This window comes from Rhineura floridana, chromosome 4, assembly GCF_030035675.1.
Source record: "Rhineura floridana isolate rRhiFlo1 chromosome 4, rRhiFlo1.hap2, whole genome shotgun sequence".
NCBI lineage: Eukaryota > Metazoa > Chordata > Lepidosauria > Squamata > Rhineuridae > Rhineura > Rhineura floridana.
The window spans coordinates 92,554,019-92,842,376 of NC_084483.1; the positions used below are offsets into that span (position 1 = coordinate 92,554,019).

The window sequence follows — 288,358 nt, forward strand, 5'->3', positions numbered from 1 at the left end:
ATAAAATTTTCCTAATTTTATATCTTTGTTGAGTTCGTTAAAACTTGGCACCATATTTTGATTTCAGAGTTCCATTCTTCTCCTGAGCTAGTAAGGTAATAAATAGTCCAATTAAAGTTTTGGATTTCAATTAGGAGAGCTTTTTAAAATATTACACCTTATCTTTTGAGCAAACACACTAAATTTTGCTACTATGGTGGTTATTTTCAAGGATGTATCTCCTAACAGACGTTCTAGCCAAAAATGTTCTGATTCGTACGGAAAAGGAGTCAAAAGAGGAATGATTAGCTGTTGCCTTGGTGTCTTATAAAATGGGCAGCAAAATAATACATGAGCATTGGTCTTGACTTCTTCTTCACCACAAATACATATGCGATCTTTATAAGGTGTTTTAGTTAGTCTGCCATCCATAACGGCCGAGGGTAGAACGTTCAATCTGATCTGTGAAAAGGCTTTGCGATATTTAGGCATTCCTAGATTTGATAAATATGTCATTGGTATAAAAAATTTAGGGTTGTGTCTTTGATTTTTCGTTTCCGAAACTTGATTGATTGAACTAAGTCTAGTGCCACCTAGAGACTAAATTATATAATGACACCATCTACACACATAGATATAGTGAATATGTAAGCAAGCTGAATTTGATAACAATATCCACAAGGACAGATCAGGTTCATGGCTCTTTTACCTTCACAGTATTGCAATGCTTTTCATAAGAGCCAAGCAGATCTTATTCTGTGGTTTCCCACACAACATGCTGAATACCTCCACTTGGAGCGACTGCTGTCAATATGCTAAACATGAATAGCATCTCTTTCTCAAAGGAAAGAATTAATTAAACCATGACTGTCAAGATCTAGCTACTAATAAAGCTCCCTCTGACATAACACCCCTTTACCTTGGCTTTGAATCACTCCACAGTCTGCTGAAAATGCTTTTGAAAAAAACAGCATTATGTTGTTGTACAAGAGAAAAGATCCCCAACATCATAACAACCTGAAAGTTCCAGTAAAGCGAATTTACAAATTTATTTGCCTTTTGTCTATTTTGTTATTTTCAAATTTGATTTGAATTGCTGCTTCTTGTTGTTTAAAAAAAATACAGTAATGACAGTATCCACCAGTGCTTCACTTGTGGATTTATTGTGGTCATTCTGGTGGTATGGAGTGGAGAAAAGAACAGATTGAAATACAAGGCTTATGAATGATCTAGAGGTGTTCTTGCACACTAGTGCTCTTCACACTTGCTTCTATTCTCTTTGAGGGAAGGAAGAAACCATGTATCCTAGATTCATTTATTCAGACAGATCGGCAGCACTGTCAGAGCCAGGAGTATTGATCATCTGGGCAGCAGTGTGCACAACTATCGAAGTTGAGTACAGAGACTGGTACAGGGTTTGCACAGTCTCTCCTGACTCAGATGTTACAGAGAAATAAAGCTTAGTATCATCAGCATACTGATGACACCTCACCCCACATCTCCTAAATAATACTTTCAATGGCTTCATGTAGATGCAAAATTGCATTCAGGACAGGAGAAGGATACTGTGTGGCACCCCCACAGCACAACTGCCAGGGGACCGAGAGCTAGGCCACATTCACACCCTACATTTATTCCACTATTATTCCACTTTAAACAGTCACGGCTTCCCAAAAAAGTCCTGGGAAATGTAGTTTGTGAAGGTTGCTGAGAGTTGTTAGGACACCCCTATTCCTTCCACAGAACTACAACTCCCAGTGTTCTCTGGGAAGCAGGATTGACTGTTAAACCACTCTGGCAACTGTAACTCTGTGAGAATAGGTATCTCCTAATAACAGCTCTCAGCACACTTCACAAACTACACTACCCAGCATTCTTTGGGGGAAGCAATGAGTGATTAAAGTGGAATAATAGTGGAATAAATTTATGATGTGAATGTGGCCCTAGTCACCCAATGCTGTTCTCTGAAACGAATCCTGGAGATAAGGCCAGAACCACTGAAAACAAAACCCCAAAAAACAAAAACCCCAAAAAACCCATCCCACAGAGCCAGTTCAGGAGGATACCATCATCAACAGTATCAACAGTATCAACAGTATCAAAAGCCACTGAGTGATGAAATAAGAACAACAGGGCCGCATTTCCTCATCCTTCTTCCATTAAAGGTCATCCATCAGGCAACCAAGGTTAGACAGTGTTGCATTAAAGCAAGTGTTATCCCACACTTTCCAATGCATTTTCTTGTCACTTTCCTTATCACAAAAAGTCCAGTTTTGAGGGAAGCAGGTTTGTTGCACAAGCACTCCCAATCAACTATAATTGTGCAACTTGAATTTGCTGGTATGTGATTGTAAATAGCAACAGTCTGGAACTGCCCTAGATCTGCTCAGCTGCTCGTTCACAGCAGCATGGTACATTATCCAATGCACCGCTTAATAATTGTCACGTCAGCACAAGGATTCCCACTTGTGCAATAGGACTTCCCCCATATCTCCTCCCCCTAAATATGTTCTGAGATTTTCCTCAACTCTCCAGAGCAGATCTGATGGAGAGAGAGGAGTGTCCACAGGGGAGAGGATAGAGGGGTAAGTCCCATTGCACAAGTAGGAATCCTTGTGCTGATGAGACGCTTGCTTAACACTGCATTGGATATGAGCCACTATCAATATCTATATCCCCCCACTCCCAATGGCCCCCATCCACAGTTTCCTTCTACAGGCATCTTCCTTCCAGACATGGAAAGAAAAACGATTATATATTTCAACTTTATTGCAGAAGTAACTCAGTATTTGGGTACAATTACAGGTCATAGGGAGAAGTCTGTAATTGCACCCATAGGTAAAGATTGTCACATGATAAATGGGAAGCTGAGGATGGAAGAATAATGAAAATCCACAAAAAGAGTTTCTATTTATTTACAATGACATTTTAAGTTCAAGGCAACTTTAGTTTAAAAAGAGAAGTTGCACACTTTGAAAGATCTAAGGCATCTATTGAAAGCATGTCTACCATATGCGGCTGCAAAACAACCTCTTAGAAACAGCAGTATTTCTACTAATGGAAGCATTGTTCAGAGTAAAATCAGTATACATAGTACTTGTTGGTCTTTCTCCAAAGCCAGCATTTAACCAAAGGGAAGAGACATTGACCTCTTGCTTGAAGCAGGCAAATGTTCTATTATAACTTAGCAAGCCACGGTGATTTCATTCCTCTGTTTTCTTTACTGTTTTGATGAAGGCTGGCAAACATTGTTTACAGTGCCTTTTATTTTTAAAGTACAGTCTCTTTAGAAAATGCTTGCAGGGTTCCATGAATTACCTATGTTGTGCAATAGTCGCTTGTAGCTTAATTTACTCATAATTTTCTGTTAGGAAGCTGGGTTAGTATGGCTTGTAGAACCCATGGTAATTTACTTCTAGCAAAATGAATTGATAGTCAGTTTCTTTCAGTAGATTTATATCTCAATAATCCTTGATAGAGTTAAAAGCAGTTGCTGTAACTATCTGCTGTACTCATTCTGTCAATGCAACCAACAGTTAGGTCTTCAAATAAAGTAACTTTTTTAAAAAAGCAATACAAAACAAAATCTCTAGTCCACTAGAATAACATCAGGCTCACTGAATTCTAAATCCTAACTCCAAATGCAGAACAACCCAACTCTCCTTTCTCACAAGAAACCCTTTATAATGGGGAAGTGGTTAATTTGAAACTCATTCATTGCTAAAATATTAATCAGTTCAAGACAACTGCAGTGTGACTAGCACATCTTTGTCACACATTGAAGAGGCATTTTGTTAGAATCCACTGCAAATTCCATTACTGTGCTGTGAAATTCTTTACTCTTAGCTGATGTGTGTTTAACTCACTTTTTTCTTCAAGATGCATATATTAAGGAAGGATGATGCAGTGTTATTGTTACAAGAAGGAAAATAAATTTTAATTACACTTTTAGTCTCAATAGTTAATAGCTAATGTGGTGCAATCCTTTGTATCTTAACTCAGTCAGAAGTAAGACCCACTGAGTTCAATGGGACTTACTCCCAAGTCAGTGAGTATAGGTCTGCTGCAGATCTCTAAACCAGAAAGTCTCTGGTTGAAATCTTGCCTCTGATGCGGACTTAAGCTACATGGCAACGCCTGTCTCTCAGCCTGAACCCACCTACCATCCTCCCATGTACAATGCACTAACACTAACACTGACTGAAGTGTCTCTGTTGTTTTTATGATGTTTTTAATGGTATTTTTTATGCCTTTTTTTTTACTGTAAACCATGCAGCTAATTGTAGCATGGAAGCCCAATTAAAAAGTTACAAGCCTGTTGTAAGGGTACCAAGATGATGTATATGGAGCACTTTCACGAGATTATACACACATGCGGCTGTGCCCCTGCTCACTCCACTTGCCAACCGCCTCACTACTACCATCATAGCCTCCTAGAGCTTCCCCTACTATTAAGCTCTTTTCACCTTCCCAACCCCATTTCTTAAGCCATTTCTGTCTTCTGTTCTGCAGCCCCACTTTGCACCCATTTTCACCTTTACCCCCATGTCCATCCCTCCTCCCTCCTTTTCTGCAACCCCCCTGCACATAGACCGCCCACATGGTAACCATCTGCATCTTCCTCCTCTCACACATTGTACCCTTTTTGCCTTCTCCCCAATTACGATACTACCATTATTCTTCAGCCCATTCTGTATCCTTTTTCATCTACCCCCATTCCCAGGCCTCCTACTCTCTCCTTTTTGCACCCCTAGCCCCTTTATCAACTTCATCCCTGTTTCTTTCCTCCCCTCCCTCCTACAGTCATGGGTTCCTCTAGAATATCAGAAACAACCTCAGCCACCTCAGTCAGGAAGGCCATTGCAGCAGGGCTGGTAGTAAAGGAACAGCATCCCCAGCCTCTCTCCATGGCATTGACCCCACATGTAGGCCCTCCAGACCAGCTTCTAAGTAGAGAGATAGAATGAGCTTCTGTGAACTGTGCCTCCCTGCATCTAATCTTCCAGTCTGGATTGGTGTTGCACCAAGTACCCAGGTGGGAAAAGCTGTATCAGGTTAAGTCCACCCAGCTCCCTGACCCAGGTCTTGGTTATGTATGCCAGAGCAATCTGTTCATCCATGATAAGATTGTGGATCAACACAACCTTATTATGAACAGACCAGGCATTCAGTAACACCAGCATATTAGGCACAGTGAGAGAACCTCTACTAATATCAGGGATGCAAGGGGGCAGAGCGGGGAACAGGATGCAAACATCTATAAACCCTTCTATGACCTCCAGCCATGTCTCCCCTTTCGCCCCCCCAATCACTGGGATTGTTGATATCTGTGGAACCTCCTCATCTATCACAATAGTTACAATACAGGCAATAAGAATAGGACGAACACTACTTATTATATCAGTTTGTTCAAGCAACCACCCAGTTCTCACCTGGGAAACAACCAACACCCCCCCCGCATCTCTCACTTAGGGATACCAAGCCCCTGGGACTCAGCCAGTCTCATACCCTGGCAAGTCTTGTGACCCCTAACATAAAGTATAAGCTAAGAACAACACATACAATCACAGCTTAACACTCATTTTCCCAGAAATAAAAAACACCAAGCAAGGCAGTGCTCTAGTTCTTGCCCCAACAGCAAAGTATCAGTACCCTTTGGGGTCAACAGACAAGGATCAACTTGCTGCCACAGCTGTTCTTATAAAGGACTCGCCTGACCCTCCCACACAGCTGTTGGAGCTGCCTCCTCAAGCTACAGGTGTAAAGAGACAATGACTTAGCAGCAAGGAGCAAAACACAACTGCCCAGTTATCCTGGCAGCAGCTGCAGCTCCAAGTGCAACTGGTAAGGACTCATAGAGCCAGAGGGGCAGAAGTCATAATACATGTGAAATGTTCCATAGGAATGATATTGTACATATTTTTCTAAAAACCCCACATTAACAAGATCAGATTCAATAAATGTCTGCAGAAATTCTTTCCATATCCCATCTCCATCCTCCATACTGGATGTGTGTATGCACCCACTCAAGCAACAAGAATATATGCACTGAACTTTACATAAGAAGAGCTCTGCTGGGTCAAACAAAAGGTCCATCTAGACCAGCATCCAGTTCTCACAGTGGCCAACCAGATGCTTATAGGAAGTCTGCAAGCAAGAACTGAGCACAACAGTGCTCTTCCCACTTGTGATTCCCAACAAGTGGTAATCAGAAGCATGCTACCTCTGACAGTTAATGTAGTACATAGCCATCATGGATAGTAGCCACTGAAAGCCTCATCATCCATGAATTTGTCTAATCCTCTTTTAAAGCCTTCCAAGTTGGTGCCCATCACTGCATCTTGTGGAAGTGCCAGGTAAAGAATACTTTCTTTTGTCTGTTCTGAATCTTCAGACATTCAGTGTCATTGAATGGCCCTGAGGTCTAATATTATGAGGGAGGGAAAAACAATATTATTTATCTACTTTCTCCACACTATGCATAATTTTATACACTTCTAAATGTATTCCCTATCTGCATACACTGAATGAATCTGCATCAGCTGGGTTGCTCTGAAAGAATTATGGACATTCTCAAATTCTGCCATTTTCATACTTGTGGTACCTCAGACAGACCTACTGATAGATATGGAGTGCTATCATTTACTTTGCTGCTTTTTCCCATAACAGAGGCCTCCATGTTTCTCTCAGGAACGAACTACATCTGACATGAAATGAGTCTTTGCCTTTAATGTACAGGCTTTTAAAAAATGTGAATAGCATGAGTAGCTAAGGGAGTGATAATTATTGAGATTGCAGCAGACATGGACAGGAAATTATCACTCCCCCCCTCCCCCAAAAAAAGTCCTGAAGAAAATTCTTCCTCTGAAGCTGGTGTTGGCATTGAGAAGAAATCCCCTGTTGGAACCAATGGGGATTTTCTCCCCGTGCAATGTAGTTTGGCCCTCCGTGGAACACACATATTCTCCAGTGTTTCATGAAGACTCTGGGGGCAGGGGGGAGTTTTTATAATGGCAAATTTCTCTCATGCAAACAAGATTATGTGGCTGTCAGCACTGCATACCTTTGCCTTTTCTCTGTCCCTGTAAGGGTCACCTCCCATTTGACAGAAGCCCAGCTGCTATTCAAGTGGTGAGAGATCGAGAGGCCTAAAGAAGTATGAGTCGGCAGGCTATACAGGAAGAAGAACAATAGTAAAAATGAAACCATGTCCCTCAAAATAAGGAGAAATGGGGATGTTTGCTGATTTGATGCATGGCTAATTTGTCTTCAGTGGAAGCAGTCATATAGATGCTTTTCGAATGACAGGATCTAGAAATAAATACCTCATTTATTATTATTATTATTATTATTATTTCCATTTATAGACCGCTTACTATCTAAAATATCTCAAAGCAGTTTACAACAGAATACACAAGGTACAATAAAAACATATCAAATTAATTTACAAAGCAAAATACACATACAATATCCATATACATAAACATATACATAAACACAGTATGAAAGTCAGAAATCACCAAGGGAAGCCCGTAAGCCACCCTCTCCGCTCTATAAAAGTGTCAGAAAGCTAAAATTATGTTGATCATGGAGGAGGGTGACAAGCAGGTAAAAGGTTATCGCTCTCCTGACCCAGCTCTATTTATTTATATTTACTTCAAACCAGATAATATTCTTACGTGCTCACATTTTATATATGTTACTGCCCCTGTCAAATGAGTAATTAATTTCCATGAAGAAGTGTAACGTCTCAGGCTGTGGATAGTATTGGGGTGGTATGCTTTACTTAGGCCTTCAGCAAAGTGTCCTCCTACAGTAGTGAGCCTCCTCTGCTGGTGAGCCACTAGTTTATCAGTGGCACCATCAACCAGCCACTTAACTTCCTACAGAGCCCCCCCAACGGTGTGACAGCGAGGCATCATGGAAAATTAAAATGACCATTCATTGCCAGAAGCAGAGGCAAGGACAGGCAGTACCACAGACCTGGCTTCCTGGCAGCAACATTGCTATCAAGTGCTGAGATGGTGTGGGAACAGGGCAGGGTGGTAACGAGATCAAGACTGTGCAAGCACACCATCAGGAGCAAAGTATTGGCTCAACTAGTGTGCCTGCACTGCCCCAACACTGCTACCAACCTGCCCACCCCTGCACTGGTGCATGGCAGCAGGTCCATGGTGCTGCCCCTCTCCACCAATGCAGCTGCCACCAAATAAGAGTGTGGCCAGAGGCCCGGGCCAGGCATCTATGCTTAATGGGCCTCCTGAAGTGCTGGGGGCCTGGCAGATGCCTGGAATTGCCTAGACCTTGGTGGAGAAGACAAAGGGAGAACATTGCTGACTTATAACTTATTGTGGTATGTGATGTACCTGATCTGGTCAGCAAAAAGTAAGCTGTTCATTTCTAATCTTCATTCAACTGATGATGAGAATTTCATCACACGTCTGCACCTGATAAGCAATTTATGAGTTGTAGCATACCATGATGGGCATACAATGAGAGGAGCCAGATTTTTTGTGCTGAAATCTTGTTAATAAAGTAGCCCCTTAAATCAAAATACATTGTGCCACAACACCACAGTATAAGAGGGTCCATAGTGGCACATATTGGAGACACTCATAAGCACAGAATGTATTTGGTAAAACAAATCCAGTAGGTTCAAATGAATGAGATGTGCAATATTCCAGGGTGGAAGGTATCTGTTCCTAGGACTGTTTCACGTAATACTCAGAAATAAACCAAGATTTGAAAATGCACCCAGTCCTGGGATCTAATTGTCAGGACCGAGTGTACTTGAATAAGTGTGTTTTCAAACATTTGCTTGTGACAATCACACTTCACATTTATTTTTATTTTTAAATGAAATATTGTAGCTAGAACTCTCGTGACTTCTATTATATATGTTGCACACATTGTGAGTGTGAATTGTTGAAAATATTTAATTTCATTTAATTTAAATCAATATTGTTAATCAGAAGCTTAATAACAAAACCACACTTTATTTTTAAAATGTTTGACTAGCCCCCATCTGCTAACCAAATTAACATAGTAAATTCCTTCACAATCGCAAATATTAGTATGCTACGATGGAGAAAGGAGATGTCTTCCCACATTTACTTGCATTTAGTCACACGGGGAGAGAGAATGTAATTGAAGGAGGGAATGACTCAGATTCTGGACCAGGTGAAGCAGTAAGCATGAGTGAATCCCTGTGCATTAAAAGACTGTTTTCTCTCTAAGTGAGATTGTTGATGGAACTAACGTTTTTTGTTTTAGCCTCTTTGTTCTTTTTTCTATCTACCTCTTTTAGTGAAGGATTACAGGGAGTTAACCCTAAAGGAGCAAAATAACATGAAAGGCCTTAGTCCCCCAGGTGTTAATTGCTCTTCATCAGAATACAACCATAGCCATACGTGTACCGAAGAATTTGAAGCATATTTTGGAGACAAGGCATACTTAATTCTGGCCCTACAAAGAGAATGATGCTTCCTGAATACCTCTCCTGTCGTTTTCTTTACAAATTAACAGCAAAGCAATAACTATCACAGCGTTTTTCACTTCTAAAAAAGTAGTCTAAGAAAAGAAGCCAAGGATTTAATTTTTTTTAATTTCTGATGGTGTCTCTTAATGATGATCCCATCAAAGGTTTTTAAAAAGTAATGAGGTCCACATTCAGCCATAGTTTCTGAGCTGTGCATTTTTGTGTGTGCATGTGTGAATTTATGAAAATATTTAATTTAAATCAAAATTGTTGATCACATGATCTAATTTTATTTCTTTAGTATGAAAAAGTGAAAAAGCTCTTGGCCACGCCTTCAACACACACACACACAAACACAGAGAGAGAGAGAGAGAGAGAGAGAGAGAGAGTATTTCATGTGTGAGTCTTCCCTTCTAGAAGCATTGATCTAAGGTAATAGTGGGAGGAACAAGTAAGAAAATATTACTAGGGATCCTATTAAACTCTGACCCCACTGACACATGGATAATGACAGATGAGCACACAGTTTTTGCACATATAAACCTGATAGTAAAATGTTACTTATCATTGGCAAAATGATAAAGGCTAGGCAGGGCCAGAACCAGACCGCAGCTGGCCCATGCCCCCCCCATGCATGCACGCTTCAATACAGATGGTTGTGCCACTTCTTGTGTCTCTGTGTCAGCATGCATACCTGCCATCACCCAAGATGCACAGCGAGCTGATGCGGTGACACAAGGGATGGCGTAACTGGGGTTATTTAAACATACACCACTGTGTACATGTGCAAGGGTGGTGTTGCTTAGAAGAGTGGTCCACGATCCATGCCATAGTCATGATTTGCAATCACATCCCACAATCCAATGCTGGCAGGGATCAAAGAGCAGGAGCTCCACCCTCCCACCCCCAGCCACAGGGGCCCTCGGCCAGCTTCAAGGGCCCTAAGCCAATGCTTGATCTGGCCACCTGCTGGCACTGGACCTGAGGCAAGGGATGGGAAAGCTGTGGCCTTCCAGATGTTGGACTCCAACTCCATTCAGCCCCATTCAGCATGGCCAATAGTCAGGGATGAAGGGAGGTAGAGTCTAACAACATCTAGAGGGCCAGTTGCTTACTTCCAATACAAGCAATTAAGCTATGCTGGAGTGAGAGTCCACATACCAGGAAAGTTTTGTTAACTGTAGGAATCTATGTAGTTCTGGCTGGGGCAGAACTGGTTCTAGGACCCATGACTTTCCAGGATAAGGCAGTAGGTTCACAGGTCAAGTTAAACTTAAGAAAAAATGTACTGTGGTACTATGAAAAATGCTTCCAGGTTCAGCCCTACCAGGAGACAAAAGGAGGCAGTTGCCCCAGGCAGCAGATATTGAGGGGCAGTGAGTGGTTAGAGTTGTGAGTGTATGTCATGCAGCCTGTTCTGCACCTCCCCTTCCCTCTACGCCAGTCTCCAGTCATCAAGTGCAGAGCAGGATGATGAAGTAAATGTGCTTCCAGATGACTTGTTTATTGAGCCTTCATCCTGATTTGTCTGAGGGAGATTAGATAATACTTCATTCTGATTTGCTTGTGAAGAGGTCATCAGTGTTATCCTACATTGTCCAGTGCATTTTCCCATCACTTTCCGTATCACAAAAAGTCCCATCTTTGTTGCACAAAACCTGCCAGTCAATTATTACCTGAATTTACCAGTATGTTACAGAATCCCTACCCAAATATAGTGACATCTGGAAGCGTCCTAAGATTCAATTGCCAGTCTGATCATCTTTTGTACATGGAACTGGGGGGTGGGGAGGGACTTGTCCTTTGCCTCAGGCAGCAAAATTATTTGGGCCAGCCCTGAATGCTTTACATATACCATAATAATGGGCTGTTATTAGTGAAAAGCTATTGTTTCCCTTTAAGATTCATGATGAAATTCTCTGTAGGGGCAGGGAGCCAGTTCATTTTTTTATAATCGCCATAATCCACCATAAACAATGTATAATTCCAAGTAACTGCACGGCTGTCTCACAGATGGATGTGGGTAATGCATCTCCGTTCCCCTCACCACTTTTTTCTTCCATTCTTTGGCAGTTCCTGTAATTGTCACTTTGTAATGTATATTCCAGCACATTGGCATACAAGGCTAATGCTGCATGCCTGTTTTGCACTATAAATGATGTGTACTGCCTTGTGTCACAAACAGGCAACCCTTTATACCAAAAGTCTGCTCATTTTCACACCACTCACTTATTCAGTAACAGTTGTCCATTTAAAAAAAATATAAAGTAAAATAACCAGTCCCTTATGCTAATCCAGCAACTGCTGGCCTTAGACAGGTGCAGGGATCAAACAGGCTCAGTAAACTAAAACATCTGGCTTGGAAATGATAATAGATCCATTTACTCTCCAACTCTGAAAAGGAATGTGAAATTTCCAAATGTTAAATCATGCAGTTAAGACTCATAATAGTCTCTCTCTTTTATAAAAAAACCTTGCATTAGAACTGTTGAATTATATTGTTTCATATCTTTATATTTTCCAGCCGTGTATCATTTCTTACAGATTTTTATTGCAGGGGTTTAACAAGGAACTAATTTGGTGGAAGGTGAAAGAAAAGAAAAGAGGCAGAATACAAGAAAGATGTATATGAAGAAACATGGTGCCTGCAGACATTATTGTTCTTCATCCAATGTCTTTTCCTTCTGCCTTTCCAGTGCAAGTGTTTCTGGTTGTCCTTATGGAGATGACAGAGAGCCAGACAGCCAGTGGGGATGCTTCCCGGCCTTCCCATGTGACTGGCTACAATAATGTGTGGGGCCAGCAGCAGGCTCATGACCTAGCCAGGATCCTGTGGGGGTACTAATTGCACACATCACTGCCTTCATATGGGGGTAAGCTTACAGCTGCAGTTATCGTGGTAGCTCAGGAAGGGCCACTGCAATCCTGAAAACTGTGGAAGCTGTACGTCCATCCCCCACAAAGAGGAGCCAATTTATACAATAATATATTGACTTTTATTGCAGCGAATGTAGTTGCTAAAAACTGAAATTGGGTGTCACACCTCCAACTGTAACAGAACTGATATTACTGCAAATGAATCAGAACTCTGTTTGTTTGTCAAAGCTCTAGAGGCAGGCTTAGCTTGGCGGTGAAGAAGTTGGGCACATAAAGGCTATATCAAGGTGTGGCCCTTCAGATGTTGTTGGACTCCAGATTCAGCCCCAGCTAGCATGGCCAATGATCAGGGACAATGGGAGGTAGTCCAACAATACCTGGAGGGCCACAGGTTCCCCATCCCAATATATAAAATCCCTGCTTTTAATACTTGAAAAATCATGACTGCATGACAAAGTCTCCCAGGGAGCTATCTATCTAAAGACACTTAGGGACTGCTTCAGATATTACCAAATTTAAATTCATATAGGAATTTGCAAGAAACCCAGGTATAAAAATGGCTCTAGTCTAGTGGCCTTTTCTTTCTGCCTGCCTTCCCTCTAGAAGCAAACCACTGGTTCCAGCAAGCCCTGCACAGCCATGGTTCTCTGGTAGAAAGAATAGCATGGCAATCCTAGGGGGTACAGATGGCTGTGTTCAGATGCTTCCCGTACAGAACCTTCTTCCAGTTCTTCAAGCTCTCCCAAATTCACAATGGTTTCAGCATTCAGCCCAAGAGTAGTTTGAAGATAAAACTGGAGTGAGGCACTATACTGTGTGTGTACGAGTAATGGTTTCCCTTAAAACGGTAGTTGCAGCAAAAAAGATTCCCAAGGAGATCCTGGTCCTACTATTTAATGTACGTGTATGTATTATGGATTACAGACAATCCGCTCAACAGAAGTAGCTCTGTGATTGCCAAGCAGTTGGGTAAGACTGCATGGTCACACATTCTGCCATTAAAATGCAACGTAGCACCACCTGGCTGTGTGTTTTGACTGTTAATTGTTGCCTTCACAGTTTCATGGCAGGGGAAGTCTAACAGGTGTGGCTTCTCCCCTCACTGCACTGCTGTGGTCACATCCACCAAACCTCTCCCAACCTTCTGTTATTAAAGATGTAGGGCTTCTTCCTGAACCACAGTAAGTTGTCAGCTGTGGAATAGTGCCTGTTTGCCATCTTTTTCAAAACAGGTTATGTGGAAACTATGGAAATTCCCCATTCCTGTAGCTCTATTCCCCAGATGCCCCTTCTTATGCCCCCAGTTCACCCACTCCCCTCCATGCCATTTTGTAATCCTTTAGGTTGCAGATTTGCCAGATAAATCTACAGGCCCTGTCCCTCTTCCTCTCTAAATATATGCAGTTCTACAGGCAGCCCTTGAGCATAATGATGTCTGGTTAGAGCTGCATTATGAAGCCCAGTACAGTAGATCTTCACACTCATTGCTGTTACACACAGATATTTCCCAAGGGAGAAGAAAGCAAATCTAAAACAGATGATGGGCTTAGGAGGTATGGTTTGCCAAGGTCAGTGTGTAGCTACAGGTTTAGTTTTCCATTCAGTGACATGTCCAGCTGTGGCTTGACTAAACACTTGTTTGCTGTTAGGAGCCTGAAGTCACTCTCTTGGCTGGTCTGGAGCTCTTGCCCTCACAATATGATCCCATTTACAAGACTTCCTCAGAATGCAGAAGGTGATTAGTGTAGCAAGGCCCCAACCAGCTTCTGAAGCTCCTTTAATCCTTGACTGAATCCAGTATTTAAATAGAGGAAATACACCATAATCAACATTTCCTGCCTGATCAGAGCTAGATATTTTAGCTGCAGCTACAAAATACCAGCCCAAAAGTATTTGGCCTTGAATCTCTTATCTGCAGCAGAGGAAATGAGGGATATGAATGCACACCTAATGTGAGAAGAGAAACAGGCCTTCCCAGTTTTTTGTATGTCATCCAGATGCTTATCACTCACACACACACTGCACGACTCAATGCCAAATCCCATATTTACTAAATGAAATCAATGGAACTGAAATCATGACTGTTAAAGTTGCTGATTATGATGTGTTTTGTACTAAGATATGGCTCCAGCTGCCAAGTTGCAACTTGGAGAATTCTTACACTGGTATTAAACTGGTGTGTCTGTAATGTGGATTGGCCTTGAGAGTTATGAAATATAGTGCCCTGTGGCAATTATTTCAACTAATGCCTTTAACACTAGGGTCGTTTTCATGATATGATATAGTCATGATATCTTCAATACAAATCATAGGTTGTGTTCAATAATGGCTTTGTGTTAGGGCAGGGGACACACACACCCCTTCCCTCTCCCTGTCTTCCATCCAGGGACACAACAGACATTCTCACAGTACAAAGGCATGTTCCTGTTAAGCAAAAGCATTCAAGGAGGCTGTGGAGTAGGGCTGGTGAGGTGTCAGCCTAGGGAGAGTCCCAAGAGCTGACAGAGAAGCCTGAAGAGCTGCCTTCAGTCCCTGGGCCTGAGGTTCCTCATCCCTGTGCTTGGGAAAAGCAATTCCACTCCTGCAAGATGGGACACAGAATTTTCATTGATCCCCTACCCAGCCCCTTTGCCCCCTAAAAAGATGGTTCTGGGGTTTGTGAGACCCTCTTGAACAGTATAAGATGTGGTCCATAGGGGTGCAGTGAATAGGAGGGGATCAGCAAAAATTGGGTGTCCCATCTTATGCAAGCTGAAGTGCTTTCCATTAGCATAAAGCCACTATTAGAAAAAATCCATAAAGCCATCATTGGGTACAATACTTCTATTATTATATCATCTGTTCTTTCCTTGTAACCAACCAACAAGGCAATGGAGTAACTGATGCCACCTCTGAAATACCTCTGCTTGTGTTGCTAGTTTGTAGAAATAGTATTTCTATGGAATAAAGATGTCCACCTGTTCTTCGTTCCTAGAGCCAATGTGGCTCCCAGGGCATTATCTGATGGCATATGTAGCATAGTGGTTAGAATGTTCGACTAGGACCTGGGCAGAGCTTGGAAAAGTTACTTTTTAAAACTACAGCTCCCATCAGCCCCAGCCAGCATGGCCACTGGATTGGGCTGATGGGAGTTGTAGTTCAAAAAAGTAACTTTTCCAAGCTCTGGACCTGGGAGACCAGAGTGCAAATCTCTCCTCAGCTGTGAAGCTCACTGGGTGGCCATGGGCCAATCACTATCTCTCAGCCTAACCTACCTCACAAGGTTGTTGTGAGAATAAAATCGAGACAGGGAGAATTATGTATGCTACCTTGAGCTCCTTGGAGAAAAGCTAGGATATAAATGTCATTTATTGTTGTTGTTAGTAGTAGTAGTATTTTGCTGAAAATAAGCAGATCTGGTCAGTTACTATGTGGGAGGCTGCCTAAGAACCCTATAGACACTGCCTTGAACTCCATGGAAGAAAGGAGGGGCATAAATTAAATAAATAAGCAAAAAATGTCATCTGAAAGAAAATAAATATGAAACAGGTCATTCAGATCTAAGGATAGTTGTTCCCTTTTTAGTTCAACCTCATAGGAATAATCAACCAATTGCTCTGCATGCCTTGCTTGACATATACAAATAATTAGTGGGGAGGGGGAAGTTTAAAGCATGAAGAGAAAACCTGGAAGGGTAGAATTCCTCACTCCAGATGCATAGCTGAAAAATTCACTTCACCTGTGTGCATCTTTCTCACAATCACGTGACTCAATCTAGTGGGAAAAACTGCTGAGTTCCAGCACCCTGCTCATTAATTTGCTATTTTAAGATCATCAGAGGGCAATTCTTGAAGATATGGGAAGGTTTATCACAATACTTCTTAAGTCATTGACTCATATTTGGTTTAAAACCTCTCTCACTGAGCAGTTGTGCCCACATATATCTGAAATTAACATTCTCGCTCAAATTTGATAGTCCCCTTTACATGGAATTTTCATTTATATTCACAGAAATACTTAAATAAGTGCTCGCACTGGCCACTCTATATCCTGGTAACTGGCAGCATTCATGGTCAGTTGATCGTAGAAAACAATGTCTTGCTTCCACCGCCTTTTATCTTGCTTCTGCCTGGCCTTCCATTGAAGTTGCTTGGATACTGCCTAGAGCACCATCGACTAGGTCTCGTGATTGATATTTTGCTTTTGTGTCTTCTTTGCCATGCTTTCTTTTATTTTATTCCATTGCAGAAGCTTTTTAAATGGAAAGAAGACGAAAAGCAGCCTCGCAACTATGGCCCAACAGTTGTTCTGTGTTAAAAAGAATGACAAAAACCAGCTTTTGCCCATCGCCACATTTCATGGAAATATAAAAGAAGCAAAAGAGATTCTCCTAATGAAGGACTAAGGAGATTTTTGGAACTTTTTTTTTTTCATTAAATGGATCCCAGATTCTCCTTTCTGCCCCAGGTAATGTAATGCTGGGTGATACAGATAATGCATTTTCATTTTGATCTGCTGATACTACTGTGTAAGCAGCAGGCAGCTATAGGCGGTTTTGGGTCACCTACAGCCAGGGCCAGCTCCAGGCATGCCGGGGCCCTTGGGCATCAGCTTGCCCTGGACCCTGGCGTGTGCGCGTGCGCAAACATGGGTGGCACATGTGCAGCCCCCCATGTCCCCCATCTACCTGTCTCCTGTCTTTTACCATTGCCCTTGATGAATCTGGTGGCCGCGGTTTCCCTAAGAGAATGAAGCCTCCGCTGCCATGTTTGTTGATGGCACGCATGCATGCTATGCGCATGCATCTCTGCCATCAACTAAGATGGCGGCAGCAGCTTCAGTACCTTAGGGAAGCTGCGGCCGCCATCTTCATTAAGGGCAATGCCAAAAGGCAGGAGACAGGTAGGTGGGGCAAGGGAATGGCGGGCAGGCGGATGGTGCCGTGGATTGTGGAAGGGGAGTGGAGGGCCCCGAAGGGGCTCCTGTAGCTCCGGGGCCCTCAGGCCAGTGCCCCACCTGGCCACCCTTTAGAACCGGCCCTGCCTACAGCAGGAGTGGGGATCGTCAAGCCCAGAGGCTGAATGCAGCTCTTTGTCTGCCCCTCAGGACTTTTATTAAGCTGCACCCTCTCCCCAGGCCACTCCCCTCACCAGCCCTGCTCTGCACCCTCAAGAGCTTGTGTTTGGCAGGAATGTGCCCTTGAATTGTGACAATGCCTCTTGCTTCACTGAATGTAAGATGGAGATACGCTGGTGGGTGTCACAGTTAGGGATAGAAAGATCTGTCAATTTCGCTTCTCTCTGTTTTTCATTTTTCTAATCTTAATCTAATGCAAACTGCATTGAATTCCTCCCCCATCCCTAGTCACAACCTCTGATTCTTGCATGGCTAGAATAAGAGTCACATTGGGAATGTAGACCTCAGGCTGAAAAGATTCCCCAACCCTGACCTAGAGGTTTATATATTAAGGGTTATGTTCAATTAATTCCTACTCAGAGCAGACCCATGGAAATTAATGAACCCAAGTTAATTGTCTATTAACTTCAGTAGGTATACTCTGAGAAGGACTAGCATTGACTACCACCCTTAATTTATATAGCTGTCCACCAATAAATCATTTTATTTTACTTCAAATTGTTTCTAAGGCGCTCATCATTAGTGGTGAACAATGTTTTTTATTGCTACATTTTATTTTGGTTATTTTGTAGGATGCCTACAGAATTTATTTTATGAGGTATCCCCTAAATATAATAAATAGTTCACTGCAAGGTTTGAAGGCCCACTCCTGGCTATATCCAATTAAACTGCAGCAAGCAAGCAAAAGCAAAACAATACCTTGTATTTTAAGAGCAATTCTTTACTTAGTGACTTTTTAATATCAATGTTATCAACATAGATGAAATAGTCACCCTTTGTTTCTAAGCCAAGAGATCAGTGTCTTTGGCATGTGTACCTCATAATACATAGGCCTAGAAGTGGCTCACTGACAGACCCACAACACTAGTTTCCCAATAGCAGGGTAGCTGCCACTTACCAATAATAATAATAATAATAATAAATTTTATTTTTGAGTCGCCTATCTGTCCGGGTTAACGGACACTCTAGGCGACATACAACAATATAAAACATAATATACATAATATACATATCAAAACAACAATCATAATCAATTTAAAACCAGCCTTCAGTTAAAACATTATAAAACTAATCCACCCCAATCTTGTAGGCCCGCCTGAATAGCCAGGTCTTTAAGGCTTGGCGAAAACTTATCAGGGAGGGAGCATGTCGGAGATCAAGAGGAAGGGAATTCCAGAGGGTGGGGGCCACGATCGAGAATGCTCTCTCTCTGGTCTGCACCAGCCTGGCTGTTTTAACCGGTGGGACCGAGAGAAGGTCTTGTGAGGCTGATCTTGTCAGGTGGCATAATTGGTGATTCTGGAGGCGCTCCTTCAGATAAACTGGGCCGAAACCGTATAGGGTTTTAAAGGTCAGCATCAACACCTTGAATTGGGCCCGGTAGGCAACTGGTAACCAGTGAAGGTCTATTAACACTGGAGTGATATGATCACAGCGACGGCTGTGCTTGATCAAGCGTGCCGCCGCATTCTGTACCAGCTGTAACTTCTGGATCGTTTTCAAGGGTAACCCCATGTAGAGCGCATTACAGTAGTCTAAGCGGGAGGAGACCAGGGCATGTATCACTCGTGGGAGTAGATGAACAGGAAGGTAGGGTCGCAGTCTCTGTATCAGGTGTAATTGATACCAAGCTGCCCGGCTCACTGCTAAAGCCTGAGCCTCCATGGACAGCTGGGAGTCAAGAATGACTCCGAGGCTGTGGACTTGGTCCTTCAGGGGTAAACTAACCCCATTAAGCACCAGGTCTGTAATTCCCAACCTTCTTTTGTCTCCCACGAGCAACACCTCAGTCTTGTCAGGGTTTAGTTTCAGCCTATTCTCTCCCATCCATCCACTTACGGATTCCAGGCATTTGGACATGGTATCCACAGCCAACCAGGAGGGAGAAGGGGAGGGCAAGGCAGCAGGAAGATCAGGTTGATGTGGGCACCACATTGGTAGAAACATCAGATTGGCTCCACCGATGCAGCCATATCTCACCAAGCTTCCTGCCACCCCACCCCTCCTCTTCTCTCTTCCAGTAAGTGGCAATGACCTAGGGTTGCCATATTGCCCGGTTAGCCAGGTTTTACCCGGATTCTTTGCATGCCACCTGGTGCCCGTTTAGCCCCTTAGGTGGCCCGGATTCTCAGCTTTAATTAAAAAACAAAATAAAGTTTCTAGGTGGTCCGGTTCTCGAGATATACATAAAAACGTCAGCCGCCCGCGACTGTTAAATCTTTTTTTAAACTACTGTATAGCACTTCGTAGCTTTAACCCCACCCGTTCAGGATTGCAGCCAATCAGTGAAGTGTTTGGTTGACCTGTGGCAGTGTCTAGAAAACCTCATTGCAATGCCAGAAAATGGTAGTTCCCCCCCCCCGTTTATCTGAAAATCTCATAAATTGGGTAAGTATATACATTTCAGTTTTTCCCCCTCTTGTGTGCAGGAGTCAGATCCTGGGCCGTGTTTTGAAAACCTTCCCAATACTTGCTTTTGTGGGGGTAAAAGTATTGCTAATCCCATATGTCCAGAGTAAATCCCATTGAATTCAATAGGACTTACTTTTGAGTAGACATGGTTATGAATGTGCTGAAAATCAATGGGACTTTGGAGTGAATGTAAAAAAGAATTATGTTTGTGTTTTCTTTCTGTCTCCCCCTCCAGCCTTATTTTAAAGCAAGTAGGCAGGGCTAACTTAGGTATTACAGTTTTTATTCTGTAGGAAACTAATAGTGATTTTTAAAAAACTAATACTGATTTTTCTGCAATGACCAACTGGTTTGACAATAAACTATTGTATGGGCTGTATGTATACAGTGTGTGTGTGTGTGTGTGTGTGTGTGTAGTCTTTCCAACAACCCTGTGAGGTAGGGTTGGAAACCAAGGCAGCTCACAACAAGAAATAAAGCCATTTAAAATCCAATAACCATAAAAACAAGTATAAACAGTTGCAAAACAGCGTAAAGTGGCATGATTCGGAATTTTGGGTTGTGTGAATGAAGTTGTTTATCACTTGAGGTTGCAGTTCTGTCCCTGTTTGAGTAAGCCCCACTGAATGCACTGGGACTTGCTTCTGAATAAATAAACCTAGAATTGCACTATAAATATCTTTACAGTTTGTGTAAATAATAAATATATTTGATAGTCATGCTTATATAAATATTTCTTCATTTATCATATTTTTGGTTTTTGGTTAGGAATCCTGACGTGAGATGCTTAGTTTTCTGCCTTACTCATAGGAATCTTGTTGTGGTTGGTATGGTATTGCATTTAAGAAATCATGGTACAAAATGGCCTGAATCAGTATAAGGCAGATTCCTTGGTTCCTAAAAGTGGGAAGAGACTCAAGGGCCACAGTAACTCCAACATTTATTTATGTATTTTTATTTACAACATTTATATACCGCTTTATTGTAAAAAATCTCAAAGCGGTTTACAGAAAGAATTAAAACAATAAAATTATTGGCAAAAGCGTTAAGGACAGATACTTAAAAACATTCAAAATAATAAAACCAACAATGACTTAAAAACAGATTTAAAAGCACAATAGCTCATATATGCCTGGAGAAGCTTGCCTCAAGAAAATTGATTTTAGCAGGTGCTGAAAAGAGGCATCTGCCTAATGTCAATAGGCAAGGAGTTCCAAAGCGTAGGTGCTGCCACTTTACAGGACTGATTTCTTACAAGAGCAGAACAAGTACTATGGCACCCATAACATGGAAAGCACAGCTTGAACTTGGCCTGGTAACAAATCAGCAACCAATGCAGTTTTCAGACCAGAGGTATTATATGCTGATAGGATCTCACTCATGTCAGCAATTGTGCTGCAGCATTCTGCATTAACTGCAGTCCCCAGGTCAGGTTGTGCTGCATGGGGATTTCTGTGACCTTGGCTGACTGGCTGCTAGGATTTTTTTAGTTTGGGTTTTTGGTTATGAATCCTGACTGGTTGTGGGATACTGAGTTTTCTGCCTTACTCATAGGAATCTTGTGGTTGGTATGGTATTACATTTAGGAAAGTGTTACTGTCTTTTGTGTTTTTTTTCCTGTTTGCATTTCACTTATCTTTAACCTCACTCCGTTACAGCCATAGAAGCAACAGCAGCATATGCAAGATAATTAACTCCCATTAGTGATAAGAGCAAGAACTTATAATTATTATTTTAATTAAAACAAGAGGCTTATCAGTACTTTGAAGAGGACCAGATATTTATTTTCCTTCTGAGCCCAGGACTGGGTCTTTCATGAAGTCCAGGGGGGGGACAGGAGAGTAGTCGATAAGACAGACATCCTGGCATTGGTAATCTAATTAGCAAGGTATGTTTGCGGTTGTCGCACACTTCCAGGCCCAGTTTCATTTTGAGTAGGGAGGCGGAACCTGTGTAGATGTGGTTGATCAAAGGGAAAAGAAATTTTGAGTTAATCCAAGCTCTGCTTTTATAAAACCTAAGAAACATACAGATACTTTGAATGTCTGAGTGCCTGCACCAGTGGAATACTGGAGGAATTTGTAAAACTTGCTGCAGCAGTATTTACAACTGAGCATGTGCTGTGAAAGACTCCTTTTCCTAACATTTTGGCTTCTTGTTTTTCTCCACCCACCACATCTCTGAAATATATTGTATATGTAATGGTTAACCGTACTGCTGCCCTGACTTACTCTATGTTTGTTGCTATTTTGTGTTTTTATTATGTTTTTATATTGATTGTGTATTTTTATTGTTTTTATTATATTTGTAAGCTGTGCTGAGCTCTGTTTTTAATAGCAGAAGGGCAGGATATAAATCCTCTTAATCAATCAATCAATATTCCATAGTGTAGGAAACTAGAGTCTAGGCATTTAAGGCTGAAAATGTTGTTTTTTTTAAAAAAAAGATTTCTAACATGGTTCCCCAGTTTTTGGTGGTAATTCCTAGGCACAAAAACAAAACAACTGGACAATCCAAATATTAATATGCAAATATTTGCATAATATGTAAATATATGCAAATAATTTGCATAATATGCAAATTAGCCTGCCTGGATTTGTGGAACTGGAATATGGCAACCCTACAATGACCCCACTGCTGGAAAGCTACCATTGTGTCTCTGCCTTGCCAGGTGAGCCACTTCTGCATAGGCTGCTTAAATTGTCCATATCAATAGATGCTCAGTGTGTAAATGTAAAGCCAGTGAATTTGGCAGAAAACTGCTCCCGAAGAATAAGCCAATGTAACCTGGAAAATGGGAGAAGTCTCCCTCTGCCCCTGAAAATGTGCCCAATGTATTTAGGATGGATGTAAATGTGAAACAGAACCAGTGGGACTCAGACTATGATTAACTCAAGAAAAAACACAAGAGAAACCTACAGTGCCATCTAGCATGCTCTCCAAGTTGGGTGTTGGAGACACTGCTTGGCAGTGTTTCTGCTTCTCCTTTGGGGCCCGATTCCATAAAGTGGGCAAAGGTATTACTGCTTGACCTCTTGTTAGTTGTGCTTTGGGGTCCCACAGGGACCTATTAATTCCCCTGTGCTGTTTAACATCTACATGAACTATTGTGAGATGTCATCTGGAGACTGGGACATCCGTATTCAGATGACACCCAGCTCTATCCCTCTTTTCTATCAGATGCAGGTGAGGCTGTGGCTATCCTGAATTAGGGCTTGTACTAAAAGGCTTCAATGTTTCATGACAGAAGCTGGAGAGTTCTTTTCCAAAGGCTTATCTTTGTCTTTTATACTTGCAACATTTATTTATTTATATATTATTATATATCCCGCCCTTACTTCCAGCAGAAGCCTGTGCACGTTTCACCAGTCTTAAGGCAGCTTCTCAAATTATGCTACATAGGAATCACTTCCTTGTGAGCAAACATCCTATATGACTCAGTAATTGATGTTTTAAAGTGTTTTTAGCGCTTTGTTTGCCGCCCTGGGCTCCTGCTGGGAGGAAGGGCGGGTTACAAATGAAATAATAAATAAATAAATAAATAATATAGATCTAAGAACCCATTGATCACAATATTTCACACACTCTGGGTTTTTTTTAAGTGTGTGGATGGATCCTAATCTCCAATAAGTCATTAAACTTTCAATGGGCTACCTAAGTTCTGTTGCGCAAATATTTCGCTGACTGTCCTTTGGGACCTCTGCCTAGGTCACATGCACTTGCAGCACCTCTAAGGAACACAATTTTATATAGTACAGATCATAGTGGGATTTTTTTTTCCACTTATGCTACATTCACAAGACCAATATTGGCCATGGAATAAACCTAATATAAATGTTTCAGGTTGATCATGAAAGTTTAATTGCATGATTCTATCAAGGTTCAACCCTGCCCAGATGTCAAACCTGAGATGTGTCAGAGGAGGAGCAGGGTGAGCAGGCTCCACAGTATAGCATTACTCTGCCGGCGGCATGAAGAGCTGTTGTGTCCAGACATCCCCGCCCCAGGACTAGAAGTCCCCACAGCAGCTGCCTGGGTTCCTGGCCAGCTCTCAGACCTTCCCTCGTCTCTCCCAGGGCCACAGAATCAGAGGAGATGGCAAGGCAAGCAGGAGCTTCAGGGCTCAACCAAGTGCCCAGCTAACTACATGAAGCTTCTTGGAAGGAGATGGGAGCACATGGAAGGACATGCCTCCCTGAGAGCCAGAAAGGAGTGGAGCCTCCAGCTCCTGTACAAGCTCCCAGTCTGGGATGCTTCATTGCTGATGCTCCAAGCTCCAGACGCCCTGACCTGGGAAAATTATCCTAAACTGTATTCCAAAGACTCCTTGGGTTTCTGGCACTCCTACCAATCCAGAGTTCCTGTCCAACTTAAGCTCCTAAATCCCTTTATTCCCATTCCCTAGATGCTTCCACCACACTTCCCCTCCTCCCCTTCAAATAGGCTTTTAAATCACTTTAATATTCCTTTTCTGGCTCAACTTGGGCTCTCCTAAGCTGATTCTTGGATACACTGTGTTGTTTAACTCAACTTTGGGGAAGGTCTTGTGTTGATACACTTCTTATTTCATCAACTATATGCCACAAAAGCTAAGCAAGGCCCAGCCACCAGTGGCACTCATTGGCAAAGGTACCTTTTAGAAGCTTTTATCATTTGAAAAATAAACCTTGAAGGGCAATGTTTAAAGTCAGTCTGTGCATTCATAGATAATTGCCACTGACATCATCTCTGCACCTGCGAGTATTGTCAAGATCATTTCCAGGTCAGATGCAGCTTCATTGTTTTCTGAGGCAAATGGAGGTTGAATATCTGAACAGCCCGTGCATCTTCCATGCTCTTTTATTCGCCTGCATGATGCCCTTTGAATTCCAAATTTATGTATCCCTTCTAATTAATGGTTATTTCAAACTATTTTCAAAAGCCACTGGATTTTGATTAACTAGCAAATAAAGATGGACTCGTTTTCCTGCTCTGGGCACATAGTTTTCAGTCTCCTTAGCAGTTAATTGAATGGGTAAATAATAGCATGCACACACTAACAGGCAACTCAGAAAGAAGATGTTTGACTGGCCACAGAGAGAATCTCACCAACAACCTTAAATGTGCAAATGTGATCCAGAAAGGACTAAAACTACATCACTGTTCTCTGCCTCACCCAGAGCTGCCATTTCCTGTGCAGCTGCTACTGCAAAAGCAACATATGCCACTGCTTTCTTTGTTGAGGCCTACTTCACCTTGCTCTTCCCCACACGCTTTCTTGATTAAGGAGGTACAATAGGGAACAGAGAGGGTAGCTCATTGTTTCAGCCTAAGAACAAGTAGACCCCCCCTTTTTTTTTTGGTTGCTCAAAACAATGCTGTCTTGAAGCCAGTGGAACAGCATAAATATAATGAAAGGCAGAGATGAGCAAAAGTATAGATCAGCAATGCATTTATATTAACAGATGAACACTTTCATTCCTTTTTTAAGATGTACTACCATTTGTAATTTAAAGCACACATAAGAGTCCAAAGACATGAAGTGAGTCCACTGATGCAACAACATTATATGCATCATAAACAGTCTAATTCATTCTAGCATAGTCATATTGGTGGAGTGAACATGTAATGGCCATAATGTATACTTTGGCCCTATGGCAATATATACCTTTTAAAAAATCATATTTTATATGATTATAAAGCCTATATAATCTAAGACAAAACAAAATGAGTTAGATTCATTCTTCCCCTTCTGCAAACAGAAGAGCTCCTGTAGTTTGTGGAGAGAATCAGGATCCAACAGAGGCTCTTCATTAGAGGAAGGGGCCAGCAATTTCCACCAGCTCCCTCTTTCCCCTGCAACCACCAGTGCCTCCTCTCATGGTGTTGCAAAGGGCCCCCCCAACCCTGTGGAGTATCTTTTCACAGGAGACCGCAGGAGGAACTGGGATTGAGTGGAAGTCCGCTGAGCATAAGTCTGGATCCAACCCATTGTGTTGTGCAAACTGAAAAATAAATCATCCTACCATGTATATTTGGACATCATTTACTCAACAGTAAAATTTGTGTCTCCTGAATTCTGATTGCAAAATTTGGAATGACAAGCAGAATTTGGAGTTAAGAGCAATCACACATATCCTTCAGTCTCTCAAAAATGCATTAACGTTGAGAGTTTGATGATATGCAAAGAACATCTGTTTATTATTCCCTAGCTGGTCAAGAATTAAATGTTATCTAAAAGATTTATTGAGTAATTCAGAGAAACAACCATATCACCCCAAGGTAAGCATTCATAATAACAAACATGGTAATTAGCAGCAGAAACAATGCTTTGATTTTAAAACATGTGAAACTGACCCAGTAATGCATAGGGAAACAGTTTCATGGAATAGCTTCATTCCCAAGTTTGTTTCTTCACATTATTTCACTGATTCTTCAGCATGTTTACTTAGCTCATTCTGGCTGACTTCTGATTAGATACGCATAGGACTGCATTGATAAATCTCTGATTTGCCTCTTCCCCCTCCCCCCCCCAAAACACACAACCAATGGCATAGGATGCCTTTCATTTTTTTTAATACAGTAAATCATTTTTCTTTTCTGCAATATATTCTTATTTGTAAAATTCAAATGTAAAATATTTTTTTCCTGGTAGTTCAAGCTAAAAACAGGGTTACATGAAACATCATACTGTGACTTCATATTTTCAACCAGTCTGTTTAAGTTGCTACCTTTTCTTTGGAGGGTTTATTTAGCACTGCACCTTTCAAATAAAATGAGCTGCTGGAGGAATGATCTGTTCACTCTCTAAAAGTGTATGTTTCTCTTTAGATATTCAACTGCTGTCCACAGTAATGACAATCCCCAGTAAGCAGCAAAGGAGGCAGCCATTTGAATTTCCCAAAATTCAAAAAGCACCTGCGAACAGTGCTTTCGGGGGGGGGGGGGTTGGCAGCCACTCCGATTCTCCTCCCCCCCCCAAGAAAAAGAATTTCACCTCACCCTGGAAATATGGCTGAAACAAAACTGCTGATTTGGAAGTGGGTGAAATGGCTAAGAAATGGTTCCTGTCAGTTCAGTCCATCCCTAACAACAACAACGAGTGCCTCTCAGTGCACACATGGAGTTCTTATGTACATAGATTCCCCCATTTTCTCTAATGGAGGACACTGATTCAGGCATATGAAAGAATGTGTACGTAAAAGTGCACCCTTAATTAAAGAGTGAGTGAGGGACGTTATAGTTTACCTCCATCATCACCATAATGAATCACTGAACCTGATTGATTCAGTTGTGAGATTAGCAATAGAAAGCAATAAATATATCAAGCTACTATCACCAGTGTCTAATACCCTGTCTGTACTATATGCACATGTCTGCAAACTCTGCCACTGTCCTGTAAAGTTATAGAAATGGAAAGAAGCAGAGACTGAGATCAGTAAATCTGATTAATTGGTTCAGATCCAAGAGAGAAACAATTCACATCTTCTGTTTCATAGAGGACAGCTTATTAGGAATGCAATACATTTAGCAAACATATATTTATTGCTCTATATGAGACAGTGGGTGTTGGGTGCTATAATATTTAATTTGTAGATTAATCAACAAAAACTGTAGTTGACTAACTGATGTTGGACAGTTTTAACCAGATTGGCACATTTGAATTGAAGGGACTGAAAATTAAGAACATATGTGTGTGTGGGAGGGGTGATATTTGGTTATGATTTACTACTTTAATGAAAGCTAAACACACACACACATTAAAGATGGCCTTTCCTACTAATAATGAATGGCATTGTTTACATTGCATTAAAAGTTATCACATGCTTCCTTCAATGTGCCCAAAGTGCACTAATAGCTAAGGTTTATTTATTTTTATTTCAATGCAATCAATCAATTGGTAAAATGTCAAAAGACTAAACAGCTAAAATCAATAACCCTAGAACTGAGTTGAGAAGTGGAAGAGGAATGCCTTTTACCTTCATAAGGAATTGGGTCTTTAGAGGTCACCTCTGTGTTTCGTTTAGCAAGTAAAAGGTTAGAAGAAACAATGTACTAGGAAGTATAAGATAACAGCATTAGCTATACATTGTACGTCTATATACTGTGAATTGAACATCTCTTGGGTTTGGAATGTGCTAGGTCAGTATAAACAAGCCTTTCTGCAGAATTGACTGAGAATAGCCAAAATGACTTCAAAAGACATGGAGTTTGTGCTCACCTTGCTTAAAGCAACTCAAGAAACCTTGAAAGGCTTAAAAATGTCTTTATGTCAACACTAGCTCCAGGCAAAGTGTTGACACGAAACCTGTTGAATATGGTGGCTTAACTACTTTTAGAAAGCTAGCATGCAGGATTTGCAGTCATTCAATTGGTTAAAAAATAGAATCCTTTCATTCTCTGAGAAATATTTATCCATTTGTTGATTTGGGATAATGTTCCTAAACATAATCTAGGCACATCTGGACTTCACAAAAGGTAAATGACATGGACCCTTTTCACAGCTTAGATGGATAGAGTTGTGTTCTTTTCGTTATCATCAGCTAGATGCATTCAGACAACCAATCCATATACTGTACAGTACACTGTACACTTTTTTGCAGACATTAAAGAGCAAACCCTCAAGTTGCTGAGTCACTCAAGATGTAAAAAGAATAAAAGGTTGAATACAGATGGCTCTTCATCAAGAGGCAATTCACCATAGAGTATATTTAACCATTTGGTATGCTGATTATCTTCATCACTTTGCCAAGTGGTAAGGAGACCCCGGTCAGAATTTTGATGGATGTGAATTGGAAGAGTGGAACATTCCCTTAACCCCTTGGAAAGATGATCCATTATCAAAAGCTTGCAAATATATGCAGTATGTTACCACTTAGTGAATGTCCATCTGTATTCATCCACAGTAGACGTACGAACAAGATTTATATCTAAATCTTCTAATTAAATGTGGAGTACCTGGGTTTTAGGGCAAAAGATGATGCAAAATTCTTGAAAGAACTTTGATTTGGGTTTTAGCTCCCATAAATCAGTAGTAGCTCTTTGAGGATAGGGAATGTCCTCATATCCTGCTTGTGGGCTTCCCAGAGGCATCTGGTTGTCCCCTGTGGGAAACAGGATGCTAGACTGGATAGGTCTTTGATCTGAATGCATGGCTCTTCTTAAGTTAAGGGATTTTCTACAACCTTCTAGTTTTCTTCTGGATCATCAGGTTGTTGGGTAGAGAGCCATTTCCTTTGTATGGAGGCTCAGTATGGAGGGAGGTTCAGTTCATATGCACAGTGATATATTCCATATTTGGAATTGGAAGGCTAGAATGGCTGTTGATAAGCTTGAGTAGTTTCCCCCTTGCCTTTGGTGTGGGTGCTCCATGAGCATTACTGATGCCCACTTGTAGACACATTGTAAACTGGCTTCTGTTTGAGTGGGTAGAGGTAGGTTGTCTGATGTGTAAGAGATGCATCTTTGTAGCACAAGATAAATCTTGACTCTCAATAAACTGCTGGACTTCTCCAGCCATGCACTTTGTTTATTTTTCATGAATGATTGCATGTTTTACCATTTATCTTCCACTTTGCCATAGTCAGTGGACCCAGTATTCCCTAGTCTGAAACTTGGAGAGAAAGGATAAAACTTGGGCTATCTTCATCAACATTTCTACAGAGGGCAGGATTCCAACATAAGTTGGAAGTATCTACAAAGGTGTGTAAAAAACCAAGAACTATGAATATCTTCCCAAATCAGACAAGGAGAGTTTTCCAGCAATGTGCATACATCCTGTTGGAAGTGCCGGGGAAATTTTGCATCCACTACAACAATTTTGAATTTTAAATCATGGACAAGAAGCCTATAGTTCAGAGGGAGCCAACATAGCACAGCTGAACTATAATCCCCATCATCTCTACCCATTGCCCATATTGATGGGAGTTGTAGGGGGGCACCATGTTAGCTACTCATGCAGTAGTCAATATGCTAAAGCTGAAATTAATGTTTGAAATTGCAAAACATGGCAGAATGCTTGAATTTTGCCATTAAATATGAAATTGAAATTTGAAATCTCATACATTGTTAGCTGTGTTTGACACAAACAGTAATGCATGCTTACGCAGAATTCAGTCCCATTGTGTTCAGTGGCGTTTTCTCCTGGTCAATATGCATTTGATTTCAGCCTTCATAGCATTACATGTCCACTATTAAACCCTGAAGCTTAATCAGTTGAAACCTCATTGGATGACCAATGCTGATAAGTATTATTTACATCTACAGACAATAAACAAGAGAATTTTGGGAATCAAGCTCCTTTCAGTTCTGTGTACATATTTTTACCTCATCCGCCCCGCACACACTATAATATAACAAGTCAGCACCTACACAAGAAACGTGCAAGAAATTTCTTGCCTTTATCAAATGCATCATCCCCATGAAAAGAGTTGTACAAAGCAGACCAGATAATTCAAAATATTTGCAAAAATAAACCATTTAGAAATAAAGTGTTTATTCTTTTCTGAAGGAAGACCAATTTGGTTAAGCCTCTAATGCAAGGCTAGGGGCTGAACTCTTTAGTCCCAATATCAAGCATACTGCAAACAGGAAAGTAAATGTAACTAATGGCATGTTTTAGTGTTTACAGTTATAAGCAAAGTTGTTGGAAATCATTGGGGAGTCCTTCACTGAGCCCTTAGATCAGGGATAAGGAACTTGTGGCCCTCCAAATGTTGTACTACAAAGGACATCATCCTTGGCCAATGGCCGTGCCCATTGGGGCTGGTGGGAGATGAAGAGGACAGGGCTATCAATGGCTACTAGCCATGATGGCTGTGCTCTGCCACCCTAGTCAGAGGCAGCATGCTTCTGAAAACCAGTTGCCGGAAGCCTCAGGAGGGGAGAGTGTTCTTGCACTCGGGTCCTGCTTGCGGGCTTCCCCCAGGCACCTGGTTGGCCACTGTGAGAACAGGATGCTGGACTAGATGGGCCACTGGCCTGATCCAGCAGGCTCTTCTTATGTTCTTATGTTCTTAAGATGTCCAGCGACATTTGGAAGGTCACAGGTACCCCAGCCCTGCCGTAGATTAAAAAAAAGCCTGACTATGAACATCTGTATTTTAGAGATCAAAATATTCTATACAGCACAAAATCATAAAATACAAAAGGAAAATGACATATTGAGCCTTATTATAACTTTTTTTGTTAAACATGCATTGTTTTCAATACTCTGTAGAGCATTTGATCTCTTTATAGAGACTTGGAATTCCTTCTCATGCCTGCAAACCTTGTTTTATGGACATGTTTTTCTATCAATGCGATCCTTTTATTTCTTCTTTATACTGAATAAGGAAGCTGTGGAGGCCATTAGCAGGGTGTGAAAGATAACGCCTCATTTTCCCTGAGGCAATGTCAGCTTGACCTTTAAATGAAGAGTACATCACTTTAGTCTACTCAAGGCCAGCACTAATCCTTGTTTAACTGGTGTCATGTTGGGAAGCCATCGCTTGGACCAGACCTTGTGTTTTGGGAGTTCCCTTTCCTCATGGATTGTAAACAAAAGCTACAAACAGTACTTACCCAACTGAGAGTTAGTCAGCAGCAGATTATTTTCCTTAAGCCTTTCCTTTAACCATTTGATCATAGCTGCAGTGTTACAGAGGTCTTAAGGGAATTCTTTTTAAAGAAGAAAAGGTGCAAACTTTTTTTAGTATATAGACAAAAAGGAAATTGTTTTGCTTAGTCTTTTGTGTTTTGTAATTACTCTTAAGAATACAGAATGTTACAGTTCTTTAGATAATTGCTGCCATTTTTACTGTTAGTTGCTGGTCCACTAGCTTTTGTTTGTTTGATTTCATTTGAAACATTTTACAGCACCCTTCAATTAAAAATGTCCAGGGTGATTTACAAAAGGTCATAAAATACTAAAGCAAATATAATAAAAAGTTGACTACAGTAAAGAGCAGCATTAAAGCAATCACAGCTGAAATAAAAGAGATTAAATGGCAAGTCTAACCATCCTGGGCAATTATCCCTTGATCTTAGGTGCTGGAGGGGATGCAGTTCATGTCCTCATCCATTGGTCCGCTAGCCTCTGCTGGTGGGAGGGAGCTCTGCCATTGCAGAGGCCAAACTGCTAGAGCTGCTGTTTGCTAGTCGGGCGGGATATAAGCTGAATAAAATAAATAAATAAATAATAGCCTGTCCATTCCCCTGGCAGAAGCCTAAAGCTTCCAGATTTTCAAGAACAGACCCATGTAAAGGTCAGGAGCACCACGTTACTGTATAGTGTGTTGCACCAAGAAAGTCTTCATCAGATACAGGTTGGACCACAATAGTGCCTCCATTGTATAATAAGAAGCTGAATTAGACAGAAAGTTGGATTTTGCTTAAAAACTGATGAGTGGACCGCATCTTCAACAGCACCTGAGGCCAGTAGACTTGCTTAGGGGGTGCAGTGCAGGTCATGTGGCACACACAGCTCTGTCTTCTGCACTTAGATCCTTCTGTGGGCTTCCCATGGGCAGCTGATTGGCCACTGTGAGAACAGGATGCTGGATTAGATGGGCCATTGGTCTGATCCAGAAGGCTCTTCTTATGTCCTCCAGAACCCCATTTCACGCCTGTTTGTTGTCCATTCAAAAAATGCTGTAAGGCAACAGCAGCATTCTGCATCATGTGAAAAGAGCAAGGCATGCCTCACACAATGTCTGTCGGAGTTCATGGCTTGGGCTAGCTGTCTCTCTGCCTGCTTGCTCAGACATTGTCTGTGATTCATTGGGAGGTAGCAAGTTGAGAAAGCAAGGCAGCCCTGGCCAATAAGCAAGCAAACTTTGCTGAAGAATAGGACAGGAATGGCTAATGGGGCTACTGGCTGACAGAGCCATCCCCTACCCTCCAGCATCCATCACCTGAGGCAGCCACCTGACTCTGCCAAATGGTCAGACCAGCTACAAAGGCATGAATAATAGTCACATTCACTTGCTACGCTGGAGAGACCATGGCAAATATGTTTTTTCCTGTGGGACATTCAGTGAAGAAAAATGGCATCAGAAAGGCCTCCATCTCAGAAAAGTATCAAATCTTTGGCATTATGTGTGGTTGCAATGCTACCACCCTAAGTGAGCCATATGAAAACACCCACAAATGCATTCCTTCAAAAACAACTTGTTAAAAGGAAGCTCCTTTATCAGGAAACTTTTATTATTAATCTTCAAGCTCTCCAATACATTTAATATAATAATAGCAAAGACTTGTGAGATGGCAACTGGATTTGAATTGCTAATGTTTATTGTTGGTTGTGTTGCATGTGGTACACAGTCCAGTGAATTATACTTGGAAAGGTGGCATGCTGAAAAAGATGACAATCTTCAGTTTTGAACAGAAATGTTTTCAGATGGTGGCGGCGGTGTGGGCGTGGGGGGGGCTTGCATCATTGTTACAACAACAAAAAAACACCAACCCAGAAAAAGTGATGGTGCACATGGAAGATTGCTCTGCCAAACAGCTGACACACTCCCTTTGCCTGCCTAGACTCTTCTTCCTTCCATTTTCCTCTTGCATAGCTTAGTAGTTATTCAAAGCATGCATTGTCTCCATAAAATGCCACTCCAGTTGTTTTCCTCTGGAAGGAATGGAGTCCTTGGAGGTTAGAGGAAAGAAAGAGTTCCTCCACTCTGCCTTCTTCTGCCTTCCATTCCTAAAGCAGGCTAAGGAAAGCTGTCAATATTCATTTTGTGATCTACAGATTTAGGGTGCTCCATGCATGTGTGCATTCAATTTACCATCCACTCACAGGAGATTATAACCCTGCAGACATGCCCATGACTCTCAGTGCCAGTGCAAGCCGCAAATGTTCAGCACTGTTTATAGGTTGAACAGAGGCTGCTTTAGCATCTTCACTCTTACTTTAAATACCTCCTATTACTGTTATATCTACTTGCTTCCATTCTCTCCCATCTGTGCATGTAGCATTGTTGAAGTGTATGCATCACTCATGTAGACTTCCTTCGATGCAATGGAGTGAATAAAGGTACAATCTCAGTGACATAAGTGCCAAAAACAGCTACTGAATACAGTCTATATGATAATTATATATTATGTCATGTGTGTACGTGGTTATTTTGCTTTTGCCTGACTATTAATAAGCCTAGTGAATAATCACAGTGTATATTATCTTAACAATCTTTCCAGGCAGGCTTGCTTCATTCTATACTACCAGTAGTGTTGCAAACAAAATAGATATATTTATAAAGTGATTAAAATATCATCAAAATGCTACATTCACCAAATTATTCATACCCCCATGACTTTTGGGAGGACATTTTTGCTGCATGTTATTTAAACCTTAGTAACGTAGGACTTCTTTGTGTACATATCAAGATACAGCATTTTCACAGACAATGCTAAGACTATCATTTAGTGTGGAACACATCACTTGTAAAGTTTGGTAGTACAACATAATGATAACAGAGACTTCCTAAAAAGTTGAATGTAAATTCTAATGCAGGCATGGAGAGAGCCATTTTTGCAAAGTACTGATGTTTGTGTGAGAAAAGGCTCGTTGCCTATGGGGTAAGCACTCTTGCCACTAACATCTCTTGCAACAGAAGCTGTGCAGCATTTTATAGTGTCTTGAGAAATCTGTAAGTCAGCACAAAATAATGTGTGCATACACCAAGGGCCACAGTGCTTCTACTATACTACTTTCAACTCCTTAAAAACTGTCTCCAACTTAGATTTTACATGCAAATGATACATGTGGGAAATGCATCTTGTGCAAATGGCCATAGCCTTACAGAATGACCTAGTGCTTTATTTTTAAAGTCCGCTTATGTCAATGCTTTCTGTCCTGTGACCATGTTAGCCACCATTATTCCAGGGTGAGGTCAGTCTTTTTCTTTGCTCAGGCTGCCTGCCAGTTTCTTAACACCTGCCTTGAAAGTGACAGCTCTATGGGTGTCCTCATAAATTATAAATCATGTGCCCCTGTCCTGATGCCTTGGGACAGGCACAAAGTTAGAAACTGTCCTGTAACTTTAGAACTGTGGCTTCTGGATGGGACAGCTGAGAAGAAAACAGAGAGACAAATCAGCAGGGGGCCAGCTATATATCCCCCAGGCTGCCAGCTTGGGATGAACGGACAGTTGGTAACACAAGTTGGGAACTAAGTGTGTTATGTATGTATATATAGACTGTTATTATGTTGTAAAACATTATGGAAAAATGGCCTTCTCCACAATTCACTTTGGAGCTACAGGAAGGCAGCCACAGGATTCTGAGATAGGAAGGACAGAAAGAATTTGAGCTTGGAGGCCAGACTGCCCTAATTTTGGTGTTGGGAGCACTGCTGCTTCTAATCCTTGGAGTCTAGGCATGCAGGATAATTCATCCCATGCTGCTCTGCATACCTGATATAAACCAGTGCATGAGCCTGAGAGGTAAGAATGAGAGAGTTCAGTGAAAGTAGTCTCCAGCCCTTTTCAGATAGCGACCTGCCTTTAATCTCAGCTTGCAACATGGGACCCCAATCATTTTTAAGCCATCTTTTTCCTTCACAGGACCAGGTCAAATTCGCACCTAGACATGTGATTATCTTCCTATGCTTCTGACATGGTATATCCCCCTCTACTATGGACATTGTACAATGTGCGGACATTTGATTGATTGATTGATTGATTAGTTAGATAGTTAGTTAATGTGTATCCTGCCATTCCTCCCAAATTGGACCTTGGCTGTCTGACCTACAGAGAGCCATCTGGTGGGGCTGCAGAGGAAGGCCTTCACTCTAGTGGCACCTACCATGTGAAATGCTCTCTCCATTGAGATCAAGTGAGCACCAATTATGGGGTGCTTTTACCACCAATTGAAGATATACCTGTTCAACCCAACATCCTACTCTTTAACATTATTACTAATAAAGGTCATTGTGATGGTGTTGTTGGTTATTGTTATTGGATTTGTTATATTTCATTATTGTGTCAACTGCTTTGGTATTTCTTTTTGTAAATGAAAATCTGGGCCTCTGCATGGTGTGCCAGGATTTACACATTGTATTATGTATATTGTAAGAGTATCTGGTCCTTCATATGCAAAAAGAACTGGCTGGGTGGGTAAGCATGTGGACTTAACCCATATCTGGTGGGGGTGGTAGTGGTGGGGGTTATTTTGGCTTTGCTCCATTTCTCACCTGTCTCTTTCTTCTGTTGTCCTCTCTCCACCGTCCTGACTCCCATTCTTTCCCCTTTCTTTAAAACACTTTGTCACTTGTCATCAGGAAAGCGGCACTTCAAAACTTCCCATGCCCATTATGGTCCGTTCATAAAGTACTCACTCAATCACATGATGCTGCTTAAGGAAAGTATTTATTTGTCTTTCCATTTACTTCACTTGATCACAGAGGTAGGATAATCCTGGTTTCTTGTTATTTTAAGGCACGGATGCTACAGTTGTGCCACAGGAGGTGGCTTCCCGATCACCCCAGGATCAGCTTATGGGATGCAGCATTTCCCGAGAATGTGGAGAGCTGGGCTTGATGTCAGACTTAGCCTGTCTGTGGTTAGGCTTCCCTCTTCCACATGGGCTTCCCTATAGCTTTGCCCACTGTCTGATTACTCCCAAGGGATACTGGGTGGGATGCTGCTCCTGCAAGAGTGAGTTGTGGCAAACATCTACTGAAACCTTTCTGTCCCTCTTCCCTTGCTCTCTTGTCCTGCCACTCACATGGGCTACAGGTCTTTACCTCCGTCTCCCCAGATGGTCCTAAGTTTATCTCTTCCTTTTTTACTGCCCTTCCTTCTCCTGTGTTGTTTTTTCCAATCTTTTCCTGTTCCCCTATTTCCCCTCTAACTTCTCTGCTTTCCTCTTCATACCCTTTCACAATCCCACTCATCTTCAAGCTGCCACCCCCTGCCTCAGCAATGGCTGCAGTTTAAATGCAGCTGCATTATTTAGATGTTCTGCCCCTGGTCAACAGTTCTAACACATCCTGGCTATATATTTTTCTGCGAATAATGGCACTGACTTCTGCAGAATAGTCTCCAGTGGACCTCAAGAGTGTCTCAATTTGCACAGGATAAAACAGTGGGAGATGAAATATATTCTAGCAAATTTCTAGGTGTCCTCTATGTTTTTAATTGACCGTGCCCACCTTGCCTTAAATAAAGTGGTTTAAACATAGCAGGCTGAAAACATGCATCCTCTTTTTTCTAGCAGCTAGAGTCATTGCTGAAGTAGCAACATATTGTAATCAGTCTGATTTTACATTAAACTGCAGTTTCAGATTCAGCTGTTAATGTACCCAAAATAGAAATAGAACATAACCTCCAATTTGAAACACAAAAGACTGTCTTCACCACCATATGACATTGACAAATAAAAAGGCTTTGAAATTAATAAAAATAAATTTGACACAGATTTCTAGGATGAATAATGAGGGAAATAAAATTTTCTACTTTAGATTCTCTGTAGAAACATTAGTAACACAGGAAAGAAGCAAAAGTAAGAAGAACACCAACAAACATACAAAAATATAATTCTCCATCTTTGGAGATGGCAGGTGTTGCCACCACTCACCATATGCTCAGAGGCACATGTTACTGAATTCTTCCAAGCTACACAGCAAGTGGATTGGACTGTGAAAGACCAACCCACATTGTGTTTGCATTTTGACAACTTTGTAGGGCAGTACAATATCTCAGAGAGGAGTTCAGGTCTCCTGCTCCCCTGGTGCATTCACTATAGCTGCACAATTTCTCTGCTTTTTAAAGTTTGGTAGAAATATCTATGGGCTATAGGTACGTTCTTAAACCGCAAGGTTTTTTGCCTATTAGTGATATTATACAGCCACAAGAGTGGCTGTATACTATAGCCAGCATGGATTTTTCACATTCTGCAATGTTAAATGGAAAATATCCCCCATGCCATTCTGAGGCTTCCCATAAGCTCATTTCAAAACAAAACCTTACAAAACTTATAGTTCTGAACTCAGAAACGCTTGCTTAAGAACCCTGTCAATTTTCATGGCGATACACAGAACAGTCAGAGAGAATCGATTGTTCAAAGTCTAAAAAGAGAGAAAAACCTCAGAGCCCTTTTGGACTTTTTTCTGCCAGAGTTCTCATAATCTGTTGAAATTCATTAAATATCAGCCCTGTTCACAGAGTACCTGTAATCCTAATACTGACCTTGCCCCATACTCTGACCTTCATCTACTGCAGTTTAAAAGTTAAAAAAAATGCCTGGTTGATTTTTACTTAATTTAAGAAATTTTGGCTGGAAGCCTATTATAAAGCAGGGCATGCTCAGTAAGGACCAACTGTCAGTGTTCTAAAAGCCTCACAGCTGCTGGGCTTGGCTAATAAGAGGGCCACACCCACACCAGACTTGATTTCACTTGAGACAGTCATGGCTTCCCTCAAAGAATCCTGGGAAGTGTAGTTTGTGAAGGGTGCTGAGAGGAGACTCCTATTCCCCTGGGAGAATGGTTTAACAGTCAGCCACTCTGATTGAAGGTCTGTGAGAGGAATAGGGCATCTCCTAGCAACTCTCAGCACCCTTCACTAACTACACTTCCCAGGATTCTTTGAGAGAAGCCATGATTGGCTTTGAGCCATGGCTTTGAGAGAAGCCATGATAAATTCCTTTAAATTGTTTTTAAAAGATGTGTTTTTAAATTTGTATATTTGTTTTTAATGTTTTTTAGCTATTGTAAACCACCCAGAGAGCTTTGGCTATGGGGCGGTATATAAATACACTAAATAAATAGATAAATAAATAATGATTGTCCAAAGTGTAATAGAGGCCTGGTGTGGATGTGGCCAGGGACAGCTTTGTTTTAAATTTGGGTGGGAGGTAGGGTTGCCAGGTTCAGGGCCTGAGACTGATCCTGTATCTTTAGGAGAAGAGAAAGTCAGCCAAGTGCAGGTGTTCTTGCAACAATGTAATGGGAAAAATCATGAGGTACAATTCTCCCTTCCCCCTGCCCAACTTTGAAAGATACAGAAGACGTCTTGGTTGGCAGGCCCAGCCTGGTCAGTTTTACCTATCCTAATCATGATTGCATAGGAGTATATCCGATTCAACTCAATAATCATACAAATGATCAGACCTACCTTTTCCCTCCTTCCCCTTTCCTCTCCCTTTCTCCTCCCCTGTCCTCTTCCTTCTTCCGCCTCCCCTGCCCACTCCATCCCCCCCCGGTCAGTTTTACCTATCCTAAGCATGATTGCATGGGAGTAAATCCCACTGAACTCAATAAACATGCAAATGACCACATCTGTCCTTCTTCTCCCCTCTCCCTCCTGCCTGTTCCCATCCCAGTCCTCCCCTCTGCCTTTCCACCCCTCCCTCCTCCCCTGTGGTCAGTTTCATCTATCCTAAGCATGATTGCCACGTTCGTGCGTGCGTGGATTAAAAAGCAAGGAAATTCACTAATACGCAAAAAAAAAACCTTGCGGTTTAAGAATGTACCTATAGCCCACAGATATTTCTACCAAACTTTAAAAAGCAGGGAAATTGGGCAGCTATAGTGAATGCACCAGGGGAGCAGGAGACCTGAACTGCTCTCTGAGATATTGTACTGCCCTACAAAGTTGTCAAAATGCAAACACAATTTGGGTTGGTCTTTCACAGTCCAATCCACTTGCTGTGTAGCTTGGAAGAATTTGGTAACATGTGCCTCTGAGCATATGGTGAGTGGTGGCAACACCTGTAATCAGCCCAAATAATAGAAAGAAGATATGTCCTGTGCTGATCATGTTTTAGCCGGGAGGAAGCAACATTATTAAGACAATTGATATAGTTCAGATGGCCACTTTATATATGTCTGATTTATATTGCAATTTTAGTGAAGTTTCATATAGGAAATCATTTTCTTTTGCTTTTGTTTCTATGAATATGTGAAGTACAGCAACACTTTGCAAAATTTATACTAAAAAAACTCCAAACATAATTGTGGAATAATGGCACTGACTTCTGCAAAATAGTCTCCAGTGGACCTCAGAAGTATCTCAACTTGCACAAGATAGACAGTGGAAGGTGAAATATATTCTAGCAAAATTCTAGATGTGCTCCATGTTTTTAATTGATCATGAACACCTTGCCTTAAATAAAGTGGTTTAAACATAGCAGGCTGAAAAATGCATCCTTTTTTTTCCAACAGCTAGAGTCATTGCTGAAGTAGCAACATATTGTGATCAGTCTGATTTTACATTAAACTGCAGTTTCAGATTCAACTGTTAATGCACCCAAAATAGAAATAGAACATAACCTCCAATATAAAACACAAAAGGCTGTCTTCACCATCACATGACAATGACTAATAAGAAGGCTTTGAAATTAATAAAAATACATTTGACACAGATTTCTAGGATGAATAAGGAGGGGGAAAATTTTCTGGTTTAGATTCTCTGTAGAAACATTAGTAACACAGGAAAGAAGCAAAGTAAAAAGAACACCAACAAACATACAAAAATATAATTCTCCATCTTTGGAAATGGCAGGTGTTGCCACCACTCACCATATGCTCAGAGGCACATGTTACCAAATTCTTCCAAGCTACACAGCAAGTGGATTGGACTGTGAAAGACCAACCCAAATTGTGTTTGCATTTTAACAACTTTGTAGGGCAGTACAATATCTCAGAGAGCAGTTCAGGTCTCCTGCTCCCCTGGTGCATTCACTATAGCTGCACAATTTCCCTGCTTTTTAAAGTTTGGTAGAAATATCTGTGGGCTATAGGTACATTCTTAAACCACAAGGTTTTTTGCGTATTAGTGAATATATATTAAAGGTTTGACAGTTAGATAGGGATTGAAGTTGGAGAAGGTTTGTCATTTTGAGGGAGAGAGCTGGAGGGTGTGTGTGGGTGTGAGTGGGTGTGAGGTGGTTGTAGAGGGTTATATAGGACTGTTGATATTAATTAGACTGTTGGAACTGTATAAGCATTAGCAAAGAACATATTTAGAAACCACATGTTTGAGGACTTGAAATGCAATTTTGCTTAAGAAGCATCTGGTAAACAAATAAACTTATTTGTTCTTTTTAAACATGCCTGATTCGTGGCCAGCTACTACAAGTATACAAAGGTGAAAAAACATAAGCAAAAAGGGAAATAAAGTATCAGTAATGGCAGTGAAGTACCTAAGAAAGTAACTGTAGCAGAGGACCAGCCCAGAGTTGGTATCTTTGAGAGTCATAAAAATACACAGGGGTTTGAGACTTGACTGGAAACCTGGATGTTTATTATAAGGGCTGGGGGAAATAGGCAGAGTCCCTAACAGCAGCTCTGTTATAAAGAGTGGTATCCTGCCTGAACTCAAGGAACTCAGACATGGCTGTAGTTTTTTCTTTTATTGAAGTAAGAGAAAGTTTCGGTTCAAAGCACTTCATGAATCTACCTACAGCTTACTTAGAACCCAGCATCCCTCTCTAACTAAGCACAGCTTGGTGGCACAAAGATGTTGACTCAGCAACTAGCCCTCCCCCTTCACCCAGCTTAAGTAGGGCTGGGCAACACACACCTCCGCTTCCATGTACCCCGAGTCACGGTTGGAGGTGGGCTCGTAATCACGAACTCCTCCTGAGCTGGGTTTGAATTTTCCGCCACCTCCATCTCCAGGATCTGGGCAAAGGTGGGGTCTCAGCACCAGTCCTGGCCTCTCCCTCTATGGAGGGAGAGCTGTCTGGTGGAGGAGGAGGAGTAAGGGGCCAGGCATCCCTCTTGGGGGGGGGGATGGCTGGAGATGGCCTGTCAAAGCCCAGAGCAGGGGCTGTTTCAACATCCCGCTCCTCGCTGGGTCCTTCGCCGGCCAGGATGTCCCAGTCTAAGTCTTCCTGCTCCTCCTGTGCATCAGTCCACCCCAGCTAGCATGGTTCACAAGAGGTGGTAGAAGAAAAGGGAAATCACATCTCCCTCTGCTAAAGGTGGAGTGTTGACAGGGTGATGACATGACACTTTATCTTATGGAGAACATCCAGTCTACTGCTAGCTCATGTTTGGTAGTTGTGGTGAGCCACTATATATGATACAGCTATTATGTTAAGTAACCGCAACTCAGAGGACATTTCAAGGAGATTACATGTGGCAGGCACACTATGTAGACTTGCCTATCATTGCCAGAAGCTGCTGGAGTTAGAACCAGATGTGTTCAGTTGTGTATGTGACTTCCCCAGGTGCTAAGTTATCAGAACAATTGCTTGGAACATCTTGGCAGTGAAGACCTCTCAAACTCAAGATTGGTCCCACTGAACCAGGCTGGCCATTAGGTCCTCATGGACAGGAAAGACTATTAAAAGGCTTCAGGTTAGGGTTACCCCTTTGAGCTACATGGTCTTTCTCACTTCAGTGTGTTCCCGGTCCTTCAGATCCAAGCCCAGCTCATCTCTGAAAACCCAACCCTGAAAATAGTTAATGACATTCTAGATCTGAGTGAAAAATATGTTCTCATTGCCACAGTCTCATCTACAGGCTGCAAAAGCGGGAATGCATTTGTTATTAACAGTCAAGAAGGGAGATACTAGTTACTGACAGCTGAGGCTTGCCAATAAAAGTGGAATCAGCAGCATCTGTTTACACTGGGGGGTTTTAAACTTCTTAGTCACTTCATAGTTAACAATGTTCTTATAAAGACCAGCTGGAACTTAAATGGTTCAAGGAGAGGAGGAGCCAAACCCTGTTGATCAAACGGAATGGCTCCTGTTAGGTGACAGTTGCTGGAAGGAGGAGCCTGATGGAGTTAGCTGCTTAGCAAAGGTGCTGATGCTTTCCTTCTCTTCTCTCCCTCTGTACAGCTTTAAAATCATTATCATGATTTCATTATGGTTCCCACTAAAGCAGCTATTTCCTCACATGTTCTCTATCCTTCAAGTTTAGCACCAGCTGTTTTTGCTTTATATTTCAAATATGTCAATGCCATTCCCCCCTGAAAAAAATTCTGTTGAAAAATATATATTTCAAGCAACTACACTCATAGCTCTTCTCCCCCTCTCTCAGCTGGTGCTTGCATCAGTGTCTCTAAATCCACCATCTGTCAAAGTTCATGAAAACATCAGATACCGTTACAACATAAATTTGTTGATAGCTAGTTCTTAGAGGAAAATCTTGCCTTTCCTGATAGCCATTTCATTAGACAAGAGAATGACAAGACAAGAACATGTAGGACAGCTGTGAGTAATTTGCACCATTTCATGCCTAGAGTAATATTGTCATTGTGAAGGACGAGCCAATTAAGCCTGGGAAAAATCCACAGCAAACTTGTTCTGTAAGTACAAATGTCCTATTAATGTGGCCATTCACCCTGTTAACTGCAATACACTTCAGTACATCTCATGTTTCATAAATACTAACATGGCTTGTCCTAATGAATGACTTGTGTCCAATTTCCTCTGGCAAAGATGGAATGGACACATTGATTTTTTGGAGTTTTTGGAGCAGTCCAGAACACTACAGTAATGGAAATCCTTATTATAGGGAATGATATCCAGAGTCTTTGGTGTGAACCTCCATTGGAGGACAAAGTAGTGTCAGGTAATTTGGCTGCCCACCATGTTAATCTGCCAAGTGTCATGCTTGGCATTGACTTGATACTAGACATGGAGTCCTCAGAGGATGATCAAGACACCCCACAGGTTGAGGAGCAAGGAGGGTTTCCTGGAACCAGTGCTGAAGATCCCATGGGTGTGGGGAAACCTGCTGAAGGACTCTTGGAGCTGTCAGAGGAGGAGGAAGAGAAAGAGAAGGAGCCACCTCCCAATCCATGAGAATGCCAGTGTCAAAAGAGTGTTGACATAGCATGTATCTAGGACCCAGAGTCATTGTATGGCTAGCAAGTAGGGATGGAAAGATCTGTAAGTTTCAGTTCTCTGCACTTCTCATTTTTACAGTTCTTAAATTCAGTTCTGCAGCAATTTGTAGTTTTTTTAAAAAAAAAATCCTCATGAAAATTTTCCAGTATTTTTTTGTGATTTTCTTCTAACAAACACATTCTTGTAGGCACTTTTGACTAATGGGCACATTTCCATTATGTATCATGTCATGTATTTTCACTCATATATCCATTTTTATGTACACTTTCCCCTAATATATACATTTTTAACAACATTGTTTGGTTGGCGAACTGCATTGCAAAATTTGGATAAGTGTGAATTTTGAAGGACGGCTATGCTACAGTTCTCATATTGTTTCAGAAAGTGCAAATTTGATAGATTCAGTTTGAAATGCAAACTGAATTGAATTTATCACCCATTCCTACTTGTGAGTGAAGAGTCTCCTTATGAGTAATCCGTGAAACGTCTTCACCACCAGCAGCTGTAGTTAGAGCATGGTCTAGGTCAGTAAATATAAGATCTCTCTCTCTCTAGCTTTCTAGTGGCTAGAAACAATGTAGCTCCCTGGTTTATTGGTCCTCCTCTTTGCTGAGATACACCTTACCTGAATTCCCTTTGCCACCCTAAATTCCTTTGGAGAAAGTTGGGGGATATAAGTGTAATAATTGATAATAATATTGATTTTGGACTGTTGCCTGACCTTGCCTCTGGATCCTGTTCTGCACCTGAACTGATTCCCTATGCTTGACCCTGGCTTGCTCGTACTGCACTACATTTTCAATGGCTCTTCTTGGTCAGTGGTCAGTAAGATGCTTATACCTCTGCAAATTGAGACCAGCCTCTGCAGGCACCCACCTAAGTGTGATGCCAAGAGGTGCAGAAGAATCAGAGTTTAGGGAGGTCAGAGTTGATCCATTCTTTTTTGTTTCACACAACTGGGTTGTCGTGGAAGGGAGAAAAGATTTTCCTCCCCTTTCCCCGTCTTCTTGCCTGGGAAGGATAGTGGTACCAAAGGCTCTTAGGTAAGCTGCCACTACACTCTCTTAAATACCCTCTGTGCCTCATACAGAAGTGATTACTGTAATGGTGATCCAAGGCAATTACTTCTGAGGGGATTACTTTGGCTCTCCCTGGAGAGCTTGCTTTTTGCTCTCACACCCCACAGTGTGAAGTGAAATAGTCTGGGTGCATGAAGGGTCAAAATAACCCTTTGAATCTGGCACCAATGCACCCAAGCCCCATCCCAAGTTTATTAAGAATTTTAAAAGGTAGTTAAGAGAACAATCAATCAATCATTTATTGCTGTCAAAGACCAGCACTATAAAATATTTAAAAACTATAAAAACATATCCACATTATACAGAGGAAGAAGCAAACAGCTGTAACATAAGATAATGACTCTAAATACCCCAGTGGGCAAGAAGCCCCTGAAAGGTTAGCTATTATTATTATTGTTATTCCGTCATCACTCTCTGAAAGTTACAGCTGATGCATAAAATCTTGCCACACTGTATGTGACCTATGAGTTCCAATCTAAGAGTAAAAATTCTAAATAAAATGCATCAGACTTCCCTGGGATTTTTTGAAGAATTGGGGTGATCAGATCAAGTCAGGAGTCCCGATAAAAAGGACAATACAGCAGCACATGAGCAACAGTTTCCACATCTCCCTTGTCACATGGGCATAAGAGCTCTTGAACTGGAACCTTGTTAAACCTGCCTTCTAAAAGTGCAGAAGGTAAAACATTGAGCCTAGCAAGCATGAAATCTTTTCCGTACTTGGGGATTGACAAATTTGTCATATAATTTGTTGTTGTAAACACTCTCACATAATCTCCTTAGAGTGAAGTGCTACCAAACTCAAATGATTTTGTAGGTTAATGTTGATGATTCGCTGGGAGACAGCAATTTTAGCTTTAGTATAGCCTAATGCCATAATAGTGGCAGTAGAAAATACCAAATTCAGCAATTTTGCAGACAATGTCCTTTTCCATCTAGACTGAAAAGCATCAGTCAGTGTCAAAGGAACTAATCCCACTGGAAAAAACATCAGCTTTAACCAGACATTATATATATATATCCTGTCACAGTGCACATGCCGTTAAGAAGACAAATGGAAGAGGTAGAATGTTGTTGGAAGAAAGTAATACAGAGAACCTTTTCGTGCAGATCTGTCTCTCCTACAGCAGCTGTTTACAAACAGGCTTCTAGTCTCCTTAGTGCAGGAGTATAGATGGTCAAGTTGAGGGATGGGGGACTGATTGGCAACAGTCCTCTTTTAAAGAGTTCTGGATCCAGGTGAGTCTTGATGACAAATAGCTCTCTCTCTCTAGTCAATCACATGTCATTCATGTCTGTCAGGGAAATGGCTTGACACCTTTTGGAATTTAGGAAATTTCGGATGTCATGGTGTGAACCGCCACCAGATTTTTCCATCTTCCTACCAGATTGGATCATTCCCTGCTTTGTGTATTGAAGGACACATGGCTTCTCCACTAAGCCAGAATGGCCAGTCTTAAAGCGACATGAGGCCAGAGGGGCAGACCTGTATGTGACTAATTATTACTCTGGAATAAGTAGTGATAATGAGTCCCTAGTAAGAATACAGCTTTCTCCAACCTGCTATCCTCCAGATGGTTTTGAATTGCAGCTCTCGTCATCCTTGCCCATTGGCCATGCTGGCTGGGGCTCATGGGAGTTGGGAGTCCAATGATATCTGGAGGAAACCAGCTTGGGAAGGCTGTAATGATGAGTGTGGTTTTGAGTGACCACAAAAATGACTCAATATAAATTTACTGTTTGCATTTTAATCTTGAATACTACCAAAATGGGTCTTTGAATCTTGATGTAAATTTGGTCTCACCCATTAACCCACCCACTGAAACCCAAATTTGCAAAACTGCCACATTGGTATTGTATGGATAAGATTAAAATGCCATGTGAAGGTAAGGAAAGTAATAGGATGGCACATTCATGAATACATTGCAATCCCAAATACTGAAGGCAACCACAGTATTATTTCGAGTTGAAAATTTTAATTGTGCACTTTTTATCATCCCTTTTTAAGTAACCTTACCTTTCTATTCTAAAATAGTGGGCATGTGGGGGTGGGATTAAAGATTTCTAATAAGACAAAATATCATTGTGGCATTGCTACCCTGCCCTTTTTCTTTCCCTCATTCCTGGAAACGTTTTGTGTTGCAATCTTTGCACAATCGTGGCACAATAGTATTGCAATACACAATAAGCAGAAGGGGGCTTGGCAGGGTGATGCTGAGGTGGCTGTTGAAAACATTTATTCTGGCATGCATTCGCAGTGCAAGATCCATCTTCCTGTTTCTATTCTTATGGATTAGTTTTAACAGGTCACTTAATATAACTGTTGATTATATTTTTAAAAGGCATAATATGATTCAATCAACTTTTTATAAACCATAAAGCTTCATAAACTTCAAGTGGGATATGATTAGTAGGAATGGGAGTAAAACAGCTCTGATTCACAGTTCCGAAGAAGAATCCTGTTTTAGTACCACAAACCTCACTACAGAGACATTCTCTCCACAGTAAAGTGAAGCATTTTATTTATTATTTCATTTACATCCCATCTTTTCTCCAAGGAGCTTGAAGTGGTGTACATGGTTCTCCCTTTCATTTAATCCCCACAACAACCCTGTGAGGTAGGTTAAGCTGAGAGGCAGTGACTGGCCCAAGGTCACCCAGTGAGTTTCATGACTGAGTAGGGATTCGAACCCCTGGCATCCCAGGACCTAGTCCAACACTCTAATGATTACACCATACTGGCTCTTTTGACTGGAAACGGTTAAGCAGACATCTTTATTTTTTATTTATTTATTAATTACATTTCTAAACCGCCCTATAGCAACAGCTCTCAGGGCGGTGTACAACAAGATAAAACCACATATTTAAAATACGAGCAGGTGTGGATTGTGCCATACAATAAAAAACATATTTAAAACAAACTAAAATAAAAATGAAATAAAAATTACAAATTACAATTAAATTTAAATTAAAATTAAAATAGCTTAAAATGCCTGGGCAAAGAGGTGGGTTTTTACCTGGCGCCGAAAAGATGACAAAGAAGGCGCCAGGTGTATCTCATCTGGGAGGGCATTCCATAGTTCGGGGGCCACCACTGAAAAGGCCCTAGATCTAATTACTGTTCTCCGGGCCTCCCTATGAGTTGGGACCCGGAGAAGGGCCCTAGACGTTGAGCACAGTGAACGGGTAGGTACATAGCGAGAGAGGCGTTCCAGCAGATATTGCGGTCCAATGCCGTTAAGGGCTTTATAGGTAAGAACCAACACTTTGAATCTGGCCCGGAAACATATTGGAAGCCAGTGCAGTTGGGCCAGAATAGGTGTTATGTGGTCAAATTTCTTCGTCCCAGTAAGAACTCTGGCCGCAGCATTCTGCACTAGCTGAAGTTTCAGAATCGTCTTCAAAGGTAACCCTACGTAGAGAGCATTACAGTAGTCCAATCTAGAGGTTACCAGAGCATGAATAACTGAGGCGAGGTTCTCCCTGTCCAGATAGGGTCGTAGTTGGGCTACCAGCCGAAGCTGGTAGAACGCATTCCGTGCCACCGAGGCTACCTGGGCCTCAAGTGACAGGAGTGGATCTAATAAGACCCCCAAACTACGGACCTGCTCCTTTAGGGGGAGTGTAACCCCATCTAGGGCAGGTTTGACATCAACCATCTGGGCAGAGGGCCCCTCTACCAACAGCATCTCAGTCTTGTCAGGATTGAGTTTCAGTTTGTTAGCTCTCATCCAGTTTGTTAGCTCTCATCCAGTTTGTTAGCTCTCATCCAGTCCATTATCGCGGCCAGGCAGCGGTTTAGTACATTAACAGCCTCATCTTTATCCTTACTAAATAGGTTATTTTGTTATACCCATGTAAAGCCACAATCCTGTATATGCTGACCTGGGACTGGGAGTAGTTCCATTGAACTCAGTGGACCTTGCTTTTGAGTAAACAAGTTTGATTCTACTGCAAGTCCAAAAAGGTAGAGAAATTATGTATTTTGCACACTTTTCTTTGGGGAAACTATTTCCAGTTACTGGACCAGCTCCTTTTCGCCCATCTGGGTGGCCAAGAAAACAATAAATTTGATCCATGAAGAGTGGCAGCTTTGGAATCTCATTACTGGGAGTAAAACACAGAATCAAATTGACTAAATCCTTCAGGAATTCCACAAGGCAGCAGTTTTATTTAATCGCTGCTCCGAAACATTTTCAGTCTTTTGTTGTTACATTAATGTACAATACACATCCACCTCCAATTCTTTTTGTATGGCTTCACATGGACATAGAATGCATTTCCCCTTCAGTGCTGAATGAAATTTCTTCTGGTAGAAAGAAAATATGAAGAATATGTATTTTAACTATGTTAAAACATAATTCAGCAGGAATTTTAATATGCCTCCCCGCAGGCTGACTCAACAGGAAAATGCAAAGAAACCTGACTTAGAGAAATAAATTAACATCAGTCTTGTTCAATCCCACTTGGGTTTAACAATCTGGAAATATCAATATTACAGAATAATAAAGTCGCACAGAAACTAGAATGGTTTACAATTTAAAAAGTCTCCTGCACTCAGCATTGACAGTCTTCAATAGGATATAATGGGGCTTGGTTTCCTGTTAAAACTGTGGGTTAATGCTGGATTTGGGCATAAAACTGAACTCTCTTCACTGTAAAACTTGGTTGTATCTTGAAACCCACATGAAGGGTCCAAAGTTCAAGCTAGAGATCAAATTTTATGGCATTTTTTGAACTTCACTATATGCATCACCTATGATTTGCTTTTATGTGCTTTTTGCATATTTGTATTTAGATTTTGAAAGTCATTCTGGTTATTACATTAATGTCAGTTTGAATAAGTGACTCATAACTGGTTACTTCTATAGGCCAGCCTAGCATGGTCAAGGTATATCCATTTAATTGTAAATAGGAAAAATTAAAATAGACCATTTCAGTACTGGATGATATATACAGAACATTTCCCTTTGCTTAATTGTACATAAGAACATAAGAACATAAGAAGAGCCTGCTGGATCAGGCCAGTGGCCCATCTAGTCCAGCATCCTGTTCTCACAGTGGCCAACCAGGTGCCTGGGGGAAGCCCGCAAGCAGGACCCGAGTGCAAGAACACTCTCCCCTCCTGAGGCTTCCGGCAACTGGTTTTCAGAAGCATGCTGCCTCTGACTAGGGTGGCACAGCACAGCCATCATGGCTAGTAGCCATTGATAGCCCTGTCCTCCATGAATTTGTCTAATCTTCTTTTAAAGCCATCCAAGCTGGTGGCCATTACTGCATCTTGTGGGAGCAAATGCCATAGTTTAACTATGCGCTGAGTAAAGAAGTACTTCCTTTTGTCTGTCCTGAATCTTCCAACATTCAGCTTCTTTGAATGTCCACGAGTTCTAGTATTATGAGAGAGGGAGAAGAACTTTTCTCTATCCACTTTCTCAATGCCATGCATAATTTTATACACTTCTATCATGTCTCCTCTGACCCGCCTTTTCTCTAAACTAAAAAGCCCCAAATGCTGCAACCTTTCCTCGTAAGGGAGTCGCTCCATCCCCTTGATCATTCTGGTTGCCCTCTTCTGAACCTTTTCCAACTCTATAATATCCTTTTTGAGATGAGGCGACCAGAACTGTACACAGTATTCCAAATGCGGCCGCACCATAGATTTATACAACGGCATTATGATATTGGCTGTTTTATTTTCAATACCTTTCCTAATTATTGCTAACATGGAATTTGCCTTTTTCACAGCTGCCGCACACTGGGTCGACATTTTCATCGTGCTGTCCACTACAACCCGAGGTCTCTCTCCTGGTCGGTCACCGCCAGTTCAGACCCCATGAGCGTATATGTGAAATTCAGATTTTTTGCTCCAATATGCATAATTTTACACTTGTTTATATTGAATTGCATTTGCCATTTTTCCGCCCATTCACTCAGTTTGGAGAGGTCTTTTTGGAGCTCTTCGCAATCCCTTTTTGTTTTAACAACCCTGAACAATTTAGTGTCATCAGCAAACTTGGCCACTTCACTGCTCACTCCTAATTCTAGGTCATTAATGAACAGGTTGAAAAGTACAGGTCCCAATACCGATCCTTGAGGAACTCCACTTTCTACAGCCCTCCATTGGGAGAACTGTACATGGTTGCCTCTTCGGACATGACTGGTAAATATAAAGGATGAATGAGAGATGACTCATGCTTTGGTAACTACCAGATTGGATTATTGTGATGTACTCTACATGAGGCTGCCCTTGAAGAGAACTTGGAAACTTCAATAGGTCCAAAATGCAGCAGCCAGATTGCTGGCTGGGGTTCTATTTAGAACTTGTGTAACCTCCATTTTAAAATAGCTGCATTGGTTGCCAGTTCATTTCCGGACCCAATTCAAAATGTTCACGTTAGTGTTTAAAGCGTTAAATAACGTAGGCCCCAAATATCTGAAAGCCCGCCTCCTTCCTTACAGACCCTCTTAGGTGTTAAGATCAGCCAAGGAGGCACTCTTGGTAGTTCCACCACCCTTGGAAGTTCAGGGTGTATGTTACAAAGGAGAGCATTCTCTGTGGCAGCCCCTAAGTTGTGGAACTCCCTCCCCAGAGAGGGGCATCTGGCACCTTCATTATACAGTTTCTGTTGTATACTGAAGATACAGCGGTAGCTATTCTGAGATAAGAAAAGGAGCTACAAGTACACAGAGTGAGAGATCTGCAATTTAATATTGAATATGAATTGAGTAGGCCTTTTGACCTTTCTGGGTACTGCAGGCTGCTCTCATCTAAGCTCTGAGTTAAAACAAAGTAGAAAAGAGGGCAGTCATGTACTGAGGGTGGGGAGAGACAGAGAACATCCATTTTTTTTTACAAAAAAAGCACTGGATATGTTATAGGCAGAATCATCGTGAACATAAGAGAAGCCTTTCTGGATCAGACCAAAGGCCATCAAGACTAGTAACCAACGATAGCTTATTCTCCATGAATTTGTCTGATTTCCTTTTAAAGCTGTCCAGTTGATGATAGGGATGGGGCTCACTGCATGGTGGCGATCTGCATGCATTTCAATAGTCCGTAGTTTCTTTACCGGTCCATCCTTTTTTTGTTTCCTCTTTCTCTGCCTCGTGCCGATTCAATCTGCTGTGTGCGTTTTGGGGTGATTCGATCCACAGGTGTTTTTTTCAGGTTGCAAAAATTACATAATTGTTTTTGTAGATACTTACGTAAATGACAGCATTCCACGTAGTTTTTTGGCAGCGGAGAAAAACATTGCATAATTTTTAGGTCACTTACGTGAATGATCACAGTGTTCCAAGCGTTTTTTGGCGGAGAGGGAAAACATTGCGAAAAATCATTATGAAAATTTATGTAAAATAGGGGGAGGATTTGGGGGGAGAAATCTTGCCAATTGCAGTCGTGGCCACAAAATCCATGCCGATTACAGCCGCCAGCCGCCCCAAGAAATCGGTGCCACTCCAAATGGATGGCGAACTAGCGAATTCAGTCGGGATCAAGTACCAGGTTCGATTTTGTCTGATATTCTCCCCCATCCCTAGTTCATAACCGTAATGACATCTTGGGGTAGCAAATTCCTCAGTTTAAGTACTTCCTTTTGTCTGTCCTGAATCTTCCAACATTCAGTTTAATTGGATGATCCCTGGTTCTGGTATTATGAGAGAGGGAGGAAAATATTTCTCTATCCACTTTCCTCGCATTTTAGTCACTTTATCAGATCCTTCTCCCCCTTCCCAGTGCTGCTGCTGTTACCTTTTTTCTAAGCTAAAATTTCTAAATGTTACAGTATCGCCACAATAAATGGCTATAGCTCTTTGAACCCTTTTCTGCACCTTTTCCAGCTCTATAATACCCTTGCTGAGGTGCAGTGACCAGAGCTGTACATAGTATGCTGAGTACCATCGCACCATAGATTTGTAGAATGGCATGATGACTTAGGCAGTTTTGTTGTCATTCCCTTTCCTCATGATCCCTAACATGGAACTTGCCTTCTTCACAACTGCTGCACACTGGGTTGACATTTTCCTCAAGCTATTCACCACAACCTCAGATTTCTTTCCTGGTCAGTCACCACCACTTAGCATATATGTGAAGTTTGGATATTTTGTCTAAATGTGCATCACTTTACACATGCTTACACTGAACCACATTTGCCATTTTACTGTCCATTCATGCAGACCAGTAGTAGCAATGTGACTGTGACTGTAAACCAATTCATATGGCTCTTTCGACTTCAGTGCACAAACCTCCATATGTTTGCACTTAATCAACTTATTAGAGTCAGTATAATATGAAGCCATGTTGATCAGACTGGCTTTCTTTAACTTTCAATTGAGATTTCTGGAAAGTAGCTTAAGAGAACTGAGTAGAACTAATACCCCTCTGTTGAGACCTTTGCAAGGTCATATTTTAGATCCCTGTCTGCCCTCATTAGTTCCAGTTCCTAGAATTACACCGGGCCTTCTCCCCACTTTCCAGATGCATAAGTTCCATCTGTATGCAGCAGCCCTGTTCACATTTGAAGGTGGAACTTGATGATCTACATGAATGCCAGTTTGATCCAAGGAAAATCCTATATACTAACAGTGAACTTTTCTCAGGATGTGGATCATTATGCAACCAAAACAGCACTATCTGCGCACAAGAGGAAACTATTAGTAGGCTTGGGAAAAACCCAGTCTGCAGAAGTATGAAAAATCTTTAGGGGGGAAAAACCTCTTTAAAAAAGGGAGGGAGGGAGGGAACCCAAAATAGCCCAGTGAGGACTGAGCCTACTCAGTGGGCATGGAATGATGATCTAATTCAAGTGGGGGCAGGAGGAAGGCCAAACTAAGGTGGAAGGGAAGGGAATGAAAAGGGCATGGCTTGCTGGAACTCCAAACAGGAGCATTCCACACAGATCCCATTTGTATTTTCTAATTCTGAAGATTCTGATTATGGTTTCAAGTGGCTGGACAAAATTTATGATGTAAAAAAAAAGCACAGAAATCAAACTGGTTTCCAAAATTTGCCCATCAATTCCCAGGGTAAATGTGATCTGACAGATTCGCTAGGTGTTTTTTTTAAAAGGAAGTTATCTTCCAGTGGTTATAGCATCCAATTATCAAAATCTAGTACTCTGCTGCTTTTGAACAATAGAATAGAATTTAATGTTCTTCAGTTTCCTCTCTTCTCATTGACATCTAATAATAATCGACGATATAGGATGAAATAGAATTGTAATAATGTAAACATCTCTTTGATTCACATTTTAATAAAACCACTTGGCTGAGAGTCCTTTTGCTGTACTTCAGCAGAAGTCCTAACAGTCTAGTAGCAGTTAGCTAATAAATTTAGCTAATTTAGCTAATAAAAAAGTTATGTGAAGCTGTGAGTGCGGCAGTGAAGTTTATAACGTTTGACAGAGAACAAGCTGCTCATGGGATTGGTACTTGGATATGAAACAATTTGCTGATAAGTCACTGGCTGAAATGAATCCCAGTCAGTAGTTTTCAAAAGTTGCTGCGCTTGAAGGCTGTTCTCTACTTGAGATTAATTAGCTTGGTGGTCTTGACTCAGGTGTAGGTATAAGCAGAAGGTGCCATCATGTAATGACATTTGTAACAGCTATTCCAAAATATAGGTAGGCATGAAACGTCCACGTCCTGGTCATGCAGGTAGCCACATGTAGGGATGGGGGAGAAATGCAAATCAGTTTGCTTTATAGGCTAAATTATTTTATTCCCATTTTCCAAAGCCAACACACAGCCATCCTTCAAAATTAACACTTATCTGAATTTTGCAGCACAGTTCTCCACTCAAGTAACGTACACAAAAATGCATCTACTAGGCTAAAGTGTGCATAACAATGCATAGATTAGTGAAAACAGCATTAAAATGCATTATATAAGGGGAAATTGCCTTGTAAAAATGTATGCATTAGGCAAAATTGCATACAAAGATGTGTATATTAGGAAAACAGCATTAAAATGCTGTTTTGTAAGGACTTGTTTTCTTTAAAAAAATCACAAACAGATGTGGAGATGTGGAGAAAATTAGAAACAGAGAGGAACTGAAACAGTTTTGCCTCTCTCTACTCATATGTAGGGCGCTCATGTCTAGCAGCAGGAAAAAGACACTGGTTCTAGCCCAGCTCTTGACATGTTGCATCCCTGTCACCATTGCATCTCCAACCTTCCCTTGCTGAGTGCAGAGATCTAAAAAGAGAAGCCTTTGTGCAAACAGCTGCTTGCATATGGGGTAGGGATGGGGAACCTTAGGCCTCCCAAGTCACATCTCTCTCTTCTTAGGCCATGCTCCTCCCTCATTGCCACCACTTCACACTCTCCCTGAGTGCTTTTCCCTGACTGGAATGTGTCATTGAACTCTGATCATGCCTTTTGTGTGCCTGGAGGGAGAGAGTGTGTAGAAACTAGCCTACTGTACAAAGGTCACTTTTTCATTCATTGCTCCGCCCACTTTTGTATATGGCCCTGCCCACCACTGGCACGTGCTCATGCACACACATAGGTTACCCAGAAGGGAATGTGGCCCTTGGTCTGAAAAAGCATTCCCCACCTCTGAAATAGGGGCTCCACACGAGTAGGACCCCAGATTGGGCAGGTATCCCACTTGCATGGAGCTCCTATGCACAAGCAGCTGCTCACAAGAGGGGCTCCCTTTGCTTCCCTGCTCAAAAGGACAATGCCAGAGACAGGGCTAGGAGCACAGTCCCACTTCTGCTGCTGCACAGGAGTGCCCTACACGTGAGCAAAATGCATGACGAGGGTGCTGTGGTCTAATGTGTCATGGGTTCTCAAATCTTCCCTGCCACTCAATCCCCACTATAGTTACAATTTTTCAAAAAAAATCAGTACAGCCTGTGTGCCTTTTGCAGTAGCACAGCAAGCATATATCTGTTGTGTATGTGACAACAGGGGCAGCATGCACCAGATGTCTTACAAAAACTCAACTATTTATTATTGGAATTCCCTGGGAAAGCCCAGCACAGAAAACTTGGGTTGTAAGGGGTGGGGGACAAGGAAAAGTATCTGAAAATTCTCTCTGGTTACTGGCCCACATAGTCTAGTGATGGGGAACCTGTGGCTTTGCAGATGTTTTTCTAGACTACACCTCCCATCAACCCTGACCTTTAGTAATGCTGGCCGAGGCTGATGGGAATCGGAGTCCAACAGCATTTGGAGGGCCACAGGATCCCCATGCCTTACATGGACCCAGGATTTTTCCAGCTCCAGAGAAGACTATGCAGGCTCAACCAATCATATAGTTTCCTGCTACAAAAGTGAAACTGTTCTTCCCGTTCATTCTCACATGGCTAGTTTAATATGAGGCCTCCTGGGTGCTTCTTCAAGGGGCAGTACATAACCAATAAAAATCAGCCTGCTTTTCCTCAGCAAGGATGGAGAAAGCTTCACCTGCTCATTTATTTCTGTTATGCAGTCGTTAAAGGCACAGAACTTCATTTCATATAGCAATCTGGTAACACTAGTTTCAGTTCTGTCCAGTAACATTTTTTTTAAAATGCCACCAGTTGGGACCATATAACACAGAACAATGGGGAAAGGAGTAAGTTACTGATTGGAAAATTAAGATTTTAACCTTGCCTAGTTGGGAGAGCTTAAGGCTAAGTGAAGTGTGGTCTGCTTCTGTATCCTTTTGATGCCTGTCTCCTGTTTTGGGAACAATGTGGTTTATCCAAAGTAACATCAGCAGAGTTCCGCTGCAGCAGCAGTACTTCCATTTTCTCTCCTCCCCCATGCTCCCCCAAAATCTTTTCTAGGGGGTTCTTCAGCCCCCCCCCCAGCTGATTTAGATGTAAAGTAGTGAGCTGCAGGGCAAAGAAGAGGAGAGGAAATTTCTGTTCCACTAGTGCCCATCTCTTGCACTAGCTGAATGGGAGCATTGGATACCACCCCATGGGTCTTTGTGTAGCATAGCGCCTAAGAGTAAGCTGCAAATCAAGAAGTCCAAGTCTGGATCTCACCTCTGCCATGATCTCTCTAGGGGGCCTGAAGTAAGCCACTCTATCTCAGCCCCTTCCCATCTGCACTGTTGGCATAAAAATATTCACATACCTTACAATGTTGTTGTAAGCATTGCAAATAGATAATAACACAGGTGAAGCACTTTGAAGACTTTAAAGCACTATACAAATGTATTATTATTATTTATTTATTTATGAGATTTGTTAGACTCCCATCTGGCAGAAATTAATCTGCCACTCTGGGCGACTTACAACCAAACACAAGTACATTTCATATAATAATAATTCCTTTAGCCTAAGCCCACTCTCCATATGGTACTTAGAACAAGGAGAAGCAAGAGTGATGCATGCGTTTGGTGCATACATGACAACTCTTCCCCTTGTAGCCTGCGAGATCACATAACTCCAGTGCTAAAAGAGTTGCACTGGTTACCAGTTGCTTGCCGGGCCCAATTCAAGGTGTTGGTTTTGACCTTTAAATCCCTATATGGTCTCGGCCCAGTCTATCTGAAGGAGCGCCTCCAGCATCATCAGTTATGCCACCCAACAAGATCAGCCTCAAAAGACCTCTCTACCCCATCAGTCAAAACAGCCAGACTGGTGAGGACTAGAGAGAGGGCTTTTTCAATTGTGGCCCCCACCCTGTGGAATTCCCTCCTAAATGAACTCCGACATGCCCCCTCTATAATGAGTTTCCGCCGGGCCGTGAAGACCTGGCTCTTCAGGCAGGCTTTTGGGGTGGGCTAGATTTTATCGTCATTGTTTTCAGATTTTTAATGCCTATTATATTTGTATGCCTATTTTGTTCGTTGCCCAGAGTGGCTGGATAGCCAGCCAGATGGGAGACTAAGAAATTCAGTAAATAAGAAATTCAATAAATAAATAATAAATCTTGGTACAGACCCTGATTCTGTGCATCTACAATGCAGATAGATGTAGGGTCAATACACTGGTGCACAAGTTAAGGTGACAAGATCACACCCAAAGGCTCCATGTTACATACAAACTGCTTGAGGTAGTGTCATTAGATGAGGCAATGCCCAGGCTGTTTTCAATTCAAGTAAAGAGAGACTTAGGGTGCCTGTCATTTTTATTTTTATATGATCTGCTGCTGATAATCAGGTGAGGAGGAAAGGCAGCTTATTTGATCCGTTCCTTTGGGTCTTCATGTTCACTTTTGTACATCATTAAAGAGAGAGGGAAATATTCCCAAGGTTGGTCTGAACAGACTGAGTCAGACCACTGGTCCATCTAGCTCAGGATTGTCTACACTGACTGGAAATGGCTCTCCAGGGTTTCAGCCAGGATTTTTTCTCAGCCATACCTGGAGATGCCTGGGGCTGAACCTGAGACCTGCATGCAAAGCAGATGTTCTATGAGCTACAGCCCTTCCTTGCATAGACACCTTGATAATTTCTTCTGCTACTTTTTTATTTTGAAGGTAAACTCAGCTACTTCCTGATCCCAGAACAGATGACTTCATAGTTCTGATGACACATTGGCATATCTTTCCTCCATTTCCATATCCTGGTACACTGTCATATTTACTGTTATGCATGGCATACATACCTGCAAAATTGTTCAAATCCAGTATTATTTTAGAGGGGAAGAGGGGCTGAGTCCACAATTCCAAAGGCGGGAGTGCGCGTGCACGTATGGTAGATGTGAAGAGATTCATATCAGGACAACAAGGGACAAAAGTGCCATAAAATGAAACTCTGGTCAGCATGTTGTTGTATCCACAAAAGAGAATCAACTTAATCTGACAATCAAACTAAAGGATAAAAGGAGAATGCACTTTCCTCCCAAAAGGCAAAAAAATGAGGATGGGATGGGGGTAGGGGAGTTTGAGACTGATTCAATGGAAATTTTTGAAGTGTGAAAAACAGCATCCATCGAGGAATAGCTCACTGCCTGCTTTAAATCTGTTAAAACTCGTGTTGCCAAATCATCTTGTACAAATTTAAAGCCACCAGTAATTGGTTACATGCAAGCCCTCTGCTTTTCCTTAAAAATCACAGATGTTAGTATTAGAAGAAATAATTAATCCTACCCTCCTCACGCCCTCACCCTAGGCCTCCAACTGGCCAGTTTTGCTGTTGTAGGCTTAAAGGCATGGTGAGCTACATTCCCAAGATGCCCCACAACATAACAGTAATGCTTTAGAGAGTTTCTGCAGCTTGTTATAAGGCATGCCATGCATGATTACTGGAGGGTATATTTTCATTTGGTCTGGTGGTTTGGCACACTTGGTTAATAAACGGAAGCCTAGGTACAAAAGAGTGGAATTTTTTTTGCTCGTGCTCAAAATGGTGAAAACAATGGATCAGTTAATATCACTGATGCCCACCATCTTGTTAAAAAATAAGATCCCAAGAAGTAATGCTAAACTCTGGCCCATTCCACTCTGAGCACTTGGAAATGTTTGCTGATGAAACACGACAAGTATGCAAATCATGAAGGTTGCCTTTTATGTTTACATTTGTGCATTTTTCCCTCCCCCCTCTGGCTATTTCTGATGAGAGGCAGATTAGTGGAGCTGTCTATAATTTGATCTCATTGACAGAAGTACTTTTCAGCCTTAGTCCCAGGATGCAATCAACACAGCAGACCCTGCAGTGTCTACCTATATGGTATTTTAAGTGCTGGTAAATATTTTCAAGAGGAAAATTGCTGCTAAAAATAAGCATGAGAGCATTACAGTGATCACAGTAATAATGCCCAAATGAAAGGGTTAGCTTATGACATGTGACATGTTCAATTAGTTATTTGGATCCCTTAAGCAGTTCAGTTAGGCTATTCTACACTGCTACTGATTCCATTACATAATTTTAAAACAATGTCCTTCCCTTTGTGTACGTCTTGATTGGGCCCAAGTTTTCTGACTCTTCTCAGAAAGAGAAGGAACTGTGTTTAGCAATCTCTTGTTTTTTTTAAACCTTTTATTTTTTCCTTTATAGTGGTTTATAATATGATTTTTTATCCATGTGAGCAAATCCTTCTATCTGTGTGAAGCTGATCGTTCAAGACACAGGATCAACACTTAAAATTGTCTTGCTGAATTGCAAGAGGCCCAGTGCTTAAGAAGACCCTACTTAGCTCTCTGTGGTCTATAATGTGCTAGGCAAAAAATTTGGAGGGGGGGTTAGAACTGCATTATTCTAAGAATGCAAGATGGAACTCCTATGAAGAAATCTCAGTGGAATCCTTCTCTTGAAAAGTACATGAAATATTAAACCTGCATTCATCAACTGTCAGAAAGAATCAGGCTTTCACATGAAATACTTAAATGCCATTTGCCACACCTTGGTCTTCATGATGATGGCACCCAGATATACACTATATAATGCATGTTCATATGTTAATGTTTACATGCTTTTGGTAATGCCACCTTATTCCTTTGGGGGAAATGGCTATAGAAGAGGCCACACCTAAAATCTTGAGTGAGAGAGTCTAGATCTATGCCTCTCCTCTCTATAGCTGAAAATAAAAGAAAAGGGGGATTACTGGTTGACAATGGTGTCCGCATTACCATGTGCACGCTCTAAAACAAGGAAATATATGCCCACAAGATAATTCTAATAAAATAGATATGCCTATGAAAAGCATGCCCAGAAAAAGTGTATAGGAGATCGTCATAGATGAAGATTGTAAATTAGCCATTTCATAACATTGTAAGAAGAGCCCAGGTGGATCAGACTAAAAGTCCTTCTAGTCTGGAAGGCAACATTCAGAAAAAGGAACCATATAAAATCCCTGTGCAGAAAGGGATTTCCATACTAGTTAGATGCAATAGTATAGTGGAAAATTCAGAAGTGCATGATAGCTACAGCCACGCCCCTTTTCTATTTTCCCTCATCTCCCTTGCTCTCCATGTCATCTCCAAGTCCACACTCTACTAAAACAGACTTCCCCAAGAGCCAATCTGCATGAAAGGAGAGGTTGTATGTTAGCTACTGAGTCTTCTCAGTGGCTGACTCAAGTCGCTTCACTCTGACTGGTTCCAATAAGCACAAAGCGACAAGGATTCTTCTCCGTGGCTAACATGCTCCCCTTTCATGATGATTGGTTGGTTCATAGCAGAGCTTGGAAAAGTTACTTTTTTGAACTACAACTCCCATCAGCCCCAGCCAGCATGGCCACTGGATTGGGCTGATGGGAATTGTAGTTCAAAAAAGTAACTTTTCCAAGCTCTGGTTCATAGTGACCTGGCTTGGACCCTGCTCCAAAAAAGGAAGGGGTCTACAATTCCCCTCAACCCTGGACACCTACACTCCTGGTTAGGTGGAGCTGGGTATTGCCACTGACTGTTGTGCTAGATCAGGGATGGGGAACCTGTGGCCTTCAGCCTAATTTCATATGAGTGGCAAGGAGGGAAAAGATGGTGGAAAAGGGGTGGCAGAGAGAGAGAGAAGGGAGTGCCCTAGCCACCTTTGGCTCTGGCCTGCCTGCTTTTGGCTTGGGCCTTGATCACCACTGGCTCCAGCCCAGCCCACAGCCAGCTTCTGGCACTCAACAGATTACCCCTGCAGTAATGTGGTTCCCTACTCCTGTACTGGATTCTTTTTCCAGGCTCCATTTGGTACTGCTCCCTATGGACCCGTTCCCTGGAACATTAAAATAGAGTAGAATCATATCTCCTGGATGTGATCCTACTAAAGTTCCCTCCCAGCCGACCCTGCTCCAGTATAGGGATTGAGGGGTAAATATGGTTAGGTTCAATCACATTAAAATTTGGTTAGGTTCACTTTCAAAAATAATACATGAGCTGAAATACAGCCACCCGCCAAAATCCACACGTCTTTGCAATGCAGTTCTCTACCAAATAATGTGTACAGAAAATGCATGTCCTGGGGTAAAGTGTGCATAGAAATGCATAGGTTAGTGAAAATAACATTAAAATGCATTACACTGGGGGGAATTGCTTTGCAAAAATGTGTATATTAGGAGGAATGCACATTGAAATGCTGGTGAATTTTCATCTTAAAAATATTCACAAACTGATGCAGAAACATGCCAAATTGAACACAAGATTGTAAAAACGAGAAAAAGAAATTGACCATTTGTCCATCCCTAGCTCTAGGCAAGGTTCCTTACACTCTGGCCATTTCAATATTATCACCTATTCTGTAGCACCTGACAGAGCTTGGAAAAGTTACTTTTTAAAACTACAACTCCCATCAGCCCCAGCCAGCCTGGCCACTAGATTGGGCTGATGGGAGTTGTAGTTCAAAAAAGTAACTTTTCCAAGCTCTGCTCTTGGTACAGAACTAATGAATAATAGCCCTAGTTTTACCCACTAACAATTGCACACTTTAGGTGTGAGATATTTTTAAATGTTCTAACAATTACAAGATCATAGAGCTTTACCCTGTGAAGGTATTTAAAATCCAGATGTATAGCTTTGAAATTTGGTTGCATATTATCTCGGTGAATAGCATACTAGATGCACAATGAAAAACCTTCTACAGCACACAACAACTGAACATTTGAAGAGGGTGAGATGAAAGCAGCACAAGGTTAGAGTTCTTTGAGAATATCAACAAGCATATAGATAGAGGTGATCCAGTTGAGATGGTGTACTCGGACTTTCAAAAAGCTTTCAACAAGGTACCTCACTCCTAACTAAGCTTAGCAGTCATGGAACAAGAGGAGAGATCCTCTTGTGGATCAGGAACTGGTTAAGCACCAGGAAGCAGAGACTAAGAATAAATGGACAGCTCTCCTAATGATGTAGAAAATGGAGCGGTATTGGGACCTGTGCTTTTTAACTTATTCATAAATAAATGATCTAGAGTTGGGGTGAGCAGTGAGGCCAAGTCTGATGATGATACTAAAGCCTTCAGAGACATTAAAACAAAAAGGGATTGTGAAGAGCTCCCAAAAGATATCTCCAATGTAAGCAAATGGACAGTAAAATGGCAAATGCAGTTCAACGTAAACAAGTGTAAAGTGATACGTGTCGAGGCAAAAGAATCTTAATTTCACATATATGCTCATGGGATCTGAGCTGGCAGTGGCTGATCAGGAATGAGACCTTGGGGTCACATTGGATAGCTCAATGGAGATGTCAACTCAGTGTATGGCAGCTGTGAAAAAGGCAAATTCCATGCTAGGGACCGTTAGAAAAGGAACTGACATTAAAACTGCCGATAGCATAATGCTGTTATAAAAATCTATGGTGTGACCACATTTGGAATACTGTGTACAATTCTGGTTGCCTCATTGCAAAAAGGATATCATACGAGTTGGAAAAGGGCAACCAGAGTGGTCAAGGGGATGGAGTGACTCCCCTATGAGGAAAGGTTGCAGCATTTGGGGCTTTTTAGTTTAGAGAAAAGGCGAGTCAGAGGCGACATGATGGAAGTGTATTAAATTATGCATGACATGAAGAAAGTGGATAGAGAAAAGTTTTCTCCCTCTCTCAGAACACTAGAACTCGTGGACATCCAATGAAACTCAATGTTGGAAGATTCAGGACAGACAAAAGAAAGCACTACTTCATGCAGTGCATAATTAAACCACACATTTTGCTCCCACAAGAGTCACTGATGGCCACCAACTTGGATAGCTTTAAAGAGGATTAGACAAATTCATGGAGGATAAGGCCATGAATGGCTGCTAGCTATGATGGTTATGCTCTGCCTCCATGATTTTTTGAGGCAATATGCTTCCAAATACCGGTGGCTGGCTCTTGTGCTTAGGTTCTGTTTGCAGGCTTCCCATAGGCATCTGGTTGGCCACTGTGAGGACAGGATACTGCACTTGATGCGCCACAGTCCTGATCCAGCAGGCTCTTCTTATGATCTTAAGGTTTCATTTATATATTTATTCATTATGTAATATTATGTTTATACCCCACCTTTCCTCGAAGGAGCTCAAATTGGAGTACAAGGTTCTCCCTCTCCTCATTTTGTCCTTACAACAACCCTGTGAGATGGGTTAGGTTGCGGGATGATGACCAGCCCAAGGTCACCTAGTGAGCTTCACAGCTGAGTGGAGATTTGAACCCTGGTCTCCCAGGTGTCCTAGTCTGACACTCTAATCGCTCTCCAGTGTCACACATTAATGTCTACAGCATCTAATAAAACAATTCTTTAAAGAAAAACTAGCAGGCCAGTGCCAAGTTGTGGTACTCAAATGTAAATGTTTAATCCCATTAACAGCTAAGAGATTACACTGGCTAGTATCCAAATTCTTCAGCATAACTGATTGGGTGAGTGTAAGAAATTACATCCATGCTGGTTCAGTGAGTCCTATGCACTGAGTCATAGGAAAGGCACACTCATGTTTAGAAGTCCCTAGATTTTTGCAAAACCTTTGGCACTTCTCTGGTATTGGTGTCATGTCATGGAAAGCTGTGCTTTAGTTCTTCAGTAATCATTTTGCTATTGAGAAGCGGTCACGGGAGAGTCAAGAATGGGAGAAAATGTAACAGTACTACATAAGTGTGGCAAGAGAATGTAGAGAGTGGAGGAACTAAGGCAGCCTTTGCCAACCTGGTGCCCTCTAGATGAATTCACACTTGGAGATTCATCACCTGATAATGGGCTCCCATGTGTAATCCAGGCATCACAGATGAAATGCCATATGAAAGAGAGGTAATATCACTTGATATTGCCCAACATTTTCAAAAGAGGGATTTCACACGGTCAGTTGTGAGTCATTGAATGTTGAAGAATGAAATCATGTCAATCAAGACTGATCCACCTGTTAGAGTCACTGTATGAAAACCACATGGCAGCTGTTATTTTGTGGCACGCCGTTTGTGTAAAGGTAGCTTGCCAAATAGATTGGATATTTGTATCCATAACTCTATAAACCTTTATTTTGGGATGTTTGGAAGGGCAGGGTGGAAAACACCTAAGCCAGGTAGTGAACTGATTTATACAAATGGCTTGCTGTATAATATCTATAGTACCAAATTTGTATCCTACTGTTCATTGAGTTCCTGGAGTGTATATGAACCCAATGCAATGGCCCTCATGCGAAGCTTGCACACCAGGCCTGTGGGGTGTGTATGCCACTCACTCATAGTCCAAATTGCGTGATATTATAAATCTACCTAAGGAAGTGTCCAATAAAGCTGGATGAAGATCTGTTTTCAATTACAGTAGGTGGATAGTAAGGGAGCTAACAAAACTGACTTGAGCAAAGGTCGCTAGGCTAAGGTGTGTCTGTTTGGAAGACATCCTTCAATGGTCTGATCTTCAGTGTAACATTTGTTAATACAACCCGATGCAACGTAGCATCAGAACTGATGAAAAAAAATATTTTATTTCTAGCAGCAATGCTTTATTAGCCTAAGCAATAGCTCATGTATTGAACTGTGATCCTGATTCTCTGGTCTGAATTGAACGTGACTAGCATGTCATATGTCTGTAAGGCAGGCAGCTATGGAATGCTTTCAAGCTGCTGCCAACTACCGTAATCACTAGCATGTAATGCACTTTTATTACTTCAATGATAAGTTGCAGAATATATCCACACACAAACAAAACTATCTGGAGGAGCCTTTAGTGCTGATATAAGAGATAGGCAAGTGTTTATAGCATCTCTATGTATTTATACGGACATTTTGCAAGTATGTGCAAGTACACATGTAGTTTTAATATGCTTTGTAGAATATATGTATTCTGTTGCATACTCACTGCCATAAAGTTATAGGCTTTCTCGACAAAGGCAGTCCACCTCTCCTCCTTTTACATCAGCAGCTGCTCCAGAGGTATTGCACAGTTTGCAGCCTGCAGCTTGCATGCAAACAGTATTCCTCAAAGTGCATGCCAAAATACGAAGGAATCCTTAATGCTGGAATCAGTGCTTGGGGGGGTCCTGCTGTCAACTCCTTCTTGCCCTAATTATTCACTTGGAGCTAGTTTCACTATCTTTCTTCCTCCAAAAGACTTCAAGGCCTACAGATTAATCTTGTTTGCCTCCCTGTCATACACCTTGTTTCCAAGTATGGTCACTATGAGGGAGCTGTCACTTGGAGACTTTGTAGGAAATTGATGGCAGACAGGGAAGGGCAAAAAGACAGGACAGATGGCTCTGTCACCACCACCAACTCGACGCTATGAAAGAAGCCCTGTGTCTCCGCAAATGCCACTCTGTTCCATATACTCACTCTCTCCTTCGTCTGATTGCCTCACCGACAGCTGTCTATTTTTTTTAAAGGCTCCTTTTATTTTATTTTTTTAAAAGCAAAGTTAAGAGATCACTTTTTAAGCTGGCAATTAATCCCTTCACTAGACCCAGGCCATACAAGTAGGGCCTTAACAGGCCAAGGCTAAAGAAAGCAATTCCCTAGACACCAAAGGCTCTATCCTTGACCTCCCTAAACACCCGTCTCAGATCTTTGAAACACATTTCTCCCAGCTGAACTGCAGCTCAACATCCCTTCCCTACAAGCTGATCTACAAGGTGTTTAAAAGTCTGAAGGAGCCTCCTTTTCCCCAGTTACACCAGGAATTCAGGCCCACAAGTAAGTTGAGTTCTTGCCAGGTACAAAATCTGGTATTCTGAAATTATTTTTAATTGGTGGGACTCTGAAATATGCCAGGGCATAACGAAGATGGCTACATGCTTTAGTCAATTAATTGTTTAGATCAATCAATTAAAAACAGCTACAAATGTGTCCCCAGTTAATCAAGCAGTAGATCTGAATCATCTTTAGATATATTTTGAACTAGGTTTATTTATGTATTTATTTTCTAACATTTATATCTTATGTGTTTCTCATGGAACCCAAGGTGGTATTCATATAGTTCCCATGCAGGCACTGGCTAGACCCAGGTTTACTTAGCACCAGCAAAGTGATGGCCTCACATACCATACCGTTAGACTACACTTTTCCAGTGGGGAATGGTGTGGATTCTGAGCTATCTTTGACATCTGTTATCATCTGAGAATTAGCATATTTTAGGAGGTGTATGGTATAGCACAGTGGGGAGGAGAGCCTGGCTGGCAGTCGAGAGTCTGTGAGTTCAAATCCCCACTCATGTCTCCTGGGTGTCAAGGGCCAGCTAAAGTTCACCCCCACAGTGAGTGGCTCAGGGGTTATGTGCCCTGCCACCTGTGCAGCCGTGGGCAAAGTGCATAGTCCCAAGGAGCCCAGTTGCCCCCCAGCTGACAGTTGCGGACAAGGAAGGGGCTGGCTTGTGCAGCTGTGGCAAGCTGAGCAGGCCCTAGACAGCTGGGGAGGACTAGCCTCAGAGGGAGGCATGGTAAACCCCATCTGAATACTGTTTACCATGAAATCCCTATTCATAGGGTCGCCATAAGTCAGGATTGACTTGAAGGCAGTCCATTTCCATTTTTTCATGGAAAACACCACTAACAGTGGGATTTCACTATAATTCTTCCATGATTTGCATTCTTATCTACGCTATCCCCATGCAGTCTAATGTAGATAGAACCATGAGGAAAATACAGCTATTGAAAACAATTTCCTGTGCTTATCAGTGATGCATATTTACTCAGAAGTAAGCCCCACTAAGTTCAATGGGAGTTACTCTTTGGCAAGTGTTTATAAGAGTGCAGCCTGAATTCCCCCCCCCCCGCACTTAATTTTCAATAGCATTATAATTCTACTAGAGCAAAGCCATGCTGAATTAAGATCCTCTGTTCCTTGATTATTTTTTGGTCACCATCCAGACCAAAACAGCTGAAGTCTAAAGAGGAACCAGTAGCAGCACTTCACGGAGACAAATGGTACAGTGACAGCATCTCCCTTGATTCTTTTCGTAGGGTTACATCTGCTTTCACTTTCCCAGTGAAAAGCCAAGCGCTAAGTACTGGCTGTAAAGCAGAGGCGATTTAGTTTATCACTTGAATTAAGCTGTGTGAAATTACACGTGTTCAGTTTATGCTCAAAAAGCAGGTGGAAAGAGGCCGTTAAAGGGCTACAATTTGCCTTTATGACAAGATGACACCTAAAGTGGCTAACAAATCATGTTGAGACATAGGTGATACAATCGGGACAGTTAAAAGTTAGTTTGCATGGTTGCCACCCACCCATGGCTTTATTTTAGTTGATTATGTGGCCTGGATTGAACAATGCCAATTTTATAGAGATACCTGATATAGAGACACCATCATAAGCACATAATGGCAGTCCAGCAGGCCCTGCAGACCTTTTTAAAATGAGCGCTGCACTGACATGTTCAACTAAAATGTGTGCTTCAGACAACCGCATGGATAGCCAGGTGAGTCTGTGCCAGCAAGGACAACTCCAAGAGTCAGGGACTAAACCCTTGTTCCCCTCACTGAGCTACAATTCCTAGAGGGGTTTAACAATCAATTCCTCTTCCCAGGGGACTCTGGAATTGTAGCTCTGTGAGGGGAATAGGGATCTCCTAACAACTCTCAGCACCCCTAACAAATTACGGTTCTTCTGAGGATTCTCTGGAGGAGGCCATGACTGTTTAAAGCAGTATTACACCACTTTAAACATATATAATGCAGATGGGGCCTCAACTGCTGTTCTTAATGGTAGAGAAATATACTTATTGCCCTCTATTATTGATGATATTGTGATATTTCTACAAATTTTCTGCTGTGTATTATTATATCAAAGTGTTACATCCAATAGGTTTGATGCAGCTACTTTTGGAGGGCAGCTATTTGATGTTTAATAGGTAGCACATCTTTTAGATGGTGATGTTTATATGAGACAGACAGAAAGAGTAAGGCAAATGTCTTTATGGCAACAAGAGTAAAAACTGAAGCATACTTTCCGAAAAATACTTTAAAAGGCTGGGGAAAGTGAAACATATTTGATTGACAGGAGAAAATGTAGACAGAATCCAAACTCATTTCAAAATGTTTCCTTTCTTTCTCTTTTGTGTCTTCAGGTCTTACGATTAACAGGCTGAAAGAAGATAGATGTGGTCATTGTTTGCATTACAGTTTTGAGCTTTGCTGTGAAATGTATATGAAGAGAAGTATACATTTGATACCAGACAGACAGATATGGTAGATCATAGGGCTATCTATCATGGCTCCCCAAATCAAACTTCCCCTGTTTTCTTTCCTATTCTGATTCTGTCCCATCATATACACATTTTCTCCCTTATTCTCTACAGGGGTAGTTTCCACACAGGAAGAATGCACATGTCAGGAAGAAAGATCAGCTAGAACCATGTCCTCAACATGCTAGTTGTCAGCTAAATTCAATATGATGTAGAAACCTGTCTAACTCTCTCCCAAGTCTCAACTAATGAAAAGTAGATGCTTGAGACTACAGCCATGAGAAGAGGAATGGTGGGTGGGGAGAGGATGTTTAATCCATTCCCCTTGTGCCCAGGGCTGGCCTTAGGGGTGGACGAGCTGGGCAGTCTCCCGGCACACCAAGCTGAGCTCAGCGGCTGTGTTTTTGAATGTACCGTCTGCAGTGAGCTGGAGTGGCAAAAAGTAAGTGTCTGTCACCTTTTGTTCAAGGTTCTGCAGGTTGTAACTTCAAAAATGATCTTCCTTCAGTTAGCTTTAAAGTACGTTTATTGTGTACAATTTTTATTATGTACATGTTTATTTTATTGTAAGCCACCCTGAGTGCCCTATTATAGGGTAAAAGGGCAGGATACAAATATTTAGAAGAAGAAGAAGAAGAAGAAGAAGAAGAAGAAGAAGAAGAAGAAGAAGAAGAAGAAGAAGAAGAAGAAGAAGAAGAAGGACTTTTTTCAGTTTCCACTTGATGTCATTTGTGCTACGTAAAAATCAGTGGAACACAGCTTTACTCTGAGGCAATGATACTGAGCAAATAATAATAAAATAAAGCCATATGCTGTAAGAGGTCAGCTGAATACCTTTTTATTTATGTATAACTTACTATTATTATTATTTAAAAATAAAAATAACCGATATTCTAAAATAAAGAATGCTTATCAAAAGATAGGAACTGTTACAAAACAAAAAATATTAAAAGTAAAAGCTGTGACACTGAGCCCTACAAAGAAGAAAGAAGCTCTGCCAAAAGGGGTTTGGCGTTTGGAGCAGGAGAAGCACAACCGAATCCCTATTCCCATCTCCCCAAGTAGGAAAAAATGAAGCTCGTCTATTTTTCTGCTTGATGCCAGGGTAAGGAGGAGCTGATATGTACAGTGTGTACATGCAATAGGGATGGAAAGATCTGTCTGTTTTGATTCTCTCAGTTTCTCATTTTTGCAATGTTAAATTCAGTTCTCTGCATTTCTGCAGCAATCTGTGATTTTTTAAAAAAATCCTCATGAAAATTCTCCACCATTTTAATGCAAATTTCTCCAAATAAAATCATTTTTGTAGGCAGTTTTGAGAAAAGTACACATTTTTGCCAGCCATTTCTCATAATTTCATGCCTTTTTGTATTTTATTTTCACTCATTTATTCATTTTTATGCACACTTTCATTATATATGCATTTTTGCAAATGTTGTTTAGTATCCCAAAATTCTAATGAATGCAAATTTCAAAGGATGACTGTATTTTGGTTCTCATACTTTTTTGGAAATTGCGGATTTGATAAATTCTGCTTGAAATGTGAACTGAATCAAAATTCTCACCCATCTCACCCATCACCCATCCCTAGCATGCAATAATTTTCACATGTGGCCCCCAAGTTTGTATACACATGCCTGCGTCCATATAGGGGGCAGCAGCAGAGGCCCCAACATCACACCTGCATCAGGCCCCACAGACCCTCTGGGTGACCCTGCAAAGGTAACCATGGGGGGTGCACTGAAGACACTCCTCGCATAGGCACTATTTATCCTAAGGCTGGCCCTACTTATGCAATGACTCCTCACAAAATCACCTTCCCCAAGCTGCTTTCTTGCACACGGGAAAAGATAACAGGTATCTTTTGAAAGCAGTTAAAGGAGTTATTTAAAAGGACAAACATCCATCACGGAAAGGATTCTGTTGTCTTATATGCCACGGAATGCTGTAGTTCAATAGTAGTGCTTTTTGGACCTTTTCAGTTCCTTTAGTTTGCACAATGCAGTGGTTCATAGGTGAAGTTCAGTCCAGACATGTTATGTAGCAATATAGGACAGATGTGTTTCAAAGACCTGCTTGACCCTTGCCTGTTTTTCTGCTACCCCAATGCATCCTCATTTGACTCAACTCTTACAATCCTGATTACAGTCTTCTACAGCTATGTTTTATTGGACAAAAAGGCGGGACGGGGGATAGTGACGCAGAACTCTGGGTCATGTAGTTTGACCCTGTTCAGCAGGATGGAGAACATGTGGTCCTCCAAAATTTGCTGGACTCCAACTCCTATCATCCCTGACCACTGGCCACGCTGACTAGGGCCACAGGTTCCTCCATCCCTGCTGCATGGGAAGTTGTTGTTGTTTTTTAATGGGGGAGCCATCTGAAGTCTGAAATGGTACCATTTAGGCATGTGGTCTGCTTTTGTGTACATATGGCCTTAGACATTTTCACCTGAATCAAAAAGTCAGAATGACTTCTCATGCTCTAGAATAGAGGTCACTTTTTTAAAAATGATAACACTGGGAGGAAGTTTGGAAATAGAAGAGTGGTGCTTCATCTGCAACCTGCCCTACAAAACAACTGCCTCCTGTTATTTTATAGTAAGGCCGCATGTGATTCTCCTGCCATTACACCAGAACAGGAAGCTGAGTGACCATTTCCTCATTACTAGCCAACCATAGAGCATACTTGCTAACCACTATGGAAATTTCATGCAATTATTTGTTAGATAGCTGAACTTGTATCTCATATTTCCACCAAATGGTGCTCAAGGCAGCCAACACAGCTGTTTTAGGGGGTGGGGGGACTGGCAAATATGATTAAAGAAAGTAATTCTGAAATGCCCTGTACATTTTCACCCCTGTGCTTTCCATGCAACTAACATCTGCATCTTCTGGGCCCACTCCTTGTGTACCCCAAACGTCTATGTAACCTACTGAGTATCACATTGGTAGGATTGTCAGATAGTGAGGACTTCCGGGAAGGGTGATTCGCCTGTGCTGCCTCTGAGACAAGCTCTTGTCTTAGATGAAGTTTTTTCAGCTTTAATCAGTCAGAATGTTTGTTTTTTTTTGACTGGTTAAGATTTTCTCCTGGTCAGGGAGAAACGTGAGATTAACCACAAAGCCTGTTTTTGTTGGGAGGACTGGATTTCATTAATTTATGAGAGAAAGTTCAGCCAGCGAATGCCGGACGAACTTCCATCAAAGCTCTTGCTGATTAAGCGACACGTTTATCTTTTCTTCAAAGAAAAACGAACTAACAGGCAAGCATCCTTCTTTCCATTTTTTTTTACTTGGTTTAAATTGTTGCACCAAAAAGAGATTTGTCAATGAATCAGCTATAAGGAACTGGGTGAGTTAAAAAATTTCTCTTTCACTCACGAAACTAAGGAGGAAAGAAATCGAAAAAAGCTTATCTTTGTTTTTATTGCAAAAAGCGGGCCTGGAAGTGCATTCTAAAGATATTAACGGAAGAGGGATTTTTATTTCGAGGAGGGAAAAAAATAAACAAATTTGATTTATGAACTTTGGAGTATCATGTCTGGAACTATTTTTTTTTTTTTTGGTCTATTTCATTTTGACGAATCTGCTTACTCACGACGCCACTAACTGCTTGCAGCTGGGAACTAAACTTGTTTTGTTTTCCTGAATATATAAGAGATAAGACAGGCTGTATTGATGTCTGCAAGCCTGAAACATTAACCCAATTGTGGCTGAAATAATTTTTTGTTTTTGTGGTTTTAAGAATGACAACCAGGAAAGTGACTGAGACCATGGAAGAAATTATGTTTCAGAAAATAATGAGTGAGATTGAGATAATGAAACAAACCCTGAGACAGAGCAGAAAGGAGATGAAAATTGAACTTAGCAAAATGATGCAGTAGTTTAAAAAAATAGGGGATTCTGTGAAAGAGGATTTTGATGGGATTAGAGATGAGAAAAGAAAAATTAAAGGGAAGATACAAGCCATGGAGACTGGAACAAATGAGGAATTGGAAAAAGATCTGGAGTTTACGGATGTTAGAAATAAAGTTTACTGTTTGGAATTCAACGTTGTCTCTGAAGAAACTAATGAAGATATTAGTGATAAAGTTATCAACGTCTTGGATAATTTTCTTGACTGGAATGATGTGATGGAGCTTGACATAGAAAAAATCTATGGAATTAATTACAAATATGTGACAATGGAAAAACTCTTAAGAGATGAGCCAGTGCATTTTGTAAAAAAGAAGAGCAGAGAAGTGATTTTACAACAATATTTCAGCAACATATTTAGAATTGATGGCAAGGACATATTTGTGAAGGGGGAAATTCCCATCAGACTCTTGTTATATGACTATGGCTATGACAGCAAGATCATCATGAGATACTGATAATGGATGAGTGGATACTGAAACCACTGGATTTAACAGGACTATTGAAGATGGAAGATGGAATTAATATTGATAATGGAAGAATGGTTATGGAAATTATTGGACCTAATAGATTCGACGAGATGGATTAATCGATATGTTTATTTGGATTATGGCTATGACAACAAGATTATTATGGGATACTGATAATGGAAGAATGGCTACTGAAATTACTGGATTTAACAGGATTATTGAAGATGGAAGATGGAATTAATATAGATAATGGAGGAATGGCTATTGAAATTACTGGACCTAATAGATTTGAATCAAGATGGATTAAGCGACATGTTTATTTGGAGAAAAATTGAAAGATATATCTCTCAAGGAATTGAAATCTCTTTTGGACTTTTTGTGGAAAGAATAAAGTAATGTTTATGAGATTTGATGATTAATTAAGATAACTACTGGAGGAAAGTGATTTTGTAATATAATTTTAGAGATAGGATTGTTATATATTGTAGACCTATGGTTGATCTGCGACAAATCGGAAGTCAACATTTTATTTTTTTTGTATAATTGTTTTTGTTTTGTGTTGTTTTTTTGTTTTTGAAAATTTGAATAAAAATTAATTAAAAAAAAGGATTGTCAGATAGAGTTGTCCTCACTACATCTATGCGTCATCCATTTTCAAGACAAGGGCCAGTCATTTTGCTGCCAGAGGCAAAGGGCAGGAAAGCCCCTATTTTATGTGCAGAAGCCAACCAGACTAAGAGCTAAATCTTGCTTCAACACTGGTGATTGGACACAGTGCGCCAGAGAGCAGTAGGCTAGCTGAGGGGCACAGGCTGTATGCCGCACACAGCTCTGTTCTCCCAGGGCTTCGCCACTGCTTTCTTCCCATGGCCCCACTCTTATCTAATTAAATAAAAATAGTTTATAGGAAGGATGGAGAGCCAAGCTTGCTGAGTGTACTCATAGTATTTCTTAAAATAATATTTCTTAAAATGATTTATATCCCGTTTCTCCACAAACATGCTCAAAGTGACGTATACATTAAGTTTTGATAAAAGCAGAAATGTTATAAACACAAAAAACTGTAAGAACAGGCAAGTGGGAAAAATAGGACTATGTAGGGAACATCGGCAGTGGCTTGTGCAGTGGGGTGGTGGTGGAGTGGTGCTGTCTCAGCAGCATTGCTGCATTCTCCTGAATGAAGATGGGGTGGGGAGAGGCAACAGCGAGGTCAGGGGAGTTCCAGGATGGCAGCAGTGGCATGCCACAGGTTTGCATGCACCTGCAGGGCCGCTTCCACCAAGCTGGAGCTCCCCAACCTCACCGCTCTTTTTATCCCACCTCACCACATCCTGGAGAATGTAATGCCATCCTTTTACCTCCCATTCACTTGCAACATTATCAGCATGATCTGTTTGTAGAAATAATAAATACCCTTATACATCCCATTTTTAAGGATGGTACTATTGCATCTTTTGCATTTCCTCTGTGTGTAGTTTCTCATAATAATAATAATAATCTCATAATAATAATACTTGGTATTTGTATAGGGTTCCTATATAGTGCTTCACTTGCATTATCCTGGTATAATCCATACAAACACCTCATTAAAAAAGCTAGGTAAAATTGCTATCCCCATTATATTAGGCTAAAAGTGGCAAAGGGAGATTCAGGATGGGGGAGAAATTAGATTCAGTCCGTATTTAAAGTCAAATCAATCAAATTCACACTTTCCAAAACAATATGAGAACCGAAACACAGCCATCCTTTGAAATTCACACTTATCTGAATTTTGCGATGTAGTTTTCCAACCAAGCAATGTTTACAAAAATGCATTTATTTTCTTCTGATAGCAGCATGGTCAGGTACATTGACTTCAAAGGTATTCAAAGGTATGCTCTCTTCTTGCCCGTCCTGCAGGCCTTTACACCACTGCAGATTTCCTTAATAAACACAACTGTTGTCTTTCCTTCTGTGTATTTTGTGGCTTATTTGGGTGCTAAATAAGATATGCAGCAGAATCTGATCCTCTGTTACAGAATTTAAATTTATCTTATGCACCTTTTGAATAGAATAATGAAACACGCTAGAAAGCGTGGCAGAAAAAGGAAATTGGGGATCATTTAGTAGTACTGAATGTGCTCTATTGCACTTGAACATGCTAAGTAGCATTTGTTAAAGAAATCTGATTGGGTAAGGGGAAATGATGCCACACATGGCCCTGCCAGGACTACTGGTTGCCATGCCTGCTCTCTGTTACTGCCACTTGGATTTATTTAGGGGTGTACATCGGCACTCTGTGTTCCCTGAATTACAAGGCAAATCAGGGTGTTTCAAGGATGATGCTCACATTTCTGAGTCAGAGCGCACCATTAACAAGGCATCTTGAGGTGAATCAGGGACTCCCTAAGCTTCTGCTCTCCTAAAATCACATGGCTATTTGTTTGTTTTTTTCCTGGGAAATGAAACCAAGCTGACTGGGAAAATGCCCAGAACTAGAGAGAGGAGGAGGTGGAGATGCACCTATCTATCCATTTTTGTTCTGATGGATAGATATAGCTCCTAATTACAGTGAATTATTTTTCCAGGGCACTCCAATCACAGCGATTTAGGGGGAGGGATTAAAATGTGGTGTTTTTTTCATGGATCTATGCCTTTCCCTATGTTAATGGAGAGAGATCGCTCTCTCCCAGGAGAACAGGCAAAAACCCTTGGAGTAGAAAAGTCATTCCTGGGGGGATGACATTTTCTCACCCCAGTCTTTCCTGGGGATCTGTGTTCTTTTTTTCTACCACTACCCCTTATGATTCCTATTTTACCTACCCTAAAATGATTGTCTGCCCTTGCAGGTAAACCAGTACAGCTATCATTCTAAAATTTGTTAGGTTTCATCCCCTCAGAAAGAGCGACCATGCATGCAAATTGCATCCGATTGTGGCAAAAATCAAAGTTATGGTGAGTTTACCACTCTGGAGGGGCTCTTGTTCTTGTAAATTTCATTCACTTTGTCCAAAGGGGGGGGATTACAGCCATTTTTATTCCCCATTATAGTGAATGCAGAACGCAGCACTTCAGCTTTGTACAAAGTAAAATGATTGATACCCTGAGCACAGACTTCATGTACAGATCAAAGCAAAGAGAGCACAGAGCAATTCAGAAACAGACTGGAATTTTTTAAAATTGCACAGATACAGATTCAAGGAGAATCTTGGGGGCCATACACATCCCAAAATTTATTTGCCCATTTCATTGCCCTTCTTTTTTTCTTACTATCAACAGAACTTCAATTCTCCTTCACCTGCTCTTCCAGAGCAATGGAAGTACATTGGAAAGGGAAATGTCTCTTTGATCTGTTGCTGCAGCAAAAGTTCTGTACTCTACAAAGCCTGGCTACAATCCTCGTGATTTGTTTTCAGAGCCATGGCAGTAGCTATTAGCCAACACCCAGAATCAGTAATAAGAAACATCAATAATGTCAGCCAAAATAGATACATGAGTAGCTGCTGTATATAGATGACATTTGGCTCTAGCATACAGTCAAAGATGCACAGTCGTGTCAAACTCGATGAGGTCATTTGATTCTGACAAGGATTCTACGTAGGAAAGATTACTGTGATAATGGGGGGAAAGTCATTAAAATGTATTAATTGGTACACAGATTTCCGCAATGGTTTAATTCCACAAGGGAAATTATCAAAGTTGTAAAGAGATACACCAACATGTATCTGAAGTGCAATTGTTCATAGATCTTTGCAAGTTCAGGTACAGTCTATATGGACTTGAATGAATGGAACCATAACTTCCATCATCAATATTTCCTCATTTCACCCTTAAACTTCCCTGAGTTGATGGGAGAGTGGATAGCAGACTGTATGAAATATGCATCCACATTTTGGTATTTGGATTAAAATTCAGCCAATCAGTCCAATGAAGAATCTCACAGAAAAAGGAATTCCGGCAAGTATTATGTGAACACTCACTCTGTTGAGTGCAGGTGCCAAAGTCCTGAAGCAGAAAATCTGCAGGTTAGGCAGATTAATGCCTAATGCCCTTCTGACTATGCAGTCACCAGGGCTGCTGGTGGCCTGTTGTTCCAACTGCTCCAGGTACTTGCTGCTTCTTCAGCATGTGAGTGTCTTTCATGCAGTGGTGCAAGATACATCCAAAACACTCTTTCATTCAGACACTTATGTCCAAAAGCTTGCACAGGGAAACTGCTGACATGGGATGATAGGAGTAGAGAATCTAAGGCCCTCCATATGTCACTGGCCTCAACTCCCCATCAGCCCCAGCCAGCATGGCCAATGGTCAAGGATTATGTAAGTTGTTGTCCAACATCACCTCGAGAGCCACAGTTTCCCCACCCCTGCTTTATGTTATTTCATGTCATGTCATGTCATGTCATAAAGCACTGTTCTTCAACATTGGGTCTCTAGATGTTATCAGACTACAACTCCCATCAACCCCAACCACCTTAGCCAATGGCCAAAGATGGTGGGAGTCGTAGTCCAACATCCGGGGAGCCAAAGTTGAAGAGCAGTGTAATAAAGGGTGAACATCTCTATAAAAGGCCATTTCCAATATGCTGTTCCAATGGTCCAACGTGCTGTCAAACTCTATCATGACAAAGAGAGAGAACCCAAGGTAGCCATGTATAGGCAGCTGGATCCTCAAACGTTTGGGTCATCACAAGAAGGAGACAAGCTTTGTTCACAATCAAATAGTTTCTTCAGTGGCCCTCCTTTAATTTTTCCCATGCAGGTTCATGATTGCCACTCTCTTCTTTGGGGAAGAAGTAATCTTTACCTGTAAAGAATGGCACCTAGGACACTGGTGTGGTAAGGGTAAGACATGCCCAGTTCTAGCCCTGAAACCAGTTGTTCTCACTGTATAGATGGGTGGAATCTGTCTATTTCAAATCTTCAGTTCACCACATTTCCATTTCAGTTTGTGGTTGTTTTTTTAAAAAAGTCCTCATTTTTGTTGTTTTTTAAAAAGTCCTCACGAATGCAGTCAGCGTATTAGTGAGCATTTATCCTAATATACACATTTTTGTTTGTAATGTTGCCTAATATCTACATTTTTGCAATCAATGTCCCCTACTATGATCCATCTTGTATGTTATTTTTTTTACTTCTATATGAATCTTTATGCACAATTTCTGCAATACAAGCATTTTTGTACACATTGTTGGTTAGAAAACTGCATCGCAAAATTCAGAGAAGTGCAGATTTCAAAGGATAGCTGCATTTTGGTTCACATGCTGTTTTGGGAAGTGTGAATTAGGTAAGTTCTCATTAAAATGGAAGCTGAACCAAATTTCTCTCCCATTCCTCCCTCACTGCCTTCACTGAGAGGGAGCCATGGGCAATGCACCCACAAGATGTCCTTGTGAATAAAGCCCTCCTGGCTATTCAACACAGGTATCATAATGATGTTCATTTTACTAGTAGTGAGTTATCAGGAGACTCATGCTTTTCTTTTCCATTGATAGTTAAAGCATTCATATTCTAAATAACCATCACATGGAGAGTCGCATTAATGTTTCAAATGATGACATGATCATTAGGATTAAACATGGCCATGTTTTAGTGACTCAGCCATCAAATCAAGCATGAATGCCAGCGAAGATAAGGGAGCAATCCTTCCCCTAGCTATATTCTTTGTCCTTTCTTTCCAAGTTGTCTGATAGACCTGTCAGCTGCTGAACAGACCAGCCTTTCCCAGCCTGGACTCTAAGGTTTTTCAGACTCCAACTCCCATCAGCCCCAGCCAACAGGTCCAATGGTCAGGGATGATGGGAGCTATAGTCCAAAAGATCTGGAGGGCACAAGGCTGGGGGAAGGCAGACAATACGGATCAAAACAGACTGGCTGAATGATTCAGTGTACGGCAGCTTCCTCTGTTCCTGCCATCACCCCTGAAAGTTAGTCAGCACTAAAACGAGATGTCGAAGCAAAAGGCAGCCCAGGTATCCCACTGAATCATAGGAGTGAATAGAGAAACTGCACACAGGGCTGACATTCAATCTTAATGCCCATTCTTTCCTATTTTTTTCCAAATTGGCCTTCCCTTTGTTGGAGAGAAGTGTGTGGTGTCATAGCTTTGATTGCCTAATTTTAACCTCTACCATGGCTCGCTAAACCATCAAGATCTAGATCCAGACCAGAAATAGGAGGCAAAGCAATGGTCATGTGCTTGACAAGGAGCTGGGCTGCATGCCAAAACACATTTGAGATGGATGGAATTTCTTGCCCCTGTGAAAATGCAGCGCTAAATCTTCCTCCGTCTCTCCTCCTCTTTATACACAAGTGGATCTCTCTAGTACACTGAACTGTCATCCGAAACTAACAAGGAGGATGTGCTTACCAGCAATCTGAGCTTCGGTCGAAAGTTCATGACTTATTCAGCCCTGTGACAATTTGGACCAAAATTTCTGGAATGGTTAGAAAAATATTTCCATGTAATTCACCTTGCTGTGCTATTTCGCTAATAACGTCTAAAAATGCAAGGAATGCATCCTTAACATTCCTTTACATCCTCAATGTATGAAGATGATACTTGTTCACAGTATGGATAGTCTGTTAGGCCTGATGCTTCACTTTTTTTTTAAGTGTGCCCCCATTTTTATCAATTACTAACTCTTATTTGTCCATTTCTTCATGAAACTCTAACCTTACTCTTTCTCATAAGGACTTCCTTGTAGATTTTTGCAAGAGTAAGCTACGTCTAGACCGAAACCAGAAGTAAAGCTTTTCACATTCTGATTTCTATTTTATGCTGTCATTGGTTCATTTTCTTCAGTGGGGAAAGCTTTAAATGCACCGAACCAGAAAGCCCATAAGAGTAAATAGATACGCTGCTGCTGAGCTCCACGTGCACATTGGAGCTCCTGGTACATGCAGCAAACCACTGTATCAGGACGCAGGTGCTGCTGCTGCTGCTGCTATATTGCTGTTGCTAATAACAAGCACTTCACCCATGTTAGGCAAAGCTATACTTTCAACTTAAACAGCGACTTTTGTAAGATTCTGTGGCACCCCTGACCCTCATAGCTCACCAGCCTCCTCATTAAATAGTGCCCAGGAATTTTGCTGAGGTGAGTCCATTTTTCAGTTTGCAAGTTACCAGTTACTCTTGTTCGATGCCCATTTCTCCTGAGGTCTCCACTCATACCAATATTTGCTCTGAAGCATGTGGGAATGTAATTCTAAGCCCACTTACATAGGGTCACTATTATTTATTACTTACTCTTATTTATTAAATTTATATTCTGCCCTTCATCCCATGGCAGTCACTGAGCACAATCCAGCCAAAGTCCAACACTGGTTTGGGGGGGGGAGGAGCTGCTCATCAAGTCCTTAAGTTTGACTGCATCCCAGCCACTCTGACAGGTGCACAGAGTGAAGACAGCGCCCAGTCAACCTACACTGTAAATGGAGCACAGCCTTTTCTGCGTTTGTTTATTCCTATGAATGTCAGACACAAACAAAAGTAGCACCAAGAATCAGCTGGACAAAAAGAATCCCTTTAGCATGGGATTTACAATATGCTGTTGTATGTTATCCCCAGCAATATTGGACCACCTTTATACATGCTTACAGGGCATGTCCTTCTCCTCTATACCAAGAGAAAGAAAGGGGACATGAGTTTCAGCAGCAACTTCAGACTTGCTTCCTGTGACATAATCTATGCTTCTTGTTGAAAGAAACGCGAAAGCTTGCTACTGCACGGCAGGAATGTGTGGACCGTGTGGTGTCTGCATGGAGCGGAAAGGCGAGAGGCTGAAGTATGGCTTGGCAAGAACATCCTGGAAAGACTGGGGAAATATTGAAAGACATGCATGTGTCTTTGTGTATGCAGGAGCCAGAGATTAACAAAGAGCACTGGGAAAAGGAAAGAACATTTCAAAAGGCTTCTACCACTGGTCTCTCTCCCTCTCTCAAACAGGCTGCACAACTTGAAAGTAACACATCTATTGTAGTCTGTCTAATGTTGTTATCAACAGCAACAACAGTAGTGTTTGTTTGTTTTCCATGTTTCTTCTTTCATACCAGAGCAGCTTACAACAATGGCATAAAACATCATAAAATATACTACAAATGATCAAATAACCAAAAGCAGTGATATAAAACAGCAGCTACATTAACATTTAAAGGAGGGAGCAACTTAAAATGTCCACATTTTTAAAAACCCACTGCAATCTTTAATTTCTGGTAAAAGACAATCTTGTGTTTTGAAAAGTCCCAAGCAAGCTGCAAACCTGAAACTAAAATTATTGAGCCCATAAAAAATTGCCATACACGACTAGTGGGTGATATTCAGCCTTCAGTTAGTTAGTTAGCTAATAACTACATTGGTATCCCATTCTTCACCCTAACACAGGCATGGGAAACCTCCAGCCCATGGGCCAAATGGGGCAGGGGTTCTCATTTGGCCCACGAGGCTGTTTTCCCCAAAGCAGGTCCACTAGCCTCATACCTAGCATCATATGGGACAGGTGTGGGGCAGGTAAAGATCAGAGCTTGGAAGTAACTAGTTACAAGTAACGAATTACTTGTAATTTATTACTTCTTTGAGTAACGAGTGGGTAACTTCATTACATTTTGCTGGTAATAGTACCAGTAGTCACTTCATTACTTTTGAGGAGTAATTGTAATGTTTCCAGCATTACTTTTGCGCATTACTTGGGGGGGGGAAGCAGGGGAAGTCTTCTGCTCCTCTGATTTGTGAGTAAAAACCATGTGCTTCAAATTGGGCTTCTGCGCAGCGTTGTTCTTCCTTCATGATCTATGGGTGCTTAGGAGGCAACAAGGGAGGAGGTGGAGAGTGAGATGGGGTGAAGAAAACAATTGTTTAAAAATTGACAGGAGTGGAAGGAGAAAAGAGCTGGAGGCAATATATATATACAAAAAATATGTGTGTTGGGGTATCATCATTGCTGGGGGTGGGGTGAGGGGATGTGAGATTCTGTTATGCCATTCTGTTAATCTTATGGATAAAAAAAAATTCTACTACCCTCTGTGTGTGTGTGCTTATTTTTAATGTTGTTTTAGGCTACTTAGACGTGCAGCAGCCAAGGCCAGCACCTTGTAGACAATTTTTTTAAAGTAACTAAAATGTAATTGTAGCAATTACTTTTGAGTAAAAGTAAAGTAATCAGTTACTTTCAGAGCAATTGTAATTATAACTGTAATTACTACTTTTAGGGGGCCATGTAACTGTGACTGTAATTTATTACTTTTTAAAAGTAATCTTCCAAGCTCTGGTAAAGACACAGCTGCAAAAGAACAATTAAAGTGAGCTGCTGATGGTTCCTTTGCAAGTGAGGCTCACTGACAGCACCAGTCATCTGACTAATCCTGACAATGAGGGACTAGAGACTTCCCCATCAGTAATGCTCTAGTGTAGCTAAGGGGGCTCACCACCAGCACCTTTGGTGCCGACAAAGCACTTTCAAAGGGGCTTGCTATGAGCCCCACTTTGTCCATTTGCAGGCATGGCTTGGATTCTAACTGCCCTGCGTATAGACATTTTTCCTCTGCAGATATCAGGTGACTGACAGGCAGATGGCCCCAGCCACCTGTCAAAATGACCCACAGGACATATGGGAGATTGGGATCTAGCCCGCCAGCCAGAAAAGGTTCCCCAGCCCTGGCCTAACAATTCCCAGGGCAATATACAAAGTAAGAATAATATCAATATAAAATCTCCCAACAAAAAATGAAAAAGGCCCAGCATTTGAAAACAGCAGATCTCTGATACAATCCAATACTTGAAAACCTGGGAGAATAAAAAGACCTTTCCCAAGCACTGAAAACATTTATTTATTTAGCCAATTTATAAAGCACTTACTATCCACACATTTTGAAGCAGTTTACAAGCAGAAAAAAACCAAATACATAATAAAAGAAACCATAGATATGCAATCAGCACAATTTCAGATTATTTACATTTTTAAAATCCAAATACATAAATACACAATATCCATAATAGCAACATTTATCTAACTTAGATTGGAGAAAATTACTAGGCACCATAATACAAACTCCCATCCGCACAATCTCTCACACAATATCACCCTTACCATCCATTCACTCAACCACTACAACCATTCACCACCCCATACAATATCTCTACCAACCAATCACTCATACCACTCATACTCAATAATACTACAGCTCACATACACTCACATGCTACACACTCACTAACACTGAGAACAAATATATATTAACATTTTCAAGCATGAGATATTAAAAAGGAATGAAATCATATCAAGATACACCTATGCATTTCAATTCAAGCTCTTTATGAAAGAAATAGTTTTTTCATAATAAGCTAACAAATAATATTTTATTTTCTGTGAAATCTTCCCCTTTTAAGTATAGCCTCATGCTGATAATGTTGTTCTGAAACTGGCATGTTTGGTTTGTTATCCACTCCATACATGGGTAGGGAACCTTAGACCCAGGGGCCGAGTGTGGCCCTCCAACTCTCTCTATCTGGCCCTCAAGATTCTCCCCAGGCTACACCGTTCATTGCCCATTCCTTAAGTGCCTGGCAGGAAAATATCTGTGACCTCTTGCTTGCTTAGGGATGGAAAGTTCTGTCAATTTTGGTTCTCCCAGTTTCTCACTTTTTCAATCTTATATTCAATTCTCCACATTTCTGCAGCATTCTGCGGTTGTTGTTTTGAAAAAATCCTCATAAAATTCTCCAGCATTTTAGTGTGAATTTCTCCTAATAAACACATTTTTGTATGCAGTTTTGACTAATGTACACATTTTAGCAAGCAATTTCTTGTCATATAATGCATTTTCTATGTTATTTTCCCTCATATTTTTATGCACACTTTCCTCTAACGTATGCATTTTTAAATGTTGTTTGGTTGATGAACTGCATTGCAAAATTTGAACAAGTGCAAATTTTGAAGGATGGCTGTGTTTCAGTCCTAGTGTTGTTTCAAAAACTACAAATTTGATAGATTGAAATGCTTGAAATGCAAACTGAATAGAATTTCTTGCTCATCTCTAGCCTTGCTGGAATGGAGGGTAGATCAATGAGGGTATAAACCTCTGGTTTTCTGGGGTTGGAGTGCAGCCTACTGTACAAAGGTAAGAGTCACATCTGGCCCAAGAAGGTCTGCTGGTGAGGCCCTTCTTGTTCCATTCCCGAGCAAAGCCCAAAGTGCTTTGACCCAGGATATAGCTTTCTCGGTAGCAGCACCCCATCGTTGGAATACTCTTCATGCTTAGATATGGCAGGAGCCAACATTGTTCTGGTTTACTTTCTGGTTTAATTTGTTCTAACACCCAATTATTTGTCTTTTTCTCAGTCCATGGTATCCGCAAAGCTCTCCTCCAACACCACATTTCAAATGAGTTGATTTTTCTCTTATCCGCTTTATTAAATTAATTAAATTACACCAGAACTATCACTAGGAGCTAAAATGATGAAACTGAGGTTATCATACTTTGGACACATCATGAGAAGACATGATTCATTAGAAAAGATAATAATGCTGGGAAAAACAGAAGGGTGTAGAAAAACAGGAGATGGATTGATTCCATAAAGGAAGCCACGGACCTGAACTTACAAGATCTGAACAGGGTGGTTCACAACAGATGCTCTTGGAGGTCACTGATTCATAGGGTTGCCATAAGTCAAAATTGACTTGAAGGCACATAACAACAATGGGTTTAATGAGTTTTAAATGTTTTACTTAATAATGTTATTGTGTGTATTTCTTTGACTGCGACCTGCCCTGAGATCATTCATGATGAAAGGTGGGATATAAATTGTATGTATGTATTTATGTATGTATAAATAAAGTGTTGTTCCATGTACTTTTGCCTCTGTCCCCACCACCACCACTGACATGCCACCCCCTCCAAAATATTCTCTGTGAGAGAATATGGCCCGTGGGCTACAAAAGTTTCCCCATCCTTGACTTGCTTATCATGATTATGGAATCCGTACCATTCAAATTTCTCTCTGCCCTTGCTTATGAAGCACACAACAGATTACAGAGATCCTTTTCTTACTAATAAACTTAGAGAGTGTGCACAACATCTCTGCAGATGCTGTTTCACTGACATTAAGGATACAGCTAAAGTGTATGGGAGTGTGGCATAGTATATTGGGTGGAGAGAAAGAAAAACATGCTAAAAACAGACTGTACAGTAAGTTTATCACACTTTTAATATATATTTCCTAATGATAGTCCTCATTTTCTCTTCCAAGACCACCTAATTTGCTGCAATCAATAGAAAAGGGACCAATAATCCTTACATCCCTCTTATAGAGAGCACTCATCTCGCGACTGGGTGAGAACAGTGATTGACATGGAGCAGATGCCATATTTCTGTCTCTTAGCTGAAACACACCCATAGATAAGAACTGCAGCAGACTTTCAAGCAGTTTGATATTGAAGTGCAGAACAGATGTATTGTCATGTATGTGCATACAATAAATATGATCTGTGTGCATTAATATGAATTAGTTAACTGTTGAGTGCATTGTTCCTATTCAAAGAACATAAGCACTTGGTGCAAACAGCAGTTTTAATTTTGCACTTTTTTGCTGAAGAAGAGAAACAAACACCATAAATTATCTAGAATGGTGCAGGGACATGAAAGCCCTCAGCATTCTCCTTATGCCACCATGAAGACATAGACAATTTCAGTCCATGTAATGGTCTCTGTTAATAACAGGGAATATAACCACTCAGCCTTGTCTTTGGGGTGGATTGAGGATTCATCCATTTTTCTTTGGAGCAGTTCAAGTAATGTAGTATGTGAGGGCTTCACTTTTACACCCGATAACCTGCTCAACAATTTCATTTTCTCATTTTAGAGAAGGAATCATGAGTCAGGGTGTCAGTAATGCATCACGTTTTCATGTCACATACTGAAGTACATGGTGGGAGGCCAGGTGACCGTATCTCCATCATTGGAAGGGAGTCAGCATTATTTGTTTATTTGATTGTTAGTAGTAATAGTAGACCACCTCATGTCAAACCGCTACACCACGCCCCTTTTGAGTTTGATGGGTGATGTCAGTGGAAGCCCCCCCCGGAAGGCCCACACTGGAAGGCCCACCCCGCCATTTCCGTTTCCTCTGGTGACCTCACCGGATATCCTGTCCCCCAGAAGCCCCAGCCCTCATGCCCCACCCCGGAAACGGTAGCCCTGTGACCCCCCAGGAGCATGTGGTCCTCGCTGGACCAATGGGCATATTTTTACTCAAAATGGGGGCCCGGATTGGTCCCTATAGGGGCATGTGACCCCTCTATGAGCACGTGGTCTCCAGGGGACCAATCTGAAGAGGTCCCCCCTCTCCAGACTGCTCCCTATAGGGGCATGTGACCCCTCTATGAGCACGTGGTCTCCAGGGGACCAATCTGAAGAGGTTTAAAACCCCAAAGGTGTATACAACAGGCCAGTCTGGAGGGAAAAGCCCTGATCTTAATCTGTAAGATTCTGGTGTGGAGGCATTTAAATCAACAACCAGGTAACCATAAGGTTTTTGTGTTGCATCTGCAAAAGCTTCCATGAAGAACTGTGCATTTCTAGGGTACATCTGCCATGCTAAAGTTGCAATCTGTAATTTATCTCTGGGATTCTTAAACAACACCATATATTTAGCGTTTAGGCTGATGGTGCGATTGCTTTTTCCCTTGCAGAAAATATTCTGCGTAATGAAAAAAATACTCAGATTTCTATGATGTACGTACTGTGTAAAAGCTTTTTCCACTTCTTGATCCTGTGACGCACAATTCATCAGATCATCAATAATAACATAATTTGTTTTATTAGGAGGCAGCAAATTGTCATCATCAAATTTCTCTGGCAAGCCCTTCACAAAATTAATAAAAGGGTATTTACATAGTAATTCCTGATACAACGGTTGCCAGACATTGTAAAACCATACAACATTATCAGGCATAGCTGCAAGTACGCTGTGAGCATTGTCCATCATGTTTTTTATAAAAAAAACTTTTACCGCAGTTACTAGGACCTGCTAGAATGGCCGAGAAGGGGTGGTGCCACCGTGTATCCATTTAAAACCTGTAAGGAATGGTTTTAAACCCTTTGGTAATCACTCTCTTGTCAGACAACTTTCTGGGTTTTCTTGAGAGTTTTAGTTTCAAGAGTCCAGGACCTTTTGTTTCGAACAATACCCTGTTGCTGCACTACTATCTCACGCTGCGGCAGCTCTTTACTGTCTGAGACGTGGGCAAAAACTAAGTCCTTCAGACAATCGAAATTAATTTTTGTACAGTTATCAGCCGTTAAGGTTATTCCTTTGACCTTCAGGCATGCAGTCCCTCCTGACAATTTGTAACCATACGTTTTAGGACCTGCGGAGACATACTCTGTGATATATTGACCTGCAGGGATTTCACTTGTGAGTTCCCCTAAAAAATCACCTAGAGGTGGAACCCATTGTCCCTTCTGACTGACAAATATAACAGAGTCTGTGTCATGATACAGGCAATGCTCCTGCAGCTTGTCAAGCAGGCTGTAGAGCTCCAGGCGTGCATAGGCAGTTGTAAAACATGCTATGAACACATTCTTCCCACCTGAGACCGTCATACGATCTTTTGAATGTTTCCATGTCACACAGGCAGCATCATCACCAATAAATTCACACATCAAAACCTCAAAAGCATCAGAAAACAGAATGTTAAACAAGTCATCAGGATCTCTCAACACCTGGGTGTTAGCCAGGTTGGGTTTCTGAGCAAATTTCCCCCACAAAGAATTTAAAAACAGTTTGGCAATATTACACTTTGCTTTGTTTTCAGAGATCAGTTCATGGCGCAAGAACACCCCCTCTTTTTTGAGAAAGTCATCTACATATTTCTGTTTATCGTCTCCACTGACACACCATTCAGGGTACCCAGATGCCTCCTGTTTCTGACGCAGGTGCGTGTCTATATATCCTGAAAACAGCTGCGTGGATGTCCTTTCAAAATGCCACACTTCATAGATTTCTGCCACCCTGTATCCCTTCTCTATAGCAACGTCCAGCTCCACTGTACACCACGTTCCTATCAGAGCCCTCTCCTCATCAGAATGGCTGCAGGTTTCCATGTGTGCTTTTGCACAGGTTGCACAGAGGGGAAACATGAGTTTTCCATTCATCTTAACAGGTAGCACAGGGAAGAAAAGACCCCTGGGAGGGTACACCTTTACCTTCGCAATCCCAAAATAATTAGAGATGGGTTCAAAATTCTCATATATTACCTCTGGATGTGCTAAGGGATATTCTCTATTTTTAAGAATGAATGGATACAAGCTGCAGACATCAAAATATTCTATCTGTTCTTCAGCATTTGGTTTATAATAAAGACTGATAGCATTAGTGCGTCCACCATAGAGAGCATCTCTAGGTTCTAGAGGCTCAGGAAACCCTGCTGAAGTCAGAAAGTTTTTAAGCTCCTCATCTGATTTCAACATTTGCTTCCATTCATGCTCCCATATGCTCCTGACCTCATACCCCAACCCTCTAAGTTCAGCAGTTTTTTTCTCTGTAGAGTTGTAAAGAGACTCGTAAGATTTACCCATCAAAGGATTCCTATTTTCAGGAGGATAACATAGGACACAGCCGTGCCAAAAACACCCATTAAATTCAAAAGCCGTTTTCTTATTGTCTATGACTGCATAGCCATCAAGAAAATAATCACCAGCTTTGAATTCACCACCCTTTAGGGCATGCTGAATCTGAATATTTTCTTTATGTTCTAAGTATGATAACCATTGTACTGAAGAGGTAGAGAATCTCTTACACTGTCTGTGATAGTTGTCTGGTTGGGGTAGGGCTGGGGTGGCCTCCTTCAGAAATTTAAACCGGAACATTGCTAAACTCACACTAGCCAGTGTGAGGTATTGGAATGGATCTATAGCGCGCCATTCAGTGCCAGACTTTGCTGCTTTCTGAGCTTGGTCATTTCTATGATTTCATGTCTGTACTTGGTACAGCCTTGTACCAAAATTGCTACATCTTGCTTGCAATAAAACGCCAACTCTTTCTGCATGTCAAAAATGTTTGATTTGTTCTTCTCATACCAAATTAAGAATTTCTCCCTTTCCTCGGGCATCATCTGATGTACACCATAGTCCTCGACTCTGGGCATTGGTCCCACATAATTCCAGTTCTCTGGAGTATTAAAATAATGGGGAAAATAGCCCTTACAATCCTCAAAACCCAAAGCAGATGGAAATTTAGAGAGGGCCATGGGTAAATGACTAAGGGAATCAATGAATTTGATACCTAGCCTGTTTACTGTCACACAGAGAGTTTCCCCCCTTGAGCAACAATATCTACATCCATTTTTTCCTTGATCAGTTGACTAATTATAAAATAACAGTCATAACCTTTAGAGTTGTGAGCTATAAATGTGCTGTTGCTGAACTGGCTATCCTTAGTGAAGGTGTTTATAAACTCAGCAAGGCATGACTCACCCTTAAACTCCCAAGATTTGCCTGCAGGGGGCCACTCATTCTTTTTCTGGCTTGGCTTCTTCCTCTGTTTGTTCCCCCTTTTCTTTTTGCAATCCTTGCGCCTACCCTTAAAACATTCCACAGTTTCCCCTGCAAACGCTTGTGCAAAACAATAATTTGGAATGTGAACGCCTGTTGACTGATGACATTCAAAATCATAAAACACGTATTTTACAGACACTTTAGGTTGCTTAATAGGTGCCATGTAACACTGATGATTCTTGTCCAATGTGATAAACCCCCAGCAAACACTACATTGTCTTCCTTTACATTTTTGGTCATCATGCCCTGGATTCTGGAGAGAGGAACACTTTACACTGTAGATTCTGTGCTCACATTTTACACTTTTCTTAGAGGCCAATTGTCTGTGTCTAAATAAGCAGGATGCAGATCTGCAAACCATCTTACAATTATTGCATCTCTGCAGTGTACCCACATTACTGACACATTCTGTACTAAGACAAAGCCTGCAGCGATACATGCAATTATGCATGTGTGTGTATAACGTATTGCAATACTCACAATAGTTTTTAGATCCAAAAACAGCTTTTACATTGTGTACTCCATAATAATGTTCATCATGGAGAAGCATAGTATAGGTTTTGGGGTATTTCGGTCCTATTGTGTGATACAGATTCCATCCCTTTTTTTTATTGAAGTGGCCTACTTGGATGTTGACCTTTAAAAGGTCTTCAAAAAAGGAAACATCATTAAGGGCAATTTTCTTTTGATCACTCCAGCCTAGTTCCTTATGCAACTCCCCTGCTGCTGTCAACAATTCGAAATCTGTACGGGTATTCTCAGCCATAACAGCTAAGAGCCCCCCAGCAAAACAGAGATTGTTACCCATGGAGTTTAAATCTACCAGATATTGTCTTTTTTTACTGATGATTGCACTGTTGGGTATAGAACCTATTGCCCTATGGCCTCCACCATTTGGAGGCCTCACAATTGTAACAACCAAACGCAGAGAGACATCTGCAAGTATTTGTGCATTGCTCTGCAAGAGGTTGCTCATGTGCGTTAGAAAGTCCTCGGCATTCAGGTCATCCCTATTCCTTCTGACTGACAATAGTGGATCTGATAGACCCCCGCCCTCTAACCTTATTTGAACAAAATCCTCAGGAGCTATTCTACTATTAATATCTTGTAGAACCATCTGGATGGCATTGTATAATTCAGATACAGCATGGGCATATGATCTGATACGGTCTAGATTAATAAAACGGAATACCTCTGTAACGCGCAATGCTTGGAAGCCTTCAAAATGTCTTTGGTATGTGGCAACCCTTTCTACATATACCAGCCCCTCATGATCATTGGGTGCACGTTCACCTTCACTATCTGGGGGTGGTGTAGATGAATGCGAGACAGTGCCTATAGGCTCCACATCCTGAGGTGTTGTAGACTTTTGTGAGCCTGAAGACCCTGCATCCTGTGGTGTTTGGAAATGTTTTAGAACTGCTGTGCCTAGAGATGGTGTATTTTTACAGCCTTTTTTACCTGAACGCTTATGGCTTTTAGAGGTTGAGAGTGTTTTTCCTTTTTTACCTGAACGCTTATGGCTTTTAGAGGTTGAGAGTGTTTTTCCTTTTTTACCTGAACGCTTATGGCTTTTAGAGGTTGAGAGTGTTTTTCCTTTTTTACCTGAACGCTTATGGCTTTTAGAGGTTGAGAGTGTTTTTTTAGCCATGCACAGTATTTTTTTAATCCTCCTTCTCCAGTACAGCTGGGACTGGGTTGGTTTGCTTTTCCCGAACCTTTTTTTGGGGGGTTTACCACCACCCCTTTGTACATGCTTAGCAATACTATTAGCACTGCAGTGATACTGTTGTTGTTTTTTAATCTCTTTAAGAAGTGTTGTCATGGCTGGTGAATCAATACAGCCCCCTCTACAAAACTGATTTGCAGATGTTTGATACTGTTTGGCATTCATCATCATCATGGTAGCTTTTTTAAACATATTCTTAGCTTTTTTAACCGTGTTCTCAATAGCTTCATATGTATTTGATACCAATCTATACTGCTCAACGCAATTATGTAGATCTTGCTCCTCAGGCCCCTGTGTGGGAATCCATAACTTTAAGGATCCTTGTGATGATTGTAGAGGGCTGTCACACCTTCTCTGTATAGGTTCTGGATCAGGAACAGCCTGGATCTCTATGTCTGTAACTTCAGCTGTTGGTGATGGTTTGTTGTACACTGTGAGGAATAACAAACATATTAGCTCTTTTGATGTTTTCCTTATTGACCTTAAATGATCACTACAACTTGAAATATCTTATTTACCTAAACCATCTGAGGTCTGTGGTCCTTCTATGTGGTGCGTTTTCTTTGTTTTTTTAAGGGACGGTCCTGCCACCTCAATTTCCTGAACCCTGTTACCTACAGCCAGAAAACATATCATCGTTACACGCTTGAGAATTTTACAGAAATTAGAAATTGGTTCTTTTCATAGTCCTTTATCATACCATTATTTGAGATCCTGGAAGGGGTGGTGCTTATCTTTCTCTTCAGTTTAGAACCATAGCGAAAGCTTGGCCCTGGAGTTTCTGAAGATAAGGAATACAGGTTGAGACCTGCCCCCCTTGGAACCAGTATAGAGCATGACTGGGGTTTAGCAGCACATTCAGAAAAGATGGAGAATCATACATTCATCATGGTTCAAAGCTCCTTAAATTTTGTTTGTGGGAGAACAGTACCTAAGATACATCAATTCAAACCGGTCCTAGTTTTTGAAAATATTGCCCGCCCAATTCAAGAGGAGATTGAAGAAAAAATAGCCCCATTTTTGAACTCTCTTGAAATTAAATCTACAGAGGCAGCATGCAATACTTTTGGCAGAGTGGTAGAATCAGTATTTGCTGATGGAAAATCAAATTGGGGTCGTCTTGTAACAACTCTTCTGTTTGGAGGTATTATCGCTAAAAAATTACAGATGTGTGGAGTTCCTCTGACACAAAGCAATGAGGATCAGCTTATACATTACATCACAGCCTACATCACCAGTACAAAATCAGAATGGATCTTGGAAAATGGAGGATGGGTGAGTATGACAAAAATATATTGTTCTTAAGTTTGAGAAATTAACTGCCTTCAGCCATAACAATAAATACTCTCTATCTTTATTGCAGGAATACGGTTTTGTTAAGCATTTTGAGAGACCTTTCCACAATATGAAGATCAGAATCATGGACTTATTCAAGAATTACTATCCGCCGTTTTGGTTAATATTCCCTGTTTAATATATCCTGTATAATTTCTATCTGAGAAATAAATGTACAAGCCTCATAACATTCAGAAGGTCTCCTATAATTTATGCAATGGACTTTAGACCTCGTGTCTCATTTCTTTATATAAATAAACATTAATTACCTTCAAACAGATTGGATAAATTTTGCTGCATTGTCTTTGATGCTTTCCCACCCTGAAGAACAGAATCTGTGGGGGAAAAGGGGAATTCTTCATGTGGGACCAGAAATAAACTATATGTTGCAAACTTGACGAGAAAAAAGAAGAGCTTACTTGCAGACATTCTCTTATGATGCTGGGGGCTTTTTCTATACTATATTTAAAAAGAAAAGTAAATTTAAACCCTGTTATCGCAGCAGAGCGCTAACAGCCTCAAACTTATTAAATCGTGCTAGGAAACTGTATATACTTCCAATTAATAGCTAGAGACTATTCTATACTATGTTTAAAATATGTATCATATTAATGAAATAAACAATTACCTTCTAGAAGGTTAGAATGTGTTTGCAGACTGCAGGGGGGGGAAGAAATTTAAAAAGAATTTTAAAAAGTGCTGGGGAAAAATGCATCCTTGCAAATAATTGCTGTGGGCTAAACTATACTCTGTTTAAACTATGCAACACATTAATGAAATAAACAGTTACCTTCTAGAAGATTAGACTGTTTATTTTAAAAAGAATTTTAAAAAGTGCTAGTAACAGCCACATGGCCTCAAACTTATTAAACAGTGCTAGAAAAACAATAGATGTTTAAACCATGCAACACATTAATGAAATAAACAATTACCTTCTAGAAGATTAGATTGTTTATTTTAAAAAGAATTTTAAAAAGTGCTAGAAACAGCCACATGGCCTCAAACTTATTCAATCGTGCTAGAAAAACAATAGATGTTTAAACTATGCAACACATTAATGAAATAAACAATTACCTTCTAGAAGATTAGATTGTTTATTTTAAAAAGAATTTTAAAAAGTGCTAGAAACAGCCACATGGCTTCAAACTTATTAATCATGCTAGAAAAACAATAGATGGTACTCACCAATGCCAGGTAAAAGAAAGAAAGATCCTGAGCTGTGTAGGCCCTTTTATATCATCACACCTAATGTATGCAGACCTTGGCTTTGTGATTGGTTTACACTATGCCCTGGAGAACTGCTATTTTTTTTTTACCTATAGAGAGCGTCCTGTATTGGCCATTCCAATACCAGGTGATCTCCTATAGAATCATATGACCATACCGTGTGGTTGTGGCCATTTTTTTTCTCCAGGCCCATGTGGTCACTGCCATTTTTCCCAGGACTTTACGCTGTATGGCTGGCTAGTTTCTAGGATGCCATGCAAAAACCACGTGTTTTACAAAAATAACCATGGATACCTGCATCCTGAAAAATTAGGTATCTTTGATCTGTGATTGGTTCCACAATATTACAGGTATGTTGCAAAGTGGCTCTTTTTTGTTGTTAGGGGGTGGGGGGTGGGGTGTTATAACTGAAGCTCTCTGGTAAGCCTGAATTTAACACAGTTCATTCAGGTTATACAGTATAAAAACCCTACATCTTACAAGCATGCTGCATGCAGGGGCAGCTTCTTTAGCTCACGGGTAACCCTATATTTTAGTTTTCAGAGATTTACCTAGAGGGATATAAAAAACAGATCCTGTACATTTATTATGTTTAAACTGTAATCTCCCCAGTTTGAATTAAGACCTAGGAGAAGCTGACCATATAGGATTAAATCCTAGGAAGCTGCTCATGGCCACCATCTATTATATTTATTTACTTTTGGCATTAAAGCAGAAATGGTGAGGATGATTAGCTCACCACCGTGAGCTCTGTCCTAATTTAATCATTCATGTGTTTCACAGGAGGAGTCATGTATTTACATCTTTATTTTAAAAAAAGAAAGAAAAACACACTATGTTTCCAAAAGAGCGTTTTATTCAGAAGATTCATTGAGAGATGTAAGAAAAGTTTTGTAACTTCTGTTCTTAATAACATTTAAAATGTGGCTTAGATATGACTGGTCAGTGTCTCTCAGTATCTTTTCAACAACTTTGACAGACTTCTGGGAACGGCCTACTCTGGTAACAAGAATTAATACTGCATCAACAGTTGCTTGTGTTAGAACAAGACAATTCAGACTGTATGCTGCTAAGATAACAACATGGAGCACACTTTTAAAACAGATCTTTCCACATATAATTCTCAACATTCTAGAAAGGACAGGATTTGTCCAGGTCAGACAGTCATGTCTTTTCTGAGATGGGGCCTGAATTAGGCAGCCCTCACAAGAATTATACATATTTTGCATTAAACAGTGCTTCAAAATGGCATACACTGCTGCTCTGACAATGCATTTCATTGCTGTCTTCTGTTTTCTTGGTAAAATATTGTCTGTTTCATGGGTTTGAATGCCGAGAATGATTCTAAGGATTATGTGCCTGGGATGATTTCTTGTCAGATCTGCAGAGTTCTAAAAAGAAAAGAAAAAATTTAGAAAAAATCAAACACATACCTCTGTTTGTTTTTATAATACATATGCATATAATCACTCTACAAACCTGCATGTGAATGTTTCCTGTTGATACCGTCTTCCACAGGACTGTTGGACATGTCAGGGAGCTAGCTTCAGCAGAGTTTTCAGTTACTGAAGATCCCTAGAAAAGTAAGGACATGTTTTCACATTTTTTTACCCCCCTCCTATATTTTGCAGATCTCCATGCATGTAGATTACACTTAAATCTTACTGGCATTACAGTGTTATCTGTTGCAATGGCCTCCAGCATGCTGTTCCACAGTTGGCTGTTCTCTTCCTCTTTTAGCAGCTTAGTTGGTGAAAAAGTTCATCTTCATTAGAATTTGTGCTAATAAAACGCTTTCGAGGGTTAGGTCTCTCTGCGGGTGGCGGCATAGTTAATTCCGTAGGACTCAAAGGGGTGCTGGCAGGTTCCATGTTCGATCCTCAGAGCGTGTCTGGGCATGCAAAATGCACTTCTGTACCTGGTCTCTCCGTCCCCTCTCCTGATTGGTTAGGGATTCAAAACCTCCCCCTTGGGTGACGTAGCTGAAGAGGGGTTACTTATCCCTAATGGGCTGTTCTGGAGAGGAGGGGTGGAAATGGACCCCATCGGGGTCCATTTCCGGCACCCTGATTTCACCTGGGAGTTTTAAACCTCTTCAGATTGGTCCCCAGGCATCCATGTGCTCGTAGAGGGGTCACATGCCCCTATAGGGGTGGTCCAGAGAGGGGGCAGAAATGCACCCCTTTGGGGTGCATTTCTGACACCCTGCTTTCACCTTTGGGGTTTTAAACCTCTTCAGATTGGTCCCCTGGAGACCACGTGCTCATAGAGGGGTCACATGCCCCTATAGGGAGCAGTCTGGAGAGGGGGGTGGAATTGCACCCCTTCGGGTGCAATTCCGGTACCCTGTTTTCACCTTTGGGTTTTAAACCTCTTCAGATTGGTCCCCTGGAGACCACGTGCTCATAGAGGGGTCACATGCCCCTATAGGGACGAATCCGGGCCCCCGTTTTGAGTAAAAATACACCCATTGGTCCAGCGAGGACCATGTGCTCCTGGGGGTTAAAGGGCTACCGTTTCTGGGGTGGGGCACGAGGGCTGGGGCTTCTGGGGGACAGGATATCCAGTGAGGTCACCAGGGGAAACAGAAATGGCGGGGTGGGGCTTCCGGGGGGGCCTTCCGGGGGGGCTTCTGCTGATGTCACCCATCAAACTCAAAAGGGGCATGGTGTAGCGGTTTGACGTGAGGTGGTCTACTATTACTACTATTGTTGTATATCCGACTTTTCCTCCAAGGAGCTCAAGTTTCTGTCTCTCCACCCTCCATTTTATTCTCACAACAACCCTGTGAAGATGGTTAGACTAAGACATAGTGACTGGTCTAAGGTCACCCAGTGAGTATTGCTAACTGACTGGTGATCCAAAGGTGGGTCTCAGTACTGGTTCCAGTTTTTGACAGGAAGGCTTTGGAAAGATGGAAACAAGAAAACACTTGTTTTAACACAACATCGTCTAGCATCCCCCCTAACAAATCAGAGTGAATTTATTTATTTTATTTATTTATGTATTTATTTAAGCTTATATACCGCCCGACTAGCAACAGCTCTCTGGGCGGTGAACATTAAAAATACAATAAAAATAACACAAAACTGTACACAAAACTGTACAGTCTAAAATCAAAATATAATAATTTAGAATTAACAGGAATTAAAATGCCTCAGAGAAGAGAAAGGTTTTAACCTGGCGTTGAAAAGATGATAGTGTCGGCGCCAGGCGCACCTCCTCGGAGAGACCATTCCATAGTTCGGGGGCCACCACTGAGAAGGCCCTAGATCTTGTCACCACTCTCCAGGCTTCCCTATGAATCGGAACCCGGAGGAGGGCCTTCGTAGTAGACCGTAGTGTACGGGCCGGTTCATATCGGGAGAGGCGTTCCGACAGATATCGTGGTCCCGTGCCGTATAAGGCTTTATAGGTAAGTACCAACACTTTGAATCTGGCCCGGAAGCATATTGGAAGCCAGTGCAAACGGGCTAGCACAGGTGTTATATGCTCAGACCGCTTAGTTCTTGTTAGCAGTCTGGCCGCTGCATTTTGCACTAGCTGTAGCTTCCGAATCGTCTTCAAAGGTAGCCCTACGTAAAGCGCATTGCAGTAGTCCAGACGCGAGGTTACCATAGCATGTACCACTGATGAGAGGTCCTCCTTACTCAGATAGGGACGTAGCTGGGCTACCAACCGAAGTTGGTAGAACGCATTCCGGGCCACCGAGGCTACATGAGCCTCAAGTGTGAGGGAAGAGTCTAAGATGACTCCCAGACTACGCACCTGTTCCTTTAGGGGAAGTGTAACCCCATCCAGGACAGGGTATATATCCACCATCCGATCAGAGAAACCATCCACCAACAGCATCTCAGTCTTGTCAGGATTGAGTCTCAGTTTGTTAGTTCTCATCCAGTCCATTGTCGCAGCCAGGCAACGGTTCAGCACGTCGACTGCCTCATCTGAAGAAGATGTAAAAGAGAAGTAGAGCTGCGTGTCATCAGCATACTGATGACAACGCACTCCAAAATTCTCATTAAACAGCCAATGTCATCTAATCTGTCTGCAAACAATTCAGGATCAATGTTCAATAAACAGGTTATTTGGAAGCACCCTTTGTTTCATTCTCTTATTTTGTCTTTTTCCCCCGTGTTGTAATGATATTTCTCATTGGTCTTCCTTATTCTCATGTTAACTCAATGAGACTTACTTCTCAGTAGACATGTACACAATCGTTCTGTAAGTCTCCGCTTCAACCTTGCATTCTTCCACCAATTTCATTTTTCCGTCATGTGAAAATATTTTCCATTTTTTAATTTCTTTATACTAGTTCCTTTTCCCATTGTACAGTGGATGTGTTACTTTTCAGTGCATCTAGTCACTTGTTAAGCTCGTGTTCCTTTCTGCTTCATATTTTCATGCTGTTTCCCTTATTTCTCTTTATTTATGGAATTCATTGCCAGCTGACTCAGTTAATTGATTCTCTTCCCTTGGTTAAAAATGTTTCAAGCAATCAGTGGTAGGATTGGAGAGAGACCGTTCTGCAACTTTTTATCAGTGAATGGCTTTCTTCAAAATCTTATCCGTAAAGCTGCAATCCTGTGCACATTTACTTGGGAGTAAACCCACTGCACTCATTAGAAATTCCAGTTGTGTAAATAAATATGCTTAGCGCTGGGCTGTGGCAACATTAATGCACACATTTTGTGCAGTATGGTTGTTTGCAAGCCCATTTCAATTACTCAGAATTTTTGTGAGCAAATTTGTTTCTGTTGCAGTGGTTTGAGGATGAATATTTTTAATTTCTCTCCAGTCTTAATACTAGCAAGTCACCAAGAAGTGAAATCGCTGTCTCTTCTGAGGCTGTTTTGTCTTTGTATCACCATCAGCTAATGGAGAAGGATTCCCCTAGCATGGAGGAAATCCTGGGTGTTTTGGAAATGACATACTCAGTTTACATTGCATTCTGTCAACATAGCTGATGTTGCTGCAGGACAGAGGAACAGAGCTGGGGTAATATTGCTTTCTGGCAATCTGTGTCTGTGAGAAATGCAATTGCTGTGTTATCCAGTAAGGCTTCTCTGTTTTGTGCATAGTTCAAAATGGCTCCTATTTATTTATTTAAGGATTTTTGTAGATCAAAACCAACACCTTGAATTGGGCCAAGGAAGCCACCGCAGTGCATTATTGGGGTAATGTGGTCTTGGAAAGCCATCCCTATCAGAAGAGAAGTCATCACATTGTCAGCTTCCTGAAAGTTCCAGCCAGTCATCAAGGGCTTGCCCATCTACACCACATTACAGTAGTCTAGCCTCAAGATTTCCAAAAGTGTAAGTGGTAAATCGCATTCTGCTCATAGAAAAAGTTACAATCTTCTCACAATGAAGACCTTTCTTCAGATCCTCACATGTGTACATGTGTCACCCACTACAAGTGTCAACCACCACTGCTCCTACCTGTCCCCCACTCCTGGTAGTGCATGCTTCTTCTAACCACCCTTGCTGCTCACTTATCCATCCCACCATAGATGACAAGCAGACGTAGCAGCTACTCACTGTCTAATGAAGGAGCCTCTGCTACAATAGAGATGTGAGGAAGGATCTTCCTCCAGGGGGCAAATCCTACCACTGCACAGAAACAGAGAGCAGGTAAGTTGGTTCAAGAGGCATCTGTGGGCCCTCCTAGGATACTGGAGCCTTGGCAGCTGCCTGATTGTCCTGATGCTGGTTCAGACATTCACCCCAAATGTTGGCCCATTGCACCCTATAACTATACAAGGATCCAGTCCCATAATGGTGAAGTTTATGTGTATTATCTGTAAATATTAAAAGAATTATACACCTGGTAGACAAAACAATAACCTTATATTTGACAACCTTATATTTCTTGTGAATTTCACCTCTTCAGTGACTTGTCAGAGTTTTCAAAGTGTTACTATGTCGTCCGACACAGCTACACAGACATGGGACACATATCTTAAAAGTGTACAGGGATTTAAAACATTGAGGAAGAGAGGAGAAGGAAGACTATATACAACTAATCAGTAGAATTCCATTAAGAAAAGAAGGTGCATCTTGGACTTTATTATATATAGTAGGATTAATAGTTTATTACATATAGTAGTATTAGGCTGCAATCCTATATACACTTAGTAAGGAATAAATCCTAGTGAAAATAATGAGACATATTTCTGAGTAGACAATCAGAAAGATAGGACTGCACTTCTAGTTTACTAATTTAATCATTTATTATAATAGTGTCACTAGTGGTCAAAGGGACACTTCCATATAAAGAGTGGGAACTTTAAAAAGACTTAAATAATAATCTACAGCTGTATGCAGGGCAAATTGTGACTGGAGAATTAAAATGCCCTTCAGAGATAATACAGGTGACATCAAAAATAGAGGAAGGTTAAATTGCAATACTAATGCATTTAAAACCACATTTGTATGATACGTGTACAACGTGTGATAGCTATCAGAAGAGGCTCAAAAGTATTTTCAGTGCCACATGTGAAATCAGTCTGATTTATCCTAGACATGGCATGTTAAAGATACATCAGGCAGGTTCACATATAGTTAAATTTCACCATGCCAATAGTGTGAACAGTGAGCTAGGAGGCAGTGCCATGACTGCGGCAACTCAAGAAAGAGTAGCCACCATCATGTAAATGGGTGACAGCTGTCTAATATGTCCTATGTCTACTCAGAAATAAGTCTCATTGAGTTCAATGGGACTTACTTCCAGGTAACTCTGAATAGGATTGCAGCCTTAATCTACAGCCCAATTCACACAAGGAAGGTTTTTTCCCCACAGATGCTTAATGACCCACATGCACAACTGGATGGTAAAATTCAGTAATATAAATTGCCCCATGGATTTTGCTATATAGGGGCCATTCAAAAACACCTACTGGTTGAAACATGTGTAACAATGGTGTTAATTAGGGTGGCTGGCTCTTTAAAGAGGCCAGGATGGGACACTATGCCTTGGGCTTCATACATGTGATTACGTCTCAGAAATATGTACACTTCTGGCCAAGACTAGTTCTAATACTAAGGGTTAAAGTAGACATGGTCAAGCCAAGCATGTGAGCCCAACTTGAGATAGATAGATAGATAGATAGATAGATAGATAGATAGATAGATAGATAGATAGATAGATAGATAGATAGATAGATAGATAGATAGATAGATAGATAGATAGATAGATAGATAGATAGATAGATAGATAGATAGATAGATAGATAGATTGATTTAATATCCTGCCCTTCCTCCCAGTAGGAGCCCAAGCCAGCAAACAAAAACACTAAAAACACTCTAGAGTCTAGAGCAGCCTTTCCCAACCAGTGTGCCTCCAGATGTTGTTGGACCACAACTCCCATCTTTTCTGACCATTGGCAATGCTGACTGAGGCTGATGGGAGTTGTGGTCCAACAACATCTGGAGGCACACTGGTTGGGAAAGGCTGCTCTAGAGCATCATAAAAACAGTTTAAAATATATTAAAACAAAACATCTTTAAAAACCTATTAAAACAAAACATATTTAAAAACATATTACAACAAAACATAATTAAAAACATCTTTATAAAAAGCTTTTAAAAAATCTTCAAAAGCAATTCCAACACAAACACAGACTAGGATAAGGTCTCTATTTAAAAGTCTTGTTGAAAGAGGAAGGTCTTCAGTAGGCACTGAAAAAATAAAAGTCTAACATATAAAGGGACAGAATTCCAAAGGGTAGGTGCCACTACAATAAAGGTCCGTTTCCTATATTGTGCAGAATGGACCTCCTCATAAAATTGTATTATCAGGAGGTCCGCACCTGCAGAGCATAGTGATCAACTGGGTATATAAGGCATAAAATGGTCATTCAGTATCCTGGCCCAAGCTGCATAGGGCTTTGTACACCAAAACCAGAACCTTAAACTTAGCCCAGTAGCTAATGAGCAGAGCTTGGAAAAATTATTTTTTTGAACTACAACTTCCATCAGCCCAATCCAGTGGCCATGCTGGCTGGGGCTGATGGGAGTTGTAGTTTTAAAAAGTAACTTTTCCATGCTCTGCTATGAGCAGCCAATGCAATTCTTTTAGCAATGGGGTGACATGTTGATGATACCTTGCCCCAGTGAGCAGTCTCACAGCCACATTTTACACCAGCTGCAGCTTCTGAAGCAACCTTAAGGGCAGCCCCACATAGAGCGCATTATAGTACAGTAGGGCCCCGCTTTACGGCATTCCGCATTACGGTGTTGCGCTGATGCGGCAGCTTTCAAGCAGGGGAAATTCCCCGTTTTAAAGCCGATTTTGCCGTTTTGCCATGTTTTCACGTCACTTTTTCACGACGTGGCCCGTTATAGTCTATGGGGCCCTGCTTTACGGCGATTTCCACTTTACGGCGGGGGCCTGGTCCCTAACCCGCCGTATTAGCGGGGCCCTACTGTAATCCAACCTGGAGGTCACCAGTGCATGGACAACAGTGGTCAGGCTATCCCAGTCCAGAAACAGCCATAGCTATCTTACCAGCCAAAGTTGGTAAAAGGCACTCCTAGCTGCTGAGGTCACCTGGGCCTCTAGCAACAAAGGTGTAGCTTTTTCTGTAGCTTTTATGAGAGGTTTTTCTTATTAAGATTTTGAGTTTTACTATTACTACTACTACTACAACATTTTAATTACGTGATAGCACCTTAGAGCAGGTGTGTGGAACCATTGGCCCTCCAGATGCCGCTGAACTACAGCCCCCATCTTTCCTTGCCAGTGGCCATGCTTGCTAGGGCTGATGGGAGTTCTAGTTCAACAACAAAGGGAGGGCCGAAGGTTCACCACATCTGCTTTAGAGCACTACAGCACTTTGTGTTACAGAAAATTATTTGAATGAGATATTTGTATAATTTAGTTCTATATGATTTAAGGTTGATATGATTATATGTAGAGTATGTATGACTGCTAATCACCATAGAACTCAATGAGGCTAATATCTGCATAGACATCCATAGACATCTTGGAATACATCAAAAAGAACATATTTAAACCTTGCTGTGAATCTCTCTCTCTCAGTGAATTCACTTTGTCCGTCCACCACCCACCCCTCCCAAATCTGAATTTGTATTTATTTAACAAAATGTATATAGTGTTTGATTGTAAAAACCTCTAAGTGGTTTACAAAAGATATTTAAACTATCAATGAAATAGTTTTTTAAAACGGCCCCAATCTGTTGTGTTTGAACACATTGATTGCTGGACAGCACACTCTTTCTGTTACTTGAAGCATGCAATGGGAGCATATACTATGATGATATTGGATATGCAGGACTGCAATTTTAAGGGAAAGTTCAAGTTTCTCAAATATTTTCTGAATTTTACGTTACTTTACACATTTTGTAGCATGCAGCAGATATACTGGTGTTATAGAAAGTGATCTGCTGCCACATAGTAGGATTCAAAGAAAGCAAAATCAAAGGAGGGCATGCATGGCAAGCTGGTTTCCAAATGACCCAAAAACACACTGCAACTATGGAGAGCAGGTTTTGACATGAAGAAAACCTCAGCTGTGTTGCGCTGTGTGTTGTTGTGTTGCTTAATTTCGTTTAAAAGCAGCACCACAGCAGCAGAGTAACAGCAGATGTTGAAATGAGAGTGTGCCAGCGTGTGCGTGCGTTTGCCTAAGGAAGCAGGCTTTTACCCTGCATCAGCATCACTGAGACTGGAGACTTAGTAAAATAAGAAAAGCTACTTTATTTATAGAAATACGTAGTAGATAGAAAGGCATACCTAGTTCTAACTAACTACCTAAGTTGGAGGCATAATGCCCAGGTGCGGGAGTTAGCCCCATGCTAGGAGAGAGCAGAGACAAAGGAATGTCTCCTCTCTCCTGGACAGCCAGAGAAGAAAGGAGTGGAAAGGGCAGAAGGAGGAAGGGCAGGTAAGCTTCCCTAAAGGCATCACAGTCTAGAGACAGAAGGAAGTCAGTCAGAGCATCACAGGTAAAAGGTAAACAAAGCCTATCCATCTGAAGGACCCTAGCTCTATCTTCCTTCTGGAGCTTAAACAAAAGAGCAAAACAGGAGTTGCTCTTGCCCCACTTCCAACACAACAAGCTGTACTTACCATGACTGGTAAAACATTAATTGACTCCAGAATAAGAAGTAAAAACGACTGACTCCCACCCACTCACCGCACGCACTATTCTGCTTATATTCATTATTTCCCCCCAATACTGTGCATTAATTTATTGCCACCCAATATTCTCCTTGTATCCATTAATACCTCCAATACCCTGACTGTACTGATTTTTCCTCCAATATTCTACTTGTATTCCTTTATTTCCCTTCAGTACTCTGACTGTATTAATTGGTTTCCCTTCAATACTCTGCTTGGGTTCATTGATTTTCCTCTAGTACTTTCAGGTTATATTCATTGATTTCTCCCCAATATTCTGGTATTAACTGATTTCCCCCAGTACTCTGCTTGTATTCATTGACACACACCCCAATACTCTGATTATATTAACTGATTTCCCCAACGTTCTGCTTGTATTCATTGATCCCCATTCTCTATATTAATATTCCCCCCAATATTCTGTGTGTATTCATTTATCCTCCAATACTCTGATTATATTAATTGATTACTCTCAATACTCTGCTTGCCTTTGCTGATTCCCCCCCCAATACTCTGCTTGTGTTCATTGATTTTCTTCTAGTACTTTCAGCTTATATTCACTAATAGGCAAAAAAAACCTTGCAGTTTAAGAATGTACCTATAGCCAACAAATATTTCTCTCCGACTTTAAAAAGCAAGGAAATTGGGCAACTGTCCTGAATGCACCAGGGGAGCATGAGACCTGACCTCCTCTCTGAGATATTGGACTGCCCTACAAATTTTTCAAACCACAAACACAATTTGGGTTGGTCTTCCACAGTCGAATCCACTTCATGTGTAGCTTGGAAGAATTTGGTAACATGCCGAGGGGAGGAGATTGGGCACTAGGCAGAGGGGAAGCCCTTTCCTTTCCAAAAGGAAAACATTGTGAACATTATCTTTTTTTCCCCAGGGTTTTCCCCACCCTTTTATTCTATAGCAGGCACATGTAGTCTCCCACCCAAATTTAAACCAAAGCTGTCCCTGGCCACATCCATACCAGAAGTTTATTTCACTTTAGACAGTCATGGCTTCTCCCAAAGAATCCTGGGAAGTGTAGTTAGGGAAGGGTGCTGAGAGTTGCTAGGAGAGGCCCTATTCCCCTCACAGAGCTTCAATCAGAGTGGCCAACTGTTAAACCACTCTGCCACTAGAGCTCTGTCAAGGGAATAGGAGTCTCCTCTCGGCACCCTTCACAATCTACACTTCCCAGGATTCTTTGGGGGAAGCCATAACCGTCTCAAGTGAAACCAAAGTCTGGTGTGGGTGTGGCCCCCTGATTAGGCTAGCTAAGCAGCTGTGAGTCTGGCTTTTAAAACACTGACAATTAGTTCTCAGTGAGCACGCCTGACATTATCATTCAGTTCAATACAAAATTTCTTAAATTAATTAAAAATCAGCCAGGCATTTTTTTAACGTTTAAACTGCAGAAGATGAAGGTCAGAGTATGGGGCAAGGTCAGTAATAGGATTACAGGTACTCTGTGAACATGGATGAGTTTTAATGAATTTCAATAGACTATGAGAATTCTGACAGAAAAAAGTCCAAAAGGGGTCTGGTTTTTTTCCTCCTTCATTTTACACTTTGAGCTCTCAATTTTCTCTGACTGTTTTGTGTATCACCAGGAAAATTTAGAGGGTTGTTAAGCAAACATTTCTGAGTTCAGGATTATAAATTTTGTAAGCTTTGTTTTGAAATGAGTTTATGGAAAGCATCAGAATGGCATGGGGGTATTTTCAATTTAACACTGCAGAATGCAAAAAATAAATGCTGGCTATAGTATGCAGCCACTCTCATGGCTGTATAATTCATTGATTCCCCATCCTTGTTGTGTTGGTTGATTTCCATACCCTCTCAATACTCTGGTAATATTCCTCTATTTTTTTTACTAGTTTTCTCTTGCAGCATCATTCCACCCCATCATCTGCTAGGCTGCAGTCTCACAGAATCATAGAGCTCAAAGGGGTCTATAAGGCCATCGAGTCCAACTCCTTGCTCAATGCTGGAATCCAGATTAAAGCATAATTAAAGCATAATCCGTGTTTCCACACACACACAAACACACACTCTATAAAAAGCGCGGCGGGGGGAGAAGAGAGAGTCTACGACCGCTGCTTTGGTGACCGGCAGAGAATGGCCAGCGGCGAGCAGAGGGACATAGAAGCACCCTACTGCCCGTCCAGCAGCAGCGTGGAACCGAAGCATGAGGCAGTCCGGCGCGCGCGCCGTGGCAACAGAGCGACAAGGCAGGGGCGCGCGCGGCGGGCGCCTTCCCATTGGCCCAGGGCTCCCCCGCCTTCGCCTGACGCCGGGCGTGCCGTTTAAATGCCTGCCGGCTGGCGCCCGCCACGCCTATTTGTCCTGAGCGCATTTGCTGGAATTTGGCCGCTGGCAGGAACGACGACTACCGCGGTGGTGACGGAGAGCGGTGCAACGGCGGAGGTGGAGGCGGAGGGAAGGAAGGGAAAGTTCAAGTCTCTCAAAGGCGGTTTCCAGCCTCTCCCCCCCCACTGCTTAAGTGGCGGGCAGTCAACTCCCTCCCTGGAAAAACATCCATGAAGCCGCCTTTCCCTTGGCATACCCAGAGTTGATGCTCCACTACATGAGTCTCAGCTGTCTTTCGCCATGAGCTGTTTGGATGTTATGTACCAAGTCTATGGTCCTCCCCAGCCTTACTTTGCAACAGCCTATAGCCCTTACCACCAGGTAGGTTGCAAGAGGAGGAGGGCGGGGAGTTGCCTTGAGGCAGCCGCGGGACAGTGAGGGATGGATGCCACGTGGGGGAGAAGCCAGGCAGCGTCTTTCAGGACCGGATTCCTCAAATCGGTGGGGTCGGGCATTTAAATGTCTCTCTCCTGGCAAGAAGGGTGTCTCGAGCTTGGCACAATTAGATGCTGGCTGATGACTAATTAACACAGGCGGGTGATTCTTTCCCCCCCTCCCAGTGGGATAGGTGAGAGGGATCCAGCCGCTAACTTCCTCGCATCACTTTATTTGCACGCACGCCACCCCCACCCCACCCCCGACTGAATGGAGGCTGGAATGCAAAAAGATTGTGGTCCCTTTGATTTCCATGGGGCTGAATTAACAAAGGATTCCGTTGAATTGGCCTTGTGGATTGTGCTGATGGGAAATTTATTGTTGTTATGTGCCTTCAATAGTCCGCACTGTTTTGAGTTGTTTCATGACTTCTTTTTAATACAAACAAGTTTTCGTTATGAAGAGGAAGCACTTTGGAACTTGCTGGGGTGGGGAGGATTTTGCAGCGGGCTACGCTTGCGCGCAGTTTCGTCGTTTTAAATCCCGTGGATATCAATGAGGATTTAAAAGAGTTTGCTGGATTGCAAATAACGATTGTAATCTTTAGAAGAGCTAATCAAATTGTCACAGTAATTGTAGCAATAGTTCAGCCACTAATTCAAGGGGTGACTCTGGGGATGTAATTTTTATTTCGTCCTCTCAGCCATATGTACAATCATACCGGCCTTCCTTCATGCCATGAGGACTGCTGTACCTGCAAATCGCTTTGAACGCGAAACACTGTATTAATGCAAACTGTTCCAAATTATTACTTTTTTAAAACTCTGTCAAAATCGCCTTCCGTTATTTTGTCCTCTCTGGCCACCGTGTATCTCGCTGAGCTGTGATCTTCTTTCTTTTAATTTCTAAGAAATTGACATTTTTTCCTAGGGGAGTTCAGACTTGGAACTGGCAAAATATTTCAGCCCAGTTCTCTTGCATGCAAATGACATGGCGATGTTGTAAGCCGCCGAATCCGTTGGGTATGAGGCGACTAACAAATGAAATAAATAAATTATCCGATGCCAACGCTAATGCTAAAGCACTCCGTGTTCATGTCCCTAGTGCAGCCTTCTTGAAGCCAGGCGATCTGAATTGGATTATGTTGGTAGCTAACTTGCCTCTTTAACGAACGTGGATAGGTGTGCTGTTGTTTTGCTGAGAATAAACTCTGGTTCGTCTAAATATAATTATTCTTAACATATTATCATTCCGTTTAAAAAAACTGACAAACGCGGAAAAACTGAGTTCCATACAAAGCCGGATTTGTACAGTAAAGGGATTTCTAAACCCGGCTTATAAAGTGTATTATTGTGTCGGACGGGATGGGAATTCTGTTTACAAGGAAAACCGCACCTGTTCCAACAGGGTTCTTTCTCCTCCTCTTGTGTGAAACGCTGCGTTAAGGAAGAAACAGCAAGAGGATATGCAGGCCGTGACTCTTTCTGTCTTCCGCAGCGGTCCTCACCCAGCCGTGTCGCACGGCAATCCAAGGCGCTCGCTTCCCAACCAATGCGTCGATGGTGCAATGTTCGGCTCTGCAGGGCGCAGCCGACCGCCACGCCGATTTTGCCGAAAGCCCGTTCTGCTGAAATCCTTGGAAACGCCTGATCGGCGGATCCCACTTCCTCCATAAAGTGAAGAAATGTCAGAGAGCGCCACCAGTTGCTTCCTTCCTTTCGCATTAATGTCTCAGACGTGATCCTAACCATTCTTTCCTTTCCCCCCTCTGTGGAGAATAATTCTAACAACTGAGTTATGATTCTGGTTCGTAATTTTAATTCCTTCTCAAACAGTTCTGCGAGGCCGATGAGAAAAGGGGCCTTAATAACGGGCCCCATTCACCATGCCGACTCCGTGCTTTGGTGGCGCCTGGGTTTTGAAGCAGCATGAATTAATTTATTTTTATGTATTTTGAGATCACGGTGCCTAACGTTTTCTTAGTTGTTCAGTGACTGTATTGAAACGTGCCATTTCTGATGCACCGTCTTGGGGACGGGGACACTGAGCAGTCAACATCGCCGAGGTGCATGGCGCGCTTTCAGAGTAACAAACCAAAAAGGCTGGTTCCTGCCCCGAGGACCTTACAACCTAAAACCGCAGAGAGGCAGGCTGCGGGATAGGGAAGGTCGGATCAGGCGTCCCTTTCGGTTTTTTGGTCTGTCGGCTCTGATTTTGGTGGCAGGGTTTGTTTGGTCCAAAGGAAGACACCGCTCAGGACCCTCTGTGAGGGTGTACGTGGATTGCATAATGAACAATTTGCTGACTTCTCACGGTAACAGCCCCCCTTCCTCCAAACCCTGCTGCTTGAAGTGGGCCGCTTCAACCTGCCTAGTAACTGAGGCAGCCATGGGTCATAATATTTATTTTATTAGTTATTAGATGTATATCCCGCCTTCCCATCAAGGAGCTCAAGGCGACCTACATAGTTCTCCCCCTCCATACTTCATTCTCACAACAATCTTGTGAGGTAGGTCAGGGCTGAGTGTCAGTGACTGGCCCAAGGTCACCCAGCGAGTTTCACGGTTGAGAGGTGATTTGAACGATGGTCTCCAAGGGCCTAGTGCAACCCCCACTCCCTCATAAGAACATCAGAAGAGCCCTGCTGGGTCAGAGCAGAGCCCCCCCCCAGTCCAGCATCCGGTTTCCTCCTGCGGCCAACCTGGAGGCCACAAGCAGAAGACCAAGAGCCCTCTCGGGCTGCTGCCGCCCCCAGCGCCTGGTATCATTCACAGGCACACTATCTGAAGGTAGGAGAGGAGCCTAGCCATCATAACTGGTAGCCACTGATAGTCTTGTGCTTCACGGATTTGTCCAGTCCCCTTTTGAATCCGTCCGAAGTTGCCACCGCGCTTTGCTCACGAGATGGCAACGTCGGAGAAAAATGTTTTTTTCCCTCTAAAGAGGGGAAATGTACAGATAGTGATGGCGCCCGGGGCCTTCACGCTGTGTCCGAGTCCAATTATTAATTTTACACGTTTTGGCCCGTAGCAGCAGCAGCTGCAGACACGCTAACGGCGCTAAACCAAACGAGAAAAAAGTTTCTTTGCAGGGAAAAGGCTCTCTCTCGCGCTCTCTCTCTCTCAAAGAATCTAGTGCAAATAATCTGAACCTGTCGGAACTGCCTCTCTCCCTCCCTGCTTGCCAAGCGAATGCTTTTCCTCCCAAAATGTGTTCGACAACGGCTGGTTGCGTGAGTTTCTCTTCTCCCAAAGCAACTACCGCCTCGTCCTCCATGCTGTAGTCCGAAAATATTCTTCCGATTAGTGCAAATACCATCATCATCATCTAGTGACTTCATCACGCCCACCTCGTGGAACTTGAAAAGGGAGGGGAATGGCTATCCCCCGTTTCTTCTGCTTCTTCCTTAGTTTCTTTGCGTGTTTTCGTTTTGTTTTAAGACTGGCACGCCGTGAACTTTTTTTACTAGAGAGCAATTTCGCGTGAAGACTCACGGATCTGGGGGGAAGAGGGGGATCCGGCACCCGTCAGAGATCTCTGGGGCGCCTGACATTCTGTTCTCGTAAAATCGACGGGAGTTCTGCCATAGCATACCCTCCTCCGCTCCCGCCTCTCCGCTCGCCTAGATTGCAAGGGGAGGGAAACAACAAAACAAAAGCGGAGTGGAAATTGATCACGCAAAGGCCGGCGTCCCACAAACCAGGTGTCTTCGCCAGACGTGTTGGTTAGACGGGGCGAAGACATCAGAGGCCCCTGCCCAACCACCTCGACGCACCTAAAGTAGGCGAAGGATCTTGGTTTTGTTTTTGTTTTTAAAGATAACCGGAGACACCAAACGTCCAGATTCAAGGGGAAACACGACGAAGAACGTAAATAAACAACCTCGCCTATGAAAGCACTCTGCGTCCACAAGGACAACGACCGAATGTGAAGCGACACCTCTCAAAATCAAGAACGTCGAGGTGCTGTGTGCTTTTATTTCTTTCCAAACAAAACACAAAAGCCCATTGTAGTGCTATTCCCTTCTCCCCTGCGAGGGCTATTCTCGACGGCGCGTTCTAAACCTTTCGCAGGCCTCCTGAATGCGAGCGAAAATGGAAATGGACTGCCTTCAAGTCGATTCCGACTTATGGCGACCCTATGAATAGGGTTTTCATGGTAAGCGGTATTCAGAGGGGGTTTACCATTGCCTTCCTCTGAGGCTGAGGCCCAAGGTCACCCAGTGAGCTTCATGGCTGTGTGGGGCTTCGAACCCTGGTCTCCCAGATCGTAGTCCAACACTGTAACCGCTACACCACACTGGCTCTCCAATGCGAGTGAAAGGGGCTCATTAAGTGGGCTGGCTGGGTGGACCTGAGGAATCCTGAGCACCTTGCTCCCTTCCCCTGCTCCCTATCCTCCAGGCGAAGGGGTGGATTTTCTTGGAATCAAGGTGAGACCATTCCAGTGGGAAAGGGGGGGGGAGCTGTTTCTCCTGGCCCAGAGAAAGGGATGGGCTACCTTGCTGTCATCCGTCAGCCTTCTGAGCCAGAACTATTGGAGTGAAACCCTTTCAAGCCAAGCTCTCTTGCCTAAAAAGGTTTGTGGATGATCAGGAGATCCTAGGCAGACGAGATGGAAGCCTTGGTGTCCCCTATGCATCCGCTGATTAAAGTCAAAGCTTGCCTGTTGTAGCTTTTGCACGAGTCCCTGAATGTGAGTGTTGTGTTCACACATATTCTCTAACCACCCTTACACAATTGCTTCACCAAGCCACAGTCTGAGCATGTAGAAGAGCCAACATAGGTCAAACACCTATAGTCAGTTCAGACGAATAGGGTGCTGGCCTTTTCCTGTTGTTATCAAAAAACATTTAGTAGGATGGCACCTTTAAAGACTGACAAATCTATTTGCCCATGCAGGTTTTCATCGCTAAAGAAACTTTCAGTCTCAGATGAACAATAAATCATACTACAGTTGCTGATTAGAGTGCTGAATTATATTTATTTGTTTATTATTTTTACATTTATATCCCACTTTCCCTTCAAGGTGACTTGCATGGTTCTCAGCCTCTCCACTCTGTTCTCACAAAAACCCTGTAAAATAGGTTAGGCTGAGAGACATTGACAGGCCCGGCCAGGATCATTCATTGAACTTTATGGCCTGGCAAAGATTTGAACCCTGGTCTCCCAGGTCCTAGCCCAACCTCTGACAGTACACCACACTGACCCTGAACATGTTTTTTTAGTTAGATTATTGTACTAATATTCACATATATAAGGTATATATGCTTTCCTAAAGTAGACCTCACTTCCTTCAGATGCATAGAGTGGGCCCCTATATTGATTTTTTTTTTAAAAAAAGAGATTTTACCATTTTATTGATTGATATACATGGATGCTGGGACTGAAAGGCAAAACTTTCCTTTCACCCCACCTTGCCTTGAAACACAATGCTTTGCAGTGGGTGCCATCCACAGGTTCAGCAATGACTATGAGAACCCGTAGGAATGCATGCGTGGATGGGCCTTAACTGGCTTTTGCTCTCCTTCACAGAAGCTAGCCTTTTACTCGAAAATGCAGGAAGCCGCCGAGAGTGCCAGCACGAGTGGCAGCAGCAGCAGCAGCAGCAGCAGCTCTTTTTCCAGCCACACTGCCCCTGCCAGCATTAAAGAAGAAGAGTGCAGCCCGGAGAAAGAGCATCCCCCGGAGGCCGAATACATCAATTCCAGATGTGTCTTGTTTACTTACTTCCAAGGGGATATCAGCACCGTGGTAGATGAGCACTTCAGCCGGGCCCTCAGCCAGTCCAGCAGCTACTCGCCCAGCAGCACCAGCGCAAAGGCTGCCACTAGGAGCTCCAGCTCTTGGAGGGGTGAGCTGATACGCCTCTTGAAAGTGTGGCATCCTCAGCGTCTTGTCTGTCTGCGATCACTCCTGAAAATGCTTAGAATCTGGTTTAATTGTTGATGCTTTCCCAGCACGGAATTGTAGTTCTCTGCAGGGGGCTAGGCAGAATTAGCATGTGATATTGTGGCACCATTGCTGTAAGGTGTGAATATGATTGACACAGGATAGCTGAGGGATCAGAAATTACCATAGCCAAAGCTCAGTGATTTTCTGCTTTGCATGCAGAAAGCCACAACTTCAATCCCCAGCATCTCTGGGTAGGACTGGGAATGTTCCCCGCCTGAAACCCTGGAGAGCTGCTGCCAGTCAGTGTGGATAATAGGTGGCAGTGACTTGGATGCAGGATTGAATGTTTTGGATGAATTGGCCTGAATGCTTTGAAGCAAGCAGGATTGGCTACAACCTTAATGGGCTGTTCACCTGTGAACAGATGCGCTCTGTGTCTGCAGCTGGGCTAGGCCATGGAAAGAGTGTGGAATGGCAAGGGTAGAATTCTCGAACATATATGTAAACAGAGTGACTGACACATTTTTCACAGTGATAATGTACTGTATGTTTACAATCACCTCTGAAAATCTTCTCTCCTTTGGAATTAGAAAGGGAGCTAAGAGAGTAAAACTGTACTATAGATTTGCAGTCCCAGGATAAGTGTGCATAAGATTTCACCTCTAAATGACCTGTAATAGTTACTACAAAAGATGAATCACAGTCACTAAGGCTGCAGTCCTCTGGACTTACTTGAGAGTTAGTCACAGGTCAGTCACGTTGAACTCATTAGGATTATTTCTGAATAAACACGCTTAGGACTGTGCTAACCAGCAGACTGTAGCAATCCATATGTAAGCATGCATTGGAAGGAATGTTGTTGTTGTTGTTATGTGCCTTCAAGTCGACTACAACTTATGGCGACCCCATGAATCAGCAACCTCCAATAGCATCTGTTGTGAACCACCCTGTTCAGATCTTGTAAGTTCAGGTCTGTGGCTTCCTTTATGAAATCAAGCCATCTCTTGTCTGGCCTTCCTCTTTTTCTACTCTCTTCTGTTTTTCCCAGCATTATTGTCTTTTCTAGTGAATCATGTCTTCTCATTGTGTGTCCAAAGTATGATAACCTCAGTTTCATCATTTTAGCTTCTAGTGATATGGAAGGAATGAGGGGCATATATTTCATGTTTCCAGAGATGTGATGTGATATTGTGCCTTTGTTCCAAAATCGTGTGGAAAGGAGGCAGTGAGCCAGTATCAGATTCCAAATGCATTAGGAGATGTATTGAATGCTCTGAGTAATGGATGTGGTCCAGCTCAAACTAGGCACTTCTAAATCCTATTCATCTCAATAGAACAGTTAAGCATGTGAAAGCTATATGAAACCTCTACGTTCAGAGGCAATTTAGTACTGAAACCAGTTGCAGGGGGAGAACACTTTGCCTTCCTGTACTGCTTGTGGCCTTGCAGCAAAGATCTGGTCAGCCAATGTGTGAAGCAGGACAGGCAAAAGAGGACTGTATTCCTTCCCTGACCATTGGCCATGTGGGCTAATGGGAACTGGAGGGCAGGGTTCCAGCAGCTACACTGGCTGAACCACCCACTTGAACACATCTTACCTTAAAGACATAGAAGCCCTCTGTTCTGCACTGATTGGCAGGCAATCCTGTGCATGTCAGAAGTAAGTCCTAATGAGCCCAGTGGGGTTTGCTCTGAGGATTTCCACCTAAATCTTTCCACCAAAATCAGTGGGAGATAAATGTATTTTGTTCAGGCTGGCTTGTGCATCCAATGATGTGTTTTGGATCATACTGTACGCCTATGAACTTCTATACATTTGAACAGAAGGAAATTCTATTATATAGATAACGAGGAATTTTTAAAGAGAAAAGACTAGGGCTGCTTTGAGAAGTGTTTGTTATGGGATGGGTTCTCTTCATGCAACCTTTTTTAAAGTGTCCACACTGTGTCATTGGCATCAAAATACTAGTCCATATTTTTCTCCATTTAATCCAGATTTACCCTTTCAAGAAAAAAACAACATTTGCCAACAACCATAACCTTTTTGCAAATTAAGCCTTGCCTGGAAGCACAGCAACAGCCAGTATAGCCCCTGCTTGCATTCAGAAGGTTCAATCCTCACATCGCCAGCTACAGCTGGGAATGTCCCCCATCTGAAATCCTGGAGAATTGCTGCCAGTCAGTGTAAACAATACAGAGCTAGATGGACCAATGGTCTGACTAGATGTAAAGCAGATTCCTATGAAAGGTGATCTTTATCTTATTAAGGATTCTCTAAGCCCAGAGATTTTTGATACACATATCAGATAAAGAGGTGTGTAGCTTGGAAACAGGTTTAGCCAAATCGAAAATTTTCACCTCGTTTGCAAATCTCCACTATTTTCTTTCAAAAAAATGTTTTGTATAAGATCTGTTTTCTGGGATTTATAGGAAGAAAAGGAGAGGAGGAACTATGCTGTCTCTTTCTTGCAACTCCAAACAATCTCAGGCAAGGCCAACTCAGCTGCCCAAATACCAGAAAGACAAAACAAATGGCTCAACAAGGTCTTACTGGAGCAGCTGCCGGACCGAGAGGGGCAGCAGGCTCGCCCCGCCCTTTGTAGCCTGCGGAGGCCGTTGCCAAGAAAATCTCGCCAGCCCACTTGGGAGCGCAACTGGCAGAGAGAGCCTCAAATCTCGGAACGCGCCTGTGTGAACGAGACACCCTCTGTCAGCCGGCTCCTTTAGCGCCAGCGCCTTACGCCGCGGTTAGAGCGGCAGCAATTAGCAGGTGATTCCGTTTATCTTTCTGCGGTGAGAAGCGTCACCTGTTAATTCCTGCACATCAAGCAGCTGTTAAAGGGTTGTTTTGCAACCGTATCATAGACTTATTACAGGAGGTGACGCGCGGCTGATTTTCTGTGATAACTATGCACAGATTAGTAACAAGAAAGGAGCGGGCGAAGCTTGCAAAATCTTATATACTTTTTTTAAACCTACGAATAAGCTCGATTGAATTCAATGGAGCTTAGTTCTGAGTTGAGAGATACAAGATTGCGGTGTCAACGTCTCCTTTTAAGCGGCTCCAGGATGCTGATTACTGTAATTTCAGGATCCATGTTAATCGATCTACAGGGCAAGCGCAAGGTCCAGGTTAGGAATGGGAGAAGGCCGTTCGCCCCTTAAAGGCAATTGGCATCGATGGGGTGTGGGACGCAGGGAAACTCCTCAAGGAGGGAGGAGTGTCCTAATTCAGTTTGGAAAGGAAACGGAAAGGAAATGGTTATGGGGGAACGGTGCGACTGGCATGGCTAGATACACAAACAGAAAATTTAAAAGTGCCTTTTTTCTCTCTCTAAAGCTTTTATTAAAATAAAAAGATCCAGTGTGCCCGATGAAGGCAAAGGAAAGCCCATCTCCGTGCTGCTTTATAAACACCACTGAATGCGATGCCACTTCCTTCCGAGTAAAAAGGCACAGGATTGCCCTGCAGAATGTAGCCGCCGGCTCGCCAAGCTGGTAGGCTACTTGGAGTGTGTGCATCCTTAAGATGATTTTCATTTCACAAAGATTACTTTCTGATGAAATTAAATCCAACCTACCAGTGCCCTGAAAATAATGTGTATCTGAAGTTACAAAAAACCTTGATTTTAAATAGTTAGGGGTGTTTTTGCAGGAACCGGTTTTCCTTCTGCAATCAGCTGGAACTTTAGCATAGATATTGAATTTTATCCAGTTTAACCGGCGTCCCACTTCAATAAAAATTATTGGTTCAATAATTATTGCGAACATTACCTAAGAACAAATCCCATTGAATTCCACGACTTTCGAGTGAACACAGGCGTAGTAGGGTTACATAGACTTACAGCACAATTGTGTACATTCACTCGGAAGGAATTACCAGCGTTCAACAATGGATTAAGCGGTTAGGATTGCAACATTAAATTCAAGTATTTGGCACGCCGGGTTCATAGATCTGATGTGGCTAATATTCTTTAAATGGAACTCTTCTCCATTCAAGGTTGGGCTTTTAATTATCTTTATAAAATTGACAGCGTAATGAAGAACTAATTGCTATTGGGGGGAGCAAATCTTTAAAATTAGCAATTAATTCTAAACCACTACCACGCTTTTAAATAAAAATTGTGTACCTATTCTGACAGGATCGATCTACAGCGCCACAGCGTATGGCATTTCTGCGTGGTGAAAACAGGGGTTTTATTGGTGAATTTCTGGATATATTGGATGGATTCCTATTCTGTTAATTGGAATAGAATATGGTATACTTGGATATCATCTATAGAGGCCAGCCATAACATTCAAGAAACAAGCGAATCATTAAAGAAGAAAGATTTAGAATTCCAGTCCACTTAAATGAGACTGCCACACTGATCATTGGTCAAATGGGAACGCAATCCTAAACGCGTTTACACAGAAGTAAATCCCAAAGTGAAGCTGCAATCCCATTCCTGGGGCTAATCCCCATTGAACTCAACTCGACTTACTTCTGAGTAGCCAATCTATATGGGCATTGCTCTCTCAAAATGAACGGGTTCCAGGGATATACGCTGCTTTTCTGTAGCATGATTAATACATAGTGTTTGAGGGAGCACCGGAGTCCTCTACAGCAGAAGCGTACACTTATTCGTTTGGTACATTTCTCCTCCTTCAGTAACGTACAAAACCTGAGGCCAATGACACTTGCGAGGAGAGGCGCAGACGTTTCTGACGAGGCGAGTTTCAAATGAAAACAAAAAAACTTCAAAAACCACCTCCACTGGAAGCTGAAAGAGTGCAGGGGTGCTGTCAAGGGCAAGCCTTTAGGACAGAAGTCCAGGAACCCAGTCAGTGAAATGAACAGGTGCGCCCGCCAACGCACCGCGCCTGCGTTTCTCAGTGTGAAGGAATAGACATTACCATCTAAAGAGCTCCAGCCCCACGATTAAGTCTGGTGTCTAAAACTGCCTAATGGCACCATGGGCGGGTGGGGGTCTGTCGCTTAATCTTTTCCGCTCGGCTCCGTTTCCCACTCAAATGTCTCTGCCCCTCCCCCGCCCTTGGAGAGAAAGTGATAGTAGCAAACAGCCCGCTTGCTCCAGAGACCTTCCACAGCGGGCAATGCCTCTAAAGACACCTCAGTGGAATGGTGGGCCTCCAAAATTAGTAGGTTACAAGACGCAGCCCGTTCACCTCGGCCCTAAATTTATCCATCATTTTGTCTGGCACTAGCAAGTTCCGCTGCGTTCAACGGTGCTTCCTCCTACTTGAGCGTGTATAGGACGCGCATGCTCTTATCGGCTGCTGGTTTGGTCACCAGCTAAACGTCTGTGCTTGCAAGTTTGTAATGTTGTTGTTTCGAGCTATAGCTTGATCTTAGCCATGTTTTGTCAGAAACAGAGCCTGATAACTTCAGCGGGACTTGCTTCCGAGGAATTGTGCACAGGATCGCAGCGGGCCTTACTCTGATTTTATCCACGGGAGTTGACTGCCTTCCATCGAAGGTTTTTTTAAAGGATGATTCCCGCAAACTAAAAGAGCTAGAGGCCTCGAGGTCTCTCTGCAATTAATCTCGCCTCACACCCACCACTCCCCCTGCGGTTTCCGATCGTAAACAAGTAGTTGAAAGACGGCTTGGCTGAAAGACTTTCAGTCCTGGAACTGGAGGCGCGGAAAGAATTTCCTTGCTGCGAAAGCGTCTTCCCACCCTGGTTGTAGGCTGCCGGAAGGATAGCGACGACGGTCTTTGTCGCGGATGACTTCCGGTTCCGTCCAGTTCTGGTTCAGGAGCTCCGAACAAAATGTTGGGAGGGGCCGCATAGATGTCCAAGCGAGGGAAGGATGTGAAAATTGCCGTTCCTGCAAGTACGGCAATTTGCTTGCCTCACATATAAAATGGGAAATGGACGGCCTTCAAGTCGATTCCGACTTACGGCGACCCTATGAATAGGGTTTTCATGGTAAGCTGTATTCAGAGGGGGTTTACCATTGCCTCCCTCTGAGGCTGAGAGGCAGCGACTGGCCCAAGGTTACCCAGTGAACTTCATGGATGTTTGGGGATTCGAACCCTGGTGTCACAGGTCCTAGTCTGCCATGAATACGGCAGGCCAGGCCTGGCCTCTAAGAGGTTTTCTGTATCTTTAAAAGTTGTGCAGGGGGAAGGGAGAATTCCACCTTGTGGTTTTTCCCATTATAGTGTTGCAAGAACATCTGCACTTGGCTGACTTTCTCTTCTCCTAAAGATACAGGATCAGTCCCAGGCCCTGAACTTGACAACCCTATTCCTGGTAGATGTGGCCACCGAGCCACAATAGTTAGACCTGGCCCCTGGGTAACTAGTATTCCACCTATATTCGTCTGTTGTTTTTCATTGGGTATATCTGCTGTTAGGAAGGACTCCAGGTCAGGCCCATGGCCCTTCTTGCTCAACACTGTCTACTTTTTCAGACTGGGGGCCTTAATTCCCTTTTGGATAACCTTCTGGGGTCACATGATGCCAATGGTGGGCAGAGCCAGACGCAACGTAGGTGGAACAAGTGCAGATTTTACCTTTGCACAATAGGCTAGCTTCTACACACACTCTCTTTTCTATGCTCCATCCAAGGAAGCAAGAGACATTCTTAAAGTTCACAGACACATTCCAGTCAGGCAAAAATACTCAAGGATGGTGCAAAGTAGGATCAGTGAGGGATGTGGCTGAGGAGAAGGTGTGGCCTGGAAAAAGTTCTAATGTCTAGACAGAGAAGCCTGGAGGGCCACATTTCACACCCATCCACCCAGCCCTGAGGTTCCTGACCCTTGATCTACACTGACTTGGCAGTGTCACCCCACCATTTCAGACAGGGAACAGTCGCAATCTGGAGATGCCAGACATTGAACTTGGGACAATCTGCATGCAAAGCAGGTGCTCTAACTGAGTTATGGCTTTCTTATCTATGTCCACCTATTGATAGCACTGACAGTGTCTCTCCACCCATAGCTGAAACCCTCAGTTTTTTTCGTTAATTGCATTGCTGCTACAACCAACTTCACAGCCATTCACCCACTGCATTTGCCTTTCGAAAAACACACCAAGGTGAACAATACTAGACTGCCCTTCAGGCTTGGCATCTGCTTCTTTAATGCCCGTCTCCCACCAGCAAAATGGGTAAAAGAACACAGAATTTCTCCGCAGGGCTGGTGCAATCCATGCTTTATCAACAATAGTCCCACCCCTTGCAATATGAGTATAATAACAGAACTTTATGTGCATTGGCATTGGCCAGGTAGTTTTCAAAATGTTTACTAACTGCAGGAGGGGGAGGAAATCACCCTTTCCTCTTTTTTTTATGAAACACATTTCAAGTTAGACTATGAACGTCTACCTTTGCTGGTATCTTTTGTTTTTGAGTACCTTTTGCCCTCTCACAGATGCACTAAAATCCTGGATACCTGAACTGTTTTATTATGGGGAGCAATCATTTCTCCACCAGGGAAAATCAGCATAAAAGGCTTAGAAATTAATCAAAAAGTCCTTCTCCAGCCAATTGGTTCATTTGCTTTCCCAAATTTGAGTCATTGCTGCAATTTCATTCATTGGCCGAAAATACTGAAAGGCAAGAGCAGACTACTGTAGTTTCTTACTAAACAATGAGCAGAATAGTGCCTGCATATTTTCCGTCATATCTTGAGTTCTAAAAGAGCTAGAGATTTACTGTTTTTTATCAATGAAAGCTGGGAATCAAAGGAATATGCCCCCATCCCCATCCCTGCACATTCATGAGCACAGTTACTCATTCCTCCTCAGGGCAACTCTGGAAATTGTTGTACTGGGAGGATGGCTGGAGGAACTGCCAAAGCACAGCTTCCAGGATTCTTTGGGAGAAGCCATGACTTATTATTTATTCGTTTATTTATTTATTTAAATATTTAGACTGTACTTTTATCTAAAATATTGCAAGGCACTATCCAACCTAAAAATACAATCAACCTAAAAATACAATAAACCTAAATGGGTAAAACAACAGCAGGACTAATTTTGCCTTCTAAACAAAGTATTTTGACAGGGATCCTCCAAAAAAACTACATAAACAGGAGGAGTAAGTCTAATTGCTACTACTGGGACTTGCCCACAGGTAAGTAAGCTTAGGCTGTTATCCTAACACCACTTATCTCAGAGTAAGCCCCTTTTAATTCATTAGAACTTATTTCTAAGTAGACATGGTTACAATTGCACTGCCACAGAAATGCAACTAAGCCTTACGGCACAGTTAGGCAACCTGGTGTCCTGCAGATATTGTACAGACTACAGCTTCCATCATATCTGATCATTGGCCAAGTTAACTGAGGCTGATGAGAATTGAGAGTCCAACAACATTTGAAGGGCTATAGGTTTCCCATCCCTGTGTTAGGAACAGGACGTAATGCCAGGACAGGACTGAACCTGCCCCTCCAGCCTTTTTCTGTTTTAGAACTCAGTCTGGAAAAATGACATTGTAAGGAGGAAAAGTGCCGCTCAGCATGTGCACAATGCATTCACCCTCACCACTGAGTTTTCGTCTATTTGAATTTAGAGAGAAGTTCCTTCCAGCCAGGCTTGAGTCTTGGAACTTCTTTTCTTAAAATTAAGCACTGAGGAAAGAAACCCAAGCCACACAGCACAGCTTTTCAGTAGGCAATGGTGGCTTTCCTTACACTGCAAACTATAGTTTACAAACCATAAGTTTCATATTCACTAATAGGCAAAAAACCTTGCAGTTTAAGAACGTACCTATATACAGATATTTCTATCCAACTTTAAAAAGCAGGGAAATTGGGCAGCTATATTGAATGTACCAGGGAAGCAGACCTCCTCTCTGATATATTGTACTGTTCTACAAATTTGTCAAAATGCAAACACAATTTGGGTTGGTCTTTCACAGTCCAATCCACTTCCTGTGTCGCTTGGAAGAATTTGGTAACATGCCTCTGAGCATATAGTGAGTGGTGGCAACACCTGCAATCAGCCCAATATTCGTATTCACTATACCCATTCCCTATAGCTGCCCAATTTACCTGCGTCCAGAAGTTTGATAGAAAGATCTGTTGGCTATAGATACGTTCTTAAACGTGAATTTCTCTGCTTTTTATTCTGGGAGGTAAGAAATGGGATCCTGTGCAAGTTTGCTGAGAGTGGATTGATCATTTGCATGCTTATTGAGTTCAGTAGGGTTTACTCCCCTGCAATCATGCTTAGGATAGGTGAAACTGACCACAGGGGATGGGGAAGGGAGGAAGAGGAGGAGTGAGGGGAAGAAGGGCAGAGGGGAGGAGAGGGAGGGTAGCAGGCAGGAGGGGGGGAGGAGAAGGGCAAGTTTCATCATTTGTATGTTTATTGAGTTCAGTGGGATTTACTCCCATGCAGTCATGCTTAGGATAAGTAAACCTTACCAGGGTGACGGATGGAGGGCGGGATGGAGTGGGCAGGGGAGGAGGAAGAGGGAAGGAGAGGAGGGGAAAGGCAGTTCTGATCATTTGCATGCTTACTGAGTTCAGTGGGATTTACTCCCATGCAATCATGGTTAGGATAGGTAAAACTGACCATGGGGGAGAAGGAGGGGAAAGGGAGAGGAGAGGCAAGCGGAAGGAGGGGGAGGGGGAAGGAGGGGATTGGAAGGGGAGGGGCAAAGGAAGGAGGAGGGAAGGGGCAAAGGGAGGAAGGAAGAGGGGGGGCAGGTTTGATCATTTCATGATTATCAAGTTCCATGGGATTTATTTCCATGCAAACATGCTTAGGATAGGTGAAACTGACCTGAGGAAGGGGCAGGGAGACGAGGGGGAGGGGAGGAGATTGGGTGGGTGGGCACTGGGCAGAGGGGAAGCCCTTTTCCTTTCCGAAAGGAAAACATTGTGAACAGTATCATTGCGTTTCAGCGCTTCCCCTATCTTTTTATTTTACAGCAGGCACATGTAGCCTCCCACCCAAATATAAACCAAAGCTGTCCCTGGCCACATACACAGCAGATGTTTATTTCACTTTAGGTGTCTTCCAAAGAATCTCGGGAAGTGAAATCTCAAGTGAAATCAAGGTCTGGTGTGGGTATGGCCCCCTGATTAGCCAAGCAAAGCAGCTGTGAGTCTGGCTTTTGGAACATTGACAGTTGATTCTTACTGAGCATGCCCGACATTATCTTTGAGTTCAATGTAAAATTTCTTAAATTAATTAAAAATCAGCCAGGCATTTTTGTAACTTTTAAATTGCAGAAGAGGAAGGTCAGAGTATGGGGCAAGATCAGTAAGAGTATTATAGTGACCATGGCTGAGATTTAATGAGTGTGAAGAGATTATGAGAACTCTGACAGAAAAAAAGTCCAAAAGGGCTCTGGGTTTTTTTCTCTCTTTTTACACTTTGAACTCTCGATTCTCTGACTGTTTTGTGTATCACCATGAAAATTTATTCTTGTTCTTGGTTTGTGGACATGTATACAGTAGGGCCCCACTTATACAGTGGGTTCCGTTCCGGACCCCCGCCGTAAAGCGGAAATTGCCATAAAGTGGAATCCCATTGACTTTAATGGGGCGCGTTGCGGTAAAATGATGTAAAAATGCCGCAAAAGCGACTTTAAAAGAGGGGAGGAAAGGCGCCATATTAGCGGAACACCGGGAAGTGGAGTGCCGGGAAGCGGGGCCCTACTGTATACAAGTATTTAAAGTAACACTTGCTCAATAATTTGCTTTTAATAATGTTATTTGTTATTTAATTTTGAGAATTGTTATTTAATTTTGAGAATTGTATTATTTTATTGATGTGTTGTGTTCAATTGATGTATTGTTATGTTCGGGGGGGGTTTGGTAAGCCGCCTTGAGGGCCTTTTGGCCGTAAGGCGGGGTATAAATTTAATAAATAAATAAAATTTAGAGGGTAGTTAAGCAAGCATTTCTGAGTTCAGGACTATACATTTTGTAAGGTTTTGTTTTGAAATGAGCTTATGGGAAGGATCAGAATGGGAAGGGGGGTATTTTCAATTTAACATTGCGGAATGAGAAAAATCCGTGCTGGCTATAGTATACATTCACTCTTGTGGCTGTATAATAATGTTGTTGCTCAGAATCTTATACTGGCTCTGTATAACAGGTTCTCTGCTCCAAACGACTTGGGGGGCACAAATTATACTGGGCTATTACTGTGTTTTGTTTTGTTTTGTTTTGTTCTGGAATAACCAAGTCAAACCAAATAATTCAAGAAACCATTTTACGGGGGGGGGGGGCGGAGGGAGAAAACTTCTGGTGGTGGTGTCCTGCTATAGAATTTTCTCTCTGGTTTACTGTCTTTTCAGCTCCAAGCAAAATAATTTAATTAAAAAAGAAAACTCTAGCTTTTAATCACTCTATTTTAACTCCAAGCTCATGTGTACTCCTGTCATGATATTTAATCAATTTTGTTAATGTGGGACAGATTTTTACAAAAGTAAAATCAAATTATATTTTACCCAATACAATAAAGATATATATGTAAAGGATGGAATTAAATGGCAATGGAATGCAAAAAGTACAAGCTGTAATAATTCAGTTAGATAATTTAATTTTAGTTCTTATTGAATTGTCACAGACAATGGGTTATATCCATCTTTAGTCCTACTCATTGTACACCCATTGAAATCAATGGACATGATTAACTTAAACTGATTGGATTCAACGGGTCTAATCTGTGTAGGATTTATATTGGATACAACCCTGCATTTCACTGCAATTGAACTCCAACTCTCTTTTCTTCATTCCCCAAATGGAATTACACTTCATGTATCTGATGAGATGGACTGTAATCACAAAAAATGTGACATAATAATTTTTTTAATTTATTTGTTTAATATGTTTAATGTGCCAAAGACTCTTGGTTATTTTTGCCACAGCCAAGTATCCCGACTACTCCTCTGGAAACTCTAGTCAATGTAAATGTTTTTATTTATGTTGTATTCAGCTTTAGGCTTTACATTAAAGGGTGAAAATAGGCATTAGGGTTGCATCTAGCCTTAGACTTTCACTATTTTGAGGTGATATTGACAAACATACCAGCAAATTCAGATTTACAGTTTAAGCTGACTCGGAGCTCTTGCAAAACAAATCTGCTACCCCAAAAGATTAGACTTTTTGCAATAAATCTGGAAAGTGTAGGAAAACACGCTTGATGCAACATCATCTGATCTCCCCACAAACAAATCAGAATAAATGCTCATTAATCAGGTCATCTGGAAGTGTACTTAGTTATGCTGAGGGTCATCCCATTGAAATTTCCTATAAAAAGCATCACCTGTAAAAATGGCATTGTTTGTTGTTGTTATCTGCCTTCAAGTCGATTATGACTTATGACGATCCTATGAATCAGTGACCTCCAAGAGCATCTGTTATAAACTACCCTGTTCAGATCTTGAAAGTTCAATCCATCTCTTGTTTGGCCTTCCTCTTTTTCTACTCCCTTCTGTTTTTCCCAACATTATTGTCTTTTCTAGTGAATAATGTCTTCTCATGATGTGTCCAAAGTATGATAACCTCAGTTTCATCATTTTAGCTTCTAGTGATAGTTCTGGTTTAATTTGTTCTAATAGCCAGTTATTGGTCTTTTTTGCAGTCCATGGTATACACAAAGCTCTCCTTCAACATCATATTTCAAATGAGTTGATTTTTTTCTTATCTGCTTTTTTCACTCTCCAACGTACACATCCATACATAAAGACTGGGAATACCATGGTCTGAATGATCCTGACTTTAGTGTTCAGTGATACATCTTTGCATTTGAGGACCTTTTCTAATTCTCTCATAGCTGCCCTCCCCAGTCCTAGCCTTCTTCTGATTTCTTGACTATTGTCTCCATTTTGGTTAATGACTGTGCCGAGGTATTATACAGCCACAAGACTGGCTGTATACTATAGCCAGTGTGGATTTTTCACATTCCACAATGTTAAATTGAAAATACCCCCCATGCCATTCTGATGCTTCCCATAAGCTCATTTCAAAACAAAACCTTACAAAATGTATAGTCCTGAACTCAGAAACACACAACCCTGTAAATTTTCATGGCGATACACAAAACAGTCAGAGAGAATAGAGAGATCCAAGTTTAAAAAAAGACTTTGCTTTTTAAAGTTGGATAGAAATATCTGTGGGCTATAGGTACATACTTAAACCGCAAGGTTTTTTGCCTATTAGTGAATTGATAATAGGCCTTTGTAAATAAGATGTTAATGGATGGGGCAGGGGAAATCTAGTAGAGAAATCAATCTGTTTGAGGGCTGTCTGGGCAAAACAATTTGTCCTGAGAACAGGATAGAGGAAGGATGCTATCTAGAAAGGACACGGTTGGGGGTATAGGGGTCATTATGATGAATGAAATGAACATTGAATTCCAGTGCTGCTCTGATGTTTCTTTTCAAACTTCCTTTGTTCAGACGGATCATTCCCCATGAGTCAACGCAGCTTCCCACCCTCCTTCTGGAACAGCACATACCAGCCCTCTTCCGTCCCTACATCCCTGGGCAGCCCACTGTCAGCCACTGCCCACAGCGAACTTCCCTTTGCCACAGCAGATCCTTATTCTCCAAGCTCGCTGCACAGCCACCTCCACCAGGGGGCTCCGGAGCCCTGGCACCCTGCCCACCACCACCACCACCACCACCACCCTTACATTGGAACACAGAGCTCTGCCTATCCTCGACCCACCACTGTGCATGAGGTCTACGGCCCGCACTTTGACCCTCGCTACGGCTCACTGCTGGTGCCTGCTGCTTCTGTGCGCCCTCACCGCCTCACGCCTGCCTCAGTCCCCACGCCTGTCAGCCCTCAGTGTGAGCTAGGCAAGAGTGAGCCTGCCACTTCAGCATGGACAACACCAGCACCTTTTGCCAGTCCAGCCGGGGAAATGGCGCAGAGCTTAGGCCTCAATGTGGACACAGGTAAGGCCGGCAGGTGCAGCTTTCTATCTCTGTCTCTCCACCCCTTTCTCACATCTTGACTAGCATATATATATATATATTGCCCCAAATATATATATTGTCCCAAAGCAATGCAACATAGAATGTACAGAAACAAAATACATTTCCTGCAACCAGGCCCTCTCAGAGGTCCAGAGAAACCCAGGGGATTTCAAGCTCTTGAGGCCTCTAGCCATAATACAAATTTAAAATGATGACACACAGAAACAAAATAAGGCACAAATACAAGAGTGAGAAAAAAAATGTTTTTATTCAACAAATGCTTTTCTAGCCTTTGTGTGTGTGCATGTGCGCAAATGCATTAATTATTGACAGGAAAAATCTAGTTTCATGCAGCATCATAGTTGATATTAAGCATGGTCAGCTCACTCAAACCCTCTTGTCGCATAGTTGAATGGCGATAGTCTTTTACCTGCATCAACACATTGAGGATGCATTGACCTGAAGCAACTGATACAGCAAACTGACAAAACTACACAGTGCAATTGAGATATCAGGAAACACACTAGAGAGTCCAATCTCAAGTACTTCTTGATTGTGGAATATATTCATTTTAGGGACATGACCTTGTCACTTATCAAATGTCAAAAAAATAACTAGTGTCTAAATTAGAGGCTCCCTTTTAGCTCAAGGCCCAAGGGAGATGCCCCAGCCCACCCCCCTGTTGGGCCTGCTTGAACCATTGATCGCAGAACTTCATGTTACATGAAACACAGAAGATGCAGACACTTTTTTCTTTTTCTCTGTTCTTCCTAGTAACATGTGGTGTCATACTTCATGTTGGTATTACCTTGTGTAATTCTTCTACCCTGCCTCACATAATTGGCTGTCTGTAATGGAGGCAGAAAATACACAGCATGATGGTGTCATGTTATCCCAAACTGTATCATATGTGCTACCAGGAGCAGACAAGAAATAGGCAAGGAGCGGGGGTGGGGTGGATGTGTCACAACTTTTCATTCAGCCCTCTGTTCCCAAAGGATATGCCCATTTGAAGCACTCTGTTCAAAAAATGGAGGTAACCTTTTCTCAAGAAACTTCTATCTTTTGACTTTTATCAATTTCTACAGTGCATTGCAAAAGTACCCAGACCCTTGACTAATGCTCTCATATTCATACAGCCATGAGAGCGGCTATATACTATAGTCAGCATGGATTTTTTGCATTCCGCAATGTTAAATTGAAAATACCCCCATACCATTCTGATGCTTTCCATAAGCTCATTTCAAAACAAAACCTTACAAAACTTACAGTCCTGAAATCAGAAACGCTTGCTTAATCGAGAGTTCAAAGTGTAAAAAGAGAGGGGGGAAAACCCAGACCTCTTTTGGACTTTTTTCTGTCAGAGTTCTCATAATCTGTTGAAATTCATTAAAAATCAGCCATGTTCACAGAGTACCTGTAATCCTATTACTGACCTTGCTCCATACTCCGACCTTCATCTTCTGCAGTTTAAAAGTTAAAAAAATGCCTGGCCAATTTTTAATTAATTTCAGAAATTTTATGTTGAACTCAATGATAATGTCGGGCATGCTCAGTAAGAACCAACTGTCAATGTTCTTAAAGCCAGACTCACAGCTGCTGAGCTTGCCTAATCGGGACCACACCCACACCAAGCCTTTATTTCACTTGAGACAGTTATGGCTTCCCCCAAAGAATCTTGGGAAGTGTAGTTTGTGAAGGGTGCTAAGAGGAGACTCTTATTCTCCTGACAGAGCTCTAGTGGCAGAGTGGTTTAACAGTCAGTTGCTCTAATTGAAGCTCTGTGAAGGGAATAGGGCCTCTCCTAGCAACTCTCAGCACCCTTCACTAACTATACTTCCCAGGATAATTTGGAAGAAGCCATGACTGTCTAAAGTGAAATAAACTTCTGGTGTGGATGTGGCCAGGGATAGCTTTGGTTTAAATTTGGGTGGGAGGCTACATGTGCCTGCTGTAGAATAAAAAGGCAGGGGAAGAGCTGAAAAGCAATGATACTGTTCACAATGTTTTCCTTTTGGAAAGGAAAGGGGCTTCCCTACCGCCCAGTGCCCAATCTCCTCCCCTCCCCTTTCTCCCTCCCCCTACTGCCCTCCTCCTCAACCCTGCCCCTCCCCCAGTTCAGTTTCACCTATCCTAAGCTTGATTGCACAGGAGTAAATCCCACTTACCTCAAAAAGCATGCAAATTATCAAACCTGCTCTCCCCTTCTCCTCTCCCTCTTGCCTTTTCCCTCCCCCTTCCTTCACCCCTTCCTTTCCCTCCCCATCCTCTTCCAATCCCCTTCTTCCCCATCCTCCTCCTTCCCCTCCCCTTTGCCCCCCTTCCTCCTGCTCCCCCCCCATGGTCAGTTTTACCTATCCTGGGACTACAATCTGGGAGTTCAGGGTTTGAATCCCCACACAGCCATGAAGCTCACCGGGTGACCTTGGGCCAGTCACTGCCTCTCAGCCTCAGAGGAAGGCAATGGTAAACCACCTCATGCTGCTTACCATGAAAACCATATTCATAGGATCGCCATAAGTCACAATCGACTTGAAGGCAGTCCATTTCATTTTAAAGCATGATTGCACAGGAGTAAATCCCATTGAACTCAATAAGCATGCAAATGATCAAACCTTCCCTCCCCTCCTCCTCCCTCCCATCACATCCCGTTTACTCCTTCCCTCCCCCTTCCTTCCCCCTCCTTCCCCTCCTTCCCCCCTTCCAATCCCCTCCTTCCCTTTCCCACTCCTTCTGCTCCTCCCACCTTCTTCCTTCCCTCTACTCTCCCCTCCCCCATGGTCACTTTTACCTATCCTAGCCATGATTGCACAGGAGTAAATCCCATTGAACTCAGTAAGCATGTAAGTGATCAGACCTTCTTTTCCCCTCCTTCCCTTCTCCTCTCCTTTCCTCCTTCCTCTTGTCCCCTCTGCCTTCTTCCACATCCCCTGCCCACTCCAGGCTTCGTCGCCATGGTCAGTTTTACCTATCCTAAGCATAATTGCACTGGAGTAATTCCACTGAACTCAATAAACATGCAAATGATCAAACCTGCTCCCCTCCCCCCATCCCCTGTGGTCAGTTTCACCTATCCTAACCATGATTGCAGGGGACTAAATCCCAGTGAACTCAATGAGCATGCAAATGATCAATCCATTCTCAGCAAACTTGCACAGGATCCCATTTCTTACCTCCTGGAGTAAAAAGCAGAGATTCACTAATAGGCAAAAAACCTTGCGATTTAAGAGCATACCTTTAGCCATCAGATAATTTTTATCAAACTTTAAAAAGCAAGTAAATTGGGCAGCTATAGCGAATGCACCAGGGGAGCAAGAGACCTGACCTCCTCTCTGAGATATTGTACTGCCCTACAAATTTGCCAAAATGCAAACACAATTTAGGTTGGTCTTTCACAGTCCAATCCACTTGCTGTGTAGCTTGGAAGAATTTGGTAACGTGCCTCTGAGCATATGGTGAGTGGTGGCAACACCTGCAATCAGCCCAAATAATAGAAACAAAACATGTGCTGTGCTGATGTTGGTTTAGCAGGGAGGAAGCAACAATATTAAAACAGTTGATATAGTTGATTTACTTTGCAATTTTAGTGAAGTTTCCTATAGTAAATCATTTTCTTTTGCTGTGAATATGCGAAGTACAGCAACACTTTGCAACACTAAAAAAAAGCTCCAAAAACAATTGTGGAATAATGTCACTGACTATTCTGCAGAATAGTTTCCAGTGGACATGAGGAGTGTCTCAGTTTGCACAAGATAAAACAGTAGGAGGTGACATATATTCTAGCAAAACTCTAGGTTTGCGCGGTGTTTTTAGTTGACCATGCTCACCTTTTCTTAAGTGGAGTGGTTTAAGCATAGGAGGCTGAAAATAGGCATCTTGGGGAGGCCGAGTTTGTTTTTTCCAACAGCTAGAGTCATTGCTTAAGTAGCAACATATTGGAATCAGTCTGATTTTTCATCAAACTGCAGTTTCAGATTCAACTGTTAATGCACCCAAAATACAAATAAAGCATAACCTCCAGTTAGAAACGCAAAAGGCTGTCTTCACCATCATATGACATTGACCAATAAAAAGGTTTTGAAATTAATAAAAATAAATTTGACACAGATTTCTAGGATAAATAATGAGAGAAATACAATTTTCTAGATTAGATTCTCTGTAGAAACAGTAGTAACAGAAAAGAAGCAAAGTATGAAGAACACCAACAAACATATAATTCTCCATCTTTGGAGATGGCAGGCATTGCCACCACTCACCATATGCTCAGACACATGTTGCCAAAATCTTCCAAGTTAAACAGGAAGTGGATTGGACTGTGAAAGACCAACCCAAATTGTGTTTGCATTTTGATAAATTCATAGGACAGTACAACATCTCAGAGAGGAGGACAGCTGTTCTGCTCTCTTGGTGCAATCACTATAGCTGCCCAATTTCCCTGCTTTTTAAAGTTTGATAGAAATATCTGTTGGTTATAGGTACGTTCTTAAACCACAAGGTGTTTTGCCTATTAGTGAATACGGAATTACAAATGGTATATTGTAATTTCATTCTGTATGATATGTTATTCTGAAGTGAAACTCAAAATCAGTTATTGTGAGGTGTCATTGGTTTTATGTAAGAAACATACAAAACTGAAACATGTTGCTTGCATTCAACCCCTGTGCTGTGGAAGCTCCCAGTTTACACAGATGAAAGAAATTGCCCTATTGAGGACACAGTTACCTTACCATTGGCCTCCACCTGTGAACCATTAAAATTGCTGTCACATTGTCAGGATAAAACCCCCACTGTTGAAGGATCATTGGTCAGGCTATGGATCTGAAGGAAAATGAAGACCAAAGAGCATTCTGCAGAAGTGAGAGATAATGTAATTCAAATGCATAGATAGGAAAAGGGTACAAAATAATGTCCAAGTGTTTGGATATCCCAGCAAGAACAGTTGGATCAATAATCAGGAATTGGAAACTGCATCACACCACCCAGGCACTGCCAAGAAAAGGTCATCTCTCAAAACTCAGCATTTGAACAAGAGGCAGACCTATGAGAGAAGCCATAGAGAGACCAACAATCACTTTGAAGGAGCTACAGAGTTCAGTGGCTGGGAGTGAAGTAATGGTGCACCAGTCAACCATATCAAGAGCTCTGCATAAGACTGGCCTGTATGGGAGGGTGGCAAGAAAAAGCCATTACTCAAAAAGTACCATCTGAAAGCCCATCTGGAGTTTGCCAGAAAGCATGAGAGTGCCCCAGCTGGGACGTGGGAAAAGGTTTTATGATCGGATGAGACCAAGATAGAGCTTTTTGGCCAAAAAAGTGCTATGTGTGATGCAAACTTAACACTGCCCATGCCTCAAGACACACTATCCCTACAGTGAAGTATGGTGGTGGTGGAATCATGCTGTGGGGATGCTTCTCATCAACAGGGACTGGGCATTTTGTTAAAACTGAAGGAAGAATGGATGGAGCAAAATACAGGGAAATACTGCAAGAGAACCTGCTTCAGTCCACTAAAAAACTGCAGCTTGGGAGGAAATTCACTTTTCAGCAGGACAATGATCCCAAGCACAAGGCCAAAGCAACACTGGAGTGTTTCAAGAACAAAAAGGTGAATGTCCTACAGTGGCCCAGTCAAAGTCCTGATCTCAATCCCATTGACAATCTGTCGTGCTCTTTGAAAATTGCAGTCCACAAGCGACATCCAACCAACCTGAATGACTGGAGCGAACTGCCCAGAAGAATGGGCCAAAATTCCTCCAACACTGTGTGCAAAGCTGGTACATACTTACCCCAAAAGACTTCAAGCTGTTATTGCAGCGAAAGGTGGCTCTACCAAATATTAATGTATGGGGGTTAAATACTTATGCAAGCAACATGTTTCAATTTTTAATGTTTCTTACAAACTTTTTCCCACATAAAACCCATGTCACCTTACAATAATTGATTTTGAGTTTCAGTGTTTCAAAATAAAATGTCATACAGAATGAAATGACAATGTACTATTTGTAATTCAGTAATATGAGAGCATTGGTCAGGGATCTGATTACTTTTGCAAGGCACTGTATATTTTTCCCCATTAGAACGGTACCACAGATATTAGTATTCTTGTTTCTAGTTTAATAGGTATGCAAATTTAGGTAATCTCTCTCTCTCTCTCTCACTCTCTCTCACTCTCTCTCTCTGTGGAAAGAATTCTGGATTACAGTTCAAAAGACTAAGGGTGAAACCAGTTATCCCTGTGGGGGCCTAATTTTAAATATACCTGGTCACATCTCTTGTGAGCCTCTATTGCATTTATTCCCCAAGCAGTGATGCCTCCAAAGGATAGCAACAATGGGTCCAGGAGCAACTCTCCAAGTATATCCTACTTTCTCCCTTGCTCCTCCAATCTAGTTTTTATGGAGTTTCTCATGTCCTCACACTCTTTTGAATAATCTTATTGTCATTCTCTTAATAACCCTGTGAGACAGAGACAGCTTTTGCGTGTGTTTGTGTGTTATCATCATGGCAACTCATTTTTAATGCCTGGTTTATAGCCAAGTCTGGACTCTGGCACCTCTCTTTTTGGAAATTTTGAGTTTGATTCAACTCACTCGTACTCGGAGTAAACCCACTGAAATTAATAACTAAGTTAGTCATGTCAAATAACTTCAGTGGGTCTACTCTGACTTGCATTGTATACCACCTTTTCGATTCGGTTAAGTGGCTGTTTTTACAGATGTGGAACTAAAGGAGAGGGAGAATGATTTGCTCAATGGCTAAGCTGGATTTCCACCTGGATTCCCTAAATTCTAATGTGAAGTTATCCATTTGGACTTGGTTTTTCTCTTATTTTCAGGAACACTTCCTTACGCTTTAGATAGGTTACCTTCCTTATCTTTTGCAAGAAAATGGTGATGGTTGTCTTTTTTCTGTCTTTATCTTACATCTTTTCTTCTCCTCCCTTTCTGTTTTATTTCCATTTTTTTCTCCCTCTCTCTGTTCTCAGGTTTGCAGCCTCAGGAAAAAAGCAAGGATCTCTATTGGTTTTAGACCTGCCCTTCAACCTTTTCTTCTTCCCCTCTAGTCAGATCTCTGCCTAAGTAGGACTGGTGGTGACAGAGTTGAAAAATCGAGTCGATTTGTAACAGCTTCTGATCTTGGTTTACAGCTCGCCGTTATCCCTTCTGCGGTGGATCCCTCCTGAGCTGACCTGCTGATTCTAAAGCGCCCCCAACCCACAACGCCATCTTCTTTGCCCCTTCATCTTACAGTATCCCATGTCACATTTCAAGGGCAAGAATGGGAAAGCCAATGGGGGCTAAAAGCTGCTTAGACTTCACATTTCAACAAGCAGAACCTAAGACATTGGGGGATGTGAGGGGGTTGGGCACTCTCTCTTCTCTTAAAAGTGCAAAGCCAAATGCCATGGCTCCACATCTAGGAACAGCAGCCAGGCCATTCTAAAGAATCAAGTCAAATGAACAAGGATGTGAAAATTGCTGACTTTAGAAAGCAAAAGTATTTGTTCCTGGTGATGATGACCTGAACCTTTTGTTTAGACTGACATTTTAAAAAACCAGTCCTTTTTGAAAGCAGCATGAGAAGGTATTCAGACTTTGTAAATGGGATTGTTGTCCTTTACACTGTAGAAACAAAGAGAGGAATTCTAAACTCCTAAGCACGTTTGGGATTTTTTTTTTTTTTGGACAGACTTTTTCAGACTTCAGCATGGTGATGAGTGGCAAGTGACTAGTATGGGCCACCTGCCCTCCAGGCTTATACAAATGCAGCTGTTCGAGAGACAACTGTTCGAACTCTAGAAACTTGACAAGCAAGGTGGCACTTCTCTGAGTTTGGCACAACAATTGCATTGGATAATACATGCATACATACATACATATGTGTATATATAAGATTTTTATACAAGGAACATTTTATGATGAAAGAAGAGACCCTTCAAAAAGGCTCTGACAGTCTTTACAAGTAACAACTGGAGCAAATTGGTGGGGTGGTGGTGGGAAGTAATTGGATAGACAAGGGACCTCATTTAATATGAATCCTCTCTGTATGTTTCTTTCTATTGGTCAATAATTGGCACTCTTTTTTTGGAAAGGACAAATAGGAGGTGTTTATTTGTTGGAAAGTTACATTAAAGATGTCTCCTTTCACCATCTAATTGTTTGAGTTTTGTGATAGGCTGGAGTTTTCTTAGGCACATTGGGAACTTGATGGAATCTGAAAGTGATCAATGGCTAACTTTCTCCATGTTTAGTTGAAAAGAAATGTCCTTGTGGTTGAAGTTTTTTTATGGGCTTTCTTGGCATGGGAAGATTAAGAAGACAAAAAGAGCCATATTGGATCAGCCCGAAGGTCTGTCTAGTCCAGCATCCTGTTTTGCACAGGGGCCAAGGAAATGCCTATAGAAAATACAAAAGCAGGACACGGGGGCAAGAGCATTCTCCTGCTGTTTTTTAGCAGTTACTGGTAATGAGAAGTATGCTGCCTCCAGTCCTGGATGTGGCATATAGCCATTATGAGTAGTAGCCCCTGACAGACTTATCCTCCATGAATTGGTCTAATCCCCTTTTAAAACTATCTAAACTGGTTGCCATGGCTACATCTTGTGGCGGTGACTCTGTGCTGTGTGAGAAGTATTTTATTTGGCCTTCCACTCAGCTTCATCAGAGGATGACTCCAGGCTCTAGTATTTATGGGATACTACACACCTCTTGTTATATCCCTTCTAACTTGGCCTGTTGTCCTAAATGAAAAAGCCCCAAATGTTAGGAATATGGGAAATGGCCTTATACCAAGCCAGACCACTGCTGATCCATCAGCTCAGTATTGCCTCTGCACTGACTGCCAGCAGCTGTCCAGTGTTTCAGACAGGAGTCTTTCCCAGCCCTACTTTGAAATATCGGGCTGAACCTGAGACCTTCTGCACGCAAAGCACTAGGCCACAGCCCTTTCTCACAGGGGAGCTGCTTGATTATGTTTGTTGCTCTTTTTTGCATCTTTCCCAGCTCTCGCAATAGCCTCTTTGAGGGGTGGTGTGTAGAACTAGGCACAATATCCCAAGTGTGGTCACACCATAGATTAAGGGTTGTTTTTTTTAAGGAATTACTATATTGGCATTTCCCATTGCTTTCCAAATGATCCCTAGCAATGGAGTTCATCCTTTTCACAGCTGCTGCACAACAATTCGTTGAGCTGTCCGCCACAAAATCTCTTTCCTGGACAGTCATCAGCAACTGGGTCCCTGTCAGTGTGAAGTTGGTGTGTGTGTGTGGGGGGGGGAATTGCCTCACAATGTGCATCACTTAGGCTGCAATCTCCTACACGCTGACCTGGGAGTAGTTCCTACTGAACACAGTGAAAGGTATGTAAATATGCACTTGTATAGATAGATTGAGTAATTGTGCAGAGAATTGCACCGTCAATGTATTTTGCTTGAGTGGGACAGAATATTCGGCCCCATGCAATATGGGATGAACAAATGAGGTGACAATGAAAAGGTATCATCTCACCATCTAATTTTCTGTTCCATAGCTGCTGTCTGGGCTCTCCAAGCCCCACCCATTCATCTGGGCTGCAAGCCTAAATACACTTACTAGGGAGTAAGCTCTGCTGAACAAAACGGAGCTAACTTCTAAGTTAAACAAGCACTAGACTGCACTGTCAGTGTACAAGATTCTCTCGAACCTACTCTGCCAACTTACTTTCCCTCTGCGTCATGTATGGGAATAGTGGAAGAGTAGAGGGTGCGGAGCTCCTTTCCTTCTGGCTTTCCTGTCCTCCATATTCTGTGTTCCTCTTGGGATAATAGGAGGCAGGAAAGGGTGTGGGCCCTGACAGTATGTGTCTTCTGGATTCTCTTGTGCCCTTAGCAGGGTCTTCTCCCTACGCTTGCATTCTTGTGCGAGGGAGGCTGGGAGCTGACCTCTTAGCTTGCTAGACACCCTTAGTGAAAGGGCTTCCCACCCCCTCTCCCATCTCCCGTCTTCTCTGGCAAGGGGGAACAGCTGAGGGAGGGTTGTGGTCCAGAGTGCTTCAGATCTTTCGACATCTCCTTGTGAATGCTGCAGCTGTTCTAAGGTCAGTGTTTATAGTGGCAAGTCTATGCTGTGGTTTCTCATTAGAAGGTACTGCAAGCAATACAGGAGTTGCACGGAAAGGTCAGCAAAAGTTTCCCCCGAGGCCACTAAAGTTTGGATCTTCTCTTCGGCTTTCCCTTTGGCTATAATTCAGCTAGATTTATAGACGTGAAACAGATCCTGTCAAAACTGGGGACTAATGTTTCATGCAGCTAGAGGACACTTGGCAGAGGGTGCCACTTACCTAGAGAAGATGGTCATTTAGAGCTCTGCTAGTGTAGGAAGTGATATATAGGACAATTATTTTATCTAGATTAGTGTCTGGAACTCCTTTTTAGCTAATGTCAGTTAAGGGTCACTTTAAATGTTACAAATATTCCGATAAGTCACACTTCGGGGGCGAGGGTGGAGTGTGCCACATGAGTGTAGATCATTATATGTCAACTGTGCATTGATACTTTGCTATATGCTTAATGCAGAAATGCACAGGGAGAGCTATGTCACAAAACATTCTGAATCTGTTGTTAAAAGACCTCAGGGCTGGCTTTTCCTTAACAAAATTTCTCCCTCAAACATTTTATTCAAAAGAAAGAATAATACCAATACGCATATAGTGCATTTCAAGTGTTCAAAACACTTCCCATAGTTTATCTCAATAGTTACAATAGTCCTGAAAAAAGGAGGCTAGTATTATTACATTGCAAGATATATATGCTGCATAATAAAAAAAATCTCTAAGCAGTTTAGGTAAAGTGGCATATAAATATTCATTTAAAAATAGCAATAAAACATACTTTAAAAACAAGACAATTACCAAAATATAGATAAAATCGACAGATTTTACAAACAGTACATAATAAAATTACATATCTGGGTAGACTTGTCTAAACAAGAAAGTTTTTGGCAGACGCCACAAACGATGTAATGACGATGCCTGCCTACTTTCAATATCCCCATATTGCAGAAGGGAGGGTTGGGTTTGGGAGGGAAATGGCCTGCTTAAAGCCACTTGGTGATTTCACAGTTGAGATGTGACTTGACTCAGGGGCTTCCTAGTTCATATCCACTGTGATACAGGTGCGTATGTACAATAAAGATATTTTGTCAAAACAACAAAATTCCCACTACCTTTGAGTTAAGTGCATTGCACTGGAAGACTGAGCGTTTAAAATGTTCTCTCTGGCAGAAATCTAGTGGGACACACAGCAGGAAATCTCTGTTTGAGGCAGAGAAACAGCTCCCAGTCTCCATTTTATTTTTGGAGGTGGAATTTTAACAAGGGTCTGCTTCCCAAGAATCCTCCTTAGCACTGATGAGGCTGAAAGGATATAGCAGGTGACAACCTGAGTGTGCTCATGGGTCCCCCTGCTGTTAGAACTGTAGAAAAAAATCCTTTTAGCATTGGATATGGATATACAGATTCTCACTTCTTTTGCCTGAAGAGTTCTTCATATGAGCTTTTGCTGAAGTGTGGGGCTGTTTCCCAGTAATACCCACACACACACAAGCACACACTGCTTCTCCCAGGAAGTGTGAGTTGTCAGTCCCTAGGGAATCTTATCTGCCCTGTCATCATCTAAGAGCTGCCTTGCCTTCTTGTTTTCTCCTTGAAATTCTGTTTGGATCTGTGCTAACTTCTAGCAAGCATTTAAAGCAGGCACACACAGCTTGTGGCTTGCTAAGCAGAATGCAGCTCACCAGCCATTCCATGGCAAACTCCTCTTGGTTTTGAAGACCGGGAGGTTTTTAACAGAAATACTGAACCAGGGGTGTAGTTGTCCAGGGACTTGGGAGGCCTTAGATCCTTTCCTTCTTTGGGAGCAGGGTCCCAGCAGTGTCCCTCTGTATCCAGCATCCTACAAGCTAATCGGCATGAAAGGGGAGCATATTGGCCACTGAGAAGAACCTTCTAACAGGCTTCCTTGTCCTTTCCTGCTGATGGGAACCAATCAGAGTGAAAGGAGGTGAGTCAGCCACTGAGAAGAGTCTTCTCAGTAGCTAACACTCTGTTCTTTCAAGATGACTGGCTCCTAGGGGTGTCTGTTGTTGTGGAGAAGGAATTAACAAGGATTTCATTCTCAACCCAGCAGCGAAACAAAACAAAAGGATGGAAGGGGCGTGGTTGTGACTATCATGAAGGGACCCTGCACTTCTGAATTTGCCACTACTCTGCTGTACTGAACACTTTCTAATATTCACAGTGCTTTAACATGGACTAACCTGAAACCTGCATAGCACTTAAGAGACCCTCATGTCAATGGCTGCTGCTTCCTATCACATTCCATGTTGAGACTGTGACCAGATGCAGACTCCATGGCTTCCCTATCAGCCAGACTCCACCACCTCTTCTCCTACCTCTTGCTCTGTTTGCCATTTAACCTGTTGAAGAGTTCTAGAGAACTTGAAATCATGTACACTATTTTGAGACATTTTGGTTGGCCTAATCAAGGTACTGCTCTAATATGGATTTTGGAATGCATTCTCTTGTCATTGTTACACCCCCCTGCAAGGTAGGCCACTGCTCTTATTCCCATATTGTTGTTGGTATGGGGGGTCTGAAACTGTGAGAGGGGCTTGACTAAGATGAACTAGGGAATGTGGGATCAATGTGAGATTCAAAGCTTCCTGATTTAGAGCTGAGTGTGTTGGCTACTATATTATACTATATTATTGATGAGGGACCACAGAACACATGCTTTGCATGGCAAAGGTCCAAGGTTCAATCCTTATCACCTCTATTTAAAAAAAGGGATCTCAGGTTATAGGTGATGTGAATGACTTCTGCCTGACTATAGTCCATCAAAGGTCATGCCATAATACCTTTGTTAGTCTAAGGTGCCACAAGACTGGTTTTTGCTTTATGAGATTAATATGGTTCCCCATCTGGAAACCTCTGCCTGACACTCTGGAGAGCTGCTCCCAGTCAGAAGAGACAATGTGAGTTAGATCAGCAAATAAGATAACCAGGTTTATATGTCCTACTTTAGTTCTATGTTGCTACGTTCACTTTAGCTCTGTCATACTTATGGTGGGTTGTGTTCAGCTTGGTAGGTTACACAGAGTGCAATCTAATGTAAAGACTGGAATGTATTTGGGAAGGGAATAAAATCAAAATGCAGTGGGTCTTTATGGATGCATCAAATGATCATCCGGACAGAGTCCATGTAAATGCTACATCAGGAATGGGGGACCTGTGACCCTCTTGATGTAGTTGGACAACTTCCATCAACCCCAGTCAGCATGGCCAGTATTCCGAGATTCTGAGAGTTGTAGTCCAACAACATCTAGAGAGCCACAGGTTCCACATCCCATTGTGACATGGTTTGCAAATGCCAAGTTCAACAGAGCAGGGAATCCAGTTAGAATTGCCTTAAGTGCCAATTCTTCCTGATTGGTTATGTTCACACCTCACTAGTACAAGAGCTTAGGGTGAATTCATATATGCGTGCCTGCCATCTGATGACCTGCATATATGAGACCATCATCACTGGTGAACCACCTTACATCCTAGTTTTGATGGAGCCAGATTGCACACTCAGCTGTGATCCATTGAGTGGTGAGACATATTGACTGACGTGCATGTACACTTGAGCCAGCCTTCGATCATCTATTTGGGTCTCATCTGATAAGGACAATGTAACAAACAGAGAGCTTCTGTTTCTCTTTACATTTTTTTGTTATCCCATTTTAACAGACCAATCTCCATGTTCTTATATACATGCTACTTCTGCAGTTTATTTTTGTGTTTGCTTTCTATGTCAGCAATGGAATGACACCTGTGGGTGACTCTTGCCATTCTTACAGTTTGCTCTTGGCATGCAATTGAAGCGCTTATATTTATGCAAGTAGCAGCCGTTGGACAAACAAACCCCCCTTAAATGAGTCGACAGGTTCAGCCTCTCCCCCCGCAAATGCAGACCCCAAAATATGTTCTGAACCTTAATTTGATCTGTCTTCCCCACTTTCCCACATGCTGCAATGCTCCTAGTCAAACTGTGAGATGCAAATGATTATTCTCTCTTGACAGCGCTGCAGAGCTCTCTGTATTTCACCGCAGCCCCCAGTTGGATCAGGCAGAGGAGACACTCGATAGCGGCTGTTTCCGTGGTTGAAATATTTGTGAAGTTAACGCATAATCTGAAAGCAGAAGCTAATAAATTATAGGGTGCTAATTGGGGCCAGAGTGGAGCTGTCAATCATATTATCCTAAACACACGGAGACCCTCATAGCCTAAAAAGGCAAGAGAGCCTCCAAGAACAGCTCCCAGTTGTCACCAGCCATGACATCCATCTCAACCAGAGCATCGGCTGTCAAGGCAAGACAGTGTTTAAAGATTTTACACTGCAATCCTATGCATACTTTCTTGGGACTAAGCCATTAAGCTCAGTGTTGCTTCTTTCAGAATACATATCATAGGCTGTTATTTCTAAGAAGACATGATTAATATCAGGCTTTAAAGCTGAAAAGATACTACAAGATACTTCTAGTATATTTAGCAGCTCTCTCTCCCTTTTTATTTTCCTTATACTGTGGCTGAAAATTATCATCCTCGAAATGCTATCAAAGTTCTGTATCTCCCAAATTTCTGCAGCTCTGCTGAAAGGGATTCTGCATAAAGGAAGTTCAGCTTGATAAAAATGCATTTTTATTACTGTGGTTTCTTTCCCAACACTTTTGAAATATGTGTATATACATGCACAAGATTCTCCATTTATGCCATATATGTTTATCATGGAGTCTGTGCATAGAAGAAGCAAACTGATGTTCATGTGCTATACATGGCAATTAGTAAAGGTGCCACTCACTACCATCTACTTATTCCAGACAACATGGCATCACCGTGCTTAAATCTGCATTAGCAACTATCACCTGCTTATTTCATGAAACACGTTCCCAATACAAATGCATTTCATGTGCACATTAAAGCTGCAGTAGCATAGGGGTAAGAGCACAAGCTATGAGATGGAAGTTCCTAGTCCAAATCTCAGCTTGGCCGTGAAATCACTAGATGGCCTGCCATAGTATTAAATAATACTTGCCTACTTTACAGGGCTCCAAGGACCACTGAGAATGTATGTGATATGCTTTGACCACTTTGAAAAATGCTGTATAAATAACAAAGGCTGAAATCCTTTGCATTAAGGAGTAAGCTCGAATTAACACAGTGAGACTTGTTTTGTTATAAAAAGGGTATAAGGCTACACATATTGTTATAATATGATTCCAGGCTTGTGTAATGGGCTTTATCGCCCACCAATGATGGCTCTAGACTAAGACAAGGAGTGGGAGGAAGGCAGCCAAAAACACTGCTTACATGACAGGGGGGTGGAAGGGGTTTGACCTCTTAGCTCCTGTCTTCCTTAGCTGTTTTGGATGCTGTAGGGCAGGAAGAGGGGCTTGTAGGTTTCATTAAAAGTTCCACTGTCTTTCACCCCACAATGTGAGCAGGGAAAGACATTGGAGAAATGTACAAGTAACATGCTCAAACATTTTAGTAGGAAAACATTCCCTTGCTGAGAGTAATGTAGCTTTACATTATTGGGAATCACTGAATCAAAACATGTTGCAGGAAATAGAAATTGACTGACACCCTACAACAGTATTTGATAAAAAATATTAAGACTTCACCAATGCATTGGCTCAAATTAGAAGGAGCTGTGTCTCTAAGAATGGAAAATATCAGCATCTGATCTTAGTGTTTGCGCAAAATGCACATGTGAGTTTAGATCAGCTACCAATTATAGCCACACTCGCTAATGCGCAAGGTGAAACCTGTGGGTTGCATGATAAAGGGAAGTAAGTTCTCAGCTTACATCACATGAAAGTCTGTAGATTTTGTTTGAGGAATCTGCCAGAGTTGCCTACTGGATCGTCACCTTGTAGTGGTGAGTGGGCTTGCATGTTCCAATGAACCCTATGAGCGATGCCGTCGGGAGTCATGTACTCCCAGCAGGGTCACCCATGGCGGTAAGGTCAAGGGAGAGGAACCACACAAAGAACGATCCAAGAAAGTCCTCAATGGCAGAACAGACAGAGGATAACAATGTGTATGTTACAATGGCTGTGAAGGCGGATGAAGGCTGCAGCAGATAAAGGACTTCCAATCATGGTACCCATGCCATTGGATCAAAGCCTTTTTCTGTCAAGATTGTGTGTTGATCGTGGTGCACCAATCTCCCCACATAAAACAAATTCACACACAGGTGTCTTCCATAACAAAAGTCCCATGGCGATTGGCAAACGGCGACGGGGCCAGGACTGTGAAATCCAGAAGCCCCTAGTCATGGTCTGGTACATCGGCGGTGAATACAGATTCAGACGGATCCATTGTTAAAGACTATATTTTGGAAGACAATCTTACTCGGTCACGAGTAATCGCCAAGAAAGAAACTATGTGGTAGTCTCTGGCCTCGTTAAAAACTAAACTATGTGGTAGTCTCTGGCTTTGTTATTGAAAAAATGGTTTTACACAAATGAGCAATGTGCTAATACACATCGCTGTACATTGCTTGCTTTGCACCACCCCTGCTCCTGCTGCTGCCATGCTTTGGAAGAAACAAATCAGAGGTTAGCTTAGCATTATGTGTGAACCAGTGTTCACGGTTTGTTTTTCTCCAAACAAAACGTGACCAGAAGCCAAGATTGGAAGAAGTGGCCTCTAAAGGTGGCCAGCTCTGACTTTCCCCAAGGCCGTTTAGTAAATTCTTAGTAGCAAGCTAAAGCTATATTTCCAGAATCCAAGTAATTGGTTTAAATACTGGTCCACAGTGATGTAAATAGGTAACATATGTGGTTGTTTATTTCACCGAAATCCACAACTCTCTAAGGCAGTGGTTTCCAAACATTTTCCCCCATGGACCACATAAAAATTGCTGATGGTCTTGGAGGACCACTTAATGATTTTTCTGCCTGTTATAGCAGGGGTGTAATGTGCTGTGCTAGATGCTGACGTGATTTTGAATTGTATTTTCATTGCTTCTTTGATTTCTTATTTTGTATTTTATCATATGACAATTTGCATTCCATATAAAAGAAGCAATAAAATACAGTTTAAAAATCAGTATGAATATCTAACGTGGACATGCCACGGACCACCAGAAAGAAACTTGTGAACCACCAGTGGTCCATGGGCCACGTTTTGGGAACCCCTGCTCTAAGGTCTGGGACTGCGCTTCTTTCCCTTCCCTTCTGATCCATCCTTTTGCTGTGATCTCTGTGTTCAGGGATTCCCTGTCCCTAATACACGTTAGGTATAGCTGTCTGACTCTGAAAAATCTGGGTGCTTTAGGATATAATTGTTCAACAGTTCTTCCCCTTCAATGGCTAAAGAGCACTTCTTGTATATTTTCTTCAAGGTGTGTCAGGTGAAGTGGTACAGTTTGTATATACCTAGTATTGATAACACTAATAATTTTGAAGTACATATCAGATAACTAAGCCTCATGGGTGGAAACACAGATCCAGTTACTACGTGGCCATCAATTTCAATCTCCCCCCATGGTTCTAAGTATGTGGATTGCAATTTGTCCGCCTGCCTATGCCACACAATCTTTTTTTCCCTTCAGTAAAAAATCTTGTTCCTTAAAAAGTCCTCACAAATCACGTTATAGCAATACTTAGCAAAAGCTCTTATAATATATACTATCTCCTATTCTATAAAGCAGCTATTAAAACCCAATGAAGAAAATAGAAAGAATAATTCAGCACTGTTGCTTTAAAAGACATACTAAACAGGCTTGTGGTTTTTGAGAGCACCCTTTACAGCAAATGCATAAATGAGTTTGCTTACATAGCAGCAGTGCCAGCTCCAAAGGGCAGCCAGGTGGGGCCCTGGCCAAGGGCCCCCGGAGTTACAAGGGCCCCTGAGGGTCCCCTCCACTCCCCTTCCATGATTCACAGCGGGATTGCTGCCGTGGATCGCACAGCAAGAGCTTTGGAGCACCCGCCATTGCCTCGCTCAACCTAACTTTCTTGGCTCTGTTGTGCGGCTGTGCGCTGCCCTTAACCAAGATGGCGGCCGAGGTTTCCCTAAGGGGTTGAAGCCTCTGCCCCCATCTTGGCTGATGGCACACATGCATGCTACATGCGTGCATCCCTGCCATGAGCCAAGATGGCGACAGAGGCTTCAGGCCCGTAGGAAAACTTTGGCCGCCATCTTGGTTAAGGGCAGCACTGCGTGCGCAGCCGCACAACACAGCCAAGAAAGGTAGGTTGAGCAAGGGAAAGATCAGAAAGCTCTCACCATGCAATCCACAGCAGAGATCCTGCCGCAAGTCGCGGCAGGGGAGCACCAGGCCCAGGGCAGGCTTGTGCCCAAGGGCCCCAGCATGTCTGGGGCCAGCCCTGCATAGCAGTGCTGTATACCAAGCTCACACTGACATATTGTTTTAATTCTAACCAATTATCAGAAACACCCAGAAATTCAAAGCCTAGTCATGGTGCCAGAATATTTTGAATCATTCCTAGTGACATGATTACAGATGAGAACAGAGTTTATTTTTCTAGTGTGCCTGGCAATATAAAAATGGTAAGAATAATGGCATTTTATCAGATATTCAGATGCCATTCAATTTAGGCCATTTTAAAAAAAGGGAGCCACATATTGTGCAGTGTTCTTCTGCTCTCTGACTATCTGCATATGTTTATTGTGTATGCCAAAAACTTTGCAATCTGCATCCATGCAAGAAAACCAGACCTCCCTCTCTCTCTCACCCCCCTCACTTTCAAAGAAGGAGAAAAAGATATTTATATAGTAGAAAGACTCATACACTATTTTAAGCATTAGGCTGAGAGATGGCAAGTAGCCAATGGTCACCCAGTAACCTTTGTAGCTATTTCCATATTAAACAAAATAATGAAAGCAATTTACATGCAGGCAATGTTTATGAAGTAGATACACTTAATATATTTAAAGCACATCCAACTTGCATCTAAAGTGCATGACTTCCCCCAGAGAATCCTGGGAAGTGTAGTTTCCCCCTCACAGTTATAGTCCCCATCACCCTTAACAAACTACAGTTCCCATGATTCTGTGGTGGGATTCATGTGCTTCAATTGTGTTGATTGTGCTTTAAATGAATGGTATGGATCTGCCGTAGGTATGTCATGCATTCATTAGTGAATTGGAAAGAACGATTTTAAAATATACTTTTCTGACCAAGGGAAGAGCTGTAGCTCATTGGTAGGGCATATGCTTTGCATGCAAAGATCCAAAATTCAATCTCTGGAAAAGACTGTTGCCTGGAATCCTGGAGAGCCAATCCTAGTCCATGTCATCAGTACTGAGCTGGATGGTACCAACAGGTCTGAGTCTCTATAAGGTAGATTCCTTTGTTCCTAAAAGTGGAAAGAGACCCAAGGCCCACAGTGACTCCAAAATGTATTTATGTATTTAGGTATTTTATTTACAACATCTATATACCACTTTATTGTAAAAAATCTCAAAGCAGTTTACAGAAGGAATTAAAAAGATAAAATTAGTGGCAAAAACAGACATGTATTTAAAAACATTCAGAATAAAACCAACAATGAGTTAAATAATAATAATAATAATAAAATAATAAATTTAATTTCTTTGTCGCCTATCTGGCCAATGGCCACTCTAGGCGACTTACAAAATCGTTAAGATACAATTGATAAAATACAGTGATACAATATAAAAACAATACATCTGCAACAAGAATATTAAAACTGGGCAGGAGGCATTACAGTTATAACAATTAACCCTCCCTGGATTAAACAGATTAAAAACATAATAGCTTCTACATGCCTGGGTAAGCTTGCCTAAACAAAAATGTTTTTAGCAGGTGCTGAAAAGAGTACAATGAAGGTGTTAATAGGCAGGGAGTTCCAAAGCGTAGGTGCTGCCAAACTATAAAGGACCAATTTCTTGCAAGAGCAGAACAAGTACTATGTGACATGGAAAGCACATGGCCTCGTAGGTCTCTCTCCCTCTCCAATCCTATCTGGCCAATGGCCACTCTAGGCGACTTACAAAATCGTTAAGATACAATTGATAAAATACAGTGATACAATATAAAAACAATACATCTGCAACAAGAATATTAAAACTGGGCAGGAGGCATTACAGTTATAACAATTAACCCTCCCTGAATTAAACAGATTAAAAACATAATAGCTTCTACATGCCTGGGTAAGCTTGCCTAAACAAAAATGTTTTTAGCAGGTGCTGAAAAGAGTACAATGAAGGTGTTAATAGGCAGGGAGTTCCAAAGCGTAGGTGCTGCCAAACTATAAAGGACCAATTTCTTGCAAGAGCAAAACAAGTACTATGTGACATGGAAAGCACATGGCCTCGTAGGTCTCTCTCCCTCTCCAATCCTATTTTTAAAGCAATTAGGTAGGACTTACTTAGGTGTCACTGCTTTTATTATGTAGGACACTAATACTGATTTTTTAAAAAATAATGTTCTGCAATGACCAACTGGTTTTGAGAGGACACGTTGCTGGAAGCATTGTTGCAAGCACCTTGTCCATGTCATCAGGGCACATAAACTGAAACCGATCTCAAGAAGTTGCAGCAGACATTGCACTTACACCTCACTGGGGACTACAGTAGATGTAGAAGAGGCATCAAGATTGCTACAGAGATGAGCTACTTTACCCTCAAAGTGCCTTGCAAACAATTCACATTGGGCCTCTGAAGGGTCTAATACTCCATTTCCTAGAGCTGATATCAACAGACTCCTGACAATACGGGAAAGCTCCACTGGATGACTACTTGAGGATGTGATGGTGGCAGAGAAGTGGGCCTTCTTCGCCACCCTTACCGCCACACAGTAGGCACGGTTATGATGTTTTACTCATGCTGATCAGCCGTACAGTATGTCTTTCATCACTTGTGCTCTAGCCGTCATCCAGCCTGTTTCGTTGCCCTTAGCTCACTGGTGTACCAAAGTGCAAACAGGGCTCCACAATGCCAGAGAGGGTCCTCAGGGGCAACTGTGTCAAGAGCCTGACACATCTCACTGTTCCACAGCGTGACAAGGGCTTCAACAGGGTCACCTGCTCTATCTACTCGGAACTCCCCCAGGGCATTCAGGAATCCTATGGATTCCATTAGTCTCCAGGAGTGGACCATCTTAATCTGTCCACCACCCCCGCAGGGGAGGATCAGAGCCGTAAGTCTAAACTTCATCAGGAAGTGGTTTGACCATGACAATGGGGGGACACCCTCCCCCCTATCTCTAGACCACTTCCTCCATCTGGAGCAAAAACCAAGTTGAGGGTGTGCCCTGCCTTACGCGTCGGGCTGGTGACAACTTGAGACAGCTCCATGGTCGTCATGGAGGCCATGAAGTCCCAAGCCGGAACACTAGAGGCAGCCTCAGCATGGACACTGAAATCACCCAGGACTATCGTTCTGGGTTCCTCCAATACCACAGCTGAGACAGCCTTCACCAGCATAGCATATTCACTCACCCAACCCAAAATTCGGAATCATGCCACTTTATGCTATTTTGCAACTGTTTTATATTGTTTTATGTGTATTGGATTTTAGATGGATTTATTTCTTATTGTGAGCTGCCTTGGTTTCCAATCACCAACCCTACCTCACACATCTATTATTTGATTTATATCCCACCCTTCCTCCCAACAGGAGCCCCGGGCAGCAAACAAAAGCACTAAAAACACTTTAAAACATAATAAAAACAAAACAAAAAAGCATATTTGAATATATTTAAAATATATTAAAACAAAACATCTTTAAAAACATTTTTAAAGCTTTAAAAAACATCTTTTTTTAAAAAAGAAAAGGTTTAAAACATATATTAAAAACAGTTCCAACTGGGATAAGGTCTCAGCTTAAAAGGCTTGTTGAAAGATCAAGTTGTTGATCACTTGAGGTTTCAGTTCTCTGCACACTTCTCTAGTTGAGTAAGCCCCATTGACTACACTGGGACTTGCTTCTGAGTAAACAAACATAGGATTGCACTATAAATATCTTTACAGGTTGTGTAAATAATAAACATATGTGATAGTCATGCTTATATAAATATTTCTTCATACTGTGTCTCAATAAGTATTTGATTTCACATTATGGTCGTAGATTATTTTTTCCTCTACATTTTAAGTGTGCCCTTCTTGCTTGGGGTGGTCATGGTTCTCCGTTGTTTTCATCCTGAGGGACAGCTGAGAGATGGTGAGTAGCTCATGGTCACCCACTACACTTTATAGCTCATTTCCGTTTTGAAAAATTAATTAAAACAATTTATATGCAGGCATGTATGCCATCTTGAGCTGCTTGGAGGAAAGACGGAATATAAAAATTTTTTTTTTAAAAAAAAGTTAAACGGCCCATTGCAGTCCCCACTTGCCTGTCCAGCTGTGCCTGTTAGAGGACTGATCACACCCCCTTTTTATATTATTTTTAGATTTCCCTCCTGCCTTACAAAATTACAAATTGCCAAACAAACATTATTTTCCTCAGTCCTAACTTGTGTCAATATATGCAGCCTTATTTGTGCATCTGAACACAAACACAAAAATAAACAGCTAAATGGTTTGAGTTATGTCGCTATTCTCTGTAAATATTCTTAGTAAATCATTTCTTTTTTTATTACGCCCTCTACATAGTCTTCTTCGCTATTAGACAATGAAGCATATGACTATCACTTAGGAAACAAAAGCAATGCCCTGGAGAAAATATAAGTCATTATCCTTTGCCTTTTTTTGGTTCAGTTTTTAAGTCAATTTCATATGATCAGATAATCTAGAAAAGACGGCTAGTTGAAAGTAAATGTTGGAATTATAAATTTAGGTACCAAGCGTGGGGGGAAGGATGTGGAAACAAGTATGGAGACAAAAACACAATCCCCAACCATGGTGACAAACAGCTAAGAAAAATCATTTGATACTCACCGTTAGTTTAGGAGTAATAAGGCAATATTTAGTCATTTGATCCTCAGTGTCTTTTCTTGAAGCACATTGTGTCATCTTGGTATTTGGATTCCTTGATTAACAAAGGATTTCATGGAGACTTAAAGGGCAGACTATCTTGGATCCATAGTCCTGGCAAAATGTTGAGAGTATTTTTGTAGTATGCTCTTCAGAATGAAATGTTAAAATAATGACTTATAAGTAAAACTGAGTATTTACAGAGCAGGCACATGATGGATGATCTGGCTAAGTATAAAGCATTCACTGGAGAAGCATTCACATTTCTTCTCTGTACAATTATATAGAGCTGATGAGTGTTTGGTATTTTAAAAATATAAAATGAAATAGGAACTAAGTTTCATGGTCCTATTTCTTAGCAGAGATATAAATGCAAGCAGCAGAGTGAGAATATAAACCAAGCCCACCTTTTTCCCTAGGCACAAATAACAGCAGACACAACCTTCTTAGGTAAAAGAAAAGAATATTTACTCATGACCTTTCATATGTTCAGGAAACATAGGCTCTGGCTTAAATGAAAGAAAAGTAGAAGTCTTAGTCCATTTTTAGTCTTTGGTAGTGATGTTCTAAGGACAGCATCTGCCATGCGGCCTCTCCCAGAGGTAAAAAGCTCAGCAATGGAGATTATTCAGAAATCCCCAGGACAAAGGAGAAGGAAGCCAGGTAACTAATCCCACCCATTAGGAAGTTACATCATGGTAAACAGGTACATGGGATATTTCCCCAAATATCCCTTGAAGGGAACATCTCCCCTTTACAAGGGAACATGCAAGTTTGTCTGTTCTGACAATGAGGTTATTTTTATCCAAATGGGAATATGAGGTCACTGCATTATTTTTATATTATATTATATTATATTATATTATATTATATTATATATATATATGTATGTATGTATAAACGTAATTGTGATTAACCAAACAGAGGTTTGTATTGTATTAACAAAACGTTTCAGCCTCCGCCTTCATCAGCTGCTAACATACAAATGCTGTTACCAAGGTGGCAGTTATAGAGCTTTGAGGATGGAATGCTCAGAGGGGCTTCATTTGCAGAAGCTAAGTAGTGGTGGTACTGTCCTCCAGGTTCAGGCCATGTGGTGCCAATGTGTCCAGGGAGTAAATCCAAAAGTTCTTCCTTTTAGTCAGTGCTGCTGGATCTGCTGGCATCTCTATCGCTGTAATGGAAAAGTCCAACAGGCTGTGACCCTCGATGTTAAAATGCTTTGCAACTGGTTGTTCCACTTTTTTTGTCAAAATTGCCCACTTGTGGTTCCTGAAGCGCGTGCGTAGGTCAGTTGTGGTCTTTCCTACGTATTGGATATGCCATCCTGGTCTTTTGCACTCGATGATGTAAACTATATTGCAGGACCTGCAGATGATGTTCTGTTTGATGTAATATGTCCTGCCTGTCCTAGTGCTTGTAAAAGTGGCTGTCTCCCTGAGGTACAGACAGGTGATACAGCGTTTGGAGTGACAAGGATGAGACCCTGGATTGGTGATAGGTGGCTTAAGCACAGCTCTCAGCAACAGTCTGCGCAAATTAGGAGGTTGGCGAAATGTTATAACAGGAGGCCTGCTGATGGCTCTAGTAAGATGTTCAGAGTTTGCCAGCAATGGGTAGCTCACCCTGATTGCTCGGTGATAGTTAGGAGATGCTGGATGGAAATCTACAACAAATGGAATCTGTTGCTCTCTGCTCTTTGTCACCTCAGTATGATGGAGGAGGTTTTCTCTGGACAGAATGGAGGCTCGGTGGATGTTGCAATTGATAATATGTGGAGAATATCCTCATAGAAGAAGGTGTTCTTTAAGTTCACTGATCCTTCTCTGGTATTTATCTTCAGTGTTGCAAATAAGTTTGATTCTCAGAGCTAAGCTATACACAATGTTCTTTTTTATATGCCTAGGATGGCAAGATTTCCAGTTTAAATAGGTGTGGGCATCAGTGGGTTTGCTATAGAGATCAGTGGCTATTTTGTTGTTTTCAATGGTGAGAAGGACATCCAGAAAAAGGATGTGCGGATTGTCATTTGTACTATTAAATGTAAACGTAATAGAGGGATGGATAGAGTTGATGTAATTTTTAAATTGTTCCAAACTCTCTTTACCATTTGTCCAGACCATAAAGATGTTGTCAGTGTATCGCCACCATACAAGTGGTTTGTTGATGGCCTTTTTGAGGATCTCCTTTTCCAGTTTACCCATAAACAGACTTGCATATGATGGACCCATGCGAGTCCCCATAGCTGTGCCTTGTAGTTGCAGGTAGTCTTCTCCATTGAATGTAAAGGTGTTACAAGTCAGGACTAGCGTAGCTAAAGTTGTGAGAACCTCTGTTGGAGGATTGGTCATATCTCTGGTGTTAAGGAACTCATTTAAAGCCTGAATCCCATCATTATGTGGTATATTGGTGTAAAGAGATGTGATATCTAAAGTAGCTAGTATAGTATTGTTGTGGAATTGATACTGCTTGTTTAAAGACTCAATTTTAAGCAAGAAGTCCTTGGTGTCTTTGATATATGATGGGAGGTTTTGCACCATGTTTTGTAAATTTAAGTCAATGTACAGAGAAATCCTTTCAGTAGCTGTGTTGTTACCTGAGACAATTGGGCGACCAGGATTGTTGGCTTTGCGGATTTTAGGCAGCATGTACAACCTTCCAGGGGTGGGATTTGGATTAACAAGGAGATCAGCAGTCTCCTCTTTAAGAAGTTTCCTGCTTGTAAGGTTTTGTATAGATGTAATTATACGAGTATTGAGATCTGTGGTGATGTCTTTGTCAAGAAATCTATATGTTGTTTCATCCTTTAGTTGTCTTTGACCTTCTGCTATATAGTCTGTAGTGTTAAGTACCACAACAGCACCACCCTTATCTGCAGGCTTGATGACAACATCCCTTCTCATCTGAAGGTTCCTTAGGGCTATTCTTTCTTCTTTTGAAAGGTTGTTGTGAGTAGGAGTTGGTGTGCGGTTGTTGATTACTCTGTTTATTGATAAGAGAAAAGTTTCTAGGACTGGATTCCTGTTAATGTTCGGTGTCCAAGTTTTAGGTGGCAGAAACTGTAGCAGAGGATCTCTATTGTAGAGATCTATGTTTTTCTTAGAGTCACCATAAAAAAATTCAGCCAATCTGCATCTCCTTTCAAATGCTTTGATGTCACATTTCATCTGTGCTATATTGTGCTCTCTAGGTGTTGGGCAGAAGTTGAGGCCTTTGGATAGAAGCCTAATTTCATTAGGTGACATTTTGCCTGCAGTGAGATCTATTATTGTTGTGGAGTCATTTCTGTAAGTTATGTCAGGTGATTTTGTTATACATGTGGAAGTTTTTGGAGTAACTCTTTTGAATCTCCTGTTTTTCTTTTTCTTGTGGTTAGCTTTTGCTCTTGTAGTACATAAAAATATTTCTTTATAAATAGAACCCTGTGTTATTAAATTGGATGGAATAAGAGGAAGATGATATCTTAGAATATCCCTTTTGAGTTTTTTCTTTTTGGTGGCATGGACATTGATAAAAGTTGTCTGTTCTGTTTTATGGAGCAGATACAGGAGGCGTTCATAGTCGCATGGTGTTAGAAACTTGACTATGCAGAAGTAGCAGACAAGCCACAAAAGTGAGGACCAGCCATAAGTCATTGTGATGCTATTCTGAATCCTGAGTAATACATCAGGATTCAAGCATCTGCTCCGGTATAAATATATATATATAAAGAGAGAGAAAGAATGTGGGGGGCCCCCAAATATGCTTTTGCCCCGGGCCCCGCACATGCTAAGGGCGGGCCTGTCGGGATGTTTGCTCTGAGTTGATCCAATGTAATTGGACAGTCCTGTATGAAAAAATCTTTTGTTATTTGGGAGTGCAAATTCCAAAGAAAATATCTCAATTACTATGCACTAATTATTATCCATTGATAAGGAAACTTAAAAAAGATATAAAACAATGGTCTAAACTTAATCTTTCTATACTAGAAAGAATAGCCTCTGTTCGTATGAAGGTAGTTCTGAGATTTCTGTATCTTTTACAAGTTCTTCCCATCTTCCTTCAGCCAAAACAGATTAATAAATGGCAAAATATAATAAATAGATTTGTGTTTAAAAAAATAAACCTTGGCTAGCATATAAACTATACTACACACATACAGATGAAGGGGGATGGGGACTTCCTAATTTACAGATCTATTATGCAACCTTTCAATTGTGTCAATTAAGTTTTAATGCAATGCATTTTTTAAAGTTATTTTCACAAATATATACATTTTTATGCACTCTTTCTCCTAGTATATGCATTTTTAAAAACATATGACTTGGCTGGAGAACCGCATTGCAGAATTCAGAGAAGTGCAAATTTTGGAGGATGGCTGTTTTGTTTTGCGTATTGTCTCAGAAAACAAATTAGGTAACATCACCTTTAAATGCAAACTGAATATGAATTTCTCCCCCATCCTTACCCTCCAGATCCTTTAAGTCAAGAGCAACAATTTTCAATGCAAAAATCTATTTTTCCCAAAATTTGCCAAAAAGAGGGATTTTCCTATTGAACATAAAAGCTTCACATGTGTATTTGCACTGAGTGAAATCAGGGACTGAAGTATTTAAACTTGGAAATTTTCACAGCTTCCTTAGCAGTAACCTGGGAGAGGACTGAAAAATTGAAATAATTGAGTAATGTAGTATCTTAGAGACCATATACACCAGGATCGGTAACGTATGACCCTCTAGATATTTGTTAGACTCCAATTCCCACCAGCCTCAATGAGCAAGGCCAATGATCAGGGATGCTGGGAGTTGCAGTTCAACAATATTTGGAGAGCTAGAGGCTCTTTATCCCTGGCATATAGGATTGCTGCAGAACATTCACAGAGCAGCTTCATGTGGCCTCACTCAGTATAAGACAGTTCCCTTTGTTCCTAGCCATTGTGGGGTCAAAGTGGTTAACACAATTCTGTGCACATTGTTAACTCAGATGTAAGTCCCATTATATTCAAGTGGACTTACTCCCAGGTAAGTATGCACAGGATTGCAGCCCAAGATATATATTTTGCAGGACCTGCATTAACTTTCCACCTCCCAGAGATCTCCAAAATCAACACAGGGGGCTGGCCAGGAATATGGCATAGAACACCCACTGTTAGGGTTGCCAGGTTCATGGCCTGAGACTGATCCTGTATCTTTAGGAGAAGAGAAAGTGAGCCAAGTGCAGGTGTTCTTGCAACACTGTAATGGGAAAAACCACAAGGTGGAATTCTCCCTTTCCCCTGCACAACTTTTTATAGATACAGAAGACCTCTTGGAGGCCGTAACCAAGAGGTCTTCTGTATCTTTAAAAGTTGTGCAGAGGGAAGGGAGAATTCCACCTTGTGGTTTTTCCCACCACAGTGTTGCCAGAACACCTGCACTTGGCTCACTTTCTCTTCTCCTAAAGATACAGGATCAGTCTCAGGCCCTGAACCTGGCAACCCTAATACCAAGTTTGATCTGTGTTGATTCCAGGGTTGTTTCACAGAGTTGCCAACTTATTTATTATTACAATAATTTATACCCTGCTAGAGAAGCTGTGCTCAAGGTAGCTTACAATTCTGAAATAAAACAATAAAATTGCAAATAAAGGAAAGGGTTATAGCTCAGTGGCAGAACACATGCTTTCCATGCACAAAATTAATCCCCATCAACTCCAGAATAAGTCTGGGAAAGAGTCCTGCCTGAAACCATGGAGAGCCACCACCAGACCGTACTGACCTCGATAGACCAATAGTCAGTACTAGGCAGCACCATTTGTTCCTAGCCAATGGTGGTATCAAAGTGTTCAACTTCTTGTTCTTAATAGCATAAGAAGAGCCTGTTGGATCAGACTAGTGACCCATCTAGTCCAGCATCCTGTTCTTACAGCAGCCAACCAGATGCCTAAGGGAAGCCCACAAGGCCAGCAAGACCTGAGCAGCACTTTCCTAAACTGTGATTCCCAGCAAATGGCATTCAGAGGCATACTGCTTCTGACAGTGGAGGTAGAACATAACCATTGTTATGAGGGCCCCTCATTAGGGTGGAAGAGTAGCACACCCCTTCAGCGATCTGTGGCAGGGTCCCTGTTGCGGATTGCAGGGACAGAGTTTCCAGGCCGCCCGCCATTCTCTCACTCTACCTACGTTTCTCCTGTTATCTGCTGCTGTGCACGCAGGGCTACCATCAACCAAGATGGCAACGAGACTTCTTTAAGAGGCTGTTGCCCTACCACTATCTTGGTTGGTGGCAGGCATGTGCATGCTTGTAGCATACCGCACATGTATGCCATCAACCAAGATGGAGGTGGGGGCATCAGCCCCTTAGAGAAGCCTCTACCACCATCTTGGTTGATGGCAACCCTGCGCACTCAGCAGCAAAAGACAGGAGAGAGGTAGGTGGAACAGGGGGGAGCTGCGCGCCTGGGGCAGGCTGGTGCCCAAGGACTGGGTGTCATGAATGGCACTAGCCCTGGTTGGAGATAATAGAATAATCAGGATTGTCTTTGGTTGACTTCAGTGATCAAGGCTCCTAAATAAAAAGTTCTCCTATATTGTTTGGCTTGCACATTAGTGCATTCATTAGGATCCAAGCATAGAATGTTATGTCAGTAGCAGACTAAAGGTCAGTTCGCACAATCAGATTAACATGATGGCAGTGTGGATCAGCAGGGCTGGTCCAAGGCATTTTGCTGTCTGAGGTGGACCACCAAATGCTCCCTCCACACCTGAGTCAAGGTGCATAAGTACCCAAGGCCAGCTAAGTTATTTTGCCACCTGTGGCAGAATATCCTGCAATCACCTTTCCCTGCAAACAAAAATACAACAATAAATTAAATAACAATTTGCTGCCCTTTCATGATACCCCAAATCAGCTGCCTTTTGCAGCTGCCTCCCTCAGCCTAATGGTGATCAGCCCTGTTTGACTGGAATCAGAACCTAGTAAGCAGCAGGCTATTCATCAAGCAAGGATAGGCTTCAAATATTTCTTCATGAAGGCCCCTTACTGACTATCACAGAAAACGAGCACAACAGGGACAGGCACCTGCATGCTGAAATGGGATAGTCCTTGGAATGGGTACAATGCAAATCTTCATGTGGAGTTTGGCCCTTTGAAAAAGGAGTACTGGCACAGCTGCCATTAGTCAGAGTGAGGCAGCTGCCTCAGGCAGCAGATGCTGGGCAGCAGGCAGTGGTTGTGGGGTATGGAAGAACAGAGGTGCTGCATGTGCTACACAATCTGCTCTGCGCCTCTAACCTAGCTGCTGTCCTCGAGTGCAGTGGAGGACGCTGTCCATTCACCAGTGTTGGAGGCAGAGCGACACGCTTGGCTTTTTTCCTTATGGCTTCTCCAGACTGCTTTATGGAAGTGCTTTCTCGGCAGAACTGGAAGCCCTCTCTAAACGGCCCTAGCTGTGCATCTCAGCGGATAGTATCAATGGTTCTATCTCATTCCAAAGACAGAAGCCTTCCAGGTCTTTGAGCTTCTTGTAGTGATGTTAAACAGAAGTGAACAACACTGTCCTTGGGAATGGTGATTGTGTGATAGATTGTTCCACAAATGTCCTGTAGTTAGCATATTCCCATAGTTAGGATTGCTCCCTAAGGATGGAAATAAATAAGTAACACTCCCCCTTCTGACCTGGGCCACTAGGAACAGTGATCAGATTTAGCTCACACTCCAGTTTGCCTTTGAGTATTTTCTTCCTTATAATCAGATCATTTTTGTTGTATATTTACCATTTATGTGATATGTCCCCAAAGTGCCCAATTAAAATCCAAACACCGCTAATGAAAAAACAGTGACAGGTGAATAACTACCTCCCACTTCTTTGGTAGGATCATTCTGGCAAGAGCTAGCACGGGTGGGGGGGGGGCACTGCTGGTGGGGGGGGGCACTGCTGGCCCTGAGAGAGACCACAGGGTGGGGGCATTTGGTGCACAGAAATATATTTGTTCCCTCAAGGGACCTTTCAATATACAGTCCTCTTTCCACCACACCTATTATAAAGATGATCAGTTTGCTAGTGTTGAATAAATGTAAAAATAATGCAGTTATATTGCCCAGTCTGCTTCTTGACTCACACCATCTCTTCTCTGGAGATTAGAAAGGAAATTTCCTAAACGTTCCCCTTTCACATACACATACACACACAAAAACAACAAATTGAATCTGCCTATTTTCCTTTGCTCACATACACACCCCACATTCCCATCAGCTTCAGATCTTTTATGTCTGACAGCTTCATGTCAGTTCTTCACACCCCTTGTGCTTTAAGCCCACCACAAACTCCAAAACACTTCTTAGTGGAAGCACTTTGGCCTTTGAACGCCTTTCCTCTTATTGATTGCTTGTTTTGTAAAATGACTACGAGAAAGGTAAAATGCAGCGGAGGTGTGATTAATTACTGCCACTGTCCAATGCAAGTTTAAGATAATACAGAAGGAGCAAAGAATCCCAAGAATCTGAGTATTCCATTAATGACAGAGAAAAGTAGCAATAAGCTGTTTACTCTGCTGACAGAATCCTGTGTGCAGGTGGTGAGTATTCCATGACTGAGATAAAAGATGGTTCAAGAGTCAAAAGAGCTCATTCAGTCCTTTGCATTTTAATCCTATGTTATTGATATCACACCCTGACCCCCCAGGTTATAATGGCTTCAATACTCAGAGAAGTTAAGGAAGTTCATAAAAGGAATGTTCTGATCGCCTTATGCCCCTGAAAAGCCTCTCCAGTGGGTTGAGGGGGGGTGCTCCTGAACAAGGAGGGTGGGCCACTGAGGGCCGTTATGGCAAGGAGGAAGCTTTCCTTCTGTGAACTTCCTTGAGTTAATTAATCCTAGGATCCAAACCAATGGATGTGTAGGAATCCTGCTTTTATGAGTCCAAGGCACAGAAGTCCACCTTTGGGAGTGAAATATGTAGCACAGGCCACATTTGCACAGTCATTATGTAGGATATTGGTTCAGTGATAAAGATAAATTGGTGTGTCCAGAACTCCCATAATTTTAGACAGTGGAGGCCAAGGTGGACATAACATTAATCACATGTAAGCACTTAACATGCACATGTTAACATTTTAAAATTGTCACTGCAGGGGAGCCACAGGAGGGATGGTACTGTTGGGAGTAAAGCATCAATGCATGTTACAAGAGACCTGAACCAATGGGGAGTGATAGACAGAAAGGCAATTAATTATTCCCTCTGCTGATACCTCCTCTAAAGTGTTTGTTGTTTTTGCAGGCTTTGCTCCTCCCCCTTCCTTCTCTTCCTGTCTTTGTTCTCAGTTAGTTACTAAGGGCTGCCTGGGTGGAAGCTGCATGGCTACTTCAGAACGAGTGACTTTACCTCTTTGTAGTAATAAACCTTAAATTTCGTTATTCTTTCAAATATAGTCTTAACAGACCATTTATTTCTGCACTCCACTGCAATGTATATCTATCAAAACTCCAACAGGCACATAGGGAGGGCTTTTAAAATATGCCCTCTTTCTGTGGTTCTGAAGAAAATGGCATCCCAGAAGCTGCTACTAGCCCCAAGAGAGAAATTCCCATTGATACCAATGGTATTCATTGTGCAACAATAAAATGGGTATTGTGGTAGGAACAGTCTGGTTGTTATACTTTACAAACAGGTTAGAAGCTTATCTTTGCATTAAGATACATAAATTTATATATAAATTAATAAATAATAAAAAGTAATAATGTGTGGGCTGTGCCTAATAAAGTTGTCCTTTTCGCATAAGAACTTTCTCTTGTTCAATGACACTTTTCCCCCCTTTCCTCTTCCCTCCCAAAAATCTCTGCTTCTAGAGAGTTGGGGGAACCCAGGACAGATTAGGGGAGGCATGGGGATGGCGGGGAAGGTTCCACTGAATTCAGGCAGATTTAGTTTTAAATATGCTTTGGATTGCACTGCACATTTTGCATTCAAATCAATGACACACAAACTGGATTATGCCTGCAGTTTTCTGATCATCTTAATCCTACGTAAATTTAACAGCATTGTTATAGCTATACTAGCTGTACCGTTGTCATATTCTCAATTAATTGCAGCAGCATCTATTGATGTTGTAAGGGCACAAACATCTAGAATTCTGATTTCAAGGTCTAAGTTATTTGTGTGTGTGGTGGTGGGGATGTCTTCTGGTCCTTTTCAGTCTCGTGATCCTTGGCAGAATTGTCGTAACTAATGCAGGCCTGAACCTAAGTCAGTTTTTCCCTTCATTTTGAAGTCAAGAGTTCCTGGTTTCTCAACCCATGTCAAAAATCTGTCCTTTAATTAAGTGCCAAATTGAAAGCTGAACTCTTGAAAACCTAACCCTCTGTGTTTGTGAAAGATGACTCATCTTTTCCAGGCATCAGGCCCAATTCGAGGAGATGCTGGGACACTCACACCTTTTTATTCATTTCAAAGGGTACTACACGTTCTTAGCATCTTGACAGAAGAGATGTCCTAGAAGAGGATCATATATCTTACATGCTTCACAGCATAAGAGGTGTCAGCTACTGCAATGCACCATGAAATGGCAATCCAAAACAGAGCTAGCTGTTTGCCTATACTGAGAAATATGGTCGACCCATCATGTGTTAACTCTTGCCCATTGAATTAATGAACATGAAAGTGCTTAAATTTGACTGGATCCTGCCATGAATAAAATAGCAAAATGACAACAAATCATTAAACCATCATCCACAATTGACTTTAATTGGCTTGAATAATAGGGCTCATTCCTGCAGAACACATACGAAGTAGAGAAATGTCGCCCAGTGAAGCGTGTGTTATTTACAGCTCCTCTCATACATCGTCTCAGTTCTGTGGTCTACCCTTCGTCTCCAATTGCACACACAACCTTCACTCAGCATCATTCCATACCTGTGAGACTGACTGGCTGCAGAACATGGTGATCATAGTATTCTGGCAGGGCAGGAGATCACACATCTTTAGCCTGGCATTAGGAAAAAAGATGCCAGCATGTTCTATATTCATAGGGCTAGGGCATCCTTTCTGCTCTTTTTAGTTTACCCTCTGGAGCCAGGATTTCAAAGCCTGTTATTTTTATTAAAGCAATGCACTTTGGTTGTTTGATTCCACTGGAGGTGGGTTAGGTTCCCAAAGTTCAAGAGCAGTTGAGTTCCTCTTTTGCATCTCACTTAACTGGCTGAGAAAAGCATGGTATGATCTTGGCAGGAAAATCCATGTCAATTCAGCTTGCAAGCTTCTCATAGCTATTAGCTGGCTGACAAGTATATTGCTGTTCCTTTTCTACATTGGTTTCATTTTGAACTTTCACAATAAATTATGAGCAAATGATGCAGTCCCCAAGGAAACAGACTGTAGCAGAGAAGAAGAGAACATCAGCATTGGGGGCAGATCTGCCTCTCAAGATTGGAAGTGCCACATGGGTGAATTCCTTGGATGATAAGGCTATCAGTGGCTACTAGCCATGATGGCTATGCTCTTCCTCCATAGTGGAAGGCAGCATGCTTCTGAATACCAGTTGCTGGAAAGTGCAGAGAAAGAGAGTGCTCTTGCCCTCAGGCCCTACTTGCAGGCTTCCCACAGGCATCAGACTGGCCACAGTGTGAAGAGGATGCTGGACTAGATGGGCCACTGGCCTGATCTAGCAGGCTCTTCTTATGTTCTTATGAAGAGACCTCAGGACTGTGCACTCTTAATCATGATCCATCTCCACCTATCTGACTGCTAGGATCGCTATGGCTTAAGGGGAAGGGATGTCTCTCATTGGTAGAAAATCTATATTGCATTAAGAAGGCCCCAGGTTCATTCTCTGGAATTTCTAAGTAGGAGTGGGACAGAAAGAATGCTGCCTGAAACCCTGGGGAGCCGCTGCCAGTGTAAGCAATCCTGAACTAGATGGACCAATGGTCTGACTCAGTAGAAGGCAGCTTCCTATGTTCCTATAACAGGTGGAAACAGTAACAGATGAAATAGCATTGGTGTGGCCAGTTTTACAGATGTGCAAATCATGTCTGGAATATTCCAATACAGTATTATCCTGCAGTAGTTTCCGGGCATAGTTAGGATAAACTGTGTTTGCAAGCATCTTAAACACCAGTTTGCACACAAGAAGATTTGCTCATTTTACAGCAATTCACTTCATCCAGATCCAGAATGATGACTGTAGTCTCATTTGCTGAATACCAACATGGAAGAGAATCAATACACCCAATAAAAACATGCCAAGAAAGAGGAATGTATGCTACTCAGGAATGTGTACTCTGGAACATGTACCAAGTCAGACCATCTAGCTCAGTAATGTCAACCCTGACTTGCAGCAGTTCTCCAGGGTTCCAGGCAGGAGTCTTTCCGACCCTACTTGAAATTGCTAGGGATTTAACCTAGGACCTTTTACATGCAAAGCAAATCCTTTACCACTGAGCTACAGCCCTTCTGACTGTATGCAAGTGGTTCCAGCATATAAAGAGGTAACTAACCTACACTGAGTAATTTCTAGCATGGACCCATGAGGGTGAGGCAAAGTACAGAGTCTTAAACTGTCAGCTATTGCAGAGAGAAGGTAAACATGAACATATGAACCTACCCGGTCACTTCGCTCAGCATCTAAGGCCCTCCTCTGGGTACCAACCCATCGAGAAGCCCGGAGGACAGTTACTCGATCTAGGGCCTTTTCTGTAGTGGCCCCCGAACTGTGGAACAGCCTCCCCGAAGAAGTACGCCTGGCACCTACGCTTCTATCTTTTCAGCGCCAGGTTAAGACCTGGCTATGCTCCCAGGCATTTTAAGCGTTTATGTTGTAATTTAAATTTTTTATTTTTTATTTTTTCTTTGGTTGCTGCTTGTGTTTATTGTTTGTTGTCTGATTTTATTGTTGATATTTTGTATTTTAACCTTTTTGTACACCGCCCAGAGAGCCACTCGCTATGGGCGGTCTATAAATGAAACAAATAAAATAAAATAAATAAATATGAACAAACGTCCTTATACTGAGTCAGACCATGGGTTCACAATCTACTCCACCTGATGGCAACTCTCCAGGATCTCACGAAGTCATCCCTCACAGCACCAGCTATCTAATACTTTTAACTGGAGATGCCAGGGTGAGTACCTGGGAGCTTCTCCATGTACAGGATGTGCTCTCCCATTAAACTATGCCCGCCATGTATGCAATAGCTGGATACCCAGCCTCTCTTCATGCTGATGGCCCCTTCCTGGATGACAGCCTCTGTTGTAGACTTAAGAGCAAATGCCCAGCTATTTGCAAAAACAAATATGACTGTAGAAAGAGAGCTGGTTAACTCACCAGAAAAGACAGACATTGCTAGTCAGTCTGAAATAAAATATTTCTTTCTGACCTCAGGTATGATGATCAGGTTAGACCTGGTCTGCACAAGTCATGACTAACTAGAACTTAACAGCCAATTCTGTTTTCTACACCACTGTTGAAGGATTGGGCCCGCCATCCCTGCTTCCAAACCGCACAAATCCAGATGAAGATGTGCATACATCCTCCACTTTGTGCTGTTCCAGCAGCACAGCTGGTGTTAGCATCCAGTAGGGATGGAAGGATCTGTCAGTTTTGCTTCTCTTCATTTCTCATTCTTCCAGTTTTAAATTCATTTTTTTCATATTTCTGCAGTAATTTTCAAAATTCCTTTTTTAAGGAATCCTCATGAAAATTCCTAAGCATTTTAGTGTGAATTTCTCTTCATAAACACATTGTTGTATGCATTTTTCATTAAATTACCCATTGGCAAGCAATTTTCCCTAATATAATGCATTTTGTATGTTATTTTTCACTAATATACTCATGTTATGCACAATTTCCTCTTATATAAGCCTTTTTGTAAACATTGTTTGGTTGGAGAACTGGATCACAAAATTTGGGTAAGCATGAATTCCAAAAGGATAGGTGTGTTTTGTTTCACATATTGTTTTGGTAACTATGAATTTGTTAGATTTGACTTTAAATGTAAGCTGAATTGAATTTCTCTCCCATCCCTAGCATCTAGCATCCTTAAGCCCACGCTGATCCCCTGGTTTAAAAAACGTTTCCTTGCCCAGTGCTTTGAGCGGTATCAGGAGCCTGAGTCCAGCTGCCTCTTTTTTTAAAAAAAAAGTTAATTAATTTATATTCCACTTCAACAGAAATCTCATCAAGGTGGTTTACACATCCAAACAAAAAGGAATTGATGTAAGAAATTTAATACAAATTCCTCATTCATATTATTAGTATTAATATTTCCCACAATGTCCCTGATGTACCTTCACACTGAAGTATTGTGGGAAATTTACATGGTGGTCCTTCTCACCCCGCCCCACTGTGGAGGGGTTCCATCAGAGTGCATTTAGCCGTGGACCCTCTCTAACTTGGAGCGGGTAGCAAAAACAGGAAATCAGCTGAGCCCCTGTTGGATGGCAGGTGTGCAAGCTTGACCTAGAACATGGGTGCAAAGTAACAACAAAAATCTACTAAGCTGCCCCAAGAGACAAAATGTCCAGAGCCTTCTAGCCCATGCTCACATTACCCAGCATCCTATCTGCCTACCATGACAGTTTCTAATATCTCAGATAAGGGGGGAGGAGGAATCCCTTATTAATGGAGACGTGTTTATTTAAGGCATATGGTCCTTGAGAAAAGAGAGGCTTTACAAAGCCTCAAATTGACAAGAGAAAAAAATGTTAGGCTTCTCAACTTTATCATTGGCAGGTCAATACTTTTATGTATTCACAGGACACTGTGCTGGTAGCTTACAGCACCAGGAAAGTATGCCTGGATGAAAGCTTATACAGCGTCAAGTATGCTTAACCATGCCACTGCTGTCAGTCCTTCACATTTCATAAGCATGATATTGCCTTGGTAGCAGAGCTGGGGTGAGTGGTGAGGAGGGAGGTCACTGGTGTTTCACTGCCATTCCAATCCAAAAACTGGTATAAAAGAAATGCTTTGATGCAGCCTCGCCTCTCCGAAAATTCAAAGCATTGAAATAAATGAGCACAACTTTTCTAAAAGTACACCAGTCTGACTGCATTCCCATCATAAAGCCTGAGCTGTAATTACAGTTTCAGAAAAAAATACAGGGCCCACTGCAGTGAGGTTATGCGTCATGAAGTTCTACTGCAGAAACATTCCCAACACTGTAAAAACAAGAGACAACAGAAAGCAACTACCGTAATATATTTTGTTAAGGGTAGCTTAGGCTGGGTGAGTTGAATATTCAAGCTTTGACGTTTCACAGCATTAGGATGCTAATGCTTAACATGAGAAAAAAAGAAACACTTCATAAATATGTAAATTATTCATTCCTGTGTTTTTCCATGCCCAGAGGAGGATGACAACCAGAATGGTAAGCAGTCTAGAAGCTAAGTCCTACTAGCAACAGCTGAGATAACTGGGTATGTTTGTTTAGCTCAGAGAAGAGAAGATTAAGGGGAGACATGAATGCAATCTTCAAATTTCTGAAGGCTGTTGTGCGGAAAATGGTGCAGATTTGCGCTCTGCTGCTCCAGAGGGCAGGACTACAACCAATGGGTGGAAGTTTCATGAAGCAGATTTTGGCTAAATAATAAGAGACACTCCCTAATGATAAGAGCAGTTTGACAGTGGGGCAGATTGCCTTGGGCACTAGTGGGCTCTCTCTCACCGGAGGTATTTAAACTGGGTGGTTCTGTCAGGAATGCTGTAGTTGCATCCTCCTGCACTGAGCACAGCATTAGACTAGGCCTAGATGGGGACTTTGTGGGTCTCCAGATGTTGTTGAACTCCAACTCCCATCAACCCCAGCCAGCAAGGCCAAGGGATAGGGATTGTCATGGGCCTCAAGGAGATCCTTGAGTTGGTTGTCCAACTCCAGAACTTCCTGGATGATACGGATTATCTGGATCCATTTCAATCTGGTTTCAGGCCTGGCTATGGGACAGAGACGGCTTTGGTCGCCTTGGTGGATGACCTACGCAGAGAACTGGACAGGGGGAGTGTGTCTCTGCTGGTTCTACTGGACCTCTCAGCGGCTTTCGATACCATTGATCATGGTATCCTTCTGGGCCGCCTTGCCGAGATGGGACTTGGGGGCACTGTGTTACAGTGGCTCCAATCCTTCCTGGAGGACCGAACCCAGAAGGTGGTACTGGAGGACTCCTGCTCGACCCCTTGGTCATTGACCTATGGGGTCCCTCAGAGTTCCGTTTTGTCCCCCATGTTATTCAACATCTACATGAAACCGCTGGGAGAGGTTGTCCAGGGTTTTGGGGTTCGGTGCCATCAGTATGCTGATGACACTCAACTCTATTTCTCTTTTCCACCTGAAGCCAAGGAAGCCGTACAGGCCCTAAACCAGTGTCTGGCATCAGTGATGGACTGGATGAGAGCAAACAAGTTGAGATTAAATCCTGACAAAACAGAGGTACTCCTGGTCAGTCGGAGGGCAGATCAGGGAATAGGGATTCAACCGGTGCTGGATGGGGTCGCACTCCCCCTGAAGTCTCAGGTTCGCAGTTTGGGTGTACTCCTGGACTCAGCTTTGAATTTGGAGGCCCAGATTGCTGCTGTATCCAGGAGCGCATTTGCCCAATTAAAACTGGTGCGCCAGCTGCGCCCGTTCCTGGAGCTACCTGATCTGACTAGGGTGATGCATGCCTTGGTTACATCCCGCTTAGACTACTGTAACGTGCTCTACGTGGGGCTGCCTTTGAAGACTGTTCGGAAACTTAAATTGGTACAAAGAGCTGCAGCCAGAGTGCTAACTGGGGCTGGTTACAGGGACCATACAACTCCCCTGTTACAACAGCTCCACTGGCTGCCAATTTGTTTTCGGTCACAATTCAAAGTGCTGGTTTTGACCTACAAAGCCCTATACGGCTCAGGTCCAGACTATTTGACAGATCTTATCTCCCTACATGAACCTGTCCGGGATTTGAGATCTTCAGGTGAGGCCCTTCTTGTGTTCCCCACACCTTCGCAAGCACATATGACGCGGACACGAGATAGGGCCTTTTCGGTGGCCGCCCCTAGGCTGTGGAACTCCCTTCCGAGTGAGGTGCGATCAGCTCCCTCCTTGCCGTCTTTCCGGCGACAAGTAAAGACTGTTTTATTTCAACGGGCATTTGGGATAGAGAACGACCAGGATTAAGTGTCATAGGTTTGGTGATTACATTATATGATTTTATTATTTTAAATTGTCCGCTGTTTTTAACCTATATTTTATGGTTTTAATTTTTCTCATAGTTTAATTCTTTTTTAATAATATACTCTGTATGTTTTAATGGTGTTGTTTTTAGTTGTAAGCCGCTCTGAGTCCTATTGGAAAAAGGGCGGGGTAGAAATAAAGTTTATTATTATTATTATTTATCCTCTGGCAAGACTGGGAGGAAGAAGAGTGGGTTACAGATGTCACAGAGGGGGCTGGGGAAAACACGGGAAAAATGTTTCCAAAAAGCTCTTGAATCTAATGGCACCCATACCCCCCTCCCCGTGTCTATGACAGGGAGAAAGGAATTCCCACTGGCACCCAGCCCTGACATAGCTGAACATTCATAAATGTACCATTTTCTTTTGCTAACACAGTCTGCTATCCACAGTGAATGCAACCATTACCATCTTTTTTGGGAGGTCGTTTATTTGAATTCCCTTATTCCAGAATAATTTGCTGCTATGTAGAACACAATAAGCAGGCAGAATTAATTAAAAGTACTCTGGAATCCATGTTTGTCAAGGTTCTGGTGGAATTCTAATTTTATTGGACTTTTCCCTTGTTGATATTTTATAATGGAAGGCTCCGTGCTCCAAATTCACGGTTATATTCAATAGGGGCTGATCTGTGAGATTCAAGAGCATAGATCTGTGATCACGGAACTTGCTGTGGCCAGTGCCAGCTGGTGTCCACTGGGACTGGTAGGATGGAAGACAAAGAGGCCAACAGGAGATGGCACCAGAGCCAATGACAGGCAGAGCCAACTAATTCTAGTTTTGTCCCCGTCCTCCTCTTTGCTGAGTTCTCCATGGGTAATACTGAGAATAAGGCAGAGGAAGCTGACAGCTAGGGTCTTCTCCTGGACTGGTTGTAAGCAAGGAAGCAGACAGGTAGAGGTCGCTTGAGGATAGATGGTTGGTGGGGCAGCACCCCATTCAGCCTAATGGACCAGCCTCCACTGATTATATTGCTCATATTGTCACTTCCATAGCATCTTCCTCACGGTTCAAGCATGGAGCAGCAGCAGTCCCCAAATTTCTACCACAATATTAGAGATTACAATTTCTGTTTACCAAAAATAAAGGTGCTCTGATGTGATGGCCATTGGTACACAAACTATGAAAGATAAATTTCTCTAGTGACATAAAAGAAACGACTATGTTCATTGACATTGCAACTAAGATTTGGATATGATCTATTTATTATGAGAGAAGTTCCCACTCTTATAAATTTTAGCATTAAATTTTAATCTGCTTTTCTCATCGTCTCACAGTGACTAGCTTTCCTAGGAAAATACTTTCCCATCCTTTGGGAATGAGTTGGTATCAACCGTCAACCATCTGTTGAATGAGGGTGACACTCAGTGGTCAGAATAAAGCATTACTTTGCTTTTGTAACTTTTTGTTTCTTTGCTTGTGCATATTGCATTCCTAGGAATGGCTAACACTGAGGCTAACATAAATCAAGGGGAGTTTTTGAACTGAATTCAGTGGCCCCAAATAGAATGTCCTAAATGGATACAAGTGGGCAGAATCCACCAGAAACCTCTCCCATGCAAGCTCCACCAAAACGGAGGGGAGAAATGAGCACAGAGAGGCATCAGAAATGGGTGAGGAGTGATGGAGTGGCCAGTTTCCCAAATGCACTTGCAGTTCCCTAAACCACAGTTTATCTCTGGGCATTTTCTACATAACAAGGGGTTTGCTGAGGTGAGAGTTATAGGACATTGTGCCCGATGTCCTGTAGGACCCTGCAGAGTTGCGTAGCGGAACGGAGAGTATTGAGTGTGCTTGTGTGTGTGTGTTTGAATCTTTGCTAAGGTTCTACCTTCCCTGTAAATTAGTCAGACAGAGACTTTAAGCTTTAAAATAAGAAACAACTACTTTATTTTGGAAGTACATGTTTGATAGGAAAGAGTCCTATATCTAGCTAACTAGGTAAGTTGGAGCAGCGAGCACTGCGCCCAGTACTCGCCCTCATGCTGGTGGAGAGGGAGAGACAAAGGAAAGATGTCTGCTCCCCTCTCGAGAAAGAAGACTGGAAGGAGGGAAGGAACTGAGATCAACATCCTTTGCATATCAGTCTAGCAGGAAGGAAGAGACAGCAGGAGATCAAAGGACAGGTATAGTCTAGCAACCAAGAGGTCTCCTCTCTAGCTACCCTTTTTAACCCCATGCAGCCCCAACCCACAAGTTGGAGTTGAACCCCATATATTCCAACAAGAGTTGGATTTTCTGAACAGAAGGGTTGCGAACTCTCTTCCCCTGTTACAGGAATGGGGAAACTTATGGTCCTCCAGATGTTGTTGGGTTACAACTTCCATCATTGTCTGTACTGGTTGGGACTAAAAGGTGTTGGAGTCCAATAAAATCAGGGGGGGGATAGGTTCCCCATCCCTGACCTATTATCTTTCTCCTGTCAACAGAATCTCCCTTGCTTTGCAGACATGAGCAAACTGGTTCAGGAGGCAAAGGTGAACAAAAGGACATCCCGCCAGACTTGCAGACATGTGGAGCGTTATTACAGAAGATTTTGCCAACAGTGCCATCTCAAGCTGCCCCCTCACTAAGGATTTAACCTGTCTTTCTCCCCTTGTCCTCAACTAATGTTCCTTTGCTCTTTCTGGCACCACTTCCCCCTACTCCCCCTGTGATGCTGCTACATGCCCCTCTGTGTCTACAGGCTGTCCATCTTCTCTTCTGAGCAATCTCTTAGTGGCACATTAAGGCAGAGAAAAAATGTGTAGTATTCATACACAGGGGTCACCAAGTAATCTTACACCCTCCCTTCCACAGGTCACAAAAATAGACAGATGGATTTCCCCCCATGATATGGCACATATTAATCTCTGAGGGTGATGTACAGCCAGTAATCTGCAATGCAACCCTACATCATAAGGTGCAACATAAATTTAGCTGCTTGAAATGCTCTTTGGCTTATTATGGCATCTCATGGGGCAGTGCTCAGCAGGGGTCTTAACCATGTTGCACGCTCTGCTGTGTTGCAGATGTGGGTGATTTAGCAGCACCAGGACATTGCTGTTCTTGAAGCGGAAGCACTTCCAAATTTCTGGAATCTAAAAGCATTCTTTAGCCAGTGCACATTCCCCCTGTCCTCAGCCCCAAATGCTGAGGAGGTCAGTTTTGAATGGGATCATTGAGTATGGAGATTCCCATTCATTGCACTACTGATCATGATTGCTTCCCTTCTCCACTGCAGTTTAGGAAGCGGAAAATAAAAGAAATTGATATAAATGCAATCTCACATTTAAAGGGAAGTTACTGGTTTATGCTAGTAGTATGATATCATCTGCATATCTTAAATTATTGATATTTCTTCCTCCAATTTTCACACCTTCATCTTGGTCCAATCCTGCTTTCCGTATGATATGATCACCATATGCTCAGAGGCACTGTGATGTTCCTGTATTAGTGTATATATGGTAAGTGCTGTTTGTATAGGAGATACATGGTAAGTGGAATGAAAGAGGAGGGGGAAGTGAATGGGCAGTAGAATGCTGGATGATTGGCTGAGTGTTTAGAATGGCTGAGAGTATAAATGGAAGGATGACAGTTAAATCTGGGTGGACGTGAGAGGGTTGTTTTGGTGGGTTTGGAGAGGAGATTGTGTGGAGAGTTGGTGGATGTGAGGAGAGTGTGGCGTTCGGATTAATACTAAGACAAGTATCATAGCAATAGAAGAAACCATATGCTTATGTGCCTTTATAAAGTAATCTTGTTATCTTTGTTATTTAATAAATACTGTATTTGGTTTACCAAAGGTCTGATCCTTGGCTGGGGTTTCACAGACCAGAAGAGAGGGTAAGGTAAATACCAAGGCTGAAGAGTGACAAATGGTGGCAGCGGGGAAGGGAAGAATAACACCACAAGTATTCAGAGCAAACCAGGATTATCTGCATTGATACAAAGGGATTGGGACAGCTTAAGCATGCAGTCACAGAGGTAACCTGATAGAGAGACTCAGGCAGAGTCTCTGGGAATACGGGTTATAGGACGTGACTGGTGGTGCTGCCTAGCAGGGGGATCTGGTGAGGTCTATGCTAGAGCGGGGAGAGAAACCATTAAAAAGGACAGTCCGGACTGGTGGAGTCCCTGGTGGTGCCTAGTGACAGGCAGTAACCACGAGCAGGTAGGAACCTGACAGGGAGAGCCAGGGAAGGGCGTCACACATGGTGGCAGTAGCGGTGGGATCCGAACAAAGGAGAATAAGTCACAGGTGTTGGCTGTAGCGGTGGTACGAATACTAGAGAATCCCTAACAGTGGTGTGGCAAACAGAAATAACAAATCAAGATTACTTGTGAGAGTGACTGGCAAAGAGTGTGTGGCAAAGAGTGAGTGAACTCCAACAATATGGCTGAATATATAAAGATGAAAAGAGAGGAGCTGGTGGAGAAGTGCATAACATTCAATTTACCTCACGAGGGTAAAGGGGTAGATGAATTGAGGGTAGCACTTATAGGATTTGCAACTGCCCAGCAAAAACAACCTGTCAGGGAAGAGACCCCAGAAGGATACTCAAGCAATCCCGCTTATATAGAGTATTTGAGAGAGAAGTTAAGATGGGAACATGAGTTGGAAACTGAGAGACTGAGGAGGGAGGCTGAGGAAAAAGACAAGCAGAGGGTCTTTGAAATGGATGAGAAAGAAAAACAGAGGGAGTTGGAAATTGAGAGAATGAGAATGGGGTTTGAGGAGAGGGAGAAGCAACGAGCATTGGATGCTGAATTACAGGTGGAAAAGTTAAAGTTTGAAAGAGAGAAGTTTCATTCTGATGAAACAAGAAAGGACAGAAATGAAACAAAAATAAAAGTTACACCAAAAGACTTTGCAGTGTTTGAGCCTGGACAAGATCCACAGGTTTACCTCAGCACTTTTGAAAAGGCAGCTCAATTGTGGGGGCTACCGGAGGATAAATATATGCAATATTTATCAAACCTGATCAAAGGGGAATTGGCTGAGGTATACCAATATTTCCCCTCAGACAAGCCCGTCACATATGCTGAGTTTAAAGAGGCAGTATACAAAAGATTCAGACTGGGACCTGACTATTTTAGAAAGTTATTCCAAAACTGTCAGATCCAAGCAGGGAGGTCTTTTGTTGAACTGGGAGCAAAGTTGATGGATATATTTGGAAAGTGGATGAGTAGTGCTAAAGCTCAGTCAGTGGAAGAGGTGAAAAGCCTCATGATACTGGATCAATTATTCCATCAGTTACCACCAGAAATAAGGCTCCTTGTCAAAGACCATTCCCCTACATCTGTGCAGGAGGCCGCAGAGATGGCGGATCACTTTGCCTCCAATAGAACTGGCTGGGTGGGGAAAACATCAAGAGAGTTTAAACCCAGACCATATAATGCTGGCAGAAAGGATGTGGTGCCACAGCGAGTGAGCCCTCCAGTAAAATCCGAAGGGCACAGGACACCCCAGAGTGGATCTGTGTACCCTAAAATGGAGGAGAAATTATGCTACAAATGTGGTAGACTGGGGCACCTACGTTTTCAATGTGAGGTTGCCAACCCCATTAGTAATCCTGCCCAGGCAAGGGCAGTAAAGACAGAACCAAAAGAGCTAACAGCGAAAAAGGTTCAGTTCTGCCAGATAAACTGGACAGAGGTAAAAGACTTGGATTTGAGTCTGAGAGAGGAAGTGAGTGTACAAGGGGCAAATTATTGGGCATTGCTTGATACTGGTGCCGCTCAGACGTTACTGAGGCCAGATTTAATAAAATCTGAGGAAATATTACCTCAGGAAATGGTGACTATCCAAGGAGTGAGGGGTGAACCAGAAAACTTGCCTATGGCCCTAGTGAAAATGGAGTGGAGAGGCCGAGAGGGCAAATATAAAGTAGGTATTAATGCCCAACAACAAGAACCAGTGATACTGGGAAGAGATGTTATGGGGGCACAAGGGAAAATATATGTAGTGACCAGACAGCAACTTGGCAGAGAAACAGAAGCCATGTTAAAAGGGGCTGAAGGAAACAGGGTGGAACCTGTTTGCGAGCCTCAGGTCACCATAGCAACCCTTGGCAGGCCTGCTGAAGGAGACAAACTGTATCAAATGGTCTCTGGGGAAGAGACAGAGCATTTCAGAGAAGAACTGAAGAAAGATACAAGTTTGAGGCAAATAAAGGAGCAAGCCCTGACCCAACAGATTCCTTTCACTGACAAACTGAGGAATCAAGTTGTGTGTGAGAATGGGATTTTATATACACTGTGGATGCCTGCTGAGAGAAAGGATGAATGTGAACCAGTGAAGCAATTGATAGTACCTAGCAAATACAGAACCAGATTGCTAGAGGTAGCCCACAATGTCCCATGTGCAGGACATCTGGGAATAAAAAAGACCAAGAGGAGATTGGCTGCACACTATTATTGGCCAAATATCTCCAAAGATGTAAAACAACATTGTCTATCTTGTGGTATATGCCAAAAGGTGGGAAAAAGTGGAGTAAAGACTAAGGCACCCTTGAAGCCCCTTCCTATAATAGGGCAACCCTTTTATAGAGTGGGAATAGATTTGGTGGGCCCTTTTTCCAAACCCACAAGGCATGGCAAGAAATATCTATTGGTGGTGGTGGATTTTGCCACCAGGTACCCAGACACAGAAGCACTAAGATCTGTAGAAGCCCCTGTAGTGGCAGAGGCTTTGTTAAAAATCTTTATGAGGCTGGGTTTCCCTCATGAAGTGCTGACAGATCAAGGCAGTGTATTCATGGGAGACGTGATGCAATGTATGTGGAAGTGTTGTGGTCTAAAACATCTAAAGACCACTACTTACCATCCCGCCACTAATGGGCTGAGAGATTCAATGGGGTTTTGAAGGGCATGATAAGAAGTTATGTTCAAGATCACCCACAAGACTGGGATGAACGTTTGGGGTGCTTCTTAATTGCGTACCGAGAAGTCCCTCAGGAGTCAACAGGCTTCTCACCCTTTGAACTGATGTTCACTAGAAAAGTGAGGGGACCTTTGGAATTGTTAAAAAATTCATGGGAAGGAACCCTGGGAGAGTACAAAACATCTGTAGTAGATTTTGTATTGGAATTCCGCAATAAATTAACATCAATGATGGAAGTAGTGAAAGAGAATTTGAGTCAAGCTCAGCAGAAGCAAAGTTACTGGTATGACAGAACAGCCAGGGAACGTGTGTATGATGTGGGAGATATGGTTATGGCATTCATACCCAGGAAACATGACAAATTACAGGCTAACTGGGAAGGACCATATACCATCAGAGAAAGGCTTGACACAGTGACATATGTAATCACCACAGACCAATTAAACAAAAGCAAAGTGGTTCATGTAAATATGTTAAAGCCTTACCATACCAGGGATGCAAAGGTGTTACAAGTTACCTTATTCCCTGAGGGAAGTGGGCCTGAACTTCCAGATTTGGTACAGGAAAGCAAAGACAAAGGAGGGGTAGATCAATTGGAATGGTCAGAGGAGGTGAAGGAGGAGGTAAAAGAAGAGATTCTGAGAGTTTTGAAAAACTATAGGGATCTCTGTAGCAATAAACCTGGCCGAACCAGTATAGCCAGACATTCCATTGATACTGGAAATCATGCCCCAATCAGATCTGTACCGTACTGTGTGAATGGGAAAGTTGTGAGTGAAGTAATCTATGTAGGACATAAGGTGGGGAGTGGGAAAATCACCCCCTTATGGAGCAAGGTGGAGGCAATACAAGCGTGGCCTATCCCCTTAACCAAAAAACAAGTTAGGGCATTTCTAGGTATGGCTGGTTTTTATGGGAAGTTTGTGAAAAATTTTGGGGAAATCGCAACCCCCTTGCATGAATTGACAAAGAAAAAGTGTTCTGAGCGTGTGGTATGGACGGATGAATGTCAGAAGGCTTTTGATCTGCTGAAGCAAGCCTTGTGCCAAGGACCTATATTAATAGCACCAGACTATGAGCAACCATTCATCGTGGCTACGGATGCGTCAGACCTCGCGCTGGGAGTCATCTTGCTGCAGGAGAGAGAAGGCACCAGACATCCAGTAGCGTATCTGAGTCGCAAGCTGACGCCGAGGGAGAAAAACTATTCGTCGGTCCAAAAGGAGTGCCTAGCGGTCATGTGGGGACTGAATAAGTTGCGCCCATACGTGTGGGGACGAAGATTCACAGTAACAACGGATCATCGGGCCTTGTTATGGTTACAGACTATGAAAAACCATAATACTATGTTGCAGAGGTGGTCCTGGGCCCTACAAGACTATCAAGTGGACTTCCAGTTCATCAAAGGCAAGGACAATGTATTGGCCGATGGACTGTCAAGGCAGGTGGCTGGGACTGCAGTGACGTGACCAGACGGAGGAACAAAGAAAGACATTTTCCCCAGAGAGACTTGTTTTATTTGTTAATGCGGCATATGAATCCTGGAACAGGAATAATACTCTGCCGTTATTTTAAGGGGGGGGGATGTGATGTTCCTGTATTAGTGTATATATGGTAAGTGCTGTTTGTATAGGAGATACATGGTAAGTGGAATGAAAGAGGAGGGGGGAGTGAATGGGCAGTAGAATGCTGGATGATTGGCTGAGTGTTTATTTATTTGATTTATTTATTTTATTTTATTTATATACCGCCCGAAGCCCGAAGGCTCTCTGGGCGGTGTACATAAAAGGTAAAAGCAAGGACAATATATAAATACAATAAATACCATAACTCAAAAAACAAAAACATACAAACAATACAAGAACCAAACAACATCCTGAATACAACATAGTAATAAAATACTATAAAAATACACTTTAAAATGCCTGGGAGTATAAAAAGGTTTTCACCTGGTGCCGAAAAGATAGCAGCGTCGGCGCCAGGTGCACCTCATCGGGGAGACCATTCCACAGTTCGGGAGCCACAACCGAAAAGGCCCTATTTCTAGTCACCATCCTCCGAGCTTCTTGATGGGATGGTACTCGGAGGAGGGCCTTAGATGTTGAGCGTAGTGTACGGGTAGTTTCATATTGGGAGAGGCGCTCCACCAGGTATTGCGGTCCCATGCCGTGTAAGGCTTTATAGGTCAAAACCAGCACTTTGAATTTAGCCCGGAAACAAATAGGAAGCCAGTGCAGACGGGCCAAAACAGGTGTTATATGAGCGGACCTTCTGGTCCGCGTCAACAATCTGGCCGCTGCATTCTGGACTAACTGTAGTTTCCGAACTATCTTCAAGGGCAGCCCAACGTAGAGCGCATTGCAGTAGTCCAATCTAGAAGTTACCAGAGCATGAATGACTGAGGCGAGGTCGTCACATGTTTAGAATGGCTGAGAGTATAAATGGAAGGATGACAGTTAAATCTGGGTGGACGTGAGAGGGTTGTTTTGGTGGGTTTGGAGAGGAGATTGTGTGGAGAGTTGGTGGATGTGAGGAGAGTGTGGCGTTCGGATTAATACTAAGACAAGTATCATAGCAATAGAAGAAACCATATGCTTATGTGCCTTTATAAAGTAATCTTGTTATCTTTGTTATTTAATAAATACTGTATTTGGTTTACCAAAGGTCTGATCCTTGGCTGGGGTTTCACAGACCAGAAGAGAGGGTAAGGTAAATACCAAGGCTGAAGAGTGACAAATGGTGGCAGCGGGGAAGGGAAGAATAACACCACAAGTATTCAGAGCAAACCAGGATTATCTGCATTGATACAAAGGGATTGGGACAGTTTAAGCATGCAGTCACAGAGGTAACCTGATAGAGAGACTCAGGCAGAGTCTCTGGGAATACGGGTTATAGGACGTGACTGGTGGTGCTGCCTAGCAGGGGGATCTGGTGAGGTCTATGCTAGAGCGGGGAGAGAAACCATTAAAAAGGACAGTCCGGACTGGTGGAGTCCCTGGTGGTGCCTAGAGACAGGCAGTAACCACGAGCAGGTAGGAACCTGACAGGGAGAGCCAGGGAAGGGCGTCACAGGCACATGTTACCAAATTCTTCCAAGCTACACAGCAAGTGGATTGGACTGTGAAAGACCAACCTAAATTGTGTTTGCATTTTGACAAATTTGTAGGGCAGTACAATATCTCAGAGAGGAGGTCAGGGCTCCTGCTCCCCTGGTGCATTCACTATAGGTGCCCAATTTCCCTGCTTTTTAAAGTTTGATAGAAATATCTGTGGGCTAAAGGTACGTTCTTAAACCGCAAGGTTTTTTTTTGCCTATTAGTGAATTTCTCTGCTTTTTAATCTGGGAGGTAAGAAATGGGATCCTGTGTAAGTTTGCTGAGAATGGATTGATCATTTGCATGCTTATTGAGGCCAGTGGGATTTATTCCCCTGCAATCATGCTTAGGATAGGTGAAATAGACCACAGGGGATGGGGAAGGGAGGAGGCGGAGGAGGGAGAGGAGGGAGGGCAGAGGCGAAGAGGGGGATGGGAGCAGGCAGAAGGGGGAGGGGAGGAGGACAGGTTTGATCATTTGCATGTTTATTGAGTTCAGTGGGATTTACTCCCATGCAATCATGCTTAGGATAGGTAAAACTGACCAGGGGGGAGGGAGGGCTGGGCAGGGGAGGAGGAAAAAGGAAGAGAGAAGGGGAGGAGGAAGGGAGGGGAGAGGGGAAGGAGGGGAAAGGCTGGTCTGATCATTTGCGTGCTTACTGAGTTCAACACGATTTACTCCTATGCAATCACGGTTAGGATAGGAAAAACTGACCATGGGGGAGGAGGAGGGGGAGGGGAGAGGAGAGGGAAGAAGATAGGGAGCTGAGAGGGGAGCAGAAGGAAGGGGAGGGGGAAGGAGAGGATTGGAGGGAGAGGGGCAAAGGAAGGGGCTGGGGAGGGCAGGTTTGATCATATGCATGCTTATTGAGTTCAGTGGTATTTACTCCCATACAATCATGCTTAAGATAGATAGATAAAACTGACCATAGGGAGGAGGGAGGCGAGGGGAGGTGGAGGGCAGGCGAGGGGAGGAGGGGAGGAGGGGAGAGGAGAGGAGATTAGATGGGTGGGCACTGGGCAGAGAGGAAGCCCCTTTCCTTTCCAAAAGGAAAACATTGTGAACAGTATCATTGCTTTTCAGCATTTCCTCCACCTTTTTATTCTACAGCAGGCACATGAAGCCTGCCACCCAAATTTAAACCAAAGCTGTCCCTGGCCACATACACACCAGACTGTTATTTCACTTTAGATGGCATGGCTGGAAAGACCTTGCCTGAGCCATGGGAGAGCTGATGGCAATCCGACATCTAAATAGACCATGTGTCTGATCTTATGTCATTGCCTTGTCCGTTTTGTTAACTATTTCTTGCATTTCCCAGTAAATATGGCTGGGTGTTGTTTTTGTTTTTGTCACTTTGTTGGGTGTACAGCATGCCCCTAAGGGGGATTCCCAAGTGTTCAGTGTATTGTATCAGCACCAAGGCATACAGCCACTTTCTTGGAAGAAAATGAAAAAGCATGAACATTGTTATTATTGGTGGTATTGCAGCTGCTGGTGAGTGTCCATTAGACACTGTTGCAAACCGTTGCCAAGAGCCATGCTACTTTGCTCTTGGAAGGCTCCTTTTCTTTTGAGCAATCAAGAGGGACAGCAGTGAGCAACCCCCATAGCTATTTCTGGCAACTCACCACATTACTTAGCCACCACCCACACCATCCATCTCCTGTGGGGGTGGCTCTGGAGGAAGCACACACTCAGCAGTCTCTCATGCACCATGTGGCAGGGATGAACTCAACCACCTTAATGCTCCAGCACAGGCTACATAGTTCAGGCATACACACTAAATGAATATTATGGTGCTGTCTTTCATTAAAAACATTTGGGTAATCAGTCCAAAATTCTGGGTTCTACACGACACATGAAATCTGACTGGCATAGACTTTTTTCTTTTAACTTGTTCTGATGGGCTGCAACCTAATTCAAAATTCATTGCACTTTCCACTAGGTGGCACTGCGATATATCATAGACTTTGGAATTAAACAACATTATATAACCCTTGGATACTTTTTGGTCCTTTATGTTATCTAACGCAAGGCATGCATAAAGAAAACATTCTTTGGAATCAGTGAAGTGGAAAGGGTAGTCATAACTGAACTTAGGGCCACGTAGGGGAAAGCACAGGTAATTGGAGTTTGCAGCCACTTGTGTTCATTCTGTATAGTCTATGTCTGCACTGATGTACTTCTGAATTCCTTTTCTTGAACAAAATGATGTATATTGCTGAGTAAAAGTATTTCACATCAGGGCAGCCAAAGCAACTTCATTTTATTCCTGTGTACCGTAACGCAAATGAGTTTTTTTTTAATGTGAAGCTGTACATGTTCAGAGAGTATTTCTTTCTCTTTTAATCCGGGTTGGTAGACTGTATTTTGTTTGTTGTTCTAATGTATCAGGAATGTAGAATCAGTTGTAAAGAAAGGAACGGTGGTAGTATGGGGTCAGGAAAAAGAGAAATGTTAACTGTGCACTTCACAACTGAAGTATTACGCATCTTATGTACCCATAAGACCATTAAGGCCAAGGTCTAAAATTACCAGGAGCAGCCAACACTGTGGGATGTGCTACAGATCTGCTCACCTGGCAATGCTGCTGCTGCTGCTTACTGGGATGGGGAGGGGCAGGGAAGTGGTAAAGTTGGGGCTCTACAGGTGCACCAGCAGGAATGCCAGATTGGCTCTACTGGTGAGCTGCGCAGCACTGACTTTGTTATCACCCTTCTCCCAACCCAAGAAGCAACAGTGATGCTGCTGTTGGGAGAACAGTTTTGCTGCACTGCACCAGCCACTCCTGAATATTACCTAACTGCTGCACCGCTGTCTTGCTGCATGAAATGATGTATCTACAGGAAGCACACATTTTTTAAATGATAAGTGCCAAGGCAGGCTCTGAATGCCAGTTGCTGGGGATTGCAGGGGGAAAGAGTGCTGCTGTGCTCAGGTTCTCCTTGTGGGCTTCCCATGGGCATCTGGCCCATTGGCCACTCTGAGAACAGGATGCTGGACTAGATGGCCCACTGGCCTGATCCAGCAGGCTCTTCTTATGCTCTTATGTCTGCTTCTTCCGGTGGGTACTCAGAACTGAGGGAAAGGCACATTGTGTAGGCTCAGTTATAAATTCCAAGGTTAAGATATTAGCTCCTGATGTCAAACAGCAACAAAATCATCATGGCTGCAACCTTCTCCATGAAATGTGGGACAAGATATTAAAATAAGAACCAGCTCTTACAGAAATGCAGTGACTTTTTAATCATTTAAATTGCCCTTTCAAAGAAAGTTTTCACTGAAATGAACTAGGAAGAAAACAAAAGCAAACAAAACCATAGGACCTTTATTCACTTTGTATATATATCCATATTACTGTTTGTCAAGGGTTTGTTTATTATTTTATTTATTATTTGATTTATATCCCATCCTTCCTCCCGGCAGGAGCCCTTGGCGGCGACAAGGGTTATTGTCATGTTGTTTTAAAATATTACTGTCTCACATCTGGTAGTTCACAAATCTCTTGTGAAAGCTGTAGTTATTTTTAACACACCACCCAAGTGCATGAGCAGCACTTTTGTTTACAAAAATTGATATTCACCAAAACTTCCATTTCTATCTGAGCTTCTATCGAGCTTTTATCGAGCCACTAAATGTGTATATTGGCCCTATAAAGAATACCTATAAAGAATAGTCTGGCATTTGGTAACTGCAGGCTTTGCTCTCTATACAGCTGTCTAGAAATGCTCAGCAGGCCACCTTGCCATTAGAATTCAAGGGCAGAGTGCTTTGTTTCATTTTCCCAGGCATTTTAAACTTAAATTTATGTTGGTGCCTCCTGTACTTTAGCAGTCATTACATGTTATTGTTGTTTTAGCATTTGATTTGTTTGCTTGCTTGCTTGCTTTTAGCTCTGATTAATTGTGTATCACCTTGGCAGCCATTTAGGGTAGAATGGCGATTCATAAATTTTATAAACAAATATTCACTGTCCAAGTCAGGGTGCGATGCATTCTGCTGGCTAGGCACAGGATAACTTTAGGCTAGTTAAGAGAGCTACTTTGGCCCAGTTGGACTTGGCAATGGGCAGACTTAAGGCTGTGGGAACCTGTCAGGATCTGCATGGCACTTGTTCCCTGTTAAGAAACTTTGGAGAATGATGGCTTTCATTCATGAGGGTGCCCGTTACTGAATGCTGAACATGCCCCTAGCAAGCTGCTTGCCATTTGAACCAATGGAGGCTCCTGTCCCAGGACTGATGTCTTTTGCTCACCCAGCCCTGCCTGGTTACGTTCCCTTTCAGACTAGATCACTTCACAGGGAGCAGCATTTTAAAACGTATTAGTGCAAAGCTTACAAAGCTGCAGCCCAGCCTGCCCAGTTTGTGTCTCCTGATAACATTCTAGCCCTGGAGTTGAATGCCTTGCCAATGTTTCCAAAGGATCATCTAACCCCCCTGCAGCAATGCTTCAGCTGTTGACTAGAAAAGGGCACACTGCAATAAATCCCATCCCACAGTGCCACAGACTTTTTTGCCTTCTTCCTGAAAAAGACTAAGGCAGTTACTCTGGAATAATTGGCACAGGCCAATCCGATGGCCCGTTTCACACGTAACATTAAGCCAAAACATGGCTTAGCATGAACAAACAAATGTGTAGCCTCCTAGAGAGAAGATTGAGGTTGCTGCGCTCCTCCTTGGACATTTTGCTGCTGTACTGTGCTGGCCTAAGTCATGGTTTGGCTTAGCATGTTGGGCAAACCCAGGCTCATGGTTTAGCTCTCTCCAGACAAATCTTGAGCTGAAACTACATCCTGAAACTACATTCCAATTACTGGTTTATCTGGGAGAGCCATGGTTTGGGTTAGCATTATGTGGCATGAACATGGGCACATTTAAAACAACTGTATTTTTCCTGCCATGCATTGTGCAGAAATCTTAGTGTGAACTGATGAATGGATGGGGGAGGGAGAGATAAACTGTCTGCAGTCATTTCTGTGACAATGGTGGATGGAATGGCTGCAGGTTTTCCTCATGTTCACCCTGAGATTTCTCAATGTGATGCTGTACCACAGAAGAATAGTTGGCTTGAAGTGGTGAACTCGCCCTTACATTTTTAGAATTTCTGTGATAAAAGTAAACAAAATTCCTCATGACTGGAAAACTCAAACTTAGTTTTCTTTCACACACACACACCCTTCTGTCATTGTCTTGGTTTTGATTTACTCTGTCTGTTTGCAGTGACCACTGATTTGACAGCATTTTATACAAACAGGGAGGGAAATGAGCAAAAAAAGTCAACAATTTTAGCTCAAGACCAATATGTACCTCTGCAACTTACAGAAGAGCTTGTGAAAACAAGGTTGTTAAAGTTGGAACAGGCTGGAAAGGCAGTCATGTGTAAGATACTTCACTAAACTGGTCAGGAGACATGGATTTGTTCTCACTGATGTGAGATAAAATGGTATGTTAAGTGATGGCCAGCCATTTATTTCAGCCCAGAGAAGTTCAAACTGGAGACAGTTAACAATGGTATAAAATAAACACTAAAGACTACTGATGGAATGATGAACAATTTTTTAATTATTATTATTTTGAACTTGCAGTCTTGTATCTGGTGTTGCTTGGGAATTCTAAGAAACTGAAAAATCAGTGCAGTTTTGAAATCAGTAGTTAAAATCAGTGCAGGTTTGAAAGGTTCTGTCTGTCAAAATGGTTTCCAATTGTATCCAAACATAGACAAAAACCTCCTCAGGAACCACCATGCAAAATTTGGTTACCATATCTTGAGAGGTATCCAAATGCATAGGAAACATTCAAAAATATATAGTAGATACTTATATCCTGCTCTATAGCCCTGAGAGGCTCTCAAAGCACCTTCCAATAGATTATCAAAATAAAATTACACTGAAATCTAGTACAGGAGCTGAAATCACAAGGTATCCATATGGGACCAGGATTATTCAGGCAGCATTTCCTGCCCTTGTCCTTCCCAAATGTCATAGCAGGCAGCAGTTCCCACCAAAATCCTGAGACAAGGGCGTGGGGCTAAACAGCTGCATCTTGCTCAGCTCATGATGGAATGGAAATAGGCTTCCTTTGCTAGCACATAAGGCAGCAGATCCTCTGAGGCAAGGATGGGGAACCTGTGGCCCTGCAGATGTTGTTGGACTCCATCTCTCATCAGCCAACAATCATGGATAATGGGAGTTGTAGCTCAGCAATTTCTGGAGGGTCACAGGTCCGCAGGCAAGGAAATGGGACTGAGCAGCTGAATCTTGTTCAGTCCATGCTGGAATACTGTGGCCCCTAGATAGACTAACATGTCATTACTCTGCATTATAACAGCAAGAAGCCCAAAACATTGTCTTTTATTTTGGAAAAAGCCTACAAAATAAAATATTGATAAATATAGATAGCTTTTCAACTTGCACCTATTGTTTTTAAAAAAACTCCTCAGTTCCTCAAGCAGTTGGAGCTTTGAAGGACATCCATTACAGGTTTGGAGCAACTTAGTATTGCAGATTTACAGATCAATTCTAGGTGTGTTATGTGTGTGAGATTTATGGCAGAGCCACTGCTGAAACCCTACTACAGCAGGAATGGGGCGGGGACGACAGTAAGAAGGGGATAGGGCAGCATTTTTTGTTCTCCGCAGATCTTTGTTGCCCTGCCCCACAGACACACTGACACCAATGGGGAGGGATAAACTATGCCACCTCTATACTGGTGTAGTTGATGGGCCTGACCCAGGCCTGTAGCGGGAAGGGGAGCTCTGGGGGGCACCCACCCCCTATTTTGTAAATAAATAAATTTATTACAGAAAAATCCCCCCTACTTTTTTGGGTGCCCTCCAGAACTTTAAGGCTGCCTATGGACCTGGCCTGACCCTTGGGCCTTTGGGAAGAATGATCCAGGGCTGCCTCTTAGCGACCCTGAAAGCCCTGTTTCAGGCTTACCACCAGCAAAAATACTGTAGATGATAGATCTAAGCCCTGCTCTTTGGTTGTCCCGGCAGACCTGTAGCGGGGGGGGGACAAATGGGGGCAACCCCCAGAGCTGTGCTTTCCCTCCCCCAGGTTTGTTTTTAATTGTCTTCTTTTTAATTTGTGACATGACAATGACAGCCTCCATTTAAAGAATGATAGATTGTTTGAAGAACATGAGCAATTTAAGAATAGGACCCTCTGAAAAATTCAGCGAATAAGGCAGGGTGAGTGCACAACAAAAGACTCACCTGGAAGAGCCAACAAAAGTCTGCTCACTCAAGACTTTCCCTGTCCAAGGGTGGATTTTTTGTGATCACAATCACCCTATAATTACTTAAGTGATTCTGTATAGTAACAGCCTGTAGAATAACATGTCCCTTAAGAGTTAAATATGAGAACGTATTATGGGCTAGTGTTAGACTGCACCCCTTGGACTTTCCTTTGCTCTATTTTGCTTTTTCAGGTTCGGTTGTGCTGTCTACCAAACCTGCAATAAAGAAGCAGGTTTGTTTGCCTGCAATAAGAAATAAGAGTTTGTTTTTCCTGCAGTTATTATGATGAGTATAGCAGAACTGGGTCCTTATTGCTAAAAGATGAAATAAAGAGATAACTTAAAACTGATATGAAAAAAAGGCTACCCTTCACTCTTTTAAAGCACTCACTATATACTCACAATCATAGTGGCTATATTTTCTTTTTCATGATTACTTGATGGCAGAGAATGAAAATAGCCCTAGAGGAACAGAAATATTGTTGTGTACACTACATTTGGCTGGCTAGGATGTAACTCAGGCCTAATTTCTGATTTTCTCAATATGTGCAGCTCAGCATGAAGCCTTTTCAGAGTTTTTGGATCAAAAAATTAACCCATCAACCAGTAAGAAATTCCAATTGCTTTCCACAGTTAGTTTCCATTTGCTTAATTCACCTTTTATTTAGCAGCCAGTTAAAAGGTTTTTCCTTGATTGTCCAACAGGAAGGAAAATCTAAATGCCAGGAACAAGACTAGAAGGAGGGAGTCTCAAGGAGGAGCTAACAAACACACCTTCCCTAAACCTGTAATACGGACAAGGTTGTTTTTCAGGTGGAATCTAAAACTGAGATACCTAACGAGGCATCAAAGCCAAGCTCACTGTCTTGCCCAAAGTAGTTCAGTTCATGAAGAATCAGAGCACATGGACAGACCACAGGTGAAAGGGAACTGTAGCTATAGGCAAAATCAACTTGAGTCTGGTATTTCTGGGGATCTCTCAAAAATGGTGAGACAAGTTAAAGATTAAACCTCATTCCTGTAAGTTAACACACTGTCTGGATGGGAGTGGTAGAGAAGGTCACTGCCTTTCTCTTTCCCTAGTCTAGCTCTCACATCCTTTCCACCAGTGGGAGGTGTTGGCTGGTGCTTTGTACCTCTCCCCCCAAATGTCCAAACTAGAAATGTGGCTGTCCCACCTAAAATGAAGGCTGGGTACAGGGCTGTGTCCCAGGACCTCAGCAGTGGATACATCCCACCTTCTACAGGAAACAATTTGAATCCAAAGAAGGCATAAAAACAAAAGCAACACCAACACTACAAAACCAACATTCACCACACCCCCAACCAAAGTCAAAGTACATATTTAAAAATGGAGAGGTCCACACTGTGTTGTTTTTTTTAAAAGCCTGGGTGAACCAAAAAGACCACAAAGATGGTGCCCGGTGAACCTCCCTGGGAAGGCTGCTCTATAACGGTGGTGAAAAGGCCTTCTTCTGGATGGTTAACCAGCTCACTTCATTTACCAAGAGCACCTGAAGCAGAGCCTTTGAAGAGGAAGGGCCGTAGCTCAGTGGCAGAGCATCTGCTATGCATAAAGAAGGTCCTAGGGTCAATCCTTGGCACCTCCAGTTGGGACTTGGAGAGAGCCCTATCTGAAATCCAGGAGAGCCCCTGCCAATCAGTGCAGACAATACTGAACTAGATGGACCAATGGTCTGACTCGGTATAAGGCAGCTTTCTGTGTTCCTAAGAGGATCTTAAGGTTTGGATAGGTACTTCATATGCTAGATTACAGCCTTTCCCAACCAGTGTGCCTCCAGATGTTGCTGGACTACAATTCCCATCTTTCCTGACCATTGGCAATGCTGGCTGAGGTTGATGAGAGTTGTGGTCCAACAACATCTGGAGGCACACTGGTTGGGAAAGGCTGTGCTAGAAGGCAGTCATTCAAATAACCTGGTCATAAACTGGCAATCCACCCAGTTCCAGTTAATAATTTTGCAGCCCTCTTCTGGACTAACTGCAGTTTCCAGACTGTCTTTAATGTGTAATAAACCTTTTTGGACCAGAGGGAACATTTCAAATTTTGAGAGATCCCTGGGTGCACCAGTCACAAAATGGTTGTCAAAGGGGCATGGCATAAAACATAATAGCTGCCTTGGGGGCATGGCATAACACAAAATTAGCAAGTAGTCATGGTGAAGCTTTTTACATAATATTTCTACTAGAAAAAGCTTGAGCTGTTGGATTTCTGCCTGCCATACAGCTGTTAAAGGCACAAAAACCCTGGTTTCCCCCAATGGCAACCCTAAACCAAAGCCTAGGCTGCCATCCTATATCCACTTACTTGGAAGTAAGCCCCATTAAACACAATGAGACTTACTTCTGAGTAAACATATATACCATTGTACTGTAAGAACAGTGAATTAGCTCCTGCAAAGCAAGAGACATACCTAAGCCTCTTTGCAAAGTGTCCACATTTGCCTTTTGAGGGGAGGATGATTCTTTAACATTTATCTACACTTATTGTGTAGTAGTATTTGCAGAAAATAATTTCTGGGCACTACCTGAACTCAGGCAAACCCAGCACAAGGAAGATGTATCCTGGTTGCTATGGGGAAAAGGAAGGACAAACTAGGAAGATTCCAAAGATGGGGAGGGGGGGAGATGACCAGAGCTTGGAAGATTACTTTTAAAAAGTAATAAATTACAGTTACAATTACTTGGCCCAAAAAAGTAGTAATTACCGTTACAATTACAATTGCTCTGAAAGTAACTGATTACTTTACTTTTCCTCAAAAGTAATCACTACAATTACATTTCAGTTACCTTTTTTAAAAAAACTCCTACAAGGTGCTGGCCTTGGCTGCTGCACATCTAAGAAGCCTAAAACAATATTAAAAATAAACACACACACACAGGGGGTAGTAGAATAAAAAAAATTATCCATAAGATTAACATAATGGCATAACAGAATCTCACATCCACCCAAGCAATGAAGATACCCCAACTCTTGAAATCAAATTTTACACTTGAAATGCTTTTATAATATGTTTCTGTTATGTCTCAAAAGAACAAGATGCTCAAAGAGCATGTCAGACAAGGAATGTCTTTTTACAGTCATTACGTTGCCACCAGTACTGAACAGGCGTTCTACTGCGGCGCTTGAAGGCATGCCTGTGTTGTGCTGCAAAAAACACCGCAGCACATGTGGAAAGCCATGGAGTGATGACACTTCCCTGCTGGGAGACCTCAGGTACCTCACCAGTTCCTCCTCAGCAGTGTCCACTGCTGACTTCTTGCCCTGGGGCAGAAAGTTAAAGAAGTCATCTTCTAAGTCATCTCCTTCCTGGTCTTTATCTGAAGACTGATCACTGTCCTCATTAAGTACACCCATCTTTATTTCAGCTTTCAACAAGGCTTCCATTGTGTATCTAAGAAAGAGAGAGGATATGTTAACACATATATGTTAGGAAACCATCATCTGCTCTTCATTTCCTGATGCTTGTCATGTCCCCTGGTTCAGGGTCCAGCCTGAGCCTGTGGATGATGACATGGAAGGTAGGAAGGTGACCAAGTCACCACACTCATGGGGCAGCACAGCAGACCCTTAAGGATTACCTGCAGCAACCCAAGGTTGTGATGAGGAGCCCCAGGAAGAAAAGGCCCAGCCCCTGCCTACCACCTTAAGCCCTCTGATGCCTCCCTTGAGACAACATTTCCCTTGGAGTAATCCACCCAAAGGGCTTCCCTAATGTTCTTACTTGTTGGTATGGGTGGTGGCCTGACACGATTCCAGCCAATCTAGTTTGAAGCGAGGGTGTAGGCAGGCTGCCAGAAGAAGCCTCTTGTCCTCCCAGATAGCTGCAAACCACTTTCTTAGGGCTTCGCGCACACCTCTCAGCAGCTGAAAACAGTATGTGTACCTCTCAGGTTTGTTTTCCAGTCCTTCGAACTTGCGGTCCAGATTGCAGAGCGTTGGTAGCAAATACCCCATGAACATGCCGTTCTCCCGTTGCAGGATATCTAGGGACTGGGCTAGTGGCTCCATAATCTCTGTGTATTCCTGTACCACTTCAATCTCAGCAGCTGTGATCCTGGACAAGGAGCAGCGGTCCATTATGGCATGCATTTTTAGTGGCACAGTTGACAGGAGCTCATGTAGTTGCTTCAACGCATCAAAGGTGGAATTCCACCTGGTCTTATTCGGTACCTTCAGATACACACCACATTGCGCACGGATATACTCAGCAATCTGGGCTGACTGGTTCTGCTTGGACCACAACTTGCTGCACTTTCCCATCAAGGAACAAAACTGTTTCTTGAAAGGACCAAGAAGACTACTTTTGGAGGAGTCAGAAAGCATGGCCTCTATGTCTTGTGTTGCCACAAGGTTGAGGGTGTGGCTAGCACATCTCTGGTGTGGTGGTAAAATAAAATCCTCTCCTGAGTCTGCAGCTTCTTCCTCTGCCTCAGGTCCTGTGTCCAGGATCTCACAGATAGGCACAAACTCCACCTCAGCCTCCTCCTCCTCCTGGTTATCACCATCATCGTCACTGGTGCCTGCAACTTCCACTGGTTCTTTGGCCATGAAAACTCTGAACGCTTTCACACAGTTGGAGCCATTGTCTGTAGTAGTGCACATAACTTTGTTGTGGATGCTGTACTGCACATGTATATCATGCAGTGCTTTTGAAAGGACATCGTATGTATGGCGCCCCTTCAGACGCTTACAAGCCAAGGCCCCGACCTCACGTTTCAGGGTAGTTGGGTTGATCCAGTGGGCTGTTACCCCAAAGTAACTCTTCTTGCCATTGGTCCAACAATCTGCAGTGGTTGCTATATATGCCACAGCACCCATTCGGTTTGCAAGAGTTTCTCTCATGTGGCATGCTCTCTTCTCAATTCTGTCTCTCAGAGTCTTGGCACATATGATGGTGAGATCTTTGGGGAGTCCAATGCGAACCAGATTAATGAATGATGGTTTGTCCACAGTCTGAAGTGGTAATGTCTCCTCTACAATGAAATCAATGATTCTCCTGTCGAGATTGCTCTGGGTGACAGGCTCCCTGCCAGATCCCCACCTCTCAAGGGTTGTCTGCTGCTGCTTCAGCATTTTGGGAGGAGGGGTGTCATGCATTGGTTCAGGAAGGCCACGTCTCCTTGCTTTTATTGCTTCTTCAGTTGCTCTTAGCTTCTCAGGGTGTGCCCTCTGAGGAAGAAGAACAAAGCATGAATCCAAGAAAAAATGGAAGAGGAACTTCACAATTTAAACATAAATAGACAATGGACACTCTTTGAGGACCAGCATGACAAAGGCTTACCTCAAAATGTTTCTTCACATTGGATGAGGAGGAAACAGCTGATCTCAGATTTTTGATCCTTGGAAGGCAGTAATTGCATCGTACAACAACATTTTTCCCACTCTGGCTCACAAATGTACAAGCTTTCTCAAAGCCAAACCATGGTACTTGCTGTTCTGCAGATGTGGCAGTGGGCAACTGGCACTGCTTCATGCCCTCCTCCTCCTCGTGCACAGGGCCTCCTTCCTGAACCTCACTTTCTAGTTTTGCCTCCTCAGAATCAACAAGCTGTGACTCAAGTGGCCGCACTAACTGACTGCTGCTCTCAGCAGCAAAACCTGCAACAGGCGTCTCTGTAATAAACAAGAGATAATGTTCCTATATGGCTGAACTTCAGCTGTGATGTGCCCCCATCTCTTCCCCATGCTGCAAGATCCCCCAGTCAGAGTGGAAGTAAGCAGGTCGATAGCACAATTAAAAGAGATCCTATTTGCATCATTTTTGCTCACTGAATAACCCTGCCTGGGCCAGTCTAACCTACTATCTCACAGGGTTGTTGTGAGAACAAAATGAGACTAGGGTTCAAATCCCCACATAACCATGAAGCTCACTGGGTGACCTTGGGCCAGTCACTGCCTCTCAGCCTCATGAAAACCCTATTCATAGGGTCACCATAAGTTGGAATCAACTTGAAGGCGGTACATATATTTTTTATTTTGAATATGATGATTATGATAATAAATATGCAGCATTTCAAATTAATTCTGTATGAGAAGCATTCCATGCCAAGCTTGGAAAACCAAGGATGAGGTATAAAATGTAGACAAAAATACTTTTGACAAAATGTCGTTTATCTTTTATATCTATATCTATAATTAGCAATACAGCTGAATGATGTATGTAAAGTATTTTTTCTTTCCCTTTTCTTTTTTATTAATATTTTAGTACTACTGCTAAAGTTCTGATGAAAGAATAAAGCATTCATTAGCCAAATTCAAATGATTAGAACACATCACATAAATTCCACTGAAGTTGGAGTTTTTGCCATAGAAAATGAAAAAAAAATAACCTATGATAGCCCAATAGACAATCAGAACTAATATAAAACCCTATTGCTTCTCATTTGCAAATCTTGCAAGATCTAAGGTAACTCTAGATCATGTGAGTTCAGGTGATGCATGTTATGTACATTTGTATAGATATTAGCAGAGATTGTCAACAGTCTATCTCTCTCTGGGACTGGGAATCGCTCTCTTTCTCACAGAACATGAGTTTGAGAGCTGGGGGACTGAGAGGAGGAGCTGCAAGGACCCTACTTCTCACCTCATCTCTGCCAAGAACAAAAAAATCAGCCTTAAGCCATTTATTATACGCCTAATGATTTTTTATTTTTATTTTTATTTTTATTATTATTATTACTGAGACAGTTTTTGTCCCACATACAATTCAGTCTTGTGATTAAACAGGACAAAAATACAAATAAAAAGAAAGATGGAGTTCAGATAAATATACAATAAAAAGCTAGCCGGCATTTTAAAAGGCGGGAGTGCTCTGTCTGGATAAATACAGCACACAGGTATGCATAGGAACAAGGGGGAGAGTTCAAAAAGGGGGGGAAGGAAGAGAAGTAGGGCCGAAGTTTCAGAAGTGCCTTGTGATTGATGGGGGGCGGCGGCAGCAAGGCAAGGAGAGCAGTGGGAGGGGCAGAAGGGGCCACGGGGGGCAGGGGGGGAAATGCCACGGGGGGAGGGAAGGGGCCGCGGGGGGGCACACACACACACACACACACACAAATCATCGTCACTCACCTCCACAGCTCTTTGCCATTCTGCTGCTGCCTTCTCCTCCGTTGTCCTTCAACTGGCTTTTTCCTCCGGCGTCCATTTTTTCCTCTCAGACACTAGCAGGCCCTGCCTATTCACCTCTTCCCTCGTGCCTCCTAACACAGATCACAAGGGAAGAGAGAGTCTGCGCAGAGGTCCAATCAGTGTGAGGCACATGTCTTGTGTTAACCAATCACAGCCAGGAGCTGACTTCCCCTTGTTCCCGCCCCCAAGTAACGTCCAACCTAACGTGGAAACGTTAAAGTTGCAGCTGAAAAGTAGGGAAATTACTAGTCGTTCCGTTACTTGCCAAATGTAATGGAATTACCCACTCGTTATTTAAAATTGTAACTGATTACAAGTAACTCATTAAAAATAACGAGTTACTTCCAAGCTCTGGAGATGACACCAGAAAAGTGCACTAAAAGGGAGGGGAAAACAGCAGCTCTTTAGGATCCCAGTGATTCCTTCGGGCTGGTGTCCAAAGAACTCACTTACCAATCACAGTTCTGATTTTATCGTTGGCTAGTAACATTGTCAGACAGGAACAGCTAGGCTTGCTCATTTCACATAAATTGTTTAGAAGGATATCTGCACATTTTGTTTCGTAACTTTCTTTCTAGTATGGCTAGATACTTGTTTTTTTTAAAATGAAAGTTCAGATTCTGGCCTATCTGCCTGGGAGACCACTGAAGGCCAGCACAGGCACCCACGGGTGATAGGATGGCAAGCCTTGGTCTAAATGAAAGGTAATTTAAACTTGACTGTAAATTGCCTAGAGATTGCTCCGTGCTCAGGGCCAGCGCCAGAGGGCAGCCAGGTTGGGCCCTGGCCGAGGGCCCCTGCAGCCCAGAGGGGCACCTGAAAGGCCCCTCATTAGGGTGGGAGGTTGGTGCTCCCATTCTGTGATCTGTGGCAGCGTCAGGTCCTGCCACAGATTGCAGAGAAGGAGCTCCCAGGCACCCCCCCAATACAGACAATGTGAGCTTCAATAAGCCCGCATGCACACCCCACCTAACTCTCCCATCAGTGTGAATGCCATGTGCTCAGTGTGCACATGCTTGCCATTACCCAAGATGGGGGGGGCTTCCCTAAAGGGCTAATGCCCCCACCAACATCTTGGTTTATGGCAGTCATGTGTGCTATGCATGCAAGTCATTCACACAACATGAGAGGTAGGTGGGACGCATGGGTAAGCTTATTAGCCCTGTGCATGGGGGGTGTTGGGCTATGGCGCTGTTGGCCTGGGGCAGGCTGGTGCCCAAGGCCCCAGTCATGCCTGACACCGGCCCTGCCTGTGTAACAAATATGTTTTAATTAACAACAACGGAGAAACTATCTTCATCCAAGTTAAGTTCCTGGACTGTATATACAACATTTGATTGCAAGTGGGGATCATATGACTGAATGCTAACCCAAATGCAAAAAGTCTCTGTGCCTAGCACCTAGTGGTCTCACATGCTAGCATATGATCTGTGGTGGCATGACAGAAGGACACTTGGCAGAGTCAACAGACAATAATTTATTCAAGAAGCATTAAGACATAATTTCATACATGACACTTTCCAGTATGTGTGGATGGCATTTCATAGAAGAGACTCTCTCAGATGCGTGGAAGTATGATTTGTGGTGCCCTCAAGGAAATTTTGGGATGGGCACCCCAGTTCTTTATTTTCTTTTCTATACATTTTGGCTATTTTTCTTGTACATAAATGCCCTAGTCTGTGCCATGCACACCCAAGGGCATCCTGCAGAGCGCCCCCCCATATGCATAAATGTATTTTTTGTGGTGCCCCACATAATATTTTGGGGTGGACACCACCAGTTCCTGTTTCCCCTATGTTCTTTGACTATTTCTGTTGTGCATAGACACCCTTTATCCATGCTGTGTGTCCACAAAAAGATATGTGTCAGGTGGGATGCATTGGCATCTCGCAGAAGACATCCTCCCTTTTGCTCAGGTGTATGATTTGTCATGGCCCACAGCATATTTTGGGATGCCACCCTGTTACTAATTTTTGTACTACACGTTTTACCTATTTTGGTTGTGCATAGGTGCCCATATTTGTGCCTTGCACCCAGCATAAGCTCTGGTTCAGGTATGAAGCACTTCCTGGGGTGTATGATTTGTCCTGGCCCAGAGCAGACTGTGCACCAGTTACTTATTTTTCATGATTTTATAACATCATCATGCATTTATGAGCATTTTGGAAGCCTGATAATTTTGATTCAATACATTTATTGTTATGCGTGAGGAGGTGTCCCCGATCATGGAGATATATGGTATGGAGTATCCCAACATGTATTTTGGTGTTCAGGGACATGTAAAGTTTACTTTGGCGTTCCTGGAGCTGTGAACTTCTCTTCAGTGTTTCGAACTTTCAAGCAAATAAGGAAGTGGGTAACCAACTTCAGCACCGTGTCCAAAACGATCTAACTGCACGCTACAAGAGTTTAAATTCCCCAAGAAGAGAGTGCACCTGGGAATGGGTAGAGTGCCATTCCCTCGCTACTAAGGAGCCAAAGGAGTCTACACGCGTCCGAAATGAACGAAAAAATACGGCTTTTTTGGGTCAACAACCACTGGCTTGTAGGCAGGGTCGAACCTACGATCTTCACCAAAGTAAGCGCTGAGTGAACATTCGAGCCACGTTCAGAGCAGGAGGAGGGCTGGCTCGGCCAATTGGGGGCCGCCCCTCCGTAAAGTCCAATGGGAAGAGTGCCTTTTGCCTTCCTCGCTTCCTTTCCTCCGCGAGAGGTGGCCGGGCGCTGCGCTGACGAGGCAGCTGCTTCTCTCGCACAGTCGTTGTGGGTAGGAGGCGTCCCGAGAAGGAAAGCGAGAGGGAGTGGGCCACTCGTCCTCCTCGCCCGCCCTCCCACGGCCCGGCCGCAGCAGGCGTTTAAAAGCGCTCCTAGCGAGCGGCGGGAAAGAAGCAAAGGGTTGGGCAGGCAACCGTGAGGTCTGCGGGGCCATGGGCTCTTGCAGCCAGCGGCTGGCGGCTGCTCCTCTCACCCTCCTGCTGCTGCCCGCTTGGCTGCTTGGGAGCTCGGCGGAGAAGCTCGGTGAGTCGGAATCGCCGGGGCCTGTAGGGACGTGTCCTCGAACTGGGCAAGTTGAGTGATTAGCTAGAGGGCGCAGCGCGGAGTGTGTGTGAGTGTGAGAGAGAAATGTTCTCTGTCCGTGTAGTGAGTGCATGAAACAGTATAAATGTACTTACGTGTGTGGGAAAGCTTGTGGTTAGCTCTCGGTAAGATGCCAGATGTTCTTTGCCTTACAGGGATCAGAGTCTTAGAGATTTAAAATGGCATTCGAAGTTTCCAGCTGCTTCATCATCATCTTTAAAAAAAAATTTTTGATGGTGCATATTGTGGCATAATGGATGTCTTATTTACGTTTCCAATGAATAGTCTGTGGCTTAAGTTAACTTGTGTTTATTAAATGGTTGAAAACACAGGACTAAAGACTAGAAGTTGTTTGCAACTAGATAGCACAATAAAGTACAACAGTATCAGGTAGCCAGTGTGGTGTGCTCCAGATGTTGTTGAGCCCCATCACTTCTCATCATTGGCCAAGCTGCTGGGGCTTATGGGAGTTATAGTCTCACACCATCTGGCCCATTGGATACCCCTGTGCTATATATTCTACCTTACTTATCCCCAAGTTTCCATATGGAAAAGCCATAGCTCAGTGGTAGAACACATGTTTTGGAAGCAGAAAGTCTCAGGTTCAATCCCTGGTGTCTCCTGGTAGAGGGGGGGGGGAACCTGCCTTGAAAAACCCAGGAGAGGTGCTGCCAGTCAGTGTAGACAGTATTGCACCAGATGGACCAGTGGTCTGACTTGGTATAAGGTGACTAGGTAAATTCCTATGTTTCCACATGTCATTCATTGCAGTGGAGCTTTGGAAGAGATTGTGTTTGTTCCCACTTTGCAGGTGGAGAGCTGAGGCTGATGGGTAACTCCGTGTCCTAAGTATTCTACCTCGGTGCTCACATAGAATATCAAGAGTTTCCCATTCACTTCAATGAAGAGACGCCTCATTTGAGCGCATGAAGCTGCTTTCTTTTTTCAAGTGAATATAGAAGGCTGCTGGCACGGTAGCTCACTTGTTAAGAGTTGTGTATATGCAGAGCTGTAGATTGAGGTAGTAGGGAAAAGGCTGATGTGGGAAAGGAATTTAGATATTCTAGGGCTTATTCTAATCTATAGCTGTAAGGCCAAAGAACACACACCCTTACATTTTATATAAGATAAATTTTCCAAATTTTGACAGTCGGTTAGTGCACATTTTGCTATTTAGCCTTGCATCCAGAAGCTGAACTTCAGTAAAACCTATATGCAAATCTTTAAATAGTGTGATTTGAGAAGTGTGAAATCTCAAGTATGTTGGTTTGTTTTTCAAATATAGAATGTTACTTTGTTTTTTGTGGTTTACAGTTCAGCCCTGCAGTTCTGTCTGTAAGACTTGTTTAGTTTGGCAATAAATTCCCTAAGGAGCCTGGATACATGTAAACCATGCAGTGGAAGATCCCATTTACTTTGTTCTCTATTGTTAGATGCTTTGTTTGCAATTTCAAAACTAGTTTTCCTGCAGTGCAATCCTGTGCATTCTTACTGTGTTCATTAGGGCTCACTCCCAAGGTTCACCCTTAGTTTGTTTTCCTTCTGTAGCTGATATTCCATGTAATCTTATTTCACTAGTTAGGTGTACACCCCTTGGGTGAACTTTGTTTTCTGTAACTCTTGGTGAAATTGGGAAATGTGGGAATTTCTAGTACTGAAACCTAGGATTGTCCATTGTAACTCAGAAAAGAGGATGGATGCAGTTTGTCAGATACAAGGGTTTTTTTTGTTAAAGGAAACAGTGGAGGTGCAGTGGTTGTAGTGGCTGCAATTGCTGAGTGCCTGAAGTAAGGGGCATTTATTATGTTCTGTGACGTCTAGCAGTCCTAGAGGGAGGACAGTCTAAATATTCTGTTAATGGAAAAGAAGTGCTTTAACTGTGCACGAGAGATTTCTTTAAGGAACTTAGAATTGCCAAATAATGTTTTGCTACACCAGTTACAGGCAGAGAGTTTTCTCTTTTGAGGCTTGACACCCCCCCCATGCTTCTGTTTTGTCTATAGCAGCTTAGAAACACGCCCTTGCCAGTAAAACCATGAATTATGCTATCTTAGCTCATTTCAGTGCTTCATATAGTTTGACCTGGTTAATCCATGCCTGGTTTATCCGTGTCTAAGTAGCTACATGATTATAATAGCAACCTATATTGAAAGTCAGTGTATGTGGATTTTTATTTTTTTTAAATGTTTAGTTTAGATTTCTTTAAAAATATTTTTAATTTAGACTTCTTAAAAACATCATAAATCATGGAGTGGGGTGAGTGTAGCTGTACCACAAAGAGTAATTGATGCTATATGGTGTATAATGCCTTAGAACAGGCACTAGGAAATCCCCAGTATAAATCTGTTATGCCATGAACATACTAGGAGACCTTAGGCCAACCATTACCCCTCTCTATGTTGGCCCCTACCCTATCAGCAAGGTGGTATGCAATAATAATACTAGCCTGACTTACAGGTTTGCTGTAAAGAGAATGTGAATTTCTTTGAATGCTTACAGTGCTATGTAAATATTATGACAGTAAACCTCTGCATAAGTTTTTTCCAATGCCTGGCTTCATCTTAGGTATGTCAGAGGATAGGCATGATCAGCCAAGATTCAGTGTTAGCATTTGTGCATAGAGTTATTATCTGTTGTGATATGGATTGAATGACAGTGAAAAATGAGAGTTGCAATTATTCATTAGCTTGTTGAACAGACCAGAATGCATTGGGACTGACTCCTAGGGCTCTCTGTAAGTTTTTAGTGATTGGAATGGGAATAAGTTTAACTCATTGTTGAACAGCATAAAACTTCATTATGTATGCGATACATAATGCTTCCTAAACAGGTTGAATATAGGAAGTTGCCTTTTACTGACTTAGACCCTTGGTCCATTTAGCTCAGTATTGTCTGCACTGATTGGAAGTGGCTTTCCAGAGTTCAGGATTCTCTCTCAGTCCTATCTGGAGATGCCAGGGTTAAACCTGGGACTTTTTGCATGTAAAGCATGTGTTCTGTCACTGAATTGTGGCCTTACCCAATATTTCTGGAAGCCTAATCATCCACCTAAGGTTTCCACTTATTTATGGCCTTATTCCTCTGTTTTTAAGAGCAGTTAGCATGAAGCAAAGCTGTTCTTCCCTCCTTGCTAAGAAAAACTTTTCTTCAAGGCCATCATTTAAAAAAAAAAAAAAACCAGAAAAAAAATAGCAACCCTAGAGCATCTTAAGGACAAGCACCTTTATTGAAGCACAAGCTTTTGGGTAGGTGAGAGCCTGCTTCCTTGGATGTATCCGCTTTGCCATATATCCACAGTCAGATCACGGCCACTGGTGGAACCAGAGTCCAGCTTGGCCACCTATGATCCCTTCTGGCTGTCATGGGATGGAAGAACCTTGAGCTCTAAAACTCTGCCCACATGCTAGTGAATAACAGTCCCAAAGGTAGTTCTTCTCACCATAGGCTCCTCCCCCAAACCTTGCCAGTACAGTATATGCCCTGGTCAAACCTGCGTTCCTTTAAAGCCAGAAAGGAAAGAAATACCCAGGAAAGGGAGGCTGGGAAACAGAGGGGAAGAACCTTTTTAGGCCACTCTGGCCAGGACTGCACAACTCTACCTGCTGCTCAAGAGAAGGCGGCGAGTGAAGGGCTACCTTTCATGCATGCACCAGCTGAAGGAAAGTATTTATGTCTCTTCCCATACACGGCTCTTGCATGTAGTAGAAGGTGAGGAGAATATCTTGCAAGCTAGCATAGGAAATGACTAGCAGTGAAATGGGTCAATTGGGTGTACATTACTGGCTTGCTAAACTGTAATTTAGTGAGCTGGGCACAAGCACGGGGCTTATTCACACATCAGTCCCCTCACCTTCTCCCTTCGTTCGCATGCCAATCCTGGTTAGGTCAATTACAGTTCCATGTTTTATGTGCGAAATGGGGATCTGTGGTTTAATGGCAGTTTACTAACCAGGATATTAAACCACAGTTTATAAGTATATCCTGGTTAGTAAACCGACAAACTACAGATCCCCATTTTGGACTTAAAACAGAGAAATATAGTTAAGCTAACCAGGATCAGCAAACCAGGAAAGGGGGGAGTGTAAGGACTCTACTCATTTCTATTTATTAGATTTGTATCCCGCCCTTCTCAGTAGGAGCCCAGAGCGGCAAACAAAAGTACTAAAAACACTTTAAAAATAATAAAAACAGACTTTAAAATATATTAAAACAAACCATCTTTAAAAAAAATTTTTTAAATCTTTAAAAACATATTTTTAAAAAATCTTTAAAAACATATTAAAAAGCAATTCCAACACAGACTGAGATAAGGTCTCTACTTAAAAGGCTTGTTGAAAGAGGAAGGTTTCTGGCTTGCTTTAAACTATGGCCACTGTTGCACTCATGATTCTGATTCTGTTGAAAAGTTAAATTTAATTTTAAGGTATAACATATAATGTTGCCCCCTTGAAATGAATGGGCGCTACACAAGAATACTACCATGATTTTGTGCAGTTCCCATTCATTTCCATGGGGCTTGCGCAGGAGAATTTTGCTGCAAACTGATCCCTTACTCTTGATTGTTGATGCTTTTCCATGTGTACTCTACTTTGTGTTCTATAACTTTGTGCCGTTGAAGGTCCTATATTTCGTAATCTTGGTACACTGCAAATTGTTGAGGCATGGAGGATATACACTACAATGCAGAAAGGCCTAAAATAACCTGTTTTTGTAAAATATCCTCTTTTCAGTGACTTTAAAGGCTTCATATGTCTTTGTCTATACATTAAAAATGTGCCAGTTTAGCAAGATATGCGATACTATCTTTTAAACTGGTTTGAGATTAGAATATTTAAAATCTGAGCTAAATAAATAAAAAGTTCACCATAAGTAAGGCTTATAATGGTTTCATATATTCTCATTAACATTAAGTGGCGCTCCTGACTTTTCTGTTGTTTGAACGTCGCTCCTAGTTAGTCCGAACACTTTAACTTTGGGCTCCCATTATTGAAAGTGCTTGGTACAAACAACCACCTTGTTTAAATGTAGATGAAATGTTTTCATGCAGTTTCAGCTGTATTAAAAACTTTTTTATTGAGAAAAAGAGTTTTTGTTTGTTTTAAGACTACATCACTGTATTTTTTTTGTTGTAGGTTTCTCATCCTTGTTTACTGTCAAAACTTGAATCAAAATGCTAACTGTGCATAGGATATCAGCAAGGATGTTTCTCGGTGGCATTTGTGTGAGGACATTCTGAAACCTGATTGATGCTTCTTGTCTGTTGTATAAATACAAGCTTAAACACTTTGGTAATTATTCCTAGCACAAGCAAAAGTTACATCTCTGGCACCTGCTCCACTGCTCTTGTGAGAAAGTTCTGGGCAGAGGTGGCATCAACAATATTTTCCCTAGCAGTGAATGTGCTTTAGCTGCCCCCAACCTGGGCAGTAAGAAGTTGTTTGCCCCCTCTTTCTTCCTTCATGGGGAGAGAAAGTGAGAGTTGGAGTTCTTCTGTATTCTACTCGCTGTGAGATGAAAAGGGGGGAGGCAAGCTCCCAAGGGCTTCATATAGATGTTAAGCAAGATGGTACCCTGCGACACCCCACAGCACAACTGCCAGGGGCCCAAAAGACAGTCACCCAATGCTATTCTCTGAGAGCGACCTTGGAGATAGGATCAGAACCACTGTAAAACAGTTCCTCCAGTACCCATCTCACCAAGTCGGCCCAGAAGGATACCATGGTCGCTCTGGTAGATGATATGAGGAGGGCATTAGATAGGGGAGAATTCACCTTTCTTGTCCTCCTCGATCTCTCAGCGGCTTTTGATACTGTCGACCACAGTATCCTTTTACATCGCCTGGAGGGATTGGGAATTGGAGGCACTGTATTACAGTGGTTCCGTTCCTTTCTCTCCGATAGGTACCAACAGGTAGCATTGGGGGAGGAAGTTTCAGATCCTTGGCCTCTCAATTGTGGTGTGCCACAGGGCTCTATCCTCTCTCCCATGCTATTTAACATTTATATGAAGCCGCTGGGGACAATCATTAGGAGATTTGGGCTGCAGTGTCACCAATATGCAGATGACACTCAGCTCTATCTCTCGTTTAAATCTTCACCAGAGTTGGCTGTGGAGACCTTATCCAAGTGCCTGGAATCCGTGAGTGGATGGATGGGAAGGAACAAGCTGAAGTTGAACCCCGATAAGACCGAGGTGCTACTCGTGGGGAACAAGAGAAGGTTGGGAGATGTTGACCTGAAGTTCAATGGGGTGAGTCTACCCCTGAAGGACCAGGTCCGCAGCCTTGGGGTTGTGCTTGATTCCAGACTGTCCATGGAGGCTCAGATTTCAGCAGTGAGCAGGGCAGCCTGGTATCGACTACACCTCATACGAAGGCTGCAACCCTACCTTCCTGTTCATCAGCTCCCACTGGTAGTACACGCCCTGATCACCTCTCGATTGGATTACTGTAATGCGCTCTACGTGGGGTTACCCTTGAAAACGGTCCGGAAACTACAACTTATACAAAACGCGGCGGCTCGACTACTTACGAATAGTCGCCGCCGGGATCACATCACACCAGTGTTGTTTGATCTACACTGGCTTCCAGTTTGTCTTCCGGGCCCAATTCAGGGTGTTGGTATTAACCTTTAAATCCCTATACGGTCTCGGCCCAGTTTATCTTACGGAGCGCCTTCAACGCCACCAGTTATGCCGCCTGACAAAATCAGCCACACAGGGCCTTCTCTCAATCCCGCCGACAAAAACAGCTAGTTTGGCGGGAACTAGAGAGAGGGCATTCTCAGTGGCGGCCCCCACCCTCTGGAACTCCCTCCCACAAGATCTACGGCACGCCTCTTCCCTAAATGTATTTTGTAAAGCCTTAAAGACCTGGCTCTTTCAACAGGCCTTTGGGATTTCCGGGGAGGGTTAACTTCTATGACTGAAATGCCTCTTACCCTGCACTAGTATTGTTGTTGCTGCTGTATTGTTTATATATTGTATTAATGTATTTTATCGCATTGTGTTTTAACTGTTTACATGTACGCCGCCTAGAGTGGCCATCGGCCAGATAGGCGACACATAAATTAAATTTTATTATTATTTATTATTATTATGGTCAATTGTATCAAATGGTATCAAAAGCCGCTGAGAGATCAAGTAAGAATAACAGGGTCTCACTCCCCCTGTCCTTCTCCCGATAAAGGTCATCCATCCGGGCAACCAAGACCGATTCAGTCCCATAACTAGGCCTGAACCCAGTCTGGGATGGGTCAAGATAATCTGTTTCATCCAAGAGTACTTGCAATTGCTGCACCACATATGGGAGTGCTGCTGGTATACCAGTGGTATACCATATCTCCAAGTTAAAATTATTTACTTAATCAAGGTCCATACCTGTAAAAGTAACAAACTTTAGCATTAAATGGTCTTGTTGATTGCATCCCATGTGTGCAAAATGTTGCTTGGTAGGATTTCACTTAAGACACATAGACACACCTGGGGGCCATATGATCCTTCAATGAAAAAGTAATATTCTATACTATGGCATATTTCCAAAAGATACATCATTCACTGTAAATTATTGAAGTCCCATTGCAATCTGTGACACATATTTTGGAAAAATATTGTGAAAAGAGTGGCAATTAATTCCATATATAGAAAATTCAGTGTCTGCAAGGAAGGATCCTGTAGTAGACCACACTGCATGTCTGTGTTTGCATGTTGCATGAACATCCTTTTCTCCATGTGGTTTAGCTCACAGAATCTGCCTGTCTGCATGCATGTTGTATTGTCGAGTCCATTATAAGGTCAGTCCAGGGGGCTTAGTACAGCAGTGAGCCACTCTGTAATTCTGTCTTCTGTTTGTTGTCTTCATCCATTGCTTTTTGAACAAAAAAGTGAGTGTTGGGTTTTTTTTACAAGTTCTTCTGCCATTCTACCAATCCTAGGTAGAGCTGCTCTAGTTAGTTTGGTGGATCTGGCTGGCTATAAATGATCAAGATCAACAAATTTGGGTTAGATCTGAGGCATTGTGGAAATATTTTAATGCCATCTATAGAATTATCACTAGAAGCTAAATAATGAAATGAGGTTATACTTTGGACACATAATGAGAAGACATGATTCACTAGAAAAGACAATGATGCTGGAAAAAACAGAAGGGGGTAGAAAAAGAGAAAGGCCAAACAAGAGATGGATTGATTCCATAAAGGAAGCCACAGACCTGAACTTACAAGATCTGAACTGGGTGGTTTATAACAAATGCTATTGGAGTTTGCTGATTCATAAGGTCGCCATAAATCGTAATCGACTTGAAGGCACATAACAAGAATAGATGCTTGACATACATCAAAAAGGTTAGCAAAGAACATGAAACACTCACGACTGATGTCAAACTTGTAATTCTGCTGAATGAGGGAGTTTTCTCAGGATTCACATGCAAAAACCTGTTTTACAGCCCTGACTGCAATTGCGTTCGAACTTTGACTTACATCTGGGGGTCGGTTTCTTTCTTCCCGGGGCAGCCCTGGTTTTCTCTGGGCGTGGACAAACAATATGCAGTGCAGACAACCACATATACAGCTGGTGCTGGTGACTGAACACACTTCCCACTCCCTTCCGTTGCTGGATAGAGAAGTTCTAGTCCTTCATCTTTGTAATTGCCTGGATTTCACATTAAGCTTGTCCATGCTAGTGCGTACCAGAGTGGAAGAGGAGTTCTCATAGGGCCAAGGATTTTATTGTGTGTAATGGACTAAGGACTGAGCCTGCACAGCAGCATTTGTGACTATCGCTGTTGGAATAGGGAAGACAGCTCCCTTCCCAAATATTCTGATATCATGATGTATGTGTTGGGCAGCCCAGTCCTAGGCATTTTTGCTCAGAAATGAGTCCCACTGAATTCAGTGGGGGTTACTCTCAAGTTGGTGTGCATAGGATTACGGCCTTTGATGTGTAGTCACTATGCTGGTGACCTTTGTTTCCCCCTTCCCCTTTTCTCTCCTTGAATCGGACAACAAAGCTTGAATTAAGGTCATTGCATGGTGGATTGTGAAACTGTTCTTTTTTTAAAAAAGGAAAGTTCTCTGATACTACCATTTACTAATGATTAGATTGTGAAACATGGCTTTTTAAGCAGGGGCTTGTATACATCAGTGGTTAAACTTGTTAAAATATTATGGAGATTTCCAATGGGCTCCTAATGGCAGTCCCGTTCAGTCCTGTGGAACTGCACAACTACACATGCCCCCTGACTCATTTTCCATCAACGCAGTAGGTCAGTGGTTTTCAAATTTTCAGATTTACTGCTTTCAAGAAAAGGTTTTCTCATTGAGTAGTTTACTGAGAAATTTGTTGAATCGTAGGTTCTAAGGATTTTTTAAAGCTTTAAATGGTTTTTTGTACTGTTGTTGGCTATTGTAATTGGTTCACTTTGTTTGCCACTTTGTGCAGATTCACCCATTTCCAAAAAAAAGGGATATGGCATTTTTAAAAAATGCTTTAAGGAACACTGCCTGTTCATGAAGAACACTGGCCTGGCCTCTGGGCCTCATAGTTGTCCTGAGTGAACAGAGTGCACACTCGCTGCTCTCCTGCAGTTTACAGCAAGAAGCAGGGGGCAAACTCTTTTAGAGACGCTTGTCCACTTTTACCCATCTTTTGAAGAGAGAACCCAGATCCACTTTCAAGGGAGCTCCAGAACTCCTAGAATATAGTTTGAGAACTACTAGAGTAGTATTTTGCAAAAAAAAATACTTTGTACATCAGGAGTTCAGCTTTCCTGAAATAAAAGCCTGTGTATTTTATTAATAAGTTCCATATTTTGTTCCCAGTATGTTATACCAGGTTAAATGGGATGAGGCTAGCAATAGCATATGTGATGGGAGACTTCAAGAAAACTGTGATGGTGGGGAAATGTTATGTGGCTAACAGATGGAAGTTAAGACTCCCCTTTGCTTTTCTGTGTACTCCCTTGAGAATCTGCCAGGACCACTGTTAAAATAGTCCACAACCAGCTAGAGTAGAGCCTTCGACTAGAAGAGAACGTGAGAAAGAAAACCAAGAGGGTAATTTCCATCCCTTCCATTCCCAGAAGCTGCAATCTCCTTGGATTTTGTTTGTAAAAATCCCAAACACAGTGTAGCTCTCAGGGCTGTGGAGTCGGTACACCAAACCTTTGACTCTGACTCCTCTATTTTTCTACTGTCTGACTCTGACTCCTTCATAAATGGCAAATGTATATTAACTAGTAATAACAAATTTTGTTGTTCTGTAGCAACTTCAGTTTGTTCCTCAGTTCCTCAGTTGCAGGAGCGTGCTCTTCAATGTCAAACATTCCTATATCTCTGAAGTGTTCTTCTAACTGTTGGTCACCTTCATTATCTGCATTCATTAGTTTAATTGTACTTAGCATGTTTGAAGCATTGTCAATTACAGTTCAAAGAACTTGTTCTTTTTTAAGTTCATAATCTTGCAGAACCTTGTCCACTAAGACCTGGAGAAACTCGCTGGAGCGATGAGGTTCTGTGTCTTTTACTGCCAGTGTCTTGGTTAATATTTCATTCTTGTCACAAACAAATGGGACATTGATGGCAAAATAGTTCACTCTGTGGCATGTGCAGGCATCCATTTTAAGAAATACAAATCGTCCCTTGAGAGTTTTTTTAAGTTCTTCCTTTTGGTTAAGGGCTTCTTCAGTCACTATTTTTCTAATACTATGTCTTTCCAGAGAAACACCAAGTTTGCGGGCAATTTCTTGTTATAATATTATAAGTTTTTATTTTGAAGTCGGAGTCGGTACATTTCTACCGACTCTGACGCCACCCGAAATTGCTTCTGACTCCATGACTCCGACTCCACAGCCCTGTTGGCTTTAGAGGAAATTGATGAAAGGAGGGAAGGGAGGACACGTCTCCTGGATTGTGATTCCTTGGTCAATTTACAGCTACTAAAACCAATCCTGTCTTAAAGGGTTTTAAAGAGCTATCAAGAAGTTGAGTAGAGAAATAAAGATGAAGTTTCATCTTTTAATTCATGGTGCATTTTAATAGAAGTTCGCGAATTTTTTTCTCATGATGAATTCAGGTTTCCCCCCTGAAAATTCTTGAGTATTGAAACATTCTTGACTTGTTCCAGGACAAACTTTTCAACTTTCCACACCCCAAAGCATCTTGTTTCCCTAACAATAAATATTTAGCTATCTGATATTGTCAAAACAGAAAGACTTATGTGCGCTGGCCCAAACAAAGCTCACCCATAATCTGTCCATATTGGGCAATGTAAACAGAAACCTATGGGGACAGGAGAGGGGATTCTAGACATGCATTCCCTTCACATCCACCCTGGAATCTTCCTAAAGCCCTCCTCTGCTTGGAGAAAAGAGGCTTTGGGATGAATTGGACCACATGGTGTTTCCAAACTAGGTTATCACAGATATACTTTTGAACAGGAATCACTGCAGCAGTTACAGTATATTCTCCTGGTTTTATGTGCTCAGGTATTCATGTCTAGAATAGCTTTCTGATATCCTCCAGGTCTTTTCAAGTAGACTACAGCTTGCACTTTTACAAGTGTTGCACAGTTTTTGTAGGGCATTCGCAAGGCCTTTAGTGCTCTTGGAACTACCTGCCTATTGATATTAGGCAGATACCTTAGCTATACTGTTTTAGAATGCTGCTGAAAACTTTCCTGTTTCAGCAATCCTAAGCAGACACATTGTTTAGATACATTTGTTGTAAAACAAATGTATTTAATATTTGTTTTTAATGATGTTTTTACATATATTTGTTTTTGAACTGGATTTGTATGTTTTAGTCATGTTTTATATATATAATTGGACTTGTACAATTCCTGGAGATTTTTTTTGAGCTAGTGGTCTACAAATGTTGATAAATAAATACTACTCCCATCAGCCTCAGCCAGCATGGCCAATGGTCAGAAGTGAGGGCACCTGGTTGGGGAAGACTGTTCTCGAATTTATACTTTCACATAGAGACTAGCCTACAAAACTGAAAGACCTCTTCAGTGCAGGTGTTCAAATGTTCCTTGAATACATGAGCAAAACCTATGAGATAGTGGCAGATCCTGATTCCATCTTCCTGCTTAAAAACACAGTGTTCACCTGCTTTTAACGCTGAACTTCTTTCAGAGTATCCTGTGCTTTGTTCTTTTATGGTACGGAGTAGATTGTTCTGGAGCCTTAGGAATGATTGATAGAGAGAAAGAGGCAATCTGGAGAAAAAAGTCTTGTGCATATGTACTGGGAATATTTTTACTCCTAAGTATGTATAGGTTTGCAGCCTAAGGCATGCTTAGCTGGGAGTAAGCCTTATTGAACTCAATGGGACCTACTTCTGGTTAGATACATGCAGGGTTGCATGTGTAGGAGCTATGTCTGCTCCTGTGGTTTCAAGGAAGTAACTTCCAGATGTATGAGACTGATGGCCTTTTAACTTAAGTTGTATATTTGAAAAGGGATGATGGGGGAGGGGGAGAAGACGCTCAACAAATATCGTTCTCCTCCTCCAAAAATAATGTTGTTGCTTCTGCATGGAATTGCCTTTTCACATGTGCTGTTCAAAAATGTCAGGGGACCACGCAGGCAGTATGACAATTCACCATCATCCTGTTGCTGGACACAAAAGGCAACATCTGCCAATAAAGAATCCCATGGCTACATGTAGGTGGAGGGAAGAGGCTCCCTGTTTAGGTTATTCATTGCTGTTAGGATCATTTCCTCCCAAACTGCCCCCCCCCCGGCAAAAATCCCATGGATTAAAATGTAAGCGCTGTGTAGGTCTTGAGCCAAATTGTGCCTCTGTATAAACTAGAACGGTATTTAATAAGGTAATGTAAAGTTTTAGGTGATTCTCTTTTCTTTCTCTAATGTGGCGGGCAGGGGAGAATCTCTCTCAACCCATGAGCTGTATTTCCTTGTGGGCAACCTCATCAGGTCCGCATGCCAGTTGTGGGCGGGACCAGAGGCAAAAAGTGGGTGGAGAAATAGTTATGGTCTGGAGAGGAGGTGTGACCTGGGCAGAGTTTCAAGGGCTGGATAGAGAGGCCTGGAGAGGGCTGAATTTGGTTCCTGGGCCTTGTGCTCCCCACCCCTGCTCACATTAAATGTAGTATCTGTGTGAGGGGGAAGAGTTCAAAATTCCATACTTTTCTCCACGAGAAGGGTAATGCCTTATAAAGTGTGTGTGTGGATATCCCAGCGTTCTCTTGTCTTCGACTGAGAGTGGTGATTTTGTACAAATAAGAATTTTACCATACCTGCTGCCACTCACCTGCATCTGACCCTTTAGCAAGGTGAGGTAAACTTTCCTTACTCTTTAGCATGATGATACAGATGACCAAGTTACCCTGGGGTGAAAGAGCTCACCCAAAGGTAATTTAACCATCTATACAAGCAAGAGGAGTCTGTATTCCTGATTCTGCCTTACTGTAATGTCTGTCAGCAAAAGCCAAACAGGAATTGCTAAAGCACCTTAGTACAGGGTGGGTTTCCATGGTAAACAGGAAGTTTGAGTCAGGCTTCTTTCGTAATTCCTGAATTGGGGGGGTCATGTATCTGTTTAATCTGACCTGTTCACAAGAGATTATTGGGAGCCTGCTTTAAAAAGAAATGTACAAATAATTAAATAAGGGGGAGTTAGATTTTGAAAGACAGGGTGGAAAGTGAGGTGAAGTAGACATGTGCGTATTGCTGACAGCTGTGATGAAGGTTTCTTAATCACCCCCTTTCCTCTCTCAATCCTCCCTACTTCAAACAGGAGATGGATGTGGACCTATGATTATCTATCAAGACAGTGGAACACTGGCATCCAAGAACTATCCTGGGACCTACCCCAACTACACTATCTGTGAAAGGAGAATTCAGGTGCCTCAGGGGAAACATCTGATCTTGAAAATTGGAGACTTGGATATTGAATCCCAGAAATGTGAATCTAACTATCTTAGCATCTACAGTTCTTTAACAGTGCATGGTATGTAACAAGGCACTGGTAAGACTGAACTTATTAAGACTTACTTTTCTCAGCTCATAGTTAATTAGAAATTTAAGAAAGATAACCCCTAAACCAGGCCTGCTTAAGATTTGTTCTTGACCATGGATGAGAAATGACGGGAAAAAGATTTTCCCACCTCTTCGCTTCAGGTAATATCCTCATGTTAGCCTGGTCCACTGTGGTATTATGGCACTCTTAGAAAGTTGTAATGTGAGGGTGTTTAATCTGTAGCCATCCAGATGTTGTAGTACTGTAGCTCCTATCAGCCACAGCCAGCATGGCCAGTGACCAGGGATGTTGGGATTTGTAATCCAACCACATTTGGAGGGCCACAGATTAGGCACTCCTTTTGTAAGGTTATTTATGGATCACCTTTCACATAAGTCTCAAGGTGATTTACAACCAAACAATAAAAACAACTAAAAATAGGATTTTTATATCCTATAAATAAACACCCAAGGCAGAGACCCTAATTTTCCACCCCATCCAGCTAGAATATATAATGTTGCCTTTACATTTTGTTTACTTCTTTATTTTGTTTGTATCTGACCTTTAGTCAGAAGGCCTCAGGGCCAATTAAAACAAATTCATATGTATTAAAAATACATAATACCAATAGTCTCTGTCAGTTTCTTACTTTTTTAAAAAAAACAAAATTTATTTATTATCATTATTTTTACTCCACCCTTTTTCCAAAACTGGAACTCACAGTGGCTTCCAGATAAAAGCACACATATAATTAAAAACATACAAAAGTCTAGATTAAAATCAAATCAAACAATTTATAGTATTAAAACCATTCATACATACAGTTAAAATAATTCAAACTCAGTTTAAAATAATACAGTTAGGCAACAGCAACGCAGCACCCTTCAAATCCTGTCCTTAACAGCTTTCAGTTCCAAAGGCTTGTTGAAATAAAAAAGTCTTTGCTTGCCGACGGAAGGACTGCAAGGAGGGGGCCATTCTTGCTTCCCTAGGAAGGGAGTTCCAAAGCCTTGGAGAAGCCACCGAAAAGGCCCTATCTCGCGTCCCCATTAGTCGTGCTTGTGAGGACGTAGGTATTGAGAGAAGGTCTACTTGTTTGCCCTGATGTATGAGAGGGATAGTGACTATAGAGCTGAAGGTGGGTGTGAAAGGCAGTGGCTGGGATGGGTGAGACAGTCCTAGGTTAGTTAATCAACATCATATTTTGTCTGGTTTGCTGTGTAGGTGGGACCTTCACGTCTTTTGATGACTGACTTACTATATTTATTGTACTTCTTTCTGTGTATTAATACATTGTTCACTGCTTTCGGAGCCTTTTGGCCAAAAAGCAGTATATAAATAAACCGTAATATATAATATTGCCCTGTGCATCAGCTAACCAGCAAAATTCCACTGTTAAGGCATTGAAAATGAGGGCCACAGCTGGCTTTCTAACATGCTTTGATATGACAGTAATCAGTATTACAAAAATATCCATGCCTTGCCCTGTATGTGCTTCTTCTCTCAGCAATGAAGCTAAGCTAATGCAACTTACTTCATTAAGAACATATAAAGCTGCCTTCATATGAAAGCAGTCCATTAGTCCATCTAGTTAATTACAGTGTACTCTGACTAATAGTCATTCTTTGTGATCTCAAGACCTTTTACCTCAGATCTTTTTAACTGGATATATTGGACCTAAGGCTTTTTGCAGGCAAAGTATATAACAGATGTATAGTCATTCAGAAGCTGCTTAACCAGAGCTTCATATTCTTTGAGCTGGGGAGGGGCAGAGAGGTTCTTTAGTTTTAAGCCTTTTGCATCTGGCTCTGGTTGGTGTATCTTGGGGTTCATTTAAAAACAAAAATAGATGCTACAGGCCTGATGTCTACCCCTACTGTAAAGTACGGAGCAATATTCCTGCACCATCCGACCTGTTGTCTTCTACTCCTCAGAGTCTTGCCGCTCATTCACAAATCGTTTTTTTAAAAAAAGCTTTGAAACATTCCGTTGACCTGTCTCTCAACTGCCTAGGCTCTTTGTGCAGGTTTTATAGTCATCTGGGGTAGGTGTGCATCTTTGAAAGACTCCTAGCTCCAGACTAGTCAGCCATTGATTGAGTCAGCAGTCTTAATTACTTCTGAGCAATAGATGGGTCATTGAGAAACATAAGAAAGAGACAGCCGAAATGTGTCGGGGGTGGGGATGTGTGGAGGCAAGTCTTGTTTGAAAATGTGGAAGGGAGTGGGAAGGCTCAGTGTAATTATCTTCAAAATATAAAACAGTAATGTTCTTTCCATCTACTTTTTTAATGCATTTGTGTGTTTTTAATGTATTTGTCCAGCTCATGTGGGATGTAGCATGACATATCTAAGTATTAACACATGATTCATCTTTCCTTTGCTAGAAAAATTTCTTCTCTTCCCTATAGCTACATTTGGAATTACTATTATTTATTAAACTTGTATCCTGCCCTTCCTCCCAGAAGGATCCTAGGGTGGCAAACAAAGAACAAAACACTAAAAATGTCTTAAACATCTAAAACCAAAATACCTTACAAAAAATTTAAAACTAAAACACCTTTTTTAAAAAAAACCTTTAAAAACATCTTAAAAAGCAATCCTAAAACAGATGAAAACTGGGACAAGGTCTCTACTTAAAAGACTTGTTGAAAGAGGAAGGTCTTCAGTAGGTGTGGAAAAGGTGATAGAGATGGCGCCTGTCTAATATTTAATGGGAGGAAATGCCACAACACTAAATGTCCACTTTGTATGTTGTGTGGAATGGACCTCCTGGTAAGATGGTATCTGTAAGAAGCCCTCGCCTGCAGAGCACAGTGATCAACTAGGTATATAAGGGATAAGATGGTCTTTCAAGTATCTTGGTCCCAGGTTTACAGGGCTTTGTACACCAAAACCAGCGCCTTGAATGTGGCCTGGAAGCTAATGGGCAGGCAGTACAATTCTTTCAGCAGCATGGTGTTGGCAATACCTTGCCCCAGTGAGCAATAGCACCACTGCATTTTGCACCAACTGAAGCTTCTGGACTAACCTCAAGGGCAGCGCCACTTAGAGAGGATTACTGTTACCAGTGTATGGACAGCAGTGGTCAGGCTATCCTGGTCCAGAAATGGTCACAGCTGTCTTACCAGCTGAAGCTGGTGAAAGGCACTCCTTACCCCTGAGGTTACCTAGGCCTTTAGCGACAGAGATGGATCCAGGAGCACCCTCAGACTATGAACCTGCTCTTTCAGAGGAAGTCTGACCCCCATCCAAAGCAGGCACTTGACCAGTTATCCAGACTCGGGAACCACCTACCCACAGTGCTTCCATCTTGCTAGGATTCAGTCACTTTAATGGCCCTCATCCAGCCCACCACCAAGTTCAGGCATTGGTCCAGGGCTTGCATGGCCTCTCCTAATTCAGATGGTACAGAGACATAGAGCTGAGTATCAGCGTACTGCTGACACTTCACCCCAAATCTCCTGATTACTACCCCCAAAGGCTTCATATAGATGTTAAACACCATTGGAGACAAGATGGTACACTGCGGCATACCACAGTACAACTGCCAGGAAGCTGAAAGACAATCGCCCAATGCTATTCTCTGAAACCAACTCCAGAGATGGGATAAGAACTACTATAAAACAGTGCCTCTGATACCCATTTCACCAAATTGGCTCAGAAAGATACCATGGTCAATGGTATCAACAGCTGCTGAGAGATCAAGTAAGAATAACAGGGTCACACTTCCCTCTCTCTGCCGTTGTCCTCCTCCTGATAAAGATATCCATCAGAGCGATCGAGGCCAATTCAGTCCCATAACCAGGCCTGAGCCCAAATTGGAATGAGTCAAGATAATCTCTTTCATCCAAGAGTACTTGCAATTGCTGCACCACAACCCTTTCTATAATCTTCCCTAAAAAGGGGGTATTTATCACAATCAGTAGTTATCACAAACCAATGGGTCCAAGGTAGGCTTTTTCAGGAGTGGTTGGATCATTACTCTTTCAGGGCGACTGGATCACTCCATTTTGCAAAGATGCATTGACCACACCCTGAATCTACTCAGTCAAACCCCCTCGACAAGCTTTAATAAGCCAAGAAGGGCACGGGTTGAGAGAACATGTTGCTGGCTGTTTTGTTGTAAGCACCTTGTCCACATCATCAAGCTGTATCAACTGCAACTGATCCCAAGAAGCTGCAGCAGATGTTGCACTGGGGACCATAGTAAATGTTGATGGTGCATCAAGATTGCTACGGGGTGGGCAACTTTACCCTCAAAGTGCCTTGCAAACAATTCATAATGGGCTTCCTAAGGGTTTAAAACTCCCATTTACAGGAGTTGATGTTAGCAGACCCCAGACAATACGAAAAAGTTCCACTGGATGGCTACTTGAGGATGTGAGGGAGGCAGAGAAGTGGTCCTTCTTTGCCACCCTCACCACCACACAGTAGGCACAGGTATGTTGTTTTTGTTGTGCCAATCAGCATCTCAGCACATCTTTAGCCAGTTGCACTCTAGCAGCCATCTAGCCTATTTCATTGCCCTTAGTTCACTGGTGTACCAAGGTGCAAAATGAGCTCCACAATGCTAGAGAGGGCACTCAGGGGCAACTGTGTCAAGAGCCCAATGCATCCCATTGTTCCCCAATTACATTTTCCCCTAGAGGGCTTCTTAACCAAGTATCTTAACTGTTGAGAGTCAGCAGGGAGTTGGATGAGGATTAAGCATGTGAAGTCTAGATAAGCAGAGTTGTTCATGTTAGCCAGTCCAGAGTTTGTGACTGTCCTCTCTTTAGGCTGAGGTTCCTTGATGCTCAGGTGGTAACTGTGGCCAGGAGTGTATTTTGCTAGCTTCTCTTGATGCACTAGCTTGCAGCCCCTTCTGGACAAGAAGGATTTTTATGTTGCTTGATTGTTTTGGCTTTTACTATTCTAAGCTGCCTTATAAGTGAAATGCTGAAAAGTTATATAAATAAATCAAATTATATCTGACTAATGCTGTGGTAATGCTTCACCACCACGGCGTGTTAAGATCTGCCAGGGAAGTACTAACAGCGGCTGTTAATTTGTAATCTTCCCTTTGTTTTACAAGGAAATATTCCATTCAACATTTTGCTTTATTATTAATTCATTGCAAAATTGTGATATTTTAACTGTTTATTGATTTTTGTGGCTTTTTTATCATTTTCTGTTACAAGCCTTTTGGGTTAATTATTTTGAAGACATTTTGGATTAGCTGAGGTATTACATTTTAGAATCAATAAGTAAAAACATTAAAATGTATTCCTATTCTATTTAAAATATCTGTAACCATCTTATAAGAGTCTACAAGACATTGCATTAAAATTTAAACAAAAGGTGTTGCATGTCTGCCACCCCTGCTATCAGACTTGATGCCACCACACAACAGACAAATGCTGGGGTCCTCCAGGGCTTGACGACTGATGCCTGGCCCCCTTTTTAGAGTGCTGACAAGTGTGCCGGGCCCACATGGCTGGACTTAGTGATACCATTTAAATTTTCCCACAGTGCAATGCCCACAGCACATTTGTTGTGAGCATTGCATTATGGGGATATTTAAATAGTGGTGACCAGTCTACCTGTCTGGACTTTGTCCACTAGTCAGTGCCATTACTGCAAGGCCACTAAAGGTGGTGGGGTGGTCTGGCACCAATGCTAATCCTGGAGCATCAAGCCTGCAGAGTTGCACTCCATGGAATGTGTGCCATTTTATTTTTCCCACAATGCAGTGCCCATGACATACCACAAATGGTAATAGGTAATGTATGTAGTGCAGCACGCTGAACAGCTAAACACCACTCTTTATGTAATGTTTTGTCATTTTTATAAAACAGTAGTATGGAAAATACCTCAAACTTTTTCAATGTATTTCTGAAGATTGTAATATAGAGAGCATTGGTTTTAGGTGTTTTTATTTTAATAAATCAATGAAATAGTTTCAAATGTAATTACCATTTGGTTGGTTGGCTCTAAAGGTGCTTTGCATTCTGATGCATATTAAACCTTTCATGTAAAAAAGTGGGATTGGCTCCAGGTAGACTTTTAATAGACTATTTCCCAAAATTTTGGATGGGTGGATTGGAATCGTAAAGAAAAAGAAATGATTTCTTGAAAAAAGAGAATAAACAGTTAAGTATTTGAATAGCTTTTTAAATAATACTATCTACAGCAGTATTACTATTTCTGTATGCCCTTATTACTTATAGTGTACTTTCTCAAGAAAAATGTGCCTGTTTTTCCCTGTGTTGTAATTATAGCTAAAACTTGTATCTGGTGATGCTATCTTACTGAGAGTACATGCAATATTCGATTGTCTTTGAATGTTGGACTCTTTCTGTAATGTGTTACTGGCTTTTAAGAATGCTGTGCTTCAAAAGTTAGTGAGCACCAGTCATCTTGAAGCTAAAACAGTCTGAAAAGTTAATACTGGCGTTTCTCTTCTACTGAACACAGAATGGCAAGAATGTAGTTGTCTGAGTAACTTCACAAACAAAAATTCCATTAAATACATACATTGATGAATTTACTTATATGCTTTATTGTATGTAGACCACCGACATTTTTTCAAATCTGATTTGTTCTGCATTTAGGACCCTACTGTGGCAATGTTCCTGTCCCAGAAGAAATCATCTTAGATTCTAATGAAGCAACAATTTACTTTGAGAGCGGGTCCCATGTGTCTGGAAGGGGCTTCCTGTTGTCCTTTGCTAGTAGTGATCATCCAGGTAAAGTTTATTTCTACAAATCATTATGGACTAATGATTTGGAATTGGGCCAGCCAACCTCCTTCCCTCCCCATTCATCTGTGCCTTTTGAAGCAGATTGGATGGGGATGAGTGTATAGTGAGTGGAATTATTCTTTTGTCAACCCAGCCTCTTGCAGGGTTGCCTGTTTGTCTTCTCTGCCATAAAAGTGGGAGGAAAGGCAGATTCAATGGCACTGGAAGAATGAGGGAACCCTCTTTCAGTTGGCATGCCAGGCATTCTGAACATGAACAAGAAGCCAGACAAAGCAAAGAGGGTGAACAAAGAGGATCCCGGCTTTGATCTTGCTACTTCTGTGTCTTTGGGAAACATGGGAATTGGCTTTCAGTGCTGCATAAATGACTGCAGTCAGATGTCAAAACTTGTGTATTTTAGGCACACTTGCAGGGATTCCCCCCCCCATTTCATTTAAATAAAAAGTCTATCTTTAGGTTTCTAGCTTTGTAAAACATCCAGTATGACCGACTTTATCCATGTTGTGTGTGTAAGAAAAACCACATGAAAAGTAGAATGTAAGTAGTCCCTCTGTACAACTGGTATACCACAGTGGGGAAGAGAGCCTGGCTGAGAGTCCAGAGTCTGTGAGTTCAAATCCCCGCTCGTGTCTCCTGGGTTTCAAGGGCCAGCTAAAGATCACCCCAACAGTGAGTGGCTCAAGGGTTATGTGCCCTGCCACCTGTGCAGCCGTGGGCAAGCTGCATAGTCCCAAGGAGCCCAGTTGCCCCCCAGCTGGCAGTTGAGGACAAGGAAGGGGCTGGCTTGTGCAGCTGTGGCAAGCTGAGCAGGCCCTAGCCAGCTGGGGAGGACTAGCCTCAGAGGGAGGCAATGGTAAACCCCCTCTGAATACCGCTTACCATGAAAACCCTATTCATAGGGTAGCCAGAAGTCAGGATAGACTTGAAGGCAGTCCCAGTCCCTCTGTAACTACTCTAGGGAATGGTAACAGAGCTATCTGCTGTTTCCCAATGCTCAGGGATCCTGATACTAAAAAATGTTGAGGATTCCTTTAATAGCATGTTACAACAAAAAGAAAACTTCAATTCAGGGGTTTTCCTCTTGTAAAAGTGAGGGACTTGACCTTACTAGATTCACTTTGGATCCTGAAGTTACCTGTTTCTTGGCTCAGACCAAATAAAGAATTTTGCACTAGTTCTGTACTGAAGAGTGTCAAATATTACAGAGCTTAAGCCAAAGAGAAATTGATTTGAAAAATACACCAGAGGTTAAACGGTTTGACTGAACAGAGAATTGCTAACAATTGTATAAGATGCCTTATAAGAAATCAGAAAAGATGTTAAAGGTTTATGGAAACTTTTTGTTATACTTGTGATCAGCAGGTTCTGACCTGATGGAAACATTTGGGGGGGGGGGTGGAAACCTGCAGAAGCATCCTCTGAATGCACTTATCCCATAATAGTTTGACCCTGGCTGGTATTGGCTAAAACAGCAAATGTTCTAGAAGGCACCTGGCCTAGATGAATTATTTAAGTTTTATAATTAGTTCAAATTGGTTTTATGGGTTTGGCCCCTTAACCAGCTGTGTCTGACCCACTTATGTTTCCCTCTAATAGAAATCAGGTTCATGTTGCAGGGCTGGTGGTCAGAGGTTTGGGAAATAGCCTTAGTTGAGAAATTAACAGAAGCTAGAGTACAAGGGGCAAAATCCAGTTACTTTTGTAACTTGGTATCATCTTATCCTTTATATATCGGAACATGGACATGTAAAGCCTTCAGAAGCTTGTAAGTCATTTGGTAAGATTTGTTACCGAAACATTTATGGTCATATTTAGAGTGCTTTTTATTTGTTTCTAGCAAGACTCCCGATACCTTATGAAATTGACTCCTTTTTATGGCATTTCTTAATGTACACTGAATAGGTAGTATGCTACTTTTTGTTATTTTATTGGTTGTAATATGATTAGTGTTTCCCTTTGTATTCCTGTGTGCTGTGTAATTCTTGAAATCAAAATCTGGATGTTATTTCAGTAATTTGATAAATTAACGGATGGATGGTATGGCTGTCATCTCTTTCTAAGCATCTAAGTGTGTGAGGCCACTGGTCACCATATAAGTGGGAATCCTAATTTTGACCTCATTGGCTCATTTCACATTTTTGTTGCTTTTGCATCTTCTCCAGGTGTTGAAACACTAACTGAGGTAAACAAAGACTTCTTCAAACAAAGTTTTGATCAAATTCTAAAGATAAACCCTTTTCTTGGTAATTGAGACATAAAACTCTGGCTAAATTATTTTTGCTTCAGACCTAGGACTCGTGTCTTGAACAAAATCCTCACTATACAAAAATAAATTCCAAAAATATATGTTGGGATTTTTTCCACCATCGTTCCTTATTAAGTATTTGCTTCGGGATGTAGTAGGATGTGAATGCTTTCCTACTAAAGTAGTTACTCTGAGGGTAGATTCTGGAATAATTGCTGCTGTGCAGAAGAAAATGTGTATCCAAGTTAACAAATCTGGGAGAAGGGGAAGGTTGGCAACGGTTAAAGAGAGAGAAGAAAACATTGAATAAATATTGTGGCTATTGAGGAAAATTTGAGAAAACTACAGTTCAGCTTTAACTGGCTATCCACATTCACAAATACTTTCCCCCCTCTTTTTTTAACTTTCAACAGATTTAATCACATGTCTGGAGAAAGCAAACCACCATGCGGAGAATAAATACAGGTAAAAGCAGGTTTAGGTGTTAATACACTCTGGATGTCATGTTGCATCTTGCATTTAACATACTTACTGCTGTAACTGGGTAGTGTACATGGCCACTTTTGCTACACTTGAGACCCTGCTGCCAACCACAGGAATGTGTTTTTCTGGAGATATTTGGAAGTATTTCGATCTGAATCTGTGATTATCTACTTGACTTGGAGAGGCAGAGGCACTGAAGTCTTCCTCTGAGAGACATTGCATTCCAGAGTAACTAAAGAAGCTGCTGCAGAGCACTAAGCAGCCTTTGTCTATAGCACAGCCAGTAATGCCAAGAGAAAGAAGGACAGTGCTTTGGGCACTGAAGACTCCTTGCTCCTAACCGGAGGGGGGGGGTAAAGCACTAAGCATTTTGCATGATCAGACTGGAGGATTGAAAGCTGATCCAGGTCAGTTTAAATGGTTTTTCAGTTTGTTCTCTTAAATAAGGGTCCCTTGCACTAAGTTGAAAGGATAGTGGCAAGTAAGCCAACTGTTCAAGGTGCAAACAGCTTTATGCAAAATGTAGTTGTGCTGTACAATCTTTCCTTCCATTACTATTTAATTGTTCCCTGAGCACATAAGGTGATAAGAAGGAACTAAACAGAACAACATGTGTGGGCATCTCTGCTAGTGCCTACAGCAGATAAATTAGTTAGAATTTAGAAGAAGAAAAACCTTGATCTTGGAACTATTTGTTTATCAAGCATGCTAATGTTATACAGTGAGTGTATGCATTGCGCGCTACACCAGTCCCTACTTTTTCAAACAAGATTCTCTCTTTCCTCCATGATAGCAGGTACTGTCCAGCTGGTTGCGGAGACATAGCAGGTGATGTTTCTGGGAATATAGTAGAAGGATACAGAGATGTAAGTACCTGAGATAAAGAACAGGTCTAGAACAGCCTTCCCTAACATGATTTCCCTAACAGAGATGTTCTGAACTACAACTCCCATCAGCTCTGAGTACTGGCCATGCTGGTTAGGGCTGATGGAAGTTGTGGTCCAAACCATCTGGCAGGCACCAGGTTACGGAATTCTGCCCAGCAAGAAGATAGATGGCAATACTGCTTTTTGAAGAAATGTTATCACTAGATAAGCACAACCTAAACTTTTGATCCTGGGCTCAAAGACCAGTAGCTATGCTAAATGAAGGTTAGTGCATTTTGCAGAAGACTTAAGAACTGGAAATCATTGCACAGAAGTAGTGCAAGCAACCTTATACTAGACAGACTGGAAGATTTATGATTCAGAGGAACACCATTCTCACATTTTCTGTGTATATGTAATATCATATGTGGCTGATATCGTTGGTAACAGAGTCTTTCAATTGAACTGAGGCCTCATCTGCACTATACATTTAAAGTAGTATTATACCACTTTAAACAGTCATGGCTTCTCCCAATTAATCCTGGGAACTGTAGTTTAAGGATGCTGAGAGTTGTTAGGAGGCCCTTACTCCCCTCATAGAACTACAGTTCCCAAAGTGGTTTAACAGTCAGTCTCTCTTCCCAAGGAACTCTGGGAATTATAGCTCAGTGAGGGAAATAGGGGTCTCCTAAACAGCTTTCAACACCTTTAAGCTACAGTTCCCAGGATAGTGCTTTAAATGTATAGTGCAGATGGGACCTGAATGTCCTAGTGTAGACCCAAAAGCTTGAATCCGTAAATTGTCCCCTTTGATTTCTTGGGTTATTACAATTCTTTGTGGGAAACTTACTATTAAATATGTAGGACAGAAAAGCTTATATTCTACCACTGAGCAATCATCGTTAACTCTGAAGTATGGAAACAGAAAACAATTATGCACAGTTTGATCTGACGAACAAAAATTATGGTAGCCAGCTGTTCCTTTAGTGTTATGGAGTTCATGTACATATATGGTTTGTCTATATGTATAGGGGCTTTTAAACTTTGCCATAGAGTTGTGCAGATACAGTATAATTGGTATAGTTCTTCAGCTGCCAGTCTCAGCCATTTTGTGTTCAGTTTGCAAAACAGGCATAGGTGATCTATTCTTAATGACAGTAACAAAATTTAGGGACATTCTCCTCAGCCTTTTTCTACATATAACAATCAGAGTATCTTCAGCAAAACTACAAAAGCATGTTGTTTTATTCTTCTCCGCCTATTATGTGGAAATGATCCTTTGTTAATGATTTTCTGAGGAATCATGTATGTGGGGGAGGATTACTACACTGTAAAATATTAACCTTAACATACAGAGAACGGCTACTTTTTAGTCTGGATTTTTTAAGAGCGCCGGGGCTCTTAAGATTTTTTTTTTATGTTGACCGATAATTTTTTTTGAATACTAAAGTCTTGCCTTATTTGATTTCTGCACATCAGACCTCATCATTGTGCAAATCTGCCATACATGCTGGAGTAATTGCAGACGAACTAGGTGGTCAGATTAGTGTGATTCAACTGAAAGGAGCAAGTCGTTATCAAGGAATCCTGGCCAATGGCATCTTTTCTCAAGAGTAAGTATTAGCTGTGTTCATACATATGATTGTGTCTTATTTCATCATGATACACACAAGCCTTTTTCCTGCACACAGAGCCCTTCCTTTATGTGAGATGTCTTTAAACAATAAATTAGCCAGAGCTTGGAAAAGTTACTTTTTCGAACTGCAACTCCCATCAGCCCAATCCAGTGGCCATGCTGGCTGGGGCTGATGGGAGTTGTAGTTCAAAAAAGTAACTTTTCCAAGCTCTGGATTAGCCATATTTTTGTTCATAGGAGACTATGGCCGTGTTTGGACAATCATATCTTCATTTAATAAGCCAAGAAATGAATAGGTCTTGTGCATTCAGCTTTGATCCTTCCCATGAGTAGATAAACAAGCCAGGATGTCTTCCATTAACTATAGTTTTCTGTTTGAACCAAACTGTGAAACTGGCCAATGGCTTCAGAACTTCAGAATATGAAGCCATGGTTTAACATTGATTTTGTATCCTGGCATGTTCTTTTGTGCTTTTTAGAAATCTAACTATGATTTCTTGTTAATTATGACACCAGACACAAACTGATCACAGTGAAAACTAGCACTAGTATGTGCTGAGCCCTTGAAGGTTTTCATTGGAATCTGATGGAAACATGTTGCCTGATTAGATGGTGACTTCGGCAATTTTGGTTTCATTTTCAGTGCTGTTAATAGTGGCATGCACTGTCTATTATCCATGCATGTTTTGAGTTAATAAATTGAGAGCCATTTAGTTTTCAGGTGGGTTGAGTAATGCAGGATTAAGATAAAATACAAGTGTTTCTTTGGATGTTCAAATATTGTTCTTAACAGCCTGACAGCTAAAACATGCTAGTTCCAAGTCCCTTTCCCATAGAAAACAGTGGAAAAAATATGGTACATATTCAAGCCAAAGTTAAAGGCATTGAAGCCCCACTGTTTTCAGGTGGAGAGTTAAGTCCAAATCAACTATTTCTTGTTATACTTGCATCCTGCTCTATATTGAGAAACCTCAGAGCATCTTAGATGGGGCTGCCTTATGGCCTTCCCATTGCTATAGGATTAGATGCTCCCAGTGATCAATCACTGTGCCATATAGTACATAAAAGTATTTAATTTTAGCTAATCTTAACAGCATCCGATTGTACCATGGTTAAGAGATGTAGCTTACATTGTGCCTTTCCAGTGTTTTGCAAACTTTATAACATAATTCTTTTTTTATTGTGGTAGGGAAACATTATTGCTCATAGTCATTAGCTGTGCTACAGAGGCAGAAGATAATGGTTACATTGCAATAATATAGTAAGCTTTATTTATAGTGTTTATTCTCTGAAAAACTATGCAACACATTGTAAAAGTGACAAGTAAATAATATTGAAACTATTATATATTTTCAGATAACAATATCAGTTTTTACTATGGTGAAAATGGCAACAGAACTAGAACTCCTTTGGGAGATTTGTAAGATTTTAATAGTCTGGTATATGGCATCCCCACTTAAACACTGGCACAAGTGTATCTGGATGCATTGGTGATAACTCTGCAATACTAATGTAACAATGTTTTGTTGCACTGTGCAAGTGTAATGCTTTTATGTTAATGCAACAAGTTTTAGGATAAAAAAGCAGGGTAGGAATGAAACAAAGTTCTATTTTGTCTTAAAATTTCTTGTGCGTGAGTAGCTACCCAAAATAATTAAGCCATCTCTTTTTCTTACAGTGGTTCTTTGTCAGATAAGCGGTTTATTTTTAACTCAAATGGTAAGACTTTTTTTATTTTATACATGGAAGCATAATCCAGGAAAAATCAAAGTACACACTATTTGAAATAATTAGGACTTGGGGCGAAATATAATGCGCTACGTTTGTTTGTTTAACAAAAAGTATATACCACATACTCAGCATAAGACCTCTGAGTGGTTTACAAAAAACAATCTAAAATATTCATTTAAAAATACCAATAAAAGCAAAAATTAAAAATAAGTTAACATAAAATTATTACATATAAATAAAATTGGTAATTTTAATACAGTTTTACAAAATAAAATTACATGCCTGGGTAGGCTTGCTGAAACAAAAGCTTTTAACAATGTGCCAGAAATAATACAGGAAAGGTACCTGCCTAATATTAATAGGCAGGCAGTTCCAAAGAGTAGGTACTGTCACACTGAAGGATCAGTTCCTTGCAAGTGCAGAATGAACATTGTGGCACAGATTGAAATACTTCCAAAACCACCATTTTATAGGACTGATTGCCAAGTAGGTGTGCATAGGATCACACTGTTAAGCAGTTAGCTGTGCATTTCAGTCCCTTTTCTACCTCAGTGGAACTTGACATACAGACTAAATATTTTTATTGCAATTTCTTTATTGGTATTTTCAGTATGTTAATAAATGCTCAACCCCTAGTCACTGTTCCATCTATAGCCTGTAAGATTCTGCCTTTGGAACTGATGATTGAGAAAAAGTCTATTTAGCTCAGTTTTACTCCTTTCCACATCTGTTTTATCTGCTGAAGAACCCCAATTTGCCATCTAGTCTGTAGAACCTCTGCACGATATAGAGGTCCTTAAGTATATTCTAGGGTAGGAATGGGAACCCTTTGCCCCTCTAGATGTTGCTGAATTCCCATCAGCCCTAGCAAGCATGGCCAGTGGCCAGGAAAGATAAGAGCTGTAATTCAGGTTCCCCACACCTGCTGTACGATATGCTTCCAGATTGTGAAGGACCATAACTAGGCCAAAATTCCTCTTGTATATGGCAAGTATAAATGGTGGACAATTTGTATTTCTAGCAGCTTGTCTGCTATTACAGATCTTCTGATTTAAGAATAAGTTTGAAGGAACTTCAGGAATCCTAGCTATAGTTTGAAAACCACTAATCTATCCCAGTCTACTACCCTCATCTGTTTTTCGGTGCTAGAATTGCTATGTTACATCTTCCTCAATAGCAAGGACTTGGATACTGTATTATCAGAGAATCCCATTTTGGATGTTGAGTTCTAATGCAACAAAGGCTTATACAGATAACACGTTACGTGTTGTCATTCCATTCATGTTACGCATTTTGCCTGTCTTCCGTTTCCTGTCCTTTTCTCCCCATCCAGATCAAATTATTTTTGCTTACAATTTTTAGAGATGCTTCAAGATACCTCTTCATTATGAGCAAGAATTATGTTCAAATGCATAGTTTGTGAGTTTGGGGCAGAGCAGTGTCCGACTAGGATACTTGGGTTGGTAGTGGAAGAAAGTATTTACAGGAACTCCTAAAAGATATTTGAAAAAAAGTAGTGATAAAGTAATAAAATTAATCATGTCTGCTAGGTTGATAACTATGCTGTATAGTTCAGCCTTTCAATACTATTATCTGCAACTGTATTATATACAAACAGACATGCTCTTCCGTTTTTACTTTGAATTTTAAGATTGCAATAAATCACTTAACCTAGAAGGACGAAATGCTTCTAATGGCCAGATAACTGCATCATCATTCTGGGATGAAGCCAACGAAATTGGGGAATTAGTTCAGTGGTCTCCTGATAAGGCTTGGCTCAAAGTTCAAGGGCCATCTTGGGCAGCAAACCAGAGCAACCATCGGCAATGGCTAGAAATTGATCTGGGAGAGAGAAAAAGAATAACAGGTCAGTTGTCTACCAAAGCAATAGCGCTTATCCACATTACATTTGAATTAAGTGTCATTCAGATATTAATCATGACCCAGTTTGCTTCCTGTCTTGTAAGCTAGATCTTCTCAGGGTTTGGTTTTGGTTTTGGTGAGACTGAAAAGTTATTCTAAGGAAGAGCTGTATACAAATGAAATGCAAGATTAAAAGCTTAAACTTTATATGAGAAAACTCTAACAAACTTCATATCACTGCAGTTACTATCTGTGAACACAACAACAAACACTGAAGGTTGTCTAAGTGTTAATCGTACTCAGAGTAGACCTATTAAAATTAATGGACATGGCCAACTTAGGGCTATTAATTTTAATGGGCAAAACCTAGTTGGATACAACTTTGAGTTATTAAAACGGCACCTTGCCTTTACTAGCAAAGTCAAATTGAAATACAAAAACAAGAAAAACCACCCAGGCCTTTAAGCCAAATTTTAATGCACTTGCAGCAGCAGTTCAGGAGCAACATGCCATTCCAGTAACATAATCGGAATTGGTTTATGGTTGAAAATTGCAGAAGACTTATTAGAGCTGTTTTGTGGTGTACTCTTATTATCAATAGCTACTGAGAGAAACAAATCTCCACATACCTATTGTCTTTTTATAATCTTGTAGTTGGCTGTATTTTTTTATTATACTAAGGCTCTTGCAAAACTAGATAAAACTAAGTATATATGAATCCTTTGCAGCTGTTGGATTGATAATGAGGCTTAGTCCATTCTTCTCATATGTCCAACAATTGGACCTTATCAGAGGCAGCTTTAATTTCGGCCCTTTTGCCTACCATATTATGTTGGTAGTCTAGGACTTGCTGTTCTTGTAAATAATGGCCTCAGATTGGGGATGGGTGGTGGGTGGGGGGGAGCAGTTGCTGCACCAGGATCACATGTTGCACAACACTAGGTGAGAACTTCTTGCTTGGCCCTGATAAAGGACATCAGCCCCATGCTGAAAAACATTCTGGGAACCCTTTGAGGCCCCAAAACAGTACATTTGTCGCACAGTGAGCCATGTCTACACAAATCCAACCACATCTGTACATGCACTCTTTCATATACTCTCACATGCACACACCATGCCCCCCCCAAAAAATTTGGACATACACACCCCTTTATCCCATTATCTCCTGTCTCTGAATTCTTCTGCTGATACTCGACAACTGAGCAATGTTAGCAGTTACCATGATTTGTGATGAGAGAGTAATTCTGTTCTGGATTGGATCTAAAGCTCAAACTGCGCATTACATTTTCTACATAACCTGCAGCTGTGTATGCACTTTTTTTCTTACTCAAAAGTAAGTGCAGGGGCAATCTTGATTGGGACTGCAGCATGCAAGGATTGGGGGTTGAATCCTTTCTTCTCTAGCTATGACTGTCCTCAAAACTCACCCACATAATGTACGCCATTGGCACCAGTAGGGGCTTTTTTCTTTTTCTTTTTACTATTGGTGGCTGCTGAAAGGGGTCTGAGTTTTTTGGGGGGGCATCGTCATGGCTGTCCATACAGTCCTGTTTTGGATCAGGTTCTCTGTGCTTGCTTTTGAGTAAGAAAAAACACATAAATGGCTGGAGGCTACAGTTTAAATGTAACATGATTTGGCCCTCAGTTTTAGCAGAGCATTGCAAACTGGTGGATACGGGGGCACTTTCAACATTGCAGAAACCTCTATATAATTAACAGGAGGCCTGAAATCCAACTCTTCAGTTTACTTGAAACACTTCACAGGATAGTCATGCAGTGATCGAAGTGGGGCAGGATGCTGCCTATAACCAACTTCTTCTCAGGACATAACTGAGACTGGCCTAACCCTCCTCCCCCCGCACTTCCTTTTTGAACCACATTGAAACTTTCTCACTTCAGGCACTGCAGTTATGGGTAAAGTGTAAAGGGAAGCCCCTCCAAACTCTTGGGCGCAAATGGTGGATTAGCTCCAGAAAGCTGCTGTTGGCTCTGGCTCCTTGAAGCATGTCCACTGAGTGTTTGGAAACTTGCATCTCCCCATCACACTTTGCAGCTACAATCCAAAGCAGTGCTAAGTGTGCTTCAACCCACTAAAATGACTGAAAACAGCTCTGTTGGCCCATGTGGCATAGATGGTAAAACACCATGGCCTCATAACCCTGGGAATCGTCCCTTGAACTTGATTTGAATCCTTGTTGCTGTGGGGGGGGGTGCCATTTTCCTGGCATATAGGTTTCAGCCAGTGTTTAGAATTAGGGTGCCTAACTGTTCAAATGTATGTTAGTTTTGCTTATCTGCTTTGTAGATTGTTTTTGTGTTCACTAGAAACAGTTGCATGTAAAAACAATTCCTGCAATCCAGAGCCTGTGCACGTAGAGTTTACATTAACAACTATGGCGGATGAGCTTCACAAGTGCAGGAGTGCTTTTCCCCTATCACTATGGACAGTGAGAGAGCCCTAGCATGTGAGGAGGCATTGACAAATAATGTAGTATCAAGCTAAAGTCTTTCAAATGGCAGTGTTTCTTAATTTTGTTCCAGATATAAATGAGTAATCATTGTTTTAAGAAAACGTGTGTTAAGTCTATTTTTTATTATTATTATTACCCAACAAAGAAAAACAGATCCTTTGTATTTACTTTTTCTTTTATTACAAGGAATTAGAACGACAGGGTCCACTGTGCTCAATTTTAACTATTATGTTAAGACGTTCGTTGTGAACTATAAAAATAACAACTCAAAATGGAGGACTTACAAAGGAATCCTAAGCCATGAAGAAAAGGTAACTGTGGGTGAGATATAAGGGCGGGGGGCAAGGACATGTGGTGGTTGGGGGGCAGATTCCCCTCCAGCATGTCAGTGTCTCTTTTCATCTATCCTTTTCAGATAACAGGGGCTACTGGCCTTTGCACAATTAAGCTGATATCTCATTTACCTCAGTGGGTTTTTAGCAGGGTAATTGTGCACAGGGGTGCAGTCTAGGTTTAGCTGTGGCATAGGTAATTTGTTCTACCATTACATCTGGTAAGCTCCAGTCTGGTTTCACAGTACTGTGATCATCCTAATTGAAAACGTTTATTAGGAAGGTAGAGATTCTTCTTCACCAGAGGAAACAGGATGAGCAGTCTCCTGCATAAGAGTTTATTTAAGCTATGAGGCAAAGCTGAAAGAAGTATGATGGTAGCAAGAGAGGCAGTGCAGCAATGGATTAAAGTGCCCTCTTCATCATTTTCTTTCTTTATATATATAGAAAATATGCTTTTACATATTTTCCCAGCCAGAGGCCTGGGTAGATACCCCCCTTCCTGCTTCAAATTACTCTGGGGGGCTGTGAACCAGATCAAGATTATTTTCAGGGAGACACGGTGCAGTGGGGACCCAACTGAATGTGATGCAACAGCTTCCTACCCCCCCAACGTAGACTATTATTTGCATATTTTAAAAATGCAAATGGTATTGGTGGGGGGTGATAATTAACAGGATTGGATCTGGTGTAGCCCTGAGGAAAACCTGTCATCTGAAGATAGTATTGTTGCGCACCTCCCCCAATCTCCAAGCAGTGAGATTTCTGGGGGTCCTTGCACTCCTCCAGGGTTTGGTTTCCTTTGGGAAGAAGGTCAGCAGAGACTGCGGTGTCTTTATGAAATATGGTTTGTTTATTTACACACATTCCAACCTGAGCTCAAGGATGGAGGGGTTCAATGCATCAGCAGTCCAATATCCAGCTTTTCCATCTGGGTTGCAGGAGGCACCCCAAAGGCCATGGGGCAGAGAGCCAGTCTCTCTCTGCCTGCCTTCCAGTTCCCAGCAATTCTCTAGACACCCTAAAACTACAAGCACAACTCTGCTAGCTGCCAGGAGTGGGGGAGAGGCTCTCCTGCAGAGTTTCAATGACAAAAGGATCTCCCTGGCCCATTCACTGTTGCTAGGCAACTGATTGGCCCATTATCTTATCTGGCTAGTCTATTTGGTTAACAAAAGACTCATTTGACCAGCAGAGAGTTCCTCATTCCAAGGCACAGGATTCCAAACCAGAGGCTGGAAAGGGGACCCACAGGAATCATCCATCCCAACCCCCATGCTCATAACAGTATGTTTACTGTGAGGAAATCCCCCCATTGGTGTCAAAACTTGAGAAGAAGGATTCCTCAGGACTGTGCCATGGAAAGGAAAGGGTTAAATATCTCCAGCTGATATAATTTGCATTTAAAAGATCTTCTGTCACAACCTACAGGGTGAAGGGGAAAAGGGCTGAATGGGAAATGTATCATCTGCTAATCTGCATATTTAATTGCATATACTTAACATCATTTGTGAATCATTTTCTGTGAGCCTACTGCTTGTTGTGATGAGAAGCTTATTCAAATGTATTTCTGCAACTTTTAAGTGTTAGAAATTTTGCCCCTCCCCCCCCTTCTCCTCTTGTCTTGAAAGGGGGACTTTTTTGGTTTCTGACACGGCTGTAATCACAATGGCCTGATAAGTTGGAGCAGGGTGGATTTGGAGGGTGAGTGAGTTTATGCACAAAACATTCCGGCTGCAATCCTAACTCTGCCTTACAAGAAAGAAGGAGCCATTGAAAACAGTAGCAATTACTTTCAAGTAAAGATGCCTAGGACTGCTCTGTTAGTCTCCTTTTCAGGGGCAGATCTATATTACTCTGGCCTCTTTCAGCTATATCAATCACAGTCTAGAAAAGGCCTGGACTATTTTATCTATAATGGGAATTGAAGGAGCACAGCCTTTATCAGTAAGAGCCTGTTTGCTTGCAACTTAATGGGAGAAACTTATTTTTGGCCCTAACTACAAAAGGCAAGTGAGAGGTCAAACCTGGAGGAGTTCTTATCCCCCTGCATCTGACAGGTTCACCTGAACTGAAAGGCTTCACTTTGTTTTGTTGTTTTATTAGTAAGTAGGCACATTGCTCAACATATGAAATCCATCTGCTATGCAGATGCTAAAAAACCCTGTATTTCATATTGTGTAAAAACGTGGGCAAAATATAAAGTTCTTAGTTGTTGTTTTTAAATGGTAGGAATTTTATTTATTTTTGTTTGTATGTATACAAAGTAGGAGTGTGTTTCTCTATCTTTTCAACCGTAGTCCTGTCCTGTCCTGTCCGGGAACACAATCTGAAGAATGATTTGAGGGGGGGAAAGGCTGTCTCCCTATCTTTCCAACTTGCTTGGCAATTCCCCCTTCTCCTGCAGCTCCCCATACCACCACCCATGCAGTTCCAGAAGGTTCCCCAACCCTCTGGAGAAGATGTTAGGGAGAATGAGGAGGCCGCAGGGGAGAGGGGGAATTTGTCAAAGATCACCTTCATCCCTCTTCCACTGACAAAAAGCTCCACTGGATCAAAGAGCCCTCTGTCAGCAGAAGGATATCACTTGGACACAATCCTTTGGCGGTAGTTTCTTTAACTATAAATTATGAAATATAAATGAGTGCTGCACTTTCCACCCCCACAATGCTGAGGTTTCCAATATAATTCCCTCTGAAAGCCGATAGCGCAGTGAAACAGGGCCAGACAAGGGATGCATTTCTGCATACTTGAAGGGACTCTGAAGGTGTGCAGGGAAAAGGGTATTCCTTTGCACATGCTCATGTCCCCATTTATGAAAAGTGAGGTGGGGGTGTAGAAAATCTCATTGGAACAGAATTTTAGAAATAAAAGTGGCAGTGATGAAAGCTGTGTGCAGGAGGGGGAAATTAGTGTCAGAAAGGATCCATTTCTGCCCATCTTCCTTTCAGTAAGGGAGAAAAAGAGATTTCTCCTAAATAGCATGGGGAGTGCAGGGGCAAACCCTCTCCCTTCAGTTGTTCAGGGTGAGACTCTGCTCGCTGAACTATACTGATGTAGCTCTTGTTCTGCAGCCTGCTGTGCATCCCACCTCAAATTCTTTGCTACAGTCTGAAGGAGGGAAGGGTTAACTACTCCTTGCTGGCCTCGTTCTGCCCAGATTTGAGACTGGTTGAGTAACTTGCTGGTCACAACCTTCCCCCCCCCCTTTAGTATGCTGGTGCTCAGATTTAAGGCTGCTCATACGTTGGAAGACGAGCCTTAAACTCCTCAGGTTGGGGTCTGCCTTCATTCTCCCACCACTTCCTTTTCTCCGGTAATTGCTATGTGAAAAAAGGAGGCTGAGCCCCTTTCCCCACCCTCCCCTAGTGAATTGTTACAGGGTTCAACTTGTTCTATTATTGATTTTTATCATCTTGTTATTTATGGGGAGTTAATTGTTGTTCCCTTGCTTTAAACTAAATACATGGTTCATTTACCTTTTAATCTGCAGATATTCAAAGCCAACTCTAATCATGGAGACATAGTCCGGAATAATTTCATTCCCCCTATAGTAGCCCGCTATGTGAGAATTATTCCACAGAGCTGGCACAAACGAATAGCTCTGAAGGTGGAACTTCTTGGTTGTCACATAACACAAGGTAAGCCATTTTTCTTCAATTATTTTTTTTTAAAAAAAGTTTTGATAGGCAGCAAGATCTGAATGTCCTACAAACGTGTTCAGGCTCACCTTATTTCACCTTCTGTTTTGCAGTTAACAGCTCTCTTACTCATCTACTCTGGCAAAGACCAAGTCAAAGCACAGGTGTCTCAGTTAGAAAAGAAGACAGAACCATCACAGAACCCATACCTTTGGAAGAAAGCAGCTTAGGTACTAAATATCTTACTGAAAGGAGCAAGTTGTAGGACTACTCTTAACATGGTCTGTGACAACTTTTTAAAAAATAATGCATACCAGTTTCTATACCACCTCTTCAGATACTCTGCAGAGCAGTGTAGCATTGTCAAGCCAATGAAAGGGAAAACATTTAAAAACTATCTCTAAAACAATCCCAGTTGTCAAATGCCTGGGATTGTGATTCTTTTTGGGTAAGGCTGACAAATCACATTTCTATATTTGCTCCATTGTTTTTTACTTTACAAGGGCCAAATGACCAGAAACAGTACTTTGTATTCTGGATATAAAAAAGTTTGATCTTATAATTTTTGAGAGGTATCCATTGCCCACTGCAATTCTAAAGTGGGTATAGTCCTGAACACACTCAAATACAGTGGAACTTACTTCTGAGCAAATGTGGATAGAATTGCACTCTTAAGTTGTTTACTCTTTAGTGTGGAATAAAACCCATTTATTTCTAAAGGGTCATACTACATTCACACGATCAAATCTTAAGCCAGGATGTGCACAAGCTTTTGCATGCAGATGCAGCCCCTTTGCTCCTGTTTCACTCTTCCCTTTGTGTAAACAGGGAAACAAACCAGGAAGGAAGCCACAGTTAACCATGGCTTCCTTCCACTACGTGCAAACTGGGAACTGTGGTTAATGACTCACACATCTTGGCTTGTTTGGAAGCCATTAGCCAAAGTTCCTGGTTTACACATAAGAAGCTATGGTTAACTGCAGCTTCCTGGTTGGTTTTCCAGAACCATGTGAAGGGAGGAGTAAAATGAAAGCAAAGAGGATGAATATGAGTGAGTGCACATAGGTCATCTTTACTTGTTAAGTCAGGATCTGACATTGTGAACTAGGCTTAATTGTTTTAACCCCTTTCTTGGGCTTTACAAAGGATGTACTCCTCCCTATATATCGATACTATGTGATATATAGTCCAGCCAGGTCATTTTTTCAGCTGGCTTTTCAGTGTATTGTAATGTTGTGTTTTTGTTTGTTTTAAGGATTGAAACTTACTGCCATAATTGTTCCAGTTGCGGTGGTGCTCTTGCTGTTCCTAATATCTGGGATATCTCTCTCTGCTGTTGTACAGAAGTAGGTGACTCTCACTTTTCCCTATATGCAGTTGAAAAGCATAATACTACTTGTGGTGTTTGGACAGGTACAGCCTCTTTCTTAGCTGTTTTGGTTAAAGAGTAACTGGCAGATTTACCAGCTGATGGAAGCCACTCCATAATATACCTGATGATTCCCTTCAGTGGTTTTAGAGCAGAATAGGAAAGAATGCTACAACCAATATGTAAAATTGTATTTGCATTACTCATATGAAGTCCCAAGTTTAATTACCAGCATGTCTAGCTATTTTTCCTGGGCTTTCACAACCCCCCTTGCCACCTCACCACTGGCAAGTGTTCCTCCTCCGCTGACAAGCTCCCTCTCCCACCTCACTTCTCCACGAATTGCAGACAATGGGAAACGGTGTTCTCTCTTCACGAGGTGTGCCTGCTCAGGAGTCTTCCAGCATTTTTATAGGCAAGCAAGCTAAAGAGCAAGTTCCGTAGAAGAGCAGCAGGAAGATTTGCATGACAGTTCTTTCCTCACCTAAGGGCTTTTAGAGAAGCCAGGAAAGGGTATAGAACATAATTTTAACCATTGATAGTATGCTGGATTCTAGAATGATCCTGGCAATTGAGTGCCATTGAATTCAGTGGGTCTCAGGCTTTTAGGCGTAAGAGGTTTGTAGGTGTGTATGGGAGTCTATTGGATCCACTGGGCTGAGGCATGAATGTTCATGCCGCTGGATGTTCCTTTTTCCTCCACTGTAGAGCAAGTCAGTCTTAGCTAGGAATGATTGTTGCAATCACGGCTGAGTTTGCTATTCATTGTTAAGTAATAAAAAAAGATTTGGAGCACAAGACCATGACAAAAATGTGCATTTGCTAATTTTTATGTATAGATACAAATTTAGGCACACTTTGAAAGCAAGGGGGGAACCTTTGACTCTTGCTGTCAGGCTCATTCTATTGTATGTGGAGTGGTCTCTTCTCTATCTGTGATCTGTTGACAGGATTTTCTTCTAATGTGTATCTTAAAACTGAAACGAGCCTTGTCCAGGATCCTGCCTCTCTGTCCATCTATGTGTCTTTCTTTCACGCTCACGCTTCCTCAACCCATCCTGCTTTTGCATGGGCCTCTGGGAAAATCAAGATGGTGGGTGGGTTTCACTAGCATTGAGCTTTGCTGCATACCTCGCTGCCCTGTAAGCATTTTTATAAAAAAAGTTTTCAAAAACAGAAAGAGGCAGTAGATCCAGGTTTCAGCATTAAGGCCCTGGGCCACATTGCACTTGTAATGGCAAAGATGGAGACTGCAAGTGCCTGACATCCCAGCAGAGTCAATAGTCTACAGCAGCCTTTCCAACCAGTGTGCCTCCAGATGTTGTTGGACCACAATTCCCGTCTTTCCTGACCATTGGCAATGCTGGATGAGGCTGATGGGAGTTGCGGTCCAACAACATCTGGAGGCACACTGGTTGGGAAAGGCTGGTCTACAGCAACTGACTTAATAGAACTGACTCAAACTAAGTATGGTGATTGTTGTTCTTCATTACAGGAGAGGAAAGCAAAGAGTTTCTTATGGCTCGTATGACACCGTAAAACCCGGTTAGTTGTAAAAAATAATAATAATCATGTTTTGATTCTACTTGTGTATATATGGCAATAATGAGAGAGGAAAATGTTTATGCAGTTGTAACAATAATATTGTTGTGTCCAATGGGAGTGACTCCCTTGGAAGTGCTTACCCCCAAGCCTGGACACATAAAACAGTAACCTTTAATATGTAATGGATCTGTGGAGCTGGAACATTCATAGATTGCAACTGGTGTCAATTTCTGTGCTAGTACTTCTCTAGGCACCCTGATCCTTGGATGTATGAACCATTTTCAGCCACAGTGGTTCCACTATCCGTGTAAATCTCTACCAGGGGGTAATTTAACAGGAAAAGGGTTTTGTGGAACCATGTCCTTAAAAGATTGTTGACAGGTGTTGTTGTCTATTATGCTCCTGTTCCCCTGTCTCTCATGGCACTCTTTTCATGAGATGCTTGGCAAATCCAGATTCAGCTTTGCTCCAGAACTGAATGGCACACTGCTGTAGAAAAGGGGTCATGGGGGAGGGGGATCCAGAACTGATCAGCAAAGCAGCTTAAAAATTAAGTATGTTCTTTACTGGACAAGAATGCCCAGATGATAAATTGCTGGGATGAGCAAGTCCTTGGCATGAGCTGGACTACTACTCATACTAGATGGGCTTCTGCCAATTACCCCTTCCCCATCCTGCTGAAGCTCCTCCCACAATACCTTCCATCATTCCAACCCTCAAGAGTGGCTTGGGGAAAGCACAAACAGCTGCAGCAGGAAGGAAGCAGAGTTGTCTCAGTTGAGCCTTATGCAGCCTGCATGGATTGAGCTAATACAGGTTTCTTCTAATCTGAAGTATATTTTGTGCCACACTTTCTCACATACACACTGAAACATTTAGAAAAAGGGAGAGTTATATTCTGTGCAAGTAGTATTTTAAATTTGATCATTTTTGAGATTTTTTTAAAACACTAAGTATTTGAACTTCTAGGTTTCTGGAAACAAATCAAACAACCCTTCATCAGACATCAGTCTACTGAATTCACCATCAGTTATAATAATGCAAAGGATACACCACAAAAGCTAGATCTTGTCACAAGAGGGACGGAAGGTAACTTCAATTTCTTTTGAAACAGTCACTACGTAGAAAGTGAGTGTACAAGAAACAGGCTTTTTCTGTCAATCCATAAGAGGAACTTAACTGCTTTTTGATTGGCAGAATAGAATTTGCATCATATTTTTCTTCACTACATTTCTGTTATCACTCCACCAATGCACTGATATTAAACTGCTGTTGGCATACTTCTTTTAGATACCTCCAGGGTAATATATTTGGCATTCCTTCCCCATCAATTTACCAAGGATACAATATTGCTTTTTCAGAGTTTAACTGTAATTTATTTGTGACACCATCCTTTTGGATAAGCTGATGGATAAACCTGACAACTATCTGCCTGTTTTCTCTATATAGTGCATATTTTTCTTTTTCTGTTGCATGTTGCTCATGTTGCTTGAGTAATCAAGAGCCATTGCTCTATAAGTACCTAAAATGTAGGAATCTGTTCTTGATCTGTGACATACCGATAGCTGAGTTTGTCAGAAGGATGTGAGGGGGGTGGACTAAATGATCTGTCTGATTAAATCTGAATTTTTTATATCTGTTACTAGCCAGAAACTATTTCCTTCAGAAGCCATGGGAGAAGATGTACTCCGAGGAAAATATTAGTCATGATAAATGTGTACCCGCTTAACGTTGCCTCACTATAACATACATGCTCCATTCGTCCCCATACCCTGCTTAACGTTCGCATGCTTCGCAATAATGTATACTTTATTGGCATGACGACGACGCCATCTAGTGGTGGTTGCTTGCAGTACAAATGAAGACAATTGCTTCACTTAAAGGTTATTTTCACTTAAAGTATACTCTCCGGTCCCATTGCATACGTTAAAGCGGGGTATGCCTGTATTGCTCATAGCCATAGGCCAGGTGTGGCGAATCTTTGGCCCTCCAGATGTTGCTGAACTACATCTCCCACCATCCCTGGATGTTGGCCAGGCTGGTTGGGACTGATGAGAGTTGTAGTTCAGCAACATCTGGAGGGCCAACAGTTTCCCACACCTGCCATAGCATAAGCCATTGAAAATGTTACATATAAAATGTCTATTCACACAAGCATAAAACATGAGCAAATATACTTCCTATTGGTTTTGTTCTAACATTAAAATAAAGCTTTGAAACATCCTGGAACTATGCTCAATTTTAGCTTTCTCAAGTTAATGAATATTCTCTGCCACTCGCTCATATTTTCTTTCCTGCAACTGCAAATGATACACTCATGCTCAGGGATAACAAAAAATAATCGTATCCTGTGTTGACCACTCATTATATTTTAACACATAGCATGATGATTTATTTCTGGGACAAGAAAAATAATATAACAGATTGCTAAGAGTGCCCATTTATCAGCATGAATGAGGGTAATGATTGGCATCCAGTGCTTGGCCTGATCTGAATTTCAGATATGCTTTTTTCCCTTTTAGATTATCAACAGCCTCTCATGATAGGAACTGGGACAGTAACCCGAAAGGGATCCACTTTCAGACCAATGGACACGGAGGATGAGAAGAAAAGTAGCGCCACGGTCGGGAACCATTACCACTGTCCACAGAGAGCAAATCGCCATGACTATGCACTGCCTTTGGCCAACCACGAGCCTGAATATGCCACTCCTATTATAGAGCGACATATGGGAAGAGAAAATGCTTTCCCTTCAGAGAGCTGCTATAACATTCCTACAGCTTCTGGTGCTCACAAATATTCAATTTCTTCAGGCAGTTTCTCTGCTTTATGCAAGACCGAACCTGAGAGTGAAGATTATCAAACACCACAAAGTCAGAAGGAGTATGATAAACCAAAAATTAAAACCTTACCCATGGTGGACTACAGTACTGGCTATCAGAAGCCCCAAACCAGTTTATTGACAAATGAAGGTTATTCAACGCCCAGATACTGTGTAAAGCCAATAAATCAGACTGCAATGACAGCTCTCTTGTAACCTAGAGATCAATGGAAACTCACTGTCCTAACAGTCAAAGCACTGGATTTGGAGGACAACAAATTTGCTCTTACAAAACAAATTGACATTTCTGAGGAGTGAAAGCCATTGCTGTTTTCACATAAAGAAGCCTTTGCAGTGAAGTCTGCAAGCAGTCGATTCTCTGCAGCTATGATATTGGTGCTCCATTCTAATATTGTGCAATGTGTACATTATTTTTAATTTAAGAAAAATAAATTAAAACTAATCTGTTTCATCCTGTGTGGGGTGGTGGGGAGGGTCAGTGAGAAGAATTGGCTATTGCATTGATTTCTACATGGGGTGGGATGGTATCCTAACTTCAGGTAATACATATTGCACCGACTACTGTATTAAGCCCCACGCTGCAATTGCTGAATATGCACTCTTGGAAGTTCTTTCATACTTGCTATGGAAAGCTATGTATCCAGTTGTATCAGTAAGACTAAGTTAAATGGGTTGAGTTTGCATTTGTCCCTGAACTAACTGACCTAGGTTTATATTCTGGTGGCAACTGGATTTTTTATATATGTATGTATTGTTTGGGAAGTATGGAAGAAATAAAATGCACGTCAGGGTACTGTAGAAATTAAATGGGGATGATCAAACTTAACTTTTGTAGCTGCTTCTAATTAACTAGGTTTTTTATCTTGGGTTTGATTTTCTGTTGGAACAAGAGTAGAATCTGCATTCAGGCTCTTGCAAGGTTGGAAAATGTAACTCATCATAAATTAGAATACAAATCGATGTTTCCTATTGTGTCTTTTCAAGAATGCAAACCGAGGACACACTCTTGAAGGCAGAATTATACAGCCACAAGAGTGGCTGTATACCATGTTGTTGTTGTTATGTGCCTTCAAGTCGATTACGACTTATGGCGACCCTATGAATCAGCGACCTCCAAGAGCGTCTGTTGTGAACCACCCTGCTGAGATCTTGTAAGTTCAGGTCTGTGGCTTCCTTTATGGAATCAGTCCATCTCTTATTAAAAAAATACCCTCCATGCCATTCTGATGCTTCCCATATGCTCACTGCAAAATAAAACCTTGCAAAACTTATAGTCCTGAACCCAGAAATACTTGCTTAACAGCCCTCGAAATTTTCAAGGTGATACACAAAACAGGCAGAGAATCAAGAGTTCAATGTGTAAAAAGAGAGGAAAAAACAGACCCCTTTTGGACTTTTTTCTGTCAGAGTTCTCATAATCTGTTAATTAAATAAAAATCAGCCATGTTCACAGAGTACCTGTAGTCCTGTTACGACCTTGTCCCATACCCTAACCTTCATCGTCTGCAGTTTAAAAGTTTAAAAAATGCCTGGCTGATTTTTAATTAATTTAAGAAATTTAGCATTTAACTCAATTATGTCAGGCATGCTCAGTAAGAACCAACTGTCAGTGTTCTAAAAGCCAGATTCACAGCTGCTTAGCTTGCCTAATCGGGGCCACACCCACAGACCTTTATTTCACTTGAGACAGTCATGGCTTCCCCCAAAGAATCCTGGGAAGTATAGTTTGCGAAGGGTGCTGAGAGGAGACTCCTATTCCTCTGACAGAGCTCCAGTGGCCAGAGCGGTTTAACAGTCAGCCACTCTGATTGAAGCTCTGTGAGGGGAACAGGGCCTCTCCTAGCAACTCTCAGAGCCCTTCACTAACTACACATCCCAGGATTCTTTGGGAGATGCCATGACTGTCCAAAGTGAAATAAAGTTTTGGTGTGGATGTGGCCAGGGACAGCTTTGGTTTAAATTCAGGTGGGAGGCAACGTGCCTGCTGTAGAATAAAAAGGTGGGGGAAACGCTGAACAGCATTGATACTGTTCACAATGTTTTCGTTTTGGAAAGGAAAGGGGCTTCCCCTCTGCCCAGGGCCCATTCACCCAATCTGCTCCCCTCCCTGCCTCTCCCCCAGGTCAGTTTCACCTATCCTAAGTGTCATTGTACAGGAGTAAATCCCACTGAACTAAAAAGCATGCAAATGAACAAACCTGCCCTGCCCTCGTATTCCCTCCCTCCTGCCCCTTCTCCATCTCCTTCCAATCCCCTTCTTCCCCTTCCCTCTGCCCTCCCCCTCCCCGTGGTCAGTTTTACCTATCCTAGGCCTATGACCTGAGAGGCCAGGGTTTGAATCCCCACAGAGCCATGAAACTCATTGGGTGATCTTGGGCCAATCACTGTCTCTCAGCCTCAGAGGAAGGCAATAGTCAACCATCTCTGAATACTGCTTACCATGAAAACCCTATTCATAGCGTCTCCATAAGTCGGAATCGACTTGAAGGCAATCCATTTCATTTTCAAGCATGATTGCACGGGAGTAAATCCCATTGAACTCAATAAGCATACAAATGATCAAACCTGCCCTCCCTCCCTCCTCTCCCCACCCTCCTTCTGCTCCCCTCTCCCCCGCTTCTTCTTTCCCTTTACTCTCCCCTCCTCCACCACCAGATCACTTTTTCCTATTCTAGTCCTGATTGCATGGGAATAAATCCCATTGACCTCAATAAGAATGCAAATGATCAGACCTGCCTTTCCCCTCCTTCCCCTCTCCTCCCTTCCTCCTCCTCCTCTGCCCAGTTCAGGCTTCCCTCCCCATGGTCAGTTTTACCTATCCTAAGCATGATTGCACTGAACTCAACAAACATGCAAATGATCACACCTCCCCTCCCCCTCCTGCCTGCTCTCATCTTCCTCCTTTCCCCATCCCTGTGGTCAGTTTCACCGATCCTAAGCAACATTGCAGAGGAGTAGATCCCACTGAACTCAATAAGCATGCAAATGATCAATCCATTCTCAGCAAACTTGCACAGGATCTCATTTCTTCCCTCCCAGATAAAAAAAGCACAGAAATTCACTAATAGGCAAGAAACCTTGTGGTTTAAGAATGTGCCTATAGCTAACAGATATTTCCATCAAACTTTAAAAAGCAGGGAAATTGGGCAGCTATAGTGAATGCACCAGGGGAGCAGGAGACCTGACGTCCTCTCTGAGATACTGCCCTACTAATTTGTCAAAATGCAAACACAATTTGGGTTGGTCTTTCACAGTACAAGCTACTTCCTGTGTAGCTTGGAAGAATTTGGTAACGTGCCTCTGAGCATATGGTGAGTGGTGGCAACACCTGCAATCAGCCCAAATAATAGAAACAAAACGTGCTGTGCTGATCTTGGTTTAGCAGGGAGAAAGCAACAATATTAAAACAGTTGATGTAGTTGATTTACTTTGCAATTTAAGTGAAGTTTCCTATAGTAAATCATTTTCTTTTGCTGTGAATATGTGAAGTACAGCAACACTTTGCAACACTAAAAAAAAACTCCAAAAACAATTGTGGAATAATGGCACTGACTATTCTGCAGAATAGTTTCCATTGGACATGAAGAGTGTCTCAGTTTGCACAAGATAAAACAGTGGGATGTGAAATATATTCTAGCAAAATTCTAGGTGTTTTTAATTGACTGTGCTCACTTTTCCTTAAATGGAGTAGTTTAAGCATAGGAGGCTGAATACATGCATCTTGGGCAGGCCCAGTTTGTTTTTTCCAACAGCTAGAGTCATTGCTTAAGTAGCAATGTATTGGAATCTGTCTGATTTTACATCAAACTGCAGTTTCAGATTCAACTTTTAATGCGCCCCAAATAGAAATAGAACAAAATCTCCCATTTGAAACACAAAAGGCTGTCTTCACCATCATATAACATTAACCAATAAAAAGGCTTTGAAATTAAGAAAAATAAATTTGACACAGATTTCTAGGATGAATAATGAGAGAAATATAATTTTCTAGCTTAGATTCTCTAGAAACAATAGTAACACAGAAAAGAAGCAAAGTAAGAAGAACACCAACAAACAGAAAAATGTAATTCTCCATCTTTGGAGATAGCTGGTGTTGCCACCACTCATCATATGCTCAGGGGCACATGTGACCAAATTCTTCCAAGCTACACAGGAAGTGGATTGGACTGTGAAAGACCAACCCAAATTGTGTTTGCATTTTGACAAATTGGTAGGGCAGTCCAATATCTCAGAGAGGAAGTCAGGTCTCCTGCTCCCCTGGTGCATTCACTATAGCTGCCCAATTTCCCTGCTTTTTAAAGTTTGATAGAAATATATGTTGGCTATAGGTACATTCTTAAACCGCAAGAGTTTTGCCTATTAGTGAATTTACTTCCAGGTTAACCCACATAGAATTGTGATACAAATTTTTATCAAGCTAGAAAATACAGTAGTAAAGCAACTAATCAGGAAAGTGCATGCTTTGCATGCAGAAGGCTCCAGGTTCAATCTCTAGCCTCTGCGATTTTTGTTTTTTTAAAAAAAGCTCAGAATCAGTTTATGACCTCTGCTTGGGACCCTTGAGAAACACAGGAATATCAGAAAGTTTCTTACCAGACATTGCTGAGTTGTGCCTTCTTGTGAAATAGCAGACTGGACTAATGGTTTAGATTAGGGATGAAGAATCTGTTGCCCTCCAGCTGTTGTTGAACTCCAACTCCCACCAGCATGGCTATCAGTCAGGGATGATGGGAGTTGTAGTTGACTGCTCCTGTTTTAGAAACACTACTTTCGCTACTCTGCTTGGCAGCAACAGAATCCCACCCCACCAGTACAGAACGCCAGTTCCAAACAAAGCTGCTTGATGTATCATATCCCGTTGAGGTTTGGTGCTCCTGCAGTTGTGCTCATTATACCAGTGGGCATGTTGGATCATGTGAAACAATTGGTATATTCTCAGTGTGCTATTTGAGTGCTGGGAAAATTCTACAAAAATACTTCACTAAAATAATAGTTGTAACCATGTAGCAAAAAGGTTGCCCGGAATGGGCGTGCAAGTCACAGATTAAGGGCTCAAACCAACTACTATTTATACCAGGCTGAGGGGAGTTGGATGTGATTGACCCCCAGCTGAGTTGTGGCAGAGCTGGGACCCAGCTGGCTCAACCAAGGGTACACCAGGGAAGTCCAGGCCAGTGGAAAGGAAGCCAGTAGAAGGCCCGAAAAAGGGGCGTGTTGGAGGAGGGGGCTTCTGTTCAGAATGCTCCTGTAGATCCTGATCCAGGCAAAAGTTATGCCAGGAAAAAGATCCATCACAGAAAATAATTGCAATGGAAGTTAACAGAGAGTGCTTACTCTCTAGTAGCTGGCTTTTACTTTCTGGTCCCTGTGTGCAGCTCCCGGCTGAGCCAACGTTCAGCCAACCTTCCTGCCAGCTCCCCTTCCACCAGCTTCCCCTGAATTGGATTGCTTTGTAAGGATAGATAGATTGCCTGAGGGTTCACCCTTCCAGTTCCCATGGAATGGAAATGCTGCTGTTCATTGCTGAAGCAGTTCTCTGATTGAAGACTAGAGCTAGCACAAAGTATAATAACAAGCAAAAACTCCAGAATTCACACTTGGGCAATACTTTTATTGGGACCAACCAAAATGTCATAAAAGTATGGCAAGGTTTTCAGTTCTCCAGAACTCCCTAATCAGGCAAGATGTTACACCAAGCAGGGGATAAGGGGGGAAATTGTATATTAGTCCTTGATCAAGAATAAGGAATCTAGTATACATCACAGCTTTAGCCATCCGAGACAGTGACTGCAAAAACAAAGCACAGCTTGTGTGGTCTCTTTCCTGACTGTAGTTGGGCTAACTAGTTCTGGCATGTTGTACTGTGTAAGAACTGGGAGCTAATTGAATTTAAAACAATTTCCTGGGGTCAAATCTCATGCTGCAGACATTTCTAACTGTGTGGGTAAATCTGTACTGGATGAAATAATTCTTGAAAAAATTGGGATTAGTGCCTGTTAACTGAGACAAGAAGTGCTGCTAGCTGATTGTCACTGAGAAATAGTTTTTCTGTGACATGAATTTAACTAGGTCTGTGCCAGTAAATGGTCCACTCTTCACCCCCCAGGTTAGGGAAAGGGAAAATACCATAACTAGAATAGGGCTAGAGTTGAGTCTCTGCAAAATATGCACCTCTTTCCTACCATAATTTGCCAATACAAAAGCAGCATAGTTGAGATCAGGCAGCCAGTAGGTTTCCACAGCTAGTTTTTCATATTCTCTTCTAGTTTCATAACAGCATCTGAAGTATTTCCAGGCTTCATAGTACCTATACATACCCACTCAGCAGTAAGCCCCATTGAGTACTATGGGATTTTCTCCCAAGTAAGTAGGTATAGGAGTGCAGCGTAAGTCCAATAGTAGTAGACCAGTTGAGGTTTGCCATCTTATTAAAAATGGACTCCCCAAGCTGCATTTTGAAATAGTTTTTGACAATATACTTGTGAATGCTTAGATAAATCAAAGTCACTGTTCAAAAGATATTTGGGTCAGCATGCAGTGGTGCAAGAATTCACAAGAAAGTTTCAGAAGCTACCTAGAACAAAAACTAGACCAGACGGAAGAGCCGTAAGGAGCATCCTTTTGCCCCTTGGGCTTTTTCCAGGCCACACTCCCTTTGCCAAGCCACACACGACACTGTCCTGCTCTGCACCCTTCTCGAGTGCTTTCCCCTGGCTGGAATGAGTCCTTGAACTGTGGTGATACCACTAGTATGTCATCCTTGTAAGGTCGCCTATGAAGGAATGTGATCTTCAGGTCCCCCATCCCTGCCTATCCTGCCCTTTCCAGGTCTGCTATCCAAGGGACCGCTTCATGTATATTTTCCTTACAAAGGTGTACATTGCCAACCATGCATCTGATGAAATAGGTGCTTGTGTAATCTCATCTTATGATGTCTTTGTCTTCCCCTACATCTGAGTACACTGCTTGGGTGAAGCTGCCCCCTAACTGGGGAAGTCAAGAAAGTGAACCAGGAAGAATTTTGTACACGCCAAGCATATGCTCTGTCAGATATACATTATGACCCCTGATCTCCTGCATCAATGTTGTCTAGAAACACTCTGCTTTCAGGGAGCCAGGCTAACAAATAAAATGTAGTGTCACAACGTGCCACTCTTATGATAATGCTGCTCCTTCTACTGCATGTACATCATTATACTGCAACAGAATTTCATTCCTTCTAGGGGTTTCTGATGCAGCTGTCCTTGGCAGTGGCCTGGGAAAAGGAGAAAATTGCTCAAGAGCAGACATGTGGCTGGCAGATAAGACTGCAGCCAAAACACCTTTGTCGAGAGCAGGCATGAAAGCTTGCAGTGACTCTCCTCCCCATGTATGCTCTAATGAACTTTAACATTCTTAAAACCCAGGACTTAGGGAAAAGTTTTGATTTTAAAATAATAAAAACACATGCTTAAGTTTCTATAAATCAATTGCATTAGAAAAGCAAACCTGACAAGGGGCTGGGGAAGGCAAGTCTCCAACTTACAGTAAGGCAAGCGGCTGTCCTTGACATGTGGTGTTCAGCCTAGGTCCATTGGGTTGGCAAGGAGGGGGAGAAAGAGGGAACAGAGAAGGCTGTTCACTCTGGTTTTCTCCCCCCCCTGCACTAATGGTATGCAGGTCCCTAACAGTTACCCCTGGGGGAATGTGGCCTTCAACAGGGAAAAATTAAAAGATTCCCTAATTGTGAGTAAAGAGTCTGATCCCATGCACGCTGCCTTGAGAGCAAGTTCCCTGGAAATCAATCGGACTTAATGCCAGCGTAAACATGCATATACGGTAAGTGTAAGCTTTTCAAAAGGTAGGGTCATAGGAATGTGCCTTATACTGAGTCACATGGACTGACTGATCATTCAGTAGTCTGTCAACTGTAATAACATTTGATTTGACTGACAGTGGCCCTCCAGGATTTCAGGCAGGGAGTCTCCCAGGCTTACCTTCTGCATGCAAAGCAGCTGCTCTGCCACTGAACTGTGGCCCTTCGCCAAGAAAGCCCTTCTGATTGCAATGAATTGTTGAACTCAGACTTCCTTCTTGCACAGCTGGGGTTCAGTTGTGGACAGGAATAGCACAAGGGGACTAGTGCCAGCGTTTTAGTTCCTGGTTCAAGCAGAGCACCAGCTGCTCGCTAATAATATGTGGCTATTGGGAAAAGACACTGTGGAGAGAGAGAAAGTGAATGCTGAAGGTCCAGAGTCCCTGTCTCTATGCCAATCTCTCCCACGTTGGTGCCTTTCACATGTTTTGAACTCCAATGCCCATCAGCCCCAGGTGGCATAGCCAAAGGTAAGGGTTGATGGGAGTTGTAGCCCAAAATGTCCGAAGGACAGCAGATTGGGGACAGCTGCTCTACACTACGTAAACATGAATTTCAGGAAGTAGGGAAACAAGAATATTACATCTCCACTCAACATCCCCAGACCCTTGCTAGATTGTTACCCTAATTCCCTGTGTAGTAGTTCAGGGGTCAGAAGGGAGGCGGCCAGTGAAGCCCTCCCCAATGTATCACGAGAAAAGAGGCAAGATTGTGAGGAAGGGGGCAACTCCCATTTAAGGAAATCAAACTGGAAAGCCACTGTTGAAGTACAAGCAAATACTTATTTGGAATGCACTGCAGTCCCAGTCCAGCTTCACCCACTTCCTATGAAGGGCAACTCTCCCTTTCTGCAGCTTTGAGATGTGATATGGAAAAGAACACATCTCTGGCCTCCCCTTATTCTATTTGAAAACAGAGCATATTTCTGTAATCTCCCTCTCAAACAAAGTTTCTAAGCCTTCACCCATTTTGTGCATCACCTTTTTCCCCTGGTTACTGAAGATGAGAGGTTTGCTTTTTCCCCCTTAACTAATGCTGTAATTCTCTACATGAGAGTTTAACAAAAAAATGATCTGAAAAGGACATGCACACAAGTTATTTGAAGGACATATTTATAGAAGACAGGAAGGCACCTCACAAATATATAATAATTATTATTTAGACACCTCAGGATTTGTCTCATCCTATATTTTGATTTTTAAGTTTATTTCTGCAAAGTACTCAAATATGAGCTTGCAATATTACCAGCAGAATATCTATAGTTTTAAAGCATTTCGGTGTTTGGCTCATACTTGACAATTCATATAAAAATTAGGGTTTTTTGAGCTGTAGTATAATAGACTGCATAGCCTTTTGCCTCATTCTTTGGGCTGAATCTGATCCAGGGCAGTAGTAACCAAACCTAATTAGCTGCAGATAGTTGTTCATTGATCAAAATGCACTGGCCTGATGTTCTCATCCCAGTTTTTGCTCATCCCAGTTTTTACAGCCAGATCTCAATAAAATGCAGCTGAATCTAAAAAGGAATCTATAATGGGCACCTCTATACATTACCACGGCAGCAGGAAAAGCCTAAAATATGGACATAATGCAACCCTGTGCAGTTGTCTGGAAGGCCTTTCCAAATCAGTTCCCAGCCCATTGAAATATGAGCGTACAGTACCAGGGATGGCTCTCTAATTATTGTTGTTGGAGTACAACTCCCATCATCCCTGACTCTTGGCCAGGGAGGCTGGCGCTGATGGGAGATGTAGTCCTAACAACATCTGGAGGGCCCTAGGTTTCTCCACCCCTAGTTTATAACACCCCTGAAACACTTGTATTTCTTGCAATACAATTGTTAAGGTTGCTGGTGTCCTGATGCTATATGTGCTCAAGACCAATACAAGATTTTAGGGTCTGGACTCTAGATTGTAGCTGGGCTTAGATTGTAGCTGGGCTCTACTGAACAAATTAGGTGACACCATTTTCTTCAGTTCCTGGTACAGTTCACTGAGTAGGCTTGCACAAGTAGAAATGAGGGCAATAGTTTTGTTAAGCTAGGTATAACTGTTAGATCTGCAGGACTTTATAGTAGCCTTCCCAACCTGATGCCCTCCAGATGTTTTAGGCTACCAACACCCATCAGCCTAGGCAGCATGGTCACTAGTCACAAATTATAGGAGTTGTAGTCCAAAACATCTAGAGGGCATCAGATTGGTGAAGGCTGCTAAAGTAACATAGCTACTTCATGATAGGATCAGGAAAGCCCAAGGGATGCTATGCTACCTTCTGCTCCACAGAGGGCCCAAGACAGTTTGATACCAGAAAATGCACATTCCCTGCATCCCTGTCAGTGTTGAAAAGATATAATAAATTAATTACCAAATGTTGCTGCCCATTAAATGGCACTACAAAACCTGCCTTGATTAGTAAGGCTGACGCTGCTTGCCCACAGATCAACATCTCTGGTGCTAAGCTGCACAGTGCAAGTCTGTAATCCATTAATGTTTCACTTAAAACAACAGCGGCACAGAGCTACCATAGATTAGGTTTGGTTTACCGAATGGCTTCCCATAAGAAATCCAAAAGCGATTTTTACAAGAAGAAAAATACAGTGATGAAAATACACAAGCATATTAAAAACATAGCCAGACAGCCAATCATTGATGCTGTCCAAATGTCTGGGGAAACAAAAATGTCTTTGGCACTGAAACGATGACAAAGTTGGTGTCAAGTGGGTCTCCTTGGAGAAAGCTACTACAGAAAAGGCATGTTCTCTCATCACCACCCTCTGGTTCTTTCTCAGAGGCAGCACACAGAGAAGGGCCTCCAATGACTATCTCAGAGTCCAGACAGGTTCTTATGGCAGCTTACCCTAATATGACCTAAGCAAGGTCTTTGAATAACCACCATCATATGTCAGATTTGCAAAATTATGTTAAAGCAAGTAACTTTGTTATCTTGTGAAAATCCATGTCAGGTGCTGGAACCCACCTTTAATTTCAATCTGTGGCACGGAACCTGCATTTAATACTTCATTATATACTTCTGGCTTCCTCCTTCCCTTTATTTTCTATTTCTCTTAAAATGTCTTATTTTCCATTTCTCTTAAAATGTCTTAAACATACAAAAAAAAAAATGATAGCACCAACCCCAATCGTCCAACCCAATTTAGGCAAGGTCACAATCCAGTTATGCATTCCAAATATGCAACCAATTATAATCACAGCTCCTGAAGCCTATATGAGGGCAGGTCATACTCATCTGCTCCTAAAACCTATTAAGGACAAGAAACGAAAACAAAGAGATGTTTATGAATTATGATAAGGCAGGCAGGGAGGGAGATGCTGAAAATTCTGGATGCAGCCATGTTATCTACTGTTTTACACTTTGAAAAGCATAATTTAGGCATCACCCTATTTTCCTCTTCTGATAAGGCTTGCATTTTCTACTTTAAAATGAGATCTGATGTACAACACATACAGAGGCTGCCCTGTATCTCATGCCCATTGGCTTTTTCACAGAGGGATTCGGGATCTATATCTGTCAATTGTTCACTGACTGAAGAATGCCCCGCATGTTTATAAAACCATTTCCCCTCCTGCAAGAAGAAATCTATGAAGTGAGCTGTGCTAGCAACACAGGCGTCAAGAGGATTCATTTCTTTATCATTAGCTACAGTTTTGCCCTTCAGTTTCATACTCGGGCTGAGTGACTTTAGGATTACAGCCCACTGATTGGGGTGTGCCAGTTTTCCAGACTGGTCTCATCAGCTGAGTTTGGAAACCTGCTCTTCCCAGTAGCCAGAACTCTTAAGTCTGAAAGCAACAGCTTTCAGAAGCCACAGCCCTCTGTCTTCAGATAAATGCTATGTGCTTGGAAGATGTGCAATATTCAAGATTCCTGTGATTTTAAAAATGGTAAATAAGGTATCAAATGGGGGGGAGCAATGTCACACCACAGCCGACAAAGTTTTAAACAAACTGGAACTATCCTAGAACTGTAAAACTTCATGAAAAAGAGCACATAGTGACAAAATTGCCTACATGCTGCAGCACAGGAGTATAGAAAAAACACGTCATTTAGAAATCAGAGGAAAATTGAAGCATCTCAGAGAAGAAAAAGTGTTTAAGATGAAGAAGGCATCAGGTACCGAGCTAATAAACTTAGGAAGTTCTAGAGAAATTAAGTGGGCGGTGTTCAGCTAATGTGTCCCATCAATGCAAGCATTTCTGCTTGCACAATGGGACTTGCCCCCTCTCCTTTCCGGCATCTTGCCATCCCTAGATATGCACCAGAGATTTGGGGAAACCTCTAGTACAGATTTAGGGGTGCATTGGGGGAGGAGAGAGGGAGAATCTTCCGCTGGACGAGAAGAAATCCTTTAACTAAAAGAACATTCACTTACCACTACGTTGGATATTGTTTAACATATTTACTATGAATCACAAGCCCTACATATTTAAATTAGGTGGGGGATGCCCAAAATACTGGACAGTTTGGATCATGGAACTCTATTGGCTGCCTTGGGTTTTCATTCAGGTAAAGAATTAATGGTATTTTTAAAAATTATTTATACTTAGCCATCTTAGGTCTGGAATATAGGGGGATGAGCGTTGTTTTAATATCCTGAGCAGTCCTGTGGCTGAGATTCTACAGGCCAAGACCCCACAGCACCCAGACACCCCCAGCTTGCAAGGGGAGGGGCAAAGCACAAGAAGTGTGGTAGAAGGAGCATCCTTTCTATAATCACTTATGCCAGGTCCTGTCCTGGTGCTGATTTCTGGAGTTTGTGGGTGTGTCCACAGAATTCAGTGATGGCAGTTAGGATCTGGGATAGGTGTGAGCCCTCTTCCAATAACCCACACCACACTCACGACTCCCCTGCGTTTTGGGAATCCAGAAACAGAACTTCCCAGAGGAATGCCTAAGCCTCCTGGGTCTTTGTTCATCCCAAAGATAGATTTCTGTAGGCTTGTATTTGGCAGGGTGGGTGGATTTCCATTTTGGAAGCCTTCTGCCTCATCTTAACCCCCCTCAGCCCACAAACCGATGAGAACAGGAATCAGCTAGCAGAGATGCTAGTGCAGTTCAAGAATACTTAAAGAAGCTCAGAATTTTATTTATTCATTTATTTATTATTAACAACAACAACACAGGTATGGGGACCCTTTGGCCCTCCAGATGGTGCTGAACTACAACTCCCATCATCCTGGCCATGCTTGCTGGGGTGAATTACAGTATGTGTTTTGTAAAATTAATTATTGTACTCTGTTGTACATAAACTGGTTTGAGATTTTTCCTTTTTGATTAAGTGGTCTATACATTTGGTTAAATAAAATCAGTCAATCCATGTTTTGCATACAGAATTACTATAAGGCACAGGAAGTTTAAGGAAAACAATGTGGGCACTCCATTCTTGTTGAAAGCAAAAACGTAGGAAAAAAGACACCAGCAAATATAACAAGCAGATCTTCTTTGAGGCAGCTTTTCTTATTTGTGGCCAAGCTGTTTATCCTGAAGGTGACACCATCTGTTCTCATGGTCAGTTTTGGGAAGTGTGAATTGGCCAGCCTGAACAAATGTTGTGACTCAGTGTTGTGTTGACATGCAAAAGTCATACTGAGCTGAGAATAATAGGAAATACACAAATTAAAACCTGATAATTTCTCCTTCTATGTAAACAGTTCCTTCTGCTCAAAACTCAGGTCTCCTATCTGGCCATTCACTGGGGCAGATGTTGAAATGTATGGGAAGAAGTGCTAAGCACATCATGTATTGTAAAGAACATTAAATTTAAAGATTTACAAATATGGTACTATTGTGCTTCTGTAGCATGGCAAATAACATTACGCAATTACTTCAACCTAAAATTGCAACCTAGTTAGACTGAAGATTTATGGCTGCTTGCATCTCATATTGCAATGGGACAAAAAATCAGCCAGGAAGGTGCAGTATTCAAACCCCCTCTTCCAGCAAGCAACAACAAAACTCTTTTCAATCAGTATTACAGCAGGTTATTGAACCACTTGCCTTTCCAAAGCAAATTTCACAGCCCAAATGAGGTCACAGGGAAACAGATAGTATTGCCTCACCCATATTTTGCTATATATCCCAGCATCAGATACAGCAGTATATGCTTCAAAAGAAATCTCTGGCCTTGGAAGACAAAAGGAGTAGATGCAGTAGCAAAACTTGTATTTTTTAAAATTAAATATTTATAATCCACGCTTGCATGGAAAATACAAGAAGGCAGTGGACAGCATAAAAACACAATGCTACAGTAACACTAGTAAAAACATCAATAACATTATCAGTAAAAACTGGTTAACATTCCAAAGGCCTGTGTGAACAATCCAGTGTTTTAGACATCTGAAAAAAAGGAGGGATGGCTCCTGCCGAACCTCCATTAGCAAGGTGTTCCACAGGGCAGGGTCTGCTGCAATAAGGGCTTAGTCTCTCCCTGGTTCATTCATTGGTAAAGGCCAACTGAACCTCAGGTAGATAGGGGACCATAAAAAGTGCCCCATCAGAAGATCTCAGTGATTGAGGTTGACCATAAGGACTCAGTCTTAAGGGTCTTTGGGCCCAAGTTGTTCAGGGCTTTGAGAATAACACAAAACTTGAACCAGGCCTGATAGCAAACTGGCAACCACCGCACCCCTGTCAGCAAAGGAGTAATCTGCTGCCAGTAACCTGCTCCTGTGAGGATTCAGAGAGGGTTGAACTTCTTTGTGATGGTAGCCTCTACTTAGTGTACTGATGTCCAAGCTTTTAAAAAGTTTGATTAGCAAGTCAAAGCTAAAACCTCTCACTGCAATTCATACACAACAGTGTTCTCCTATAAGTTTAAAAAATGTAAATGTACTGCCTTCAAGTTGATTCTGACTTGTGGCGACCCTATGAATAGGGTTTTCATGAGGCTGAGAGGCAGTGACTGGTCCAAGGTCACCCAATGAGTTTCATGGCTATGTGGGGATTCGAACTGTGGTCTCCCAGGTCGTAGTCCAACACCTTAACCACTACACTACACTGGCTCTCTACCTATACATGTTTACTCCCAGGTAAGTGGGTGGAGGTCCACAGCTTAACTGTGCTGTTTGAACACTTGTAACAGATCCTATGCATGTTTATTCAGAAGTCCCACAGCTTTAAACTGACCTACCATAGAGTAAACCTCAATGGTGAAATACATAAGACAACATTAATTCAATGAGCCCACAACCACTGCACTAATTAATAGCCAACAAAATGCACTGGCAATTCTTTAAAACCAAATATATTTGTGCTGGATAATTTGGATGTAAGAAATGATGTACTGCCTTTAGAACAATCCTTTTAAGTATTGCTGAAAACATGTTTTTTAAGTCAGGCATGTTGGTTTCGTTGTTTTAGTTATCTATTTATTTATTATTTGATTTATATCCCACCCTTCCTCCCAGCAGAAGGAATTATTATGGATGTTATTTTTAAACTGAGTTATTGTACCCCCACCCTAGGATCTCTTGCGATGAACAGCAGACTGAAAATATATTAAATAAATAAAATACTGTGGGAAGATAAGAATGAGAACTACTTTGGACTCCACCCAAGACCTGGTACTTTTTCTGTACCATTTTTGGTGGAGGAAATCTGAAACATTTGCTGCCCCCTTCTGATGATTTTTAAAATTGACACAGGCTTTGCATTACCTGAAAATTGGAGGATCCCAGTTACCCAGCAACCATGTTGTCATCACACAGTTACATTGTATGGATGGTGAACTCCAGAAGCTCTCAGGGCTCATCCAGACAACTGCAAAATGTGTGACATGACCGCTTTGTGTTCTCATTATTTTTTGGTCGTCCTGATGACGCCGAGTGCAAAAGCGCGTTTTCGCGCGGTTAAATCCGCTTTCGCACAACCGCGGAAAATGCGATACACTTTTTAATAGCGTGAATCATCCGCGGTTCCTTCGGCCGCTTGGACGCAATACCACGGATTTAAGAGATGACGCTGTTGCATGGGCGGTCCTGGGGCAGTTCCCCAGTCCCCCTCCTCTTTTCCAGCCAATCCCGTCCTTTGCACGTTTGCGCTTGTGTGGAAACATCGCCCGGGAAAACGTGGCCAATCGGTGCTGTTGGATATACTGCACAGGTGCAGAAATGCAGGTTTGTGCAGAAGCAGGAAGTCATGGTGGAAAAGCTGTTTAACCGTTTTGGATTAACGTGATTGCAGAAATGCAAGAAAGCATATTTGTGAAAGCAGCAGAAGGAAGGGGAAACTGGAAGGGGAAACACAAATCACTTTTGCGCCCAAATTATGATGTACTTGCAGGGGCTTATAAATGGCTGCAATAGGGAGTGTTTGGCAAGCCGAAAAGGGAAATATCCAAGAAGCCGCTTGCTAAATGGAGTAACTTTTCTGCTTTACCACAAATGCGCATTTCTGCGAGACTTGCCAAGCAGATATGCTGCTATAGGTGCTCTGTCACAGAGCTATAGCCTTTCGCCCATAGCAACGGAATTAGCTGCGATCCTGACTTATGGCTAACTGTAACCAGAGGGAGTGTTTGGCAAGCTGAAACGGGAAATATCCAAGAACTCGCTTGCCAAATGGAATAACTATTCTGGTTTACCACAAATGCACAGTTCTGCAAGACTTGCCAAGCAGACATGGTGTAAAGTGGGGGACACCGTAACCACAGGTGTTGTTTGTGTGCGATGAGAAGCTGGGTGGGCTGTGGCGTGTTTTTCTCCTTTGTAGCCGTGCAGCCACGTAAGCCGCTTCCCGCTCTTGGGGCACCCCCCATCCCCAGATGAGTGGCTGGACAGCTTCCCCCCCTCTCTGCTCATCAGCTGTGAATCGGGTTTGTGTGAGGTACTTTGGCGGGAGGTTTGAATCCCCTGAGTGAATTCCTTGTGCTGCCCGATCCCGGCTCATCAGCTGTGAAGCAGGCGTGCTCACGGCTTTTAGGGGGGAGGTGCGAATCCCCTGCCTGAGTGGGTTCTTTGTGCTGCCCGCCGCCCTTTCATCAGCCACCTATGATTTTGCCCAGGGCCCCACAGGCTACGGGAGGACTCGTGGCCCTCTCCTCCAAATTCGGTTTGGGCCATGACCTCCATTGCGCCCACAGGAAATTCAAACTTCCGCGCTCAAGCACGCATGTGCAGAACTGATAGCAGTGGAAGGGGAGAGAGGAGCAGACGTCATATTTTCCCAACGAATCGGAACATAGTGGGATGTGTCGGGGGCATGGACAGGAAAAAAGCGAGAAGATGCCACATGTTCGGGCTGCGTGTGCGGCCGGTAAAAAAGCGTGTTTTTAATATCAGCAAAAAGCGGGAAAGGAGCGGGAAAAGGGGCAAGTGAGGACTCTCAGCTGACAGAGCGGGTATGGAAAACCTGGATTATCCCACTCCGTCTGGATGAGCCCTCAGTTGGCCTTGTGAGAATACAGTTGCAAGTGAACAGTTTATGAGCATGCTGTTGTCTAAATAGAATTTTTTTTACTCCAATTCTAGATTTTGTCAAAATTTTCATCCCCTCTACATTCAGGGTGTGTGTGTCTTTGGCCGCCAATTGAGCCATGTCTAAATTGTCCTTACAGATCAGTTATTCATATCCTTGTCATAGCCAACAAACGTAATTCTCCAATTCTGCCCTAATACATAAATTACAAGTTCACCTCTGCTATACTAGCAGATCTCTATGTCACAAATTAGTTTTATTAATTTTGAATTTTGTTACAAGTGTTTTACAGCAATACCATTAGCAAAAGGACGGTCATACAATCCCACCTAATGGATGTCCAGTCTCTATAATTCACCTGGTATAACCAGTAGTAAATGTTTTACAGTACAATATATATCCACTAATAATACAAAGTAATTGACTAGTATGCAGAAGGTATGCTTCTTGAAAGATCCCCTCAAGCAGCTGATTGGTAATGATGCTGTCTTTCAAGAATGCACATGAGACAGCAGTATGGAGTTTTGTTACCTTCCTCGTCCTCCTGGACCTCTCAGCGGCTTTCAATACCGTCGACCACGGTATCCTGTTGAGTCGCCTGGAGGGACTGGGAATAGGAGGCACTGTTTTACAGTGGTTCCGTTCCTATCTCTCTGGTAGATATCAACAGGTAGTGTTGGGGGGATGAGGTTTCAGACCCTTGGCCCCTCAACTGTGGTGTGCCACAGGGTTCTATCCTCTCTCGCATGCTATTTAACATTTATATGAAACCGCTGGGAGCCATCATCAGGAGTTTTGGGCTGCAGTGTCACCAATATGCGGATGACACGCAGCTCTATCTCTCATTTAAATCTTCACCAGAGTTGGCTGTGGATACCTTGTCCAAGTGCCTGGAGTCCGTAAGTGGATGGATGGGAGAGAACAGGCTGAAGCTGAACCCCGATAAGACTGAGGTATTACTAGTGGGGGACAAGGGAAGGTTGGGTGATTTTGACCTGATACTTAATGGGGTGAGTTTGCCCCTGAAGGACCAGGTCCGCAGTCTCGGGGTCATCTCGGACTCCCAGCTGTCTATGGAGGCTCAGGTTTCTGCAGTGAGCCGGGCAGCTTGGTATCAACTTCATCTAGTACAGAGGCTGCGACCCTATCTTCCCATACATCTGCTCCCACGAGTGATACATGCCCTGATCTCCTCTCGATTAGACTACTGTAATGCGCTCTATGTGGGGTTACCCTTGAAGACGGTCCGGAAACTTCAGCTGGTACAAAACGCAGCGGCACGCTTAATAAAGCAGACCCGCCGCCGCGATCATATCACCCCAGTGTTGATTGAATTACACTGGTTGCCAGTTGTATACCGGGCCCAATTCAAGGTGTTGGTTTTAACCTTTAAAACTCTATACGGTTCTGGCCCAGTTTATCTGAAGGAGCGCCTCCAGTATCACCAAATATGCCGCCAAACAAGATCAGCCTCACAGGACCTTCTCTCGGTCCCACTGACTAAGACAGCTAGGTTGGTGCGGACCAGGGAGAGGGCTTTTTCGATCGTGGCCCCCACCCTCTGGAACTTACTTCCCTTTGACCTTCAGCATGCCCCCTCCCTGTTGACTTTTCGCCGAGCCTTGAAGACCTGGCTCTTCAGGCAGGCCTATGGGATCTCTGGGGTGGGTTAGGTTTTACACTGTATTAATGTAAGATGGTCTTCAGATGAGATGTTATGATATTAATAATGTGATGATTATGTATATGAGCAGATTGTATTTTATATTGTACGTCGCCCAGAGTGTCCGTTCAGTCGGACAGATGGGCGTCTGCTAAATAAAATTTTATTATTATTATTATTGCTTCATTTCCTTAATAATAAACCCGTAGGAGGTGTGTGTGTTTTAAACACATCTTTATTAAAATTTGGAAGGGTCAATGTGGTCAGATTTGACCTGCTGACTCTCAGCTCCCCATTCTCAATATTATAGCTTTGCATCCAGGCCAATTAAGTGCTTTAAAGATTTCCACCGCAGTGAGACTCAGTTGAGCACTAATTGCTCATTATGGTTGCACTAGTGTGCAACTTTGTGAATTATTAAACAAAAAAGGATTCTGAATTGTGAAATTAACTGTTCAAACCACAATAATGCAACCAACTTTATTTACAGGCTAATAAAACATAATCTAACTCATCATAAATAGAATAAGTTGCAAAGTTGTTGTAACTTCTGCAGATCTGAGGCCAACATAACATTAAAGAGTACCTAGCAAAGACTATACAACAAAAAACTGGAAATTGCAAAATGTTGCATAGTATTCTGATAGACTTGTATATTGCGATATGTTGGCTCAAGCGTGGTGCAAGGCAACCACAATGCAGAAAATGGACTTCTGTTCAATGAAATGCCAACTACAGATTCAGCCCTACATTTCACCAAGATTCAGTTGTTGCTTTCAAACATTGGAAATCTAGTGTTCCAGCTATCTTACTTCTTGTTTAGGTTCTGCCATCTTTAAAAGCTGCAAAAAAATAGTTTTGATAGCTTCATGAATACAAACGTTCTTAAAATGTCATAACAGTTTGTATTGTATAAACTCTACACAACAGAAAATAAGAATGGATTTTACCTGAAGGCCCCTCAAGTCTGACTCATCCACCCTTTGGAAGCAGCAGGATGAGTATTTTATTGACAGTGCAGGAAAAAAACATAATTACAAACCGTGTCTGACTAGCCCAGCATGTTACCATTGCCAGTCTGGAAGGCTGCATGGTTAATCAAGTATCAGTGCACTAGCAGTAATTCACAATAGCATCAGAGAAGTATTTCAGAAGTCCAAAGTGACTAGAAAAATTATGATTGAAGGTGTCTGAGGGAGTTTCTCTGCAGGTATTTTTCAGTGCCGATCATAATGACTTGTATGCGGTGATACCGTCAGAGAACAAAGCAGTACCAGCAAACAGTGTTCAACAGAAGCCTAATTTTAATAAATAGTGAAGTTGTGCAAATGCAGTAAAGAACTTCTGCATTTTTATCACTTTAGACAGAACAAGAGTATACTGAGCAAAGAACATGCTTCTGGGGCTTGAGAGCAGAATACAACATTCTCTCACATGTAGGATCTCTGGATTACTGTTAACAAGGGATGTAGGAAAAATACAAGGCTCCTTTTTTGGATAGATTAAAATGCAACATACTATAAATTAGTGCCAAATAGAGCAAACATTGAAAAGGTTTCATTCTAAAAAGGGGGGGTAATGATTAATTTCTTCTGCACGTGTCCAACTGGCACAAAGAGGCATATGCGAGAACCCTTGGCTCCTATGCCAACCCTCCATGTTGCTGCCCATATCAAGGCCCAACATGCAGGACTTCAGATTTCCTAATGAACAACAATATATAGGGAATGCTTTTGCAAAATGTCATGTGTTGCTTAATAGCTTCATATGGCAAGGCAAAGCCACATTCATGAGCCATAGGAAATGCAGCCTTTCCAATTTCATTGCTTGCTTCAAATATTGGGCTTTTAATGGAGGCAGTATCATGGTTAAACTTACTTTAATATACGGTATTAAAGGAGCAGCTATAAAATTTTACTGCAAACGAAATACAGTTCCATGAGTGGAATGACACACAAAAATTATTTTATAAGCAACAGTTAAAGAATCTATAAATAGCAAAATCTTTGCATAAAGTATTTACATTTTAAAGATCTCTCTATAAACATATATATAGTGCACCTAGGAGAGACAAATTTACCTGTGTTCTACAACAGAATGTTTTTTAACATTAAACATTAGGTTAACTGACATTACGCTAAAGGCCTTTCACTTGCTCTCAGTTTATGTACATTCTATAAAAAACACTTACAAAGCTGTCATTTTACATTATTTGCACTCTCAAAATACATCTTTACATATTACAGTTTAATGGCCTGCAGAACAATGAATGGAGAACAGGAGTTTCATGCTTTATCCTATAATAAAAGCTATTACATGGTTTTTAACTGTTTGCATATGGAGTGTGTGTGTTCTATTAAGATACATACATACATATATTTACATACACATAAGAGAACCACCACCTAGCCAAGACAACCCTCTTAATATCAATGCACTCTAAAAATGCCTTGGATCTTCAGATGTGCAACCATTTTGCACATTTGGGATTTTAAAAAAATATAGTTCTGTAAAGTACTAGGGCTATTATACTGTAACAAATTTGGTACCTGATCCTGCACTGTCTTGAGTGTCTCATGGCAAAATACAGGATGTATTCGATAGCCATTTGTTAAGGGCCATTTGACACAATCCTCTCAATGTAGCACGGTATGGGTAACTGATGGCATGGCAAGGACTTAATTTCTGGTTGGACACAATGATTCCTATTACACAATCATAACTAAAGAACGTTTCCCACAATGGATCTAATCATGTGGAGTTCTAGTTGCCTACAGATTATTTAACACATGAGAGGCAACTGGAACTTCATGTGGTTAAGTGATTATGTGGTCAATTGCTTTCACGCTGCCTTACCATACTGCAAGAAATGAAGATTTAATGCTTACCGTGTAACCAACACCACCCTCCAATCTTAAGTCTGAATTGCCATCCTTAGCCTTTCTCACATAAAATCTTGCTTATAAAGAATATCCCAATATTTTAGTATACTTCTTGGAATGCATTTAGAGGGACATATCCATCCCAACGCACAGCAACCTTTGCAGTCACCCATTATGAGGACAGGACATATGTGAAAATGGGTTGTTCAAAGGAACAAATGCATGATAGACTCTTGTGCTACCATACTCTGAATGAGTCAGATTTTTGCAGATTGTCAGAAGTGTCACAGAACTGTAAGTCTCCTTCAGACAAACCAGGGTCACACAGATGGCATTGTCTGGTAACTGTAAAACATACTGTGGAGTAGGTGGAATAGCCATCTAAATCCAACCTAACACAGCTCAGATAGAATGGAAGCCACCCAGTGATATCAACTGTATGTGTAGCATACAACACTCAAAGGGCAGACATAATTCCAAGAAGCCAATTTTACACTTATTTTGCATTTAAAAATTAACAGTATTCTGTTTAATACCTTTGGAGAATATTTTAATTCCAGCAAGAAAGTTTAAAGAAATATATATTTTATATATATATACTGCATTAAATAATGCTGAAAAAAATCTCATGAACAAACAGATCACTAGGATCCAATTCAGAGATTTGACTTCACAATAAATATTTTAACAGCGAAAATGTTTTGTAGGCGTATGTTTTAAAACCAAACTTATTTTTGTATATTGCGAAAATCTTAAATGGCTTTGCTGTTTACCTTTTTACAAGATGCACTTTAAAAGAACTAACAAGATAAGTCAGGAATACGCCACTGAGAAATCATATCCCCCTTGTATATTAACATCTATTTCACTAGCAAATGAATGCCAAGTTTCTGCTTCTACTCTTAGAGAGGACCCAAGTGTCAATTTTTTTCTGCTTTAGTCTATCCCTTTTATCATGAACAAGATCCAAAGTTAAATTCAAGAAAAACCTTTGGAAACAACATGCTTTGGTGCTTATAATTCAAGGGAAATCAACTGGACATGCAACTTCTTAGAAAAATGTGAAATTTTACACATTTAGATTTGCTCATAATGAAGTCCTGAGGTAACCAACAGAACAGGGTTTTTTTTTTCCAGGCAATAGTAACACAGCTTTTCTTTATCCTTTTAATAGTCTTTTATAATTTTCTGTGGCATTTAGAATGCAGAACAGTCTAGACAACCCGTCTTGAGGAAGGGACCAGTCCCACTGATGATTTAGGGGTGTTTTAGGCTAAGGTCTCAGCAGACTGGTCTAGTTTAGATACAGTCTCTTCTGTTTCAATTGAATTTCCTAGATCTCCATTTTCATGACCATCAATACTTGCTTTCTTATTAAACACTGCAAAGGAGAAAAAATGTTTATTACCCAGAGAATCCTAAAGTTTACAAACAACACACACATCCGACCATTTTTTGTGATAAAGAGGAAACATGCATCACTGCAGCATGGAAAGGCAGTTATTCCTAGACTTCTAAAGAGACACTGTATATAAACACAACAGATTAAGAACAAGAACTGCTAGATGGAAAACCACCTTTTCCCCATCCACATGTGCTCTTGCAGAGAGTTTGGAATTAATATGATTCCCTGCTTCTCCTCTAGCAAGACACCACCAGGCACCTGGTTGGCCACTGCGAGAACAGGATGCTGGACTAGATGGGCCACTGGCCTGATCCAGCAGGCTCTTCTTATGTTCTTAAGACCTTTCAATTGGCACAGAAACCCCACATAAACTAGAGCAGGGGTAGGAAACCTCCAATCTGCAGGCCAAACTTGTCCACCAGGCCTCCCCATTTGGCTCATGAGACCATTTTGAGGAAGACATGCCCACTCGCCCTACACCCAATGTCATACATGACATCAGGTGTGGGGCAGGGCTTCAAAGGAACAATCAAGAGCTTAAACTGGGATCCCAATTGTTCCTTTGCTGGAGCAAGGCGCACTCCCAACTACCGAGCAGCTGATGGGGAGTAGGAGAACATCTTGCTGAATGGAAACCACATCTACCTCCTAGCTCTGCTCTTTGACGCTACCCCGCACTGCTCCTTTCAACCTCTGAAAGCAGCAGTGCAGATAGGCTTGCAAAAATGACCTTTGTGCTGGGGTTCCCAAATGTGGGAAACCCATGCAAGGGATTCTGACAAGTGGGCAGGACAATCTACCTGCCAATAATGTGATTCATGATGACATAATGTGATTGTCAGGTGGTTTGCCTCTCCCACCTATCAAAGTTGGCCCATGGGGCATGAGCCAAAGAGGTTTCCCATCCCTGAACTAGAGAATTCCACTAACCAGAAAAACAAGGCTGTGCCTACACAATGCAAAAGCACTCCCAAGCTATAGGTGGAGAGTTGGCAAATTCAGATTTTGAAAATTGTATTTTATCAATCCTTGACCTCATGAACTTAATCAATATGCAATATTTAAAATCATATCACAAAAATAGTCACCAAGAAAGAGGACAGGAAGAGCATACCTTCAACAGAGAATAAAGATGCAATCTTTGCCAACTGCAGAATTAAGGCACCCCAAATTCAAGACCAAAGTCTACTTTTATGGAAATGTAGGAAAGTAGAGCAATATTGTGACAGAAACAGCAAAGGAAAATTTATGACTACCATCTTGATCCTAAACAGCTGAATCATTCTATTTGCCAAGAACTATACAGCTTAACCTTGTGTTTTGTGACACAACTGTAGGTTCATCCCATCCTCCAAAGCATCAGAAAAGGGATAAGGCTGCAAAATGCATTTTATATGTAACATTTTCTAACGCAGAAGTGTGACACTGAAACAATTTAAATTTACAAAGCCTTCATTAAGAGTGTTACTTGAATTGTATCTTAATTACCTTAAAAACCCCACACACTTTACCTTGCAATTGTTTGACATCTCCACTTCCATCTTTTCTACTGGAAGCAGAATTTCCACCTTCCTCCAATTCGTCAAGATACAAACGATAACGATGTCCACTCTCATCCTCATATTCTACATTTTCATCATCTGAATCTACTTCTGGAGCAACGTACACAACTTCAAACTCAATTTCTCCTCTCTAAAATACCAAAATGAAGATTATGTTGTTTCTAACAAGGGGCAGCCCAGTATGGAAAGCAAAGGAAAATGCCAATATAAACAGCAGTTCCATGGAATTGATTTATACCAGACCTCATCAGCATGATACATTTAAAGCAGTATTATGACACTTTAAACAGTCATGACTTCCCCCAAAGAATCCTGGGAACTGTAGTTTCTTAAGGGTGCTGAGAGTTGTTACAAGACCCCTATTCCCCTCACAGAGTTCCAATTCCCAGACTGCTTTAACAATCAATCCCTCTTCTCAGGAAACTCTGGGAATTGTAGCTCTGTGAAGAGAATAGGAGTTGAGGAGTTGTCTCCTATCAACTGTCAGCACCCTTTACGAACTAACGTTTCCAGGATTCTTTGGGGGAAGCCATGACTGTGTAAAGTGGCATGATATTGCTTTAAATGAATAAGGCTCAGAGCAATAAATTCATCATCAGTTCAACAGGAGCTCACTTAGTCACATGTTGATCTGAAGCTCATCTACCAGGCTCTCCCCTATTGCATTATAACTATTAAAATTTAAAAACACTCATTAAAAACTATTCAAAGTGTACAATAGCTAGACAACAAATAGTAAAAAATAATCCTAATATGAAAAAAGTTGGATCAAATGTTAAGTCTTGCGATAAAGGCCTGTAAGAGCATATTCATCCATAGAATCTTTGTTGAAATAACAACATTTTGGAGGTCTTTTTGGACAGTTTGGATCAAGGCCAAAAATGCATGGACTATTTCTCAGCTTTAGTTGACTTTTATGTATGAAAACTGTTTTTAAAAATGACAATGTAAACAATTTTAAGAGACTTCAGGACTCTCCAACTAGTGAAACTTTTACTTTTAAGAACAAGACCTTACTCAGAATCTTTGCCCTGCCTTAGGACCATAGGAAGTTGCCACATACTGAGTCAGACCATTGGTCCGTCTTAGCTCAGGGTTGTCTACAGTGACTGGCAGTGGCTCTCCAGGGTTTCAGATATAGGGAATCTCTCCCAAACCTATCTGGAGGTGCCAGGGGTTGAACCCAAGACCTTTGGCATGCAAAGCATGTGCCACACCACTGAGCTATGGCTCTTCCCTGTGCATCTGCATGCTCCCGATTAATGAATAAAGTCTTCCTCTTACTGCTTGATTTCTATACATCTAAGGGACGCAGTATTTGGTCAAAATGCTGAATGAGACACGTCTTCAGAATATCCAACCCATCCCAAATTATAGAAGAAACACCATCAAATGCATCACAGTCCAGTATTCATGATATAAAAATAAAATACCTGCTGGGAAAGAATGGTTACAGCTTCTTTATGTTTGGCATCTCTCAAATTAACTCCATTTACTGCTAAAATGGCATCTCCAACATGCAGACCTCCACATCGATCAGCAGGCTGACCTGGGTGAATTTCAGAGATGAGGATGGGAACACCATGCTCCTTTCCACCCTATCACAACAACATTTAACAAATCAGAGGTTTCAGCAATTTCAAAATGTTTTATAGCATAACAGTGCATATGTGCTTCACGGCAGGTTTCAGATGCTGCTCTTCAACCAAGGTGGCAGTAAGTATTTGCTGTTCTGCATTTGTGATGCCTAATGCAGTTTATACAGTATTTGTAGTGAAGGTTTCACAAGTATAATGAAACATTTGTGTATTTCGCTGGCGTTTACCAAAGTGTACAAAAACCAAGCATTTTAAATAGATAATGAGGGCCAGCATGGCATGCAGGAAATACAAAAGAAAATGTAAGCATCTGAATCCTGGGAATAAAAAGAAGAAAATAAATGCAAATATTACTGTAATTGAAATGCCCAGTCCTTCATGATCTTCTTTAACCAACAGAACTTTTCTGATTGGACCAACACCTTGACTCTTCTTTAGGGAATCTGGATCCTAGTTTTCAAAAAATAAACATTTATGAAAATGCTTTCTCAAAGTTTTCAGGAAAATCATAAGACACTATTATTACAGCAGACAAAAGAATCTCAAAATATAGAATGCTATAGATATTGCTATGATAAGAAAACCACCACAGAGATTACATAAAAGAAGAAGAAACATGCATCTCAACCGTATTCAAGACTCTAGTTGATGTGGCACTAGCTAAGTTTTTGCTACAATGGCTATGAGGACTTCAAGACAGGCAGACCTAAATAGATCTGGGGCACAAAAAAGCAAGTAGGACTATTGTCCTAATACTAATAGTCACAAGGTTGTTCCAAGAGCTGAAGGACAACTACCTGTTGTTCCATCTACCAGCTGGATCGGGTATAAGAGGCTGGTAGCAGTCCCCACCACTCTCTCTCCATTCCATAGTACCCCTGCACTGGCAGAGTAACGGGCACTGCAAGCTCCAGCCCCATAAGTGTATTTTAACTGGAAGTTCTCTAAGTTATTTTCAGAGCCCAGTTTTAGAGGCAGGAGCATTATAAAGAAATTAAACAAAAAATACATTCCTTTCCAAGTGTTCCAGTGCCTCCTTACAACAGTTTTTAAGTTCAAGAGCTTAGATGGCTCAATGTGTGGTACAGAGGATAGAGTGTTAGACTGGGACAGGAAAGACTAGAGTTCAAATCACCACTCAGTCATGAAGCTCACATGATAATCACAGCCCAGACACTAAATCCCAGCCTACCCTATTTCATAGGGTTATTGTGAAAATTAAATATTATTGTGAGCTCCTTGGGAGGCAGGATGGGATAAAAATGTGTAGCACCACTTTCAAAAATGAACTGGGCATTTTAGTACAAGTATTTAATTTATTTATTTATATCCCACGCTTCCTTCCTAAGGAGCCGAAAGTGGCACATACATTATAAAGAATATGAAAGTTGAATGCCTAATACAATGCTCACATCTATAAATTAAGACTGATCAGAATACAAATGCTGTACACCTTTTAATGTTGGATAACTGTTTACTATTATTTATGGCACAATCCTAACCATGTGTACACAGAAGTAAGTCCCACTGACTTCAGTGGGGCTTACTCCCAAGTAAGTGGGTTTCGAATTGCAGCCTAATTCACCAACCAAGATTCACCTATTTAAAATTCTAATACAGAATATCATAACTATCCCTGATGTTCCATTTGTACAACTTCAACATTTCAGCAGGTTATCCCTTGACTGTTGAGATGAGTTAGGAACAAAGAAGGAAAATGCAGGCTTTACACACACTTCGGCCACATTTATCTGAGCCAAAATAAGAATTTCAACATAGAATGGCAATGGATGAATGAATATATATAGTATAGATTTCTATAAGGTGCAAACATTTTGTTGACAAATGATAAGAACAGAAAACTTACATGTCCTGGGGGTGCTTGCATGGGTCGCTTTAGGTCATTACGACCACGACATGCCCTGATCACAGTTTTGTGTCGGTGCAGATGAATTTCAGCTTCTAGCTGGTTCCAGAGTTTATCGTGAGCAGGTCCTTTCATATCTCTGCCTAGCAACTGAATTTGCTGAACCCTACATAATGAGAAAAGAACATGATATGTGTGAACTGATACAATGAACTACTCTTTGTTTTGCTCTCTCAGCATCAGGTTCTCAAGTCCACTAAAGAGGTGATCAAATGGTTTAAAGTCACTGCAGGAATACAAAAAGAAAAAAAAGAGTGCCATATGCTACCCTTCTGCAACTAGACTTAAGACTGCTTCCACATTTGGCATTTACTAAGGAATAGTCATGCTTTGTTCACTCACTTTTTAAGGGGTATTTGCATTATTATTATTATTAACTTTATTTATACCCCGCCTTTTTTCCAAATTGGAACTCACGGCGGCTTCCAGATAAAAGACACATACAATTAAAAACCTATCAAAAATAAAAGCATATAATACAAAAATGATAAGTATAAACAGATATAATTAAAAAATGAACTCTAGTTTAAAATAGCATTAAACTGTTTCTAATAATTAAAAAACATAATCATAAAATCAGAATATTTAAAAAATAAACTGGCAAGAACAATATAACATCCTTTTGAGCCTATCCTTGGCCGCCTTCGGAATCAAAGCTTGCTGAAATAAGAAAGTTTTTAACTGTCGGCGAAAGGACTGCAGGGAAGGAGTCATTCTTATCTGCCTAGGGAGGGAATTCCAAAGCCTAGGGGCCACCACCGAGAAGGCCCTATCTCGTATTCCCACTAGTTGTACTTGTGCGGATGTAGGTATTGAAAGAAGGGCCTCTCCTGAAGATCTCAGGGTCCGGGCAGGCACATAGAGGGCAATGTGATCTGACAAATAGCCTGGACCCAAGCCGTCATTAGTAACACTTCCCCCCTCACATTTTACCTGTTCAGCTTTAGTTTATTTCCAGAGCGCAAAAAAAACACACCCTCACTGGAGTAACTGTGTTAAGTTCACCCGGTGTAGATGGCCAATCGTGCTGCTACTCTGGCTGGTTAGATTGGTCTGTCCATTTCTTTCTTTATGATTTATTTCCCCACTCTAAGAATCTACTCTATCGCTTTTAACCGTCTGTTTCCAAACAGCATTGTCTTTGTGTCTGTTTGTTTCTTCCCCTTTCCCCCTGTAGATTGCAGTAAGACAGGGGAGAGAGATCATGACCAGAAGTACAGTGAGGACAGAGTATTTAAACTACTCTCTCGTAAACCCAAAAACCACTCTCTCGTAAGCCCACACATGGTCCCAACAAAAAGTACCCCCCTCCAACGCTTAAGACTGGAGAAAGGGGGACCGCCCACTAGATTTCAGAATGTTATCACTAAATCATCCATATCCCATTCAAAGCCACATCTCCCTAGGGGCATCCTTGGAGCCAAGGCCAGAGTCAGGAATGACTGGGCCCTTGGGTACCAGCTGGCCCTTGGGCACCAGCCTGCCCTGGGCCCGCAGCGCTTGCCCGCATGCCACACCTACCTCTCCCATCACCTCAACATGAATGCTACACGTGCTGCATGCACACAGCTGCCATCAACCAAAATGATGTCAGGAGATTCCCTAAGGGCTGATCATTGCCATCTTGGTTGATGGCATGCATGCGCACTATGCTACACGCGCACGTCTGCCATCAACCAAGATGGCAGCAGGGGCATCAGCCCCTTAGGGAAGCCTCCACTGCCATCTTGGTTGATGGCAGGTATGTGTGCGCAGCACGCACAGTATTCACTACAACAAGAAAGGTAGGTGGGGTATGTGGACAGGCATCATGGGCCTGTGCGATTTGTAGGGAGGGGGCTGGCAGCTCCCTCTCTGTGATCTGCAGCAGGGTTGGGAGTCAACACTGTCATGGATTGTGGAACAGGAGCACTGCCCTCCCACCCTAAGAAGGGGCTCTTCAGGGGCCCCTCTGGGTTTCAGGGGCCCTTGGCCAGGGCCCGACCTGGCCACCCTCTGGTGCCGGCCCCGCTTGGGGATCATGGTCCTTTTCTTCTCCCACTACAGTGCCTTTAAAGCAGTTCAGACCTGCACAGATAAAAGAGTTCTTATATTATACTTTTCCACATTCCCTATATGGTCCTCAGAAATACCCTGAGGTAATACATGTTAACTCCTAACAAGTAACTGAGTTTATACACACCTTCCGGCTAGCTCTTTATCTAAGTATTTGGCTGCGAGCCTTGCTCCATATACTTCAGCCTGCAGCACAGCTATGTGTCGACGAAGTGCCTCATTTTCCTTCCTAAGCAGCTTCACCTCAGCTTCAAGTTGAGCTTCTTTCACCTTTTCTTTCTTGTTGGCTTCCAGTTCTCTCTCCTGGCAAAGAAAAGAATCTGGTTAATCTAGCTGCAAGCTAAGCATTCCTATTGCATGGATAAGAAAACTGCAAGTGTATCAATTAATCTTTAGTTTCACAGAAAAAAAACCCATAACACAAAACTGTAGCCTTGCAATATTTGATGTTAACTTTTATATAGAGTCAGAGGTTATTACCTACAAAAGATTCATGTTTACCAGTCCTGCAAATGAGAACAAAAAATGTTCCAAGCCACAAAGAGTCTTACCAGTCCAGTTTGTCCACATATCTATTCACATCACAAGGCAATTTGAGGGTAAATCTAGAAAGCTACTCATAGAGAAAAAATTAGATATATTCAAACTATAATCATATGAAGGTGTTTTGATGATGCAGCAGCTAATTTAGAAGAATACAGCACAGTAGTGCTTAATAAAATGCTCCAAATAAGAGGATGAAAGGCTTTATAAGCATCCAGTTTGGCTAAAATTAGAGATTTTTTACAAAGTATAATAAGCTTTTAAAATGCATTGATGAAACTAAAATGCCTCTTTAAAAACAAAGCATTTTTAAACACAAAAAAATAATATCCAGCATTGTGGTTCCCAGTTATATTTAACTTTCTAAGCCTAATTGCCAGAGGAAAAACAGAGACATCAAAAGACTTAAGAGACTGGGACTTTTTATATATATATATAAAATAAGAAATAGGACTGGCCATGAGAGAACTTTATTAAATATGCATATTGTAACAGAGAAAGTAAAGAGATAGAACATATTTCCTCTCTATTCTCTTCATTCCTAATGGGCAGAATGGAGATCAACCATTGTCTGGACCACTGGAAGGTAAGAAGTACAGAAAAAGGATGTGTGGCATTGTGGTTAAGGTGTTAGACTATGACCAAGGAGACCAGGGTTCGAATCCTCACACAGCCATGAAGCTCACTGAGGGGCCTTGGGCCAGTCACTGCCTCTCAGCATCAGAGGGAGGCAATGGTAAACCCCCTCTGAATACCGCTTACCATGAAAATCCTATTCCTAGGGTCGCCATAAGTCGGGATCGACTTGAAGGCAGTCCATTTCCATTTCCTAACCAAAACAGAAATACAGAAAAAACCCCACTATTCATGAGAATGCATCTTGTATTTAAAAGACTTATGAAAATGGCCCACTCATTCTCACCAGATTTTATTTCTTGCTTATATTCCAGTAAGATTTATAAAGGTTTATAAGTATCTATGAGTTACAGGATTTGAGTTCATTAGTGAACTACTTTGGCTTTGAATTTTTGAACATCTACTATGGCATCCAGAACAAAAATATACCACTGTGCCATTGGTTTTAGGAATGCAGGCATTGAAGGATAGCTAGGAATAAAAAACTACCTAAATATACCATCAAATAGCAAAACAATTAAACATTATACTTTTTATAGGAATTTTTAAAGGACTTAGGACAGTGGAGAAAAACCAGAGAACTATTTTAGGATTCACAGCACTTTGCATGACTTTTTTATTTTTGAACAGCTGACTGCCATGCCATAACACAACTGCTTTTGTTCAAAGCCTGAGCACATCATGTTGTTAGTAGCCTGGATCTCTGATTGTGATCACTATCAAATTTTAATAACTTGCCACGTTTAGACTCAATTCCAATTCTCATGTTAGTCATAGCAATCAACAACAGCAATACAGACATGCATGTTGAGTGAAAGATAGCATCAAATCTAAAAACACCATTGAACATACACAGAAACTTGGCTATGAAACTACAGAAAATAGCTTAAATTCACTGGCACTAAATGTCCAGGCTAATATGTGCTGCTCTGCAGAAAACTACCGCACTGCTTTGCATTAAATACAGATAAAGACAGCCAGAGAACTTACCATATCCTCCACAGAAGGGGCAGACTTAAGATGAGAGAAAAAAAGTTTTCTGATTAGAAATACTAGCAAAAATATCAAACTTACAGAAGAAGGCCATACACTGACAGAATTCTTATTCCAAGCAATTTTCTTATTCCAAGCAATAATCAAGTGTAGTATCCATCGTTACAAAAAAAAAACAATGTTACTAAAACTTTTCTCTCATTGAAACTTGAATCTTTTTCACACTTTGAAATGGTGAATGTCTTCAAATAAATGACATCTGTTCTTTAATAAAGGAACCAATTTCCACAAGATTTTACTACCTCATTTCCCCCCTATATATACTGACATAAAACAGTAGTAAAGGGCAAACGCATATACCTAAACCTGCACTGTAACAAGCAATTTTATTTTTTTGAAGAGATGATGGACACTCTTTTGCCCAATACTGATGGGGTGGATACATTTTCTTCTTTTCCTCCTGAGAAGATAAGAGTGCTTTGCTGGAGCTGCTCAAAGCTAGAAATGGCCTGCTAATCACACTAGCATGTCATTTTGATATGGTTTGAACAAGAACTAGCAGGGATCGGGTAACTAAAAAACACATATATAGCATCACCACCAAACGACAAAAGAAAGCTGGCTCTTTAGCCAGATTTAAAATACTTTATTTTCTCTTACGTTTTGCATTCCTAAGTGCCCATCAGCTGGTTGGCACTTGCAAAGTGGTGCACAAGGGGTTTTGCCAACTGGCAATGTCTGCAACCTCTTTTAGTCAAGCCTTGCCTTCCTTACCTGTCCCACACATGACTTCATAGGAGAGATGTCAGGTATAGGACAGGTGGGTTTGGCTGAATCAGCCTGGCAGGCCAAATAAGGAGATCTCGTAGGCCAAATTTGACCCGTGGGCTAGTGGTTTCCCACCCCTGCTATATATGCTTCCAGAGAAATAAATCCCACTTACCAGACTTACTCCTTTTTTTAGGCTTACTCTGATGCTATTGTTAGGGATGCAGAGTAAATAAATTAAAGTGCAAACACAAAATTATTCACAAAAACTAATGACTGGTAAGCTCTCCAAGACTCTCCTCTGATTGCCTAGGAATCTTTTAGGGTTCTCTCTTTTGGGGGGGGGGGCTGACAAAAGTTTGAGACAATCTGATGGCTCACAAGGCACTGCCCCACCCACACCTGGCTCTGCTACTCTTCACCACCACCCCAAGAATACTCCCCCCTTCCCTTTCCCTAATGAGACAGTGGCACAAAAGCAGTAGTAGGGGCAGGAGAGTCATAAAGGTGGCTTTTGCTCCTCTCTCCCTCTTATCTATTCCATCAGCTATTGCAGGAGCCTTTGGAAAGACTACTACTACCAGAACAAAGAACAGGGAGAGGAAAAGAAGCTGAGGAATTGTCACCATCCAGCTGCCATAGTGGCCCCTCCCTCCCTCCTCTAACTGTCACCACAGGGCATCTGCAGTAGAGCCATCTTCACCCAAGGGGACAGGAGAAGAAACAGCTACAGATTCTTCTTAAACAAGCTGTCTTTTTTATGTTATTGTAACTTTTAAAAGAAATACTTATTGTTGTAATAATATGCCTTAAATTAAATAATACATAAAAGTTCTGCACTCTATCATATCATAGTCAGCTTGCACAGAACAGCAGTCTATAGGGAAGGGGTGGGTGGCCAGGACAGAATAGGGATTCTGTTGGTGTACCGCCCACCCCGCTGCTCCACAGTCTCCCTACCTGAGCTAGCCAGAGTAGTCTCGGGGTTGGTGTTGGAGTCCCCTTGGCTTGTGGTATTGGGTGACTTCAACATCCACGCTGAGACTGCTCTGTTGGGAGTGGCTCAGGACTTCATGGCCTCCATGACAACCATGGGTCTGTCCCAAGTAGTATCTGGCCCCACTCATGTTGCTGGTCACACCCTCGACCTTGTTTTCTGTGTTGGTCGGGATGACGGTGATCTTGGTGTGGAAGAATTTGCGGTGGTTCCGTTGTCATGAACAGATCACTACCTGGTCGGGTTTAGACTCACTGGGACTCAGAGCCTCTGCAGGGGTGGGGGACCGATTAGAATGGTCCGTCCCAGGAGGCTGATGGATCCGGATGGTTTCCTGATGGCTCTTGGAGATTTTCCTGTCACCTTGGCAGGCGATCCTGTCGAAGCCCTGGTTGACCTCTGGAATAGAGAAATAGCCAGGGCGGTGGACACGATCGCTCCCAAGCGTCCCCTCTTTCGGAGTGGAGCCAAACCGGCTCCATGGTTTTCCAAGGAGCTGGTGGTGATGAAGCGTGTGAGACGGGGACTAGAGCGATGTTGGCGGAAGACTCAGAGCGAAGCTGATCGATCTCAGACTAGAGCCTATTTGAAGGCCTACTCTGAGGCAGTACGGGCTAAGAAGAAATCTTTCTTCTCGGCCTCCATTGCGTCTGCTGGGAGCCATCCAGCAGAACTGTTTCGAGTGGTTAGGGGGCTTTTAAGTTCCAGCCCCCGTGAGGGTAATTCTGACCACTCAGCAGACCGCTGTCAAGAATTTGCACGGCACTTTGCGGACAAAGTCACTCAGATTCGCTGTGACTTGGACGCTAAAATTGATACAGTCTCTGAGGATGTAACCTCGGCGCCTGTTTATCCAATTAAAATGGATTCTTTTCAACTTGTTCTACCCGAGGATGTGGACAAGATCCTTGGAGCGGCGCGTGCCACCACTTGTGTACTGGACCCTTGCCCTTCCTGGCTCATTAGAAGTACCAGAGGGGGACTGGTCGATTGGGTCAGGGGAGTAGTTAATGCCTCTCTACAAGGCAGAATTCCATCATGCTTAAAGGAGGCAGTTATAAGACCACTGCTGAAAAAGCCCTCCCAGGATCCCTCTTTACTAGGTAACTACCGGCCAGTCTCCAATATTCCATTTTTAAGCAAGATAATAGAGCGTGTGGTGGTCGCCCAACTCCAGAGATTCCTGGATGATACGGATTATCTGGATCCATTTCAGTCTGGTTTCAGGCCTGGCTATGGGACAGAGATGGCTTTGGTCGCCTTGCTGGATGACCTATGCAGAGAACTGGACAGGGGGAGTGTGTCTCTGCTGGTTCTACTGGACCTCTCAGCGGCTTTCGATACAATTGATCATGGTATCCTTCTGGGCTGCCTTGCCAAGATGGGACTTGGGGGCACTGTGTTACAGTGGCTCCAATCCTTCCTGGAGGACCGAACCCAGAAGGTGGTACTGGGGGACTCCTGCTCGACCCCTTGGCCATTGACCTATGGGGTCCCTCAGGGTTCCGTTTTGTCCCCCATGTTATTCAACATCTACATGAAACCGCTGGGAGAGGTTGTCCGGGGTTTTGGGGTTCGGTGCCATCAGTATGCCGATGACACTCAACTCTATTTCTCTTTTCCACCTGAAGCCAAGGAAGCCGTACAGGTCCTAAACCAGTGTCTGGCATCAGTGATGGACTGGATGAGGGCAAACAAGTTGAGATTAAATCCTGACAAAACAGAGGTACTCCTGGTCAGTCGGAGGGCAGATCAGGGAATAGGGATTCAACCGGTGCTGGATGGGGTCGCACTCCCCCTGAAGTCTCAGGTTCGCAGTTTGGGTGTACTCTTGGACTCAGCTTTGAATTTGGAGGCCCAGATTGCTGCTGTATCCAGGAGCGCATTTGCCCAATTAAAACTGGTGCGCCAGCTGCGCCCGTTCCTGGAGCTACCTGATCTGACTAGGGTGATGCATGCCTTGGTTACATCCCGCTTAGACTACTGTAACGTGCTCTACGTGGGGCTGCCTTTGAAGACTGTTCGGAAACTTAAATTGGTACAAAGAGCTGCAGCCAGAGTGCTAACTGGGGCTGGTTACAGGGACCATACAACTCCCCTGTTACAACAGCTCCACTGGCTGCCAACTTGTTTCCGGTCACAATTCAAAGTGCTGGTTTTGACCTACAAAGCCCTATACGGCTCAGGTCCAGACTATTTGACAGATCGTATCTCCCTACATGAACCTGTCTGGGATTTGAGATCTTCAGGTGAGGCCCTTCTTGTGTTCCCCACACCTTCGCAAGCACATATGACGCGGACACGAGATAGGGCCTTTTCGGTGGCCGCCCCTAGGCTGTGGAACTCCCTTCCGAGTGAGGTGCGATCAGCTCCCTCCTTGCCGTCTTTCCGGCGACAAGTAAAGACTGTTTTATTTCAACGGGCATTTGGGATAGAGAACAACCAGGATTAAGTGTCATAGGTTTGGTGATTACATTATATGATTTTATTATTTTAAATTGTCCGCTGTTTTTAACCTATATTTTATGGTTTTAATTTTTCTCATAGTTTAATTCTTTTTTAATAATATACTCTGTATGTTTTAATGGTGTTGTTTTTAGTTGTAAGCCGCTCTGAGTCCTATTGGAAAAAGGGCGGGGTAGAAATAAAGTTTATTATTGTTATTGTTATTGTTATTATTATAGAGACCAAGAGGATTAAAAAAGTCTCTGTTGTTGCTGTTTCTGCACCACTGCCGAGTTAAGGGACAATAAAGTAAGCTAGAGATTTCTCTACCATTCAGAGACCGATCTAAGTGGCAGAGGAAGTTCAGGGCCCTTGAAAACTCACCTCTCCTTTTGGAGGCATGCTTTCCCTGCTCCCAAAAACTAAAGCTTGGAGATATTCATTGACATTCCTCATTTAAAAAAAAAATCCCCTCATGCCTTCATGTTATGTTATTATAAAGCAAAGGAAATAAAGATATTAAAAACATTCTTGCTTTTCACATATCAGTTGTAATTCCCTTGAAACGCCACATCCTTTGTGTATGGGGGGGTCCCCATTTTGGTGTGGAACACCACTTGTTGCTTTAACAGTCTCTTAGGCTGCAATCCTAAACATGGCAAATGGAGTTAGAATTGTAGTCTTAGTAAGCCAACCAGATGAATCATATATATTTAAAGATGGAAGATGAATTCTAAAAACACACAAAAATAAATTAGTTTGGTGTAACAAACCCACTAAAAAAATATCTTCTCTTAAGCTAGTACTCACCAACTTTGCTTTTATTGCCCCTGAGTCAACATTCTGGCCAGTTTTGGCATGGAGCTGAAGTTGGATGGCATGGAGTTGTAGTAGCTGATCGTGCACCTCTTTTTCTAATACTGCCTTTTCAGCCCGTGTTTCTGTCAGTTCCGACTTCAGGTCCACCAGCTGTGCCTAGAAGATACATTGTTCAATAGTTCACATGATTAAAAAGTCTACAGAACAAAACAGAAGAAAAAGTTTTGACCCTGAATACTTCCTGCCCTTCAGATTAGTCTCAATCATCAGCCCTTGGACCAAAGAAAAGAGATCACGGGTTCCTCCAGAAGGTATATTCACAAAACGACTTAAGGAGGTTTTTTAATCTGCATAAGCTCCCTCCATCCTAAACACAAACTGAACCCATTCGGGGTAAACTGATCAAATGGATCAGTTACCATTAGTACAAATCAATTGCATATGACCAGTTAAATGCATTTCTTGATCAGTTTGGCATATATTTATTTCTTTTGGCTTGCTAAGCATGCAGAGTCCTTGCTCAAAATATACAAAGCAAACTTTGTACATACCACCTTGATTTGTCTGGAATAAATTATGATTCCTGGTTCTATACTCAGTAATACAGATCAGAATACTAAGCAATACACAAAAAAGTGAGAAGATTCCACCCTTTTAATAAACTTTAACCTCCCCATCATACAGGCATAGTATGTTTGTCAAGGAGCATCTTCTTCACATGAATTGGTTTTGGGAATGTGCACCAAGATTTTTAAGAATTAAGGAACAGACCTACTGAGTTATACAATATATGGAATGTTTGGCACAACCAATCAGAAACATCAGCAACAGAAATATATTACACATTAGAAGGGAAAAAGAATTCTAAGGTCAATGACAGTTACAGTTTTAGTATAACTTCTAGCTGATAATCTTATTTCAGCAATGAAAGACCTCTAGCTGGGTATTCACTTTAACCCCGTTATGTAAAATATAAACTTCCTAATGTAAGAGTCCTTTTGGTGTATCTAGTAAGCCTCAATATTCAACAGGGGATTAGGGGTGTAAGAAATAGATTATTTGCTTCATACCTGTAATATTTTAACACAGCTAACAGGCAATTCTTTTGACTGCTTTTAAAAGATCTTTCAGAAAATTGTCTTATTTCATTTTTTGTAGATCCAAAATTCATAGACATTTCCCTGTTTGTTTATTCGTACTGGCATGTAATAAAATCCTCTACACCTTATTATGCTTTTGGAAAGACTGGAGGTATGTACTCACCTTTATCTTAACTCTTTACTAAATTTATGGTTACTTCTGAAGGTGGGGTGGGGGAGAAGATTAACCTCCACTTACACTGAGGATTGTTAAACTGGAGCATAACCCATTTAGTGTATCACCACAAGAGACAAAAGGCCTACCATGGTCTAAATGATGATATGCTGTAATTCATGATCACTATTTTATTTTATGTTGAGTGCTCTTTCATTGTTACGAGTTTAGAAGAGCCACTCCTCCAATTGCAAACAAGGATGACTGAGCAACTCTTGCTCTTATAATTCCTATCTTGGACAAACACTGCCTAGATATATGATTTGCAAACAGAAAGTCAAATGCCAAGAAATTGACTTGTTTCTTACAACTGTTTAGCAGGACTGATTTTCTCTGAACTAAACAGGAAAAGAAATTGCCAGCTGTTATAAATATGATATATGTACATTCATTACTGCAGAAATCACAGAGGGGAAATAAATAAAATACAATTTTAAAAGATATAGTTAATAGCTATCTTGGGCAAGGTTCTGGAGCGCATAGTTGCAGGCCAGATCCAGGCTCTCTCGGGTGAAACTGATTTTCTAGATCCATTTCAATCAGGGTTTAGACCCGGATTTGGCACAGAAACTGCCTTGGTCACCATGTGTGATGACCTTTGCCAGGAGAGAAATAGGGGGGATATGTCCCTATTGATCCTCCTTGATCTCACAGTGGCTTTCAGTATAATCGACCATGGTATTCTTCTGGAGCAGCTGTCCAAGTTGAGGACGAATCACATTGCTTTGCAATGGTTCCAGTCTACTTGGATGGTCACATTCAGAGATGATGCTTGGGGAGTACTGTTCAGTCCCATGGGGCCTTCAGTGCAGGGTTCCTCAGGGTTTCATTTTATCCCCCATGCTATTTAACATCTACATGAAACCACTGAGTAGGGTCATCCAGAGATGTGGACTACACTGTCAGCAATATGCTCTACCTCTCCTTTACATCTGCAGATGCAGCAGTGGATGTGCTAGACCGATGTCTTGCATTGGTAATGGACTGGATGAAGCCAATAAACTGAAGCTCAATCCAGACAAGAGTGAGGCACTGTTAGTGGGTGGTTCCCTAGACCAAATGGAGGGGATGTGGTCTGCTCTTGATGGTGTTACACTCCCTCTTCAGGAGCAAATGCATTCCTTGGCGGTACTTCTAGATCCATTACTGTCGCTTGAGGCTCAAGTGGTCTCCGTGGCAGGAAGTGCCTTCCACCAGCTTTGGCTAGTGGCCCAGTTATGACCCTATCTGGACAGGGATAGCCTGACTTCTGTTGTCTACGCTCTTGTAACCTCTAGGTTATATTACTGCAATGCATTATACATGGGGGGTAAGTCAGTTCAGAAGCCACAGCTGGTGCAGAATTCAGCAGCCAGATTGCTCACCGGGGCAAGACAGTCTGAGCATATAACACCAATTCTGGCACAACTGCCCTGACTACCAATTAGTTGCCAGGCTCAATTCAAAGCACTGGTTTTGACCTATAAAGCCTTATACAGCTCAGGACCTCGGTACCACAACGACCGACTCTCTCCATCTGAACTAACCTGGACCCTGCGTTAAGCATCTTAGGTCCTTCTTTGTGTGCTTCCTCCGAGGAAGGTGTGGAGGATAGGAACACAAGAAAGGACCTTCTTAGTGGTGGCCCCCGCTTACAGAACACTCTCCCCAGAGAGGCACACCTGGCGCCACCATTATCTATCTTTAGGCACCAGCCAAAAACATTCCTCTTTTCCCAGGTATTCGGCTCTTAATTTTTTGGAGGATTTTTGAATTGTAGCCTCTTTTAGGGGATGGGCTGTTCCGCTATTTCATCTGTGTACTGTGTTTTTTTAAAAAGATTGTGTTAGTTTTATATTGGTTTTAATCTTCTTATTGCATGACACTTTGGGCTCATGTTTATAAAGAAAAGCAACTAATAAATTTAATAAATAACATTTTAAAAGATTTTTTATCCTGCTTGTCAATCTAACTATTTCCAAGGCAGTCACGTGAACTTTCAGGGACCCGCTGGGTAGCATTTTGGAAGTGCTAGGTTCTGAAAGAAAATTGGGAAATTATACTCAGCCAGTAATTGATTCTTGTAGGATAATGAATGGAACAAAAAGAGAGAAAATTTTCACTCTGCTCATAATACAACAACTCAGGCTCATTCACTAAAGCTGACTGGCAGTTGTTTCAGGACAATAAAAAACATACTTTTTCACATATTACATGATTTACTTATGGATTCACTACAAGATTCAGTTGTGCCCGCTAGCTTAAAAATGGTTAACTCTGACTACCAGGTTAACTCTCATTACCAGATTCTGGGGACAACCAGCTATATATGAAAGAAAGTTCCAAGTCCTGTACTAGGATCAGTCTCCACTAGTGGCCAGCCCTGTTACGCCCAGCTGTTATCTCACAGAAAATGAGATACACTCAACATTGACTTGTAACTCTGCATTGTAGGAAAAGATTGGTAATGACAGACATGCTTTCTCCCTAGCAATTTGTCTATTACTGGTCACATTGAAGAGTGCGAGTGCGTGCGCATATGTGTGTGATGGAACTCATCAGAAGTCTAGAAGAACAGCTTTAAAAGCACCATTGTCATGAAACAAATGTATAGTTGATATTCATTTCTAACAGGTTACAATAATATATTTCCTCGGAGTAGTATAATCTTGTGGAAATACCACATTTTCCTGGCACTTTCAAAACACAGGGCCATATTCAACTAACTTATGCTAGTAGATTCCCACTAGCACTATGGGGTTGTCCCTTGACATGTCCCTAGGCCCTCCCCAAATCTGCTCTGGTGGGCTGGGAGAACCCCCCAGAACAGTGCACAAGGGGAAGAAAGGGGAGATTGTTCTGTCAAGTAAGCAGAAATGCTTGCACTGATAGAATGATCTTCTTAGTGCTATATTAAATACAACTCACAATGTTTCATTAACTGGAAAACAACCACTTTCACACATCTGTGCAACAGCAAGTGTTGGAATGAGGTTGTATGGCTACTTCAGGCACCACTGCTGCCCTTTACTCCTGCCCATTCTACATGCTCTCTATTTTGTAGTGTTTCTTTAAAAGTGTTGTATTTGTAACAAAACAAAACATTTAGATGTCAATTGCTTCCCACATAGCATTCATGATGTCCTTAAAAAGAAAACTGTGAACACCAACAAAGTCAGCTTTTTCCTCTGCAGGCATATTGCACAAGACCTTTCAGACTTGTTTTTTTGCTTTTGTTTTTGCTTATTTCATTCTCAAAATGCTGTTCAAAAGAACCTCTTTATTGCCTGAATACACATCTCTCCTGTTTTGTTTTAAAAGCGGTGAACCAGATCCTCCTTCAATGAGATAGTGTGTACAGAAAGAGTGCCTCACCTCTTGTATCAGGTGAGCACTACCATAAACACTGTGTGAAGAACCAATTTTAATAGTGATGGACATCCCCACCCCCACCATGCTGCTGATTTGAAATGGATTCATTAAAAGCTACTTCAGAAGAGGCAATGACTGGGTGTTTGAAACAGGTTAGCTTTATAGAGGGTCATCTCACAGAATCTTCTCCTCCCTATAATGACTAGCACCCCCCCAAACCACATACATTTGCAATGTCACTCTGAATACTGACAGAACAAGAGAGTGTATCTTTTCTACAACTAAACAGGATGCCAATCAAGTATAACATTAACATTTAGATTATTTATAAAAGTATTTATATACTACCCACTGACATAAAATTTGAAGGTGGGGAACAACATAATGTAACATAAAGCAATGCAAATCACAAAAAATGACTGGCTCGTCTAAAAGAAAATTAAACTACCAAATAGGCCTATTGGCCGAAAAAAGTCTTCAAAATGTCTGCTGAATCTCTGCTGGCACAGGGCTCCACAACATGGGATTGGTGACACTAAATGCCCCAGCTTCTAGTTGAGGCCAGTTGGGCTTTGGAGTTATGGGATTATCTCAGTAACAAAGCTAGGATATGAGGGCTCAGGTGGCCCTTAAGGTGTTCCTGGACCCACGTTGTTTAGGGCTTTGTGTATTATTACACAAAGGTTAGATATGTAATTTGGAAAAAAAATGTACTAATCTGTAAAACATTAATAGTACTTGAATTTCATAGAAAAGTATTTTTATTAGCAAAGATTGTGGGAGTTCTTGTTGAAAGGCAGGGTATATATTCATTAATAATTTAAGCTTCAATTGGTTTTATCAAATAGTAGCTTTGTAGTATCAGAAAACACTCGTGTAAGGCACTGCTGATTCTCCCTTCTCACGACAGCCCCTTGGAGCCCCTCAAAAGCTGCTACTGAGGATCAGGGGAGCCTCTGGAACAATATGAGAGATGGCATAGAGGGCCACAGTACATAAGGGATTGGCAAAAATTGAGCTCACACAAGCTGAAAGCCACCACTGGATACAATCTGATTTGTTAACTTGGGTTATATAGGATTGTACTGCAAAAAAACCCCACAAACATGCTGAAGAAACCTTAGGAACTGATGACAACCAATTATTCAGACCACAAGAGAAAGGTCATATCAGTGTGGAATAACTAAGTTCTGTCTTAAAGCCTAATGTTACTAAAGAGAGACAATGTGGCTTATTAAAGCCATATCCTAATTTTGCAATATAGTTTTGGAACTTCAAATCTACCTAAGGTTTTAAATAAAAACTCTTTTTTACACAGAAGGCCATAGGTTCAATCTGGCCTCTTCAGTTAAAAAGGAATGGGTAGCAGTAATGTGAAAGATTATCACCTGAAACTCTGGAGAGACACTGCCAGTCAGAATAAACAATATTAAGCTAGATAAAGAAATAAGCCCCCTTTAGGATGCACACCTTAACGTGGTGAGGGGGTTTGAGAGTGTTGAAGAAGCTGAGAGCAATACCGTCAGGAGTCTAGACCAAGAGGCTGGACTCCTAGCAGGGGCACCCAAAGCGGAATGGTCAAAACTGAGACACCAGACTAAGACGCATCCAAACTCAGAGGAAGGCAATGGTAAACCACCTCTGAATACCTCTTACCATGAAAACCCTATGAACAGAGTATCCAAAATGCAACACAAGATAGTGCTGGAAGATGAGACCCCCAGGTCAGAAGACACTCACCGGCTACTGGGGAAGAACAAAGGACAAGTATGAGTAGTGCTGTGACTAATGGCGCAGCTGGGTCAAAGCCGAAAGGAAGCCCAGAGGGTGATGCGCACAGCTGCAAAAGGAGAGTCCGGAGTTGTATGACGCGCACAATAGGAACATGGAATGTGAGAAGCATGAACCAGGGAAAGTTAGAAATTGTCAAGAAAGAAATGGAACACATCAACATAACAATACTTGGCGTGAGTGAATTAAAATGGACAGGAATGGGACATTTTCAGTCAGGCAACTACAAAATATTTTATGCAGGAAATGAGAAATCAAGAAGAAACGGGGTTGCTTTAATAGTGAGAAGTGATGTAGCAAAAGCAATTAGGAGCTACAATGCAAGGTCTGAGCAAGTGATATCAATGAGATTAAATGGGAAACCTATTAACATAACCATCATCCAAGTCTACACTCCAATGTCAAACGCAGAAGAAAAAGAATTGGAGAGATTTTACGCAGAAGTACAGGAGGAAATTGATCACACACCAAAACAAGATATGATGATAATCATGGGGGACTGGAATGCAAAAGTAGGGAACAGAGAAGAACTAGGAATTGTGGGAAAATGGGGCTTAGGAGACAGAAATGAAGCAGGAGAAAGACTTATTGAATTCTGTGAAGCCAATGATTTGTTTCTTGCCAACACATTTTTTGAGTAACCAAAAAGACAACTGTACACGTGGACATCACCAGATGGTCAATATAGGAATCAAATTGATTATATAATTGGAAACAGAAGATGGAGAAGTTCCATAATTTCTGCAAAAACAAGACCAGGAGCAGACTGCGGTACAGATCATGAACTGATTGTGTCGAAAATCAGAGTAAAGCTAAAGAAGAACAAAGCACTCATAATGCCAAAATACAATTTAAATAACATCGCAGAAGAATATAAAGATCAAATAAGGAACAGATTTGAGGCTTTCAACTTAGTTGACAGAGAACCGGAATAACTATGGACTGAAGTCAGGGACATTATCAGGGAAGAATGCAAAAAGACAATACCTCTAGTTAAAAAGAGAGAAAGACCTCAATGGATGACTGAAGAAACTCTTAACATGGTTAAAGAGAGAAGGAAAGCAAAAGCAAAAGGAGATAGAAACACGGTCAGAACCCTAAATGCAACTATACAATGACTAGTACGTAGGGACAAAGAAAACTATTACAATAGTTATTGTATAGAAATAGAAAAGGACAACAAAATGGGAAGAACAAGAGCCCTATTCCAAAAGATTAGAGAAATGAAAGGGAAATTTAAACCACGAGTAGGGATGCTGAATAATCAACAGGGGAACACACTGACTGACCGAGATGAAATAAAAGGAAGATGGAAGCAATACACTGAAAAACTATATAAAAGAGATGCCAGGATGACAGATTCATTCACGGAGGAACCATACGATGAAGAACCAGAAATTTTAGAATGTGAGGTGAAAGCTGCTCTTAAAATTCTTGAAAGAAACAAATCACCAGGAACAGATGGCATACCAATAGAGTTGCTACAAGCTACTCAGACTGAATCTGTCCAAATTTTGACAAAAATCTTTCAAGAAATATGGAAAACTAAACAATGGCCCACAGACTGGAAGCGTTCAATATATATCCCAATTCCGAAGAAAGGGGATCCCAGAGAATGCAGTAATTATCGAACTATTGCTTTAATATCCCATGCAAGTAAGGTACAGTAATACCTCACATTAACGTACTCCATGGGACCAGAGCGAGTATGTAAACAAAAAATGTCCTTAAAGTGAAGCACTACCTTTTAAAACTTTTTTTACCTCTCCTTCATGTGGAGCCTCAAAGCCCCGCGCTAAAGCCTCTGCTGCTGCGCTGCCGCGCCTCCCAGCTGATCGCGATCACGCCTCCCACCCCCACACACTAAAGCCTCTGCTGCTGCGCTGCGTTTCTGGAGAAATACAGGCATATGGAGCATGTATGTTATAGCGAGGCGACATTAAGTGAAGTGATGTTAAGTGGGGTATGCCTGTAATGCTCAAGATTCTACAACAAAGGCTCTTACCATATATGGAGCGAGAAATGCCAGACGTCCAAGCTGGATTTAGAAAGGGAAGAGGCACCAGAGATCATATCGCAAACATACGTTGGATAATGGAACGGAGCAAGGAATTTCAGAAGAAAATCACCCTGTGCTTTTGACTGTGTAGATCATGAAAAACTATGGAATGCTTTAAAAGAAATGGGGGTGCCACAGCATCTGATTGTCCTGATGCGCAACCTATACTCTGGACAAGAGGCTACTGTAAGGACAGAATATGGAGAAACCGATTGGTTCCCCATCGGAAAGGGTGTGAGACAGGGGTGTATTGTATCACCCTATTTGTTTAATCTGTACGCAGAACATATCATACGGAAAGTGGGATTGGACCAAGATGAAGGTGGTGTGAAAATTGGAGGGAGAAACATTAATAATTTAAGATATGCAGACGATACCATACTCTTAGCAGAAACCAGTAATGATTTGAAACAAATGCTGATGAAAGTTACAGAGGAAAGGACAAAAGTAGGACTACAGCTGAACGTCAAAAAGACTAAAGTAATGACAACAGAAGATTTATGTAGCTTTAACGTTGACAATGAGGACATTGAACTTGTCAAGGATTATCAATACCTCGGCACAGTCATTAACCAAAATGGAGACAACAATCAAGAAATCAGAAGAAGGCTAGGATGGGAGGGCAGCTGTGAGAGAACTAGAAAAGGTCCACAAATGCAAAGATGTATCACTGAACACTAAAGTCAGGATCATTCAGACCATGGTATCTCCGTTCTCTATGTATGGATGTGAAAGTTGGACAGTGAAAAAAGCGGATAAGAGAAAAATCAACTCATTTGAAATGTGGTGTTGGAGAAGAGCTTTGCGGATACCATGGACTGCAAAAAAGACAAATAATTGGGTGTTAGAACAAATTAAACCAGAACTATCACTAAAGCTAAAACGATGAAACTGAGGTTGTCATACTTTGGACGTATCATGAGAAGACATGATTCACTAGAAAAGACAATAATGCTGGGAAAAACAGAAGGGAGCAGAAAAAGAGGAAGGCCAAACAAGAGATGGACTGATTCCATAAAGGAAGCCACAGACCTTACAAGATCTGAACAGGGTGGTTTACAGTAGATGCTATTGGAGGTTGCTGATTCATAAGGTCGCCATAAGTTGTAATCGACTTGAAGGCACATAACAACAACAACAAAGAAATAAGTCTAACCTAGTTTAAGGCAGCTTCTTATCTTAGGTCATCACATGTGAAGAAGTTACATTGGAATTAGCCACAGAGGGGAAAATTTAACAGCTTAAGACGGTTGAATTGGTAGCAACATTAACTCCAATATTTGAAGCTATTATGACACGAGTGGGGAATCTTTTTTGGACACACTTCATCTTGGCTAACCCTCCAGGGGCCATATTCCAGTAGTGGCCATAGGTGTGCAGACTTTCACTCTTTCCAACCCAGGCAATTAGGCTCAATTTCATTTTCAATCCTATCTCTGCTTGTAAGTCCTTAAATATTACTATGAGAATTAGTGCACAAATTAGGGCAATAAATGCGAAGAAGTCCACTACCCTGTGGCCCAGTCCCAATATGTTAATCTTAATTAATGGTAATCTAAATACTTCCAGTCCTAACTGATTTTCTCTCTCCTCTTGAGGGATCTAGCAGACTTATTCTGGTGAAATGAGAAGATTTTCCATCTGAAGAAATAGAACAGACTACCAACATTTCTTTTGGGCACAGTCATAATCTGGATGAAATTTTCTGCACCACAGTAAAATTCTGCAATTGAAGGCACATAACAACAACAAGAAGTTCTCAGTAAAATTAATCTGTACAGCATTGTTCTACAACTGTCGCTGAACGACAATAACCAACTTGATTCAGTTCTTCAAACATGCTCATACCCATGCCTGCTACTACTTACTATCGTTGTTTGTTTTTTGTTTTTTGCTTGTTGTTTGTAACTACTATCTTGTTCATAATTGTACTTATAATTTGGATTTAGCAGCACAATATTGTAACATTAGGTCTTTGTTTTTTCTGACCTGACAGAATACAATATTACAATCTTCCATAGTATATTGCAATTACTGTAGTACAAGCTACATTACCAATGCAAATCAATAAAAAAATTACAAGAGTTCCTGAACTAAGTTAAACAAAAAAAGTTTTTTTGTCTTCTTATAATATAGACTACATTTGTACTATTTTTCTTCAAGCTCCACTGCTTACACTGTGCTGGTATATGCTTATGAGATTTGGTGTCCAACAACACCTGGCAAGCCAGATTCCCTGCCCCTGCCTTGATTTTTGTAGTGTCTGAACACAGACCTGCAATTTAAGTGTTTCTCTTTTCTCTGATCTGTCCACAATATACATTTTATGCCAAGAAAGATAATATGGTAGTCCTACACTCCAATAACCGAATATCAAACATGGGAGTTGGTGCATTTGAAAAAGAGATGGTATATTTGGGAGAAGACAGATATAATTTCCAGTTCCAAGTTGGTAATAAAGTAGGTCTTAAGTCCGGAAAGACTGAAGACGACTCCGACACAAAATGTGTGTATACACACAAATTATAATTTTCAGAGAAATATTTCACTGAAGCATTGACAGTTGTATCTTAATATTTCAGACACTTGATAGCACTCATGTCTGTAAGCAGACCTTTTTAGTTTATTGGATTTTGGTTCCTTTCAAATGAGTTTGCACGTTTTTACTTTTCAACTACAAAAATGCCACATTTTTTGTTTTGGACACTTTCCAAAATGAATATTTACCCACTTGTTTTCCATTTTCTTTAAATTCATTAAGACAATTTGCACACACTTCAACTGAGTTTCTGTTACCTCACAAGGATATTGACTCACTTTATTGTCCCCACATAGCCATGAAGCTCACTGGGTGACCTTGGGCCAGTCACTGCCTCTCAGCCTCCTGAAAACCCTATTCAAAGGTCCCCATAAGTCGGAATCGACTTGAAGGCAGTATATTTACATTGTTATTGTAGCTGTATTTTTTAAAATGTTTGTGGAGCATAGCCAAGCAGATGGGATAGAAATTTACTTTCACATATATGCACTAGACATATACTCATTCACACTGTTGAAAAACTGGTATGTCTGCAGAAGAATTATCAATGCCACAGGTGAACTACAAATACAAGTTAAGAAAAAGAGTAAAGGGAGAAGTATTTACATAAAGTAACTTGTTTATTGGAAAGTTAATGAAGCTTTAGAATTGCTTCACACTTTCCCCTTAAATATATATATATAAAGCGTTACTCTGTGATTTGCATCACTCTTCCATCTATACCTACAAAATCACAATTTTATAAAGCTGTAATCAGAAGCTTCTAATTGGCTCCTCTTCTGTATGCAGGAATGGGAGAAGAAAGTACACAAGTTCAAGATTGCCTGCACGCTTAAATATCAAACCATGGTTTGCTCTGGTCTGAATGCACACACATTCAATATTTCTAGCATTGTCCCTAATTTGAGAGTGCACGCATAGGGCAAAAACTAGGCCCCAGCAGGCACTAGATTCACCAAGCTATAGAAATGCACACGAGTCAGGATACTATCTTTTCTGCAGATTTCTTCTTTAGTGAAACCGGCTTCAGCTCATACTCCTTACATCATAATCATACAGGTTTATAATGTGTGAAAGTGCTAAAAAGTAAGTAACTGTAACTGTTCATGAACATATACATTAAGATCAGATCTTGACATTAATAGCTTCCACTGAAAACAAACCAATTATTCAGCATGCTTCCTCCCTGAGCCAAAGGTGTTTTGCTACCTGAGGTAGAAAATACAATTGGTACTTCTACATTTTGTATTTAAAAAGTTAAAATGCAACATTTGTATTATTAAAAAGATTTAAAACAGTATGCTATCCTTGAGAGAGAGGGAGGCCATCTGCTTTTAATGGAAGGGGGAAACTTTTGCATGCAAAGCATGCGCTCCACAACTGATTTACAGTGAGGCAATGGGTTATATTTTCATCTCAGATTACCATGTAATAACCACTACATCTAAATATCTGGACTCTTAAATCTAGAAAACTATATAGAATCATAGAATAGCAGAGTTGGAAGGCCATTGATAAGGCCATCAAGTCTAACCCCCTGCTATAAAACACAATTTTCTATTACATGATTTTGAACAGGGCTGTGGAGTCGGTACGCCAGACCTTCAACTCTGACTCCTCTATTCTTCTACTGTCCGACTCCTTCATAAATGGCAAATGTATATTAACTAGTAATAACACATTTACTGTAGTAAAATGGTAGCACAAGGCATTTCATCACCACCACATGAATCCAGAGTTTGGAAAAGTTACTTTTTTGAACTACAACTCCCACGAGCCCAATCCCTCCGGCTGATGGGAGTTGTAGTTTAAAAAAGTAACTTTTCCAAGCTCTGGATTCACATGGTGGTGGTGAAATGCCTTGTGCTACCATTTTACTACAGTAAACGTGTTATTACTAGTTAATATACATTTGCCATTTATGAAGGAGTCGTAAGATTTCTACCAACTCCGACTCCACCCAAAATTGCTACCAACTCCAACTCCACGACTCCGTCTCCACAGCCCTGATTTTGAAAGCATTGTTGTTGTTATGTGCCTCCAAGTCGACTACGACTTATGGCGACCCTATGAGTCAGTGACCTCCAAGAACATCTGTCATGAACCACCCTGTTCAGATCTTGTAAGTTCAGGTCTGTGGCTTCCTTTATGAAATCAATCCATCTCTTGTTTGGCCTTTCTCTTTTTCTACTTCCTTCTGTTTTTCCCAGCATTATTATCTTTTCTAGTGAATCATGTCTTCTCACGATGTGTCCAAAGTATGATAACCTCAGTTTCATCATTTTAGCTTTAGTGATAGTTCTGGTTTAATTTGTTCTAACACCCAATTATTTGTCTTTTTCACAGCCCATGGTATCCGCAAAGCTCTTCTCCAATACCACATTTCAAATGAGTTGATTTTTCTCTTATCTGCCTTTTTCACTGTCCAACTTTCACATCCATACAGAGAGATCGGGAATACCATGGTCTGAATGATCCTGACTTTAGTGTTCAGTGATACATCTTTGCATTTGAGGACCTTTCCTAGTTCTCTCACAGCTGCCCTCCCAGCCTTCTTCTGATTTCTTGACTATTGACTCCCAACAGGGAGGAAAGCTACTCTCTCCCCATCTTTTCCTTCCAAATTCACCTCAAGCTTGTGGTTGATCTGGGAGACCGTCTGCGCTTTGTGGCAGAGCTGGGCGAAGCAGGAGCTCAGGCTGGTCATCTTCTGCCTCCCTTCATAGGTGATGTCCGCCTGGTCGGGGTCGATCTCCCCCAGCAGCAAGTCCACGTCCACGAACGCCTTGTCGAACTCCTTCTCCAGGACCTCCAGCCACCGGAACATCGACAGGCCGGCAGCGGCGGCTCCACCAGGGGAGGAAGAGGAGGAAGCCGCCGCCGCCGCCCCGCCACAGGCCCCTGAGCCCGACCCCCCACAGGAGCCGACTCCCACGCCAGACATTGTGACCGCTCGGCGGGCCGGAGACGCCCCGCTCCTTCCCCGAGGCCTGCCGCGCTGGCGCACCGTCCCCCCCCAACCCTTGTCAGTGCCCGCAGGACGGCAGCCCCCTCCCCTCAGCACCCGCGAGGTGCGACAGGCAGCGTTGGCCTGGGCTCGAGAGCAGGGAGGAGGAGCAGCGGCTGAGAGTAGGTTCGTCCCACGAGGCGCATGCGCTAAACGTCACTTCGCTCTATCGTCCGGTAGGGTGGACAGAAAAGCCGCTGCCGAAAGATCGGCGGTCGGCTTCTTCGGCCTGCCACAACTGAGACCAGCCTGTGAAGTTCGCTGGGCCGATTCCCGAAACAATCGATCTATACCGCGGCTCTCTGCCGGAGGGGGACGCTGTGGCGCAATACTTCAAGGATCTCACGAGCTGAGCGGAAGAATCTTATCTGAGCTTTCAGTCCGGTCTTGTTAACAGAACATCCTTCTTGGATCTTCCGCACGTGCCTATCTATCCCAGCGTTTTTTGTCATGATAGCTAACCAGCGGATTGCCTGTCGAAGTACAGGCCAAGCCGAACTTTAAGATCTTCCGAGGGAGCTCTGCTGGTCATTCTGTTACACTCAATTTATTTATTTATTATTTATTTATTTTATTTAATTTATATACCGCCCTAAGCCCAAGGGCTCTCTGGGCGGTGTACATAAAATAAAACAGTCAGGAATATATAAATACAATAATACAATAAAATCAAGCCAACAAAGGTAAACAAAAATAATCAAACAGCAGCAAAATACAACAATACATATAATAAAACGCATTAAAATGCCTGGGAATATAAAAAGGTTTTCACCTGGCGCCGAAAAGATAGCATCGGCGCCAGGCGCACCTCATCAGAGAGACCATTCCATAGTTCGGGAGC

General features: G+C 42.1%; 2 protein-coding genes and 1 long non-coding RNA gene across 10 annotated transcripts; 2 read left to right on the forward strand and 1 right to left on the reverse strand.

Moving 5' to 3' along the window:
* Positions 1 to 66,004: 66,004 nt before the first annotated feature.
* On the forward strand, positions 66,005 to 69,478 carry LOC133384389 (uncharacterized). Its single transcript, XR_009762545.1, has 2 exons — positions 66,005 to 66,168; positions 68,540 to 69,478. It is a non-coding gene; the product is annotated as an uncharacterized LOC133384389 (long non-coding RNA).
* Positions 69,479 to 106,327: 36,849 nt separating this feature from the next.
* LOC133383280 (transcription cofactor vestigial-like protein 2) lies at positions 106,328 to 236,702 on the forward strand. Of its 7 annotated transcripts, none has more exons than XM_061623687.1 (16): positions 106,331 to 106,691; positions 112,280 to 112,598; positions 207,886 to 208,098; positions 214,703 to 214,837; positions 217,511 to 217,562; positions 218,377 to 218,446; positions 219,926 to 220,059; positions 221,761 to 221,801; positions 223,465 to 223,680; positions 226,334 to 226,458; positions 229,973 to 230,120; positions 230,234 to 230,350; positions 231,376 to 231,466; positions 232,985 to 233,034; positions 234,004 to 234,123; positions 235,557 to 236,702. In XM_061623687.1, the coding sequence occupies exons 1-16, from the start codon at positions 106,611 to 106,613 to the stop codon at positions 236,069 to 236,071; spliced, it is 2,427 nt and encodes an 808-aa protein (XP_061479671.1). In that variant the 5' UTR covers positions 106,331 to 106,610; the 3' UTR covers positions 236,072 to 236,702. The 7 variants fall into 7 exon arrangements, with proteins under 7 accessions (XP_061479676.1, XP_061479677.1, XP_061479671.1 ...); XM_061623686.1 differs by having other exon boundaries at positions 106,332 to 106,691; positions 218,374 to 218,446; XM_061623688.1 differs by lacking the exon at positions 106,331 to 106,691 and adding an exon at positions 110,298 to 110,707 and having other exon boundaries at positions 218,374 to 218,446.
* An 18,600-nt stretch (positions 236,703 to 255,302) lies between these two features.
* On the reverse strand, positions 255,303 to 287,638 carry GOPC (golgi associated PDZ and coiled-coil motif containing). Of its 2 annotated transcripts, XM_061623694.1 has the most exons (9): positions 287,140 to 287,638; positions 273,448 to 273,612; positions 268,425 to 268,448; positions 266,383 to 266,558; positions 264,141 to 264,306; positions 262,628 to 262,723; positions 262,109 to 262,273; positions 260,625 to 260,805; positions 255,303 to 259,089 (listed from the first exon to the last, which is right to left on the reverse strand). In XM_061623694.1, exons 1-9 carry the CDS (start codon positions 287,452 to 287,454, stop codon positions 258,977 to 258,979), a joined length of 1,401 nt encoding a protein of 466 aa, XP_061479678.1. In that variant the 5' UTR covers positions 287,455 to 287,638; the 3' UTR covers positions 255,303 to 258,976. The 2 variants fall into 2 exon arrangements, with proteins under 2 accessions (XP_061479678.1, XP_061479679.1); XM_061623695.1 differs by lacking the exon at positions 268,425 to 268,448 and having other exon boundaries at positions 287,140 to 287,637.
* Between the last annotated feature and the right edge of the window lie 720 nt (positions 287,639 to 288,358).

What these genes read in the sequence shown, in the direction of transcription:
- LOC133383280 (XM_061623686.1), top strand. Translation starts at nt 106,611, where the DNA reads ATGAGCTGTTTGGATGTTATGTACCAAGTCTATGGTCCTCCCCAGCCT. An exon ending in CCTATAGCCCTTACCACCAG is followed by an intron (nt 106,692 to 112,279) that starts GTAGGTTGCAAG and finishes TCTCCTTCACAG; the next exon opens with AAGCTAGCCTTTTACTCGAA. An exon ending in GTTTATTTTTAACTCAAATG is followed by an intron (nt 221,802 to 223,464) that starts GTAAGACTTTTT and finishes TTGAATTTTAAG; the next exon opens with ATTGCAATAAATCACTTAAC.
- GOPC (XM_061623694.1), bottom strand. Translation starts at nt 287,454, where the DNA reads ATGTCTGGCGTGGGAGTCGGCTCCTGTGGGGGGTCGGGCTCAGGGGCC. An exon ending in CCCCTTCTGTGGAGGATATG is followed by an intron (nt 266,559 to 268,424) that starts GTAAGTTCTCTG and finishes TTTCTTTGCCAG; the next exon opens with GAGAGAGAACTGGAAGCCAA. An exon ending in GACTGGGCATTTCAATTACA is followed by an intron (nt 262,274 to 262,627) that starts GTAATATTTGCA and finishes TTGTTGTGATAG; the next exon opens with GGTGGAAAGGAGCATGGTGT.